Genomic DNA, 265,337 nt, shown 5'->3' with positions numbered 1-265,337 from the left:
ACAAGAAAATAAAGAGGAAAGGGAAAAAAAAAAAAAAAAAAAAAAAAAAACAAAAAAAAAAAAAGAAAAAAGAAAAAAGATCTGACCATTTCAAGTGAACAGAACTAGCAGCCACCAGCCTAGGTTTTTAAAATATATTGTTTCAATAAAGTTATGTCAAATTGTGTAGGAAATAATTTGTCTTTGGTTTTTAATCTCGGGGGGTGGGGGGGAAAGCACTTTACGTTGACTTTTTGTTGTCGTTGTTGCAGTGCTGGAGTAGGATAGCAGAGTGTAACAATCAAGCACTTTAACCAAGCACTACTTTAATTTGTGCCTCTTGTTGTGACTGTGATTTGTTACACGCCTGTAGCAGGTCACAACTCGTCCTGTGATAACTGTGATGGTAACCTTTTATGTTGTTCTCTGTTTCTACTGTAAAACCGAGTTGTAAATAACTGTCACCGAGCGTTTCCTGACCTGTCCCTGAGGTCCTGCCGGGTGTGTAGCAATCTGCAGGCAGCGGGTCCGGGGATGAGCTGAGACACGGGACGTGGGAGCAGAGGGGCACACGTGGGAGGAAGACCCCCCGAAGCCACTCGAGTCCACCGCATTTTGTTCCTTCCTATCGTAAAAAACAAGTGTTGGTTAGTCCTGAATGTAGCCGTGTGTCCGTCCCGGCCGTGCAGCACTGTCTGTAACCCGTAATAGTGAATGCAGCGTGTACGGACAAAAGCAATAAGCACATTTCTGTTTCGGGAGCTAGCGCGGCTCGCGGGGATGGCTTTGCCAGGCGCGTCCTTGGCACGGAGCAGTGCCCGCGCTGCAGCGGCTCCGCTCCGCTCAGCTGAGCCACAGCCGGGGACGGGCGAGGGCAGCGAGAGCCCCGCGGGGCCGGGCAGGGAGCGGGCAATGCCCGAACTCCCGGGGGTCCTGCAGGAAAGTGCCCGAACCCCCGCGGTCGTGCAGGGCAATGTCCGAACCCCCGCGGTCGTGCAGGGCAATGTCCGAACCCCCGGGGTTCCTGCAGGGCAATGTCCGAACCCCCCGGCGGTTTTTCAGGGCAGTGCCCGAACCCCCCGGGGTTCCTGCAGCGCAGTGCCCGAACCCCCCGGCGGTTTTTCAGCGCAGTGCCCGAACCCCCCGGCGGTTTTTCAGGGCAGTGCCCGAACCCCCCGGCGGTTTTTCAGGGCAATGCCCGAACCCCCCGGGGTCCTGCAGGGCAATGTCCGAACCCCCGCGGTCGTGCAGGGCAATGTCCGAACCCCCGCGGTCGTGCAGGGCAATGTCCGAACCCCCGGGGTTCCTGCAGGGCAGTGCCCGAATCCCCCGCGGTCCTGCCGGGCTCTTCCCGGGGTTTGCTCGCTCCTGCTCCGCCTTCCCGCAGCCGAAGCGCCGCTCCTCCGGGTGGGCTCAGCCTGGGGAAGGACTGTAGGATTTGGCCATAGTAAATACAAGTGTACTTAGAGGAACTGACGTGTTGCTGACATGCTGGTTAAGACTGAGTCGTCACGAAAAAGTAAGAAGTAACTTTCCAGCAGATAAGCTTTAAATACTGATTTATTCTGTGGCTTTGTAAAGCCGCAGACCGGCAACAAGAAATCTTAAATAGAACAGTTTTAATATTTTCTCTGTGTTTCGGTGATCGGTCATGTCTGCCATCAGCACAAATGTAAAAAGAAGAAAAATCAGGGAATTTTTTTTTATAAAGTAATAGTGATTTCCAAGTTAAATATTTTTAGAGCTGATGCTTTCATGTGGAAAAAAAAGTCATATTTTGCATATCACAAAAGTGAACGCATTTAAATATAGCCATATAGTGTAGTATTTACCACACTCTCATCCAAATTGATGTATTTGGTTTATAGATGGCACTGACAAAAATGTATAAATCAACAATCCTATCTTTTTTTATCTGATAGTCAACTGGTGCAACTCTCCTTGTAACCAAAGGCCCTCTGTCTGCCTTGTGATCGCTCATGACACACACCTTATGTCATCTATTCAGTCCTACCTTTAAAGTAGCATTTTACTGAGTCACTTTTGAAAGCCAAATTCAAAAGTATCATTAAAAAAATCTTCCTTTTAAGTCTGAATAGCCAAAGTCCTATAGATTTCTTATAGAAAGCAAATAATTTGAAATTAAGCATATAATATGCTTGAAGAGCATTTCTTTCCTATTTGTGTACAAAGATGTAGCTCTCATTTTGTGCCCAATTGAAAAGAAAGTATGTTTAATTTATTTTAATGAAATAAAGTCTGAATACGAAGTACGTATCTATATATGCGTGTGTGTGCATAATACACTTATATACAATGTAAGCACTGGGAAATCTACTCTAACCTAAAGCTGTGGTAGACGAAACCTGTACTCATTGGAAGGAAAGGCAGCGCTTTGAAAACACGATGCTCACCAAATCCTGGAGATCCTAGAAAGACAATTTCATTGTTGTTTGAGAGGCGTTTCCCAAAGCTCACAGCGGCTGGGGAAAGGAGGCAACATCTCTTGCATCGAGCTAAAGCGTGGGGTTTAATCCCTGATATCTGGCACTCAGGTCTGCAGATTTACTGTGCACCAAGTATCGAGCAAGCTGACAGAGCCCCACAGAAGACATCACACCTGAAAGGACTCTCCAGTGTGATGTCTGCACTTGCTTGTATCTTACGCCATCAACATCACTTTTAACACCTACCTATAAATATATATATATATACACAAATATACATATATAAATATATATATGTGGAAGGAGAGCGTGCAGTTCTCTTAACCAGGAGGCTAAAGATTCTTCGAGTTTTAGCCTTGAACAGAGGAAAAAAGCAGTGACTTTGCAGTAGATTTCTCAGTGCCTTTTCTTAAAAACTTCACCTAAGCACACTTACGGAAAAAAAACCAAACAAAACAAACCACCAAAACCCAACCCAAAACAAAAGAGTCTTCTGTGAAATCCACATTTTTCTGAAGGGTTTGAGAGTTTAAAAAAAAAAAAAAAAAAAAAAAAAGGTAGAAGAAAGGAAAAAAACGAAAAGACGAAAAGCAAGTGAGAGGAAAATAAATCCGTGGAACGCACATTCCCTTCCTGAACATGCCGTGTGTCAAATGCCAGGGAATATCTGCCTGGGCGAGTCATGAGAAACACATCCGAGGCGGTCAGGTTGTTTGGCAACTATGGCTGTGATAAACTGTAGCCTTTTCTTCCCTTGCAGCTAATAAGATACACATTTCTAAGGAAAACAGTATTCTCTTCTGTAAAACTGTAATGTATTGTTAATATTTGTACCTACTGTATATTTATGTCTCGACAGAATTATGACCGGTACAGTTTGTAGTAAATAACAAGGTCCTGTGAAACTCCTCACAAAGACAAGGTTTCCAAAGCCACGTTCTCTCTGTTGGTGGGCTCCCCAGAACACCTCATGCGGAAGCAAACCCCCCAATTCCCGAGAGAAGCAGTGGAGGCCGGAGGTGCCGCAGGCAGCTGCGCTTCCCTGGGGCTCCAGACCAGCCCCGGCTCCTCCGCGTTCGGTCAGTCGCTGCTGCACGGAGCAAGTGCTGCCCTGGGCTCACTTGGATCACCCATCTGGGGAGAATACGGCTTTAAATAGCTCTTGAATAAAGTACAGATGTTCTAGTTACCTCTGTACCTCCTGCTTGCCATTGTGTTGGCTTTATAAGTATCTGATGTATGGAAAAGTCACGTGACTTTCATGCATTCCAGAGTAGTCTATTTTTCTGTTCAGATTAAAAAAAAAAAAAAAAAAAATTATATATATATATATAAATATAAATATATATCTGTATTTTTAGCAAATTTATAATAGGGCAATCAAGTCAGATTTCTTCTTTTTGTATTACAGAATAATATATTAGATGCTCTCTCAGTGTTCATTTACACAGCTGATCCCCCAACATTTTTGCTGTTGTTCTTTCCTTTTTTTCTCTGATAAGCACCTGCAACATTCCTCCTGGAAGCGCATCTGTGAAAGGTCATGGGGTTTGTCAGATGTTGTCGTGTTTTTGTATTTTCCTGTTTGTCGTACTTTACCCAGGGACTGGCTGTGGGAACAGAGGCGTTCCTGCTCAGAAGCGCAGGTCAGGCCATACTCTGCCGTGGCGGCAGCAGGGGGAAGGTCACCCAACACCCCTGGCTGCAGTTTCTCCAGATTTACATCGATTAAGCTGAGAACAGAAAGAAGAGACAGGTTTTGAATCTAATTGTCTTAATAGTGATGGGGTTGGGATAAGCATCAAAATCCAGGCTCTTATTCAAGGCAGTGACCTGACCATGCTCAGGCACCTTCAGAGAAGTTTTTCCTGGATTAAACCAGAAGTGTCCAGACTTTCATTTGGAGATATAGATATATACATACATACGTACGTACGTATGTACGTACGTACATATGTATATGTATGTGTATATGTATATGTATATGTAATTTTTTTTTGTCCCAGAGAAAATCAGGAAATGAGAAAAAATTATGGAGGAATGAGAAACATAAACATTATTCAGAAAGGGACCAGATTTTGATTTAGTTATGGTAAAATCTGTCCATGTACCTGCTTACGTAATGATCTTCTTTGCTCCTTTGTAGCTGTACCCACAGCTATACTCACAGAAATTTAATAAAAAGTCCATGAGATAAATGTTCATCCTGAAGCCAGCTCATGGCCCATTGAAGATTAGCACAATGAGGAGCTTCAGAGCCACTCTGGCTCTGCACAGACATTTCCTTCTGATTCAGCCCAGCAGTTTGGTCAGTGACAATGCTTTTGCCAAAGATGGAGTTTTGTTTCCATTTCCTCTCGTTTGTTTGTGAGATTTTCTTACATGCCCACCATAACAGCCAATAAACCTGAAGCAGAGGTGGTTTGGAAAGGTGTATGTTTCAGGAAGTCCAGGTATCCCCAAAGTGAAAGGAAGAACCAGTAGACCCAGTTTTGTGTGTGGTTATCAGCAACACCTGTTCACAAATGAAAGCATTAAAGTTAGGTGGGAATTCTCTTCCTTAGGGAGCAATTAATGCAATAGGCTGCCATATCTATCGTCAGCAATCACACAAACCCCTTCAAAAGGCACCTTCCGTCTCAGCAAGTTCGTTAGAGCATAATCAACAAAACCATAGAAAGCTTCCAGTCCGACCACGCTTAGCTTTGCCCTCCCACACTAGGACAGGAGCGGCCCAGATGCCACCCAGCCCTTGGAAGAAGTGTTTCTTTTCCAGCATGCATCTCACACCCCATGCTGATCACATTTAGGCTCTTGCACTGAAACTTTGTCTGGGCCAGGCAAAGGAAACCCTTGGAAAACTGAAACTCTGCATCCAGGGCGAGTATCCCTTCTGTTGCTGGTGTTACCTAAGCCACAATAAGTGTCCTTTGACACCAATGGTTGGGTGCCACAAGTGTTCCTATCTGTAAATACTACTCCAAATCTGCTTTGCTTGATTCTGGCTTCATTGCACAAGAAGTTTTCAGTCTTAGGGGCTTAGAAGAGAAAGCAAAACCTTCCTGCTTCCTTTTAACTAGAAATAATACTGTTGATGCTCTGTAGGACTGAACAAGGATTAACCTTTATTTTTAAAGAGGTTTTTCCAAGACTGCAGTGACACTGCCTTCAAAAATTAATTATTTTAAGGCCGAAGTCCCTACAAAGACCTCTCAAACCTAGAGCCTCATGAAAGCCAGGGAGCCAAATTTATATGAAATGCCAAATCCTCTGCTACTGTAAGTTAAAGCCCGTCGAGGCCGATGGAGCTGTGCCCCCTTTAGGTCAGTAGAGAATTTGGAGCCATATCTCTAAAAGCTCATGAAGATGGATAGGTTTGTATGGCCCCAGGGCTGCTGTGTCTGCCCACAGCAGCCGCTGGGAAAGCGGTGGGGTGAGGGAGTGGGCAGCAGAGGCAGGTGAGTGAAAGCCTGGCAGAGGGCGGATCCTGCAGGCAGGGGGGTGGCAGTCACCCCGGGCGTGACCGAGCTCACGCTCCGTGGGCTTGATGCCGCAGGTGACGTCCCTGCAGCAGGACCCGGCCTCAGCCCCACGGCTCAGCGCTCTCTGCCCTCGGCCCGGGGACGGGCTGGAGCTGGGAGGACACTGCAGCCCACGGGCCACGGGTTACTCGGAATTGTGGCACAGAACCTCTGGTCCTGATGGTAATCCGCATTTAAGACCGTTCATCCATTCTTCTCTACTCTGTGTTTTTCACTCAGGAGCTCTGCCATTTATGACTCTTCCTCCTGTTCTGTTTTACTGTCTCCACACACAGTTTGCCACATGTTGGCTCCTGCAGCCCCTGGGATTTATTTTGTTTATGTCAGTTTTGTTGGCTTGTGAGGAATATTTTTTCCCCACTCTCTGGCTTTTTTGATGGTCGGTGCAGAAAATTACTTTTGCACCGACCCACTCCCCGCTGGTGTGTTTGGGGGGAGGGTGGGCGAGCAGCATCTCCATTTATCTTTGAATTTTGAAGCCATGATACTGCACTCAGAAAGGCCAGCCACAGCTACCAACCAAACTCGCTTTCCAACTAGATCAGCATTTAAAAAATACACCCCCACTTCCTGCAGCAGAATCCTGCTCTCGTCAGGCCAGTGAGCAGTTTCAGAAAAGGGAGGAAACAGCTGCCAGTACTGCTCAGCGGTGTCCCCATGCCCGGGGGTGCCGGGGCTGGGGACCAGCCCGGGGCTCCTTCTCCAAAAGCCCAGGACCTGCAGGACCTGAGCCCGGGCAAAGGCTCCCCATGACACCCCCAAAGGGCAGTCCTAAGCACCCACAGCCACCCAAGGATGGGAAAGCTGGCGGGTCCTTTTAAACAAAGAAAGTGATTCTTAACGACAAATAAAAACTGGAAAATGCATTTCCTGTGGCTCTGCTGGTACATTTAGATCAAATTGCTGTTCTAGCTGACTGTGACCCGGGAAGGGCACAGCCTAGCGCCGGTTTCTCCACGGCCCTGCCCTGAGCTGGTTTCTAAGCTGTGCAGTGGGGAATCAATGGGGAACCCAGCTCAGGGTGTCTGTAAGGAAGGGTAGTGCTTGTGCCCCACAGCCCAGCACATCCTGCGTGTCTTGCACAATCTCTTCATTGGGTTATGTTGGAATTCACTCAATTCCTCAATTCTATTGGTCCAATGCACCAGCAGATGTTTTCTTCCCTTTAAAGAAATGTTTCAATGCCCTGGCACTTTGGGGTGATTACAGCAACGTTAGCCATATACTAGTGTACTTAGAGTCTTACATTTTTTTGTAACTTTGATTTAGTCATTCTTTGTTGAAGTTTATTGACCTCTCCAATTGTTTCTGTAAAACAAATTATTAAAAAAAAAAAAAAAATCCGTGTCTTTATATGCATGTAATAGTATGAAACTGTGATCAATGTGTGACATTCAGAAACTGTACTGTCTTGTAAAATATGTCCAAATGTCTAAGGATTTGAAAGCAATGGTCCCTTACTACAGCCTACAGAAATAAATAAAAAGGAATGGAAAAACCTAAAGCCTTTATTGCTCTGTTTCGTGGTCACATATAACCAAGAACACAGCTCCTGTTGGCTGGCACCGCGTTCCTGCCTGGCTGACGGCAGCTGCCAGCAGCTTTAGCTGCACGGGCACGGCTGGGGCCGAGGCAGCAGAGCCGTGCCGAGCCTGGCACCTCCTGTCTGGAGCCTGGCACCTCCTGTCTGGAGCCTGGCACACCCTGCACAAACCCCGGTCAGAGCAAACCCTGCGTGGGCAAACCCTGCCACGCCCCAGGCACCGCGGCCAGCCGGGCACGGGAACCACGGACAGCCTGGGGATGGGAACCATGGACAGCCTGGGGATGGGAACCATGGACAGCCTGGGGGTGGGAACCACGGACAGCCTGGGGATGGGAACCACGGACAGCCTGGGGATGGGAACCACGGACAGCCTGGGGATGGGAACCACAGACAGCCTGGGGATGGGAACCACGGACAGCCTGGTCATGGGAAACATGGCCAGCCTGGGCATGGGAAAGACGGACAGCCTGGGGATGGGAACCACGGACAGCCGGGCACGGACACTGCAGCCAGCCTGGGCATGGGCAAGCCCAGCAACTGCAGCAGGGACTGGGACATGCTGCACACATGTGTTCCCTGGCACACACACACAGACACGGACACGCACAATCCCTAGCACACACAGGTGATCCTTGGCACACACACACACACACAGACACACACAATCCCTAGCACACACAGGTGATCCTTGGCACACACACACACACAGACACACACAATCCCTGGCACACACAGGTGATCCTTGGCACACACAAAGTCCCTGGCACACACACACACAGGTGATCCCTAACACTTGTGCCATACCAGCGGATCAACATCTTGATTGTGCAATTGTGCAGGTGCAAAAGCAGATGCAGATAGGGGAACAGCTGATGTTTGGAGACAAGGAGCTCTGGGTGTGAAAATCAGACAAACAGGCTGCTTTTGCTGCTGCTTGAGACAGAAATGGGCTTTCTCAGAGAGTCATTGTGCTCTTCTGCTCCATTAGATTAGGATGGTGAAATTATGCAAGTCATCTGAGCAAAGATAACTCAAACTGCTGGGGAATATTTTCTAAGTTTATTACATCAAGTGTTGTTTTATATTGGAATGCTGTTTCTGTAGGAGTCCTCAAAGCCCTAATGTGAACCCCCTGATTTATGGACATTAAAAATCAGAACAAAGACTGAGTAAGCACATGTTCTACTCACTCCATCTGCCTGTTTGTGCAGACTCCACACACCCTTACAGGTTCCTGCACATACAGATCCAAGGAAAAGGACCAAGTGCACTGGGCAGTTCTACATCTCACTTTATACTGTTGCAAAAGGAAACCAGAAAGTTAAATGCTCAAGTGGACAAATATCACAGAAGTCGAGTATTTAATGGCGCAGCTCTGCATTTGCTTGTGTTCATTTTCAGTTTAGGTCTTTGCAAAAAAAAATTTAAATGATCAGATGTTTCATCACAAGCAGTGACAGTCATGTCTGGGAAGACTAAGGCACTGAACATGAAGGGAATTTTACAAATGAAGAATTAAAAAATGGAGAAATTCCTATAGCATGTCTTACTCTTTCACTTTCTGCTAATGACTTCTCTTGTTATTCGCCTGCCAGCCCGAGCGTGCAAGCTCATGAGTTATAACACAGTATCTGTAATTATACTGTCCAAAGAGGTTTTCTCTATCAGTTGATTTACTTTATCAAGTCAATTAAAATAATGCCTATCTCCTGAGGCGCGGCAGTTCGTCATTCTGTCCCAAATCTATGGATAGGAAATATTTTTGTCCTAGTTAGCACACACTACAGAAATTTGCCTTGCCTTGCCTAGGCCCTTCATCCCACATCCCCTCCGCCCGTACCCACTCGTGCTTCGTGCCAAGCCCAGGCACTGACTGGAGCAGGTTAAAGTGACCCCAGGGGGAAGCAGTGACCCCAGTCTCCGGTGGCAGCTCAGCTCTGCCTGCTCAGCACCAGCTGCCAGAAGCTACTGCGCCCTTCACCTGTGCATTTAATTTTCTACCCGCACCAGAGCATTTCCAGGCTTTGCACAGATCAGCAAAACGCAGGAGCTTTTTCACTCCTCTCCTCCTTCTCCAGCCCACGTCCTCAGGCGCCTCTTCTCTCCAGCTAACTCAGAAACAACCTCACCAGCTCCTCTTCACCACCTGAATGGATTTTCCTCTGATTGTTCTTATTTAGGTAGAACTAGGAAGCTCTTTGTTTCTTTGTAGCACACCATCCTCTAAAGCGCCTACAGACCCTCAGGATCTGGTATGTGAGCACGCAGAGGCAGGAGATGCCTGCCTCACAGGAGACAGCCAACAATCCCAAGGGCAACCAAACCAACGCCCCTGGAGAGGGAGCGCGCACCCCGGCCAGGGTCCCAGCACCTCCCCGGGCACTGCTGGGCTCAGCCAGCACCCTCGGGGCGGAAACCATGGCCACTGCTCTTCCTTCACTCAACAGAGTTTATCCCGAGTTGAACTCAGCAGGCAGAGCTGGAGTTGGGCTGGAAGTGCAGCACAGCCCTCGCTCGGGTGTCGCTGCCCTCTGCTCCCATCTAACACCATCCTGCGCCTGTCCCCAAAGCCAAAGAGGATCTTTAGGCACTTCAGCACAGACAAACAGGAGGAAAGGGTCGGCTTTTCAATACATTTTGATCATTTCAGAAGAGAAAGTAATAATATAAATAATTTACAAGGGATTTATAAAATATTAATTAGATTCTTCCGTACTACCTCTTTCTACTTACTTACCTTCCTTCCTACTTTCCGTAAGGAAATTGGGCTACTAAGAGATGCGACATCATTATTATTCAGCAAGCAAGAGCATTTAGGGGTAACTTTGCCCCAGAGCATCCTTTTCAACCAACCCGGCACAAGCTGAGACTGATGTTTGTGGTTTCTGACTGGCAACGCACGTACTGAGCATTAACCTGAGACCTGAAAAACAAAAGCAAAGATGTGCAACACTGCACCATTGAGTTTAACCCTTATGTAATTAAACATATAATTATATATTTAATTATATATATAATACAAAATAAATATATAATTATAATTATATCATTAACCCACACTGCTAATTGAATTTTTTAGATTTTTATATTTTTATCTGTATCTATAGATCTATAGACATTTATTTATATATCTATTTGTTCATAGATGCATATCTATAGATATAAAAAAGATATATACATAAATCTATAGAAAATAGATTTAGATTTTTAAAAACCCATAATTGTTTACACTTTGCTAAACCCAGTACCATTTTTCTAATCAGCAGACCTGGTTAGTAATAATTGAAGCTAAAATGAAAGTGGTCAGTGTGCAAACGCAAAAGCTGCTCAAGCCCAGCCCAGCCCTGCTGAACGCACGGCACAGGTCCCAGATCACTGCCTGATGTTGGCAGATCGTTCCTATGGAGCAGATTCGTGTTTTGTGATCAGGAACAAAGGGGCAGAGCTAAACACAGGCACATCATGACCGAGTCAGCCTAGAAACGCACAGAAGCAACCCTGGTGGGAAGGACTGCCCATCCCCAAAGCTTTTTGTTCTCTGTAAAGAAGGCCAGGAAATGCTGTTTGGTGAGCTTATTCTGGAACTTACAAGAATATCAGTTGCACAAACTTTTCCTGATGGAGGCAGACATTAATAAAACCTCCACACAGTACGGGGTGCTTGATGTCCTGGAAATCCCCTTTAAATACCTCACTGTCTATAAAATCTTCCTGCAGCTCAGGGTATGGCCCAGGATATCCCATCCCAGCTTCCACCCATCCACCCTGACACCAGGGCAGCAAAAGTATTCATTGGGAAACAGGCGCTTACAAAATCCTTCCTTCACTTTCTCTTCATTCCTGTTAGATAAACTCCGTATTTCCTGGAATAGAGGCTGTGAACTGCTGAACTCAGTCTGAAGACAACCCAGATAACGAGCTCATTTACATTAATAAGAAATCAACTGTTCCTTTTGCTGGATTCCCAGGGGAGCAGCTGGTGGTCTGCTTTTTCCATGCCTCCATTCTCCTCCATACTGAAATGCCTCAGAAATATTTGTTTGCCTGAAAACGGGATGTGAAAAGCAAATAGAGAAAGCCTATTTGTTGGATTGTTCTGGTCAATTACCTAAGATATTCCCCAGACTTCCAACTCTCAGGCTGCTGTTTCAACTATTAAACATTCTTCCAGGAGGGGGAAGCTAAAAACCCTCTAGTGGAATTGTGAGTGCACACACTGGACGTATTAAATCCATCTCTCCTACTGTATATCTCCCTCATTCACTCTCCCTTCGGAGAAGAATCTCCCAGAAGCTTTACCAAAGGTGGTGGGGTTTTTTTTTTTTTTGTTTTTGTTTTTGTTTTTTTTGTTTTTTTTTTTTTTTTTTAAATATCATTCTCTGCTTGAAACCAGAATTTTCTCCACCATGGGTGACAAAGCCTGGTATCTCTCCTTTCCTGGCTGTTACTTAAGGTATAAGATCCATATCCCCAACACAAACCATGCTGGGACTTCTAATTGGGTTTTCCTCCCACTGTAACTCCCTCTACCATCTGTTCCTCTTTTTCTCTCAGATGATACATCCCCCAGTCACTGAGCAGTGCCACGGCAAGCCAGCCCAGCCCTGGAGCCTCTGCCAGAGCAGCACCTCCCCTCTCCCCTCTCCCCTCTCCCCTCTCCCCTCTCCCTCTCCCTCTCCCTCTCCCTCTCCCTCTCCCTCTCCCTCTCCCTCTCCCTCTCCCTCTCCCTCTCCCCTCTCCCTTCTCCCCTCTCCCTCTCCCTCTCCCTCTCCCCTCTCCCTTCTCCCTCTCCCCTCTCCCCTCTCCCTCTCCCTCTCCCTCTCCCTCTCCCTCTCCCTTCTCCCCTCTCCCTCTCCCTCTCCCTCTCCCTCTCCCTCTCCCTCTCCCTCTCCCTCTCCCTCTCCCTCTCCCTCTCCCCTCTCCCCTCTCCCTCTCCCTCTCCCTCTCCCCTCTCCCTTCTCCCCTCTCCCTTCTCCCTCCTCCCTTCTCCCCTCTCCCTTCTCCCTTCTCCCTTCCCCTCTCCCTTCTCCCTCTCCTCTTTTCCCTCTCCCTCTCCCTCTCCCCTGTGCCCCAGCTCGGCTCTGGGTGGGAGCGGGGACCTCGGGACCTCAGCCTGGGGCAGGGAGGGGATCAGGAGCTGGTGGTCACTGCTCTCCACTCCACATTCCTGCCTGGGTTTTGCCTCCAGGTTTGCCATAGGGTTCATTTGAAAAGGAGGCAGAAACCCCAGCACCTCTGAAGTCCGGAGCAAACCCGTTTTAAGCATGAAATAGCAGCAGAGCTTTTTAACCTCTGACACAACCGATTTTTCTGCTTAGCTGGAACAGCCTGTCCCCGGCACTAACGAAGGGCTCCGGAGCCTCTCTGCTGAGATAATTGGTAGCCCCAGGCTTCAATAGGATCCAGGAACTGCTTTCCACTGCTTCATCTGAGGAGACAGTAATCTCCTGGAAACATGGCTACTTCTCCTGGCCTCTTTCCAGACATCCAGTCATGTTAGAGTTGAGCTACAGCAAATGAAAATACATTAGAATTTTAAAACGGTACATAAGTGATTCTTGCTCATTGGGAAACTTGGAGCTAATGTTGCCCGCAGCTATTACTAGTGTTTTCAGAAATAATTCATTAGCTGCAAAAATCTTCTCTTATTTCTTGGGAAATGAAACAAAAAATTAGCTGTTTTACTTTCCTCGTTGATTCCTCCCTTTCCATCTCCTTCAGCACTCTCCAGGCTGCAAAGCTGAGACAGGAGGTCCTGGAAACCCTGGAGACACAGGTGAACTCTCGGCCAGGTACCTTAAGGTGATCCTTTCAGCAGTTCTGACTTTACTCGTGGTTTTCTGGGCAGGTTTCTGGGTCTGCCTGGCCCCACCTGGCAGAGGAGCAGCGGGACACACGTCAGAGGTGGCCTCTGGCTGCCGGAGCACGCTCCCCGGAGCTTGGGCGGGATAGAAAGGACTGGTTGGACCAGGCAGTCTCTCCCAGCAGAGACACACGGCTGGCACTGAGCGGGGGGACCCAGGGAGAGGAGCTGCCTTCACCCCAGAAACTCCAACAGCTCCATTCCTCACGGCCTAAGGAAGACCCTGGAAGATTTTTTTTCTCTGCATTTCAGTGCTTTTTTTTTGGGTCCCAGAAGAAAAGCAACACATGCAACTGAATGAGAGAGCGAGAGAGGAGAGTTTTGTAGATTTTCCCTCAAGAAAATACACCAGGGTTTGAAGTCAAGCTCCATGTGCCAAATATTTCGGTCAGCCTCACAATGTCTGAGAAATGCAGAACCAAATATCTTGTACCTTCTGTAAAGCTCTGAAGACTTGGAGGCCTTTCTGAAAGTCTTGAAGAGCACCAAAAGCTCTTTACTAACCCACCCTGGCTGCTCCCTGCATGGATGGAAGTCCCCCGTTGGGCACAGAAGGGCTCAGCTGCCCAAGGCACCCCTGCGGTCTGGAGAGAGGGAGAGAGGGCAGAGTTCCCCTGAGGGTGTGAGAGTGGGAGCTGCTGCCCAGCTGGCTCACTCACACACATCCCAGCTTCGCTGACACATCTAAGGAACGCTCTTTTTTCCCAGGACAAGGAATGAAATCTCCAGGCTCTGGCCACCAGCCGCAGACAGCCGCGGGTGCGGGGCCAGGGGAGCCCCCAGGCACCGACAGAGCCCTCTGCCCTTCCCTGGGGGTGCCTGGGCCCCCAGCCCACTCTCCCTTCCCTCCACACACAGATGTGTCCCCTGGCATCTGCAAGGGAACTCAGCTTTTCTCCTTAGTGGTTTGACACAGCAATTACACTGGGTTCAATTGCTGGGATTTCACCACCTGTGCTAATAGGCAAAATTGCTTTCAAAGGTAGTCTGCAATGTTTTGAATTTGGAGAGAGATTGCTCTCCCTCTTAATTACATTTTCTGTCTCTGATGAGACAATTACGAGCATTTCAATAGCTCCCAGTCACCAGCTTTCCACTGTCTGGGAGCACAGGAGAAAAGGCATCCTCCACATCCCCTTTTCTTTCCTCCCCCGCCCACTCAGTGCTTGCAGCAATTCACAAGTGTGCCATGTGCATTCACCTCCAGCCTGGCAGAGATCCTGGCAGCCCTTGGACTGCCCAAAGCCACTCCTGGAGCCACTGCACTATCCCAGCTGCTGCACCTGAGGACCAAACTCCCAATTCAGTGACCTTCATAGGGCAGCACACGTGTGAAGAACAGTTGCACGCCCCCGCTCACTCCTTTTCCCCAGCTCAGGTCACGCTGCTGAAATCAAATACATTATCCGTGGTGTGGAGAGGGTATTGTCGCAGAAGCAGGAGGAGCACAGGAGGTGCCTGCTGGACCGGCCCCAGTCTGTCACTTCAGTGATCTTCCCACAAAGGTCAGGGACTTCAACGTTGGAAACTTTCCTGGAAAATGAGCTGGAAGCTCAGGTTCCTGCTCTGTGGTACCTGAGCACTGAAGGGCTGGTTCCTTTCAGCTAGAAATCCTTTCTGCTCTTGAAACCAGAGCCCTTTAATCTCAAGCAGCATCAAATATTGTTACTGTAAGACTGCATAGCTCTGCAGATAAATACTGCACTTACCATTCCCGTGCAATGAAGCAAAACACTCTGGTCAAGAATGGAAGTTTATTTAAGGCACTGCAAAAACATTGCCATTAATCCCGGGTTCTTGTAGCCTGCAGACCAGGATGCTGGAGAGAGTGGAAGGCGTCCCCATGTGCAGGCTGTCGGGGAGTCACAGGGCACCTGACACAAACAGTAATGACACAGGGGTACAGACACACGTGCTGCGATAGCTGCAGCCCCAGGGACGGGTGCCCGCAGAGCGTGGAGCAGAAAAGGCAGGAGGAAGGGTGAGAACCTGACCGAGATGAAGATCAGGAGTAGGGGCAAGCAGTGAGTCAGAAGCTCTGGGGATGCTTGCCCAGCCCTGTGCCCCTCTTGCCCCACACAGCACAGGGGAGATGCACGTTCCTGTAGCTGCACACAGCACCCACACTTGGGATTTCTCCACTGAGATTCCTTCAGGATTGGCATTCCTGGTCTGTGATGCCAAGAGACCGGGGAACAAGGAGTGGGGACTCCTGGAAACAATGAATTTCCAGCCAACTGATTTTCAAACCAAAATTATTTCCTTCGTGGGGTGTTTTTTTTGTTTGTTTGTTGTTTTGTTTTTTGGTTTTCTCCTTACAGCTTCTAGAAGATCGGTCTGAAAAGCTTTGCTAAGGTTGGGAGCTGTCCAGCTGCAGCCCTGACACAAACACAAAGCGTGTGATAAGCAGTTTCCACCATAAAGCCCGGCAGCGGGGCCCAGGTGTGCAAGCTCCCACCAACACCCTCTCCCTGGGGGAGCTCCTCCAGCTGCCAACAGGAGCCAGGGTTTGCCTTTACCTGGTTAAACATGAATCACTGTTGTCTGATTAGAGATGATCTTCCCAGTACTTTTCTGATTAAATCACGCTGTTTTGACACACTAGTTTAAGATCTGTCACTTTAATTATAAGAATGACTGGTGATGCAGAAAACCAGCAGTAGCAGCAACAGCAACAACAAAAATTTACAAATCCCCAACTGCTAAAACCAGAGCTTTAATGAGAGGCTGGAGGAGCTGCTCGCTCCATGTAGGCACAGGACAGGATGAGCATCCAGAGCATCTTCCCGAGGGCCCCTGAGCCCTCCACAGAAATGGGGAGGTTTACAGCCCCCCTTCGACAGCTGAGGATAAACAGAGCAGAGAGGAGCTGCAGTGCTGAGGGTTTGTAAGGGGCCAGGAGCTGAACAGCAGCAGGGTCCAGCCTTGCACCCCATTGCAGCTGGCAGTGCTGAGCCTGATACCAAATCATTGACATTTCCAGAAAAGGCCAGGGAGCAATAATAAACATTTGCTACTCAAACCTTTTGGGAGACGAGTGTTCTTTTCAAAACAAATGGGGGGAATAAGAGAGTCAGTGCTCTCAATATTTAAAGACTCAAAATACTCAGAATTAAGAATAAATTACAAAAAAATGTTTGGAAAGCTAGAGATAACAGAATAGTCTCTATTATGGAGAAGTATTGCTAACTCCTACCATTTCAGCAGAACATGCTCAACTCACAAAAGGAACAGTTTGTCCTCAGAGCAAACACAGGTATTTAAGAAAATCACACTTTTTGTTGTTCGTTTTCTTTACCTTTGGCTCCATTTCTGGGTATATTTTATCTCTTGTTTCTAAATGCACAGGGGCTCTTTCCTTATGGAAGGAAGCAGATCCTCAAATCTTCAGATGAATGCAATCTCACAAACCAGGGCACTCAGGGAGCTGATGGGCCTACGAAGATACCATGCCATATAAAAAGTGGTCTTTTAACAACTTATCTTTCAAGTGCAGAAGAAAACTGCTTAATCCCAGGCTGGATAATACAGGGCTAGGGTGAGAAAAAGCACAATTCCCCCTTGGCCTCTCTCTCTCCATTCCATGTCAATGAAAGATTTCTCTACAAAGGAAAATCACACAGGTTCTTCAACAGGTTGTAAAAAGATCTGGATTTTTTCTTGACTTTTCATCATTAAAAATTGAGATCCTCAGCTGGAGAGCAGGAGAAAGCGTAGGAACATCAGTTGAGCTTAATTTTGCTTTTGCATAAATCCGACTCAGCGTTGCTTTGGCTTTATTTGTGCTCTCTCCTGCAGAGGCAGGCGGTGCCTGGCAGGTGGAGCTGCCCAGCAGGATGAGTTATGGAGGATGGGACAGCTCCTGGCTCTGCGTGTTTGCTGTTGGAGACGCTCTCCTGCTGATAACCAGCGGCGAAAGGTTTTCAGCGTTGTCTTGGGAACGGCTGTCATCCTCCGAGAACAGCCTCTCCTCCATGCCAGGCTGCCTCGCTTGTTCATGGTACAAAGACATTTACCAGAAGTATTTTGCCTTGGATTTCCAATAGTTTCACTTTTCCCAAAACCCAGGCAGTAGAAATTATGGAGATCATAATGGTGAATGGTGATAAAACTCCTGAAGGGAAACAGGCAGGACCCAGTGTGTGTCAACACCATGAGCTAATTTTCATTTGTAGGGAAAGTGATCTGACAACTTCACTACCTTCTTCTACTCAAAAGGCTCGCTCCTGCTCTCGCACACACACTTCCCCCAGGAATTTACCAGCAGGATCTGTTTGTACAGTGGCACAAGGTGTGGAGGTGAAGCCAGAACTCTGCACAGCCCTTTTTAGGACGTGCTGATGCAGAGACATTTGCAATGTCTTGTGTCATCCAGTGGCAGCCAGAGCAGAAACGCAGCTGCTGTGAGGGTCCCCTGGGGACTCAATCTTCCACACTCCTGCATCTCCAGGCTACGGTGACAGAAGGAAAGGCCTGGCAGTCCCACCATGCCACCAACAGCAGCTCTTGATAAGAGCTTATGTTATCAGCTCTCAGGGAGGGGGCAGCTGCAAAGAAAACCCTTGTGGAAGACTTTAATTTTTTAAAAACTACTACACAAAAACTGCATGCTTTATGAGCTTTAGTCCTCAGTTCTGAAAGAATGTGGTAAAAGCAGGGTTTCCCATGATCAACAGTTTGGGTAGTTTTGAAAATGATAAACTTTTCCAATAGCTGTTTCCATTCTGCTCCTGAAATCATCACCTCAATAAGGGGCATCTGCAGGACAAAGAAAACCTTCCACTGACAAAATGCTGCTCTCATTACAGACCACCAAGAAATGGACCTGGCTTTCAGCCTGACAGAGATCCTCACTGCAGAAACCAAAATTACGTGCTCCAGTGATTTATTCCCAACCCATCTCTGGGGATCACACCCCTCCACACACACCAGCAATGTTCCTGAGCAGGCCACAAGTCAGCGACAGGTTATTTTACAGTGAAGTACAAATCCTTTTGGTTTTTTCCTTAAAGTCTTCCTCCTCTGGGATGACATCAGCCCCTGTGGGTCTCAAATTCACAGACAGCTTGTAACACAGTGAGAAGCAGAGCCTCGCTCTCAAATCCCTACTGCACTGCCAAGGGCATCCGTGACTGCCAAGGGCATTCCAGAGCTCTCGTGGCCCCCACACCTCAGCAGCACGAATCCACAGTGCCCCTCGATGTCTCCCTGCAAGACCTCCAGCATGGCCATTAGGGGGGTTTGTGATCCAATTCCAGACCAGAGCTGGAGCTGAGCATTAAAACCCTGCTGGAGCCAGCCCCAGCCCCTCAGCTGGGGGTGACAAATGGAACTGCCACCATCTCACCCTGCAGTGAGTTCCTGTCTGGAACAAATCAGGTTAAGAAGCTAAAGAGATGGCACCACACAGATTAATCAAACAGACAGACACTGGAAGAATATCTCCAGTCTCTTTTTTTCATTTATAGAAAAGTATGAATATTAGTAAGCAGAAAATTAGGAAAATATTGCAACTACTTCCCTGTCAAAAACACAAGGCTATAGTCAGCGCTCCTGGCACAGCTGAGCTGAATTCCTGTTTAGAGCCCCAGGACTGCATTGCATTTTGGGCCAGCTCAGAGATGTTCCTTGGAGCTGAAGTCCAAGGGCCAGTTTGTCCCTATTCTCGCAGATTTGACCGATAAAATGCTGTTGCCACAAAAAGAAGGCACTTGGATTAATTTATTTTGAATTGTTGATTCTTCATTGAGACTTTAAAAAAGAATAATTAAACCTGGCTTCTTATGGCCTTTTTTGTTTGATTAGTTATTTGGTAAATTCTCATTCCTTTCAAGGAAGAAGGAATTGCAAGAAGTCATCAAGGTCAGACAAGATTCTCTCAGGGAAAAAAGAGATGGGCACTTCCCAGCCAGCCTGATTTCCTTGGAAATCGAGGAGCACACACCGAGAGGATTCCAGGTGCCCCTGGAAAGGCAGTGAAAGCAAAGCCTCTGACACGGAGATGTCGTTGCTGTGGCTGGGGCTCCTGCTGCAGCTTGCTGGGACTGCAGGAGAGGTCAGATGAACAAGAAGCTGTGAACAGAAGGGCAGGAACAAGTGTCCAGCTGCCGAATTCTCCTCCAGGTTCCCTTGCATCGATGGTTCCCCACCGCCTGCCAGTGCAACAGCTGATTCCTGAAACAGTCATCACAGGGAGAAGGTGAGAGAAAAGGAGCTGCACCTCCACTGCAGGGCAGTGCCCAGAGGTACAGCAGGGCTTCAATCACCCAGTAAATCCCATTTAGTCTGATAACACCCATTTTCACTCCATGGGCCCGATTCTGCCTCTCTACCACTGTAAAGCAGCAGCAGCCACAGTGAGGCCCACAGGTTGTACTGGAGACAAGTAAAACCTAACAGTGACAGGAACAGACATTCTCCTGTAGCACTCTGCCCCTCCCCAGATTTTATCATCCAGTGGCTTAAGGGAATTCCTCCCATCAGCATCTCCCAGCCCTGACCTCTGGAGAAGCACAGCTACCACGACTGGATCAGACCTTGCCCTACGCAGAGAGATGCCCACAGAGAGCCCAAGGACCCCGAAATTCCCCAGAGGGCCACACGCAGGGCACTGTCACCCTGAAACAAATCGCTCAGGGGAGAGGAATACCGAATTCGACAGGAAAACAAGAGCTGCAGCTCTTACTGCTGGCTGCCGGTGCCATCCCCCAGGCAGTGCTGCCCCGGGGCGTGCAGGGCCGGGGGCTGGCACTCCACGCAGACCCTGTGTCCCTCCCTGAGGTAGCGCATCCAGCGCGTGTGCGAGTGCTGGCCGTGCAGGCAGCCCGGCGTGAGGGCCACCAGCTGGAACTCCACACAGTACCTGCAACACAACAACCCCGGGTCAGCTCACAGACCAGGGCAGGGCTGCACGGGGCTGCCAGAGCCACACTCACCCGCGAGACCGCAGGTCACTAATTAAGGAACACCAAACCAAAAAATCCCCCCACCCGAGGTCATTTAGAGCAGAACATGTGGTGTACCTGCCTTTTGACAAGGTTAAATAGGGAGTAAAACTACTCTGCTGATGCTTTCAGCTAACTCATGAAAAATATCTGGTACGACTGGCGTCTGTTTTTACAACAGGGACACAGACTGGTCAAGCGTTTGACCAATCTAAGTCTAAGTCTGGCACCCACCTGCTGTGCCACTCTTCCTCTACCTCTCCTCTCAGTTACTTAGAATGGATTTTGTAGAGCAGGCTGTGACGGGAGCTAAGATTTGGTCTGTAAAGGTTTTCCTTGTGATGATCTCCCTCCTGCAACCAGGGAGACTCTGGGTGGAGTGCGGCTGAGTCCCTGAGCTGAGCCTCCAACTTACCCTGCCCTTTCATTGCCATCAGCTGCAGCTCTTCTCTTCCTGGCTTTCCCAAAGCCTCCCGTGGTTATTAACGCCGGGACTGTGTACACCAAAGAGAAAGGGTACAGAGCGTCAGTGGCAATGCTGCCCTAAGGCTCCTAAAGTCTGCAAAACACAAAAGATGGGCTTTTAATGTCAGAGGGCTTTAACTTTAGCAGGAGACAAAAACAATTCTAGCTTTGTATTTTCATATTATCTATCACTGTCAACCATTGCACTGGGAACAGAATCTGTATAGCTGCCAGATTTTTGCCTAAGCAGTGTAAGCCTACTTATAGGAGCACCCCAAGGCAGAGGGGGGGGCAATATTCGCTTAATGCCAACTCTCAAAAGGTTTGAGGAAGTCACTTGCAGCTGACATTAGACTGGACAGATTTTGACCCCAAAATACCAACTAAAATGACAAGCAATTCTTCTAAAAAAATCAGTAAAGGTGTTCCGTGAAAACCTGATTTGAACAAACTAAACCAGGCTTTTTCTCCAGAAACGGTCTGGAGGTCTCTCTTGCCTTCACTCTGCTCCAGCAGAGAAGGCATATCTGGAGAGGTATCACTCCTTTGCCACTTTTTGCAGATAAGTCATAAAATAAAATTTAAAAAAAAAAAAAAAAAGTGTTCGACACCCACTTACAGGAGTTTTAAACAGACATAAATCTGCCAGTCTCACCAAAATTTCCAGAGATTTGCACTTGTACAAGTGAGAGCACAGACCTGTAACATCTCACTTTCGAGACGCAGTGGATCACAGCAAACAGCAGGCACCACTTCCAGCACTGTGCTGGAAGGATGTGTCCAAGCTCCCGTGTGAAGAGCTCAGTTCTCAATTAGCCCAGGCAGGCCCATGGCAAATACACCGGTGTCTAAAAGAATTCTTCAAACACAGGAAAAAACAGCTCTGCTGTCCCAAACCAGAGTCTTCCCCACGATCATCCAAGCACCTTTCAGTGGACTTACTCAGGGCCTGCTGACACTCGGTTCCCGGCCGAGTCCAGTACTCGACACAGCCAGCCCTCTCCTCCAGGGCAGGACACGCTTCCCCGCCGTTCCTGGGCCCCTGGACGATGCGCCTCGTCCGGACACGGTAGGTGGTCTTGCAAGGCTCTGCACAGCCACTCCAGGCACTCCACTGAGACACGACGCAGGGGATAACTGGAGGAGGAGCAGCAAACGGGATGTGGAAGGTTACGGGAGCGATGCCAGTGAAACACCTGCTCCAGAAATAACACCTTTTGACACAGCTCTGTACAACCTCCCTTATTTCAGACCTGTCCCGCGGTTGTCTCGGGCGGTTCTGAGCAGCTCTCCTCCGGCTGAGCCCGGCGGTGCCCGGACACGGGCCAGAGCCCGAGGGGCGGTGGGGCCCCGGTCGCTCACCTGGGCAGGCCTGGGCGTAGTCGTGGCAGCAGTCGAGGGTGCGGGCGCACGCCCGGTCGCAGTAGCAGGGCCCGCTGGAGCCGTCGGGCCGGCGGCCGGCGCTCAGGCAGGCGGGGTCGCGGCCGGGGCAGCACAGCCCGCGGGCGGCGCAGCCGGGGAACGGGGCCGGGGCCAGGGCCGGCGGCAGCAGCAGCGGCAGCAGCGGCAGCGCCGGGAACCAGCGGGGAATGCCGGCCATGGCCTCGGGGCTCCGCCACCTGCGCTGCCGCCGCCGCCGGGAGGAGCCGGCCCGCCCGGGCCAGGAGGAAAGGAGGGCAGGAGGAAAGGAAAGGAGGAAAGGAAAGGAGGAAAGGAAAGGAGGAAAGGAGGAGGCCACACCGGGCGGGGTCGGGCCGAGTCCTGCGGCGGCAGCTTCCCCGGGCCCGCGGTGTCAGGGCGGCCCCAGCCCGGGCAGAGCCCGCCGTGCTGGGCGGTACCGGGGCTGTACGGGCTGTACTAGGGCTGTACCTGCTGTACTGGAGCTGTACCTGCTGTACCGGGGCTGTACTGGAGCCGTGCCCGCTGTACTGGTTCTGTACCGGGGCTGTACTGGTGCTGTACCGGGGCTGTACCGGGGCTGTACCCACTGTACCGGTGCTGTACCGGTTCTGTACTGGTGCTGTACTGGTGCTGTACCCACTGTACCGGTGCTGTACCGGTGCTGTACCGGTTCTGTACTGGTGCTGTACTGGTGCTGTACCGGGTCCGAGCCATAGCCCGGTGCCGGCAGGTGCTGCTCATCGCGGTGCCCTCATCTCCTGCCGCGCTCCCTGTGGCACCTCGGGCTGGCCGCACAGGTGACAGTCCCTTTCTGTGGACTCATCAAACCAAAAACTCCTCAGCCCTGACTGCTGCCATTTACCCACCAGATTATTAAAAGATTTATCATCAAAAACAGATTATAAAGGAGATAATTTTTTTTTGCCGGATTTGACTCTAGCATACCTGAGGAGCCATTAAAAAATGGAAAGTACTCCATTGCCAGTTCAGCAGCTCCTAAGGAGAATTATCCAGCTGGCTACGGTACCTCTCTACAGAATTACCCTGAATTTTCTTCTTAATTCGAAATGCAAGAAGCTTAGAGAGATTACAGCCACTCCTGTGAATTATTTAGCTATTCAGTACAAAGCAATGGGCTTTACTGTAACTTTTTAATCAAAGAGGCTTGCTCTAAAATATTGATCACAACAGATGTTACACCTTGCTGAACACTGAACTGGGATTTAGAAAACCCACCCACTGATTTTTTTTTTTTTTTCTTTTTTTTTCTATTTGCTATGGTACTAAGACTGGGTATGGACAGAGTGTTCCCATTTCAGGGAAACTGTAGCAAAGATGTTTCTAGAAAAACAGAAAAATAACATTAGAAGACACGTTAACACCTTCACCATGTAGAGTTTTGGAGGCATGGGCACAGAGGAGACCTGGCACTGCATCAGCTTGCGCATAACATGGTAAAATGTTCCAAAAAGACAAGAAATAGAAAGAACTTTAGCTTCTTTGTATATCATTAGGAGTCTGCAGCAAAGAACAGGCATCTCATTTTCTTGGCGGTGGTCAGATATTGTCACCTTGGAAATTACACGTGTGGTAAATCCTTCAGTGAGCAAGAGGCACAAGGGCTGGGAGAGGAAAGAGCGCTAGAGCTCAGTAGCTGTGGGGTGTAGGAAGCTGGAATTTAAAGATACCCTGTTATTTCCTGCCTCTGCCAACGAGTCACTTACTGTGTGACCTCGGGTACGTCATTTAACCGATGCATGTCTCGTTCTTTGATCTGGAGCAGGAAGGACATTCAAAAGGAGATTGCATTACTCAGCTAATTAGTTCACACAAACCAGAGGCGGGCGCGGCTCTTGCGCAATTCCCTGAGGGGCTGTGGCAGAGCACATTACCCAGCTCCAGCACACAGAGCTGCCGTGCTCCACATCCCTCTGCAACAGCTGAGGCAGGAGAGGCACCTTCACATTATTCTGAGATACAGACTGAATGAAAACTAGCTTCAGAAAGCTATGGGTCTACATAAAAATTGCAATTTTGATTGACCCTGCGCTGTTAGAAAATTGGATCTGAGTCCAGGCATCTCAGAAGGGTTTATATTCAGTCCCCCAGCAAGCTCCTGGGAGCAAACTTTGTTTCTTATCTTTCATTCCCAGAGTGAAAGCAGTTCTCCCTTGTTCTGGTTTGACATAGCCCTGGGGATTTTTTAGTTTGTTTTAGGTTTTTTTCCCCGACATGCTCTACTCTAACAAGCTGCACAACCAAGTGCACCTCTCTGGGATTTTGGTAGGATCACCCTTTGTTCTGCTGCCTGCAGGACTCAGCCCAACACAGGTTCCACAGTGTGGGGTGGGGGTCACCAGCAATTCTTGACAAGTCAGATGACTTTGTGCTGTGGATGATAAAGGAGGGCCTTTGGCTGAATGACCAGAGCTGCCTACAGACCTCACAGCTATTGTTCAATAGCTGGACCAGGATTTTATCCTAACACATCATAGAGAAACAAGTTAAGAGCTTTCTTTAGTTGCTTTTCCCAAAACTGGATGACATTGTTTCCATCTGAACAATGAAAGGGGTCACAACTACACCACAGCAGAAAACCACAGGCACTGACCCGAGTAACATCTCCACCACTGCAAGGGATCTGCCAAGAAGTGTGGAACAGTCTTGAGAAGTTCCAGCTGCAGAACATCTGTTTAAAACAGTGGATGCTGAGGGAGACAGAAATGCTCTGCTTCAAAACAAAGTCTTCTTACTGCCTGGAGCAGTCTAAGGGTTCTGAAATCTGGATATTCCTTGGGTGGTCACAAACTCAAGTTGTGCTTCACTGGTAGAGTCCAGTCTGTCAACACTGCTGATGTCTCAGATAATCTCATCACTGAGCAGAGATGAAAGCAGAGGAAATAACACAGCAAGCAGAAGCAGCAATGAGTAATGGATTGTGCCTCGCTATAAGCTAATGCAGCAGCTAACACATGGGTCTAAAAAGAATATAATAATCACCATGCAGTAAAATATGTCTGGATCTTTGGGAATACAAATGTTAAAAGTCTCCCTGTGTATGAAAAATTCTATTAAAAGCAACATCAGACAGAGAAATAATCTGTGCTATTTTTCTCTCAAATGCTCATGGCACCAAGAAACAGATCTGTTTGAGAAAAGTAAACATTTGCTTAAACATACCAGCCCAATGAGTGACTCCAGGCTTCAGTTCAGAAAGTTACACAAGTCCCAGCAGCGAGGTCTGTTTCTGCTGCAGCTGATGGAAGCGAGAGCTGTCTGTGCCCGGCCCCTGGCAGCAGGGCACGGAGCGTGGGCACGCTGCAGCTGTGCTGAGGGAGCGCTCCTTGCACAGGAGCGGCTGCACTGCAGCCCTTGCCCAGAGCACACCTGCGACCTCATCCCCTCACTCGAATCACCCCGCAGACACACTCGGGAGCCGACCGGGACCCGCTAAAGTCAGGCCGCTTTAAATCCAGAGCTGAACCTCCTCCTGGCACCATGTACCAAAGCGCTGCAGGAAGAGAACTTCTAATGGGGTTGTGTGTCCCCGTGGCCGCTACGGCCCAAGCAGTGCGAGCACTGGCGGAGGTTCTGTCACGGCTGCTCTGGGGACACCGCAGCGGCTCTGGGGACAATGCAGCAGGTTATGCGGCCCTGGTGACACCTCCGCAGGTTCGGGGGCTCTGGTGACACCCCAGCAGGTTCGGGGGCTCTGGTGACACCTCCGCAGGTTCGGGGGCCCTGGTGACACCCCGGCAGGTTCGGGGGCCCTGGTGACACCTGCGCGGGTTCGGGGGCTCTGGTGACACCCCGGCAGGTTCGGGGGCCCTGGTGACACCCCGGCAGGTTCGGGGGCCCTGGTGACACCTGCGCGGGTTCGGGGGCTCTGGTGACACCTCCGCAGGTTCGGGGGCTCTGGTGACACCTGCGCGGGTTCGGGGGCTCTGGGCGCTCTCGGGCTGGCGCCGCCTGAGGGGCAGCAGCGGCTGCACAGCGCCCCCTGCGGGCTGCAGAACCACCGAACCCCAAAGGCGGGACCCCCCAGCTCTGGAACCCCGAAACCAGCTCTGGAACCCAAACCCTGCCTCCAGCATTCAGGGGTTGCCTGGGATTAGTAACCTACCGACCAGGGTAATTAGTAACTTACCAAGTTTCAAATTTGATCCTGATCGATATATGCAATGGCAGCTGAGCTTGAAACCAGAGCTGAGCAACTGTTGTTGCAGAGGTAATAAAACATGCAAAGAACACGTTTCAGCTGCATCTGTGCCCACAGCTCTCACTGGACAAGCATTCTCCTCCCTACAGAATGTTTACTGGTAGGTCTGCTCATTACCTTGATGAAAGTAATTGTATTAGCAGTTCTGGTCCCTCACCAATACATAGTTTCAAGAGATCATGCTGCTTACATTAATTGAATGCTAAAAATCTCTACTCAATTTAATTGAAGACAGCTTTGAGTGTTGAATAGATTTTCCATCATTGCTGTTTCCTACTAAGCAGAGGTGCCAAAGGCCACTATCAGCTCAGACACCCAAAATTCCATCCCAAAACCACAGAAACTGATGAATTATGCTGAGGGACAGCCCTTGTCCAGAGGCTGAGCACAGACCTGCAGCACAGCAGCAGGCACAAGCCTCAGACAGCACTTGTTCTCCAGGGAATGTGCAGCTGCTGCTATGAGATTGTGGCTGTTTTTGGTGCGAGGCAGCAGCAGGCAGCTCCAGCATCACTCAGCACACTGGTGCTGTGTTCCCCAACTCCAACTGGGAGACACAGGAATGAGCTGTTTCACGTGGGTCAAGAGAATGTCAGTCACCAGACTCACCCATTAGTCAGATTTTATTAAAACCAGGCTCCCAACAGAACAGAAACACTGTGCTACAGCATTCCAGACACCTCCTGCCCACTTCTCCAGCTGCCAGGGACACAGCACTGAAGCGTTCTGGATGGCAGGGGAGCCAAGCCTGACTCCTTTCCTCACACAAGAACATCCTCCCATACACCCAGGAGAGGCTCCTTGCCTTTCAGGACAGCAGCAGGATGACACGAGCTGCCAGGCAGGGAATGCAGCCCCTGCAGACAAAAGCATCCAACTGCATTAAACATGCAGCAAGTTCCAGAATCCATTCCAGTTACATGCCTTGTACCCAGGGGACAAAATACCTAACACCCTCCATTTCAGCTGGCAGGACACAAATTCATCACTCTTGACAGCTTTGAGAAGGTCAGAGCTGTTGCACGGTGATGGGAATGCTGTGGCTTAGATGAGAATCCCAGGCAGCAGTATGGGAGCAGCAGAACCATCTGTCTTCTTTAGCACAACACTGAAACTCCAGCAGGGCCCAGGAAAACCTCTTACCAATATTAACCTGTCAAGAGAAGAGCCAGCGTTCTCACTCTACCACAAACAGCAAATAGACAGCTTTCTAATGCACCCCAGCCCCCATGAAAGCCACTGGACAAGGGCTGCTCTGCAAAGAGCAGCAGTTTCCTCCCTGCCAGGCACTCTACACAGGATGAACTCAGACTGCACTGTGGGAGCTTTTGGAGCAGGACTTGACTTCTCCGCCACTAATTGAGATCTTTGGAAAGAACTTCACCTAACAGGAACTTCCCTGCAGGAAACAGGAGTATTTTAACAGGGATACTCAGGTTTTAGCACTTACAAAGGCCCCTTCTGCAATACTAATCCCCACTCTGCCAAACCTCCAGGGATTTTAACTTGTGATACCACTGTAGAAGCAGTTTCCTTGCAGAAAGGCGTTCTTTCCCTTTTTCTTTATTAAAGCCAGTGAACATAGGTGAATTACACACTTACCATTCTCCCTTGGCAAAGAGGTACACAAGGTGGAGCAAACCAGACTATGTGCTCATCGCACACATCTTCACTTCAGGTCTCTCAAAGCCAAATCTGCCATTTCTGTCTTCACAGTGCCCTGGGGGTAAAGCCAAGGGGACCCATCAGCACCAGACCCTGCCAGGGTGTGGGACACAGCAGCACTTCCCAGCTGGTGCATCAGACACGATCTGGCTTGAACAACAAGAAATCAACACTGTCGCTCTGATGGGGAAAAAAATCAGTCATCATTTACACCAGCAAGTCCCAGGAGATGTGGCTGCACTCCCCCGACAGCTGTGCAACAGCCCCACGCTCCCTGGCAGAGCCAGGGGCAGCACAGGCCAAGAGCAGAGCAAGTGCGAGAGCCATGCCCACACTGGCAGTCCCCGTGCACTCCCTCAGCCTGGCCAGCAAGGGTCAGGGCGGGAGATCCTCGCCAGCAGCACCTCCCACAGGGACACGCTTCAGCCAGAACGGGCCCTGCTCCCTGCTGGGGCAGCTCCTCACCCACGGGTGTCTGTGCACAGGGCCCTTAAAGTGAGCCCTCTGAACACAGAGCAGCAGCGAAGGCACCAGGACTGAGCTGTGAGCGGCTGCACTGGTCCAGCTCCACACACACACACGGGCAGCTTGCAGCTTCCTGGCCTGCTGGCTGCTACTCACTTCGGACATGATGGAACAGGAGAGGCCCAAAGGACCTCAATCCAACACTTCTGCAGGAGCAAAATCCCTGTACTTTCACTTCCACAATACCTAGGTTAACACTCATCAGTATGCTCTCGGGATAAACTGAAAGCAACTCCCTTGCAGAAAGGTATTTCTTCACCTCCCTTCTCCTTTTTAAATTTAATTAAACATGTGATTCACTTACTTCAAAGACTTACTATTATTTGCTAGAGGTTCAGGCATGGTAGAGCACACCAGACAGCTGCCCACATCACACACTTCTTCATTGTCAGCCGCAGCCTCAACTTCAGATCTCCCCAAGACTCAGCCTCCCACATCTAGGTTCACAGTGCCCTGGGGGTAAAGCCAAAGGAAACCATCAGCACCAGGCCTCTGATTCCAGTATTTTGGGCATTTTTAAACACCAGGGTGTGGGACACAGCAGCACTTCCCAGCTGGTGCATCAGACACGATCTGGCTTGAACAGCAAGAAATCAACACTGTCGCTCTGATGGGGAAAAAATTCAGTCATCATTTACACCAGCAAGTCCCCAGGAGCTGCAGCTGCGCTCCCATGACAGCTGTGCCACAGCCCCACGCTCCCTGGCAGAACTACGGGCAATAAGGCAGCTCATGTAAATCCTTCCCCCAAAACGTGGCTGGTCAGCATGCTCTACAGGTACACAGGACAGGGAAATAGTCCCAAAAAAATGGAGAACACCGATGTATGGAGGTTCTAGAGCAGAGCTCAAGACTGCCAATACACTGAACAGAAAAAGAGGCATCAGGCAGAGATGAACGGGTTATTACTGCCTTCTGCGAAGCTCCTGTTCCCTGCCGGCAGGCGCCGTGCTGCCCGAGGCCATGAGCAGCGAGGCCGCAGGGTGCCCGGGCAGGAGCAGAGCCCAGCCAGCCCCGGAGTGGCACCACCCTGGCAACGCGCGGCCCGAGCAATCCAGCAACGCCTTTGAAGGAGCAAACATAAACACGTGCGGTTTTAGATCGGTACGGAATTTATTCTGCAGACTTACCGCCTGGCCGCCCTGGCAGAGGCTCGGGCCTGCCGGCGCACGCCGGGAAAGTGCCCTCATGGCCGGCCTGGCTCCGGGCAGGGGCTCCCGCAGCCGCCTCGGGCTCCGCCGCGCCCTACGGGGAACAAAGGACAGTGAGCATCGGGAGCGGAGGATGGTCAGCAACCGCCCGCGGCCGCTCCGCTGGTGCATCAGACACGACCTGGCTTGGACAGCGATAGTCAACACTGTCGCTCTGACGGGGAAAGAGTCATCATCTCCACCAGCGAGCGCCCGGACACGTCTGGGGAGCTCCGCGTGACCTTGCCGGGAAGAGCGGCCGCAGCTGGGCACAGGCCCCGGGCCGAGCGGGAGCGAGGCGGCCACACGGCGCGGGGGATGCCGCAGCGGGCGGACAGAGACGCCCCCGCCCGCCCGAAGGGGCCCGGCCGCACCCAGGGGAAGGAGCAGAGGGGAACCGCGGACCCTCCCAGCCCGGTCAGTACTCGCACCCACCTCGGCCGTTCCGGAGCAAGAGGCAGGGCCGCGCCGCGCGAGGCAATTTATGGGCGCCGCAGGCCCCGCCCTGGGCCCGCCCTGCCGCCCGCGCCGAGCGGCCGCCATCGCCGCCACGCCGGGCGTGCCCGGGCCCTGCGGAGCCGCTCCTGCTCCATCAGGAGCCGGGCCGGGCTCACGGGGAGGGGCCGGGCTGCCCTCCGCCGCCATTTCGCGGTGCCGCGCGGGCTGGGCGCTGCGCCGCGTGTCCGGGCCCGGCTGCGCGGCGGGCGGGGGCGAGCAGCGGAACCCGCGGTGTCGGTACGCTTGGTGTCCTTTACCGGGCTGGGCGAGCGTGGCTTCGGACGCTTAATTTTCTTTTACAAAATAAAATAAAATAGAACAGCTAAGGGACGTTCAGCGGCTCGTCCAAAAGCAGGAGCCGCCGCGGCGCTGATGTTCCTGGCGGCCGGGCTGAGCAGCGGCCGCGGCCCGGTTCGGTGTGCCCGCTCCGCCCGGCTCGGCGCTGTGTCGCGGGGGAACCCTGCCCTCTCTGCCCTACACAGCACCGGTGCTTGGCTTTTGGGTGCTTTAGACAGGTAACTCGTGTTGCGTTGAATAGTTTGCCGCTGAGTAACGTGAGGAATGGATGCAAAGGATGCGTCTTGAATGAGAACAGCCCAGTTTGTAACCCAAGCACTGCCGCGAGTGGTGATTTTTACAGCTAAAAATTCGCCTTGGGAGCGGGTGAGTGCGGCCACGCGGCTCTGGGGGAGCCCTGCCCCGCCGTCCCTGGGCGCCCGGGAATGTGCTCCCCGAGCCCCCGAGCGTGTGCGGGGCCGAGGCGGGGTCCTGCAGGAGCTGGCACCGCAGGACGCCGAGCTGTGCCCTCCCGGGGAGGGCAGGAGCTTCTGTCCCTGCAGTTACAGCAGCTGAAGAGGTGCGGCTGCGATGGAGGCACGCAGGAGCACGGGCAGGGCGAGGAACAAAGCCAGCAGCCTTTTCATCGGCTGGGACTAAAAGACGAGCAGCTGCGTCTTGCAGGAAGGAGCTCTGGTCCACACTGGCTCAGAATCAAGTCATGGCTCCATGCCTTGGTTTTTTTCTGTTTGTAAAATACACGCTGCTTAATTCAGCTCCTGTTAAAATGCTTTTTCCAAATTAAGTGTGTTTGTAGGCAACTAATTTTTGAAAGCAGCTTATCAAACAGGACTCGTGGAATAAGTCTCAACGCCGTTAATCCAAGTTCCAGAACACCAAAAGATGAAAAGACAATCAAAGGAAGGACATTTTAAGAGGATTACAGGGAAAACTAATCTTGTTACACTGCAAACCCCTGTCACATGCACTACACAAAAGGAACTGTAAACGTGATTTGTGTTGCCTAGCTTGGCAAGGAAGGGAAAATGAGGACGTCTGAGATAGCCAACAGCTGCAGCAGAACTTAGTATTAAATTTATTTACTTTTATATCTGGGTTTTATTCTCCTTGGCAAAACCAAGTGGGAAATGTCTTTAGCTAAATGAGTTCTTAGCTCAGTCAGGCTCGCTGAACTCAGGAAGTTCGTCAAGAGGCAGCAAAAGTCTCTCCAGCCCCAGTTCTCCTCCTCGTTTTCAGGCAGTGCAGCAGGAGCTCTGGTGCCCCACAGCCCATCTGGGCATCAGGGGACACTGCTGTGCCCTGCCCAGTGCCCAGGGTTAGGGTAAATGGCTGAAAACACTTTTTTTAAAGTACCACTGCCCCAAAGAATGTATTTGTATTCTCTGTCAGCATCTCCCGTGTGCCAGCACAGAATCATTCTTTGCCCTGGCCAGGGGAGATGGGGAACAATGAAATGTTCCTCAATTGCTATACAAGGCCTTGTCAGATTAAATGTTTCGTGTGCCATTCTCTTAACTGCTACACTGTTATAGTCCGGGTTCTTTTAATTTCAGAACTGACTATGAAGAAACCCAAACTTTAGTTGGGATACAACCTTTGCTTTTCCAATATAATAACCCAAATCAGAAAATCAGCACCGGATGCCTACAATATTCTTAACATTTCTAATACAGATTGTGATTTCTCAGCAAATAGACTTTATTAAAAAAAAAATAAAAAAAATCAAGAAAGTCCTTAAAATATCTCCCTGAACTGTTGGGTCAGCACCTTCACTGTGATAGTCAAAATAAAACAGCACACTAATGGGGGTTGGAAAAAGGCTTCATGAGCTTCTGCCAAATCACACACACTGTTCTTTTAGAATAGGAAAAATCCCAAACACAAAATTCACAGAATGGATTACTGCAGTGGCTCCAGGCTGCTTCCCATTCCCATTCTCATTCCCATTCCGCTCTCCTACAGAGCATTTTACAAGAGCTAAAAGGTGCATTTTAACTCTCATGCAGGCCAACATTCCCAAAAAATTTGGCACAGATTCTCTGAGATCTTAATCCTGAAACCTAGACTGATGGATCACAAAGTCATGTTTCTTCCCTGTGGAGTGAGGCCTTCAGGCACTGAAGCAGGAGCGGAAGCTGGTGAGCCCAGCCCTCCCTGTGCTGCCCTGTGGGCAGAACGGCAGCAGGGTGAAAAGGCAGGGGCAAGAAGGGGGCAGTTCTGAGGAGGAACAAGAACACTGTCTCAGCTGTGGCTCCTGCCTTTGCTGCGTCGGGCACAGAGGAGACAACGGGAAAAGCAAGGGACTGCAGTGCTCAGGCAAAGCCCCACTTTTATCCAGAGCTGATGTCAGCTTACCCAGATCCCACACAGTGCCACGGTGTCCCCCCAGGAGGCTGTGATTGCAGCAAGGTCTGCGAGAGGAGACGCTTCTCTTACACAGGGTGTTTGACAGCATTCAACAGCTCCCTGTGCAAAGTGCCCTAAGCCAGGTTCCTACAGAATACAGCACGAGCCCCAGGTGACTGCTGCAGAACAGTCCCAAGAGCAGGCTCTAGTCCCATTCGAGGAGAAAACAGCAGCAGATGAAGGAAGGGAGAACCTGGGCCCACTGCTGTCTGTGTGCTCCCTGCTTTCCGGTAGGAATTGTTTGGTAAGGAGTTTCTGAGTTGGAAAAATTTGCAATACAAAGCCTCAGCCTAGCAAGTTTCTTTTAATTTTTAAATGTACAGCATTTTAGTTCTACAAATGTAAAAAAAAATTAAAAACAAAGAAAAAAACCTTTACAATGTTTGGGGGTGTTTAGCTTATAATGATCACACCCAACGTGATTCAATGCAATCTGGTCTGCAGTTCCTGTGGCCCGATTGCTTTGGATGATGCAAATAAAATGGCCAAGACATGTAGCTCTGAGACAGCATCTGCAGGAACTGCTCTCTGTGGCAGGAGTTCCACGGGCGCTGCACACAGGTGTAGAGCTGCTCCTGCAGGTGACAGGTAAGTAAACACTGACCGTAGCTCACACTGGACGAGACACCGACACCGACACCAGCCCGCGGGCCAGCGCTGCCGCAGGAGCCCAGCGCCGCCCCGGCACGGCCGTGGCTCAAGTCACAACCAGACAGGGAGAGAGTTCAAGTCTCTCCCTCGAGGAAGTCCCATCCACTGGCTGTGCCAGGTTCCTCGTTTAAGTGAACTGTTAAAGTTTCACTTCCAAGTCTGGTTTGAGCTCCCATTAACACAGCTGCACTAACATCGCGGCACAAATAACAAACTGTACTCACGTCACTTTGCGCTCCCTTGCCCTGCCGGGTCTGCACGCCCTGCACAGAACACAGAACATTCTCTATGCGCTCGAGAACCACTGCAAGTTACTCCACAGCTTCACACACTGCCCGGACTAGAGCACAAGCATTACAAATCTAAAAAAAGCAGCCCCTGTGGTGGTGTACGGGAATAAATTAACCAAAAAAATTTAGTATTACCATTTATTGGTGACAAACACTACGTTTTACTTACATTCCATGGGGAGAAAAAATTCCAGCGTAAACAATGAACGGAAGCAGTACTGAACTCGCGCAGCTATCGTGCTGTACCTGGACCAATGCAAACCTCAGCGCGCACCGACCGTGCGCAGGAACACAACATCAAAAGCAACACAGTTATATATAAACATAGGTAATTTTTTTCAGCCCTACATGGAGATGTAATTAAACAGTATAAAGCACTCAAGGAAAATCAATCTGCAGTTTTATATGCACTACATTGAGATCATATCCTGTACTGTAGTGAGCTGTGAGCCACCAGCACACAGTCCCTAAAACACAGCTCAGAGATCACCGAAAGTCACGTTGCATTCGAGTTCCCCTACACCACACTCAAGAAAACTAGAAATTAACCAAAAATGATCAAACCGAGTTTAAAATTCCTACAGTGTTTAAATTCATTCAACCATTGGATAATTAGGGTTGGTTTGCGAAAATATGGGGCTTTTTAAAATGGTGGGACACAGCCTGTTTCCAGTGAAACGCTGCTATTCCAATAAAACCAAAATAACCACATACATGGATATGATCTTCCCACGTTAGTTCACAGGTAACATGTCAGTCTCAGAAGACAAAGTTTCTAAACTGTGCTATGGTTCTAGATACAATTAAGAAACTTTTAAAAGAAAAAATTATAGTGTCCTTTCAATCAAAACAAAATAATGAAACTAAAAATGTATCACTGTTTGAAGAAAAAGCAACAGTTATGATTTAGACACTACAGTAGGTTGTAGAGACTGTAGCACTCCAACAGTTAGGTTACATTAAGAGGAAGCATTTGATTTTCTCTGGTGCTTTCAGGTTTGGGTTCAGTTAAGAGCCTGTTTCAGGCAGTGCTGTCCAGTGTTTGTCCCAAAGGGTTTGCGCTCGCCGGTTTGAGGAGAGGGTCACTTTCCATTTCTTGTTTCACACATCTAAAATGAGAAAACACCTGTTACTTAAGAGACAAAACACTATTTCCACAAATAAGACGCTTTAAATTGGATACAAATAGTTTGATGTGCATTTAACGATTTGTTATCATACAACTGCCCCAATTTTTTAGCAATTTGTTAATCCCACCACCATTATTTTGAGAGCTTATTATCTCAATGAGAGGCTCAACTTTCCTCCCAAACCCAGCCAAGGGAATAATTTGCATGCTCTCCATGTTTCTGCTGAAAATGAGCTTTGACCCCTGCATATCCCTTTACCCGTGACACACGAGATTGCAGGAGAGAGAGAGGAACAGCTGGAACCCAAACCCACGGCAGAGTCACACTCCTTACAGAGAAATGGGAACCACACCTCACCCCCTCACTCCTGCTCAGTGCTTTGCCCTTGGCACATGAAAGCAACAGGTTTGATCCTCCAACCTTCCCTCTGGTCCTGCTGAGGGCAAAGAGCCCCTGGCATTTCAGCCTTTCAGGCAAATCAAACCCCTCACATGTTGGCTGCCTAAAAACTCTCATGGGGTTAATTTGCAGCAGTGCAAGGGAAGTTGCAGGGAACCACTCACACAGACATTGGTCCATTTCCTGTCCTTGGCATCTCTGTGGTTTGTTGGTCCAACTCAGACAGCAACTTTAAAATATTCAGTGCAGCCTAAAGAGAAGAGAGAGGACTCAGCAATGCAGCCTCTGGCCGGTTCAGTAATTTACTGAAAGCACTCACTTAACCCAAACAAATGTTCTTATTTTGGCAATATTTTTGAAGATATTTTTTAAGTTCCATAGTTATGGTGGAAAATGCAAAGGTGTAGAATTTCATTTTGCCTCAGTAAACAGTTGGATGGTGCTGTGACTGGGGACCCCCACTGCACTGGGGGAAATCTAACACTGCAGGACTAGAAACAGCAAGAGACGAGACACTAAATCAGTAACAGCTCAAACTGTGCAGAGCTTAAGACAAAGGACAGAAAAATACACAGAACCAGGCTCCTTTTCCAAAAAGGAAAACAAGTGGCACAAGAATCAAGAACACAGCAGAGGTGGGGCCCACGTGGCTGTTTGCCAGGGTCAGTGTGACGCGGCTCAGGCCACGCTCAGTCACCTCCCTTAAGAACTGACTTTTTTCCCACTTCATTCAGACCAATTTCAGGTGCAGCTTCCCAGCATATCCTTGATTCTGGCACGTGCCTCAGTGACAGCTGAACCCTGAACTGAGGAGGGGGCTCACAGTGACCCCAGTGACAGTGCTCAAGCTCCAAACCAGCTGCTCCTTCCCCTTCTCTCCCCTGTCCTGACCCCTGTGCCCAGTCTGACAGGAGCTCTGCACAGCAGAACGTAGAGATGGGCATAAAAATGTCCAAAGAAAGTGACAAAGAACAACAAAATCTGTATCAAATGGCGTCCGTTAGGAAAGTACTGCAATAGTTTTTAATAAAAAAATCAGCAAAATATCAGGTTTTCCCAAGTGTATTCACATATTGCAAGCCATTCCTTCAGGCTGCGCTCAGCTCACCTCTGGAGCCCAAAAGAACAAGAACGATTCCTCTGAAGGGGAGCAGACTGGGAGCATCCTATCAGCTCCACCTAAAGTCTTTTACTGCTCAAGTCCCCTGCAGGCTCATTCTTTCAAAAAGAAATATTTCAGCCACTGGTAATAAAAATCCTTTACTATAAAGGGAGCTGAACAGACGCAGATGTCTCTTACGATCCAGTGCTGAACTGCATTTCTTCCACGGGGGATTCCACCTCCGCAGCAAGTCTGGGAACATGAGCACAAGTAGCACAGCTCCCAGTGAAACATCAGCCCATTCTGATATAAGAAGGAAAGCAGCTGAGATGCTGTCAGGTCTATACATTCCTTTTTGTGCATGTACTGTCATGGGCTCATGCAAATACTATCAAGATGAAGCAAATGTGCTTTTTGTAGACCAAAACTGTGATCACATGTTCAGCATATTAAGCATTATTTAGATTAGATTCTGATATTGTTAATCATTATTTCCACAACCTGTGAAATATTAGACAAAAATTAGCCAGGGAACTGTAGAACACCTAATTGCTCCCAGCAGTGATATAAAACCTTGGTCTCCCCTGATAAAGCCCCAAGAGCAGCATTTCAGCAATGATCATCATACCATGTCGTGGCAAGACTCCACATCCTTTCCAATCCCATGACTGATCAGCGGTGGCTGAGAGGAACAGTTTATAAGAGATACAAACTCGTTCTTGTTATTTTTTGGAAAGTCTTTATATTCAACCTGAAGGAAAGAGAAGGATTTATTTCTTCTCAGTTAACCACGTACAGGAAGTATATCACAACTGATACAGATTATTTGCCCATAAATGAAGCTGAGCCCTTCTTCTCATCATCCTCTCAGCCAGCAGAACCCCTCTATTCGAAGTTTAACCTCATGTACAATGTTTTTTAGTACTCACAAGAGCTTGGCAAGGCTCCTGAATGCAAGCGGCTACTTATAATGGTTGTTACTGGAACCTTTATTCTGATCACTGCTGTCTGCATTTCAAATTCCTGTACTACGCTTTTCCATCCACTGAGCTCATCTGCCATATGCATGGAAGAACTTAATGCAATTCTCATTAGAGGGAGCAAACGTAAGAAAATGCAGAGCCTGCAGCAAATGCTAATGTATGACAGATTAGTGAAAAAACCTGATTTCCCATCAACCAAGTTCAAGTCCACACTGTCTTCCTATATCAGGACAATTTTCAGAAAATGCTGCTTTAATTTTGTTCTTCCAAGACCTCAGAGTAGCACTGAATTGGGGCTGAGAACGGTACAGAAACGTGCATTTAAAAATTAAATTTAAAAATACGTAAAGTTTGGTACGTGTCATAGGTAAAGTGAAACTGTTACGTGAATTTCAGCAGGCTCAGAACTTACTTCCCACCAGCAGACGAAACAGCTTTTGAACAAACAAAAGCTTAGACGGGCTTGGCAAGCTTCGGAAGAAGCCTTGCAAAGCTGAACATTTACCTGGATTCCTTGAACGTTGGAAAGGTAGTCCAGCTGCTCAGAGGGCCTGGTGAGAGGCCCGTGGGGCACGTGGCCTGAGGAGTTGTTGCTCTTCAGAATGGTCTCAGCAGTGGGAGAGGTGCCCCCGTAGAGCAGCTCCCTGGCGATCATCGCCGTCACCGTGGCCTTGGCGGGGTTGGGAGCCGCCCGGCTGAACTCTTTGGTGTGGTGTCCTTGACTGGCTCCCACAGCCTGGGCAACCTCAGGGACCATGGGAAGAATTCCAGCAGGAAGCTGCTGATGGCTGAGATAAGGCATCCTAAACTCATCTTCTTTATTACCTGGGAGGAGAGAGGTGCACACTGAAGAGCTGCTGTTTGAGAGCCTTCCTGAAGGCACCAAAAGTCACTTTGGGAAAAAATAATTCATCTCAAATTACTTTTGAAATACTAACAAACTTGGTCAGTTCAATCAGCCTTTGGAGGGTCAGAGCCTCGGCATGGTCGAGACAGAGTTTTCTTACTGAATTACTGACTCAGTGCAACACCTGCTTCTGCCAAAGGGAGCACCTTTACCTCCGGAGGAGCTTCTCTACGTCAGTCAAGCTGCAACCATATTCTAGATATAGCTTTTGCTTTCATAATTTTTTATTCCATCATTGAAACTGTAGGAGCAAATAATGAAACCACAGAGTGGCCAGAGCCACCATTAAATTATGTAAAGAGAGTGACAGTCCACAAAGTTTAAACTGTATACTGTGAGAACAAGCAGGAAGGAAAGGTAAAAAGGAACGTTAGCACAAGGAGGCAAGACTGTTTACAGGAAACGTCCAGCCACAGTCAATTGACAACAATTTGCTGACATTATGGTGTAAGTTAGATTAAAGAGGGATAAGAACAGTTTTTTAAGGGGAACTCACACAGAGCTACGGATGAAACTTGCACAGGTATGCTCAAGAAAGGTAGGGAAGACAGTGCCACCAAAATAAACCAAGGAGTAATTTTTATGGCAGAAGAGATTAATGAATTTCTGCAGGGCTGAGCTGTTTCACGTCTAAGGATGAAAGCCAAAATTTGTAGATGGAAGAAAGCAGGGATAGCAAAATCCAAATAGGAAGTCAGGAAGCTTACCTAAGATCTTATGGGTGCAGTAAAATAGCACTAAAGTCCAAGTCAATTCCAATTTACTATAATTTAAACAGTAAAGTTATACTAAACGCATAAAGTACCTGAAACATGCTCCCAGAATAGCAATCTGTGATAGACAAACTTTCCATGACGATTCCTCCCACCAGATGACATTGCAGAAAGCAAAGTCTGTCTACAGGTGGCCAGGTTGGGGCCCTTGGTTCCAACATCCACTGCCTGAGACAAGCGCAGCACAGCTCCTGCTCTCAGCCATCAGAGACCAGGCACAGACTGAGCTGGCCCTGGACAAGGCCATTCCTTCCCTCTCCAACTCTGCTGAGCTGGACCAGTTAGCACTGACACCCTTGCTCCTATTCCTGCCAGGAACAGGGGCCTGGGAGGAATGAGCTCTCGGGGGCTCGAACCAAACCTTTCCAAGGGCTCCATCTGGTTTGCGAGGCTGCAGCTGCACAGCTCTGCTCATCCCAGAGTGCTGCTGAAGGGACTGGGAACAGACCCCACAGCCCCAACGGGGCCCTGCTCCTTTCACCAGGGTACTCACTAGCTGAAGTCTCTTCAGAGCCCGGCTCAAAGAAGGTTACTTTTCTTCCATCACCTGGTTTCTTCACTGGGGTCTTAAAAACAAAAGAAAAATAACTCAGACACACAATATCCCTTTAAAACATCTTCCCTCTCAAATTTTAAAGTTTTCAAGATGCAGGTGATCTGACCAGCCAAAATTTTACTGAAAAAGTTATTATTCAAAAACATCAATAATTACATTGCTATCAAGAAAAGAGAAGTTCAGTGATTCTTATTCATCGAAGGCCTAAAACCACCACATCCCAGAGAAGTGGTATTAGGAACACGGCTACTCAGAAGAGAGAGCAGAATAAAGGCAGGTAAGCTGCCATTAGTCACTGGGACTGCCGAGGGACACAAAGGAGCACACACAGGAAAAGACACTACTCCCTGGTAGTGTCTGCTGAATCACCAGCAGAACACAAGGCTCCTTCCCTAAGGGACCCACCAGAGACACCCCAACAAACTCTGCACTGCAGCTGTGACAGGGCTGTGTAAAACTGCTGCTGACAGAGTAGCACAACCTGCAGGGCTGCCCATTTCTAGGACCAACACATCGATTGTCACAGGCTCTGTGACATTTCATAAAGCAGGAATACATTCATTTATCCTTCTGATGAGACTTTGATTTACTTGAAAACCCAAACACTCAGTGTACCCAAAACACTGGATATTTAATATTTTTTCAGAGAGCACTCCCCTCGATACAATTCTTTCCTGGCTAGGGCAGAGGGAATGAACTTCGTACCCTGTTACTGCCTTGCAAAGCTGCTTCTGTTCAGCTTAGCCTTTGCTGCAGCATTAACAGCTGCTGCTTCAAGACTCACCTTCTCTTCTGTCTTTAATGCTGGTTTTGGAGGCTGAGGTTGAGGGACTTTGAAACCTAAAATTTCCAACATATTTTCAGCTGCATTGCGTTTAGCAACTTTTTTGTTCGTGCCCATTCCTTCAGCTGTGTGTACACCAACTTTCACCTGGACAGAAGAAGAAGAAAATTCAATTCTTAAGCAGTAATATGGGGATTCCCTTATTAGTCATCTGTGTCTCCAGCATGCTCTGAATCCCAAAATAGTTCAAGTGATCATTGTTCTAAGCAAGTTGTCATTTATTATCAATAATCATTAGCCTTCAAGCACAAAAAACCCAAGCAGAAGTCACACAAAGATTTGTATTTCATCATCTCAGCTTGGATATCTATGTTAGTGTTAATAAATCCTACATTACAAAATATAAGCAGGGTAGTATCTTTTAGCAGAATATTAATACTCCTGCTAATTAAAACATAAGGCAGTTGCAACATAGACTACTGGTGTCCTGCGCAATTATTTTTTAAAAGAATTACTCAGATCACTTTTCTTGAACTTTCATCTTCTGTGAATGTAGCCCATTAGATATTTTGTTAAATCATGGCATAGAAATCTCTTAACTCTGTGCACCACAATGACAACCCGACTGCCACAAGAAAAAGAAAGGAGATGCCAGCCACACCCCCAGGTGTGAGCAGTGGGCACACTCCCCCAGGTGTGTGCAGTGGGCACACTCCCCCCAGGTGTGGGCAGTGGGCACAGTCCCCCCAGATGTGTGCAGTGGGCACAGCCCCAGGTGTGTGCAGTGGGCACAGCCCCCCAGGTGTGAGCAGTGGGCACACTCCCCCCAGATGTGTGCAGTGGGCACACTCCCCCCAGGTGTGGGCAGTGGGCACAGCCCCAGGTGTGTGCAGTGGGCACAGCCCCCCAGGTGTGAGCAGTGGGCACAGTCCCCCCAGGTGTGTGCAGTGGGCACAGCCCCCCAGGTGTGAGCAGTGGGCACACTCCCCCCAGATGTGTGCAGTGGGCACAGCCCCCCAGGTGTGAGCAGTGGGCACACTCCCCCCAGGTGTGTGCAGTGGGCACAGCCCCCCAGGTGTGAGCAGTGGGCACACTCCCCCCAGGTGTGAGCAGTGGGCACACTCCCCCCAGGTGTGAGCAGTGGGCACACTCCCCCCAGGTGTGTGCAGTGGGCACAGCCCCCCAGGTGTGAGCAGTGGGCACACTCCCCCAGGTGTGAGCAGTGGGCACACTCCCCCCAGGTGTGTGCAGTGGGCACACTCCCCCCAGGTGTGTGCAGTGGGCACACTCCCCCAGGTGTGGGCAGTCACACCAACCTGCATGACGAATTCCCTGCGCCTGGGCAGCCCACGTTCTGTGATCAGCATGTACTCAGGTTCCTTCTCCTTCTTGGCCTGCTGTATCTGGGCAAGTCTGCTAATGGGATTCATTCCTTGACCATATTCTGGACTTGTTTGCAGCTACATAGAACAGTGTTTAGGAAATAAGCCAAATCTCATGAATATTTGGTTTCAGAGACAAAATGCAGCATGCCACTGAAATAATTAATCTCTAGATTTTAAAAATACTGAAATAAAAGTTGCTTAATGAAACACTGTCATAGCCAAAGAGAAACACTGAATTTATTTGGCTCCACTGCCACATTTGACCACATGTAACCTACCCTGCTAATAGCTTTACAGATTCTAATCCTGCTATATTAGGAGGGACAAGCTTGCGGGAGAATTTGCACAAGCAAAATCAAGCAAAACCCAAAGCTGTAAAGTCTGAGGCTTGAAAGTCAGAGCTTGATTTTTATATGCTGCTCTTTCCTTTATCAGGTTTCTCTTTCATCCTGAATTTACTGGTAACTGCTAGAGAAGTGGTGTCAGAACCCCAGTGAGTGGGGGCAAATACCAGCTGGTTTGCTGCACCAGGGGCTGGAAAATGCTGAGCAGCTGAGGAGTGTTTATAACCGACTCAGAAAAGCCTCTCTGATGATTATTCACATAGACAAATTTCCAACCTTTTCCCCCTTACCTTCACTATTGATTTTGTTTTCTTTTTGATTCGTGGCTTCATTTTCTCAACTGTAGGAAGGGGTGGCAATTTTTTCAGTTCTTCTAGGACTGCTATTGCAGCATTTTTCTTTGAGATCTTCTTGCTCTTTCCTTCACCTTCACCCATGAATTCTCCAACTGATACCTTGGTTACAAAACTCTTCATATGGGGAGGACCACTTTCCTTGGTCACCTGTTTCAGAGGGAAAAACTGAGTGAAAGCGTGATAAACACTTATTAAAAATGGCAGGGCACATTGTTTATAGCAAACTTCTCTCAAGAACTAAGGACAAAGAGATTTTAGATTCTCATACAATCCAAAAAGTAAATCATACTCACTCTAATAACATATTCCCACACAACTAAGCATTGCTTTTAAAATATCAGATGCAGCAAGCAATAAACAGTATTTACACAAGTCATTAACTCATCTTATTTAATTTATTGATTTACTGTTTCAGTATAAAAATAGGACTGTTCTATTTCACCAGTGTGTACTTCCCCACAGCTAACAGCATGTCATTAAATACATCATGGTACAGCAATAAAACATTACAGAGAAAGCAACTCTTTGGTATCTAACGTCTTAGTCCAGAAATTCTGATTTCTGAACTCTGAAGTCCTGAAGAATTCTGAAGACATCTACGAGATACCTGCCCGCTACAGATTTAGGCTTTGAACTCCATTCATCATACTCCAAAATATCCATATAATCAAAAAAGTAAGAATGAATTAAGAGCTTCCACCCACAACTGGCTTGTGTGACAGTGTATTTGTACCAGTAATGCTCAGGCTAATCTGCAATAATTGAAAGTTTCATGTAAAATTTCATAGAACAGTTTCAGAAGCAATTTAGTTACACACAATTGCATTTTCTTACTATAATAATTCAGACAGTTGGCTAAAATGTTACTCTGCCAGCTCAGGAAAGCAGCATGATAAATTAATATTTTTGTGAAACAGAGATGCCCCTGTGGAAGCTCCTGATTTAAGAAAACTGAAATGATCAAGGTGGGGTAAAGAGGCAGCAAGCAGCCAGGCCAAAGGGAAAGGAAAGTCAGATGCACATGAGGGCACCTCATGGCGAGAAAAGAAACCTACTTGTGAGACTCTGCACTCATGGGTAGTCCAGATCAGCGCTTAATCAAGCAAATACTTCCATATGTGTCTTTCAGAGTGAGCTCTAGTGTTTTGCCTCGACTCTGCACTTCCATGTTCTAACCATTAATGCAGGGTTGCGTTTTGGTTCTTCACTGTAATAAGTTTTTTCAAAAAGCTTGGAAAAAAGATTGCACAGACAACCAGAGTGTAGATGTTCACTCCATGAGGTCATTTTAGGGCATGAATTTGTGAACAGGTGGATTTTTCCTTTTTCTTCCCTTTACCATATAAACTCCAAGACTATCAGGGTGATTTTGCCAAAGGTTAAAGTGTATTCACAACTAACAAGACATGTTAAAAGTCAGTTGTCTGGGTTATTTAGGAGAGACTCAACTTAATGTGTACCCTTAATAGTCTAATAAAAACAAATCTAGAGCTTGTAAAATAAACATACCTCAAAATTCACAGGCAAGTTCCTTTTAAGTGCAATCTCAAAAACTTGGCTTATTTCAGATTTATTGAGATTTTCATCATCTGGTTCTTTCCCGTTAACCTAAAAGAAGCATACTCTATTTAAAATAAAGATCCTATTAAATTGAATTTTCATTGAATCCATTCAACCACTTCACTGAACTCTCCAAATTTTAAGTACTCTAAGCTTTACTGCCATATTACATGAATGTGGAGAAATGCAGCCCACATCCTACTGAATCTCAAGCTCATTAAGGTGTATGTGTAAAAGCTTCCAAACCTTCATATTTTCATGTGCTCATTACACGAAAGAACAAATGGAATAAGGGCCAATAGGTTTAAAAGCGTGTTTACAGAAAACAAAATTGAAGTGCTGCGTGCACTGCTTTCCAAATGGAAGTACCTTTATGAAATACAATTTTCATATACTGATTGGACATTTGCACCAAAAGCACTGAGACAGGATCAGGTAAGAGAAAGGGCAGGAAAATAAAGATTCTGAGAGTGGGACCAATGTGAATGAGGGATGGCTGACGAGCCCCTAGCACAGTCCTGTCTTTCCACATGCTCCCTTGTAAGTGCTTCATCTGCAGCTTTGTTTTCTCATGTCAAGAACATCCTACCAGGAACTTAAACCAAACACTGACCATCTCTGAGAACCCAAACCTGCTGTGACAACAGTGTCAGTGAAGCTCTCCTTCAGGCAAGTCTACATATCTCCAGGCAGAACTTTCACTGGGATTCCAAACTGTCTTCACATGAGCTAAGGCATGTCAACAGCAACAGAGAAACTTTAAGACTAAGCAGTGATATTGGAAGGATTATGATAAAGATGAACAACAACATCACTGATTAGATCATGCCACAATACTAGTTATGCAACCAGGTAATAAAAATGATTTAAGTATCTTATTGGAGCATCCCCCATGTCTGCTACTAACAGGTCAGTTGGTAGAGCCTCAAGAGCCCTGCTCCATCCCAGAGCCCTGCTCCACTCCAGAGCCCTGCTCCCCTCCAGAGCCCAGAGCCCTGCTCCATCCCAGAGCCCTGCTCCACTCCAGAGCCCTGCTCCCCTCCAGAGCCCAGCCCGCGGCAGCTGAGGACAACACTGGCACAAAAGGGGCAACACCAGGCACAACCGAGTTGTAATACAGCAGCCTGGAGTCTCCATCACCCCCCACCAAACCCCTCTGCCAATGCAGCTGCCAAGTTCCCAGGAACAGCAGCACATTCCCAGCAGGAACATCTGAATTCCTGAGGTGACTCCAGCACTGCCGGGAGGGGTCTGTCCCTGCCCTCATCTACCAACACTGCCACAACAACTTCCATTGCAATCACTTTTCCTCTCCTTGTAATTTCAGACAGATTCTTCTTGTTCAAATTCCAATGTTTTTCTTTGTGAAGATGACCATGACTTCTCTTTACTGGATTAAATTTTGCCACAAGAGAATACAAATAAACAGAATAGAATTATCTGCTCTACTGAAGTGTATGTTCTTAACACATTCCAAGTCTGTGTAGACAGAGCAAAATGAAGGCTCTTTTCCTCAATACCTTTACCTAAAAAGAGTGAATCATAAGCAAAATAACTATTAACAAACTATAGCTATTTTACTGGTTATTTTGCCTCTACTTAAGTTCTGGATCAGTTTACTTTATAAATCAGAAATAATCACACACACACTCTCCCTCTTTCCCTGCACACATAAAGGCAGATGATGCCTAAAGTTTGGTTTTGAGGTATTTTGCATGTTTGCATTGACTAAACTCTCCAAGAATTATGTGTCTCTAAATCTGAATGAGACCCCGAAGCATTTACCACTCTTAGCTCTCATCACGTTGCTCAAGCAAATTCCTCAAGTCCTGTACTCCATCACGAGGGACTTGTCCTCTTCCAGGAACTCCTTCCATGCCCTGCCCTTCCTGGAGAGTGCTTGTGAGCAGATGCTGCACACCGAGGAGGTGCTGCCCTGAGGAACCCCAGCCAGCACTCTGAGCCTGTCCTTCCACATTAAGGGTGTAAAGAGCAGCTGATGCTCACCAAGTGAGCTGGCAACGGACGCAGAAGCAAATTGTGAGGAAAAATTAGAATTCCTGCCTAAGAACCGTGGTAGGAAGCCCAGCTTCCCATGTTTCCTAAGCTTTAAGTCAATGTTTTATCACCTCCCTTTGAATATGCCACATAACCCCGTCCCGGTGCTTCACCAGCCCCACTGAAGGTCCCTGTGAGCTCTCCCACCACAGCCCCTCTCCAAGCTCTAACACTCAGCTCAGTTCTGCAGGCAGGGCTTGGTCCAGCTGAGAGACACTATTATTACCTAGTTTTTGCCAGTATTATTACCTAGTTTTTGCCAGTATTATTGCACGGTTTTTCCTGCTGTGGAAAAATACGACAGTGAAAAAAATTAATATAACTTCATCTGGGAAAATTCTATTCCCACAGAAATTTATGCTTTTAAATCAAAGTGTTTCTATTGACACAAGTAAGTCACCACTGCTACACAGAATTAAATTTCTCAACTGTCCCCTTCCTCCCAACAAGGAAAAAATCTACAATAATATCCCAGTTTGTTCTGGCAATTTATGCTTACAACACTAAGATTAATTCCCACCTCTGGTTTCTCAGGCAAGGGCTCATTCTGCAGAACTTTCAGAGCTTTAGCAGCTGCATCATGCTTAGCAGCTTGTCTTGTTCTTCCCTTCCCATGAAACTGCTGCCCTCCAATTGAAAGCTCCACTTGATAAAGTAAAGGCCCAACAGGAAATGGGTAAAAATACCTGCAAAGAGAGGGGTAAATAAGCAAATGACTTGGCCTACAGAGCAAACAGACACCTAAGTCAGATGTGGGTCAATCTCTTGGATATCAGTAACCAGCACTGAAGCACTAGTTTTAAAAAGCCCAATTTTGATTTAGAACCTACAAGAATTTAGTGAGCTACCTTTGAAACAAATATGGACGTTACTCGCTTTACAACAAGAACACATTTCTGACCAACTGCAAAGACAACATAAGCACACTTCTACAGACTTGGCAGGCCAGGAGGTTTTGAATTTTAAGTTCCTATGCCTGTATAAAATTCTTCAAACTGCAACTTTAATTTAAATAATTTCAGAAGAAGCATCAAACCGTTTCTTCACTTTTGCTTTCACACAGAAAGGAAACGCAAGAAATATTTACCTACTATTTATCTATTTGCTTATTGAGCTGGCTATACCCGAGTGCTTCCAAAAACACTTTGGCTCTCGGGCCCTTGCCCTTGCCCCCAGAGAAATAAGGCAGGCTGCAGATACCGGTGGGACACTCTGGCTGCAGAGGCCCCGCCCGCCCGGCCGAGCGTCCCTGAACGGGGCAGAGCCCGACCTACCGCGGCGGGTAGGTGCCCCCTCGCATGGTGTAGTTGTAGGTGGATCTCATCCCCGTGTAAGGGTCGATGGGTTTGTACAAGGGCTTCTTCCCCAGCTTCATGCAAAGGGCGTTCAGCTCCACTGTGGGGGTTACGCTGTCTGCAGGAAAAGGAACAGAGAGGCTTGTCCAGCTGTCACAAGGAAACGAGACGATTTAAACTCCTACTGCTGGCTCAGCTTTTGCCACATGCAGTATCTTAAGTGACTGAATTCCAAACAGAACTGCTAATAAACAAAAAGAAGATATGTCTACAGGATGCACATTAAAGCAGCCTAGTACAGTTGTGACGAATCCTGTTACAAAAAAGTGAATTTGCTGGGACATCTTTTTGGATTTGTTTTGGGCCATTTTATCATTTTGCTTTTCATTTCTGAAGGTGCTAATTTACCTACGTTTACAGCACATCTAACGAAGTGCAGACAAAGAATTTTCTGCAGTAAAGAAATTTCTCCAAAAATACTTTTAATTGCCAGACATGCTACATCCCTTCTGTGTCTCTTGCTTACTGGGAATGATCAAACATTTCCCTGTCCTCCATGGCCTAGGGAGGGTTTCTACGACTCTTCACTTTCAAATTGCAACCGGCCTTGTCAAAAGGCAGGTCAATTGCTACTGAGGGCTAAAACATTTCTCTCAGTGCTGGTATTGTGGGCATGAAGAACTGGCTCCCAGTCCATTCTCACTGGAGAAAGAAGTCAGTAAGTGCCATTTTTTCTACCACAGGTCTCACTGACTGAGAAATCAGCTGTGCTCTAGTACAAGAGGTCTGGTGTAAGGTAACTGCCAAAAGAAAATTACCTATGGAACAAATGCACAGACAAAATAAGTACTTGCTACCTGACAACTGCCATTGTTAAACAGGCAGAATCACAGTTATTCATCCTTATGCAACTTCAATACCTACCAAAAGCAGAAAGGTGTATTCTGTCCACGTATTATTATTTTAAATCAGTTTGTAGTGGCATATACCTGGATTCTTGCCTTCACTACGAGATGGACGAGCCGTAGGCTTAGGGAATTTTGTCCCTTCCAAAGCTTTGGCAGCTGCTGCGTGTTGCGCTTTTTTAATACTCGTTCCTTCAGCTTCCCAATGCTGGTCCCCAAGAGTCAGCTGCACTGTAAACACCTCAAAACCACAAACAGGTATTTTGTAAAACGCTGCTTCAGAGTTCATGTAGTTTATTAGACCCTCTTACACAAAACAATGAGTCTTTCTGTGATGCACAAGTTGAGAATATGGTAATCCAAGCTCTCCTTAACCCCTGTGTCATCTCCAGATTTCCATCACTCTGCACATCAACAGGATTTTCCCGTTTACTGAACTAAGAATTTCCCAGTTGTAGCTGGCTAGTATCCTGCACGAGATCTGACAGGCTAAAAACTCAGAGCAGCGTGGGGAGAGCTGACAGCCCCAGGAGAGCTGCTGTGCCCCCGTCACTGAGGAGCAGACTGGAGACTCGCCCTTCTTCGTGACACGGAACTCTGCTCTGCTGTAATCCTCTGAGAGGTTTAGCAAAGATATTTTTCAGCAGTTTGAAGAATGCTAAGTTCACACTGTACCACAAAAGCTTCTACATGCCCACAGATGAATGGAACGCAATTGAACAGATGTTCTGAATGTTATTCCAACAGTTTTTGTAAATGTCAACTCCTTCACACCTTGAAGCTGATGTGACATTTTGGGAACCCAATTTTTTACTTCCTAGGTACCAGTTTCACACCTCCCTACCACTGATGCTATGGTGGGGCTTCCCTTTCCTCTCCACTACTCTGGATTATCTTGCACCAAAATCACACACATTGCCTTCCCACTCCTGCAGGCGAAGGAGCATGAGCTGCAGCAGTAAGAAACTGTCTGAACATTTACCTTAGAATGAGCTGGACCTTGCTCACTCAGAAGCTTATACTCGGGCTGAATCTTGTTGAAACGGGCTAATTCATTCACAAGACACATGGGGGTTTTCTCTTTGGGGTTTGCCATGTTTGAAGGAGCTGAAAGGTTACATAAGATCAGAAAAATGAACTGATAACCGTGAACTCTACTACAAATTTTAATTAAAAAAAGAAATCTCAGTGGCTTAGCATCTAGTTGCCTGCAATGCTGGAATAGACAGCTTTGCTCACTGGCCAAACTGATAACAACCTATAGAACTTTGGGATTTCCAAGCAATGCTCATGCCTAAAAAGCACCATCATTAAATTCAAGGTTCTAATGCAAGCCAGAAGTGTGAAGTTAGAAGACTCCTGCATACAGCTCATTTCTTATCTAGTATGTGTCAAGGACCAAATCTTCCACATATTCCTCATTATTGCTTGCTCTGAATAATTTCAAAAATTCAGCTAATATCATTTCCCTCCTCCTCTCTTCCCCTGTTAGCTATATTTTATTACCCTTTATTTGTCCTATTGCATTTTGTTAGCATAATATATTTATCATTAAACTGGTCATAAAAGAACTGAAGATAACAGAACTAAACAAACTACTTCAAACAACACTTTTTCATATTTAAAACAAGCTACTGGTAGAAAAGATTGATAGTAATGTTTCAAAAATTAAATGTCATACAACTAAAAATATTCTTCACTATTACAAACATATCAATTAATTGCTGGAACTTTATGTCAAAGTATACTTCTACCTGTCTCCAACAGATTTCATTCCATAGGGAGCTACTGCAGTTGGATAAATACAACTTTTAAACTATGTGTAGGTGCAAGACATCAGGAATATATCACGCCAAGCTATAAGCATTAAAAATATATAGTTACCAACCCTCTATCTTACCTGCAGCTGCATTGGTGGATGTAACTGAAGCAGAAGGCAAAGCAGAGTTCTGGATAGGTCTGCCTGCATTTTCAGAGGGCAAAGAACTGGTAGTAGAAGGAATACTCAAAGGCTGTGAAAGAGATGGGTTTTTATTCAGTATTTGGCTCCCTGCAAGGGCAGCAGAAGGATTCTGAATCTGAACTTGAGACATGTTCACTTCCAACCAGAGCAGATTACTGTAGGCAAACAGCTTTGAAGGCAGACAAACTCCAATTTTGGAAACCAAATTGCTGACCTAAAATGTAAAGATGAAAAATAGATTATACAAAATATTTAGCATTCTCTATCAACCTACTGAGATTATTCCTCCATCAGCAAAAGGGGAAACGGCCCTTGTTCAACCAAGCAGCCATTGTTCCCATTTTGCCCAGTCACTCACACATCCAGTTTGCACAGCACGGTTCCACCCGTATGCCCCACCATGCTTCACATTTCCTTCAGCCACAGAAGCTTTAGCTATGCTTGTTCATTACTGTCCATCTCCTTTCTGCACAACAGAATCCACTTAGGATCCACAAATCCTGTTACTTACACCCAGAGCCACTGGTTATACACTGAACAAAGAGAAACTTCCACGGACAAATTACATTTCACGCCTTCTACCATTTGAAGTTAAACTTTTTCACTTGGAGGGCAAGAAATAAATGCAATCTTTACAAAACAACTATTTAGAGAATATATCCTTCATTATTATCATATTCCCCGGGATCACCAAGAGTGCTAAGCCACTTATGAGGGGAAAAAGCTGGAGTCCAGCAGGAAATGCTGAAGTAGCTCCGGCTGGGAAAAGCAAAGGTGTAAGCGTTCCTAAACTGTATCAGCTACATGTGTTCTGAAGGTTACTTCTGTTTAAGTCAGGAACTGTCTCAGTCACAGCTGAAGCATCAGTTTAGAGCCACTTGGCTCTGCAGCACTACAGACAAGCGTAGGAAGCGCCCATGGGCACCTCTGGCCATTCCAAACCCCCTGGGCACAGGACGCGCCCCAGCCTGCGCACAGCGCTGGGACAGATCCTCCCTGTGCTGACAAATCAGTATTAGATTTCTCTTACACACAGATGCAAAATTATCTTCACGTTCAGCCAGTGGAACCTAAATAGACACGAACAGGTCAGCTGCCCATATCCACTTACAAGCCACGTATCAATTTATTTATTAAAAACACATTTTACAGCCAAGTAAATCCATTTGACACGCAAAGGACTCACGCACGCACGCATGCACCGGTCACCTGCAGATCTGATCAGGACAGCAAACAAAGGTTTATTCTCTCCTAACTCATGGGTGAAAGGGAGGAATCACTGCTCCAGCTACCACCAGGGGGCTATTAGCAGCAACACAACTCCACTGGTGCTCTGTGAGCTTCAAATTCTGAACCTGTGGATGGATTTCCAAATGCGAGAGCAGCAGCAATGAGTCAGAGGGAAGTTTTTAGCTAGTTACTGACAAAACAAGCCTAAGAGGAGAACCTAAATTAATACATTCGTGGACAGACGGATTTAATTGTTTATTAAATAAGAGGCAAGAAACTACTGTGAAACAACAGATACCACCAAATCTACCATCTGGAGTATTTTTAATTTGGAAAATAACATCATAAACATGTCAGACTTATCATACCACCACCTGGATAACTTTGTTTTTACTAGCAAGCAAAAACAGTTCAGGTCTCTTTAGTGCAGAAGACACACATGCAGATTAAACCCAAAACAAATCCTATATCTGACTTCTAAATTTGCAGCAGTTTACACTGGGTGCACTGTAACTGTGAGAGCAGAATCACAGGTCTAAAGGACCTCCAAGAAATCGGAAGACAAAGAGAAGTATTTAGAATAAGACTCCGGTTCTTTAAAATAAGAACCTCACAATCACTAAGTTTCATTCCCAAGAGCATCACTAGAACCCCTGAATATGTTCAGCTATAACATCACAATAATAACTGCCGGGCACAGACTATACCAAAGTCTTGCAGATGAAGCAAGGCGATGAAGAGCCCAGCTGTGCCCAGCACAGCTCCTGCGCTGCAGGGGCACACCGCAGCCCCTGCTCGCTGCAGGGCACGTCCCCTGCTTCCACAGGCAACTTCAGACAACGCTGACAAAACCAACCGGCATCTGTGTGTGCATCCACAGCTACCCGCACAGGCGACAGTCCTTGGGAAGGATTTCACCCAGGTAAAAGAGCTCACTGTTCATCATCGCACATTTAACTACAGGGTTTTGGGGGATTCTGAAAGGATTTACAGCGCTTTTACAAAGAATATGTTCTTTACCCGATAACAGGCTTATAAAATTATGACTATCCAAGAAAAAAGCACCATAACTGAGAAAGTTGAAGCAAACAGCTCATAAAGGCTGCTTCAGTGGACAGAGGAACAAAGATGCCGCAATTTCAGGGCATTTTTCCACTTCATCAGGAGCTAGATATTTCAAACTTTTCAAGACACCCGCTGACACAAGTAACTGCTCCCTGCTCGATACTCCAAGTGTTGCTGAAGCTCACCCAGACATCCGAGAGAGGAGAAAGCACAAACGTTCAGCCAGCAGCTAATTCCAGAGCTGCTCCTTTCCCACCCTCCCAGAGTTACTTTTCACTGTCTCCCCCGGGAGTATCTGAAGTGTTCCCACAAGGGTGTTGCACTGCTCCCCACCTGGGGCCGGCTGCCATCAAACAGCTCAGCAACCTGTGGGCAGCACTGAACCTAAATGGATTTTCAGATATCAGGGCACTGCTCATCGCTCGGCTTTGGAGTTTTATTTTCTTTTAGTGCATCAATGCCTGGAACGTCCCCAGAAATTCTGAACGTGTTAAAATGCAAAGTTCAGGAGTCACTAAGGTGAACCAAAGAAACACACGAAGATGTGAGCATGGCCAGTCTACTCAGCCAAAAAGAAATTAAGATCTTCATATATAAAAGAAGGTAAAATTTTTAGATAAAAGTTTTCTTGGTTTTCTATATCTTTTTGTGTGTTATAATTCACACAGGAGTTGCAGACAGAAGCCAGAGGACCGAACAAAAATCAAATACTTCCTGTGGATAATCATGTTTCACCAGAACTTGTCATTTTTTTAATACAATGAAAATAGAAAGGTAAGAAACTGTAAGGTTTCAAGTAAGGTTCCAGTACCTTTAGGAGATCCAGAGAGTGAAGATTTGTATTTAGTTCTAAATAGGATATTTATGATGGAGAATGCCTAAAAGAAAAAACAGAGAGTTAGCATTTTGCTTCCTAAAGGCACAAAAAAATCTGCTGAGAATCTCTCACCCTCCACTGAGTTTGTCTCATCTATTTGATCACGAGGACTTGTGTGACCCTTCCATTACCACTGACAAACTGCTCAACAGCTGCTTTTCCAAGCAGAATTTCCAGCCTGATCCAAGAATCTTCCTTGCTCTTTCCCCAGCCTCAAGTGATGTTTCTCACCCAAGCAGTGGAATCTCAACATAGTGCTTTTTGCAGAATTACAAGAGTCACTTGCCAATTTTTCTCCTGTAGTGAGGCTCCCAGTCCTTCTGTAGTGAGACTCTTCTTCCTAAGAGCTCTAGAGATCAGCTCCCAAAATTAGACCCAGACCTTAATTCGCAAAGCCAAACCAAAAGCAAGCCACAAACTGAGAAACTCTGGTAGCTATTATCACAAAAATTGATATAAATTCTACCTTTTGGCTACATTTCCAATCTAGTGATTTCACTCACAAATAGGCTAAAACCATTTTAGAATAAAATTATCTCAGTGCTGCATATGAAACCTGTCACTGCATGGACTGCTCTAAATGGAAATCAAAACCTATTTTATTCTGCTTACAAATATAGCACAAAGTGTTTAATCCTTCTTTTCCATGCCTAAGCCAACTGCATGCAGATGCCAGCAACATCATTCCCGGCCACAAAATGGGGGAGAGCTCGATCTTGGTTAGGGTTAGAAGAGGACAGAGCTCTTGCATTTACTTCAGACAGGCATTTCAAACCCTTAGGCTGACTCCCAGGACTGTAAGCAGCTCTCCTGTGGAACGAAGAGCCCGAACCAGGCTGGCATCACACCTGTTGTTACCAGCAGGAGAGCCAAGAGCGAACACAAGAGGATTACAGCCGGCACAACTTCTCTTCTAGAGGGTTTTCTGGAGGCCAAACTAAGCATCTGAGAAATAAGGAAATGGATCATATTTGCAGGCAGGGTCAAGACCAAGTTGCATAAAGACAACAGAATTTTCTCCCTCAGCCATTCCTGGTAGCCCTGCCAAGAATGAACCCCTTGAGCTGAGCAGGACAAGCCCGAGGGCTGGGCAGGCACTGCCCAGAGGGGAGAACACTTACAACCAACACCACCTCCCAGCACAAGCTGGTGCTGCCAGGCAGCAGAAAAGCCTTCCCCATCCTGGGAGGCTGCAGTAAGAAGCAGCCCAAGCCGGGTCCTGCACTCAGACACGGAGCCCTCGGCTGGAGCCCTGCACACACGTAGGGACCAGAATCCAGGACAGGCAAAGGAGCAAAACTCAGCTTCAGAGAAACACAGCTGACGGGAAAACCACTACAGGATCTGAATTCATGTATTCTGAGGACAAGAGGGATGGCTGGGGCCTGAGAAATGGCAGTTCATGTACTTAAAGGATTTTGGAGCAGAAAAGAACAATCTGTTCTTTATGGTTAAAGTGACAGAATGAGAGGCAATGGGCTTAAAATGCATCAAGAGAACCGTTCCTGACAGTCACACAGGAGTGCCCTGCTTTGGTGACAGAGGGTTCCCTGGCTGGTGGCAAGCTGCAAAGTCGTTGATAGACCTCCAGGAGGTGAGGCTGGCACAGCTGCCATTGCAGAGGGATGGATGGACGCCCTCACTCTGGGGCTGCATTCCCAGGACTGCACACACTCCTGTGCTCCCGGCTGGACTGGCACCTTTCCACCTCTCACCCATGGGACACGAGGGCCTGGCTGCTGTCAGGTAACAGCTCTGGCAGCACAGCACAGCACCTCACGAGGTCCTGCCACAGGCTGGCTCTGAACTCTGTGAAACCCTCGCAAGTACAAGAGACTAAAGCCTGACAGGAACTGCCAGGACCAGCACGGGGAAACGTGTCCTGCTCCTCAGGAGGTGCAGACTCGGAAGGCTGCAGGTCCTGACACTCTTCTTGTGCCCCTTGTCAGGAACCAGCTGTGTCCCCACTCCCACCCTGGGTGCATGCACTCACCACCAGCACCTGGCAGAGCAGCCCGAGAAGCAGGACAAGTGCCAGACACAACCAGCAAATTCAGATTACAGGGGCTCCTGACATCACCAAATAAAAGCCATGTGACAAACAATACCCAAGAAGCAGGTTTAGCCATAGGAAATGAAACGTTACATGAAGCACTGATTCCTCTCTGAAGAGCAGAAGCTCCATGGCACGGTGCACTGGGGCAGTCAGCAGCCAACAGCAGCCAGAGCAAGGCATCTTCCTTGCTCATCAACAACAAACGGCTCAAGCAGGAAAGCTCATTTGCCCTCATTTCACCGACACGAACCCCAAGCCCGCCCCTGTCAAAGGTGAGGGTGCCAGGCTCAGCTCACCCGGGCCCCTGTGGCCAGGCAGCACCGTCTGCAGCTGGGAGAGGCACCAGGCCCAGCCCACGCCAGGATTCACCTCACCCCACCCCAGAACGATGTTTCCTCCCCTTGAGCGCAGACTGGGAACATCAGTGTTCACTCCTAAACGCAACCGTGATTAGAACGATGCCCTCTCTCCTCCTGTTTTTAAGGAGTTTTAAATAATTCCAATGTGGTGGCTGAGTCTCTTGTCCCACACTCAACTATTTTGAGGCACAAAAAAATATCCGCAAACTCTAGGAGATTTGTTGAGATGCTCTGTTCCCTAAAATGCCTTGGAAAAACCCACATTAGGGGTGGCTTTGTAACATACAGCATAAAATTCTCAAGCTGCTGCAACAGTGTTTAAGAGCATCTATTTACAACTGGAAAGTCTAAACAAATACTCACTATACATTGATAAACGATTGCTAAATCTTACTGACTTAAAGCTATTTGCAAAAATACTGATTGAACAATGTTTTCTCATTAGATAAATCTGCAACGTTTTTGCAAGACAGGCTCCATGCCAAAAGTAACACTGTAGAAAAAGATGCTGCCCTTTTTGGTAAGGGCACAAACACTAAATGCTAAGCAAAGTAGTCTTGGAGCCAAGATATGGCTCATTAATAAGAGAAGAAAAGCTAAAATTTGAAAGTAAAAGCTGAAGGAAAAGAGGAAACTACCAAACATACGTATACACCAGAGAGTTCCAAACAATGCAAAGTGATAAACTAGGAAGTGATATAATGAATAAACACCTAACTGTTTCCTTCTAGCTCGTTTAGTGTTGTGACAAAACAGTTCATGGATTTTGGCTTTTTCCCTGCAGTAGAACAGGTCACAGAACCCACGACACTGCTGAGAGCCCAGATCTCCTGCACTCTCCTGGGGCATCTGCAACACCTCCAGTGAAATAAACAACCCTGGCAAGGGTCTTGGCCAAAGGAACCAGGAAAAGGGCCTTTGGAACGTTCATTTGTCTCCAAAACAAAGCTGGTGTTCTTCAGGAAGATCCGAAAGGCACAAAGCAATTTCTAGTTTTGCTCTGACTTTACACAGTTACGCCACTTCAAATTTGTTTCAAACTATGAATAATTTTGCCATAAAACACATTTTGACTGACTTGTGCTGATAGGGAAAACATGATCTATGATGTTATGAAAAACTCTGAACAGAGTGGCTGCTTAAAATAACCATATAAAAAGGAATTGCTTCTTGCATGTGTCCTTTTAGAACAGTTTTGAAATAGGTTTGTGATCCAACTTCAGAAAATAGAAAATATAGTAAAAAAATCAGCCCCTGGGCTCTTTACATTCCCATCAAGATGTGACAGACTTTCAGTGAACCTCTGTAAAAGTTAGAACAAAGATATTTGTTGCATGTATGAGATAATCACAGACAAACCAGAAATTGCTTTATTACATTGCAGCCACAGCTGCACAATCAGAACTCAAGTTCTCATGTCCACTAGTATTAAAAAAAAACAAACCCAGAACACTGCCTCCAGTTTGAGCAAGGGAACTGGGCAGTACACTTGCACATTCCAGTTAGAAGAAACAAGATTTTACAAATACACCGTTCCAAAAGCAGACAACAGACTTCATTGAGATACTTTATTTGTGTATATATTTGATATATTTGTGTGTGCATATATATACACCTAGCCTTCACTGATATTCCAAAGGATGTTCCTCCCAGGTTAGCCCTAAACCTGCCAGAAAAGCAACGACAAAATACCCAGCAGATGAACGCATGATAAAAATGGCTCTGGCATTACCAGGTACAGCATTCCCTGGACAGACAACCCAAAGCTGCACTGCTCCAGAACAGACAGAAGCAGGGGAAAGGTTTAAACGGAACTTGTTGCTTTACATCTCACGAAAAGCTCGCGTTCTGTTCAGGAAACGGGGACAAGCGGTGCTGGGGCAGCCACAGCTGCCAGCCTCGGTGGGAACGAGGAGAAAGCCGGGGCCGCCATTCAGCCGTGCCAGGAGGGGCTGGCACTGTCCCGGCTGCTGTCACCGCACCTACACGTGCTGTCCCAAAGCCTGACCCGCCGGCTCGGCTCGGGAGCTCCGGCGCCGCCATCCCGGGCCCCGGGAGGACGCTGCGCTGCCGGGCTCCGGGCGCTCCGCGGGCACGGCCGCAGCCGCCTCCCCGAGGGCCAGCAGCCGACCCAGCTCCGCTGCCCCGGCTCCTGCGCCGGGAGCCCCCGGAGCCGCCCCGGGGATGGCGGGCAGGGGGGAGCGAGCACCCCCGGCACCGGCTGCGGCGCCGCCGCCGCCTCGGGACCCCCGGAGCGCCGCTGTCACCGCCCGCCCTGGACACCTCCCCCGGGCCGGGGGCGCCGGTGCCGGGCCCATCGCGGTCTGGTCCCCGCTCCCCGCCGGAACGCTGTCCCGGCGCCGGCACCGCCAGAGCGGGCACAGGCCGACCGTGCACGGGATCAGCCCCGGGACGGGAACGGGCGCGGGGCGAGCCCCGGACGGGCGGCGGGGTCCGGGCCGCCCCCTCCCCACGGCCCCGGCTCCGGCCCGGCGCGGGCCCGCCAGGCCCCGCCACCCCCGCCCGCGGCCCCGCCGGGCCCGGGCCGCCCGCGCCCCCTCACCTGCGCTGGGCTCGGCTCCGGGCCGGGGCGGGCGGGGGTCGCTCAGTCCATGGGCCGGGCGGGACCGGCGGGGCGGCACAGGGCAAACACCAAAGAGAATGAGCGGGGCGGTGCGGTCCGCCGGAACTGACGGCACCGCGCCGGGGGCGGGGCCTACGCGCAGCCAATCGACAGCGGGCGAGCCCCCGGCGACACCTCCCCCCTGCTGCTCCCCCAGCCAATGGCGCGCGGCACTGGCTGGAGCACCCCCTCCGCCGCGGCGACTACGAGTCCCGGCGTGCTCCGCGGGAGCCGCTGAGCGGGAAACTACAGCCCCCGGCGTGCCCCGCGCGGGGCCGCGCCGTGCAGCTGCGGCCGCCGTCGCTTCCGGCCCCGCCCCGCCCGTTCCGGCGCCGCTCGCTCGCTCCCCTGCCCGCGGCCCCGGTGCCCGGGGTCGTTTCCCCGCACGGAAACCAGCTGCACTCTATACGAGACTCGGGCTCTCCTCGCATCTCTGCCTTGCGGGAAAGAAACGTGAGACGAGCGGGCGCAGCCGCTGCCGGGGCCGTCACCCAGCGGGGCCAGCGCAGGGCCGAGGTGGGGGAGCGCGGATGTCACCAACGCATCCGCGGACGGCATTCAACAAAGGAAAATGTGACATCTCATCTCAAAACACGGGTGGGAAGGAAAAGTGATTCCAGCTCCGGAACGATCCACAAGTAGTGCCGGTAATGACAGACCTGCAGGAGCCTTTGGACAGACACGGGGAGCACAAGGCTGCAGCCCTGGCGAGCACAGCTGTGCACAGCTGGCAGCACTGCAGCCACAGCCCGCACACGGTGACCCAAGCTGTGCCTCTGCAAGCCCAGCCCGGGAGCCCGGTGCCCCTGAGAACACACACAGCTCACTTCAACAGCCGCAAGCAGGGCTGCAGCTGCTGCACTCAGGGCCACCAAACCTCCTGTGTATCAGGAGGGACAACAGCTCTGCTCCTCTCCCAGAGCTTTCCATTTGCTCTGTATGATCCTACAATGTTATCTAAATTATTACATAAAGAAAAACCCTCACAGTCCCACTATTTCGTATTCTATCCCAAGTGTAAAACATGTTTTTTTAAAACAACTATATTCTTCTAAAACAGTAAGTGCACAGTGACAGGCATTTTAAACAAGTACTTCTTATTTATTCACAATTTAGATAAAGTTTAAGGAAAGACAAAAGAAATACAAAGGACAACATTAAAATGAAAAGGAAGTTTAGTGACTGAAGTGAGTTTCTACAGCCAGTGCTCTCCTCACATTTCCAGGTATGATCCAAACACTGCAGATGCAGATTTCAAATCAATCCCGAAACAAACCGCTCTGACTATTCCCTTTGAAATTAAACTGGGAATGGAAGGTAGCCACCTTTATCTATGAGTACACAAACCATCAAATTCTTCAGTTTCAGCTTAAAGCCACACTTATCTTTTACAAGATGGAATCTGCAATACAATTTCAAGCAGCTTTTTCATTTTGACTGAGCTCTGCTATAAAAAAGTCAGTGTCAACCCTCTGCATAACAAACCGGCTTTTGATCTTGCTTGTGGAGTCTCTGCAGTTCAGAGCAGGCTCACACTTGCAGCTTGGAGGTATCCCTGGAGATACTGCAACGCTTCTGCGTTCAGGCTGGTGCTCAGCATGGACAGAACCTGAAAGCACAGGGGGGCAAAGGTGTCAGCCAGTCAAACGTGAGCCCCTGCTGCCTCCTGCCATCTCACGCGGTACAGTCACACACAGAGCAGCACTTATCCTCAGGGAAAGTAGCTGACCTCTCAGGCAATCTCTACTGACCAAAATCTTGGGCACAACAAAGGTGTACGGGCTAGAAGAGTTAACTGTACACTCACCTTGTCTAATTTTATATGAGCTGCCTGAATTCCTCAAGTACACGCAATCAATTCAACTCCAGACACGTACTAGTTATAGACCATCAAGTGTGTAAATATTCCTTTTAAAAATGGCATCTTTAAGCTTATTGCAAAATTAAGTGCTGTGAAAGTAAGGCCTTTCTAAGGCTCATAAGGAAAAACCTTACAAAAGCTCTATTCCAATAAAGAATAAAACACAGCACAATCTTGCATTCTACTTTGTGACCTACTTCATTTTGCTGATTATGAAACATGAGTGAAGAGACCCATTCTCACAAACATTTCTCCTCTGTAGAATGCAGCATCAGCACGCGAGTGTCCAGGTCACCTACCCTGCCTGGGCACGCTGTGGACAGTTTGTGGAGAGACTGTGCCAGGTGGATTCTAGGATTGTTCACCATTTGACCTACAGGATCGTGTTCCTTCTTCCCAGCAAAGGCTAGCTGGGAGAATGCAGTCTGATAGCCCGGAGTATCTTCGATGTCAATGAAGTGTTCCTCGTCAGGGATCGTGTCATCCTCAGGCAGCTCAAAGAGGCCAATGAGGGCCTGCAGCAAAGGAATCCTGCGGGCAGAGAGGCGAGGGCAAAATTGGACTGCTTAAAACGTGTTAGGACACATTTTACAAGGATGCTCAAATTATTTGGAACCCTTGTAATTTAGCCTTTGCAGGTACTTGCTTGGCTGCCGAAATTGTAGATGATCAAGGTATGCTGGACCAGAAGTACTGTGGGTCTGAGTATTTTACAGGCACAATGTGGGTACTCCTATCCACAGCATGAGCAGTGTAGGTTATGGAACATACCTAAAAATTTTTCGGGTCAAACTGTCATGAAACATACCTAAAAAGAGCAATGATTTTCCAGAGCACAGCTTTTCTCTAAGTACATTTAAAAAAAAAAGTTCTAGTTCGGGGATCTAGTCCAGGATCCAGTGAGTGTCCTCAAATTCAAACTACCTGGCATGCCAGACTGCAGGACTGGGTGACAGTCAAACCCCCTGGTAGCTTTCCCCAAAATTCCACTCTCAAGCTAAGAAACTACAGTTTCTCTGTCAGGTTATGAATATGCTCAGGTCTCCTGACTAGAAGAGGTATATGTCAGAAGTGGGCCTAGCTTTTCAGAAAGAATACAAGCTGGAGGAAAGCAGTGTATTTCCCTAAATTGCAGCTCCAGCTAGCCAAATCCGTGCTATCTCCATCAAAAACATCTCAAGCCAGATCTGCCATCCTCTTTGAAAATACAGTTTTGTTTGTTGAGAAACAGAAGCAGCATGAGAGACCTGAACCAGCTTTGAGAGCCCGAGGAGATCACAATGGAGTTTCCTTCAAGGATGTATTTTGATCTGGGCTCACATTTTCAGTAACTCAATCAGCCTCACTAGCACAACCTGAAGAAGTGTGGTACCTACCACAGCTTGGTGTATTCAGTGTCCATCATGGGAGGACATTCTGTTAATATTTTTGTAATGCCAACAGCACAGATTTTCTTCTCGACTTGTCCAGAAACTTTCTGGATTTCAGGAATTATAATTTTCTCCAACACCATTCCAAACATCCTATGGTGGCATTGAGAGAAAAAGTGTTAGAAAGCCTTATCAGCCTTATGGTGACGAAAGAGAACCAGAAACAATATGAACCACTAGGAAGCAGAGACAACCAGATAATTTGTTAAGATGCTGCCCTGTTCCAGTAGACATTTGCACATACAAACTTTTCACAAAGGATTATGACTAAAAACATCCATCTTTCCTTTTAATAATCTTCTTAGATTAGTTACCTTTACTATCAGTGAGGAACTGTGCTCAGAAATTCAGAAAAATAAGGCTTTCTCGATAAATAACCACATTAAGAGAAACATTTGGTGAGTCAAATTAGTGATAAATGTAGTCTTGACAGTCTAGCTAAACAGGAAACTCTTTCTTACTTCAAAAGATAAAAATAACACAGCAGTATTAAACAGAAACCAAACAAACAAAACATACTAACTTTGGCTGGATGCTGTCAAATATTTCTTGCAGAGCTAATGCCCCATATCTCACACAATACAAGTTAATGAAGACAAGGAAACCTGTAACAAGAAAAAAGTCAAAGTAAGACTCAATGTGAAAAGAAAAGCAAAGCTTTGGAGTCAGCGGCAAAATACATTCCAGCACATTTTTCAAGGGGATAGAAATGGCAGTCTTTGTACGTGTTCAGTTTAAGCAAAGTACGTGAACTTGCTGCCTTGAAATTTGCCTAAAAACTGATCTTTTCGCATACCACAACACAACACCTAGATGGTACAACAAGAGTCATTCCTTTTTCCCTTATAGCAGTTATTAAAAGGCATTAGAAAAGCCATTTGCATTTTTTTTTCAGATCGAGAACTAAAGAAACTCTTCCAAAACCTTTACTTTTAGCAGAAAACTTCACACAATGCAGACTGAGGTGAGGTATGAGCCCCTTTGCAAGGTGCAGTATATTGAAAGCACCACTTCAACTTTGTTTGTGGAAGACCATTATAAGCAACTCTATCATTCTTGTTCCTATCAGGTGACATTAACCAGATTATACAGGGTTAAGTAATGGACACTGCATAATTTGTGTGGTGATTGTATTATTAAAATAATTTAATGACAATCTTCTTGTGACAGCATGAATAACCAGAATATGTATTTCAATAATCTGTCACAGCCTTGGCAGTTTAACATAAAACCTTATCAGTGAATGTAGTCATACCGAGGCCAAAATGACACAAAAGCATGGAGTATTTCACAGCACTAACACCCCACCACAGCCAACTACAGGACACATGTGGTCAGTATTGCTGTGCTGCAGGAGAGGGAACGTTTGCTGCTATTGGTTGGAGATTAAATCGAGACATTTTCAGATAATGACATCACACACTAGGAAAGGAAGAGAAACACACAAGTCTTGCCCATTATTTTAACTCCATTCCCTCAATTTTCATGAATTAAGTGTCACTCGCTGCCCCATACACCCCCCTTGGTGACAAATAATTTGGAGCAAGTCCTTGGAGTCACCACTACCCCTCTGTCCACGTATCCACAGGGCACGACAGGACACTTGTTCTGTGCAGCTGCACCTCTGAACTGCTGCTCTCACCACAACTTTCCACAGAGCAAGGAACTTACTTTTGATAAATTTTGTTGTTTTGGAATTTTGAAGTCTTTGGAATAGCAGAATGAAGATCTGTTTCCTGTACTGGTCAACTGATTCACTGGAAATTTAAGAGGATAGTTATTCAATTCACACAAGGATTTGACTGATGCCACTTCACAGAAAACATGTATAGAATCGTTCAAATCTATTTGACCAAAAAATGTGTTTTCAGTTGTTAAAAATTAACATTTGGCATGTTTATACACTTAATTAAAGCCTACAGAAGTTAGCTTTAAATGTAATTTCAGCTCATACTCACGGAGGCATATGCTCGATGATACTGTTCAAAAGATAGAACCCTTGATGATCATTAGCTTTAGAGGCAATCAACTTCTGGAACACACCTAACAATCCAGGCTGCAAGAAAAGCAGATAAAAAACCCTAGACAACAATTCTTCGCACGTGACTTACCAGAAAATTGACCTTTACCATTTAAGGCACATGCCAAGGCAAAAGCCTTCATAACGCAAGCCGGGATTCAGTTCAGGTCAAGGAAAACACATTTGGCTGCTTCTCACTCACTCTTCTCAAGACTGATCTGAACAGAACCTGAGAGTTCTCATTATCCATGTGTTTAACATCAGGCAAACAAGACAGCAAAACTGTGGAAACTTACTGCTTGCAAGAACCAAGGGCAGGAATTTTTCATCTCAGTTGACAAAAGCATGATAGCCTAGAATTCATCTTATCCATGTAATGGAAAAGCACCCAAAAAGCTGCATTCCAAGTATTAGTTCGTCTTTGTAGGCCCCCGGTTCTGCCCAAGGGCAGCACTTTGCTGGAGTTCCTCACAATCTGTAAGCCCAGATCACCACGCCTGGAGGTGACGGTGCCCCAGAACTCACGATTTTGTCAGCGGCAGCGCTGGCGATGGTGCTGGCGCCCCGCTCCAGGTAAGCCTGCAGGAGCCTGACCAGAGGGGGAATGTTTCCTGTCCTTTCCCAGAGAACTGGCTGGAGCAGATGGGGAAACAATTCCATATAGGACGGCGGGATTTCATTTTTATGCATTTCTAGAAGTAGGGACATCACTTGAAACACATAGGGAATGAACTCTGGAAGAGAAACGATGACATTTACCAAGTCAGACAACGTGGTCACCGTCAGTTCCCAGAAAACACATATCTACAGACTGAACCCACAATTTTACAATATTAACACAAAGATTTCAATAAATAAAACTCTGAAGAAACATATCTTCCCAAATGTAATTATTCCAAAAATTAGCAAGCATTGAATATATACACTTCTATTTCCTCTACCCGTTAATGTTTCAGAACATAAGGAACAAACTACTAGAAACAAGATGATAGAATTAAGAATAATATTAAGAGGCTTTGGAGTAGTGATTGCTAGGTATTTAAAAAATGTGATTTAGAACAACTGAATGCTGTTGACGAATCCTATGGAACAATCTAAACGCTTTCAGACTGTGAAAATAATGTTTCTCCCCTGGAATTTCCTGTGCTACAAAAATCCTGCCATAAGGTAAATCCTAGCAGCCAAGCCCCGTGAGAGACTGGGCTCACTGACTGTCCTTACCTTGCACATCATTCTGCAGGATCTCTGTGAACACCAGGAACAAAGCTTCCTCAAAGCTCCCCACTGCCTCTGGGTTTGCCTTGCACGTTATCCTTATCGACAAGCAGATTGACTCAAACATATAATGATTAAAGTGAGGTTTGCTGGGATTCTGAAAACAAGTTATAAACACATAAATCAACCCAAACTTGCAGACAAGTCACTTATTTTGCTAAATGTATTTTTTATTTCAACCGAAGACTAAAGTAGCACTTCGGACTAGGGATACTTGTAACATATATTAATATGCTTACAAAATTAATTCCGCAGATAAAAGCAAACAAAGACCTCTAAAACATAAAGGGGAGGGTTTTTTTGTAGCAAGTGTTTTTCAGAAGCTCTATTTAAACTAGCAAACAGTTAAAACATCACAGAACAAAAACCAAAAAAAGATTATTTTTCAATTTTCTAAGTGTCCAGTCAATTCTCTATTGAATACTCCTTATAAGCTGCAGTTGAGTTTCAACTGTACAGGGAAGAAGTTTTCTGGACAGTTGATGAAGGTATTCTAAATCATTCCCTATTGTCAATGGTTAAGAATTTGGCAAGTCTAAATAAAAAATTAAGAGAATTTTGCCCACCAAAAGCAGAAGGGTAATTTATTTAATTCAATCCCACATTTCAATGCCCATTATTATTAGCTTCAGAAGTTTCATGGGCAGAGAACACAGGAGCTGTGATAAAAGCAGATTCTTGTATTGGTGGCCTTTGCACAAGCAAGCATTATACTACAACAAACTAACATTACAGAAAGAGTTCATATGCTGCTTCTAAATTTCAGGTAAGAGCAGGGAGAACGATCTGAGAATATGTTCTAAAAGGAAGGCAGCACCTCGCTAGAATGCTGTTTCAAATTAGTTGCATCAGAAAGTATTGAACTATTTAGAGTATTCTCACAGAACACCATCACCAAGGTACACCCAAGCCCTCAGCAAGACTGCTCTAAAAGGTAAAAGGTGATCCTTTTGCTCTGTTTCTTTACCTTACTGACAGCCAGCAGCTTCTGTGTGAGCTGTGTGATGACAGAAGGGATGTATGGAATTATGGACTCCTGTAGCAGAGAAAAACTCCTCATGATGGCTGTAAATAAATGAAAAATTTTAGCTTCTGAAGACAAAATACACTTCTGCCACTCAACGCATGCCTAAATCCTGTACCTTTTACTGTTAAAATAGGATCCCAAGGAATTAGGTACAGAATGAAAGAGCACATGCTGCAAGAACATTCAATCTATAGTCATGACAAAGCATAAAACAAAGTCTCCTCATTCCCATTCTACAGATGAATACAGGAGATTAAGTAACTTCACAAAGGCCATCACTTGTCCTGGGCAAGCCCCAGATCTCAGCATCCTCTTAGCCACGACCAGATCTCTCCTCTCACTGCCATGACCAGACAGCTCAGATCTTCCCCTGGCACTGTCCACGTAGCTGTCCTGACTACAAGACTGCCATTTGAGAAATAATTTCCTACAGTACCACTATGTTTAGGGTTTCTCTTTGGTACCATAAGTTTAGCCCAAGATGACTTGATACAGCCTGATAAGTAACTGCAGGCTCTTCAACACATTTGCATAAAACAGGTTTTGCAAATGAAAATGTCAGGAACCTGTAACTGTAAGCCTTCAGCTCAAGTTAACCAAGTTATTCTTATATTGCAGGACTCTAGGCATTTACCTTTCATAATGTATTCATTTTCAGATGAGCCAGGAAGCGTCAGAGCTTTGAAAAGGTTTGTTAACAGCACTTCTACAAAGGGTGCCATTTCTGCAGCTGTAATGCTGTTAAGTGAAACACAGCTCTTTAATGATGAAACAGCAACAAACTTCAAGCCTTGTACAATACCACAATATATGACACAAAGGATCTCCTTTTCTCATCCTTAATACACAAAATCTACACAGCAATGACTTTATTTCTGCTGGAACACTTACAGGGTAGCATTATTTGTCCCTCTCATGGTAAACAGTCTTTCAAGAGCATGGGCTGCATAGGTATGGACCACGATACTTTCTGCTTGGAGATGATTGATTAAGAGAGGAATAGACACCAGCAGTTGTTCTTTTGGTACCTACAAAAGTATAGCAACAAATCAGAAGTACGTTAAAAAATACAGATGGCTCAACTCTAGAGCACAAGCAAGCTTGTCAGTGCCATGCAGAGCTTGGCACAGGGAGGTATCTTGGGAGGCTCCTCCTGCTGCTACTTCACATCTTGACAACCAGGAGGCACCTACTTCTGTCACTGCTCCTGTACTTCCCCTGAACACCTATGGTACACTGGATCAGCAGTAAGTGCAGATAATCCTAATGTATAGTTCCCTTTCCGTTTTACTTTGTTGTAGTAGGTAATCAAAAATATCAAGGTTTAAAAACCCAAAATCACAGATATCTTATAAGAAATTAATAACGGTAATCTAGAATTTAGAATAATATGCAACGTATTTTCTCACCCCTTCTCCCGAATCAGAAAAGGTAAAGGACAAAACTGCTGTACTCTGTAGCAACTATGGCAATGATACAAGCAATCAAGGGTATGTGGACTAATAGAGACTTGGAAACATCTGAGGGTGTCATAGAATTAAGCAGCTAAGATATTCAGTGTTCCCACAGCATATGGACAGCATATAGACTACATGTTAATTGGATATTTGTAACAATATCATTTACTTTCTAAACTAAAAATTCACCATGAAGTGTTGTATACGACTATCAAACACCTGTTGAGTTAGCATATGGCCAAGTGCAATAAATTAGGCTTGGCAAGCATAAAGTAACAACCTACAATATGTTTTTCCATAAGAGTAAAAGAAAAACTTACTTGGTTTCTAAAAATCATGATATACTTGATACCATCTGCTTTTAGCACTGGGAATTCATTCACTGAAATAGAAAAATATGCAAACTTCATTGATACCTCTCACACAAATGTGATTACTGAACGTGTACTATATATACAGGTAACACTCGACACTAATTTTCCCCCGTAGAAAATAATACAGACAATATTTTTATACATTTCTTCGTTCCTGCACTTTGGTATGGGAACTGTTAGAATGTCAGTTCTGTTTTGGTTTCAATTTTAGCAGCCTCCAATTACACATTTCAAGACAACCCACTGTGTTTCAGATATAGTAAGATAATTGCTGAAGTATAAAATAAACAATGTGGTTTAAATCTAGACATCCACAATCTCATCAATAAGGGCTGTATAGGTCACAACCCGGCCTCAGTATTTTAACTTCTCAGGGTTTTGTAGAAAGAGAAGTTTACCATAAGGTTTCAAATACAGAAATCAAATTACTTTGATTCAACAAGTTTAAGCACGTAGCTGATAGCAACCACGCGTATACACACCCTGATATTGCAGAGAACAGGTGGTAAGGTGGCAACCCACCTTGCTCTAACAGCTCCTTCACTGCTGGCCAAACAAAAATTAATTACTCTGTGCCAGGTATGAAAAGCCCATCTCAGAGATTATGCTGACAAAGGAGTGCTTGAGACTTCACAAACAATGGCTGCTGTCAAGGTTATGATATATCACAAAAATACCGTATTAAAATTAACATCAACTTACCAGTAGCAGACTTTAAGTCAGGTTGAATGTGATTCACAAAGAATTCTGTCAGATTAACGAGTTCATTGGCCTGTGTTATTCCATGCTGGAAGAAGCAAAAGAACAACTCTTATTTTTATATGCTGACATATAAACTGCTAGTTTTCTTACTCATTATAAAAAATTACTATTAGTTTTCTCTTACAAAAAATGCAGCCTCTTTTTAATTCAGGATTTTTAGATGGAGATTTTTCAACGAAGTGCTCTGAATCAGTCCATATTTGCCATTAAATAGCACATAAAATGACACAAACTTTGCAGTTTCCCAAATGCTACCAGAGCGGTTGTCGTTGCACATCACTAACAAGTGCTGGGCAGCAGTGTACACCCGGCTTCAGGAAAAGACTGAGAACCTCCAGCAAAATTGCATTAAATTATGTACACGGTTTACTATGTTTGCCTCCAATCTGTCTTGTAAAGACACTGCGATTTGAACTGTAACAGCGTTTAAAATATCAACTAGTACATCCAAACTTTTTCCATAGGACATTTGATCCAGTGCTCCGGTCTGCAGATACAGGTTAGCTCAGCTGTGCTTTTCCAGTGTCTCCAGCCTATTAGCTGCTTTCTCCCCAGCAAATGAGATCCACTTCCAGCCATCAATAGCATTCACACGCCATTCACAAATCAAACATTCAAGTAGTAGGAAACACTGGCAAATATCATGACAAGAACTTTAAAAGTCATTTAAATTCCTTTTAGTCTGCTTAACTTGTGATCGTCTTCTGTAGAGCTCTATTTGCCCTCCATGGCTTCCAGAGCACCTCAGGACCATGCAGAGGTTCCAGAGCTGAGCCAGTTCTGTTTCTCTGCCACAGGGCCACAGTGTGCCCCATCTGCCTGAAGGTCATACACCACCAACTGTGACAGATTATATAGAGGGCAGCTTTTCATCTCACCAACATAAACTACTGCACAGTTACTCCCTTTCTGAAGCAGCTTAAACCAATGGCAGGATCACCCAGACTGTAATATCTGAACGCAGACAGATTACAATGAATAGAATGTACAAGTACCTTCTGTGTTTGAGCTTTGGATGCCAAAGACGTTACAAGGTAAATAGCTGCATCTTTGTGCTTCCAGTTAACAGATGGATTCTTTGCATATTCTTGCAGCATAGAATTAACATATCCAGAAAAAATCCCTGTCACGGGTCCTTCAAAAAATTTGCATAAGCCTCTGACCAGATCACAAGCTGCTCTGCGCCTGGTGTCAATATCTACACGAGAACCAAAGGATCGTAGGATATGAGAAAGCAGACAGCTTTTCCTATTAGTAAACATAATAACCAAAACAGTAACAGCTTCTCAAGTTACAGCCACACCCCACGTTAATTACTGCAACCCTCCACAGTGCTGTGTAAGAACACCTGTAAGCTTTTTATTTTCTGTCACAACTGGACTGAAGGGACACCTGGCCCTGAGCAGTGGCAGCAGGAGTGCAGGGGGGCTGGTTCTGGCTTGACATTATGCACCAAGTGTGATGGCTCTGGCCAGGAGGGAGTGCATTTTCTCCCTAGCGGCCCATTTGGTGCCGTGTTTGGTACCAATGACTAAAGCTGCTGGCGATACCCAGGGTTTGGCTGCTGCTGAACAGCCCTGTCACAGTGGCAGGCCTTCCTCTGCCTCCTGCTCTGCCTTCCCAGCAGGCAGTTAGGGGCAGGCAGGAGCTGGGAGGGGACAACCTGGTCATCCAATCCAAACTGACCAGCAGGACATCCCCTGCTGCATGACATGCTCAGAAATAAAAACTGAGGGGAGGGGCTCTGGGAGAAGTAGCCATTGCTCAGGGACAGGCTGGGCAAAAGTCAGCCTGTGGGCAGTGGTGGGTCAGTAGCTTCTCTCCCCTTTCCTTACTCTTCTTTCACTTAAACTGTCTCTATCCATGAGTCTGCTCGCTTTCACCCCTCCCACTCTCTCCCCTGCCGCAGACTGCAGCAGGCCGGAGCACAAGCCAGCTGCTGGCCCACCACACCTGACAGGACATTTTTGTAAAAAACTTCCCAAGTATCTAAAATGCAGCCAATCCTGGATAAAAATGATGTTTTCTTGAAAAAAGTTCAAAAATGTTTCATCCAATTTTGTCCTCCACTGCAAGCATACAGTAATTTCTTCACTCTATTATGAAATGGCATCGCTTCCGAAGCGTCTGTCAGTGAACTGCTGGTGGCCCAGAGCCATCACAGAGCCAGGTCTGGCTCACCCGGGCTCTGGCCTGGTGCAGAGCACTGCAGCAGCTGGGCAGGCACTGCTCTGAGCACATGCCATGGCCCAGCCTGGCTGCTGGCCAGCTGGCCTGAGCACAGCTCGTATGCAACCCCAGGCAGAATTTCAGTTCAAACATTGAGAGTCTCTCCCTGTTATTTAAAACTCCGCACACAGGAACCAAATACACAACTGGCTACTACTCAGGATTGACTTACAGGCTGTATTTGCTGAAATGAGAATGTGGGCAGTGCAGAAGACATACCAATCCAATTAAGAGAAAAGCCCTATAAAAACATTGTTCAAACCAGAAGGACACCGTGACGAGCATATCGTGACAGTAGACTTGATCACAGGCCGGATAAAATCCAGCTGGGGGTGGTGTGGAAACTTTCTCAATTTCAAAATGAAGTTATAAAAGCTTCAGTAAATTGCTTCAGCTCTTTAGAACTATACTTAAAGACCAAGTATTCTTAGTATAAATCTGTGGATTACCAGATCCTTCCAAATCCCTTCTTATATACTCTTCAGAATTATCTTCAAATGCTTCTTCATCAGCCGCTGAAAATATAAAATACATGGAAGTTGAAGTACTGAAGTCTGGTTTTTATGGTAAAAGGGTCTATCATTATCAACTTGCTATTTTTTCCACAGACCTTTCTATACATTAATGTTAATTAACAAGAAATATCCAGCCAGACTAGTCTTGTTTAGCTTCTGTCCCAGAAATTAGTCTTTCATACCCATGGGCTGATGTATTGATTCAACAATAATACATATATTCACATATTCAACACCAGGTGTATTTGAAGAGGCTTCCAGAGGCATAGACTTAAGAAAGAGAAGCTTCCTTTCACTGCAATATATTTTCACTGCATTTTAAATATAGGATCAATATGAGCCATCAAAACCTGGAGAACTAAACACTACAATTTGGTAGGCCTAATATTCCTGCTTATTTAGGCTCCTCGAATAATCCAGATACTCACTTTAATTGTAAAAATTTATTGGTGGCATATGACCTAGACTTCCTCCACTGGGATTTCAACATAAAAAGTTAGGTACATTCATACAATTCTACAAAGCCCACAGGACAGCAATCTGCTGCAGAAACTTGGGTTTGAATCTAGCACTAAGGTACACAAGAGGGAAACCTCAATTCTCAGTCCTGCAAAGCAACATGTCACGATAATTAGTGAGATTTTTGTTGTGTTTTTCAAAATTTAAGTCTCAAAAAGTTACCTCTAAATTCCATATTGGGAACAATAACTTTTTCACAGATGCTTGTCAATGTATTCTGGTCTTCAAACAGATGCTTGTAATGTGGTCTCTCGCAAACTGAGGCCAGAAACTGGATTGCATTACTGACCAGCTACAGCACCACAAACAGAAAACAAAACTTTAGCATGACTGATCCATTTATCATTTATTATTAAACTGGACAAGATCAGATTTTAGCAACTCACCAAGTCATACTTCACTTCCTGGCCTGTTGTGACCAATAGATTCCAGATTGCTGTTACAAAACGTGGCAGGTAGGGCTGGAATTCTTCATCATATTTTTGAGCATATAAAGCAGCATTATCACAAATTTGTGATTTCAAGAGCTCCAGTAATCCAGCTTCCTCTTCATCCTCACATAAAACAAAACGAAGAACTTAAACATCCAAACTTCAACACTACTTAAACATTAGAAGTATCAATGTATTTAAGTTAAATATTTACTTCACCGTTTTACCATGTCCTAAACAGGTGAAAGAAATCCCTGTCATGTCCCTAAAACTACTCTATTTTGCTGAACTGTACCCAAACTGCTCTTCAAGTTAGACACCATACCTACATCTCAAATCACGGTACTGTGCACTTGAAAACAGACACAGTAGTCCAGACATGATTAATTTACAAATGTAATACAAAAAAGACAACATGAGGCATTGAAGAAACACTTAGAAGCCACTACATCATGATTCTTTAATTGGAGTAGTTGTAGAAGTTCCCTCCCCTTCCCCAGATCAGCACAGATGTTTGTGCAACCACAATGTGAACCGGGAAACTGAGCTGGAATTACAAACACCAGCTCAACCAAGCACCACCCCAGTTCTGTCTGCCCCTCACCCCCACCTTGCAGCTTTACTGCCTGTACCAGTTCAGCTCCATGAGTGCTTGTGCTGGGAGCAGCCCACAGACACAAAAGAGCAGCAAAGCTGCTTTTAGCAGCAGGGTAACTAGAGCTCAACATACACTTAATATGCCTCTCGGTGTTGCCAAGAAATTTGCAGTTGTTTTGGCTCCATCAAGTGGCAAACTATCGTGCTGTATCTGGAAGACATCAGCACTTAAAATGCAAAAAACATGCACAAAAATAACTGGAGCTTTGCTGACCTGGTATCAGCTTTCACCAGTGAAATTACTGATTCTTTAACTAGACCAAGACAGCAAATGCTGAAGTACTTAAGATACGTCCTGCTTTCTATGCTCGATTGTTTCAAGTCCTTTAAGATACCCTGTTTTCTAGAACACGGTGTATAAACCACTGAAAGGTACAGAAAACCTTTGAGCCCTGTGACGCTGATGGTCAGGTTACTTCAGCAGCTGCTCTTGGAAGAATCGACTCAGTGATGAGTATTGGTAATTTGATTTCTGTGCACAGCTGGGTATACCTGTAACTGCCACACAGCCTGAAGAACTGAACCTCAAATTCCTTAGACAGCAGAGCAACTTCTCTTAAACTCCGTTTTCTTACAGTCATTCTACTCCTTTGTTTGCCCCACAAAAAAACCTCTGCATTGTTCAGAGCCAGACCTACACTGTCAGTCCACCCTCTCCCCTACAGATGCAAACCAGGTGGTTTATGCAGTACTTACATCAGTCTGCAAGAGTTTATTGTCTAAAGTTAAAAGGCTATGAAAGTTTGTCATCCATGTTTCCATATTATCTTCAAAAAACTCAGGAAGATCCTGTGAAGGAAAAGCATAAATCTACATTCTAATTTCTGACTGTACTGCTTAGGTAACATACCTACACTGGAAATAGTACACTCACCCTATAATCTACTGAGGGACAACAACCTGTGGAAAACAATCTTCAAACTGAAACAGTGTCCCTTCCTTCTCCCAAACAAAAACTGTTCTGGCACAGCCCTGGAGTACAACTAGTTCCAAATAAACTAGTTGCTTAGACTAAACAGCTCACATTTTTATAATGAAAGAGCCTTATCACCTCTCACCCTCAGAAGAAGAGAGCACAAGCCTTTGTTAACTCCAGCTTGTTCTTTTGCCCCTAGCTAAGAACAGCCCAAGGAATCCAGGCACAATCCCACTTCACTTCACAGACTTACATTCATCTAGAGACACTAAATAAATGTCACCCCAGCAAGGGAGCATTTTACCATTTCCCATGCAGCACACTTAGCAATGTCCAGAACGCAGATCTGATTCCACGGCCTGACAGCCCCCACTGCTCCCAGACTTGCTGTGCCACAGTGCCACAGAGCCACACGCAATGGTCTCTGCCCCCAGCTCCTGTCAGTACAGACACATCTATAAAGGGGCACAGTGAACTGGAACTCAGGCAGTGGATTCCTGCCTTTCCCAGCTCCTCCTCAGAGGCCCCATACAACACCTCCTTGGGGCAACGCCAGCTTAGACTCTTCTGAACTTGTCTACACAGGGCCGAGATAATGTCTGAAATAAGCCTCCCTTATATCGTGCTTTTACCCCAGCAGATGCACCAGTGATTTTTCTTTTTGCCATAAAGCGTGGCCTTAAAGGCTGCCTCAAATGAATTCTATAGTAACAGCTTCTTCAGAACAAAGCAAAACTATACCAAGAACAAGGAGATTCACCTGAAAATTTAAACTGTAGAACAGCTTCGCAATTAGAATGAGAGAAGAAAAGAGAACCTTCAGGGCACTGGCATCATTTGCATGTGTGCTGCAAAGTTCAATAGTTGCCTAGAAAAAGATGCAAGATTGTCAAGTACAAAACCCACACCAACAAAAAATATTGAAAAGTGTCACGGAATGGTGTTTTTTAAAACCAGAAAAGACAGTCGTTTTTCATCCTCTTAGCAACCTTGTTAGGTTTCACTTCATTACTTGAATTTGAACCCCTTAAACAGTTTCGAACAACAATTCTTGAGTTTTAATTTTACAGGTATCCACAGTAAGCAATTCAGAACATTAAACTTGTTTTAGAAATGACTCAACAAGAAATACCTTAAAGAGATTTGTCAAGGGTAAAGCAAAGGCATCAAGAACAAGTTTGATCTCTGTCCATAATTCATTTGACTTAAATTCATGGCGGTACCTGACAAGTAATAGCAAAACACATGAAAATTAGGATAGCCTTCACATTTATTACCAAATTAATCCACACAGAATTTTGTCTTGTGCTGAACCTAGAAACGAATACTGTCAAGTAAACAAGAATTAAACAACACGGTTCAAAACCGTGCAAGCTGTACAATCTGATGACTACTTAAAAGGTGTATATAGAAGTCACAAGTATAGGCTTTGTAAATGTCCAAAATAAGTCTAACAGTGAAACATGGCAGCTGAACAGAACTTTTACAGTCCATACCCAAACCCCTTATCTGCAGTACCTTTTAAATAAAGAGTGGGCGGTGCGCAGAACCCCATTGATGACGTGGAAATCTCCACTCTGGAAGCGATTCACCATTTCTGTCAGCAAGTCTGGCCACTTCTGAGGGAAGTCTTCCCGCCCAATAATACTGATGGCATCACTTAACTGCAAAGGAAACAGAGCCATCACGGGACAGAACAGCACACAGCACACTGCCAGATGCCAGAAACATCCCAGAAAATCTTGGTTATTCTTGTCCAAGTCAAAAAACACCGAGTTAAATACCTACTACTTTCCACACAAATACAAAAATCTCACCTGAAGTTCACACAGTCTCACTTTCTAGAATTGCTGTTTAACTGCCTAATGTTAGAACTTAGCTATAAGATTATACAGTAATTATCTTTAAAAAAAGTTGCAGTAGGTAGAAATACCTGTAGCAATATCCTTGAAGTTACTTGGATCAGGATGAGCTCACTGGTAAGGGAACTGAGCTCTGCCAATAACCACAGCCTCCAGACATGCTTAGAATATTCCCAAAGTTTAATGGATACAACCAGGAATGACATATTACCTGCTTTTGAATTTGCTCTGGGCTGCTAAGCATCAAGGGCACTATGTTGGCTTTAATGGCTATTCTGTCAGATTCACATATTTTGTTTGGTTCATCCTCAACCTAAAATGAAAACAATAATTAAGTTATGGGTATACCAGCATTCTCTAGGCAATGAGAGATGATCAGCATTTCAGAAACCAACTGTTTATACTGATTTATGTAACCGTTACAATACTGAAGAACCTAAGAAGCAGACCTGTTAGAGGCGCTGCCTTCAGTGAATCTGGAACAGCAGTATCTGAAAAAAGCTGAAAGAAATAATGTCCTTCTATAAAAGTTTGAAGAAGTTTTTTTCTCCTTCCCTAAGGGTAACTTTTCAGGTCTGCAATTGAGCAGCAGGGAGGGTGGGTGCACATGGCAATAAAATCCCCACATTTAACCAAGTCTCTTCCACCACACCAAACAGCACCTCTGCCAACCCCACAAATTGATTTTGTGTGAGCTGTCTCAAGCCATCCCTTCTAGAGACTGTACATGAAGGTGCAGGTTACACAGTCAAAATCCTAACACTGACTTAAAGAGTTTTCTAACCAGTTCAAAACACCAATCAGTTCCAAGTCCAGTCAGTCAGCAGTGCCAAGTAGAAAATTGCAAAGCTGCTACTAAAGAAATAAAATAATGAGGGTGCTTGCCCCAACCAGTGGCAGCAATGACAGTCACATTATCTGTGATGACAGCACTGAAGTTCAGAGACCTAGAAATCACCCAGCAATTAAAAGAGAAAAGCACCTCCAGAGAAACACTCAGTCTCGAGTACCCTAAACCCGATGGTACTGCTACACTTCTCACAACCCTTCTACCATTTTTCCATACACTTAAATCACAAGTCAGCGATTTCAGAAGTTCCAGGTATGCTTTTCTATACCATCAGTCATTGATGGGGCTCTCCAGTGTGGTGGTGTGAGAATTACTGATTAATATCTTTACTGATGACCTGGATGAGAGGATCAAAGGCTCCCTCAGTAGGTTCACAGATGAAACTGAATTTGGTGGGATGTGGATCTGCTTATTTTACCTTAAAAGGGTGATTAGTTTTAGCACAGTTCCTCACTAGGATACCTACAATTCTCCAGTTCCTTTTAATGTAATTCTTGAACGTTACGGACGCACAAACTTTGATGACGTTTTCCTGTGATTTCTCCAGCAGTGTTAAGAGTAACAGTGGATAGTTCTGGCTTCCTTCCACAGATTCAAGGAACTTTTCCGCTGTAAGAGAACACACTGTGGTTAGCAAAAGCTGAACTGCTTTCTCTAACAGGAATCCTACCATTTCCCAGGTGTGTTTGAAATACCCAACACAAACACTCCCCAGAGCTTCAGAGGAATGTGTCTGACAAAAGGTATCACAGCTTCTTTGCTGGCCAGCTCCTCAACGCTCCTGCTGTCAACAACAGCTCTCAGCTCCCCAGCAGGATGGGGAAATGCTGCCTCCTCACCTTTGCAAAAGCCATAACCCCAGAGAAGTAAATCCTGGCTTGTTGTGAACAGCAATAACATAAATAAATAGCAACATAAACAGCAACAGTGAAAAAAAAAGTAATATATTAAAAAAAGCAAGAATACAGAAAAACAGAATCACAAAAAGCAGATAAAATTATTTATATTTATCTCCATCCTTCATTAGATTTTTGGGAGCTTCATTTTAAAAGAATATTGAGAACTTCTGTAAAGAGGTTATTGCATAAATATCCACCGAAGTTTGCTACACAGAGACAGAATAGCCAAAAAGAAAGAACTTTTTTGTTCTCCATCAGGAGAATCACTTACCAGGACGCCTTATAGCAGGATCTGGATCTAGTGTTTTCTTTAGATATTCAGTTAAGGTTTGTAAATTGGCATCACTGAGCTCCATTTTGGCAGAACCTAAAACCCACAAGTAGTTTTGTTACAACCAGAGACCAGAAAATCCATCCCAGAGCTACCCATGTAAAAGCAGATCCCTCAGAAGCAACATCAGCTCTTTCTGACAATACCTCACAAGCACAGTCCCAAGCAGGGTGCACCAGGCACAGCAAACATTCCACTTCCCAAGCTACAGGTTAACTGCTAGTGTGTGCTTTATGGACCCCCAACTCCAGAAAAAGCTTACACATGCAGCAGACATGAACCAGGTGCAGCCAAAGGATGATCTCCTGCCCTTTTAGGACAACAGGAATTTAGTCCGGCTTTTGTTCTGCTGCCAGTCCCAGAAACTGCTCCTGACTGAAACAGCTGAACAGTCCTGTCCTACATAATTGTAAATAAAACAATTCAAAGTGTGTTGAAGAGTCAAGGCTTTTTCAAAAAAATCAAATACTCCTTATTAAAGATAAATATCAAAAGAAAATACTTTTTTAAAAAAGAGACAAAAGACTGTGCAAAGCCAGACAGTTTGTCCTCCCTGTAAAATTAGTTCAGACTAGGGTGGGAGCTAATTTAAATGCAGCATCTTTTACAGAATAACTCTGTGCAATAAGTCCATATTGCTCCTCTCCAGTAATCATCCCACACATATTCTTATCTGTACCACAGTTACATATTTACTTCACAGCCTGCAACGGAATAATTAAAATTACAGCAATACTATGACAATAAGATGTGATTTAACGGATGCTCCTCTGGACGTCAACATCAATCCTGCCATCCTTCCCACACCAGCAGCACAGTTCATTCCCTACAAAGCTTATGAGGAAGCAAAGGCTTCCATTTTTTCTCTGGAGATTCTATTTAGTAAAACTGACTGAAATTTACTCATCCCACTTCGGAGTTGTTTCATGCTGATCACCAGTGCAATAAACAGTTTTGTGTAAGCATGCTTACAAAGACAGAGAGATTTGATGACATTTTTTTTACTTCAGCTATGGCATCTATGTCATTTAAAAAGATGCCAGCAGTACCCATTTGAATTAAACGCATGTTAATGAGCCAATCAGAGCCTAACATATTTTGCGATAAGTAAGAATCTACCCGAAGAGTCCTGCCTCCCGTGGATCCCTTTGCTTTTGGGGTTTACTTGTCCGTAGTCCCGTTCACCAGCTCACATCCACCAACATATTTCGACCTGTTACCTACATATGCTTATTTCCTTCTCTTCCTCTAACTCTTCGTGTTTGTTTTCCAGCACAAAAAGAAATCGGCGGTATTTTAGCTGATGCTTTGTATTCTAACATGTGCCTGCAGAAAAGGCCTCAGAAAACCCTAAAGCGTGCTTAGTACATCGCCCACTCTAGTCAAACGCACACCGCTCACGGAGAAGAACCCAAACCCAGGCGGAACGCGGCCGCGGCCCGAACCGGGAGATGCTCCACGCAAGGGCATCCCCTCACCCGGCACTGACCGAACATCTCCCCCGTGCCAAAGACTGCTCAGGACGCAGCTCTGACGGGGAAAACCGCGCTGACAGCGCTCAGAGGATCCCCTGGGGCATTTCCCGCTTCCCCAAAGCGCGGGCCTGACCCACCAGCGCCAGGGGCGGCGGCAGCGGGACCGGCCCCGCTCCCCGCCCCGCGCGGGGCCGTGCCGTGCCGGGCAGCCCGGAGAAGGCACTGTGCGGCGGGACCGGCCCGCGCCCTCCCACGGCCCGCCAGGCCGTGTACCGCGGAAGGCTCGGGGCTGCTCCGTCCGTCCCGGCGCCGGACCGCGCCTGCCCCGCTTGTGCTGCCTCCTGCGGCGGCCCCCGCAGAGATGCCCCGGGGCCCGGCCGGGCCGTGAGGGGGCGGCAGGGCCGGGGCCGGACGAGATCCCGAGCGGCCCCAGAGCCCTCAGACTAACTCGGTCCCCCTCCCCCGCCGACAGCCCGGACTGGCAGCGGCCGCGGCCAATGAGGGGCGCGGGCTGTGCAGGCCCGGCGGCCCCGGACCAATCGCGGGCCGCGAGAGGCGGGCGGAATGGCCCAGCATGGTGCGCCGCGCCTGCGGCCGCGCCGCGGGCCCAGCGCCGAGTGCGGCGCGGAGTCGGCGCGCGGGCGGCAGCGAGGCCGCCGGCGCGCGGGCCCGCCCCAGCCCCATCGCCGTGAGGGGCAGCGCCTCCCAACCGTACCTGGCGGCTCCTCCCGGCGGCGGCGGCGGCGGCTCCGACCGCTCCGGCTGCGCTTCACATTCAAACCGCTGGGCGAGGGCGCGGCGGCGGCTCCGTGACCGCATCGCGCGGGGCGGTGACATCGCGCTGCCGCCCGCCCAATCAGCGGCCACGTCGGCCCCGGGCGCGCCGCCAGCCCCCAATCCGCGCTGCGCTCGGTGGGCGGTGGCCAATGGCCGGGAACTTCCCACAGGGCCCCGCGGCGCCTCTCGGAGCGCGGCGGCCTCACCTCGCCCCGCCCCGGGACGGGAACGAGCGGGGCCGGCGGCGACTGGAGCCCCGGGGCGGGAACGAGCGGGGCCGGAGGCGGCCGGAGCCCAGGGGCGGGAACGAGCGGGGCCTCGGAATGGGAACGAGTGGGGCCGGGGGCGGCAGGAGCCCCGGGACGGGAACGAGTGGGGCCGGGGGCGGCAGGAGCCCCGGGACGGGAACGAGCGGGGCCGGCCGGAGCCCCTGCACTGTGAAGGGAACGGGCCCGGCTCCGCGGCGGAGCAGAAACGAGGGCGGAGCGGGCCGGGGCTGTAAACACGACCCGGAACCCCCAGAGAAGCCCGAGCGGCGCCGAAGACACTGAGCCGCTGAAGGAACACCCTGAGCAAAAAAGCAACACTTCGTAAAACTTTATTGATTTATCACTTGATTAAAGCATGGAATAGTATAACTATTATACATCGTATTTCATGTAGAAAACTTTACATAGATTTTCATATTATATAATTTTGGTATTCTCTCAGAACTCTATACATCCATTGGCAAGGAATGGTCTTTAAATTATTGATAGTAAATGCACTTAATACAGAGAAATTAAAACTCAGGCATTTTAAATATGTGAAAACATACATTTTAAACAAAGGTGCTGAACAAACTGAAGTTACAGATTAAAGGGAGATGCACTTTTGACAAAATTACTATTTTTAATCATTCTCTTGAACAGTAGGACTGAGCTAAAATCTGGGGCGTGTGGGTTTTAGTCGTGGATTGTTCTGTTTACAGTTTAGAATGTGAGGTACCAGGCATGGATGACAAACTCAACCTTCTCCTGGACGGTAAGACACAACAGAGGCAACATGAAGGAAGTTTTTAATCACCACAAAAGGCAGGGTTTAGAGTTTTCCACATTAGCATCCTCTGCCCCTCCATTCCCTCGGGAGGCATGGAGTGTCGGGATTCCCGCCCTGGCAGGGAGGGTGGCTGCAGCTCCCTGCGTGGCACAGCCTCCAAGAGGTGACTGTGTGACTGCAGGGCCCTGCTCAAAACCCCCAGGCAGCGCCACGGGGACAGGGGCTGCAGCACAGCGCGGGGCTGGCCTCTGAAAATGCCATTGCAGCCCGGGCCCCCTCCTGCACTGCACACCCTGGCGTGGTTGGATATCACACACCCAGCTTCAGCAGCTTGGAACTGGTATAAATACAACAACAGCTTTTCTTAAGGAACAGTGTGAGACCAAAGGCTGAAGGGAAGCATGGATTAAACATACTTATCCTATGTGCAGAGAGAACACAAATGCTGCCTGTTACAGTAAAGAAAGTCCATGAAGCAACTGTGAAGTCATTTAAGACCTCAGAATTGAGACTTGTTTCAAGACATGACTGTAGGGCTTTCACACCTGTGACACACACAGGAACATGCAGCTGGGCCAGGTGTCTAATGGGACATGAGGGAACACATTCCAAATCTGAAAAATAATGGTTCAAGTGTTTTCCTTAGGACTACCTACGACTAGAAGAAAAGGAATAGCATATCATTACAGATTTAAATAGAATTAGAATAAATATTTCATTTTCTGCAGTACCCGATGCAGTGACATTCCCAAGGAATGAGCAGCTGCATGAGATGCAACACAAAGGATATTTCGAATGCAGCAAGTTAAATACCAGCATTGCTTATTTTTCAGTCTTCTCCTATTGTCATAGCCATTCACTCCCTTCTACTAAATAGCAGTGTATAGATTTAACTTAATGGGCATTTAAAAGTCAAAGAGCCACAACTACCACTTACTGTTCTTTGGTTAAAAATAAAAAGTGAAAATAAATGGTGAAAGCTTTGTCACTGCTACTGACTGTAAAACCTTTCCCAAGCAATGCTTACCCAGGGCAAACTGATGTATTGAGCAGCACCATGAAAACCCTTTGGAAACAGATCACAAAAAGACAAACAAACAATCAGGAAAAAAAAAAAAAAAAAAAAAAAAAAGCACCACATTTCCAGTATCTCAGAGCAGCATATCCCGAGACAACCTCACCTGAGGCCATCCTGCCAGGAAACTCAACTCAAAACACAAAATAATGTTATACACTTGGTTCCATTCAAGTAGGTAGGTTGTTGTTGCTGTTTGTTGGTTTGGTTTTTTCTTTAAATACTGTTAATATTTTAAGTTTGCTACTCTGGATAGCACAGCAGTTAATATAACACTGCATTATTTTAGGAAGTGGAGCCTCTCCTCCCATCCTGCCATACTTTCCTGGTTTAGAGAAGTCTTGAAACTTGAAATTTAAAAATATTTCAAAGGCCAGGACAGCACTGTCATGGAAACATTGTCACAGAAATCTGATGCATTGTAAGGAAAGAAAAAAAACTCTTAGGCAAGCAAAGCTGTGGTGTCATGTCACATTTTGCTTCACAGCCTTCAAAGCACAGAATTGTTTTTGTAACTTGGAGCACATGAATGAACTTGTTTGATTTTGCTAGAGCAGTTTTTTGGAAATTCGGGTTTTTTTAGATGCCACTAGGAACTAAGAGTTGAGAACAAAAATCATTTGCACAAAATGACAAACCAGAACTTGCATATCTGCAGTAAAAGGAGACAAGCTTGTGTTGAGGACTGGACTTTTTGCTAAGCAGTTACCATTACTGCTAAACACATTATATCCAAAAAGGCGTGTTTATTTGTTCTGAGCCTTGTTTTTGATGTGTATGCCCTGTCCACGATCTGCCAATGTATGAAAGGAAAAGGAAAGCCTTTTCTTTTTCTTAAATGCCTTTAACTCAAGCCTAATAAAGGAGTAGATGCTATTGTTGCTCCTGAGGTAAAATCTTCCATAAAACTAAAAATAAGTCTCAGAAGATGCAGTACTGATATTAAAAAAAAAAATTAAGTCATTTGCTCAACAGGAAGAAAACCTTCTCCAAGCATCCTACAGGCTGTCCACTTCAACAGCCCAGTGCCCTCCCTGGCCTGGTCCTGGACAAAAGGAAAACCCAGACGGATCTCACCCAGGGTGGTCACTGGCCACCACAGTCGAGTTTATTATGAACATGTGCCAACATCACAAGGCTACACAAATAGAGTCATTAGTTCCAAGGGGCATAACTTCTGTGGAGAGATCCAGCTGGTTTATCAGCTCTAGCTGGGATGAAAGACCAAGCAGCGGATAAAACACTACAAGAGACACACTGGATCACACAAATGATTAGCATTGAAACAAAGAGACTGCACACTACTGTATTGACTCTGTAAGCAAGAATTTAAATAAAACTGCTGATACTTCTGTAGGATGGACAGAACCCAAATGCCATTGTGGTAAGAATAACTTGTTCCTGTGGTGATAGACCAGGGTCCCATCTTTTCCCACGTGCTTCAATCCACCTCTGGCCATGGCTGTGCGCACAGGCCGCTGCGACAGCCCCAGGCAGAGCTAGCAGGAAGGCAGGTGCATCCCAGCTGTGCGCGCCTGCTGCTCGGTGATGCAGATGTTGAACACCACCCCGATGCGCAGGAAGAACCTCCGCAGCACCGCCCGCAGCTCGGGGATCAGGTCGAACTGCATGATCTCACACAGGAACGGGTAATAGGTGGAAGCGTGTGCCCTGAACTAGCCGAGAGACACAAACACATCATCATTCTGCACTGCTAGAGCAAAATACAAAGTGTTGGCACATTCATGGCTTCACCAACTTGTTAAAACACCAGGCCTCAACCAAGCCCTCCCGACGGCCCAGGGGCAGCAAGCTCCACACTCTTTGTGGCAGCAGCACGCACAGGGCCTGCCTTGCTGTTACTCCCTAAACACAGTCAGGGTTTAGAGGTAGTATCAGAGTCTGTTTGTAGCAATGTGAATATTTGCATTCCCTTTTCCTCAAAAGGGCCAAGGTCCTGAAAATTATTCTTGCTATCACTGTCAAGGAAACTGGAATTCCAATTTCACAGGAGTGAAATTCACCCTTACCATTCCTGTGCAACTGTAATACAGCATGAGCCCCTCCCTTACTGCACACTCATTATGCTTTTATATGAAAGCAGTTCAGTAGTTCTATCCACATTCCCACAGAACCGGGAATTGCATGGATGCAGCCCTATTTCCAGAACGCAGAATGCCTGCAGACAGTGGAGCTGCCACTGCTGTATTGCAACATACAAGAGCATAGCGAGAGCACTCGCTATGAGCAACCTCCCACCTCCAGTCTGGATGGAAATAAAGACTGAACTCAGGCTGAAGCAAGAATGAAAACCACACCCAAATGCAGACGTGACTTCCAGCCCCTTCTTACCTTATCATCACTGATTTTTAGTGTTTTTGTCAAAAGCAACAGCAGGAGGTTGGTCCAGGCTTCTCTGTGGCTTTCCGAGTTGACAGTAATAAAATACGCCAAGGCTTCACTGCACACGCTGCAGAGATGGCACAGTTCACACAAACCATAAAGAAAACCCTTACAAAGTTTTTGATTACATGCTCTGTTTGTCCTCTCAGTGCTTTGTTTCCAAGCAGGATGTACTTCCATGGGAAAGTTTTCAATCACATGCAACAACTTTAACTACACAAATTTGCTTTTTCTTGCGCAGGAATTGTTCCAGATAACTGAACTGAAATACTTTTCATGGTGGTGACAGAGAAGGAAAAGGAAAATTAATTTGCCTGATAAACATTTTGTAATTGAAGTGCTGTCACTTTCAACCTGCAAACATTATTTCCTGACATTGGGACAGCTTAGGCAACAGCACCATGAGAGAGCTCTCCCTCCAAATTTGGACTGGTTTAACAAAGATCTGCACAGCTCAGGATCACACATTAAGGAAGAATTATTTGTATTAATGAATTTTTGGTCCCTGCTGCAGATTGTCAGCACAAAGTACAAACCGTACCACTTACTATGGCTGTTTTTAGGACACTCATTTAGTTAAAGAAGGACTAAGCAGATCAACATGTCCATACCTGCTGGTAGATCAGAATCCACTGTATTAGTACCCAGAGCAAGTTGGGAAATCTTCACATTTGATAAGATATAGTGCTTTCATCTTTTATGTACCAACTCACCTAAATAACCTTTTCATATGAATTTAGAACGATTTTCTACATTTGCTTAAATTCCAGGTGTACAGCAGCTTATACTGCACTCTTCTTCAGTCAGTGGATCCTGTTCTCCCTGTATTGCTACGTACAGACAGGGACAGCATTCGCCGCTGCCACGAAGACCAGCAGTGTCAGCGAGAAGGCGCTCCACCCCTTCCCAGCAGGTCGACTGCCCCTCCCTGCTGGGTGCGCTGTGTGGGTGCAGGGTGCCCCCAGCTGTGCCCCTGCAGGCCCGTGCTGTCCTACCTGAGCAGGCGCTGCTGCACCGCGGCCCACGCCTCCCGCCGGCTCTCGTCCACATACATGCGGAACAGGATCCTCAGGCAGCACGCCAGGCTGCTGGTCTCTTGTTTTAAGAGATTGGGTTTTGATTTACCCTTGAACCCTAGAAATCAGTCCCATGCAGGACAAGAGGGAACATCCAAAGCTGGTGTTATTAGCCCAAAATAAATTTTATCACCAATATCTGCAATAGTGACCAGTAATGATTTCTTGTACAGGCAGTATTTCCTCCTCCTTGATTCTGATTGAGTTCAGATTTATTTATAAAGCCACTTAACTACAGCAGTACCTAGCTATGTAGCTCTACTTTAATAAAAAAAACCCAGACAATTTAGCAAACAGAATTATTCAAGTCAGCAGGAAGGAGACAAGCAATAAAAGCGTGTGACTGTTCAATAAACTCTAGAGGTGATTGCAATGGCACACTGCTGTGTCATGATACTTAAAGCTAGAAGTGTAGTTCAGCATTTTTATCAAATGAAAATAAAAGCCTCACCTGCTCTCCATAACACAGTTCTCTGCTCATAATTTGAATTAAAGGCTTTTGAAAACGAGTGAGACTCTTGCAGACAATCCAATAACTTAAAAAGGTGATGTGAAGACATGTATTTATACATTCCTTGGTCTTCTGTGTCAATGTGGATATCTGCATCCAATGTGTCTCGCTAAAGAACAGAGGGAGAGAGCACATGCCATAAATCCCATTTATAGGTGCAATGCACTATTAGTGCAGTACAACACAGCAGACTGGGCCTGTCAAAGATCTGAGCTGTTCTCTTCTCAATGGGGTACTTAAGAAGAGAGAAGTTATGATCTATCCTAGTTACTGACAAGAAAATAACACTCAAGAGCAAGGGAAGAACTCCCTTATGGGGATATTGCAGACACAGCAATACAGTACAGAACATTTCTCTAGAAGCTGACTGGGGAGGTCTGTTGAAATCTGAAAACATCAAAATGAACAACAAAAACAGTGTGGGTTTCAATGCTGCCTAGTGTAGAAATTCCCCATCCTTGGCTCATGTCAAATTTAATTAAATGGGTCAACATTTTTAGCTAATTGCACTAGGATTTTAACAATACCATCCCCAAAATGCTACCTGAATGCACTAGCCAGGACTTCCAGCTTAGGGCTTTACTAACAGCCAAGCCAGAGCTACTGTGCAATGCTGGCCAGGATCAGAGCTCTCAGGGACAGGGACAGGGACATCTCCAAGGTCAGCAATGAGTGAAATCTTGACATTGACCTCAGTTCAACTTCTGCAACACCTCCTGTGCAAACATCCAGACTGAGCAGAGCCTCAGCTGGGGCTAAATGAATGACACTCAGTCTAATGAGCAAAAAAGAATGCTTTTCCCCAAACAAACAAAAAACTTTTTTGATGAGCATGTATTCATGATAGAAACAACTATAATCTATTATACTGATAATAAAAATTAAAGTACTATAATACTACAACAGGCAGGCTGCCAGGCAACACTCAAGGCAGACAAAAAAATCACAACTTAAGAGTACTTTACACACACATTCAAGGTAATGCTGAGTCAGAAAAAGTCTCTACGTTGTGAACACATCAGAGCACTCCACAGTTTGTAGTTACTGTCACAACAAGGTTACAAGTAAGTCTGATGGTACCTGAGCTGCAGCCATGTGCTCAGCATCTTCCTTCTTGCTTGTTGCTGGATAGAACACTATGTTATCAATGGTCTGTATCAACTCCAGCTGTACCACACACTTGATCAGGAGGCCAGCAAATAGTTTTTGGTCTAATGAAATGAAGCAACACAAGTTTCAGAAGCAATTCATGATTATTCACTTACAAAAGGCTAGCAAAATATGACATTCCCCTTAACAATTTGATATTTAGTAATGCTGTGAATTATCTTCTCACTGCAAGAGAGAAGATCTCACTGCAAGAGAGAAAATCTCACTGCAAGGCATGAACACAAATTGCAAAGACTCATCCTGAGTTTAACTGCCCCAAAACTTTCTGTAGAGAACTACAGAAGTGAACTAAGACTGGCTATAAAGGTGAATTGAAAAAGCTTGTATGTTTTCCTTACTTGCATAAGGACCACCTTTCCAGCTCTCATCTGTTGGATTTGAGTATTGGCTTTGTCCTCTTTCAGAGGCATTTTTATCCATGCTGCTTAAAGACTGGCGATCTAGGTCCAAATCCTAGAAGAGAGCGCAGAGCAAGTCCAGCAATCCGAAACACTAACTCCCAACCAGCAGATGACTTCTCTAATCCTAGATTCAAAGGCTTCCTGCATCCCTTCTTTACATCCTTCTTTACAATAACACCAAATACAATCTATTGTCAATTCCTTGTCAAGTGTATTGACTATAACAGAATATTTCAAAAGCTAACCTAACACAAAACCCTTCAAGTCAGTTTATCACCCTGAGTTGACTCTTACCAGGTGTTTTTCAGATGAATCTTCCTCCATTCCTACAGGCTTCCACGTCAGCAAGCTTCACAGAGTTATAGAAACAAAACAACAACAACAAAAAAAAACAACAGACAAACAAAAAATCAAACAGAACAAAACAAAAAAGGTAAATATTGTTGTTTTGGAATTGGGTATCAATGAAAGAATTAAACTTATGAACTTACACATGAGGAATAGTTGTTTTGAAGATTTCTAGCATACAATTGCATGTCTGGCCCCAGACTTCAGGGCTGAATTTCTGTCCATTGAGTATTACCAGGTTTTCCAGGCAGTTTGTACCTGATCGTGCCAACTGCTCGTTATCTGTGAAAGAAATGTTCCATATTTATCAACTTCTACAATATCAATGAAAAATTAAGCATTCCCTATTACTGCTCCATTAAAAATTTTTACCAATACTGTGAAATGCACAATCTCTTGGCTCAAAGCTTACCTATAAAATATGTTACAATATGAAGCTGAAGAACCTACTGAATAGAAAAAAGAGTTTCAAAATAGCCTTCATGAGATGGAAATCCAACCAGGAAAGACAAAAGACAGAGCAGAAGAAGAAGGGAAGCACACAGTGAGAAAAAGGAAGGAAAAGCAGCAATTTCAAACTTATGATTTCCTGCAGGATTGTCCCCCAACATTCCATACCATAACATGCAGGATTTCAGGTGTAAGAGCCAGAAAGAAAACACGTTCTTTACAAACTGTATTTAGAAATACTCATTGGCTGGGAGAAGGGGGAAGGTGCCAGACTGCATGTACGTATCTGTATGGGTAAATAAAGGAGCTCATGTGTCACTGCAATCAAACCAAGAAAGGTTGTTGGCAGGAGGTTCAGAAGATTGACACCATTCTCCAAAAGCTTTTGCTATGTCACAGTAACACCGTGAGCCCCTTACGAACACAGTAACAAAAAAGTTGCCAAACTCAATAAAAAGATTAGTGCTCAGATATTCAAGATACTGGATCAATCTACTGCAACGCATATTCTCCTAAAGAGAACTTCTATTCTTCCAAAATTTAGTTAACCTTCTCCTTCTTAAGTAATGAACATTTAAAACTACATTTGATCAAAAGATACAGATAAATAAGGTACCTTGTTTTACACACCAATGTAACTGTGCAAGTATGTCAGGAAGAAGGATCTCGTGCAAAGCCTCATAGAACTGCGTGAACACATCACAGATGGCATAAAGGGCGTGGTTGCACGTCGTGGTCATCCACTCCGATTTCTGGGACAGAAAATAAAAAGTCTTTGGTTTTATGGGGATTCTTCCACGATGACAACACTTGGCTTATACATGGCTGGTGAACAAGAGACACAGCTCTGGGGAGAGGAGAGCTCAGAACTAAAGCCTCAAGACTGCAGACGTCCTGTGAGCAGCGCTCAGCTGGCCACACGAACGCAGCTCAGAAAACTGTACATGTTCACAACAGAAGGAGAACATTCTCCTTGAAAATAATCAGACAGACACACAGGTCACTGGACACTGTGGCAAGTTTCATTCATGCTGCAGAATTCAGCAGAATACAGAACGGGCTTAGCTAAGTCTGGGGCAGTATGGAGTGGCAGTATCTGATGCCAATAGAAACTGCGGCCTCAGATGTGTGAGTTCCTAAAAACACCACTCTAGGAAATGCTTGCTTTTTGGGTTATTTTGGTTTTACCTCCGTTTGTTGTTCAGGGAGTTTCATATTATCAAAAATCCGAAACACAATTCTAAACAGGTCTTCCCACCAGTGCTTTTCAAAGGTATGCCCGTAACTCTTCATGATTTCAAACATCACTGTTAAGCCTCTATAAACAAACCAAACAAGTATAGGAACAGATGTTAAAATGTGATATCTTCACTAAATGAAATAAAAGAAACGAAAAAAGGAAAAAAAGAAAAGCTTTATTACCTTGTACGAACATCTAACTTGCAACGATTGATGATGCAGGAAAGTTCAAACAAAATAGGAAACCATCCTCTGACCCACACTCTGTCCCCAGGAGCCACATTCATGTCATCACTTGTGTATTCCCTTAATACCTTGAAGATCAGCAGGAAAAAAGGATTTAAAGAAAAAATTATCTTAAAAATGTTTCTATGTGACAAATTTAGATACTACCGGAGGTACAGACAAACTTGGAAAAGTTACCTTAGTTCCTACTGTAACACTTCAATTCTGCAAAATATAAGTATAGCTCTGAGTGGTTACTATTCACAAAAATACTAAATGAAATACTTCAGTCTGTTTTTACTTCCGTACAGCTAAAGGCCTCACAAGTTGCTAAGGTTTGGACTTCTTAGAAAGCAATTTTAACAGTGACAGACAACTGTTACATCAATACATGTAACAAGGAAATCTAAAATTGGCAGAAACCAGTTCTACAAGTCTCTGGTACCCTGAAAGCAGCAGGCAGTGGGGACATGCAACTGCAGTGTAACTCTAGGCTCTCCTCAGCAGTGATTATTGCATTCACTATTCACACAACACACTGTCGGTGAAGAATACACGTTTGTAACCAACCAAACTGGACATAACTGGAGTGACAGAACAGGAAGCACTGCTTTCCTAAACTAGCCCTAGTTTACATAATACCAAAATTTGTCCTAAATCCAAACAAGCTTTGAATACAAACACTTGCAATTGAAGTTTGAGTATGAAAGCTCTACCTTAGTAGATTAATCTCCATTTAACAGTAGAAGAGAGTATGAAAATGCAGCAGAGTAAAAATTCAAACATACCTGTGGTCTTTCTGAGACATATTTTGCACAATAGCGAATAAGCCTGATGGCTTCCATGCTGGTGTCCGGGAAGGCAACGTTACAGGCAAACTCAGAGAGGCATTTTACTGCGTCCTGAAATGAGTCAATTGCTGCTGGAAAATGCTGCTGAAAAATATTTGCTGTGAAGAACAAACAGATACGTTTTTTCAAATTTGCTGATATTAAAATCCATGAACTGCATCAATCTAAGCATGTCTCCCACGGGATGCTGCTATGGAACACACAAACACGAAAGGACCAGATCTTCTGCATTCAGTATGGTTCTTTGCCCTCTCTTGCATTCTCTCCCCTCTCCCACACCACCAACTGCATTCCAAAGTTCTACAGCAGAGTATCTATACCCAGCTGTCCTGTCCATGGCGTTCAGAAGACTTAAAGGGTATGCCCCAGCTGCAGAGTTTAAACAGTCTGGCTGCAAGGCCGGGTGTTTATTTGCCTGGAAATGCAAAAACCTTATTCAGATGAGCCTTTTGAAGCAGACTCGCAGCAGCCAGGCTAATTTGGGTGCATGCATCTGTCAAGCATTACTTACTAACTATGTGTGCTGTGGTCTGAAATGCCAGCTCTACGATATTCCCATCGTGGTCTGATGCTGCTTGATGAAAAACTGCAAAGATATTTTTCCAGCCTGAACGAATGTTACCAGCTTGAGAGTTCACCATCTGAGCAATACAGCGGATCACCATGTCTCGAATAGTTGGAGATCTTTTTAAGAAAGAAGATAAAGGAAAGCAAGACTACTTTACACTGGCACAAAGTAACTGCCCCACTTCCCTGGACCTGACCATCTAACCCACACTAAGTGACACCCTTAAGTGGGACTAAAGCAAGCTAAAGCAGAAATTACAGTGCCTCACACCTGTTTTTCTTCATAATATGCTCAAAAGGCCTTAGGAAGTCTTTCTGGAAGCGGAAGTTGGCTAACTCTCCCTTCTCAAGAAATTTCATTGACAGCTGCCTTAATGAGTCTACGGCAAAGATGGCAACATCTTCGTTAGGGTTACACCCAACCTAGAAGAAAAGCGTATTTTTAAACACTTATCAGTTAATGTGTCATTTATATGAGTAACAAATCCATCACTCAGGTACCATCTTATCCCATTAAACATTGCTAGCACGTTCAAGTGTTCAGATACTTGGGAAAGAAGGGGCTCTTGTTTAAGGGGGCTTTCTGTCATTTCGTCCATCTAAACAGATCCATGGATTTTGAATGCATCAAAGCAGAACTATAACAGCCAGCTAGATGCTAAACTTAAAATACAGTACAAAACAATAAAATAAATGAAATCTTTGGTTTAAAAAATCCCATCCTAGCATGATTCAATTTCCTAAGGAAAACAACTGTTGTTCCAGAATCACCTCTGAACATTTTAGAGGAAAACTAACTTGGCATTTTATCCGAAGGAAAAGACAAAGAAAATTTACAAAAATACCAAATTGTATAATGAAGATTATATAATTAAAGGTCATTCCTATAAACAGCTCTATTTGTACACTCTAGATTTTTAAATAGGTCTTTCTTTCAGGCGCATTGAATGGAATTGTTTTCAGTATCAGCATTTAAGCCACTAACGCAGAAGTGAAAAGTTGATCAAAGAAGTTCCACTATTTATGCATATTGTGTAACTCGTTTTAACAAGTACCTTATTGAAGTGATCTCCAATCACATGCCAAATCCTGGACCACTGCAGCCTGATGCGGTTCATGTTGTAATAGGAGATCTCCACGATCTTCTGCAGGCTGAACATGCGCGGGTGGTGCGGGGACGCCAGCTCGTCCATGGACACCGCACACAGCCACCGCACGAAGTCAACTGCACGGGAGGAGCCTGCCGTGAGCCAGGCTGCCCCCGTGCCAGGGGCCCTGTAACCCACCACACGTACCTATGGCATTCCCGTCCAGCCTCGTGGAGCCCGTGAATATCCTACAACAAATAAGGGAGCTGGAGTTTCAGCTGCGCACCCGCGAGTCGATCACAGCTCAGCATGCAGAAAAAGGTCAGGGCATCTGGAGGTGCTTCACAGTCCTCCACGCCAGGAACTCTGCACCTCTTGTATTCCTGCTCCTTGGAGCAGCATATGCACCTTTCCTTAGTCTAGGCATCCTCTTTCCTGCACCAAGTCAGTGTACTGTGCTCCTGCCCCCCCTGCAGGAACAGGCACAGGCTCACAAGTTTACCCAGGCCAAGTTATGCTGGAACACTCAGTAGCGTGACAGCATGTTAAATTTCATGGGGACAATAAACAAACAGTAAGAAAGCTTTGCTATAAGACTTCACTGGCTATCAGCCACCTTTGATCTTTATATGCTCTGGGAATATGGTAGGCTGTGGCTGCCAAAACAGACAGGAGAAGGACTATGGATGCCCTGTTGTCCCTTCTTCCCCTTCAGCTGTTCAGTCTTGAGGAGCTCAGACTGCTGATAGTGGCCCATACAGAACACTGACAAAGCGGAGAACATTCCCAAATGTTCTGGACTTTGGTGTGGCAACAGACATATTTATGGTTAGAATAAACACTGCAACTCTGAATATGTGATCGTGCAGACTTGCACAACTGCACCGGTAGCTCCTAAGAACTGCCATTCCAACACCTGGTTTAGGATAGGAGCATGTCTTCAGACAGCATTTCAGAAGGCAGATGACAAAGATGCTGATTCAGGTAAGAGTGCAGAGGTTCCATTCTCAGTACCTGTCTACTGCCACCACCACACTCTGTGAGCTGGTCTCCCCTACGGACTCCTGGATGCTCGCCATGTGCCGCTTGTCAGCACCACTCCCAACGAGGTTCCCTGCAACAAACCCATTAAAAAACAGCATTTGCCATCAGGAAATAATGACTTTATATTAATTCCAACACCAAACAAGTAGACAAAGAGAAGTGATTACTGCTTCTAGTTACCATGTAAATTACATGGAGCAGATGGTGCCTTTGCCAGATCTGTGCCAGGTTATTACACAGCTAAACATCATATTTATTAGGTTAAGACGGTATGATATTGTTAATAAAACTGGAACAGATAAAATACTATTTTAAAATATGAACTCTTAAGTCAGCTCCAAATAGTTAATGCTGAACACAGTTCTGTATTCATTTTAATCATCAGGTATAGTATCCACTCCAGAGTTTTTAAAATTAAATTTTTTCCTAAGTGCTTTTACAAAGATTAATTTGTCCTGTCCCTCTAGTTTATAGCAAAAAATCTAAGGTTTGTTTCTCGTACACACTGCAGAAACAATAGGAACTGGAACAGCAAGCCCAACATGCAGAGGTAAGAAATTCCTTTGGAAAACCAATTGTCAGTTATCAAAACATCTATTAATTTCTTATATGTTACCCTGGTTTTTCTGAGCTTTTTGATTTTCTTAAATGGAGTCAGATCTTTTTAGTTATTGTACAATATTAATAGCAGTTTTCTACCTTTCCCACAGATGTAACATAAATAAATCCTTTGTTTTTCATTCTCTGTCCTTTGTTTGCATATTTCTAACCTGAAAACAATTGTAACTGACAATTGGTCTGGCCACTGAGGCTGAGGGGTGGAAACCCCAAAAAACCAATCTTCTGCTAGACCCACAAATGTATAAAAAGTAAAAAATAAACAAAGAGGTCTCTTCTTCTCTCCACTCTTTCAGCTGGGAGCTGGATCAGAAGAACCTCTGCGAAAATCTCTTGTCTGCGTGTAACTGCTTTGTGTGTCTCGGTGACACTTATATATTATTAATTATATATATATCCTTAATTGTAATATAAAAACAAATGGGTTTTTCTATTAATTAATACTTGGAACAAAACCATGACTTCATATAGCAGAACAGTTTTGACAACATATTGCAACAAATAAATAGTTATTAAATAACCCAATTCCAAAGTCAGAAGATATCTGGTAATTACAAACACATATTGGAATACACTTCATTAATCCAACACAGCTTCCCCTGGAAGCAAGTAAATATATTTGAGTATGTTATAACATTGAGGATTCTTTAATATCCTTACTCTGCTTGTATGTGCATCTCTGTGAAGTTCAGGATTAATAATCTTACCTAATCCCAGGCTCATAAACTCTTCTCCTGCAGAAGCATAGCCCTTAACGCTGCCTTCCCTCTCACGCCCAGAACCAGACAAATATCGAGTTTTCACGCCAGTTCCTATGAGCTGTGCCAGTTCCAGCTGGCTAATACACTTCAAGATCTAAAATCAAAAGAAATTAAACATTGTGTTTCTGCACACCACCATCTTTTTATTCTTAACATATATTTGTATTTAATATCTATGACCTTCCCAGGTTCTCCAACCGTTCAAACAACTTTGGCCATGGTAACAGCTTTGACGGAGCTAAAACATTACTAACAAAACAGAAAATGAAATTGAGTGGTTCATTCAATATCAACCACCATGAACTATTCCAATACAATAAAATAAAGAAGTGCTCCAAAATCTAACCTGGATCTCTAACTACTAAAAGATACCCTTTTATTACTTTTTACAGCACCAACTTTCGAGACTATATCCAAGTTGGAGCTGATCTTCCAGAGACTTCATTGTCCTAGAGAGATGAAAAGACTGAAACACTGCAGCTGTCACCACTTGAGTAAGGATGTTCCAACCCAGACAGTTTAAATGCCAATGCTGTGCTTGCCATAGCACAAAACTGACCCTCCTCCTCCTTCTCCCCCACATCCCTTGGCTGGCACAAGCACTCAGGAGAGCGTGCTGTGAGCCAGGTCTGAGGCAGCTGGCAGCTCTAGCGCATTTGGCTTATACTGTTTAGCCCAAGACTGGAGCCAGGGAACATAATGCAACAGAAATGCTCCCTTTAGCAACAGCACAGATTTAGAGCTGATAAAACTGCTCCTGGAAAACAGGCTTTAAGAAAATGCATATAATCCTGATAGCTCATCTCTACCAATCACCCACCAAAGTATTCTAGCCCTAATTTTTCATGTATGTGCTTATGGTATAAATGCTGCCAAACATTGCACAGACAACTCTGGACCTGTGAGCTAGAATATTTTTTGTTTCCATGAATAAGAATACAATAGTTTATACACAGAATTTTCTGCAGTCAAATGAGACTTTTTATATCATTTAAATTCCGTATCAAATGCAGCCACAAAGATTATGGTATCATCACACAGTTTCCACAGGGTCTTCAAAAAAGATGCCATGCATTACTTATATATATTAAAAAACTGAACAATATAATGCACTTCCTTCACATTTTTAAGAGGGTTCTGGGAGCTGATAGTAGAAGAAAAAAAATGACATCACATTCAGTATTTAAACTAATTAAAATTTACCTCATGCCAAGAATTGCCAAGATAGTTGCCATCTGTGTGAGCAACTGTAATGAGTGTCTTAATAGTATCGATGTTCTTCTGTTTCATTTCTGTAATGCTGGAACTGGCAGTCAACAAGGAAAAACGAGCAAGGGCCTGTACATAAGCATCTCGTTCAAGCTACAAGACAGAGAAACAAGCATCAAAATCAAGTCCCCGAAGAACCAGAGAAAGCAACTTGCCTACAAATTTTTCTTCTATGGATAGCTGACACAGTTGGAGCACTTTCCAGCTAGAGGAGAGTAGGATGCCAGTTAACAAATGCTCTCAATAGAAGATTCAGCAAGAAAAAGAAGAGCTGAAGAAATGCTTGATTACATCAAGACCTTTTACCATTTCAAGAAAGCAGATGAGACACTTCATCTTCTATGTATAAGCTGTTTGTAATTCTTTGCCTGCCTCCCAGAGCCCACACGGCCCCCAGCGAGTCCCAGGGGAAGTTTGGCACCAACCTGCATTCCAAAGATACAGGCTATCCTAATGGCACAGCGTATTCCTTCCAAACACAGGGATGCGACTTCTGTGTCATCACAGTTCTGCAAGCCAACACTGTAAGCTGCCAGCAGTGGAGTCCAGACAAGCTAAACAGAGGAAGAAACTAAATTCAGAGGCCTCTTACAACTTTAGCCCAAAACACCGGGTTATTGAAGCCAAATATATCCAAAGAGTCCATCTGCTGCATGAGCAAACTCCTCAGAGTAATTTTCCACGTTTTTTCCCCATGCTTGAAACTCTTGATAACAAAGACACAGTGAGAAGCTGACACTCACTTTGAACATGGGCCTGACATGATCCAGGTGAGTGGCGCTGGTGAAAGGTGCCTTTGCGTGGCTCACTGCCTCCATGAGGGCTTTGGCCGTCTTTGCCATTTGTTCCATCTCCAAGTTGTACAACAACCTCCGCTGCTTCTCATTAGCTACACCTAAGGGGAGCACCACACACAGACACTGCTTAGCTTCTCTTACGAGAGCCTATTACATCTCTTCACACTGAGCATCACAAAATGTTAAATAAGGGTACTGCAAATGAAATCTAAAGATGGAAATCTTGAAAAATCTTAGGAGTCAGGAGGCTGCAAGCAAGGCAGTCCAGCACAAAAAACCACACCGAAACTCAAAACTTTATTCTGTACAAAATAACTAATTCAGCCCTTTACTATATAACACATGCTATTACCCAACTGTTCCAAGTCAGAGGTGCATACTCTATTAGTCATTCTGCCAGTAAAAGTAGATGGAAAATCCTGTATCTTCTTAGGCTCACATCCCCAAAATGAAACAAGCCCTCACCAACATGATAAATAAATAATAATTTAGTGTTTCTTTATCCTTATACTACAGGGTGCAACTTCAATTTTCAAGCAAATTAATTTTGTTCCTATTTTGATTGAGAAAACCTGAAAATAGCATGAAAACACTGAAAAAACCACTATGCTGAAGATTCAGAATTCACTAATTTGAATTAAAGTAGTACCAGCTATTCTGAGTAAAAGCAGGGTACACTGGGGATACTGGTTTCTACTGCATGCTTCACACAGAAGCCCTCATTTGGTCTGGATGAGGAGAGGTGACTATAGATTACGACAAAATCTCTAATTTCTGTGGTTGGCAAACACTATCACAAGGACTGTGACACCCAGCCACAGGAGGGAGACAAAAAACAGCCCTAATCAAGCCCTCACTCATTGTCTAGCACATAAAAACAAGTTAATTGCAAAGTAAGTTGCCCCTTGAGTTATTCCTCACAGTGGTGTTTAAAATCCCCAAGAGATATGGTTCCTCGTGCTGCCCTGCAGTGGTGCCAGAACACAGTGTTATGGTGTAACTGAGCCCCTTTCCTTCCATACAGCTCTGTCAACCATTCTAAATGTACTCTATGTATTGCCTCAAGGCATTTCCACAAGGACTCTGCACACCACTGTGCCTTCCCTAAGTTCCTGCCACAGTTCAAGAGCACCGTGGTCTTCCCAGTTTCTGGTTCCTTCTTACTTGGTTTACTACACTTGGTTGTAATAGCGTATTCTTTTGTCTCTTTCATTGCAATTTTCTTTCCTTCTATTTCTTCATAGATTGTGGATAAATACTCTTCTGGCAGGTCTTTACTGTCATTGATTCCTCGATTCATTTTAATGTACTGCTCCTTTGTCATTTTATTTTTTACCTGTAAGAAGGAATAAGTCGGATATCATCAGATTTTGAACGCAAGTTCCAGAGAAATTTGAACTTCTCTAAGTTTGAATTTTTAAAATTTTTACCTGTGGACTGTGCAAGTCTGTAGTCAGCATTATAATGGAGTATGCCAAAACATAGGCAGTGTCTGCACTAGCAAATAGTGTTTGCCTGGGGGAGGAAAAAACAAAACAGGTCCCAATTCCTCAATCCATTAGCTCCTTTCATATGCGAGAAGAATACCCAGGATTCAACCAAAGAGCCAACAAAGACTGAAGCTAGCCATTAGAAATGCACCAAACCCCAAGCAGTTTAAAACACAAATTTTTTTTTTAAAAAAAAAAGGGGGGGGGGGGGGCGGGGGGGAAGTGCATCTTCTTTGCAATATTGAAAGTTAAAGGACAGCTTATTTTTCACTCAGAGCTTCATAAAGATCGATACAAAACCAACCCACTGATACACCAACTGGACTAAGGAAAGTCAAATAATTAAGCCTGACTGAACTTCAGTGCTTATTGCATTAGGAACAACAGCAACTTTGCCTATTTGGTATTAAATATATACATATACACATTTTGTTCCACATCTAACAGGCAAGCAAAAGCACTGTAACACCTTATTAGCTGTTTATGTAATGATTTTTTAATTTTAGCCATTTCTACTGCTTTATATTGTTTTTTATACTTGACCGATGTACATTTGTCTAAAATTGTCTCTGTATTAGCTGTTGCACTTTAACGTACTTAGGGCTTTCCTTTTCCAGTAATTCCTTCTAGCAAGTGCTTGGGATTTTAGGAAATGCCAGCATCAGTATCCTTCCTACCCAATACCAGCAGCAAGATCTCCTCCTCACACAAGGCTGCACAAGGTCCCGGCCTGGTATGAGCTTAATCTACACCCTGTCCCTACGGGCCACACAACAGTACAGCCAGGGAATGTTCTTTGCATCTGATCTGACACAAAGGGGTTGAATTACCGTTGGTTGCATTCAATGTATCTAGCAGCAAACTTCTCCATTAATCTATCAATCTTCTGGGCTTCACCTGGCAGACGAAAACCTTCCAGAAATATACGCAGAGCAGAGACAAAATCTTTTCCACAGAAATCAAGCTGATCTACGTAGGCATACATGACTTCCTTGTTAAACTTGCTGCTTTCCCCAAGGAATTCCCCTACTTGAGTCTAAAAAACACAAGAGACAGTGATTACTGTGCAATCCAAGTGCCAGCTCTGCAAGAGGGTTTCCAGGCCAAGGCTTGCACAGCTCAGCTCTCAAAGCTGACACACCACAGAGCGGGCAGAGCAGGCGATGGAGGGACAGGGGAGAGGGGCAGAGGTACAGATATGCCCCCTCACTCTGCATATTCCTGCCTTCCTCACCAAAGGCAAGGTCTGCATTACTGCAGAGCCAAGGAAGGCTGAGCTGTGCCCAGCTGCACACGATAGTGCTTTGCTGGCAAGGGACCGCCAGCAACTGCCACTACTCTGTGCCCCCCCAGCCTCCAGAGACAGCCAAAACGTACGTCCCATTGACGGGGAACCCTGCAGCACCTTACTGAAAAGCAGAGCTTTACTAAGAAGCCCAGGACAGCAAGTAAACAGCAGGTAGCTTTGGCATGAGGTGTGTCCATGGGGAGCCCCACACGTTCATTTCTCTAAGATATGAACTCCAGAGCTGGGGCACACAGACACCAGGACAGGGCCAAAGCTCCTGGGGCAGCTGTATTCATTGTGCTGCACGTAGTCTTACAGAGCAGAGGCGTTCCTCTTGGTGCAGGAATTGTGCCAGGTCCTCTGCTGTACTGCCAAGCATTCCCTGCTCCTGTAGGTACTGTATTCCTCTCTTTGGTTTTTTATTAAACCTATTCAGACAAAAACATGGGAAAATTGACATACAATTAAAAATATCACAGCCTATAAAATCTGAGTTTTACCGAGTCCTCACAAATCAAAGATTCTGTGTTCTAGGTCCATGTATTTTCTTTCTAGTTAGGAAAAAAGTTAAAGAATGTGTAAAAAAGCTATTACCTACATCACAACATAGGCTCCATCTCAGAAGGTACACTGAGTTGCTGATAACCTTAGAGATTATTGCTGGAAAACTCCAAAACTCACCTTTTTGAACATTAAAAATTAGGGACTTTACATGAAGTGTTAAAATGTTGCTGTTCAAGACCTTTTTCTAGCATTTACAGACATGAAGACCTTCAAATTAATGAAAAAGAAGTAAAGCATAGCTGCACAATGATTTAATTCTACAAACTCTATTTCAATAAAGGACAACAAATCATGGAAGAGCTGCAAGACAACTGTGTCTCTCAAATGAATTTCTCTCTAGACATACACACTCTTGTGGAGCTAAGCCAGCAAAAAGGAAAGCTGTAAAAACCCCTTCCACTCCAGCCAGGATTTTATGAAACCCCTTTTAACTACAACAGCTCCACCACTGGTTTTTGACAACAGCAGGCGAGAGCCTTCAGCATTAATATCAATTTGTAAGTGTCCCTACAGGTGTGACAGTGAGACCATAAGAAACAATATGCTTTATTACTAATGAACTTTAGTTTTCCTGTCATACTGGGCTTACAGTTCTATCCCATGTTCAATTATTTCCTTTTGTTGCTTGATGACTTCAAATTGCTCTGGATCATCTGGGACAGCAGTCTGGGTACCAACACTTCCAACTCCTGACGATACAGTGGAGTCCAAGGAACTGACACTACTCCGTCTCCCTCCTGCGTCCAGGCATTTACCTTCAGCCATTTCCTGGTCAGATGGTTTATATGAACCTATTTACAAACAAGGTGAGATCTAATTTATCCTTGTTCGGTCAAGACCTTTTAGTTACAGAACTTTTTAGCAGAAATCTATGAGTCAATATTCTTATTTTACTACATATACTTTTTGGCAGTCTGCACTACACTACATGAAGATGCTCTATTGATGCAATTCTAACATAATCCAACAAAAGGCAGAGAAGCAGCAACATCTACGGAGAAGTTCCAGCACTTCTACTTAGTAACTCCAAGACTGGTCACATGTCTTGTTCTACGTGAGCTTTTATAGTAGACAAGGACCTGGCTAAAGCTCATCAATAACCCAGTTATTCAAACCAGACACTTGGAGAATCAGTTACTGCAACAGCACTAACAGCTGTTTGTAAAATACCTCACTTGTGTAAACAAATTGTTAGGTACAAACCTGGCATCCACACTTCTGAATACCTTTTAAGCACTGAACAAACACAAGAATGAACTGATTAAATAAATCAATCTCTCCACACAGAAACAATCTTACCCAAGCTAGCCTGATGATTTGGGTTCACATAAAGGTCTTTGCTCCATTCTACCATACATTTTAAAATAGAAACCAAACATTCAAGTCCTTTTTTCCTCAGGCTTAGCTCCTGAAACACAAAGAAGAAGAATAAAATAGAAAAATAAAAACCAAACCAACAAACCCTGCTGAAAACGTTCTCTAAAACAGTCTCCCTCTAAGGACTGGAAAAGTATAATCTTAAAAATAAAATGTTTATGGTGCAGATATGGCACAAAGTCTGTGCAAAGCAAACCCCACATACTACCACTGGTTCACGAGCTCCAGAAAGGCAGGCATTTAACTGAGGCAGAGGAAGGCTCGTTTGGATCTCTCTCCCTTGGCAGTCCAACTAAAGAGACCAGAACCAGCCTGGTCTCACAGTGCAAACAGGCAGCAAAATCACCAAGTAATTAACGGCACTGCTTCAGCATCCAATTCAAATGATCAAACTAATAAAAAGTAAGTGACATCAGGAGGGTGCAGACGGCATGAACAGCTGGAAGTATCAGTAACGATGCAAAGATAGCATTGTTTATGAAACAGTAGCACCTTCTCTTCGAAGCTGTTTTCTTTACCTGTAAAGGTGTCATTCCCAACTCATGCCCACTTCGTCCCTGTGCGATTTTGGACAAATCATTTACAAGACGTTCAAATATATTAGCAGCATTTAAATCACAATCATAGTTAACATAAATATCCACTACACACTGGGCATCTGGAAAACAAAAGGAAATGGGAGTATTAGGATCCTGTGCAAAAGAATTTTTAAGAGGATCAGCCAGTTGGAGCAGGCAGTGCATATGAATCCAGACATTCAACCCAAGCAGTCTAGGAACAAATTCGAATTTTCATACTAAACATTATATGTGGCATTTCTTTTCAAAATAATTTTCATCTGCTGCTAGAAGAAGTGATTCTTTTACACAGTGGAAATACCTGCACAGATTCTAGTTAAAGTCTGAATCACCATCCATTTGTGTTCAAAGGAACTTGAAGAAGTCTCTAGAATATTCAGGAAGATCTCTTTGAAGAACACCTACAAAATAAATAAGGTTAAGGACCTGATGATCTGAAACTTATTAGAGCCACATCAAATGTACAGATTCATTTCCGTCCAGTAATTTCTCTTGAAGAGTAACATTTCATGTATAGTAGAATTTGGATACAGTAGTAATATACAGTTTAGTAAGCAAACTAAACTAAGACATTAAAATAGAAGTTCCAGCTGCTTTTTTACCATTACAGTATTTTAAGAACTAGAGCATATGCAATTTATAGATTAAAGGTCTCTCACCTCAATCTGCATTTTTAAATGGGTCTTAAAATTTGAAAGCAGTGTGAGGAAGATGGCAAGAGAGAGCTCAAACACATCAGGAACAGAAGAGACTCCATTTTTAGATAATGCTACACAAAGGTATTGCTTGATTGCATTGATGAACATCTCATGTGTCCTGAAAACCAGACCAGCATTCTGCAGCACTGAGAGAAGGAGCTGGAGAGACACAACCTTGGAACGCAATTCATGGGATCTAGAAAAAATTCAACATTGAATGTATCTCTATATTTTCTTACTACATATTTGCATTCGACAATAGGGCTGCAGCATTTCTTCCACATCAGGAAGAAGTGACTGCCATTTTGATTCATTTAAATGCAGGGGGCAAGAGGGGTGGAAATCGCCTAAGTGATTTTTGAACTTCTACCATCCAAATTTGAAATTTTTTTCAGTAATATTAACATCTTAAACTAGCCTAATAAATCCAGCTCAGGGCTTCTTAAGCACTTCCCCACTCTCCCATCAAAAGCTTCACAAATACTATAATCAAGGCCACTCCAACTGGTAAGACTAATAAGCCTATTATGCAAAAACCAAAAATACCACGTATTGAATTTTTAATAACGTGAAGCTATTTTCAATCCTAGATTCATCAAGCTATCTAAACCAAGGGCCTGACAAGTGGATTTTGAACACCTGCTTAAGTATACAGCAGCTACTTAACCAAGTGCAAAAGCTACCAGGAGAGGACAGAACAATAAACACAGTCTCATTACTTGGGATCTGGTGGTCCTTCCCCCAACGGCTTCATGGAGAGCTTGCACAATGACCTGAACACAAGGAAGGCATCCTTTTGTAGAACATGGGAAAATCTGGAAGCAGCTTGATGTCCAGATACATCTGTTTCCTTGAGAGGAAGAAACACAACACAGACCCTCAGTGAGACAAGGAAAGAGAGCAGTTAGGTGATCCCACAGCTCCTCTGACAATCAGCTACAGTTTAAACTAAACCTAAACAGGATTACAAGGGATCTGGATCTTTTCACACATGTTGACTGACCCTTTATCTCTGTCTCCCCTCTGCATTAAAATACAACTAATATTATAACCAATTTTAGCACAGGTATTTTCAATATATGCCTAAATTGCAGCTGCTGCTTCCTTTTTGAACCCGAGCAGGATACACACATCAGAGTTTCTGTTCCTTTCTTCCACCAAATCCCACTCTATTAGCTGTCACAAAATATTTCTTCTTTCACAGATGTATATTGGCAACCAGAGCAGTTATTTACCAGATTATCAGTGGAGGAAACAGACTGTCCATCATCTGAAATCCCATTTGTTTGTACATTTTCACTGCTAGAGCCAGAAAGAAGAGTATCTGCAGTCTCTACTGCAGGCAGAGCCTTGACAGGTTCTATTACCTGCTTTTCTTCAGCCACTAAAGGGGAAAAAGGAAAAATTATTAAAATCACACATGGAAAGTTTTCTATCCTGTGACTTTGTGAAGCTCTGAGCGGCACAGAAGTAGCACTGGTAAATGAGAAAGTTTCTCAGCTTTCAGCAAAAGATTATTGTGATACAATCAAAAGCTGTTCTCGCTTGACAAGATACTTAGTAACAAAAATTTTACTTTCATGCTTCTATATTCAATACATATGCAACTATTTTACTTTAGAAGACTTCACTACCTTTCACAGCTGACTCCACCACATCTTCCAAAATGCCTTGAACCATTTCCTTTCCTCCATCAATTGTTTCTTCTAATGAAACACAAAAGTAATTTTTAATTTAGTATTTTTGTTTAGGAAGAGGATTAAAAGGAAAAACATGACAGAGGCAGAAGCATAAAAATTTATCCGTTTTCCTCCGCATTCAAAAATACCCATTGATGTTATTTATGTTGTTTGAATCAAGGCACTAATATTTTTAATGCAGTTATTTTGTCATTTTTATTTCTCAAATGTTACAAACATTCCTAATTTGGATGCAGTATGTGCTGATGACACGGTCTTTGTAATAAGCACCATTTTTACCACTGGAGTTCAATCACCTGAGAGCGGTTCTGTCATTTCCCACACACCATGACAATTCTCTTCCTTTCCTTACCCTTTATCAACCTGTTCAGGTCAAATTCCATTATAATGCTCTATAGATAAAGCACACACATTTAACTGGAATCCTAGGGAGTACAGGAATCTTTCTGCAGCTGAGGATAGCAGCACACTCTGAAAATCTGAGAGCCAAGGGAGCCCCATCGCCGCTCCTCCAAGCGGCCTCCAAGAGGACTTTGCAACAGACAACTGTGAGTGAAAGCAACAGAGCCCGTGCTGTGCTCACCTGCTGCTGGCAGGGCGGGGGCCCGTGGCAGCTCGCTGTGCCCAGGCTCTCCAATGCCAGGCTCCCCGTGCCCGGGCTCTCCAATGCCAGGCTCCCCGTGCCTGGCCTCTCTGTGGTTGGCCTCTCCGTGCCCAGGCTCTCCAATGCCAGGCTCCCTGTGGCTGGCCTCCCCGTTGGCCAGCACGGTGCCGGCGGTGCCAGCTCTGCCTCCCCAGGGGCTGTGCTGCCGCTGCCCCGGCCGTGGGGACCGTGGCCCTGCCACCGCGGGGGACTGCGTCTTCTGCGCTCGCTCTGCTTCTCTGGACTCCTGCAGCTTGAAAAACACATATGGAAAGGTTCATCCAAGCACAAAATACACTGAGGGAAATCCTGTCTCTGACTGATGATCCTTTGTGAATTCATGTCTTACCAGGAAAGAGTGAAACTTGGCCCATAAGATTTAAAAGTTACCTTTCAAATTTATTTGAAAAGCATAATTTGTTTATCCAATGCCATTTGGCAGAAGCTACGGTGTGAAACCTTGTTATCAGCAATGCACATCACCTTTTATTTTCAAATCAGTTAGTATGCCTCACTGCAGGTTTTCTAACGTGACAGTCAACAGATATGCAACTACAATGAAAGATGCATCAGAAACAAGAATAATAAAGTTTTCAGTCATTTGCAAGCCTAAACATTTGAGATGAGAGAAAAACAATTGATACTTACAGCTTGATTTTCCATCCGTGTAAAAATGACATTTAACATCTGTGTCAGTGTAGCTTTGGCAGTTGTCTGGTTAATAAGATTTTTACTGGCCAGATAGATGTTGTAGCAGGTTCTAACAGTTTGAAGAATTGTTCCTTCATGAATTTCTATATAAGGAGATGTTACTGCAGTGAGAAGAGCCTAGAAAAGTCCATAATACAGTAAAAATGAAACCTAAGCAAGAAGGCAGCAATGTTCTTCATGCTCTTCTTCATGCATGTCTTCCAGAATAATCACTGGTTTTAAGACTTTACAAGCAACAACATTTCAAATCAAAGAAGTTTAAAAGGACTTCCACATCTCTGTTCTCTCATGAGCTGTTCTTAGAGGGTCTTTTCTCCTTTTCCACCAAGGGAGACACTCCACCTCCAAACTGAAGCTACTATATTCCATAGCTTCATTTCCACACAAGAACCAACTGGCCTACACTAACATCAAGTTGGATTACTAGAAGGTTCACCAGCTTCCAGCCTCAGTAGATTTCAGAGCCGGAACACACACCACTGATGGATATTACCATGCCTTGTTGAGAACATAAACTGGCAGCTGTCTGGAAAAACTGCCAGGGGAGCAGATGGGCTTGAGCAGCTTTCCATGGCACTGCATCCCAGTTGCAGGGCCTGCTCTCAGGGCTGAAAGCAATTTGGAGGTGTGCACTGTAAGCCTCTAAGAGGAGCTCCAAGCTGCCTGAAAGGTGGCATATCTCAGAAAGGACAAACATTTGTAAAAATGTTATAAATTCCCTTACATTCTGCTTTCCCAAGAGGAAGTATATTTTCCTCACCAATTCTGCCCTGTTGTCAGCCTCCCTGAATGCAGTGACACATGGGACAATGTAGGAAATGGAGTAACTGCGCCCTCAGTAATATTTCTCCTTTATTTTTTTTCCAGTTACAAAGTGAAAGAGAGAGAAAGCAAGTTAATGTTGCACCAAAATAAATCAAATAAAATACCTTAATTATCTGCAGCTGTACTCCTTCATCTGTTTGAGGACCCTGAAAGCAATTGCAAATGGTTTCCACTATTCGGTCGATCAGTCGTTTCCCAGGAGCTCCGCTGTCCGGAGCATTGCCAGTGATATGCCCATATGCAATGAGTTTCTAGACAGAAAGAAAGCAGCTTAGATGACCACACACTGTTAAGAAAAACACAGTTTAGCACAGCATAAAAAGGCATGTTTAGGTAGCATACCTCACTTAACCAGTTTTAACCCAAATATTTAACACCATCTATAGCCTGGCCACCAAATACTTTGACTGCTCTTATATGTGGACAAAGATTTTAGCACGACACAGAAGCTTCTTTTACCCAGGTCATTTCTTCATACCATAACCAGAGAAAATTTTTTCAACAGCAGTCTTTTGCAGAGTGTGACCTCCTCTGTCACATCAGCACCACAAGGAACCCCAAGGTAACACTCCTTGTGGAGCAGCGCAGACAAAGCACCTTTACTGGCTGGTGTAAGGATCCCCCAGCCCTGCAAAGGGGCTACAGCAGGGCAGCCACACTCCTCCCGGTGCCCAGTGCCCTGTGCCCAGTGCCTGGCTGAGTGTGCCCAGTGCCCAGTGCCTGGCTGAGTGTGCCCAGTGCTCAGTGCCTGGCTGAGTGTGCCCAGTGCCCAGTGCTCAGTGCCTGGCTGAGTGTGCCCAGTGCCCAGTGCTCAGTGCCTGGCCGAGTGTGCCCAGTGCCTGGCTGAGTGTGCCCAGTGCCCTGTGCCCAGCTGAGGGTGCCCAGGCAGAGCCGCTCCTCGCCGCGGGAGCTGCCTGCCGGAGCTGGGCACTGCAGCTTTCTCCAACTTGCTCTGACCAAGCTTAACCACAACACACACCTGTAAACAATCCAGGGAAGTACTGACGATGCGTGGAGACTTCGACTGGCAGGCCAGCTCAAATGGAAGGAAATATTTATCTGCTTCAATGAAATTTGCTTTTGGTGGAGCAGCAGTGCCTTCTCTAGGTCAGATAAGAAGAGTTATTAATTTTTCTAAACACATATATCACAGCAAGCTATGCTTTCTCCTTTTTGTAAATTTAAAGCTAAATAATGCATAGCAGCATACAAATGTACTGCAGCTTTCTTGCATATACTTTCTTAAACAAAGATAGACCTTCTTTTATTTTCACACAAAACCTAGTTTACATTTATTTATATTCTATCTGATCTTCTTCATATCTTCTTCAGCTTAACTCTTCCCTTACTATACTCCAACACTGTCCCACTATCTGAAATATTGGAAAACTCCTACACAATGATATGATATGTTATCCAAAATGGATTAAACAGTGCCCATAAACAGAACACTAAGCAAACAGTAACACATTTGGAGACCCATTCATTTTCAATCACAGCACAGTGCTGGAAAGCTTTTGAAAAAATTTTAAAGTAATATTTAAATTGGTACTCTTTATCTAGGTAATAAAGAGCACATGCTATCAAACAGAGGCATGTACTGCTCCCCATGATTCCTATCAGGCTACCGAGTCCAATAAGAGGAAGCAAAAAAAAAACCGGCACCTTTTAGAAATTTTGCAATTTTTTCCTGGCGAAATTCATAGGCAGTTATGGCTTGAGTACCCACAGCCACAAACATTGTGTAAGTGAAACACACAGGCCAGGCCACATGTTCTTGGCAGAAGGGTGGGTATTCACAAACTCATTGCTGTAATGTATATACACTCTTACACTTCCACAAAATTATTCCATTTGTTCTTTTCTCACAATGTTTAGAGCAATTAATAATTTACCTTTGCTTTTCCAGCTCACTTTTTATTTCATCTGGAAAAGAGAAAAAAATTCAAGCCTTAGTTATCATTATCAATAACACAGTAATAAAGCAAAGTTGTTTAAATCCAATTTTGCACTTTGGTATTTGCTACTCCATCTCTGTAACACCTCAGCTTCAAAGATCAGTTTCACCAGTTATTGAAAAGTCTATCTCTCCAATTTCACGTTTTAAAAGATGCTTCTTCCAAACATTCTCAGCAAAAGGTATCTTTAGAGCACTCAGGCATAGTATGCAACTTTTATTCAAGTGTAAGTCCACATCACAGAGCACTCAGACCTGCAGAAGCCTTTAAGCTAGTGCATAAACCATGAGTTTAATGCATCCAACCTTCCCATTTCCTGCAGTGCCAGCCAGCCCGCTTGTCTTGAGCCTTACAGCAGGAATCAGCTGGACGAGCTCCCAGGAGATAGGAAATATCAAATGCACTCTGTCCTTTCGCCAGCAGATTTTTATTTTTTTTTTAATCCACTTTTAAAGAGCTTTTCATAAAACTAAATACTGGGGATAAGAAAGTTCCCTTCTCATTTCTCCTGTATACAGTAGCAGATCCCAAAGATCCTGGTAAGGCTTTTCATGGATTTCTAAGGTATCACCACAATGCACAATAGGGACCAGCATAAGCACCCACTGTGAGCACTGACAAATCCACATCTAAACCAGCAGCCACAGTAAGGCTGCAAAACTGCACCATCTGTAACGCCAGTGGAACCTTCCATCCCACCCTACAGCACATGCTGCAAACTACCCTCACTCTGCAAATCACCATGCTTACAAATCTTGTTTCAATTGAGGTATTAAAAAATGATCATTCATTCAATACTTGCTCTCCCCAACTCTGGAGAGGCACCATTGTTTGTGATCAGATGTCCACAGCTCAGGTGATTTCAGTGCGGTCTGTGAACCTCAGGAGTTTCCTCTGTTTCAGGAGAATCAATACACAAATCACACTAGGGAACAAGGATTGCAGCAAACACAGATTAAAGGGTTTTGTACAGGCCTGCTTGTCAGTGAACGGCACAGGAATTAATCCTCGCAGCATGTACTGATTTTGTAAAATTACTACCCACACTGGACAGAGAAAATGGAAGTAGGACATAGCAAAAACCTGTGTAAATATAATCTGTGAGTGATGAGCTCCATCCAGGATTATTCTCTCTGCCATATCCGCTCGTTAATGAGCATCAGTCCGACATCCGTCAGTTCTCATAGCACACAATCATGCTACACAACTGAAGTCTTGTTATCCACACCAGAGTCAGCCAAAGAGACACCAGAAAAATGGAAGAGTCCTGGGTGCACAGTGTCCCCAGCTCTCCTCGAGCACACCACACAAACAACCACATCCAGCAGCTTTAAAGAGCAGTTGTCACTTGCCGGCCCTGCAGAAGCCAAGACCAGCACTCAGCACCAGGGCCTAGGGGCTTCAGGATCAGTAGGAACTTTGCAGCTCTGTGAGAGCACAAACCCAGCACCACCATCCCCTGATGCTTTAGGCTTCAACTGGAGAGAAGACAACAGAATGGAGGCTGTTGGTAAAAAATGACCAAGGTATTCTGTGCCAAACAGACAATATAAATCTTACACAGCAACACTTCTTCAACCACTGTGTTTTTCATTCCAGGATCCAGCTGGCCTACCGGCAAGGTGACTAGTCAGAAATTCAGTTCAGCACAATTTCAATTCAGGCCTTTTGATTAAATTACTTTTCCTGTCTTTAACACCATATTATGATCCAAAGAGCTACTGAGAACAGCATATGTGACCCACCAATGTGTTGTGTCCTTGTTTTGTTCTGCCTTGTTCTCAGCACAGCCCATTCCCGTAGCACGCAGAAACTGGCTGCTTAAAACACAGAGTCTTCTGGGTAGTTCACACCTTCAGAACGCTTAGTCCTGCCTCCAGGTCTTGGCAGAGAAAGGCGTATTTTAGCTACACCTAGAACCCCAAGTACAGCGGGATGCCAAGGCCAGCAAAAACTCAATTAATGCTGTACTCCAGACACCCTGTAGAACTGAGGTGTACAGAGCTTCTTCTTAATGAAGAAATTTTTCTAAGCTAAAACTTCACTAAGTTTTTCTTTCTTTCAAGGAGATCATTTCCCCCCATACTGATTGTTTTGCAGAGTAAAAAAGATGTTGAACTGAACCTTCACAAAGATTATAGCCTTAAGGAGACATGATCGTGCCTATCTTTACTGATACTTGTCTTAGATCTTGCACTGGAAAAATAATGCAAGAATAACATCCCATATTAGAGCAACAACAGTTTAACTCTCAGAAGAACCATAGAAACAACAACAACAAAAAAATCTAACCAAGCTCCCCACAATTTTATTATAATAAAAGCTTTTCTAAAGCCATACGAAAACGTCTTCACCATGACAGTATCATAACAGAAAATGCTGGCAGAAAAGAATAAATGAAAGGACAAAAGGAAGCTACAGACATACTTCTGCTACTGATTGCATCAAAACAGTTTGAAAACCTTCAAGTCTGAAGTACTCATTTGGTAGTCTGACCATCACAAGCGAGTGAAACAGAAATAGTTGCCTAATTGAAGTCTGCTGCCAGGAACAGCTTGCGAGACCCCAACCAGACACTGGCAGTTTCCAGAAACCGCCCACCACCGGTCCTGTTTTTCTCCAGTCACAGGAGTAAGGGGCACAGTTCAACTCCCTTCCACAGCTACAGAACACAGTCCCAGTTTTGGTCAACATCTGGTCGACCAAAGCACAATGCTGACCCCTCACTTGGTGCTTCAGGTACCAGAGCTCCCTGTCTCTCCCACGGCATCTGCTTCAGCCAGAAACATCTTCAACCCCTGTGCTGCCCACCTAAAGAAAGTCCTGCAGCATTCCTACCAGGCAACAGAACTGGAACAAGAATGGCCTGGCAGCAATTTCTTCCAGAGCTTCTGGCCATAAAAGCAGAATGAAGCTCACACTGAGTAGCTGCCTTTCTGCAGCAGAGGGATGAGTTCAGTTCACTTGTATTGAAAATGACACATTAAAACAGAGGATATTTGTCGACTGCCTGCAACTCGATGCCCACCCTGTGGCCGTAGACTCAGGTTTGTGCCAGTGGCAGCAAGCGAGCTCCTGTGCAGAAAATGGCTTGTGCTGGCACAAGGACATGGGCCATGCCCCTCCGCAGCCCGTGCAGCAGCAGGCAGCAGTGCCAGCGCAAACACGAGGAGGAGCAGCCCGAGCTTCCCTCCCCAGCCCAGCACGGCCGAGCCATTGCCCGAGCCCTGGCAAAGGCCAGCAGGCATCGATCACAGGCGCCTGTATCCAGCCCTGCAGGGAAGGGCGGGACACCAGAGCACAGTGCCCCAGCGTTCTCTGAGCACACTGGCCAAGAGGCCAAACTAGGAAAAACAACTAATTTTGGCCATTCGTCCTTTACACAAAAAGACTTCCTAAACGCACAACCAGACTCCTAAGTGAAAGCACCGTTGAAAATATTTTAACTTGTTAACAAGGTAACTAAACAAATCCTGTTGTTTCCAAAGCTTGAAGGAAGATATGTATGTGGAGCTGCCCAGGCTATCAAAGAAGGCCTCAGAACCAGGGCGGCTGCACAGTATGTCATTAAAAACAGCCCCAGTAGGGCAGGAGTAATAGTTTATGTGAGTGACCCAGGTGTACAATTAGCATCAGTCTAATATGAACGGCTGTGATACCGACTGTCAGTATTTCACTGCAAATTTTCAGGACAATTTCAGTAGATTTACTAAGAATCATAGGTACCTGGAGCTTCATGTAAATGTAAATGCTTATTAATCAACGATATTTATACAATACAATGATCTGTTGAAAACAAATTTTCTTTAAAACACAGTGTTCTAAAACAGAGCAAAACAGCTTCTCTGTTTAAAACCCTCCATTTCTGCCAATCTCTTCTGGGATTTACTGGCACTACAACTACAGGAGACAACCTGATAAAGCAAAAGACTGAATGAAGGAATCTATTCAAACTCTGCTTACTTGACATTAACGCTGTGTATTTCAAAGGAAGGGGTGGAAAGAGACAAAAACCCCAAAACTTAAAAAAAACACCACTGCAAAATGGTTTTGTTCCTTTTCCTGCACGCTTCTTGTATTTCTGTCCTACTTGCACCTATGTTACTTCTGATTTCTACAAGGTCATGTGTATTTGGCAGCCCAAAACTGATCAGTATCAGTCCACTGAAAGGACTGAACAGAGAAAAAAGGGTAAGAGGAGTTTAAATTTAGAACAATTAAAGCAGATTAAAATTAGAATTAAAGAATACCTGTTATTTCCTACACAAGAGAGACAGCAATATTCACAGCAGTAATTTACCTAAATCCTCAGGAGTTAGATGTAATACAGAACTTATGTAAGAAAACAAGAGCATCACTCCCACAGTTAGAAACTTCTTTCTCATCAAACAACAAATGTAAAGCATAGGTAAGTAATAGAAACATTACTGCAGTAACACCACAGCAGAAAAACAGGTTAATTTCTATTAGGCAGCTGTAAAATACATCAGTTTATCTCTGTTTGGAAAAAAATAATTCATCTTAGACTTCCTTATTCCCAGGAGCAGATATCATCTACACACGCTCCATGCCTGTGCAGCCAGGTTTGTAACTGGTACAATGCCACAAGGCTCCAATAAAAACACCGCTGCATGGAGAAGACTGCACAGCAAGAGGGATTTAGAAAGAAGCAGAAATGGATTATTCACAGTGTAACTTGGAGAAAAGCAGGGCAGACAACAGCTGACATTTCTTCCAAACAGAATTACTTTTATTCAGTGTTAACTGGATGTTTTATTATTATTCACAACATTGAAGCTTCTTCCATCCATGACAGCTTGTGTAGGTTACAAAATTTGGCCAGAATTCTTCAGGCTGCCAGTAACATTCTTCCCACATTTCCTCCCATATTTACTATTGCACAGAGCTTGAAAATTGACACTTTTGGAACTATCACAGCCTTAGTTAATACAAAGTATAAGCTTAATTAAAATTAAGTACATGGAAATAAAACTTTTTCACTCAAGCTAAAAAAAAAAAAAGGCTTAATCAAAGTAGAATAAAAGTTTGGGGGGGGGGGGGTGGGAATCACATGTAAATAAAATAAACCCCATTCCTGTTGGCAACCCAAAATGATCAAATAATATTCACCAGACGTAACAGAGATCCTCCCATACATTCATCCAGGCCCCTAGTGTTGATCAGCAGAAGGTTATCTCTTTATGCTGAACTCTGCTTTAGTCCAGGAAAGCCCACGGACTCTTTTTCAAAGCAAGTTTAGGGAAGAAATGTCCACCATCATAAGCAGTAGCTCCCCTCCAACATACTGTACCTTAGAACACACAGGCATGGCAATGGCAGACCTAAGGGGCAGGTGCCAGCAGGGGCTATTGCACAACACTCCTCCCAAAATCATTGACTGCAATGCCTTAGCAAACACTGATCTTCACTAGGCATCTTACAAGGAAGTTCCCTTTCTCAGCCTCTAAATACATTTACATAGCAGCAGAACAGGTTCTCAGTCCTGTAAATGGGGTCAGTGCATGTGGGGGCAGTTGGGGAAGAGATCAGGAAAAGGAATTCTTTAGGAAAAGCAGTCTTTAACTGCTGGGCCCTTCTCTTGCTCACAATTTCAACTTTAAATAATTAAAATACCCTTCTATCTGGTTGTCCTTCTCTGGATATACTGTCACTACAGGTAGCTCCTACAGATCTCCTGGCAGTAAAGACTGCAGGGAGGAAGATAAAAATGACAGCATTCCTTTGAGCTCACTCTCACTCTGCCTGGGACAGAACTTGCACGTGCCCAGCCCCCTTACATACCCAACCTGCCGTTTCCTCTGTCTTGGATACACTAAATGTTCCCAATTCAAAGGAAAATATTGATGGGAAGCAACCAAAACTGAGACATGTCACTTTTGCAAATTAAGAAAGGGCCACAGAGAACCCCGGCTGCAGAATTGTGGCGCACTGTATCTTGTCAGAACTTTTAACACAGAGACCTTTACATAAGCTTTGTACTTGCAGATTTCAGGACCAGCCCACGAACTTCACAAAAAGTGCTTTCAGCTCTGAAAACATCACAGATATTACGTGTACTTGGCCGCAATGCTAACAGTCCTTGGCCAGACGGAACACGACCTGGAGATTAGAGGTCAGACTTAACATAACGAGAAGCTCTGGGACTCCGTAAGTTGAAGGCTTTAAAAACTCTTGTTTCCTAGTCTAAAAGCTACAATTCACTTTCTCAAAACCGAAGCGTTAAGACCAGGTCCCTCCTGTTTCACACCGAGACCAGAACTTAATAAAACAGGCATTTGGGGGCTTTCCCCTCCTGTCCTGGAGAGAGAACTCTTCCTCCGCTCCCAAGTCCCGAGAGGACCTCCCGCACCCTGCCGGGCCGCCAGGCGAAGGGGACGTGTCGGAGGGCCGGGCCCCTTCCGCCGCCGTGCCCCGTGCGGGCCGGGCCGGGCCGACTCACCCAGCGCCACCTGGCAGGCGGTCCGCAGCTGCCCGTGCGGGGGCCGCTTCGCCTCCTTCTCGGCCAGGATCTTCTCCAGGGCCCGCGACACGAACATGCTCTTAGTGCGGGCGTCCTGCTCGCGAGCCGGTGGCTGCATGACGAGGCCGGGAGCGGGCCGGGGGCCAGGGGCAGGAGCCGGGCGGGCACTCGGGGCCCGCGGCACCACCCGGAAAGGCCGCGCCTCCCTCAGCGGCCGCGCCGCCGCCACGGCGCCGCCATGTTGGCACCGTCACGTGACTCGTCGACCCTGGCCGGGCCGCGGGGCCGCGCGCGATGGGGCGGAGCTACGGGCGGGGAAGTGGGCGGGGCAGAAGGGGGCTGGGGGCGGGGCAGAAGGGGGCTGGGGGCGGGGCAGAAGGCTGAGGGAGCGCCGAGGGGCTGAGGGAATGAAGCGGGAAGTTTCTGACCGGGAGGTCGCCTTGGTGGAATACTCGGTTTTATAATGCTTCTAACCTAAGAATCGTCATTCGCATTATTTGTGTTAACTCTCACACAGTCCTGTAACGAGGTATGGAGAAGGAGCACATGTGAAAAAGCCAAAGTTGTACATTAATGAGGACTCACTAAAAATTAAATTTTCAGTCACAGAAATTAACCCTCCATTTGTAACCTTGTATGAAATTGTATCTTCTCCCTTTACCTTTTGCCTAGGTGGTAAAGCACCTCACAGCCAAAATGCAGTTCTGGTCTCCAAAGCCAGCACACTCTGTGGCAATAGTCTGAATTTACTCCACCGACACCCTCCTCGCTCTGTTAACCATCACAGCACACAGCTGCTTCTTCCATGAAGTTCCACAAAGGTCTCCTTCAAATTCAGATGGCCTCATTTAATGAAGAATACAGGAGCACATTCGATTCTCTAGATTGCAGTTTTGCTTCCTTTTCTCAAGCAGCAGGACTCTAAAGTCTTTAAAATGCCATTAATGAACCATTAGTGTCAATTTGTCAAGAACTGCAATTTTTGTCCCCAAGCCCACTAACAAAGGCTCCAAACACCTGAGCAAAGCATTAGTTTAGTAATATTTCCCTGGGAAAACTGACCAGTGCTTGTATTTTTAGATAGGTATTTTCTAAATATGCTCCCAGTCAGAAATGTGACTGCAAACCCAACCCCCAATGTACAAGTCTGGACACGTGATTCTCCTTTCACTTACACTACTGCACACTAGGGTAATTCTGCTGTTATCACTGAAATTACAGTAATGCAGAAGTGACATAACTATAAGACAAATCTTTTTTGAGAGTTGCTGACTTAGTTATTGACACAAAAGGAGGCTGTAATTACTGTCAGCAGCATTTCAGAACTAATTAAGCAGCAGAGCTCTTCACGTATTGTCAGCCAAATTATCGGTTCTGATTTTAGGGTTTTTATTGTGGGACAAGATTAGTTCTCAGGAGAGAAGCAAATGGATACAGTCTAGTTTTTGGAAAATAGATTGAACAGATGGTTTAATGGAGATTTAAAAAAATCTATCAGGCAAACCCCTGTTTTTGAAATCATATAGTATCTGAATTCCTGGGTGTAGAGCTACGCTGAGGTTCTGGTTTGGATCAGTTCAAGGAGTCAGTACCAGGCCTCAGCTAGAGTGAGCTCTCTGATTGCCAGCAGCAGATGAAGAACACAGCTGCTGAACAGCATGCTCTCCTAGGTGAAGTTTGGTTATAGCTAAGGGCTTCTTTCACCTGAGCACCAAATGCACCTGGGCTTTCCAGCACGTGGCATAATGTCTCAGCGTCTCCCAGGCCACAGAACGTCTCAATCACCAAACAATTCTAATGTCTAATTAGGCCTGCTCAGCACACAGCACTCTCCTTACACTGTCATCATTGTGTAACTAAAGGCAGTGAAAGAATAATGGGGTTGATATCAGTCATGTTTTCAAATATTCTTTTCCTCAAAATATTTTAAGATTGCAGTAGCTATTTTTCTGAGGGAAGAATGTGAGTTATTTGGCTAATTCAAAAGCAATGTAGCCCAGTCCAATGCTGCTACTGAGCACAGCACCGTGCTGCAGAGATAGCTGCATGATGTGTGTCACTGGCTGCAGGCAAACAAAGGAAGAAAGCCTTTCCAGTGGGAGAGAAAGCAGACCAGGGGGAAGAAATACATGTGTCTGTATGCTTGTGTTTGCCAGTGGATTCAGTGCCAATTACAAGAATTACTATTAAACTGCTGTAAATAGCTCATTGTGGCGGATACGTCTGTAGTGCGAGACATAAATCATGAGCAAACAATGCCTAACAGGTGGACAGAGTTCACAGCTTGTGCAGGCTGCTTCCTTGGCAAGAAGCGTCTCTGGATTTCTGCCCAGAGGCCAGGTGCTCTGTGCTGACTGACAGGATTAACCTCGCAGCACTTTCCCACTGCCATATTGCTGCATAGTTTGCTTCAGGAAGGAAACCACACTCTAAAAACAGATGCAGAATGGACAGGAAAGTTCTTGGAAAACCAGCACTGGTCTGTACAGTAGCTCAGTTCTCAGTTCAGCATTAGCCTAGAAGATGTTTTCCCTTTTTCTGCCCATTTTTAATAGTTTTCTTCAGGACTGATTCTATTTATTCTGCCTGGCTTCCAGCCACTTTTCCTGCTGTCCATAAATGTACTTACTAGTGGATTTCCCAGGGGGGTCCTCATTTGATTCACTGTCTCAGCTCTCTAATTTTTTCCAGTTTGACACTGCATGCCCTGAAATCAATGAATCCACATAGCAAAGCGTTCTCCCACTGCTCGCAGTATAATGGAGGTAACTATTAGGTGAGTAATTATACAAGTATTCATGTGGTATTAGCAAGACATTTTAGCATGAAGTTTATAGACAATGCCCTCCCTTTCATTCCCGCTATTTCCTTCAAATCCCAGACTTGGAACTTCTGTGTCTTCTGACCATCTTACTGCCAACAGCCTCGCACAGAACTTGCACTCTGCGCAGAGGAGCTCTGTAATGTGAAAAAAGGACAGACAATATATCCAAACAGCACCGTGCAATGTCAGGAGAGGAAAAGAAAAATCACTTGGCAGGAGACACACTGGAGCTGTTTATCCCCTGAGCTGGCCCAGGACAGGCAGGAATTGCTGCAGCCCGCCCTGCACCACTGCCAACACTGCACCTCTGCCAGCCCTGTACTGCTGCCAGCGCCCGCCCGGCTCACACACCCGACTGCAGCGCTTCTGCTCACTGCTGGGATTTACCTTTTAGCCCAATATTTTACCTTGAAGTAAGCTACAAAGAATAATAGCAGTATTTGGAATATGTGAGATTTATACAATTTTAATAAATACAAATTGAATTCTTTTCTTATAAAGCCATCAGGGCAGATCAGATTCGCCGTTCTCTCTCACAAGAGAACTTGAACTTTCTTATAAAATATCTGAAATACATCCTTTGGCTATACCCCAAATCTGCAGTTTTCATATTTTTCACATTTCAAAGGATTGGCAGCCTGTCCAAAGAAAGCAGACACATCCCACAGAATAATTTTGTTAAAATCCCACCTTTCAATCAAAACCAAGTTAGAGTGTTTTTTACACTTGTCCTGGCAGAAGCAGGTCCAAGCAAAATTGCAGGTGCAGACAATAAATGCCAGAAATCACATCTCTCTACAGTCGCATTTGGAACACCGAGTGTCAAAGACGTAGGAGATGCAGCAGCACGTTCTGTGATGTTTGCACCTTCTCCTCCTGTAGCCCCTTAGGCGTGCTCTGATCTTTGGTGAGCACCATTCACCAAACCCCTCAGCACACGCTGCAGCTGAAAGGCAGCAGGCGACACACTGCTGAGCTAGTGCCAATCCCTTGCCCCAAAATCGTGCTCTACATCTTCAACATCACTGAGGTGCATTGGGAAAAGCAGAGAATAGAACTGGAGAAAAGAGCAGGTGGATGGATGCCATGTATTCCACGTGTATTTATATGCCATAAAACATTCTTTTCTCTGATCTTCAACTCTCTGTTCCACGCAGAAGATTCTTTCCAGCTTTAGTTGTGAGAACACCACGAGTTTTGAGCCAGCTACATAATTCCAGCCTCCACCTCTCATTACAATTTCTGTATATTTGTTGTGCTGACACAGAGGTAGGTGGCTTTTCCTGTTCCATGCACTGGCAGAGGAAATAATGCAAATGCAGTCAGGAAGAAACAATTTATAACAAAAACAAAAACAAGCACCATTGTTCATGTTGTTTTTACTCCATATACTTCCAGAGAACAAAATACAGAGAATGAATCTTTGCTTGATTTTGTTAGCTCAGGGTAAATACTTAATTTGCATACAATCTGCAAAGCTTCCAGCAGCCTTTTTTTGTACTTCCCCAAATGAATAAATTTTGTAAGAATGTTAATCTGTCAAAAAAAAAAAAAAAAAAAGAAAAGAAAAGAAAAGAAAAGAAAAGAAAAGAAAAGAAAAGAAAAGAAAAGAAAAGAAAAGAAAAGAAAAGAAAAGAAAAGAAAAGAAAAGAAAAGAAAAGAAAAGAAAAGAAAAGAAAAGAAAAGAAAAGAAAAGAAAGAAAGGAGTTACAAACTTGTAAATGGTCTCATATTGGAAAAAAAACCTTGGAACAACCCCCCAGTTTAATTGACTGTTTAATCAAAATCTGACAAACTTCCAATTTGCAATAGAAAAACCAGAATTTTCAAAATTAAAAAAGTCATCCTGCTTCAAGCATAGAGAAGCTTGATGCATCTTCTTTTCTTTAAATAAATACGCCTGAACCTGCTGTCAAGGCAATGCTTCTCCACTGTTGGCTTTAGAGGGTAAAGATCAGATCATATAGCATTATGTCAGGAATAATAGAAACACTTCCTGCACCTGACTTAAAAACAAAACTGCTTAAAAATACCCTGAATTGAGAAGGACCATTTGATTAATTAAACCAAAAATCTTCTCCCAGTTCAAGAGCTCACTGAGAACCCTTAATTACATAATCAAAAATTATGTCAGGAAAGAACATAATGAAAACCTAATTATGCACTTTTTAGTATGTGATTAGTTTTAAGTAGGTGGGTGTGATTGAGGAAGAGCAAAAGAGGGGAAATATGATAAAAGAATTGAATCAGACAATGGAAAGAAAAGAGGTATGAGAGGAGTGAGTAATAGCAAATACAGCCTTCTCCCAGAGTGTCTTCCAAAACTGAATGTTTTGACTTGACTACAGAATGGCTGAAATAACACACGCTTCTTCCCCAGTTATAAGTGTTTAGGATTTGACACAAATCTGAAACCTATGAAAAGGAAATAATCTGCATTTCAAATTAATTAGTGAGTTCAATACCAGGAACATTTTTAATGGTTTAATGGTTTTGTCCATCTCCCCTGACCTTCTGGGAAGGTTGCAACTCTCTGTTCTCATTGTGTTGCCCCTCTGCCAAGTGAGACACTGATGTAACATTTTACAAAAGCTTGTCTGTGGGTGCCATGATACAGTTTATAGCATCTCCCTCTTTCTTCTCAAATCCTGAATCCTTTTGGTCATGAGGTAGTGTTAACCTTCAGTTTTCTCTAGGATATTAGAGTTCTCAAATAAGTGGGGCTGCCAAGGAGAAGCACAAGCCTTGGGCACTGCTGTCTCATCGCACTCACAGGTGGCTGAACAACGCCGCAGGTAAAATCTGAATTGCTGACTGGAGACTCATGTGACATCATGGGAGCCCCTTTGAGCTGGGTCTGTTTTACATGTGTTCACAGTATTCTTGGGCAGCCACTTCAGATGTATGTATCTCAGTTTCCTGTTCTTAAGTGGATGTAATACTTGTGTCCTTCTATCACACACCGTGTGCCTAATTAAGTGCTTTCAGAGCTTAACTACGTGTGCCATATATTATTGTCTAATCACAGAGAATTCCATCCAACCCTTCCTAGCAATTCTTTTTCTTTGTTCACCATATTCACTCTAAGCTTCTGTTTGTTCCAAGTCACTTTCCTGTCAAGTTACCTATGCATCTTTATCTTAAACCTATTTTTAGGCTGTTGTTAAAAAGAGAAATGCAAATGCTCCACTGGCAGTCTAGGTTCCTGAAGAGTGGGAAGCTAAGAAATTATTTCTGCAAGGCTCACTGCAAACTACCTCCATATATCTTGCTTAAAGATTAATCATCTGTAGAAATCAAAGAGATTAGCTCTTGGCTAGAATAAATCAGCAGTGGCTTTAGCAAAATCAGTTATCTGCAATGAATTATATAGGGGCAGGTGAAAAGTGATTTGTGTCTGCTGCACAGAGGCCAGAACCTGATTTTAGCCACACACATGGAAATCTCTATTAACTACATCATTTTGACTGAAGTTTCTAGAATTATTCTGTGTATCTACAGATGCAATGCTGGGATTTTAATTAGCTGCTGCCATTCAATAAACAGGTGCTGGAGCCAGGGTTTATTCTCTGCTCAGCAGCAGCATGTTAGACCCTCTGTGGAAGCAGCACACAGACCATCACTGTAACCTAAACAGGTCCCTGGCACAGAGACTTCTTTAATATCTCACACAAACCTTTTACTGCTGTCTCTCAAAGCATATCATAGAGCTCATATAAGTATAGGGAAGTACAAGAGAGATGGTTAGCCATGCAAAATGGCTTCAATACGAGGAGAGTCTAACAGGAGTTTTAACTTGGTGTGGAAAGCACTGAGAGGGAATAAACTAAAGGTCTGCAAGATCTTTAAATGGTGAGTAAAGCATAGACAGTGGCTGAGCTCTATTTTTTGCAGTAATGAAGCTAAGATGCAACCAAGAAAATTATCAGGTCTAAAGCTTTTTTTTTTTTTTTTTTTTTCATATAGTAACCATTAAATGTGGAGCAAACTGCTAAAGGATCCTGGAAAAGCTGAATGCCTAAATGTGTGTCAAAGGAAGATTCAATGAGAAATACGCCCATTGTTGGCTAGTAAAACACTGGTCCAGACACAACCTCTAGCTCAGGAAATTCTTCATCTACCTTCAGCCAGATATGTCACATGCAAGGCTTGAGTGCCAAATTTGCTTTGGGACCACATTTCAACCAACTTACTGATTTCTTGTGAGACTTTGGGCATTTCTGTATTGTTTAGGGAAAAGGGCTGTGGACTAGTAAATGCTGAACTGAAATGGTAAATTTAGGGTGCCCCATGGACATGGTGCACCCAATCTGGAACCAGGGAATCTGTGCTCACAGGAGCAATCCCTCTCTGCTGACCTGCCTTACTGCAGCATTCACTGGCTGCTGTGCAGTTCCAGGCAAAGCTCATGCCCAGCTTTAAGCTTCTCTGAAGGTTCTCTTGCCTGTTCGAGAGCCATCTTCAGCTGGAGGTGCAGACAGCTCCCCTGGCATGCCAGCACACAGGGTTCTGCAGGTCAGTGACACTTTCAACACAGCCGTAAGGAGATGCACACAAAGACCAACTGGAGATCAATACAGGAGAGGAAAGTTCAGGTACCTTCACTCTTAGATGCACACTGTACCTGACATTTCTTACTGTCCATGTGCTTTTCACCATAGAGAACTTCAATAAACTGTGAATTTGTGGTGTGCTAAATTCTACTGAAAAGCTGTGTAAACAATTTCATAAATCAAAGCACGAGAGGCTGAAATTTATTTAGCACCACAAAAACAAATAAATGTACAGAATTGGTGATATAAATCGTATAAACACTGTCTTCACAGACAAAGAGTCATGCAGAATATGTAATGCCCTCCCCCATATGCCTTAGTCATCAAATCACTTTGAAACTATGCATGAGCAGCAATTCTCTTATAAGCCAGAAATAGGGATTTGCTTCAAAATTTCCTAAAGTTAGCATCTATTAACTTTTCAAAGTTCAGAACAGTATGCTTTTGGGAAGCCTGATGAACAGAGAGTGCTTTTTAGAAAGGAACAGCAGTGGTTAAAGGAGAAGAAAAAAGTGAGGGGAAAACAGGTGTGTGATCTATCAGGTCTTGCTGAGTCTAAAGGGTATAGCAGTATAAAACAACAAACTCTACAATCACTCAGGATTTCTAGATCTCACTTTTACAGCAGATAGGGCGCCAGTCACATCTCACACAACTTTCCAGGGCTTTCTGGGAGCCTTCAGCAGGCTAAGAGTGAATAACATTTTCACCCTCGAGGCTGACTACAGCCAGTATGCAGATGAACATAGCTTGGATGTTTATTTTCTTCGGTATTGTGATACCATGTTGGCACCTTACCACCTTACTGCTACTGGGAGAGAAAACATTAAAACGTTAACAGCTGCAAACAACTTACAAGCATATATAAATTAAATACATCTTCACAAAAACCTTGGAATTCATGGTAATTGATGTCAGACTCCTTGTAATTGACTCCCTGACTGTTTTACAAAGTAGTAGCATTTTTTTGTTTGAAGTGCTCACTTGAAAACATATATTGGCAGTAAAAATTCTCTTCAGAACAGAGCAGTAGTTGTTAACTACTTCCCTTTAAAAAATATAAAAAATTAAAGCTAAGTGAAAAGAAAACAAGCTAGAAGGAATGTATTTTCAGGTGGAGTTTCAGTCAGTTATCATGTAGTAGCCCTTCAATAATAAAAGAGCTTGCTGGCTAACTACATATTCTTTTTCTTTAAAATAAAACCCCATGCTAGCAACTAATAGAATATCCATTCAAAAGTAAGGATTATGTATATGTCTGCAATAATTTGGACTTTGCCAAAAATGAATTTTCCTACAGCCAAAAGAAAACACTTCCTAAAAAAGAGTGAAAAATCTGACTTTTAACAGAAGCCTTCTTTCTTATTGTTTTAATCTTTCCAGTCACAAGTAACATCCCTTTTTTAAAAAAATCCTTACAGTAATGCTTTCAATACTGCCACTAAAGCTAGAGGAGTGCTTTGAAACAATGTAGTTTGGACACCATGGTGACAAAAAGGCATTCACCTTCCAGCGGTGGAGGCATCGCTCCGGTAACTTCCTACTGACCCTGCGATGGGCTCCTGTCTCAGCATTCGCTACGGAAACGAAATTATTACAGGATTTTTGAGGAAAACACAGGAGACTGACATGGCGAATTAACTTTCAAACTAACAACTTTCTCTCTCAGCCACAGGGTGGGGGTGTAGCTTTGGTGATGGTGGTTTCACCTAACAGGATGTATGGTTATTTAATTAGGACCTTTTAAGAGAAAGGCTTGCTTCCTGCCTCTTGCCCCAAACAGAAAGAAAACCATTTGATGATTTAAAAAAAGAGATAAACTGGACACAAAATGTGCAAATAAACGAAAATGCTGTAGTGACTTTCAGAAGAAACCGAAAGGTTAAATGTAAATAACTTGAAAAAAACCCCAGTAAATTTAGAGTCTAATCTCACCTTCTGGAGATTCTGCTTCCCTGTGCATGTCCCAGAGCCGCTCTGCAGTGCTCTCGCGCATCGCGGAGCGCTCCTCGGCGCCGCTGAGACCCGCACAGAGCCCACAGTCACGCTGGCCCATCGCTCCCCTCGGGGCTTTTCCCTCGGACCCCCCACGCTGGGAGAGATAAGACCTTTCCCACTCGCTCTCTTTTGAACAATCGTGTTTCAGACTGACTCCGAGTGAGGGGAACGTTTGTCACTGATGAGGATGCAGAAAGTGCTGCTGCGGGGTATCACGAGAGCCATGACAACTGCACAGCTTTACTCAAGACCCATGAGAACTGCACACTTTGAGTCGTGTCAATATCTTATTTCCCCATGTCTTGGGATGACAATTGCATATGTTAGACTACCAACACTTAACTCCTGAATGGAAAACTTAGAAATCTGAATAATGATCAGTTAAATCAGAAGGAAAAAAAAAAGCCCATGTTGAGATAAGAAAATTTCAAGAGGTATTTTGGTTTAGCCTGGGGAAGATGAAAATTATTACATTATTTGTTGCATTTAGTTTTGCTAAGTTTACTTTTTAAGGTAGTACATCCCATAAGTGTCTCTATTATTATGCCTCTTAGGAGTTCACATTATTAACATTTTAAAATTTTTCTCTTGAAATCTTTTTCCTTTATATATATTTTTATATATATATATATATATTTGTAGTTTGGCAAAAGCCTGGCAGTGTTCTATGGGGGAATGAAGATATTTGGCAGAATCTCCACCGGGATGAACCAAATAAACTTTCTGGGAGTAGTGCTGAATTGCAGCCCTCAGACTGGTTTTGTGTTCGGTTTGCCCTGTTCATCCCTGCCCTTATGCTTTACACAAGCAACCACAACCAACTTAATTTTGAATCGATGGCGATGAAACATGTTTTTTGCATTCATTCTTTGATGGCATGGAAGTCTGTGATATGTTATTTCTGCACGTTTGCATCCACTGTGCTGTGTGCATTCTTGTGTGACAATGGAGCTCTGTGTGTGTGAGGGGCTGCATGTGAGGGGCTACGTGTGAGGGGCTGCATGTGTGAGGGGTTGTGTATGAGGAGCTGTGTGTGTGAGGGGCAGCGTGTGAGGGGCTGCATGTGTGAGGATTTGTGTGTGTGAGGGGTTGTGTGTGAGGGGCTGCGTGAGTGAGGGGTTGTGTGTGTGAGGAGCTGTGTGTGTGAGGGGCTGCATGTGTGAGGATTTGTGTGTATGAGGAGCTGTGTGTGTGAGGGGTTGTGTGTGAGGGGCAGCGTGTGAGGGGCTGCATGTGTGAGGATTTGTGTGTGTGAGGGGCTGCCTGTGTGAGGGGCTGCGTGAGTGAGGGGTTGTGTGTGTGAGGAGCTGTGTGTGTGAGGGGCTGCATGTGTGAGGGGTTGTGTGTGTGAGGGGCTGCCTGTGTGAGGGGCTGCGTGAGTGAGGGGTTGTGTGTGTGAGGAGCTGTGTGTGTGAGGGGCTGCATGTGTGAGGATTTGTGTGTGTGAGGGGCTGCGTGTGTGAGGGGTTGTGTGTGAGGGGCTGCCTGTGTGAGGGGTTGTGTGTGTGAGGAGCTGTGTGTGTGAGGGGTTGTGTGTGAGGGGCTGCGTGTGAGGGGCTGCACGTGTGAAGATTTGTGTGTGTGAGGGGCTGCATGTGTGAGGGGTTGTGTGTGTGAGGGGCTGCGTGTGTGAGGGGCTGTGTGTGAGGGGCTGCTTGTGAGGGGCTGCATGTGTGAGGATTTGTGTGTGTGAGGGGCTGCCTGTGTGAGGGGTTGTGTGTGTGAGGAGCTGCGTGTGTGAGGAGCTGCGTGTGTGAGGGGCTGCGTGTGTGAGGGGCTGCCTGTGAGAGGGGCTGCCTGTGTGAGGGGTTGCGTGTGTGAGGGGCTGCGTGTGTGAGGGGTTGTGTGTGAGGGGCTGCCTGTGTGAGGGGCTGCGTGTGTGAGGGGTTGTGTGTGAGGAGCTGTGTGTGTGAGGGGTTGTGTGTCTGAGGAGCTGTGTGTGTGAGGAGCTTTGTGTGTCTGGAGCTGTGTGTGAGGAGCTGTGTGTGAGCGTCTGCCTGTGTGAGGGGCTGCGTTTTTCTGGGGTTTCATGTGTGAGGAGCTCTGTGTGTGATGGGCTGTGTGTGTGATGGGCCGAGTGTGTGAGGGCTGTGTATGAGGGGCTGCGTGTGTCTGGGGTTGCCTGTGTGAGAGGCTGTGTGCCTCTGGGGCTGTGTGTGAGAGGCTGCGTGTGAGGGGCTGTGCCTGAGGAGGACACGCGGCTATGAGGATGTGCGGGACGAGATGAGAAAGCCACACTCCCCTCTGTCTCGCCCCGCCCTCCTGCCCTTCGCCGGCCCCCGGGGCCGGGTTCCGCCGCCTGCGCCCGCCCCGTCCCTCGCTCCCCCTCGCTCTCCATCCCTGCCCCCGGGACTTCCCTTCGCGCTCTATTCAGCATTGCCGCGCCGCTACCCCGGCATGTCCCGCAGCCGGGCTTCGCCCAGCGCCCGGCCTCTGTAACGCCTCCAGGCGCGGGCGAGGCGCGGCCGAGGGGCTATGGGGGGCTCCTGATGGAGCGGGGAGCGGAGCGCCCGGCCCGCGCCGCCACCATGGAGCCGCCGCCGCAGCCGCCCGGCGCCCCCAGCGCGGCCGAGCCCGCCGGCTGCCCCAAGGACACCGACCGCCAGCTGCGCCTCCGCCTTTGCGTCCTCAACGAGATCCTCAGCACCGAGCGCGACTACGTGGGGACCCTCCGCTTCCTGCAGTCGGTGAGTGGCACCGCGGGGCTGGGGAGCGCTCTCGGGGGCACGGCGGGGCCGGGCGGACGGCCCGGAGCGGCTCCTCCCGGCGGGCCGGGGGCCGCGGGGGCGGCGGGGCACAAGTTGTGGAAGTGCCCGTGCCCGGGTCCGCGGCGCCGAGAGAGGGTTTGTGCTGGAGAGGCCCGGCGAGGGGCCGGGCGCGGGGCCGCCGGCAGCGCGGGGCCGGCAGAGCCGCGATTCTCTGGTCCCCGGCGCGGAGCGGGTACAGCGCCGGCCCCCGCAGCGCGCCCGGCCCCGCCGACCCAGCGGGGCGTCTGCTCTCGGAATGCCCCGTCCCCTTGGCTGTTGTTTAGAAGCTGCTTTTACTCCCCCTTGGAAAGTCTACCCTTACTGACAGTTATTTATAAATAAGTATTGTACGTATATCTTTGTTTAATGGTAAACATAAATTTGTGATTGTGCCGGGTGTGTTTGTGCGTGTGGAAATAATTATACCTGCCTCTGAAATTATTCATGGTCTAATTCAGAAGAAAAAAATCCATCTGAATGTTTCCATTTTCCTATATGGGTTCTAAATGTGGAATTCATCTGTGTGCCACCGCACTCCTGTAAATGACTAGAAGAGCCTGCAGTAAAAGTTACTAGATAACAGATACAGCATTAAAAAAAACAAACCAAACAAAACAAACAAAAACAAACAAAAAACAACCAAACCAAACAAACAAAAACAACTAGTGATCACACAGAGATCAAAAATCAAAGCAAAGAAAGTCTCTGCAGAGATTTCTAAAAGGTTGGTCAGGGCAGAAATTCTTTCTGGTGTTTTCCTAGATAAAGACTAAACTCTGGCTTCATCTAAAAGAGCTTAGACCCTGGGCCCCTTTTGACCTGTCCTGGCAAGATTTTTGTTTGTTTGTTTTAAAATCAGTTTGTCTTCAGTGTTTTTCAGATTCACCAAACTGTGTAGCATAAACGATAAATGACAAGGATGTGGTTGCTTTATGAACTAGTCTCTACTTGAACCTTCATCTTCTCTCTCCAGCAGTTGAACTCAGAGCCTTTAATTTGAATTTTGAACTAAAGTGCCAGTTAGCTTAATTTAGAACTGCGGTTCTGTCTCAGTGTGAGGAGGTTTTCTTCTAAAATCTGTAAGATGTAGAAGAGCCCCACCCTACAGACAAAACAAAACCAAAATCCCTCAGAAAACTCCTCTGTCCTAAGTACTGAATTTGAGATTTTGTTAGCTGCAAGCTAGAATGTAGATTCAAGCTATATATATTTTTAATTCCGGTTCTCACTGCTAAATGTATTCACAGTGTTAGCTAAATGGGATTTTCATGTATTAAAAAAACCCAAAACAGATCTTTTATTTATTTGTATTCATTAACTTGGCCGTTTTCATTAGAGCAGTAGTGAGTAATATGCCCTAGGTAATGGCAGGAGAAGATCCTGACAGAGTGCACTCTCTGAGGTCTTGGCTGGCACTGCTGGCACTCAGAGCCCTTCTGAGGCACTTTGTCACCAGGTGTAGAGTGGCTGTAGTATTATCGTGTGGTGTTGGTTCTGGAATTGCAGCTTTACCCCCCTACAGAATTTGTGTTTTGCTAATTATGTTTGGATAAAGCACTGAGGGATAGGATCTTTCTTATCTCTCAGCCTTAGTTTAGAGCAGCATTCATACTTCATGCACATGTCAAATATTCATGTGCTGTCCTAAATGGTGTCAGTTTCTTCAGTCATTGACCTACATCTTACTGACTGAATCTCTGTACAACTGCTTTTGGATAGATGAATGATGTTAGTCCCAAGGAAAGGAAAATGAGGATCTGCTGTAGCAGGTGAAGGTAAAAGGAGCAGTAGTGGGATAGAATTTTTTTAAAAAACATTTGGAGTGTAAAATATTTTCTGCATAAATTATGTGGATGGCCATAACTTAATCTTTCTAACAAGACAGCCCACAGGAAAGAATTCTGCCCTACCTCCCCTACTGGACAGCCAACACAACGTGCAAGGATAATATCACCTATATAATCACTAGGATTAGATGCAGTTATAGGCCAAAAGATTTGCTTTATGACACCGATGAAAGTACTGCTGTAGCCCTGGGACTGTGTTATCTCAGCTCTGCTCGGCCTCACAAATGCAGGCCACGTAACTCGTGTGTGTTGGCTCTTCTGAGCATGCTGGCATCGCTGCGCAGGAGCCACCCCTCCTGCCTCATGGATCTCTGTTTCCCCCACTCATGTTCTGAGTGGGCAGCACTTACCCAGTGCAAAATAAACGTGCACTGTTATACTTCCTGGAGTAATAACACACCAGGTTAACACTCCAGTGTGATTGGTCAAGGTTAGTTGTTTTTCCATAGTGTGAAATGGTTTGTACTCCATATGATCCACATGTAATTTTGGCTGCACTGAAAGACTGCAATTCTGTGCAAGAGAACTGCAGTACCCAGATCTTCTGGAAACTTGTTCCTGTCAAAAAGGAGATGAGACAGATGTGGGGTGTGGGTTCCTTTGCTTAAGAAACTTCAATAGCTTGGGTTAAATAAAGGAAAGCTAAATCTCGTATCTTTCATCATCATAATGAGTTTCCTTGGAGTAGGCTGGGACAGTTGTGCTTATGTGAGGAATCTGTGCTCTTGGTTAAATATTTGCTATTGAAGCCTTAGTCCTCATTAAGTGTTCTCAATAAACAATGTTTTTAAAAGCAAACAGCTAAATTCTATGGGTTTATTCACAGCACTGAAGTTGCTTGCTAGCAGCAGCTTCCTGTGTTCCCTGGTAATGTACAAGAATCTCTTAAGTATTTAGAATCTTGTAAGTATTTAATGCTAAGCGGTTGCAAATAAATCAAAGTAACTTCAATTTACTTACTGCATTTTAGTCTGTTTTAGGAGATGAATATGTGATTGTGTTTAAGGAAAGGTTTCCTTTTTCTTTTTCTATGCTTAGAAATGTTTTCTCACTTAGCTGCAGGGGAAAATAGGGTCATTATTCGTATAAGGACACAGTCCTTACTTGCTTTGCCTAAAAGATTGTGGTCCGTATTTTGTTTTCATAAATTAATAAACTGAGTATATAAAGTTAAATATAAAGTATAATTAAAATTATAATTAAATAATTAAAGTTTTAGAACATGGAGTTCTATTTTCTAACAATAAAAATTGTTTTAGGCGCTGTTAAGACTATTTTATTGTGAGTTGTGTACTCATTTAATGAAAATGCTACAGATGTTTATTTATTTAAATAAAGTTGTCTCTATAATCTGTTATGCTTCATACCTAAAGTAATTTTGACAAATGGAGTTATATCTGCAAATTTAACTTGGATGTCCCATCATTTTTCACTTTGTATGTGATTTGTAGTAATTTTATTCCATTTAATTTTGGACACGAGAAGGCCTTCCTAGTCAGTTTAGCTCCTGTTTAGTTTCTGGTACGCCTGTTGATACTTGTATTATATGTGTGTGTGTATATATATATAATATATATAATATATTTTATATATATATTATATAATATATATAATATAATATTTTATATATATATATATATTAATGTGTATTATCTATTATAGCAGAGTTTAGGATTCAATTCATCCTGTAGCCTCTTTTAACTCTTTAACATATACAGAAATGTTTATATTGTCCTATGTAATTTTGTAAATACTTCTTTTTGTGTGTGACAGAATCCCACCAGACGATAATTTAATTAGAGTGACCAGCTGGATAAATGCCAGCATCTGTCTGGTGGCATACAGTGCTGTGCACGAGTGTTGGGCTGCCAGCACACTGCTGGAGGTGCAGCATCTGCAGGGTGCAGCACTCAGGCTTACCCAAGCTCTAGGTAGCTGTTCTTGAGTGTCGGTTGGTATGGAGAAGTCATGCACAGTTTGTTGGGGAAAGAAGGGTTGTGGTGTGTTTGACTGTTGCATGGTCATTGCACAGAAACCCAGTCAAATCTGACACTAGTATTTCAGTAATTAAAGACCAGCTCTCAAGTAAGGAGATGCAGGAGCCCTGAGCAATTTTGGATATACTCATTGAGCATCATTCTAAAAATAGATGAAATAGTGAGTACACAGTAGTTAGCTGGCAGGTTTTTAAAGGGTTTTTTAACCATTTTGTAGATACAATCATGAATTACATGTGGAAGTGTTGGAGCACTAGTTATCCAATACACTGGATTGCAGTGGTAGATACTTTGTTGCATCACCTTTTCCCCCCCCCCCCCCACATTCGTTTATTTCACCAAACATTCAGCTCAAACCTGCACGTGCAGCTACCACAGCTTAGATAATAGTGATTATATAAAGCCAAATTGTTCTCTACATTGTATATAAATATGTCTCTTTCATCGTTCCAGAGACAAGCCACCAACTTGTAAATTTTAATGTCAGAATGACATGGTGTACTTTTAGCTCGAGCAATTGCTGTTTGTTTTATGCAGGCATGAAAACAGTAGGAAAGGTGAAGTGTTCTCTACCAGATAGGTATCAAATTGGATAAGTAATTGTACCAGTACTATTTTTAGGTTTTAGTATCATGCATTCTTTTATTGTTGTGAAATATTTTTCCTTTATTTTTTATGAAAACTACAAGTCCTCTTCAATCCTATCAGTTGTATAAATGTTACGTTAGGACATGTGCCATCAGATAAATTAGACCACATCCTACTGACTCAAAATATTTATGTTTTGCTCCCCTTTCTTGCTTGCTTTGTAGGTGTAATTGATCTGTCTCTGGGTTTTGCACTCCACCCATCTTGAAACATGATAAGCATCACAGGCTTTGTTTGGTCTTCCCCCCCTCCCCCCCCTTCCCTTTCTATTTCACAATCTTGTTTGCATCTAAGATGAGGCTCTGGTGCTCTAATAAGGTAGCAAACAGACCATTTGTGTCGGCTGTGAGCTGTGGTTTCCTGTCCTACCCTGTTTTCTGCCTGTTCACCCTCAGCAGATACAGATAAACGCTGATTCTGGAAGGTGAACCATATGGTTTGGGTAATGTTGCTCCTTTATTACGATACAGCTAAAAGAGCGCTTGGGGAAGAGGAAGGAGATGGGAAAGGAAATTGTTTGGAAGTGATCTAAATTACCTTTGCTGTTTTGGGTCAGTTGGCCACCTAGAGTAATTTGTTAGAACTGGAAATGATCAAGATGTTCCTGTTTAGTTTTAAAGTCACAGAGCTTTTTTTTTTTTTTTTTTTTTTTAAGTCTGGTTCGTGATATATGTAAATTGAGGAAGATTATGGCTTTCATTTTAAATGACATGTTTGTAGCCCTTCTGGTTGTAAAGCACGAATTGAAGATAGAACGTTAGCAAAACAAAAAAAGCCTCTTGAGTTTTTAGAGGCTTTCGTTTTGACTCTTGAATTTGGGGTTGGCAGTTTCGCTAGTGGATTTTTCTATTTAGACCAAGTGTAGTGCAAAATCAACAGCTAAGGCTGAAATGCAAATAGATTAGAAGGTTCTTTTGCCCCAGATACAAAGAAAGAAAGTGAAGAAAACAGTCTGGTTGTAGAAAGATGAAGCAAAAGTGAGAAACTGAAAAGCGGAACAAAGCAAAGAGAAAGCTCTGAAAATATTTATTTGTCAGAGCCTGTGGTCTAGAGAGCCCAGTTTACAGCCACAGGTCTAAGATCAGCACTGGAGGATCCAGAATATCCAGGTCTTCTCCTACTCTGCGCTGTATGAGCTTAGTGTGCCACTTTGAAAATAGTGTGCTGAGCTCATGCCTTTTGCAGTGAGGCTTTACAAATCAGTTACGTAGGAGTACAGCAGGTTTTTATGTGAAAGAAGGTGTTTATTCTTTTTGCACTCTCACAGAATTTCCATGGTGATAAAATATCAATAAATTCCCTGTGTAGTTTCACCAGTTTACTGCTATACAGGTGAGAACTAAAACTAATTTCTTTTTTGCTTCCCTTAACTCATTCCAGCTTGGTGTGCATCTGACCCTTTTGTTACCCTTTATCTCAGACCTACTTTGGTCGTGTTACATCCTTCGGAATGAGGTGTCTGACCTCGTTCTGGCTCTGGTCTCTCCTCTTGGTTGCTGTGCCGTGATCAATCAGCCTTTTTGTCCTTTGTCCCTCCCTCTCATTTGAGGCATGCCCGTTGTTGTTTGAGCATGTGCCATGATGTCTGAGGGAGAAGGGAGTGCTTGGCTGCCCTGGGCTTTCCCAGAGCCACACTGGTGCCTCTGCAACAAAACTCTCCTGCAATAGCACTGTGGGAGCTGAGGAAAGAGAGGGAGAGAGTCCCTGGGCTCTGGTAGGAAAGGGCATGGGGATCAAAAAGTGAACCAAGCATTGCAGAGAGCAGAGTATTAGAGTTGCTCGGTACATAGCTGGACTGTATGGATGCATGTTTGATTTTACAACATTTTTGCCTGATATTTGCAGGAAGTAGACTGATACCCATAATGGGAACTTGTTTGTCCCTAAATACAGGAAACAAAAAAAGTTTAAAAGCTTTGATAATTTTCCACTCCCCAGGTCACACAGTATTTCTGCCATAGGCAGGAGTACTGGTTTGAGAGGGTAGGAAATGTAATTCTTCAATTTTACATTGTATCCTAGCGTCCTGAAAGGCAGCTTTGGAGAGAATCTTGGCAAACCGTCCCATCATGTTCTGTTAGGGAAAGATCTTAGTTTTTGATGGTTTATCCTTGTGTTTAGATGTTGTTAATATTAGAAATGTCTTCTTAATGCTTAATATACCGTCTAATCTTTTTAGTGCTCTTTTTTCCTTTGCGTCAATCCCTTAAATGCTTCAAGAATGTTTTTACATTTTGCTTCAGATTATGGCAAATTGTCAAATTGTTTCATTTGCTTTCTCAAAAATTATTTCATTTTACTTCTGGTAATTCCTGCGCTGTTACCTGGATTCTCTAATCTGTTTGTGTCCTGAACTCTAGTGCCCAGAACACCAGGTGCAAGGCACTCCCAAGGCTTTAGTAGTACTAAGTGAGGCAGTGGATTATTTAACAGGCGTTGTACAGTATACAGAGTATTATTGTCACAGGAGAGAAAGGTTTGTCTGAGTTTGTACCTGCATTTGGGAACAACTCATTCCTCATGACTGTGACTAGGTGTCGGCATACAGCATTTACAGGAGCAGTCGGGTAATCAGACTGCTGGGGGTGGCCTGCAAATCCAACACTGAACTCTCCTAAGGGGAAGAGAGTGATGTGATTGCAGGCCATCTTTCCTCTGTGCACATCCTCCCAGAGGCATCTGACACAGAGGGTTTCTGAGGCTTGAAAAAGCAGGGCCCCCAAGTAGAGTGTCTGCCTTTGGGCACCCAGATGAGTCTGTGACAGATTAAGCTTTCAGAAAATGACTTACTTCTGTTGCCTGCCTATTGCTTGCTTCAAGCGCTTACAAGAAAATATAAAGGGACTGTGTGAATTTCTGTCTTCTTTCCAGCTGTAGAATCCCTTTTCTATTTTTGTCTCCCCAAATGGATTTCCAGCCTGCAATGGTAAAGGCCTTGCATAGTAATGTTTAATGTGGTTTAGGATGTAAATGGTGATATATCTTTTGGTTTTGATGAAGCTTGAAATTCCTGTGCAAATGGCAGCCTGTCCTGGTTACCAGGAGTGAGTACAGCTAGAGAAGAGGAAAAACTCAAAATAAACAACCATGTTGTTTCTCAATCGGCTGCAAAGACTTCTTGTGAAGCAATGCAATTCATGCAAAACCATCTTATACAGACTGAACACTGACTGCTTTTCCCTTCTGTATCACAAATCATAGGCTTGGACTGGTGATTGCAGCAACAGCATGCATGAGATTTGATCAAGTGTTGGATTTAAATATTGCTGCAGATGAAGAGTCCTGCTTAATTACCCAGTCAGGCATGATTAAAGCTTTCACACTACCTCTGCAGGTGTGATTGAGTCAAGCTGTAGCAGACGTAGAGAACTGCAGTGGATCTGTACTGACAGAACCTCAGGGTGGCTGGTTAAAACACTTGACTTCTGCATATCACTGTCACCTTTCTGTAGATGCCATTCATCTGAAGAGACATTGACTCCCTCTGAACTGCAGATCTCAAGAGCAAAGTAAGTGAAAACAGCTCTGTGATGAGAAAACTGTTTCTTCACTCTTCCTAATGAGTCTTCCTCCTTGCTTGCACAGCTGAATGCCATATGTTAGGCCATGAGACACTTAGTGCCCAAAGCTGAATATTGCTCAGATAGGCCACTTCACACCTAGGGACAGAAAGGCAGCATTGACTGTTCTGGCATTGTGAGGCTCATCTTAGGCCTGTCTGCCCTTTCACCTAGTCCTATCAGCACAAGAACTTGTTACAAACCAGCTGGCAATGCCACTTCCTACAGTTCCGGAAACAGTGACAATTTTATGTCATGTATTTTCGAGTTGCAGAGAGTGCCATAGATTTCTAAATCCTGATTATTTAAAGGTTGGTATGAGATAATGGGATTGTGGAACTGAGTTACAGGAGCATTTATGTTCATGTGAGGATGCTGGGTCATTCTCACTGCTATTCCCATTGCTGAAATTATTTTTTATGGAAGCATATCAGCCATACAAATTGTTGCACTTCGTCTGTCTCATGACTCATGGAGTAAATTTTGTGACCATTCTTAACCTTTCATTTTGTACTTCAGGTTTTGCTGTAGTCATTCTTGTGTTAACTGGTTAATTTGTTGGTTCCAAAACCACTTTGCTTATCTAAAATGAGGACACTTCTTTTAAAAGCAAGTGCAGTTATTTAGTCCTTAAAAATCTTTGTAGACTAGTCTTAATTTATTTGTCTCAGTGATAAACTTTCAGTTCAAAAAAAAAAGAAGGAGCAGACCATCTGACAGGCAGAGTGCCGTTTATATATTCCTTGTGGATTTGTCAATTGTTAAGATCCCACTAGCTAAGTGATAGGACCAACGTTTCCAGGGTTCCTGCCTCAAGCATATGTTAGAAACTCTTTGACTACATGTTTTGGGTGTGAAACTTGATGTGATTGGGCCAGGGGTTTGATTTGCACAAATGAGGTTGCTGGTTTGGTTGTGAACCAGAGCTGCTGCTAGTGACACCAAACCTATATCCTTTTTGCTGACATGTCTTGGCCCAGGGTGTCAGAATGGGCAAATGCTAATCCCTGAGGCACACTGCTTGCCCCTTTCCTGAGAACACCTCTTTTACAGAGAGGTTGCTGCAGTTCTTTGCACCAGTGACCCTGACTGCTGAGATTGCCACCAAGGAATTGATGCTCATCTTTGGGATCCAAGCAATTTACTAAGAAACAGCTTAAAGCCCAAAAGTCTCATTTTATTGGATGTCTGTCAGATGTTTACTACCTTTGTACATGACAGAGTGGGCTTAGATTTTAAAGCCTAACAACATCATCCATATCTTCTTACACCTTCTATCTGCAGTAAATCACATTAGTGGTAACACTTTTGTGTTGAAAATTTTGCCTGCTCATGCTTCTGGCATCCTAGCATGGTTAATTTGGACCAGCCTGTCGTGGGATACATGAAGGAAATACTTGTCAGGAAAGAGGGGAAAACATAAAATGTTGTATTCAGGGATTATTTTGGATACTGAGGAAGATGACTATGAGAGTATGAGAGGAGTTCCCTGATATTCAAAGTGTGTGTGTCACTGGTGGAGAGCCTTGCTTTGGCAGCAGACTCCTGATAAGAACTCACTAAAATGCAAATTCTTATCTCAGATAGGTGGGTGGGTTTTGGCTACACAGCAAAGTCTCTGGTCTCATGGGACTTTCCATCTAATCTGGCAATTGCTTTGAATGCATCACCTCACAGGGAGCCTTGGCTGTTAACCTCATGACCAGGTGGCTAAAAAAGCCCTTTCCATTTTGTATGAATGGGCAGTAATGGAAGGCTGTAAAAGTTTTCTGGACTCTCAAACGTCAGTCATAAATAGAATCCATGTTGTTGTGAGAAAAATGGACAAGCTCAATGTAGGTATAAATTAGTAGTCTGTGTGCTATTTAGTATGTAGGTCACAGAGGAGAAGACATGGACTCAGTGGTTAATGCACTATATTGTTAAGGAAGAGGCTTAGGCTACAAATGTAGTAAACAAAACAGTGCCACTCTTTGGCCCTGTGGCTAACTGGCATGATATGGTCCTGTATTGTGCCACTGAACTCCGAGTGTCAAAGCAGGATGGCTGCATTCAGGCTGCCTGCTGGGAATGTCCTTGGCCTATCCTAACTGGCACCATGCCTGACAATTGTTTGGGACAGTGCTAGTAAGCCGAGGCCGGAGCATGCCAGGAAACATTCTCCCAGTTTTCTCCCAGAACTGCAAGGCTCAGGCACATGTCCTGGCTCTGTGGGCTCACCAATGGAGGCATGGCCCTAGGTCCCACGCCAGGCTCTGGCGTTTAGTGCTAAAGCAGGATTCTGGTAGATTGGAGCTCACACCCAGACCCGGTGCTAGTTTTTCCTTGTTGATGTGGATGGTGTTACTTCTGATGCTTTGTTATTATATGAAAGTTCTAGGTGCCAGGCCAGAAATGCTAGAAGTATGTTTTGTCAGCCTTCCTTAGATTTGTCACTACTGACTCCTGCTATCATTACTTGAGATCTTTTATTTTCTTCAGTCTGTGGAGGAGGAGACAGAAAGGAAATACAGTTTGAATGGCTGTCAACTACTTCAGGACAGTGTGAAAAGGAACTGGATGTTACCTAATTCAGTGTCAACATTGACAGTTGTCAGCTGAGATGCTGTAGATTGAAAGTATTTGGTCCTTCATATGAAGGATGCTTGATCATTTCTATTTACTTCCCTTTTTATTGAAGAAAATCAAAGTCTTCAAATGATAATCACTGGACACTTGTATATAATTTTTTAGCTCATATCCCTCTGGGTGCTGGTGGTTCTGTTTGCTGTGTTACTGAAACTGTGCTCAGAAATCAGTTCAGATGGGAAGCAGCTGTTGTGAGGAGAAGGTGTTGACAAGACAATAAGGGCAGAACAGTGGGGGAAATTTTCCAAAGAGAGCTGCAGAAGTGCTTTTGCTTTGAGCACTGGTTTGTCAGAGGCGTGATCCCTTGACAGGAAAAGGAGAGATGCATATTGGGGAGACACTTTTCACAGAGTTTGTCTCCTTTGTTGGCTCTTAAAAATATACATGGGAAACTACCACTGTTACAAATACATGTCCTATCTTCTGTGCTGGCACAAGTCATCTGTTCACATGAGGAGAATGTGTTCTGAAAACTTGTGAGTAAATAAGTAATGGTTTTCAGGCTATATGGACCAAAGACAGTATTTTTGGGAGGTATAGTTGGAAAGTGAGATTTACCAATTAAGTTATTTATACCAGAGAAAAGTACCGTGGGAGTTTTCAACTTAGTCATTAAATGGTAGAGGGGACATGAAATATGGTACATGGAGTGCTGCAGTACCTGTTTTGCTGGGCTTTTTACTGAGCAGGCCTTCAACTTTGCCAGCACTGAACTCTCAGGGTTGTGTTGTATTCAGTCCTCTGGCTGTGACATTGCCTCCATGTTCTTGCTTGATACTGCCTTCCTTTCCATCAATTGCAAAGCCCTTGTGCAAGGACAGATAATCTTACTGTAGATGGCTTTTTTCACTTCTGTGCATTCATCCTTCTGACACTTAGAAGAAGCATTTATCAGAATAACTGCACTTAGAAGTTAGGGAACAAGAGCAAAAAGCATTTAGGAACAAAACTGGACCACTGAATTGAAAGTATAAATTTTGAACTAAACACAATTGGAAAGACTACTGGTTTTAGGTGAATGGAAGGAATCAAAAAGAAGCACAGATCAATAATTCTGTACTGAAGTAAATACTTCTGTGGTTAGAACAGGTCATAAGCCATACATCTTTACATAATCTTTCACTATTCACTAGCTATTGTGGTTCTCTGAAAAAATCAGCTGTGGACAGTTCCTGTTGTTATAAATGAAATACTTATGCACAGTTTTTATTACTTTGCTTTGATTTTTATTGTTGCATTTTTTGTATGTTTGCCAAATGCGGCAATTACTCAGTGAGCAAAACAGTCCCTGAAGAAATGTGTGTTTTCCTCTTTTTGACTGTTAAGCCAGCCTTTCTTTCTCTAAGTGCGCATGGCTTCACCTTGATTTTTGGCATGGTGAACGGATCAAGCTGATGAAACTTGCTTTATGGATCCATGTATTGGTGAAGGGTGCTGGAAGTTTTCTGTAGTTATACTGAGTAGCAGAGGAAAATAGAAAAAGAAGAAATATGTAGGGTGATACTCTGTTTTGTGTGATGTCTGGAAGAGCGCCTTTTGGGGATTCTGCTACCTCTACAGACTTCATCCTAGGGGGTGCAGAAGCCAAGAGGAGCCGGGAAAGCTCAGCCTGTTCTAGCAAGTGCCCATCACCTTGCGGTATCAGCATCTTCTGCTTGTGGAATGTGAAGACAGTGAGCAGCAAGGAACATCTGGTATTTCCACTGTGACCTCTGTTTCCTTCCATATTGAAAACCAGCTAATCTGCATCTTGATGTGAAATAAAGCTAGGAAGAACAGCCAGGCTCTTAATGGGCCTTGCCTGTTATACTGTGCATGCACTGCCATAAGAGATCCATTTGCACAATACAAGCCATCTTCCTTAAGCAGTTGCACAAGAAAAGCCACAATATTTGGAAAGTAAAGTATGAATCAAAATTTTACAGCACACAACCAGAGGAACTGAAATTTGCAAACAGCAAGCAAGAATGAAATTGCAGTGGCAGCAGTTACCATGTCCAGGTGGTGTGTGGAGGCAAGGCTGCATGACATCAGTTCTCTTTTAATGTGGCTCTGGGTGAGCTGCTGGGGCAGCATGGTATCAAAACCCAGTTCAATCTGGTGGGAAGAAGCTTTTGAGACTATTTCACTTAGAGAAGAAGAAAATTTTGTTGTGAAGTGCATTAAGAATAAAGATGCTGGTTCGTACAGCACTTTTTTGGCTGGATCATCTCTAACTATAGCACCAGTATTTAGTAGATGGAGAAACTGAGGTGCAGAAAGGCAAAATGAGTTGTCCAAAGGGTGCAGATGAAGTAACTAACAGACCCTTGTCTCCATTTCTTACCTTTAGGAGAAAAAGCTGAGCAAAAGATGTCATATAAACAATGTGACTTTTTTGTGTGAAAAAGTGCGACAAAAATGTTAATTCTTCAATTCAGTCTTCTGACAACCAGCTGACATGTGAATTGGTGGTCTTAGCTCAGTTCCAGGAGGACTCTTAGGCATAACCAGGGGCAGTGTCTGTGCACAGACAAAGAATCCATGGGTATGGGAGGCATTAACAGTCTTCCCCTCTGGGAGTACATCTGCTGGATGCAGAGACTGTGTTGGGAGAGTCTTCCTGCAAAGTGTTCCTGTGTGAACACAAGGTGTAGAATGTAAGTCTTGGCCCTTCTGGAACTGCCAGTCACCACTTTCCCAAAACTCTCAGGAAGTAGTAAAAACGTAAACAAAGAAGCTATGTCAGGTCTCAATATTACCCAGTGGCAATTGTGTGAACAGTTGTGCCCATGCTAAAATCTCGGCAAGTCCAAGTGCAAACACTTGGACATCTGGTTTCACGCTTGCCTAGTCTGTGTGCTAGCTCTAGCTGCTGAAACAAATCCTTCTCAACACTATGCAGAAGTAGTTTTTAAAGGAGTGAGTGCAAGCCTGAGTTCTGCAATCAAGCACACATTGAGCACAAAGGGTGTAAAAATTAGAAATGAGGTGAAAATGTCAGTGGTTTGAATGTACTGCTGTACAGGGGTTTGAATGACCCTGCATTCATTAGGAAGAAACCAGTCTGGTCAAGCAAAGTAAAACTGACTTAATGCTAAGCTGAATCCAAGGTGAAATTTTGAAAAAGTTCTTACAAAAGTCAGTATCTAGAGCATTTCAGTTATGTGGCTTCTCTGCACTTGTTTTCTTTTGGTGAGGAGCTGGAACTTCAGAGATGCCACAGAAAGGACGTTTCTTCCTCTGTAATTTTCTAGCTCCATGGTTCAGACTTGAAGTTTGAAGGCAAATTAAAAAAGTATTTTAATCCTGAAATTCACTGTGGAAACTTGTCCTCTGGGACAAGAGTATTTGTTTTTGGTAGATTTTGTACCCCTCTGCACAATTCTGATCTTCTACGGCTTCACCTCCTTCCCTTTCATTCATTTTAAAGATACCTCTTCAGTCCATTCTTGTTGGGTGTTACCCTTAAAAATTCTCCTTGTTTTCATATAAAAATATTCTTGTTCACCAGTTCTGACTCTGAGAGACCATGACTACTTTATTCAAACTAATCCAGTACAAAAAGAACAAAGTAGCATGATACATCTCTGCAAATCATGAGACTATTGAACCATTTGCGTAAGAGATTGGTGAGATTTTGAGCAAGAGTGGTGTGTGGAGAGGTGGAGTAATGCCCTCACAGGAGTACTACTTGCCTTTTCTCACATGCCAGCTGATGTGATCTGTCTAGAAAAGCAGGACGTGCTGAGACACCTGATCTGGTGGGTACTGTAGCACCAGGGTGGGGTTGGACTGCTTTCCTCAGTTCTGCATCCCTGCATCACTACAGCATCCTGTTGCATCTTGTATCCCACATCACAAATTCTCTGCTGTCCCCACAATCTATTTCTGTTCTGCTTCACTCCAGCAGTTCATGAGGTGGGGTGCAAGTACCTTTGTACAAGGGGAAAGAAAAGAGAGAACACGGTGTTTTCAGCTTCCTGCTGGGGCGGGGCATTGTCACTGTTGCATGGCTCAAAGGAGATGAACAGGTGAAGGTCCCCCAGGACTGGTTGATGCAGAACACAACACAACATTAATATTGTGCTTAATTTGAGATCATAATTTCAGTATTGGCCGTTGCAAACAATTAGAAATGCCAGTGTATGTGATACGCCCTTATCCTGGAATCCATATTTCACTTAATTATCTTAGAGTGCAGTAGACCAAACCAGAAGATATTCCCACGAATTTCACTCTTACTCACTGCTTAGAGCTTTACATTTGCAAGTGTGGTAAAGTGAGGTGACCGTGGCAGTTACTGCCGTGCCTGTTTGCCTGGCCCCGCTGCTTGGAGGTGAAGTCCCATAATGTGAACGGGTGTCTGGGTTTGTCTTCTCAGCTTCTACAGCTTTCTGTAAAAATGTAGGTTAAAGGCTACAGTGGTTTGTTTAAGTGCTTAAATGTTGAGTTGTGGAGGGCAGTGTTTAAGCAACAGATGCACTTTTGTCAGAAACCGAGGTCTAACCTTCAGGAGAGGAAGGAACAGAATAGAGGACAAAAATTGCTTCAGTTGTCTTGTTTAAATCAGTTTGCAAATGAGAGTCACAGTCCTTAGCCCAAATGCACATTAATTAATAGTTTGTAGTTGACAGCTGGGGATGCTGAGGATTAGGCACTTACTTTGATTTTTAGAATCAAGTAATGTTAAATACAGATGATTTTTGAGTTGCAGTCTCACAGGAGGAAATGTATTGTCTCAGTCTGCTTCTGTTTTCTAGGCTTATGTTATTTTATTGTATTTGCTGTGTAAGCAAGCTTCAGCTGAGCTGGTGGAATTGGTCAGGAGGGTTGAGACTTTGGAGTGAAGTGAAAGCAAATTTCCTGTGTGATTTGGTGTTTTTTGTTGTTGTTTCTCTTCTTTTGTGTGTGTGTATGGGGAGTAATTTGGGCATGAGTGTCCTTTTTTGTTTAATGATACACCAGCTGTGGCACCAGTGACAGAAATCTTACAATTTTTTCATTGCAAGGCTTCTCATTTAGAGATATATTACCTGTCCACTGTAATGTGCATTTAAGTGGAATTTGGCTAAGTTAGTAACTTCTGTCTTCACTCATCATTATACAAATCTTTTCTTAAACAAAGTCTCTCTTTCCCAGCAGTCTAAACATCAGGCAGTGACAGGAGCTAGATAGAAATCTCCCTGACTGTTGTGTGTCTAGGTACTATGATATTCAGTTGTCAAACGTGTCTGTTCTTCTCCTCCCTTTAGAAGCTTTTGGGTAGGACACAATCCCAGACACTCAGCATGATTTCCTGCACATACTTCATGTGAGGCTTTGTGATGCTGTCAGAATTCTGGGACGCCTCTCCAAAAGGGTGATCTGCTTTGGAGTACCTAGAAGTTTGGTGCTTCATTATATGTAGCTCTCCTTAAGAGCACGTCTGAAAAGGGCGCTTGGTGCCTGATGAGGCAAATCCTTCTATCACACCTTGTCCTTGTTGGTGCAGTTATGTTTGCAGAAACATAACTTATGAGGGAGAAGGAAGAGATGTATATGAATTTCAGGCTGGTTTCAAGTGTGAAGTTCAGACATGGTGAAATGCTATAGGAAGTTCTCTCTCCACATCTTTCTTTAATCAGCACTGAGGTGTGTGTGAGGTGTGCATGATGCGCATAGCAGTGTTTCATACCCACTGAAGAAGTTCTCATTTTCAGGAAAAACATATTTCAGGAGAGAGATGAAGAGGAACCATAAAATTCCATTTCTCCACATTCTGTCTCTTGAAGAAAATATGGGTATGGGCAGGGGAATGTAAGTATGAGAAGAAAGATATGAGTATTTCTGCTATAAAATCAACTAGGCAAGTTTTCATGGGTCCAGAACTTGACAAAAGTGATTGTACAACGGTCTTCTGATCAAGGATTAAGGGAGAATGCTGAAAAGTTAATTTAATCTTCAGATCTATGCAGCAAGGGGTTTTTTGTCATTTTTGGTGTTATTTGCACAAAACTGCTTTTTTGAGGATTCATCTGCCCTTCATCTTCCAGCTTTAATTGGAGTTGCCTTTATAGCAATTTTAGAATAAAATAACTGTTTTCAAAGTGACTCTAGTACTTATTTTAACTTTCAAGGAGATAAACAGAAGGTTATGAGTTGCTGAGAAATAAAGTATGTTTTCTTTTCCCTTCGTGTAAAGTTATTCAGTCATTTGGATTATGAGGGAATTATATACTCAAAGATATAAAGAAGATGGCAAGTGAACAGATTAGAAAAATGATGTTTTATGTATTTCAGATTCAGTTGTTTTTGTAGTCTGTGTATATATGTAAAAACTTAACTTTGCAGGCAGTTTTACAAATGCAGGAATGCTAATCGTTCTGCGTCTCTGTGCATTAATGGAGGAATACACAGCAGAGGAATAAGATTCTGTTAGGTTTGTACCTGCAACATCAGGGGAGTTGTGTGCGAGTCCCTGCCTGCACAGGGCCTGGGGCTGTATGCTCTGGGCAGAAGGGTCTGCACCCTGCTTATGCCCAGGAAGAGAAACAATGAGGCCTGGCTAGAATACTTGCGCAGTCCTACCTAAAAATCTTGTTTAGCAGTAAATTGCTGCTAGATTGGAGCAGTTTCCTCCTTTCTATATGTTTCAGTTTTTAGTTTCTAAAACTTATGCCAGAATAGTATCTCCTGCACCACACATACACAGAGACATGTATAAATACTCTGCCTGTTTATTAATGGGAGGTACCTTCTAGGCTATAGCAGAATTATGGGGTTCTTGGGTTTTTTTGTAGTGAATTCTTGTCTATTACTAATTTGAGTGGAGTCTCAATGAGTTTACATAGCAGTGGTAACTCCAAACGCATAAGCTATTGATGTATGGTACAACTACTAAAGCATGCATAAAGTCTTGGCAGAATCTGGAGTGAGTTATGTAGGGTATTCTTGTATAAAGAGTGTGATGCTAAATATTAGATGAAGCTGCTCCTCCTTAGCAGTTCATATCTGCTTTCCAGGTTTCAAATTCTACAGTTGTAGTGGCTGTTTCTTCAGCAAAACATCAAAATAAACCAAGAAAAACTTGCTATTTTTTCATACCATGCAAATCTTTCATTACATAAAATGCCAGGGAGGTCTAGATTTGCTTCAGTGGTGGGAACACAGGAGAAACTTCAGTCCCTGCTGCTTTGAACTCTAAGAGGAAAAAATGTAATCTATAAATGCGTGGAGGAATTTGAGGCCACCAGTTCTTCAGAGACAAGTAGTTCAAGCAGAATACAATGATTTTTTCGAGGGCCAGATATGAGGGAGCAACAAGAAAGCATTTCTCTTAATTTCTGGGTGATAGCTTGCTGTGTTGGAGAGCAGTTGTGCTCATAGCAGAGCCAAGAGTAGTCACAGTAAGGTATAGGCAAGCCCCTGGAAGTGAATTAAGAGAGGATTTTTGAAAAGAGAAGAAAAACACTAGAAAATCCAATGAGTAGACTTCAGGAACTGAGGTCTACTGTTCTCTTCAAAAGCAACTGAAAAGCTGTTTGTCTGACATGCTACTTCATATCCTGTCCAGTTTGTACTCTGAGTGTTTGTACCCAAAAGCAAGGAGCCAATCCATATTCTCCTGTCTGAATTTGCCACAAGGATGTCCTGCATGGGCGCTGGGCCAGTCGGCATAGGCAGCCCTGGCTGTGCTCCTTCAGAAACACATGTGGGGATCGCAGCCTACCGAAAGCTTTTAGGCAGCTTCCCTGACTGATTATTTCCTGTTACCTGATTTTATGTATTCATAATGTTTATCCTTTTGGTCTCATTGAAATCTGTGGGGGCTCCTTAGTATATCTGAGTGAAAAGTTAGGAAGTTTAGTTTGAGGTGTTTCTTTGGTACCTCGAACTGAGCAGGCTGACATGATACTGAGACAAAGGAATAGCCCACATCAACTGGCTGAGAGCAGGGACAGTGGCTTCCAGCAGCAGAGGGGTAACCAAGAAAAGAGGTGTTGAAGTCCTAAATCATTCCAGTTCTTAAGAAAGTAAATGTGACTTACTTTTGTAAGTCAATCCAAACAATTTACTCTGACTTCTCCAAAAGCCAAACATGTTTAAAAACAGAACATATCCGTAAAGACACAAAAAGTGTGGAATTAAAAAAAAAAAAAAAAAAAGTAAAACCAGTGAAACAAGAGTAATCTTGGAAGTATGCATTTCACTAAAGTAAAAATGGGAAATCCAGTTTTGTGAGGCTGTTACCCATGATAGGAAAGATACCACGGGGGACATCCTGTGATACTGGACAGGTATTTCACATTTGGGAGAGGTTAATAGTGTAAAATTACTGCCTAAGTCATCTTTTTTTACCAGGTAATTTGTTTTATTTCTGGTTCCAGATATATCCTGAAAATACAGGGACTTGAAGATTCTGTGGCAATGCAGCAGATGACAGTATGAATTTGTGATATGACTATCAGAACACTAATATCCTCTGTCATTTGAAGCAAAATGACCTAACTTGTTTAAGAATTTTCTCCTTCTAATTGGGACAGCATTTAATTCCCCCACATTTCTGGCTAGTCACTTCGGCCAAAAGAGTAAGTGTGCTTTGCCTGGATTCTCAGAGATATAAATCACTGGACTGTTTTCAGTTGTACATTGAAATTCTCCTTCTGGATTCTCCTGGGGAAACCAGACTCTGTCAGCTTTCCCTCCATGCCTGGCTCTCCTGTTTCTGTGCACAGGAGCACTGCAGTAGAAAGGAAGTTTGCTCTGCAGTCAAAAGAATTTTGCCCTTGTTCATAAGTTACAATTTAGCTCCAGAGCCTTGCTGGGTTCACCTTTTTCTAAACTCTTGGCATCCAGCTGCCTCATTTCCACTTGTCTTTGTCCAGGATAGTTTTCTTTTGCTGAGAAGTGGCTTCCTCACTCCATTTCTTTAGTAATTCAGCTGCATTTTTTTGCTCCTGTAGACAGTATTTCCCCATAGCGCTTGCCTCACAGCCAGGTATTCCCACACTTTATAAATATGCTTGCAGTGGTGCCATAAGCTGTCCCTTCTTATTTATGGATAGAATTGCAAATTTGATCCATATGGTGTTGTTTTTTAAAGTCTGCTTCTGAAATCTGTTTGCAAGATATGATCTGCCTGAACATATGCCTGATCACCTGTTTTTGGGAGATCTCCTTTCAGGATTGTGTTATTTTTGCTGTATCAAAGTTGTGCTTCACTAAATTATATGAGTCAGTGGAACTGAATCCTTTTGTTTGCCACAGCAGCACAGGTAGTGTCTAAAATCTCCTTAGAGTTATGTGCTATTTTGTCAGAATTTTTCCTGAAAGACTTAGTGCTCTTTGAGCTTAATAAGAAAAAATACTATTTTATGATCTGTAGAAAATGGCAATTAATGATCCACTTAGTAGTAATTACTAGCTTTGTATGAGGAGACATTTGACAGTAGTTCTTGCTGTACCAGGGGTTTGGGTTTCTCTGCCAGTGCTTTTGATGGGGCTTGTACTCCCTGGATGGGTCCAAGCTACCCAGTTACAGCTTGCACACAGTCCTTCTTGGTTTCATTTGGAGACTTAGTCTCATGCAATTTGTATTGCCTCTCTTTGTTTTCTCTCATTCTGTTATCTTTTTATGTGTCTACATTCCTTGGTTTTTAAAACCAGCAAACAAAAATTCTTTGGTGTTTAGGCTGCCTTAGCGTTTTTTCTTAAGCATTGTAAATTGTCACTAAATGCCATAAGGAGGTCTCCAACAGCTTCAGTTTTATGAAGTTGTATCTCTGTTGAATAAAGAGCTCCACAGTTGTACAGCAGAGATGTGTGATGGAGTATGGTGAAGTCTGTGCTTCAGTCAAATTGAGACCAGCTTGTGGAATCAGTGTATGAGTGCTGAAAGTTTCCGAATTCAAAAGGCAAAGAATTAAAATTCCTCCGTCCCAACCCCCACTCCCTCCAACATCCTTCTTATTTCAAAGGCAGCTAAACTCTCATGGTTGATACGCCTCTGCTCGGTATCCTTTGCCATGTAGTTCATTTGTTGGTCCATAATTAACAATTTTAACACACTCAGCTTCTTGTTCCTCTAGGTAGAAATCATGCTGGCAGATCAGCAAGGAGGAGCATAGGTGGCATTGTCGCCTTCTGTGGAATGCCCAAACTATGCCAGTCCAAGGGACACAGCTCTGGTTTGTACATACATTAAAGTCCATTAGTAGCTGGCTTTGACGAGTGACTAGTTACTGTAGGTGGAAAAATATAATGCAAATAGCTTTTGTCCTGAACTTTCAAATCAATGTGGTTGTGGTGTTAGAAAGACTTGCAGACCAGGAATATTTTATCATCACCTTCCACAAATTCAGGGCCAACAGAACGTGGCAAAATCTGCTTTTGAGTGTTAGTGCCACACTGCCCAGAACATTTAGGACAGAAACCCAAAGCCTCTTTGAGGCAACTTCTAGCCACTGTTGACAACTACAAAACAGTGGTTTTAATCCTTTGGTATATAGCATCGGGAGAAGTTAGAACTGCCTCATCTGTCTTACCATGAGTCACCATCCCAGCAGTAACAAGCTGTTAAAAAGTCCCTTTTTTCACAACTAGATAATGTTAACTGTGAGCAGTTTTGAAGTTTGTTCCTTGGAGGAATTTGTCCCTGCCCTCTGTGGCACTTCTGGAAATGTGAGGACTCATGCACATCACAAGCACTCGCAGCCTGGAGAGGTGAGTGTGTGCATGCACAGGGAGCAAATGGACGAGTGCACTGATCATCCTACCTGCTGGTGTTACCCTGGTGCTGCCCTGCTGCATGTGCAACTCTGCAAAAGGACCACTCTACTGCCTCCAGTCTTCTTCAGGTCAGCAGAGTGCTGAGGTGGTTATTTAGGATGCAGACTTGTCTTTTTTATCCTGTGCATTGTACTGCTGAGCAAACTTTGATGAGGTTTGTTTTAAATCACACTGATTCCTGAAATCAGGGAGAGGTTTTTAATCCATATCAATATTGCCTCAAACAGACATATTCAAAATATAAACCACTATGTTTTCTCACAGCAGAATACTCACTATTGCACTAACCCTTGCTGCGAAGGTCTCCTCCCTTCTGCGCTGCTTTTTGACTAATTGGAATAAAATGCAACAAAAAGAAATTAGCTTTAATAACTGTTGTTCTTATTAGCAGGTAGGTCATAGCTAGTTTCTGCACTTCTGTTCCCCACTAGTTTTCATTTTTGCATAAAATTGTGGTACTGTAGGGGAACATGGAAAGAGGCAAGAGTGCAGAATGAGGCGAAATCTTGCTTATCATATGGTCCAATTAAATAACTAATTCCGTGGCTTTGTGTCTCAGGTTTCATGGGGAAATGGTGGTTTTACTATGGCTCTTGGTGTTAGCACCAGATTTCCCCCTTTTCTGCATGGTAATCGTCAAAAAACAGGCCAGCATGGACTGTGTAGGTCCTTTCAAGCTGACACCTGTTACCATCTTTATTTACTTTCTTTTTTTTCTTTTTTGCACACTACAATGTTAATAAACTACTTTTTCCCAGTGAGTGAGAACAGGTGACATCAGTGCAGCCAGAATTCATGCTGTAATGGGGAGGTCAAGTGCATTTTCTGTGCTGCTGCTTCCTCCCAGTTAACTAATGCAGAAGTTACAGCTTCAGTGTACAGATTTCCCTTTGAAACTTGCTGTACAAAACAGAGATCTGCTAGCTTTGCAGAAATTTTGTTTATCACACGAGCCGTCTGCTTGTGCGTTCAGCACAAGGGGTGGCGGGGCACTGCTCTGTTCTGCAGACTAGGAATGGCTGCAGGAGCCTGTGAGCTGTTCCAAGAACAGGTGCCAGCGTTTGAGAGCTTTGCCTTCCCTTCCCTGCACACATCAACATCTCTGAGAAGTATCAGTTTGATTTGGGGGGAGACACAGAAACAAGTACATCATGGGAAAGGGAACAGGAAAGAGAAAAATGGCCAGGTTGGAGGGGGAAGGGGAGAAGTGGCCAAGGAAAGAGAAATGAAGACAGACAGAAAGACAGAGAAAGAACTGTTTCCCCTTTTATGAGGAAAGGGAGCCTTCAAATCAGGATGACTGAGTTCAGCTGTTCAGGCCACTTTATACCCATGAACTTGCAATTAAATGCGGAAGTGGGAAACAAAAGACGGGCTAAAAGAAGATATTGTTAAATAGTCGGCATTGGAGGATGTAGAGGGAAACTCAGAAAATGGACAGAGCCCAAGTCATGAATAAGCACTCAGTTTCCTGGGATTCTGCTGTGGGTGGGAGGAGTGCTGGAGTTGCTGGAGGCCTCTGTCTTTCAGAAGCGCTGCGGTGGCAGAGACCCTTTGTGCTTCTTCCCTGGTTGCTGCCACAAAAAGAGGTTTTATTCAATTTCATGATGCTGAGTCGACAGGCCTCTTTCTACTAAGCAAGGGGTTTATTCCTCAGGCCAAACTCTCTGAGAGGCTCTGTGAACCTTGACTGTTGTTTGGTTTGGATGTACATTGTCTGCTGCTTGAATTTTTCTTGATCTTTTGCCTAGAAAACCTCACCTGGTTCCTGTTTTGCTTTGGAAAATTACACATGCCTGATCAGTTTTTCCTGGATTATTTCACAGTATGGAGACACCCAAAAGGAGTCAAGACTGTTACATTGTGGGCTGGCCAGATGGTTCTGAAGGTTTTTTGATGCCTTTATATTGTGGGGGGCAGGTAAGACCGATTAAAAGCTTGCCTACTCTCCTAATGGCAGTTCACACACATTTCTAGCAACCTGTGCTGGTGAGAGGTAATCCCCACTTATTCCTGTGAGTCCATGTGCTTCTTGCTTCTGGTCAGAAGGCAAGCTAGTATAATCAAAACATTATCTAGAGCTTTGAAAGCATTTTGTGATTCTTTTGTCTGGAAGATGGGGAATGGGGGTGTGATATTCATAAGAACCAGGAGCAAACAGTGATTTGACAGGTTAGGATAAAGCTGTCACATTTATTTCCTTGCCATATATTTTTTGAGTAATGGAATGGAAATAGACTTTCTTAATGTTTTGGAAATAGATTTTCTTAATGTTTTTGAAGACTTTAGTAGAACACAAAGGATGCTTTGTTGAATTTAACAACATCAGATCTACAAAATTCATAACCTGTGAGACCAGAATGGGGGGTTCTTGTGCTATAATCTGCCAAACTTAGTAAAGTAAAGAGATTTAACTTCATTAAGGAGTCAACAGAAAAGGAACGCATTCTTTAGCGTCAAGCCTCATCTCATGGGACTGTGGCGAGTATCTGAAATGCTCGTGTATTAAAGATGAGTCTGTAAACTAGTTTTTTGGGAGTTTTATTACTCTGAGGACTGAAGCAATGTTCAGATTGTAGCACGAAATTTAAACTGAAGCGTGTGTATTATTAGTAGGGACTACAGTGTGTCTTAGCCTGTAGAGAGTGAAAGTAGGTCATTCTGAGTCCTTTGTAGCATTTCAGTATCAGTTTGCCTCAGCATATGAAATCAGGCTGATGGAAGCCCTTGAATGGGGTGGTTATTTTGATATCTTCTCTGATTGATACTGTTGTAACATTCTGCTAGTTCCGTTTAACTTCTTTTCAAGGTCGTATCTTTTATTTTATTTTATTTCTTTCACATGTACAGGGTTGGATTTCAGATGCTGACCCGTGTTGGTGCTGCTGTGGAAGGGACAACAAGCAGGTTTTTTGTTAGCATTTGGCAGAGCAGAGATACAGAACGCTGATGCAAAGCTTATAGTTCCTTTTGTTGCCACAGTGCTGTGTGGATTAGGCATTGTTGTAAAGGAGACATTTGGCTGCCTCATGCCAGTTGTCTGCAAATTGTCTCTACAACGCAAATGTAGTTGTTGCATTTATGACTTCCTACAGTCAAGTATGCTGGCACCCAAATACTGTGCTGCACTACCCAATGTCAGACAGATTTGTACAGACATATGGTGGGACCAGCCTTGTGTGGATTTTGGGTTCTGTGCCTAACACACCTTGCTGTCCACATAATACACTCCCTGACACTGCAAGGTATGGCCAGACACGACGGGGAAACCCACTGAAAATTTCACCTTTTGCTGGTATCAGTAATGAGCAACTGCTTTGATGACAAACTATGACATGATTGGAAGTCTGGCAGCGATGTGGAACATTAAGTATGTTATCACATTTTCATGGATTGGAGGAACCCCCTTAAAGTTTTAAGGAACTTTGCAAGTTTGCAGAAGAGCTGGATTAGCAATCACAGAGCAGGATCTGTCCTAAATACATGCTATCAATATATGCCTGCTGCTTGTAGTCAGCAGTGTCAGGCTTGGAAGGAATGTGAAGTAAAGCATCTCCCCAAACTGAGATTGCTTATGTCTCCTGAAGTTTTGTTTGTGGTTAGGGAAAGAATTGCTGTGAGTTTTACTTGCAGAAGTTCATCTCTCCCATCTTTTCCAGCTTTCAGTACTTGTGGCTAATTTGGTAATTTGACCTTTGTGCCTAGATTCCTGTCTAAGGAAAGAAGTGCCTGTTTATAATTTTTATTTCTTTCCTCTCTGTTTTCTAGCATATGGAAAAACTGTGAACTAAGCAATGTTGATTAAATTTATTCCACATTGTTATCTACACGATTTAATCAAAACCTCTGGGGCTGCATTTTGCTTTGCCGGCCTGAACGTTCTGTCTCATGAGACCTTTCAGGCTGCTGCGTGAGTGGTCTTTGCTGCTGCCTAAGCCAAATCCCTGGAAGGACCATTGACCTGTTGCAGGCATGCATTTGCCTGTTTCTGACAACACTCACCTTCCAGTGGCATTTCTAGACCTGTCACTGTGACCAGCTGGCCAGCACATAACCCATGATTCTTTGCTTGAGCAGAGGTGGGTGGAAATGGACAGCAGATTCATGGGAGGACAGGATGAGCAGTGGGAAAAAGACAAGACTTCAGGTTCAAGTGGGAATCGACATCGGGTGGAGGAAATAAACCCTTCTGTTCTTAGCAAGATTGATTGTATATTCAATTCCAGCAGCTGGAATTGACATCTGTGTAGGATCTCTTGTGTTGCAGTCCCGCACCCACAGCCATAATGATGCACTGTGAAGGAGTTGCACATTAGAAAAACTCCATCTGTCTCTAGCTCCAGATGAACTCTTGCCTCAATGTAAACAGATGCCCCTTCCCACTCTTATTCAGGTTTCACTGTAATTTCAAAATAAGGAGACAGAAATTATTTTCTTGGTTTAGGTAATATTTCTTCTTTTCTCTGTAATAAGGACTCAGTGTAAAGAAGTAGTATCACAGTAACAACTTACACTGTGTGTTAGCAGGACTCTTGAGTAATGTAATAGAGATTACAAACAGATGCAGCAGCAACAATGCCCTTGGTAGCAGGACCAGCATTTTAAAAATACATGTGTGCATGGGAAAGTAAGAAAAGAGGGCAAGGAAAAGTGAGTAGTATCAGCCAACATCTTGTAGCAGTTGGGACAAGCTCTCAGAGTTGAGTTGTGTGAAGGGATGTAATGGAAAAAGATTGTCCTCTGCTGTAAACTGGTTGACCTGTCTCTTGGATTCAGTGCAGACAGGTGATGCTGGTCCATGCTTCTCAGGGAAGAATCATTTCTCTCAGAGGCTGAAGCACAGTCTAACTACGCAAGGAGAGATCCGGCACTGCAAGTTAGTGTGGCTGAGAATGAGGGGCAGTGTTAGAGAAGAAATACTGTGTTTGTGGAGCACTGAGTAAGGGACACAGCTGCCTCCTAACTCAGTGTGTCTGAGGTAGAAGGAGCTACGTGAAGGTAGAAGGAGCTACGTGATGGGCTTCATGTGTAGCTCATGTGAAGTTGAGTGGAGCTCAGTAATACAGTTTGTGGTGCGTGTTATGGTTCCTGTGCTCTTTGTGTTTCATGGCTGCTGTTACTCCTGCATTTTCTCCTGAAGTTTTCGTCCTTTTGCATATCTACACATGAACAACCTCACTGATGTGAGGTGGCTGGGTGTGAGAGTAAACTATTCAAATTGAAACACCTTAAACTGGTTCTGTCTAGAAAGGAGATCCCCTTCAGTGTTTCCTCTAACAGTTTTTTTAATATTTGTACAAGTTCAGGCTATTGTGAGATAGATACTTTGCCTAAAGAATGCAGAGCTGCTGTGGATTGACTGAGCAGTCTTGAGAGCTCAGGTGTAAATGTAAGGAATCTTACATTCCCCTTTGAATGGATTTAATATTCTAAAGTGTGAATTCCTCTTTTCTATCAATGCTTGAATCCTATTAAAAAAAAAAAATCCTATTTAAAAAAAATAAAAAGGCAAATATTTCATTCAGTTTGTCACCAAAGAGAGTTTTCTCTAAGGATGAGGTAACCAAGGTTAGTAGAGTGAGTTATAAAAGTCAGGAAAAACTATTTATTTACTTTGTAATGTCTGGTATACGTTGTGGAGTTGCCTGGGTTTTAGTTGGGAAAATTGTGAGCAGAAGGTGATTTGAGACTTTGTTTCAGTCCAGTCCTAAGTGAACTGTCAAGTGTTCTTTCTTGTTGTGGCACATGCATTTTTAACAGCCTGAATCTTTCTTGACTGAGTGTGTGTTGTTCTGATTCCCTCAGAATGCTTGTGGAAGCTGGGGCACAGCAGTGGGCTCAGTGAGCTGCTCTTGGCTGGAGCTCCCTTGGCAATCCCTGTTGCTCATCTCTTGTTGTACATTATTCAGAAGCAGTCGAGTGGAGACCATTTTATACAAGTTCACAGGAAGAAAATGAGGGCAAATCTCCAGGAGATGGTTCTGCCTCGTGGTACATTCTTGCAGATGAGACCACTGCAGGGCAGCGCTGCACAGATTGTGTTTCCTTCTCACGAGTTACTTGTTATGTACACCAGTCAAAGAGAGCTCAGGAATAATGCAGAGGTGTTTTTAAATCCTCCTATATTCCTTGCTTCTTAAAGACCTTTTGTAGTTATTCAGTGCAGCATTTACAAGGTTTAAACCTCTGTCTGCCTCTATCTATTAAAGATAATGATAAATAATAAAAATACTTAGCAAGACCTCAGAGTCTGGAAGTGAAACACTGCTGCTCACAGGATTTATCTATCTAAAGTCTAAAGAAGTAGCCCTGATTACAGCCTGAGATTATCAAAATGTTTTGGCACTGATTGTCAGAGCAGCTCTAGGAAATTCAAAGGTGATATGTACATTATATCCTGGTCTGAAGACATCCCAGGTGGGTTGTGTCTCTTCTGTGATGTTTTTTCAGTATTTTTTAATATATTGTATTTAATTAATTAATGGAAAAGTTTGTACTAGTTTTGTACTTATTAAAAAATGTATCATCTTGTGAAACATGTAGCCTGAAAATGTTTTTAATTGTGAAAGCATTCTATAGCATTCACTCAGAGATGAGAGACTGTGCTTTCATGCAGATCCTCTACAAAACATTGTCCTCCACTCCTTGTTAACTTCATTATGCAATCCTCATCTCTCCAAAGACTTCTCCATTGTCAAGGGCAGCTGCATTTGCTTATTACAAGAACCGTGGTCATTAGTCACAACAATACAAAGCAAAGCTCTTAATCCCATATTATAACTATAAATCAATCCTAATTTCTTTTTAAGTGCACTTACAATATATAGCCTTGGATGCATTTACCATAAGGGCTGCTCCTTATATATATATATTTAATGGTTTTCCCAAAAAATTGTCTTCTCTAATAGGCAGAAGAATAGGTAGAGTTTTGTGCCAAAGTCAGATCTTATTTATTTTCAAGATGAATGGATAAAACTGAGAATCCTGCACCAGTGGAAATCTGTCTCGCTGAGCTGCTTTCAGACCTGTTCCAGTGCATCGCTGGGAAGCTGTCTGGGTATCTTACACGCAGAGCTAGTTGAAATTCAGATCGATCCTCTTATATGATAACTTTAGATATTTCGGAAAGTCCTCTCATCCCAAATCAGGACTAATTGGCTAGCTCCAGTTATGTGAGGAGTGGATTCTAACATGAAGGATTAATCAGCGTTCCTTTTGCTCGTTATAGAAATGGATTCCGGGTCAAGGCTGTCCAGGAATTATAGCTCTTAAGGCTTTTGCAATGTGTTTCAGTATCTGTTCAGTCCATAATGTTTTTTTAAACCATAGTATTTATGTTTTTCAGAGTCAGGTACTGCTAGAGATAATTGATACACAGAACTAGTGCACTGTGCAGTAACTAGGGCAGCAGTGTGGGAAGCAAGCCCTGGTAAGGGTCCAGGACAGTGCCCTGCTGTGCTGAGGGGAAAGCCCAGAGCCTCTCAGTGCTGCATGCTTGCTCTTGGGTCAAAGGGGCTGTGCTTCTTGCCCACTGTGGAAGGAGCTGACAGTGTCACCAGTCCTCCCCTGTTGGTACAATATCCTGACAGTGCACTGAAATTTCTTGTGTACAGGCAAATCTAAAACCTCCAGGGAAGGACACCCCTCACATCAGAACTGGATTCAACTTTCCAGGCTTGTTTCCAAGATTCAATTGCAGAATACTTTGGGAAGAACTTGGAGCTGACATTTTTCTGGGAGATATTAATGGAAAGGAGGGAGTGAGAGGTAGATGGTTTCCTTAGGAACACAAAGACCTTAATCATTACTGTTCTGCATTCTTGTATTGTTTGCCTGTAACGTTTTATCTTTATCTCAGTATTCTTTTGCATTCACCATGCTGCAATAATTATGAGATTTCTGGGCATTTGACTAATGCTCTGTCATCTGACCTACATTACCATTAAAAATCCCTGGACTGTTTTGCATGTCTTGGTTTGGTTATCAGAATGGTTCTTAACACTTGATTTTTCTAGAGACAGCTGTGCTGATCAGTTGCTCGTCCTATTTATAACAAAATTTAAATAGCATGCACACTTCTTCTTTTAAGTGCTCCCAGTGCTGGTAATTTACTTGGATTTGATAGTCAGATTTCCTGTGGCTTCTTTTGTGGGTACTGAAGTTATAAGAACATTTTTGTTGGTAAGACTTCAGAATTAGAGAAATGCAAGCTGTTAAGGCAGGTCTGCTGCGTGCAGAAATACTGCTAGGAATATTGTTTGTGATGGGAAACTTACCTCAGCCTCAGTGACTGCCTCATTGTACTTAGTGCAATGTAAAATTGATGCTTCTGGGTCAGTGGCAGCTTATGTTGCCACGTGACATTTTGGTAACTGAGCCTATTTCTCTTTGTGAGGGAGGCTGTCAGCTCCTCATATTTCATCTTAGTGGGTGATACTGAAGAGAGCATCTTTAGTGAATAGGACAACGTGGGAGGCCCTTGGGTGTCCTGGAGTTAGCCTGATCGTGCCATCGTTGCTCTAGCTTGCAGAAAGGTGCGTTGCTGAACTATCAGGCACACCAATGAGACCTTGCCATTGGTAGATTCAGGTTCAAGATAAATGTCCAGAGTTGATCAGGCATGTCTGATTGTTCTGATTTTGTGAGTCAAATGCCCCAAGTCCTGAGAATGCTGGAGATTCATGAGTGAGAGTTTCATGAACTTCATGAATCCTCAGATTTTAGAAATGGTGCATCCTCTTTTCATCATCTGAGTATGTGATCCTTACTGGATAGCAGAAGAACCTTGGAGTGTCAGTTGTAAGGGTTGCTATCCGAGAGCAAGGGCTGGAATCCATCCTTGTGTTGCTTGACAAAAGATGTAACATCAGTGTCACACTTGATACCTGAGCAGTAAAATCACATATCCTATTGAAAATGCCCTTCTAGATTTCAACCCACAAATAGAATTTGACAGCTAGCATCATTGCAATCAGCATAGGAGAACAGCCATGAAACTGGGCCTTGAGCCTGACTCAAAGGAACTCTTGGCAATGTTATGCAAATGTCAGCCTGACAAAGGCTTAGAGTTCTTGTGTTCTCATTGTGACTTGAAGCAGACATTGAAAGGATGGATAGATCTGGGGTATGACTTCTTTTATTGTTGTTGTATAGCCCTGCATGAAAAAGTACTTTTTCCTTCCTTGAATTGTTTCCTCCCAACCTCAACTGCCACTCTTTCTCCTTTATGTGCACACTGTCACCTTAAGCCTTGTTTACACAAAAAACTGTGGTTGTGGGACCTGAGAAGGACTTTTAAACCAAAGTGCTACTCACATGCAAACCTTTTAGCAGTGGTTGGTTGCAGTTCAGCTTAGATCTATGGGGACAGTTTCAAATTAACCTAATCTAAGATACTTCCATAGAAATCAAAGTGTCTGCATTGAGGTTTGCACCTATTTAACTAAATCCCTTTAAATTAGCAAGACCAAAATACAGTCTTTTGCCCACATTTGAAAAATCCGATTCCTCTCCATTTTCATGTTGTTTTGATACAAGTGGTCAGCTTGGAGGGCTACCAGGCCCCGGAGGTAAGCGTGGAAGGCTAGAGAAGGGAAGACTTATCCTTGGTTATAGAGGGTTGTGTTAGATCTCAGCCAGGGAGACTAGATGCCCATAAATCCATGAGCCCCGATGGGATGCACCCAAGGGTGCTGAGGGAGCTGGCAGATGTTGTTGCTAAGCTACTCTCCCATCATAATCTCTGAAAAATCATGGAGAATGGGAGAGGTGCCTGACAACTGCAGGAAAAGTCTGTTAGTCCCATTTTCTAGAAGCGCAAGACGAAGGACCTGGGAAACTATTGGTCATTCAGCCTCACCTCCATTGCTGGAATGGTGTCAGAACAGATCATTCCAGAGGTTATCGTCAGCCTGTAAAAGCAAAGCAGGTCATCAGGAGTAGTCAGCATGGATTTATGAAGGGGAAATCATGCTTGACCAATCTGATGCCTTTTATGATGGCATGGCAGGATGGGTCTCCCACTCTGGAGACACTTCAAACCCACCTGGACATGTTCCTGTGTCACCTGCTCCAGGGCCTGGGCAGGGGGGTTGGACTGGATGATCTCCAGAGATCCCTTCTAATTCCAGAGATTCTGTGATTTTGTGATTCTTACATTCACTGGGTGAGTTGAGGAAGTTTAGATTTTTGATAAGCACTCAAGAGTTCAGTGGCTCCTAGCTAAAGCCTAATGCTGACCACAGGCTCCACCTTGAAGTTTAGGTCTAGTGGCTTTTTTGGTCATTGGGTCTTAACTTAATTTTTCTGCAGTTTTTGGTTTCTGAGAACCCTGCCTTGTGCCTGTTTGTTGAAAGTGCAGATGTTTACAAAACTGATTCACTGGAATACTGGTTGCTCTCTGTTGTTAGTGTAAGCTCTCCTAGATTTGCATTATTTAAACAGCTTATCACAAAGATGTTGTGAAAATGCACTTCCTTTTTGATTCTTCTTTCTCTTTAAAAAGTAACATCTATTCAGGAGATTTATTGGAAATTTTATCTGTCCATCAGGTCTTTATGCAGGAGATGGATTTTTCTGTGCAGAAATTCCACCAAATTATTTCAGCTACATTTTTTTCATTCTAGAAATGCTGACGTTGATGTTCACTGCCTTCTCTTCCCACCTGCCCAATTTTTTGTGGTTTTTTGCATTGTCAGGGAATTTAAGTAATTCCCTGAGTGTCCATACAAAGCACAGTCTTTCCAGCAGCTTGTATCACCTTTGAGTGATAATACCTGTTTTTATCTCTTCTGTTCTCCACCTAGATAAGATATTTCTGTCTTCATTACAATGGAACAAGATGTGAATGGAGTTTGATACTACATTATCCTCCCACTAGTATATTTTTTGAAGACAAGAATGTGGTTTTAACAACTATCATGTTGATAATCAAGATCATATATCAGTAAGAGCCCAGGGATACAGTAAAATTAGTGATTTCTTTAAGAGCACCTGCTACATACAAAGAAGCTGTAAATCTCTGCAAGAGGCCTGTCCTTTCTGGCGTACATTACGTGAAGTCTGGGTGTCTTGCAGAAAAAACTGCCACTTCCCTGCTCATGCAGCCAGTTCGGACACAGTCTATCAGTTGTCAAAGATGTTTTACAAAAGCCAATTCTAAGTGTATGTCCTAAAAAACTATCAAAAACGTAACATGATGGAATACAGGGTGTAGAAACAATAGCTTGTGAGATACTCAGCAAGGGCAGAATTGTCTCTGGAACATGCTTCAGTAGGACAAGATTTTCTTACAATGATTGAAGTTTCAACTGGTGACTTAGAGCATTTAAAACATCCTTGCATGGCTCACTGGTGTTACATGGAATAAACCTCCCCATACTTAATGGTCCCCATATGAGCCTTTGGAAAATAGAGCATGTCTTTTAAACATTTTTTCTGTGTGTGCCTTATGTGATAGAGACTAGGTTATGCTTGTGTATGTGAATGAACCTTTTAAAATCTGGTAATGCGAAAGTTTGTTTGAAGGAAGACAGTTGGAAAGTGTTGTTCCTCTTTTTACTGAATTTGAAGGGTATCAGTGACTGCTGTGATGACTCAAAAGGAAGAAGGACCTAGAAGAGGCTTTTTTTATAAACTGTGCTCTTGGTTTGTGATTGGCAGGTGAGAGGCAGCAAAGATGCCCCCTCAGGTGAAGTAGTAATTCCCTGGACATTTTAGGTAGAGAGCTTCTATTACCCTGCAGTTCAGCTGTATTGGTTTCTATCTCTGTGTAGTTCAGTCATATCATTTTTATCCTTGAAAGCTTTGCTTTCCTGGGTGAGGATAGTGCAATGGAAAAACAATCATGCAACTCAGACTTAATTGCTCTTGATGAGTGGAGTGGTAAAGAGAAAGGATTAATATTTGCCAGCATCTTTGGATGTTTCTGTGGTATATGTCTCAGTGATATAAGGTATATGCTGATTAATTTAACTCTTTGCTGAATAGCTTGGAATAGCTCAGCTTCCACACTGTGCTCAAGAAGCTTTCTGGTACCTGCTTTCTTAAGGAATGCTTAAGCTGCTCCATGCAAAACTGGTGGTTGCTGTCATGGGTAGAAGGTGCTCATGTGCAGGAGAGCCCCATCAGCAGGAGACATGCATTGTTGTGTCCGTTTGGGAAGGTAAGAGTTGCTCTGGGTTGTTTTGCATTTGGTTCCATTAGGTTACCCTGGAAACATTTATCAGCACCCTTAACTAAAATCTGGTGGTTTAGCCATGGTGAGGATGTGAGTTTTCTATTCTGCTCTCCCAAGACCCCATCTGGAGTACTTTGTCCAGCTCTGGGGCCCCCAGTATAGGAAGGAGGTGAACCTTCCACTCTCTTTTATTTTTAGGAACTACTCCTTACAACTCTTAAGAGACAGGATAGATAGGCTTTGTCTAAATCTGTACATTATTTATGTTGTCATGGCAAGGATGAAGCTAAATGATGCTGTTTATGTTTTACAAATGAAGAAATGCCAGTGGAGAATCCAAAGGGATTTACTGTGGGCTGTAGGTGATTACTCTAGGTTATAAACAGCACCATTTTATTGGTGGGGATTTAAATTCAGGAATTGCTAGTTTGTCATTCTGTGTTTAAATTTAACAACAGGGAATAGATTGAGAATAGAGAACAATAAAAATTAACCCTGACAGTGAAAGACAATTACTTTTCATCAGTATACAAATATTTTTCTCTAAATAATCTCATGTATTCTAGCAGGGGGTTAAGTAATTCCCTTCTCTTGGGCTAGTCATGTTGATTTAAGAAAGCTGAAGTTTCTAGTAACAATACGAAGAAACACAAATAATAAGAATGAGCTGGACTCTCATGAGAGAAGCAAATAAGAAAAATGTTTCTTTATACATCCTGTGAAATTCTTAGCCCAAATAAGTCTTATGTTGGGAGGAACGGGTTAAAACCAGAAGATTTGGCAAGGAGGGAATAGTTTTGGTCAGAGTGACCTTACAGCTAAGAACGCCCCGTATCAGTGTGGGGAAACTCCATTTATTATGCCTAGTGTTGTTCATCTTACGCCTGCCTAGTGTTGTTCATCTTACGCCTGCTTTGAGAAGTAGAGTTCCCGTGTAAAGATAACACACTCTCGCGGGCATGCTTGAGCCTCCTGCTGGGAGAGAGACAGGTCATAAAACACAGCCTTGTGATAAACTCTGCATGTGTGAAGTCCTTTATATTGGGGCAGTCAGGGCTTCCCTCCCCCTGCCACTATCCACTGGGATGAGCTGGGCAGAGTGGGGTCTGTGTCTCCTTGGGTCTCTGCCCCAGGTTGGGCTGAGCCTAACAGAGCCCGTGTGCCTGTGTGTCTCTGCCACCCAGCCTCGTTAGCAATGTAAGGAAATAAATCTACTTGCATTTTTGGGTGTGGTTTAGTGTTCACCTTGGTTACCTGTATGTGTCAATTCACACTTTCTTGGACGCTCGGGAGAGGGAAAGTGTAGTGATGGTTAGAGGAACTGAAGATGTATACATGTTTGTGTATTTTTAAATATAAAAAATTAAACCTTGGTAAAAGCCACAGATCATTTCTATATAATCAAAATCCTTCTTAACCAGCTCTAAGTTGCATTGGTGGTCTGACATGCAAGTCATGTCCCACAGAGTCTTACTGACGGGGAGTTCCCATATTAAATGTCCTTCAAAGAAAGAAATAGGTGGTGAGTGCTTAGTATGAAATATGTTGATCCAAATGCAAAGGCATCTAAGAGTAACAGATCCTGCCAGATCCTAAACCTAAGTGCATGTCTTGGAGAAATGCGAACCAAAAGACCCAGACCAGTCAAGCATGTCTACTGTCTTAGAGACCTCCATGACATGAGCCGGCACTGTGGTGCCAGGGTTGAGTTGTGTTCCCTGTCCTTGTGAAGCCTGGGAAGAAACTGTCCTGCTAGGAGAAAAAAACACCTTCTGATATACAAGCGATGCATTCACTTTCTTTTACATTCCTTTTGCCACTAAACTAGAACAAAACATCCCATCACATGTTGTAGACCTAAATGCAAAGATGTTATAACTGGGTTTATCAGAGAGTGAAAAAAGAAGCAATGGAGTGCAGAAATCTTGGCAAGGTGTGCCAAAATGTTCCTGGGCAGTGCTTATATTCTTATCGCTTATTTTATCATATCAGAGACAGTATTTAATTCTGTGTTAGGTCAAAATTAATCATTATTTCGGAGACAGCATTTAGGCATATTCTAAATTTTAAGCAAGGAACCTCTGCAGTCACTCTCCTGTGGTGCAGGCTCGTTAGCACTCCAGTGCTATCTTATGCCAGGGCACCATGTGAAAACTTGTAAGGAAAATTTGCCTTCTGTTCACACACCTCACTTCTTCACAGGTCTGCCTGTCTCCTTCCCCCATATTCTCTATTGTTCCTTCTGCCATTTCTGGAAAAAAGCTGAAGGAAAGAAGTTTGAATTCTGGGAAGGAAGTTGTCACTCGTGTTGTACCTCCTTTTAGCTGACCCTTTTGGAAAACTGTGAAATGTGTGTACAGGTATCATGAAACTATTCTCATGAGAACAGTGGGCTTCAGTATTTATAGCATCTCTTCGTTCATAGCTGTACTAGGATTTCTTTTTACTTTGTTACCCAGTTTCTGATCACACTTCCTTTCATAATTACCTGAAAAGGCTTAGTTTTTACCTATATTAATATGATCAATGTTCTGTTTGTTTTACAGAGGTGTTTGAAATATTTTAGTGTTTTGCAGACTTAGCTTGAACCATGCCATCTCTCCCTTACAAATTAATGGAGATTTATGAAGCTTTTGTAGGAAAGATAACAAATCCAAGTAGCACTCAAAGCAGATTTTCCTGAAATAACCCTGTGGTTATTTTGTGGCTTCAGCATTCAGATATGAAAAATAAAGTACTTAGAAAATAAAAAATGTCAACATCATTTTTGATGGAAAAGGCATGTCCTAGAAATTATTCTACTTCATTTGGGTAATAAGGCCTAAAATTATTTGTTATAGTAGTAATGTTATATTTAATTAAGAACGGTGGATTTTGAAGGGAATGCTAGAATAATGGGATGGTTTTGTAAGTAATAAGCACCATGATTAATCATCTAGATTCTGAACAGTCATTTCTATAGCTTCCTGCCTCCTGTATGAGGTGCCAGCAGCACTATACTGCACAGGAGGACCTTGGATCCAGGGCCATGGGTTACATCTCAGAAGATTTCTGGCATCACTTCACGTGTGGTTCACTCTTGTAAGAGTTCTGCCCTAAGGATGGAGTTTGGTTTGTGACAATTCTGTAATTAGAAGCATTGCTGGCAGCCCCAGGGCAGGGGACAAGGTAAAGATGGGGTACCAGCCTGCCTTTCCAATCGGTAATTGACAAGGCATCGGGAGGGATGGGACAAAAGCCATGTAAATTAGCACTATGGTAACGAGCCATAAATCCCATCCCTACCAAGGGACTTGTCACTTTTAAGGCTGATGTCAGAATTGCCTAATTCTGTGGAATTATGCCCGTTTAAAAAGCATGTGCATTTGAAACAGGTTGGTGCTTTATTGTATGGTGCCAGTGATAGAAGAGCAACCAGCCAAGAGTCAACACAGTGAGCAGGGAGTAATATGTGTGGTCTGTTTCAAACCAAATGGTCATGCATAGCTTTACTGTGGCATTCAAAAAATAAAGAGGCTCTGCACAGGTTCTGTACTTAGCAAGCAGTATTCAAATGCTTTGCTTTTACTGTTTTCTACTCCATTTGCTAGAAGTAATAAAACAAGGAGTAGCACAGAGACTTGTGGGTAATCGCATCTTGCCTTATGTTACTTTTTAGAACAGTAAGTGAAGCCAACAAACGTTTGGATTACTAGCTGGAGAGAGCCAGGAGTCACTGAAAAGGGCTTTGAGCAGACAGTAGCCCTTTCCCATTGAGAGATCTTACAGTGCCTTGAGGACTGTCCTACTAGGGGAGAAATAAAAGTCAAAACAAAAACTACAGCCACCTTGCCAGAATATATATAAAGGGGTTGTAATGCTTATAGGTTCCACTCAAATCTGGAGGCACTAATAGCATGACAAACTACGTTTTCCATTAAAAAGATAATAAGCATCAGAATCAAATCATGCACAGCCACCTAGCTATAGTGCTGTGAAGTGCTCCCAGCTGTGAGGTGCTTTCAGTAGAGCATTGCCTTGAAGAAGATTTTAGGGTTTTTGGAGGTGAATTAAAGAATAAATAAATACTTCTTGTGACATCCTGTGCTTATTACTTCCCCTGCTGTGGTTTCTCAGTGTTTCTCATGGGTGTTTTGTATTACCTGCTTTCAGTCCCAAGTGGCTGACAGCAAGAGCAAGGCCCTGTGCTTTGGCACGGATGTTTTTGTGTTGTCAGGGATGTTGGTATCAGAGCTTTGCATTGGTTTTGCAAAGTTCAGTTAAGTGCCCTGGGGATTTTTTTTATCATTTCCTATTTTGCTTCTCTTCCAGTTCCTGCTAGAAGACTAGCAGAGAGTATTCTAAGCTTTCCTCCCAAGAAAACCACAGGACAGCTTTAAGTGTCAGTAGATTGAAAAAAGGAGGGTGGGCTCTTCTTCCCAGTTCAGAGGAATGATTCCCAGAGTACAAAGAGCAGGACACTGCTAAGGTTGTTAGCAGGGAAGGAAGGGTTGCAGTTCCAGTTTTCCTCCTGTTTTTGCTTTATCCACCATCTGTATTGAATTTAAACACAGTTGCTTAATTTGGTACATGGCTAAAATAAAAAGGGTTTTGATAAAGGATTCTGTATTGATGCAACAGTCGATGGAGCATCCACAGTTTCCTTTACTGTGCAAACACTGAAACAGTTCACTAGAAAATATGTTGCCTCTATAAGTTTCTAAAGACTTGTTCTTAAAAAGCTTTTAGATCTATTGCATTTTCTATGAGAATGACCAACAGTTTTTAAAGATATCTGATGTCTACATTCAGCTTTGTTTGTGTGTTTTGCCTTTTAAGTTGGCTAATGCAGTTGTGCTTAGGTGTGCTAACTGGGTGTGTTTTTTTCTCTGAACAGTCAGCTATTTAGGCAGAGTAACTGTGAAAAGAGATCCACAAATGGAGCCTATTTATAATCCAGGACTTTACACTTTATTTTGTATAAGTAAAATTGGTTACTGTTACAAAACTGAGTTGAAACAGACATTTATTTAATTGGCAGAACTTTAAATTCCAGCTTTATTTATGTAGGGAATTCCAAGCATCTGCAAAGATGCACCACAAGGCACTGGCAGTCTGAGAGTGTTTCTTTTATTAAATTCTGTGGTGTTTTTCCACTCTAAATATTTTATTACAAATAAAAGCCCTGCTCTGTGTGAACACTCAGTAGCTGGCAATCAGCTGAGTGCACAGATGCAGTTGGGACTCCTGCAAAGGAGAAATTCAGTCCAGTGTGTAACAGTGGTAGATGAGGTTTAAACCAGCTATTTGCTTTGGCTCAGCTTGCACCTGAGCTTTGGCAGTATATTTTGAGATTTATTCTTTGGACTGATGGAGATGGATCCTTGGGGGAAGTAGTGCGAGCAGTGTCTGAGGTGACTGGCAATGGACTTGGATTGAGAGCTGCTGCGCTGGCAGATAGGATGAGTGGCAGGAGTATTGGCTCTGAAGGGAACTCCATGTGTGAATTTCTTTGCTAGATAGTAGGTGCTACTAGTCAGCCTCTAATGAAAAAGCAGCTGAAGGGAAAGTCTTGCAGAAGAGAAGATGGCAGCCTGAATGAATGGTTGGCTAAACTCTCCAGCCAGTGCATTGACATACAGGCAGTGTGGTTGATACCCTTTCTTCAGCAGGGACAATTCCTGTGGTTGGATGGAATGGTGAACAAAGTGATACCTAATCCCAACTGCAGCTCTGCAGATACAACGTACCTACATTGAAAATAGTTGCTCAGTTTCCAGAGGACTGTCCTGGTGAGAAGTCCCCAAGCTGCTTTAATAGTTTTTGTAATGCAGGGGAGAAAGCTGTGGCAGTACTGAGAAAAGGGCAGGTTGCAGAAACAGATTGAGGATTGGAGAGATGTGCTTCATGTTTCCTAGCAATGTAATGCAGTTGGCTTCAGATGAAGGAAGATCAAATTTTATCTAGTTTTCATTTTAAAACTTCATAATACTTAAAAAACCCTGTTTCAATCACAAAGCCCCTTCTAAAATTAAAATTTTAGTAATTCCTTTTAGGGTTTCCCATCTATTTGCAACTCTGTAAACAAAAGAGAAGTGTATATGCCAAAGCTATATTTTTAGCTTTTCTCTAGACTTTGCATAGATTAAAAACACAGCTGCCAATACCGCCCTCATGCCACAAGCCAGAACTGCGGAGCCGGCACCAGTGGCACCAGCACGACCTCGCAGACCCTTGGGCCAGTCCCAGGCCATGGGAAGGCTGGGAAGGGCTGTCTGCTTGCTGGAGCCCTTCAGTTCAGGGGCTACAGTAAGCTTCACTAGCTCAACTTCCCCTTTATGTTTAAAATATAATGGTCTCATTCTTCACTCTGTTTCACAGGAAGCTGGAGTTTAAGACTGTGTGTGATATGATTGTGTTCTCCAAGAACGTGTGTGCAGAGAAGGAATGCCACCACGAGAGAGAGGTTTTCTTCAGTCTGTCACAAGAAAAGAAATCTATTTGAAGGGGAACTATGAAACCCGGCTCTGGGCTGGCTTGGGGCAGTGGGACAAGTGGTATTTTTAGACTTGTCTGGCTCTTAGACCTGACAGAATGGCATAATTTTCCACTTGTCCAAGAGGAAACGTGACTGGTTACCATTGAGTGTTGGGTGCAGTGAAGAGTTTAGGTCTGTCTGGGCACCCCAAACGGGTGTGTGAACAGCCTAAATGTTCTAGGTGTGTAAAGCTGTGCAGGAACCCTGACATGAGTAAGCCTTGAGGATGTTTCCGCGGTGCTCTATGGGCAGAGGCTTTCTCTAGACCACTCTGCAGTGGCCTCTGTGTCTCTAGTGCTGTTTCTGAAAGAGAAGGAAAAAAGCAAGGCCCATGAATGACATGGCCTTCAGGGAGATTTCTGATTTTGTTAAAAATTTGGTATTATATTTCATATTTAATTAAGAAATTTTTTCTTGCCTGTTTTTCCCAAACAGTATGTGCTTTCCACTGTATTGCAGTATAGGCAATCTAGTGGGAAAACTCTGAGCCATTCCCATGAGCACTCAGGTGGTGCACACTTCAAAATGATGCAGACTGGTGAGGAAAACCAGGTGCCGTACCTTCAGCCAAACCGTCTGTTCCTGCCCTGGGGTCGTAGTAAAAATGTACTTGTGAGGTTTGTCTGCTTTTTTTTTAAAACCAACATGTGAAAGAGGCGCTTTTTTTTTTTTTTTTTTTTTTTTTTTGTGTGTGTGTGTGTGTGTGTGTGTGTGCACATGTAAATAATTGCAAATACTTCAAGGCAGATTTTGCGAGTGCAGCTGTGCATGCAACCCCCTCTGTGTGTGCAAGCCCAGTCACCGGGTGAGGGCGAAGCACACGCAAAGAAATTGGCAACTCAAAAGCGGTGTTCTTTTCTTTTCTTTCCTGTGATAGGAAGCGTAAATGCACAGCGCTGGAGGTTAGGATTGCTCCTTCTGTTTTCTTTCTCTCTGGGAATTTTCTCCCATCTGTTGCTGAGAGACAATAACGACAGTACCTAAGAGAGACAAAAGCAGTGGCCAGGGTTCAAGGGAAGGGTGTTTTCTCGGCTGGCTGCTCTCAGCTGAGGGGTTTCTCTTGGGGCAGCAGAGATGGTGATTTGGGCTGGGGGAAGGGGCTGGGCGCAGCTCCCAGCTCTCTCTCGCTCTCTCGGTATCAGAGGGCAGACAGGCTTTGGTTGCTGCGGGGAGGATTCGCCACCACAGCGGGATGCCGTCGCCTGCTGCCGTCTCCTACCGTGAGTGAAGCTCCGCTCGTGGGAGCGGCCTGCCCTGGACCTCATTAACACCCTACCTCACTGAAGAAGGACCTTCACCACCTGCTCAGGTGCCTCAGGGGGAAGCCCTGGGACCCCGCGCCTTTCCCCCTCCGAGGGAGCCTCGGGAGCCGGGCTGCTGCTGCCCGGCCGCGCCAGGTAAACCTGCCCTTGAGGAGAAACCTCTGGAAGCAATCTCAATATTTAGATTCAAAGTCTGATGCTAAACTGGCTTATGAGAGGCAATCTTAAGTACGTATCATCAGGGCATAGATAGTGTTCCTAGGGAAATAAGATCCTGGGATTTTGTTACGTGTTTGCAATGTAGATGAGGTTCGTGGCTCACCCGAGATGGTGCTATGAGGGCCCAGTGTAGATTCGCCGGTAATTGAGAGCAAGTGTCAGTGAACTGACGGCAGTCAGCTGAACTGGTTTGCTTCAGCTACGTGAAGTTCTAGGCTGTGTTGCAACTAATGAAGAATATTCCATGGACTTTAGGGGACTAGACTTAATTTTAAAGTTTTCCTCTGTGTTGTCTCTTTAGTTTAGTGTATTAAGGCACCACCCCTGGAAAGAGTAGAAGAGGAAGAGAATAGTCTTTCTGATAGCAAAGTTCTTCAGCTTAGATTGTTATCTTGAAATATTATTTGAAGAAATGCTGATTTTTGCTGCAGATCTTGATTTTTCTCTTTTTTTTTTTTTTTTTTTTTTTTTTTGGATATCACTTGATGTTTCTAGTCTCTCTGATGTTTCTTCCACCCTCCTGAAAAAAGAGTAGCAGTCTAGAGCCCGAAACCTGAGTAAACATCCTGTGGCTGATAGGATCTTAGTAGCTGGAGCCACCTCTAATGTAGAACTGGTTGCAGTCTGTAGGCGTCTCTCCACTATGAACACAGTGAATGTAAGTAATAGGAGTTGAATCCTGGAAGATTCATGGGTTGTTTTATTGGGCCCTTACTTCTGAAACAAACTTTTGTTAAAGTACCATGAAGACTAAGCAGACACAGACTTGTCCAGATTTATTTCTCTACATAAAAGTGGAATGAAGTAAACCACACTGTTCAACCCAACTTTGTCCAGAAAGCATTTTGAAGAGTGCCATGGTACAGTAAGATGATTAAAATTCTTATTATTTTAGAACAGGGAAGATGACGTGAAGAGGCCAGTAAAAGGGAGAATATTCCAAAAGCTTGAGAAAATTACTCACGTAGCTTTCTTAAGTTCTTTCGAGAATCCAAACAAATATATTTTCTCTTGATATTGGAATGGGGTGGAATCTTCCAGGGATAGATATTCACAAAAGGGCATACTTAAGCAAAGAAGAGGAGGGGTTTGGGTTTGTTGGTTTTTTTTTAAATCTACAATAATGAGATTATTCAAAGCGATATAGAGATAACATTGTACAGGAAGGAGAGTGTGAAGAGGAGTCAAGAGAAGTCCAGGTAAGGGAGATATGCAGAGATTAATAGCAATGAGTCCTGAAGGATTTCAGAGGTGAGAAATGTACCTTTTGGGGCCCTGAAATGAACTGGGATCTTCTGACCTGTCTGAGAATGCAAATATTAGTGACTGGGGGAGGAGGGGCTAGCAGAGGTCAGGGCAGTGATAGAGAAGAGACAATGGCCTCTCTGCAGCACCAGCCTGTCTTTCACTTCACAAAAGGTTTTTCTGTAATTCAAATGAAAACAGCTCCTCCTTAAGAAAGGGATCTCTCGAATGAGAAACACTGCAACATACTTCTCTACGACTTCCCTTCAGTTCCAATTCCCTCCATCGGTCAAAGCATGAACAGCTGAAAGTCCCAGTGCTGTGCAATGCCAGTATTTTGTGATTGATTTGATGTTATAGACAGTGTAACAATGATAAGAGAGATGTAAGATAAATCAGCCAAGTGTGGTCATAACTTCGTGAACCTTAAAATTCAGGATTGGCTGTGGACAAATCAGATTTTTGGAATTATCTCAGGCATGTACTTCGTATTAGCAGTAGCTGTTTCTCTTATCTAGTATTTAAAGAAATAATCAAGTTTATGTATTGAAATGTTTTATTCATACATGCACTTACATAATTTCAAATAGCATTTCTGAATGCTCCTCTATATTTCATTTAGTATTTATCAGCATTCACCATATGTCAGATAAGAAGTGGGGAAGAAGTTTCAAATTGCCATGATCAGTGCTTAGTTAATGTTTATTAATTTGCCAGTATGAGTGGTGGTTTTGTAATATGGGTACATGTATTTATTGCTTATATATCTATATGATTACAAAAAATATCTATTGAAAATATGCTTCAGGTCAAAGGATCTCTTCCTTGTGACATATCTGAATTTTGTGTTTCTTTTCTGAGGCTCTATTCCAGTGTCTCCTGAAATGGAATCTGCTTTTTTTTTTTGCAAATGGTCATGCAGTCTGCTGTGGGAAGAGATGGTGCCTCCTGTAACTCTTGTACTTTTGTGTGTGTGAAATGATTGTGCAGCTTCTACAGCTCAGGCTGCCTGAGCTGTTTGTAGAGATGCAGAGAATGTTTGATACTCCATGATGTGTGTGACTTTTTTTCTTTTTATTAATCATCTTGGCTAGCTAATAATTTAGTTCCTCTTCAGGGGATAGATTAGATTAAATTAAAAAAAAAAAAAAAAAAAAAAAAAAAAAAAAAAAAAAAAAAAAAAAGTACCAATAAGCTTTGAGGTTTTAAAGCCAGTTTGATACACAGGAAGCCTGAAATTAGGGCAATAAAATATATTTCTGGTGCTGTTTCCGCTTAATTAATGCCTCTGTTATCAGGCAAGTCCCTGTTCAGGTGTTTGCTGATGAATTAATTTGCCTGTAGATTTCAGCTGCAGCTACAATGTTTTTGTGGAGTTGCTTTCTCTCACAGCTGTGGTTCTGTTTAGGAGAATTTTAGTATAATGCGCTCATCTGATGCTTGAGTTCTTCCTTCATTCTCCAGACACCCATAATTTAAAATGTGCTTTTATAGAAATATTAATATAGCAGCCAGTATTTGAGCAATGAGGGAGTACTGGATTGCCAGTAAGAGGTACAGTAATAGGCTCTTTAAAAGTAGCAAAGTTGCTTCAGTATTGCTCCATTTTACATGTGTAATGCTAGTAATGACAAAGGAGTTGCTTCTGATTTCCAATATTCCAACTTAATTTCACAACTGAAAAACCCAAGTCATGCCCAGTATTCTACATTGTACACTGGCATCTGCCCAGGACAGCAAGAGATGTTGGAAAACCAGTCATCTGTATTTACTCAAGAATTACTTCACCTGTCTTTAACGGACATCAGTAGATCTCGGTTACCAGTGCACAGCACTGCAGGCCATGCTGGGAGCAGCAGAGCTGAAGCAGGTTCATCCCAGCTCAGGTGTCTGCATTCTCAGCTGCGTGGTGACCCAAGGCTGCGAGCAGTTGGGTAGTTACAACAGGCTTGGAGGGAAATGCTGAAAGCTTTAAATAGCCTTGTGCAGTCATTGTTACTTTGAGATTATTTATTACATTGGCTTTCAGACCTTGGTGCAGGTGAGAGCTGCAGTTGACAGGTGGGATGAGGATGCAGGATATTGGCTTCCTGTCGTTTGTACGGAGCTTTAGCTTATGAATTGCGTATCTGACAGAAAGCAAAAGAACATGATCAGAATGACAAGGTTCAAAGCTAACACTTGAGTAACATGAGCAAGGATGTACCTGCTCTTAAAACATGAACTTCAGCAAATGCTCATTTTAATTTGTCAGACTATTTCAGTAAAGCTGTGTTCCCACAGGACCTTTGAGCTGCTTTGCTAAAGACAATAGGATTTTTTGGTATGGAGGCAGACTTCTAACAGCTGAATTTAGTGACAACACTAATTCAAGTGATGAAAAAAAAGAGAAATTAAAATTACACTTGCATTTCTTGTTCATATGTATGACCCTTGTGCTGTAGTTGCAAGGCGAAGATGCTAGTGATGGTCAAATATTGGAATTTATTGTTCATGTCACCTCTTAATTTGTCACTGTGAGCACATTTTCTTGGGAACGAGATATCTGCACTTGCAAGAAGCTTTAAACAATTAATGGCACAAGTGTAAAACAATTTATTAATATTAACCCTGAAAATTCTAGGCTCATTTAGATCCCTGTACCCTTTTTCTGAATCAGTCGTGATCAGTAATGAGTTTAACAAAATTGTCTCCCTTGTCTCTTAAGTGCAATGTGACATTCCAGTCAGCTGTTCAGGAAAGAGGTTTTACAGGATTGTGCTTTGAGTTGTTGCTTCTCCAGCAACACTGGAGTTGCCTCACGGCTGCCTGTTTCTGTTCTCCTTTTCGTTTCCCTCAGGGGCAGGCGCACTGCCTGTCTTGCTGTTTAGTAAGAAGTAACTTCCTCAAACATTCAGAAATAGCAAGAATCTGCCTTAAACATGAATTTTGAGAAGGGGCATGAGCAAACTGGCACTGCTTCGTCCCTAGTATTTGCCTTGTGTTACTTCTGCTACACAGAAGATGGAAAATACTAATTTTTCCTAATTAAGGCTACAAGCTGAGTTCAACAAGGCCCATATGGAAAGCAGTTGAGAGAAATCCCACTTGTTTCACGTGTTTTATGTGTGCAACTGTTTCATGTGACAACTAACAATTAGCAGATTCTTTCCTTAAAATATACTCTGTGCTTTTGTGGTTTAGAGGTGCTGCAAAGACAACCAAAACAATGAGGTTTCATTGAAACAGTGGAATGTGAGAACCGTGAATAGAAGAACAAAACACTTTCATACAAAAAGTTCATTAAAAAGTACTTATTTAATGAAATGAACTTTTATACTTAAATTTCATTCTAGATTTGTAATATGTTTCTATTAGTCTGTATTGGGAGGAACTTGTCCAACATGACGTGAAGCAGAAAGGAAACATTTCACTCTGCACATTCTCATTTGTCATAGATACGTGTGAATCCTGCAAGGCTTTGTACTGTAAGACAAACTATAAATCATGCTTATGCATGACATGAGGTGCATCAGCTGTGGCCTGCTGAGTTTGGGAATAGCAGACTTCTAGGACAACGAGTCACAGTGCACAAATACACATTATGTTACTACAGCAGAATTTTAAACAAAAACAAGTCCTCTCTGGACTGTTTTCCTAATACTGAGTGCATTAAAATGGAAGATGTCTTTACAGTCGTTATCAAGAGAATGAAAATTGATCAGCCTAGTTTCCTATTTTTCCCCTGCCTTGTGCCATGACCCATTCTTGTTCTGGATCCAAGGTCTCTTCCAGTGCTTCTCTCTTCCTCTGCTGCCCACGCAAAGAGCTTGGATTGCTCAGACCTGACCCAGTGTGAGCACAGGGCAGCGCTGGGAGTGGCAGGGCAGCAATGCAGCGTGGGGGGGGATAAGGAGGAAAGCTGTCTGCTGTCAGCTGTCTTCTTATTTCTGCTTTTTGTGAAATCGTTATCCTTCTAAGTCCTGACCAGGGTACAACAAGAAGATAGGAAGCAGAACCTACTTTTGTTGCCTGTTCATCAGTTTCAGCTCTTCAGCAGTCTCAGTGATCTGCAGTTGGTTGTTGTTTCAGTAATCCCTGATAGTTTCAGAGAGATGGAAACCAACGGTGGACCACAGTAGATTTCTGCTCTTGATTGCAATGGAGGGGTGACTGCGATCATTTTGCAGTGTCCCAGGAATGATTTTCAGTGTGCCTGGGTCGTCCTTCCAAGATCTAAGAAAGCTGACCCCCATGCTTCCACATATCCTGGGAGGATAGTTTCTACAGAGATTGAAGGTGTTGCAGATGAAAAGGGTTATACTGTGGGGTCCCTGAAAGCTCCTTATACTGTGGGGTCCCTGAAAGCTCCTTGTGGAAAATGCCAAGGGTCAGACCCATTGAATTTATATATGAGTTCTGTAGAGTGTGAAGAGGTTGGAGCAGCTGGAGAGAATTTGTCTCAGTAACTTTGTAGGTGGCCAAACAAGCCTTTGCCCTTTCAATTACTTCCTCTTTTATAACAAAATATCTTGGAATATAAATAAGGTATAGACACGGCAAGTTTTTTAATATTCATCCACCACCACCTTCTCTCTTTTGACATAACTTTTGTCACGTCTTGGTCCAAATAACTCTGATTATCCAGCTAAATCAGTAGGTCTAATGAAAGATCATGGCTCTCCCTTCCCCCAAAAGAGTTGCACACTACTTGTGTAATAGATCTTGGAGTCTGTGTCGCCAGGTGATATGGGCTAGTGCTAGTACAGATAAGCTTAGTCCCTAATGAAACAAGTAGCACAAAAAATCACTGAAGAAGTTTGGGAAATGCTGACCTGAATGTTAGAATAATATCTCTGGGAAAAGGGTTGCATTTTCCAAGGAGGAAGTGGTTTGGAAGAAGGTGGTGTTGCCATGTGAACAGGGCATGCGGCATTATCTTCGTGAGCTGCTGTTTAAAAGCTTGTGGTTTTCATACTGTTTATTTGAGTGACTGTGTTGCAAAAGATTCTTCTTGCACTTTAGTAGGTATTGAAAAATGGGGAGCAAACTTGTTCTGCATCCACTAAGTTTTGATAATTTGAGGGCACTTGCATTTTGTACAGTAGACTACTAAATTTGTAAGACCAAAATCTCTTGTAACTGTCTTATTACTGGAGAGACTGCTGTCCATGCATATCAAGGCAAATCAGAGGCTGTAGGAGATTTGAAAGACTATCTACAAAGTTGACTGTCTGTTTCCCTTCTAGGTATTTCATCCTTCTTCATCTCTCTGCTTCTATGCCTTTTTTTGTTTGTTTGTTTTGTTTGATTTTCCTCTATTTTTTTCTCCTTTTCTTGTGCTCACATCAAGTGATCTTTTCAGACAAGCATCACAGAAAAGCTGTTTCTTAGATTAACACAGTCTCCACTTTTTTATTGAATGGCTCCTAACAGCAAATGTGATTTTCACTTCTGTATACAACTCTCTATTATTAGACCCTTCATACTGGAACTAATGTGCAGGTAACTGTTAGTCACCAGTGGAACTGCAAATTGTGTTGGTTAATTGATGATTTCAGTTGGGTTCATTGTCTTCAAACATGTTTGTGATTAAAGCAAGGAGAATCACTGTCTGACTTACCATTAGCAAATGACTGACTCTGGAATGCTCTAGAAAACTCTAGGTGCCACCTTTATAGTTCAGAGGCCTCCTTACTAATGCTCAGCTATCACACCCAACACTGAAGTGGGAATGCAGCAGCTATTCCTCCTGTCAGCAGTCATTGTGCTGAGCACTTCATCTCAGACACTTCCCTCACTGCTGCCAAGCTGCTGAGCACTACAGTTCCTGGCTGGATTATTGGCAGGGTGGACTGGCTGGTCCTTACAAAATAACTCTTCTGCCACTGGCACATGTGTCCTGTTCCCTTGAGGCAGGAATCTATTCTTCAGACTTAGTCTCCACAAACTCCTCTGAGTTCTCCATATCTAGCTGGAATCTAGCCAAGATCTTCTTCCTATTTAGCAAAACTAGGGGAGCAATGTGGTTACGGTCCCTGAAATTTGTTCAAAAGCAGGTTAAAAATCCAGGGCTAAAAACAAGTGTAGGGTCTCTGTGACTCATTAATTAATTAATGTCTTTTTACTGGTGCCTGTCCTGTAAAGTGTGAATGGCTGATGAGTGACAGAGAGAAGGCATTCCATAAGCTGTAAGGTTGGTTCAGTAACGTTGCTTCTTAAGAGGTTGTAAGCTGCTGCTGATCACAGCAGGCAAAAGGGAAAAAGCAAAATCTGAATATGCACTAGCTGACATGGACCTTGCTCAGGAATAGTTAATCTTTTAAAGGCTTTTTTTATTATCAAGCTGTAACAAAGCTGTTTTGTGCCCTAAATAAAGACATTACCGACTTCCCCTCACTCTCTCAGGTGGGTAAGAGAAGTTCTTTCATCCTTGTTCACTGCACTCCCCAGGGCTCACTTCTTTGTATGGGAGGCAAGTTAGAAACCACCGGCAAGACCAGAGAGGAGAGCCCTCTTCCCTTCTTTGCAGAGGTTATGTAGTTTATTGCAGCAGGTTCTGTCCTCACTGGCTGCCCTTCAGTCTCTCCTGCAGGTATTTCCATCTCTGCTGATGCCTGTGGATAGGAAAATTCTCTGCTCTCAGTTCAGAAGTTCCTTTTAGCCAATAGTTGCTAAACCAGTGGAGTCTTGAGATGGAAATCCCATGCAATGTTCTTTTCTAAACACTTCCCACTGAATCAAATAGGTTTGTGGGTGTGTTCAGTGCAAATGCAAGTAGGTCCTCCCAACTTCCAGTAGCCAGAGTTATACTTTTCAGGCTGATATTCAGATCACTGTCAATTTGTATCTGGCCTGGAGCTTTTTATTGATTTGGCTGTTAAAGCCAGAGTTGTGCAGAGCTGAGAGAAGGGGAAACCTGACCTAAGTGGAAAGTTCCAGCATTGCTTTGTCTGTTTTTAACCAGCTGAAATAAAGTGAACAGGACAGCGTATCGCTGGCACTGTCTGGTGAATTCCACTTCCCTTCCCTGCATATTGAGGCTGTTGGACTTGGCCCTAGCCACAGCTCATGGCTCTGAGGTGCCTCAGCTCCAGCAGTGTGACAGTCCCTTCCACACTGCCTCGGGGCACAACAGCTGCATCCTGGAGACACAGGAAACCTTCAGAGGAGCAAATGGACCCTGCTGTAGTCTATTGCTAGTAGATAATTAAATAGATAATTAAAGCTAAAAGCTTCAACAAAGGGAAGACATTTATTTTCTTCCCTTTGAGGAAAGCAAAGCCCAACAGCGTTGTAGGAAATGTGTTTGATAGTGCCTGCGTGCAGCCTGGACATCTGTGGTGGGGAGTTTGTGATTGTTTACCTTCTTTCAGTCTTAAAGGTAATCAGGAACACTGTGTTGATGGGAAGGTAGAGGAAATAAAAGAGTGAAATCAAACTATTGTCAAACTTTTGAACGTAAATCTTCTTTCATCTCTGCAGGCATTTCTTCACCGGATCCGACAGAATGCAGTGGACAAAGCTGAGAAGTACATAACAGAGGAGAATGTTAAGGTATTTCTTCTGTCTTCTTTGTTTTTTGGTAGGGAAAGTGATATGCAATGAAAGGCTAGATTCAGGGATAAGAATATCAAATATTCTCTTGTCATATTGATGCTTATTATTAAGTTGGTTCCCTAAGGAAAGGAGCTCATGTTGACAGTTTATCTGTCAATATGTTTGCCCATTCTCATAGCAGTCATCTTCCAGTAATTTTTCATCTCACTGGCTAATTTTAGTAAAATTTGACAATAGTGTAGTGTTGTCAGAGATGCTAACTTTTGGCAAGATTTGTGAAAGGCTGAGTAGAGTACAGAGGGGACATTTCAATGTCTTTGAGAGGATAGGCAGGGAGTCCACAGCCCTTATCTGTTTTGTTTGACAGTATTCAGTTAGCCAATCTGCATCTGCTGTTTTCTACTAATAGAAATTTAGTAGGGCTTATGAGAAGGAGGCAGGAATTTTCCTTTGTGTTCTTGTGGAAAGGAATTTGGGTTCTTGTGGGAGGGCTTGCCCTGTAGCCCTGAGGGAGCAGGGCAGGCACAGGAGGTATCACACCCACAGTGCTGCTGCAGCTGGCGTGTTTCCTGTGCCAGCCTTGTACCAGCTGAGCAGGGTTCCAGCCCTGCCTTGGCTGTCAGCTCTTCAGGCCAGCAATGTGTGCTGTTGACTGGCTGGCATCAGGAGTGGCTGGGAGCAAGACTGCTGACAGCTCAACCTCTTGCTGTGTTCAAATCTGGAAATATCCCAAAAACTCACCGTCCAGCATCTGGAGTAAGTTCAGGGGTGACTGAAGAAAAAGTAGACAAGTGATTAGTGACAGTAGATCATGTGTACATGGAAGTGTGCAAAAACTAAGCTCTGAATGAAAGTAAACGTACACAACTCTTTGTCAATGTTGATGTTGATGAAAATTATTTTCCTATCATTATTCATATAATCAAAATGAATATTAATTATGACTGCCACACAATCAGATGCAGTGCCTACAAATCCTGTACAGCAGAATTTGTATTTGAAGTTTCTTGACACTCCTCTGGGGCAGTGCCACTTTATTTTTGGATCATTCTTGAAATGCCTGGGGAGTCTTTTCGAGGCCACTGTGAGACCTCATTTATTACAATACCCAGCTTTCAATAAGAGAGCTTCTCTTCAGTAATAAAAGGCTTATGCCTATTCCTGGTGAAACAGAATCACAAGGCACAGTTTTCATGTGTCCATGGTTTCCAGAGTCAATATCGTCTCCTCCTTCCACCCTCCATCTCCCGCTATACCAAAATAATTTGTGTTTCCTGCAGTTGAAAGATGCTTGGTTTTTATTTCCTGCTCCTTTCTCCCACCTCACAGGTAGAGCCAGGCAAGGCAAGGTGGTGTTGGGACTTCTCATAACCTGCCTGCTGATGTTATGTGTCTTGAGTCACCAGAGAGCTGTGAGACAGCTGACCGTAGATGAGGCTATAAAAGTGGTTTGGCAGCTTATGTGAGGAGAAGCCTGTCTTTACTCTTTCTTCACATGGCAGAAATGCCTAGAGGAAAATACAGGATGTTCAGGCAGTCACTCGCCTCTGAGCGAAAGGAGAAGGTGCTTTTTAAGATAAGTTGGGTTATTGGTCCCAGTATCACTTTGCAGATTTCTCCTAGAGCTGGTGCTAAGCACCAGAGATTTCAGTAATCTTTAGCCACTGTAGCCCTCTCCAGAAAGGCCACATTGAGTCCTGTGCCAGGCCCAGATTTCACAAGTGCACCAGTGACTAACAGCTGCAGCAACATTATATAAAATTGGTTTGAATTAATTCACTGCCTCATGTGGGAATAACTCTCCTGATGTGTTAGTGTTATGCTATGCTCACAGCAGGACCTGCTGTCACTTCGCTGATAGAGCAGTTTGAAGGCAGTACAACTGCTGGTAACTGGATTTGGTACAGGAGCATGTGCAGTCAAGGTCTGTCTGCTGCCTTGATTTTCAAGTGACTCTTTCCTCCAAGTTCTGCTGCAAGCAGAGCTTTACTGATCACCTCAAAATTCATTAGCTTGCACAGATATTCTTTGGATCAGAAACCACCCCTGATGACTGCGCCTGAAGGATAAAATCATCCCTGACAGATGTTTTTCCTCTTGCTGGTTAATCCCCTTCTGGCAAAGCAATGCAGGCAAGGGCTCCTGCATCATCACACCACTTTCAACCATATGACAGAACACTTGCAGGCTCCACTTAAATTAGCACAGGAAGTTTTTAGGGATCAGTGAAAGGATCCTGGCTCCCTGGCCTTTTTTTTGGGTTCAGAGCCAGTCAGTGCAAATTCAGTGTGTTGGAATCTTTCAGTTTCTTGAGAGCTAGAAAGGAGCTCTGAGGCACAGGTGGGCATTAATGATGGTGCACAACACCGAATCTCAGAATTCCTGAAGCAAAGACAAGGAAGATGCAACAGGCTCCACTCTGGACATGCAGTCAGCTTGAAGGAGGAGTTTGAGAGGGATACTCTGCCCATCCTTGTGAATAACAGAAGTATAGAGTTGAACCTGGCTACCTGCAGAGGGGAAGGCCTTGAATTCCTGATCTTGTCTACCCCTGCTAAACCAGAGAGAAACTGGGTTTAAACCAGGAATTGAGGTTTCAGTCCTAGCTTTAACAATTAGATTTAATTTACAGATTATTGTTTCTCTGAATTGCTGCCATATCACCAGCCATCAGGCCGACTCAGTGCTACATCTAGTAAATAAATTCCGCTGCACGAAGTTGAAGAGTTTAGTGTTACGGTAAGGCATTTTGGGACGTGTTTGGAGATGTTAGGCATGATCACTTCCCACAGCAAAGAAGATGAAGGCTGGCTCTGCCAGACTGCATACTTTAGGGTCTGCCCGCTCACTGAGCCAGATCTGGCAGGCTTCTTCCAATGTGAAAGCTTGAAGCTTGTTTGACTGCACTTCAGGTCTTCTCTTTGCAAGTGACATAGTTAAAGCAAAGTGATAGAAACATTGTCTGCTACATGTATGTCACTGCAGGCTCCAGGATTTACTCTGCCCGTTTAGCCTTCCCTACAATGGCTGCCAGTACTGATGGCTGTCACCTCATGTTGGGACTTCTACCCCTCTCTAGGTAGCATTCCATCTTCTACACGTGGATTCACACTTTCTTCTCATATTTTGTATGAAATGAAAATGAAAATGAAGATTTATAATGTACTTATAGCGTCTTTCACCCTGGCGCTTTATTCCCCTTAGCACATGTATATTCTAATCACCGGTTGAACCTTGTTGAATGAGGTTGAACGAGACCTCTTCCCCTCTAAATGTGCCTTTGGATGTCACTGAGGTCAGTGAAAGAGAACTCTAAATGCTGCTCTTGAGGTTTGTGAGAAACATACTATTCTGTACTCTGGGCAGTAAAAGGCTGGATTCCATACAGCTGATTTTGTCTCCTATTTACAGGAGCACCCTTGTGTGTGATACCTTCAAGTCCATTTCTTCCAGAAAGAGATTTCTAATGCATGGGAAGGAAAGGAAAAACTACTCCCTACTTCTGTCTCCTGCAAAATGAGTTTGGCCTTGTGGTTCCATTTACCTGGCTGTTCTCATAGGAAATATTCTCAAGACTTACAAGAGGTTGCTTGCATTTATCATGCTCAGGGGTCTGCAAAGATAACCTTAATTTGCAGCATATGCTTCAGTAGCAATAAAGATTTTTATAGGAGGCTTGAAAAGGGCAAATACAGTGTAATTCATTCTTTACAAGCCCCTGTCTGGGCTTTGGATCCTATCATGGTAAGTCTAGAGCTCCACACTATTTTGGCATTACTATTTAGCAAAAACTCTGAGATATATTAAAAACGAGCAATGTTTTTCTCCTTATATTTCAGATCTTATTTTCTAACATTGAAGACATTCTTGGTGTTCACAAGGAGTTCCTGGCTGCTCTGGAATTTTGTTTGCAACCAGAACCCCAGTCTCAGCATGAACTGGGAAATGTTTTCTTAAAATTTGTAAGTACAATGACTTAAGGCTATCTGAAAATACAGTTTCCTGTCATAAGCTTTCCAGCCCCTTAGCAAGCCCTAATCTCTAAGGCTTGCAGCAATACTATGACAATGTCTGTCTTGTAGGAAAGTTGTAGGTAGGGTGGGAAAAAAAAGTGAATGAGGTTAGAACAATGGACACCACATCAAACTGAGCTAAACAACAATGTATTTTTAGAAACACTTCCCTTTCCTGTTGAATTTTTTTCCTTTTTTTCTCACCCATCAAAAAAGCAGCACAATCTCAAGCACCACAGAAACAGTGCTCCTGCAGGTATTTGCTTGGTGTGGCAGGCAGGGGTGTGTGATGTGTGTGCTCCCTGCTCTGCAGCCCTTGCAGCCGGTGCTGCGGGCCCTGGCGGGGCTGGGCAGCTTTCCTCACAGCACGTGCTCTTGCCATTTCACCCAGGGAAATGGTGGGCAGCACTCGCTTGCTGTCGTTTTGGGCAGAGTTCTGTTGCTGCAATATGCTCAGAAGTGCTGGAACGCCCTCAGTGGTGCTTTTTCATTACCATCAAATCACGGTGAGTCCCGTGGGGAGCTTGCAGTGAGGAAGTGACATAAGGCCCTGAATCTTCAGTGTATTGGTGTATCTGCTGTTGTGATCACCTGGCAAGGTTGTTCCTGGTCCTGGTTACAAATCCAGTACTTGTCAGCAGCCAGATGTTAGCACAGGTGCTTTTCTTTAGAAACTCGCTGTTAAAAATACTTAAAAATTTGGTGAATAGCTTGAGAATTCTTGAAGCACTGTTTTATCCAGACACTGCATTTTTTTAGTGGAGCGTGTTTTCTGTAAGCTTCTGTGTATCTATATCCTTGTAGTGATCCCCAGATTCACCATGTGGAATTCCATCAGACTGCAGTGCTTGGGTCCTCTCCATGAGATCTGTGTATCCTTAATGTCCTCTAGTCTACATAGACCTGACTCTTCCTCATCTGTCTTGGCTTAGAGGAGCCGTACTCAGCAAGGGTCCACCAGCCTTCACAAACAGAACACTGCTTTTATAGAATCATGGAATCATCAAGGTTGGAAAAGACCTTTAGGACCATCCAGTCCCACATCAACCCAGCACCACTACCATGTTCACCATTAAACCATGTGCTCAAGTGTCACACTGACACCTTTTTTGAGTACATCAAGGGATGGTAGTTGTTATGAGCCCAATATTGTCCCAAGGACCTCTAGTTCAGAAAGATTCAAGTCTTGAGTAACCCCTAAAGCAAGGAGGCAGATTTTGCAAGAATTCCAAAAAAGAAATTATTGCACATTGTCTTTTTGAAGTATTTTAAGAGATGATGAAATGTGCTTGCTTGGATATTCAGGTGCGAAAAATTGTTTTCCTTCAGAAGACCAACATTGTCTGCCCTACTGTACTCCATGTGAGTGATCAGAAATTCACTGTCTGATGTTAGGTGCTTGAGTTTATTCTAGAGCTGCGGTTCAGCGTGACTGTAACAGATGGTAAAGAACATCCTTGAATTCTTTCCAAATCCAGTGTACAGCCTTAAACAAAAACAGCATGTGGGATGTGTCTCTAATGTCAGAGAGGGCATGTGTGCTGTCCGTGGAGTGACCACACCTCGTGAGCACAGGCTCACTTTTGCAGGGCAGGAAAGGGTGTGACTGTGTGTGGAGCAGAAGGGCAGAGAATTGTCAGATCCTTTGTTTCTGATACTGCCTTGTTGTTAGAGGTTTGGGGGTGTAATAGCTAGAAACTTGTTCTAGGGAAACGTGTATTACGCTCATTTTTTGGAGTGATGTTGCATGAGTGGTCAGTTTTGCTGTCTAAGTCATCAGGGATATTGTTTTGTTGAGAATTGTGTCTTCGGTTCAGGTTTTTGATGTTGACAGGGTTAGTTTCAGCCTGCTTTGAAACAAGAAAATGCCATGCCTTGTTAAAAATATGTCCAAATAAAATGTTGCCGCTTTCCAAATACCCTATTTGCTTTTTTCTACTTAAAACTGTTTTCAAATTTGCACTAATTTGTGGGCAGTACTAATGGATCCAGTATAACTTATTTGGAGACTAAACTATTGGTTGAAGACTTATTTTAACCAAACTGAGAATAGTACAGACTTACTTCTGTCACTAAAACAGAAGGGCTAGCTGTGTATCCAGCAGATTTGCTGAGTAAGGAAGTGCCATTTTATCTGGTCACATCTCTCACCATAATTGCACTTTAACCTAGAGCAACTGCAGGTTCAGAATTCCTGGGCTAACATCTGTAATTATGTAACTGATAATTTCCTCACCAGGCTATGGGAGAGCCCAGGACTGAGTATCACTCAGAGAGGAAATGAAACACTTCAGACAAGGAGTAATTTTGAGCATAGTTCTCATATTTGTGGGTCACCGGCGTGGGGTACAGCTGGGAAAGACTTGAGGAAAGCACTCTGGTGTGTGTATAATTATTGTACTGTCCTGGGCTTTTGCAAAAGGATTTGATCATGATCTAAATATAGCCTCCCAAACTCCAGGCACTTAAAGCTGCAGTCAGAAACCTGAGCAGTGAAATTTTGTGAGCACTGATGTAATGGATGATCTTATGTTAATGGCTGCTGGTTTTAGTTTCAAGCATGGTGCTTGTGTGCATCCAGGGAGTTAAGGAGAGGTGAGAGGAGAGAATGTGGGGAAAACTATCTGTTTTACTCTGTAACTCTCCTGTTTTTTATAGTTGACAACAATCCTATTGCCTTTTATGTTATTGTGCTGTGGGCCCAGGCCTGCCTTTTCCTGCATCTGTTGGTCAGAAGCTTTTGTTTCTTTGCAGCTTCCTAGTATTGCACCCTAGTAGCAACCTGAACAGCTGCCAATGAGGTATAGAAATCCTCACCATTTGCATTCCAGCTCTTTGCGCCATGCCCTTTGTGCCTGTTGTTTTATTTGCATTGTACCATTGTTCTTGTGTTTGGACATACATCTATTTATTCTCAGTTCCTTCTTTTGAAGTACAAAGAGGGGAAAAATTAATCAGGTCAGTGATAAACCAAATCCAAAAGCATTTTATGGACTCTGAACATATATATCTACCATTGAACATCTGACTCCTAAACTAACATAAATGCAATTTCTTTTCCTTGAGACAATAGCAAAGGGAATACCCAGTGACTGCAGCTGTATTGCCGTGCTTTCCTGCTAGTCAACTTCTTCAGCTGGCAGTATTTTTTTGCATGTATTACTGTCAGCTGTCCTAAGTACCTCGATGCTGCAAATACCTTCAGCTGACACAGGAAGCTCTTAAGAGTGCTAGGACTCCAATCAAAACTCAAAAAAATTAACTTCCAAATTCTGAGGAGATTAAAATGTTCAGATAGAATGTCTTCAGACCAGGATCCTGCTGTGAATGCAATGGCAAACTCTGGAAGACATTGTCTACGTGGCTCAATGCCCTGAGATGGTAGCTGTGGAAGGCCTCACATATTATTATCCCGCAGAGTACCACACTAATGCTTTGAAATTACTTTTGATATTCAAACTGTCTGGGTGCCTCCACATGGTACTGCATTATGGCATAGAAGCCATCCTGAACCAGGAAATAAGGTACTATCATGAGAAACATGCAAAAATGTGAGCTTTTGTGTGGTTTTTTTGCTTCTGAATCATTAATTTTGCCTAAAACCTAATGCAATCTCATGACCCTCCTTTTTTTCTGGTGAATGCAATACTAGAAGCTTTGAACATAGCTGCTGAAAGTTCAGCACTTCCTACCAGCTTTGAGAGGATCAACTTGCCCCTTGCCTTATCTGCTCGAGCATGGAAGTAGTTGTTCCTGCTTCTTTTGTGAATCACTCCAGGGTTTCCAGATATCTAGTGTTTGCAATGAGTTCAGCATCTCTGATCATTTTAGATAGAAGGAGTTGCACTGTCTTTGAATCTGAAGATCAGTAGGGCAGAACTTGCTGACCCTGACCTGCCAACTGACCTTCATTTCTTAGTAGGGGATTTCATTCCAGCATGTGCTGGTGGGTATGACATGTCCCAGTGTTAGTAGCTCAATCCAGTTGTGAAGCTACCTTTCCCTTCCTTTAGTATCTACAATATGTTTTTTATTTGGTGAAATTCTTCCGTTACAGAAACTATTATATCTAGCTGTTAAGTTTTGTCTGCTGCTTGTCTCAGAACACAAAGTAAATCAGCCAACCTACTGAGACCTGTCTCTCACCCCTTGAAAGGCAGGGGATTTCCAGCTGTCTGCTTTGTGTTATAGTTCCCCTCCAGATCCCAGAGTTTCTTTCAGGCCTTGGTTCTTCCCAGCCACCTAGCTTTCTTCCTCCTGCAGGAATGGTCAGCCCCCTTGCTCCTGGCTTTGTTTTGCTCCTGGCAACTTTCATGGAATATCCTGACACATATGCAAGTATTCCCAAGACAGCAAAATCCCTCCTTTCAGGGAAGAATACTTATGCTCTCAGTGAAGCATTAAGAGGAAAAGTGCTGGAAGTTTCAGGGTTCCGAAAAGCCTCTGTTAACTTACAGCAAAGTCAGGGATTAGTGAACACCTGTATACATTATTCACATTAGATGAGCGTCATACACTTCATGAGAACTCAAATGCTAATGCCACTCAGAGTCCACCTCTCTTTGTAAAGAATCTGGTAACAGACTGTGGCAAAATAATCTCTCTAGTGGTGTCTGAATCAATAAGTTACTTTGTTTCTCCTTGCAGAAAGACAAATTCTTTGTGTACGAGGAGTACTGTAGCAACCACGAGAAAGCACTCAGACTGCTGATGGAATTGAACAAGATCCCGACAGTGAGAACATTCCTTCTGGTAAGCACCTTCTCTAGCACTTTTGACTGAATGATCTGACTCTGCCCTGTGCTCATAATAATTCTTTGGTATCCCAGGAACGCTGGGCATCTTAAATATATTACCCATGGCAGGTATGGAGCACTCAGGAGGGGTGCTGAAATCACTGACGAGTTGACGCACGGAATTGAGCACTACCAGCGTGAGTGATTGCAGTGGAAACAAGGAAGATTTTTAAAAAAAAAAAAAAAAGAACCAACAATAAAACAAGCACAGATGGTGAAAGGAGTAATATACTAAGTCAGCAACAAGACTGAGGCTAGTTCCCATTCGATTTGGTTCCCTGCTCAGTTCTCTGACCAGCTCACCATTTGCAAGGCTCATCAGAAAAATGTAACCTGCTTCTAACACCCTTTTCTCCGTGAGTCCAGTTGTGGGCAAGAAATGTAGTCTGGATGAATTGTTTTGAGTGCATCATTGCTGCTTAAACCAAAAGTAACCTGACTTCCATCCAGGGAAGGGCTGTGGCCATACAGCCTTCAAACGTGCCTTAGAGGCTGGGCTGGGAGGAGAAGCAAATCAGTGGGCTCTGCCTTCTACCACTGCATTCCTTACTTTTCTTTCCTTTCTTGGTTGTTTCTCCTCCTTATTTTCACCCTAATTCTGCTTGATTTTTGAATGTCTTGTTTTCTTGGCCACAGATGCATGGCATTTGTAACGGGGTTGGCACATAGGTGAGGGAATAATTTGTCACATCAGCTTTTTTCCCAGTAAATTCTACGAAGTGAAATAAAGGCTGTCTTTCTTGCACAGGACCTGCTTTTCTTTCTGCTCTTGCTTTTTTGCTTGCTGTGAAAGGTCTGTTCTTTCCCAATGTGGTACAGCAAAAGAAAACTTCCCTATAACCATCAGTCACGAGCAGGGCCAGAGCATTCCTTTAGCTACAGGCCAAGAGGGAGCCTACCCTCATGCTGTTGTGTAGGCAGAGTCTCTTTGTCATGTCTGAGTTTTAATGAACCTTACCAAACCATTACTTTGAATTACTAAATTACCCTTACCTTGTCCATGAAGTTATTTTGGGTGCTTCTGGTGAGGGAAACCAATGAAAAAGAGAAAGGAAGGTGCATGTGCACAACATCCTTCCCAGCCTTCAGAATGTTCTCCACTCCCACTGGATTGACAAAGTTTTCTGCTTGTGTTAGAGACAGCAGCTGGCAAACTGATTACAAGGGACATCAAAGATGTCACACTGTCTGCTTGCTGCAGCACCTGAATCCAAGAGACTGTTAAAATGGCAGTAAATGTGGGAAGGAGGGCTGTACTTATGTGTCTACTTAGCTGTGCTGCTGTTGTTTCTTCCAGGCCTCCCTTGCCTTCTCTGCCTCCCAAACCAGTGCTACAATGCTACAATGCAGAGAAGGCAGCACTAAAGTACAAAGCTTTACTTGTGAGGACAGATTTGACCTGATTGCCCCCTCACAGATGCTGAAACATAGAATGTGGGAATGGTTTTGAAAAGTTAGTAAGTGTTAAAGGGCAGTTTTGAGCCCAGAGCTAGAGAGGGCTGAAAGAAGAGATGGGAAGGACTGAATCACTCAAGAGTTGGAAATTTGACAGGGAGCATTGTGAGCTGGGTAGTCAATGCCACAGATCTAGAATAGCCCAGGGACAGGTTATTTTACAGACATTTTGTCTGTAAAAATACCAGTTAAGACTAATGAGATTTTATATATGATGTCTGTGAACATTCCTTGAAGAGAAGAATTGTAAATGTACAGCCAAAAGACTCACTAAATTTCAGAGTGTGTCTGAGCCACAGCATGTATTTCACAGGGGAAAACGTTCTGGTGATGCCTCAAAGCAGGCACTTCTTGGCTGAACTGCCTTTAAAGTTCAAATTCTGTGTAGACAGGACAGGTTTGCAACTGGAGTGACTTTCAGAGCAAAGTCCATATTCATGGTTGAGCATAGGAATGTGGACTACTTTATCTGAAATAGACTTGAAGTAGACTTGAAGTCCACCTGAATCTACTACCTCTCTCTGGCAGCAGCCAATAGTAGAATCATCAGGGAAATGTGTGAAAAGCTTACAGTAGGGCAGTATTGATTTGTCATAAAGATTACAGATTATTGTTACAAATTAAGGACAGATCAAAGACAATAAGGTGTTTTGGTTTTTTTTTCCCAGTGCCATACCTTGTTCTAAAACTCCCTTTCTATATCAATCCTGAGAAATGAATTTCGATAATCTGTTGAGAAGGTCCATGTGTGTTGGTTAGCGAGCCATTGTGCCCAGGCTGTTTGTCCAGCTGTGCTCAGGCATAATGTTTTGCCAGAGAATTGGTGGATATTACGCAGATGCCTCATTTCAGTTCCAGGTCAATTCAGACATGAGAATTGGACTAAAGTTATTAGTCCAATTAATTAATTGGACTAGTAATACATGATTACTAGTTAGTTGGCTTTATTTTAGCCATCAAGAAATTTCCGGACTGACAGTATACAACTTTACAGTGTGAACAAAAACAACAGGTCGTATCTGTTGTGGGGGTAAATTGGATTTTTTTAGGTAATTAGTCCATCTAGGTTTGCTGTTTGCCATTGTATTGTCAGGATGGTTTTTGAGTCATCAGCTGTATAACGTTTCTCTGAGAAGATACCTTTCTGCACAGCCATTGTTATCCGCTACAAATTTTCTTCTGCTGATGCCTGCAGAACTTTTCAGACTTGATGGCTGTATGTCAGTGGTAAATGAAGTGCCATTTTCTCTACCTTAGGTGTGGTAAAGTACTTTCTCACCACAATGCATGTTTAGAAATATAAAATTGTCAAAAATAATCTGAAAGCTTTGTGTGTGAGGTAACATTTGTTTCTTTTTTTTGATTATAGGGTTGCATGCTTTTGGGAGGCAGAAAGACAACAGACATTCCACTAGAGGGTTATCTGCTGACTCCAATTCAGAGAATTTGTAAATATCCTCTTCTGCTCAAGGTAAATCAGAGAAAGTATTTCTCCAGATGGTTGTTTTATTCTTGGAATGATTCTGCTTTTTTTTAGCCTTGACTTTTGTTGCCACTATTGCTTTTCCTGGTTTACTCTTCTGAGAGCTCGATCTTCTCTGGAGAAAATTGCTTTTTATGGGTACAAGCAAAAAGCTGCCTGATGCTGGCAGGCTGCTAAATCCTGTCATGGTCTGGGTAGAGCAGACAGGGTGACTTTACTGACTGACCAAAACCTTTTGACTTCAGTGCTCTTCAGATGTTTCTTAAGGCTTGTGCAGGCTGTTTCAGCCACTTTCTGTAAAGCTGTGTTCAGCTACAATTGTGCCAGTGTTCTGAGGGACCGGATGGCTCTGGGGACTCTAAACAGGATATGTTTTCATTACAAGGTCTCTAGTTGGATGGTGATCAGGTCAGTAACGATCAAAATTCTGTATCTTCTGACAGCTGTTTGGCAGCTTGTTTGAAAACTCTTTGGTTGTCCCAGTGAGTTCCCTAGGGGTGGGTGTCAATCCAGAAATGACTATGGTATGTGGCACTAATTGGCCACCTTGCTAGTATCCTTACTGCAGAAGATAAAGCATAAAAGGCCTAAAAAGAGCTAACTTGCCTCTCATCCTTTCTGGTCAGGGCTGGGTCACTTGCCTGGTGGGGACAAGGAGAGGGAGAAGGACAAAGAGGTTTCTGGGAGAGCTCGCATCCCCCAGTGGCCTCGTAGATCCGGTGTGGCTAGCAGCCATCAATCTTCCATGATGTCAGTCTCTTCCTCAGCCAGAGTCACACTGTGTTTACTAAAAGAAAACTAATTAAAAAAAAAAAAAAAAAAAAAAAACAAAAAAAAAAAACAAGAGAAGGGTTTTCCCTCATATTTTTAAAGAAAGGTCCCTTTATGAGTTCTGGAAGAAAGTAAGAATTCTGTGATGAATGTATGTCAAAACTCGTGGGGACCAGACATCCTTTCTTTGAAAGCCAAAGCCAATACCACCAAGATGAAGACTCAAACAGTGTTTCTTGCTTTTAAGCCATGGTGGAGTAAAGATGAATTTGCCCTCCCTGTGCCTACCTTAGCTCTGGGGCAGCTGACCCAGACCCACGTGTACCTGTTGAACAAACAGCCTCACAGGGAGGGGCCAGATCACACACTGTTCACTAGCTGAAACTTTATGGACCAGAAATAAAAGTTTTAAGAAAAAGCAAAGAGGAATTAGGTTTTCATTAGGCAACAAATCTGCCTCAGTCAGTGAGATAATAACTAGAAGTTGTTCAGTCAGAAAATATCAGTGACCATTATAAAGTGTGGTTGATTCTGATTCTCAAAGGTAGTGAATTCATAGCAAATAAGATATGTCCCATTCAAGACTTATTTGATAGTTGCTAGCTTGAAATTGCCAGAGTGGACACAAATGTCTCAGACGAGAACCATTAAGGGAAAACAGGCAGATTCCGTTCATGCTGACCTGGAAAATTTATCTCTCAAAGCAAGGAAAAAAAGGGATAGATTTAAAAATAGCACAACCCTCAAATTGAGTGTTTGCTCTCTCTTTGCTACTGAACTTCAGTTATGGCTCCTGAAATAGCTCTTTTGTATTCATGGGGATTGGATCTTACTTTATCTAATTCCCAAGGCAAACAGATACTATTGTATTCCAGCTGAAGAGAAAAGTCTTAGACCAAAGCTAGCCTACTTTCCAGACTATCCAGACTATCTGGTAACTTCGATATGACCTTGTCTACAGTAAGTATTTGGTGTGGTCGAGTAGGTGGGTTTGATAAAGCTAGTATGCACAAGGTAATTCAGACTTGTTTGTGTTTGAAAGTAAACTGAAGTAATAGGGTAAGGCACATATTTTAAATACTGTAACTACTTTTTATTAATAAAATATATGTGTGTGTGTGTGTGTGTGTTCTTCTTCAGAACAACAGCATCTGGCATCTAGCATCTGGAGTTGATTTGGGTTCCTTAATTAGGAATAATACACTAGAATATCTCCAAGTGTTGATCCACTTTAAACAATGCAATAGTTTCCAATGAAATATGGCATCCTGTAACAAGTGACCTTGTGTTTTCTTATCCTCTGATGAAGCTGTTTGGGTTTTTTAACTAACAAATTATGGAAATAGAGGAATGATTCAGATGATGGTGATCAATAAATTTCAATTTTATTTATAGTTTCCCAGTTTTTGTGATACAAGCTTTGCAGTTTTGAAGTGCTTGACTGTAAACAGTTTTTTTTTGATTGGGTTTTTCAGTTTGGGGATTTTCTCCAGGGAAAGGTGTGGTGGGTGTCATTTTGTGGGTGAAGTTTGTTGGGTTTTTTTGGGGGGGGGGTTGAGTTTTATCAATTTTGTTGATTTTTCTCTGTTTAATTTGCAAGCCTTTTGTGTGGTTTGAAGGATGGGACACAAACCTGGCTATGACATTTCTTAATCTCTGTAAAAATAGAGAAGTAATGATATTAATATTTTTGCCCCAATGCAGTTCTTGTCTGCTTCAGACAGCAAACAGGAAAATTGGTGTAGGATTTGTCAGTCAGTAAATTAGGTCCTTTTAACTGAGAAAGGGGCTTGAACTAGGCACAAGCAAAATTAAACTCTTGGCTGTGATGGGCAGTGGTTTTCGGGAAGAAGGAAGGTAGCAGAGGTAGAGGGACACCCAGAGGCATAAGCCGTGTGAGCCACTGGGGCCAGCACAGTGGGTGGCTGGAGAACTTGTCCAGCAGATGCTTCCAACGTGGGGCTTTGGGTGAGGGCAGCTCTCTCTCACCCATACTAATTGTGGGACTCTATTAACTACTCTCAACCCTACTGCTTAAGGATAGAAGCAGCTGTTGTGTAAAACAGTCTGAACAAAAATAATCTTTTCCCTTCAATAAAGAGCATTTCTGTCAGCGAGAAGCAAACCCTGGGGCGGTGGTGATCATGAGTTAATCACACCATCGTGTGGAGATTAGGAACAGTCACGTCTGTCTCCTTCCTCTGGCACAGGAGGAATGTGCAGCACATGACAGCCGCACCCTGCGGCTCCTGAGCCCCGAGCTCATAGGGCTTGGGCCTTGCCTGAGGTCTGGTCTGTTAAGGATTTGCTCAGACTCCAGCCAGAAGTGCACATTCCACCTCTGATCCTTTAAAAACATCTGAGGATACACAACCCCGTTGGCGATTAGGGCAGTAATTATGTATTGCTTCATGCGGGGAAGAGCCGTTGGCCCTGGGAGGGGCAGAAAAACTTATATGTAGAGAGCAATGACCAGAGTCAGAATCCCCTGGAAAGAAAAGCCCAGTGCACAACAGACAGTGTGAGTCACACACAGACCTTCTTGATTCATGGGAAAGATGGGAAGCCACTGGTGTGCATACAGAACAGGATGAAGGAAGCTTACCTTATTGTCTCCCTCATCTCTCCATTCCTCTTGTAGCTCCTCAAGAAACAGAACCTTCTATTTGGACATAATTGAATATATTTATCTTTGGGGGATTGGCTTCTTCTCCCCCCTTCCCTCCTCCGAGAAAAGTTATGTTGCTCTTAGAGTCATGATATTGTGTGGTTGGAATCCAACTCATTGTAGCATAATATTAAAAACTGTTTATTCCTTAAAGAGCTATAAGGAGCCCTGCCAATTTATAAATCATGCTTTTGTCTTTCACACATATATATAATCACAAATAACTGCTGATATTTGTAAAACCAGAAACATGTTTCTATTGCATTTTAAATTAACATATGTTGTAGGTTCGGTGGCATATTGAAGCTAATATATTAGATCTGATCTACCATTGCTTGTCAAGTGTTTACCCTGCAGAGACATTGACATAAATTACCAATTTTAACAATATACAGAATAAAAAAACTATTGTGATTTGCAGGTCTACAGAGGAAGTCTGACGGAACATTTATTTTCTGGTTAGTTTTAAGTGGGAAATGAATTTTATACAGGCAAATATTACAAACTGTAAAATACAGATATAAAACTCTGAGGAACGTATATGTTTACAGAAAGGTGGTTTGGGTTTTTGTTTTCTTTTTAAGTTTTTTTTTTAAGCACATTTGGAGCTGAGCTGTTGATGAGCACAATGTTTTGAACTGATAAACAAAGGAGTATATAGTCTTTTGTTATCTCCGTAAAGCTGTGTTGCTGGGCAGCCCAGCGAGGGCCCGGGGCTGTGACATGGGGCAGCCTGGCACCAGAGGTCTGCACAGGCAGTGCACAGTGTCAGCATCTGGTGGACAGGCTCCGTGTTAGGCCATGTCTGAGTGTCCTCAGGGGAGTAAAGGTAGGAGGAAGGAATTTCTCAAACAAAGAAATGTGCAACTTTCAGCCTCAAAGTGTGTTTGCTGCCAGTTCGAAGTACACAGTCGGTGTTGTGTGACAAGGGAGGACATGGGGAAGGATGTCAGAGACTTCTTAATGAAACAAAAAGAAGAAAGAAAAGTGTCTTTTATGAATTATTTTAAGAAACTCTTGGTAATAAGTAGTTTTCTACAATTGGCAGCCTCATTTCCTGTCCCTTTTAGTGCACAAGTTGCAATACAGGAGATAGCAAATCCAGCCAGCAATGTCTGTGGGCTTGTGGAGGACAAGGCTTACCCAGGGGTTGCCGTCTGGGCTGTCCTTCAGCTGCCTTTCAAAATGTTGTCAAATGCTCCTAGAGTTTACACATCACAGATCGTGTGTCACTAAAAGAAGGAAGTACCCAGAGCTGTCTCCCTGCGTTTGGAAAGTGCCCAGCACTGCTCTTTGGGAAATGGCAGTGCCAGGGCAGCACAGCTTTGCCTTGGATGGCTCCAGGCAGGGCTGTGCAGGGCAGTGCCGGTCCCAGGCAGCCTCCTCCCTGCCATTCCCTGCCTCCTGTCCTGCTCACAGGCTGGGACAGGTGTGGCAAGATGCTGTTTGTTGTGGCAGGGCATGCTGTCAATGAAGAGGTCTTTCTCTGTATTTTGGGGATATTTCTGAATGGGATGTTTAGACGGTGCTAGAGTGTACATACCTGTTTTCAGTGGAGCATGGGTGACCCTGGAGCTGCAGACCTTCACAGATTTTTAGTGAGAGTCACCTGTGTTGCAATCATGCAGCAGAGGCTAGTGTCACCAAAGCTCGACACCTGTCTCCTGCCTTTGCTTTTTGAATATTTACTTTTCTTGGCCTCCCTTTCAGCAAAAGTAAAGACTTCCACAGGGAATTCCATTTTGATATCAACTGACATTTGTGGCAGTGAGCCTCTTTTTCCTGTGCATCTGTTACTCGGTAAATCACAGGTGGATGGAAGCCATCTAGCTCCATTCATATCACAGTGCTGGGCTGGCTCTCTGGCTGTATCCAAACTCATTCTTGTGTCTCTTGCAGAATGATGCGATTCAGCAGCACAGGACTTTTAAACAACCAAATAACATATTGAGGCAAAAGATAGTGAGAAAGTTAAGTATTTCAGTCTTAAGCACCGTATTCTGTAAATCAAGGTAAAATTACCAGCCATATTTTAGATTTCTTTAATGTAGTCTTTTGCAAGTGGCTGACTATGATGTACTATTGGTCGAAAAAAGTTATTATTTGTGAGTTGACAGTTGCCCCTTTTGCCAAACTCATTAATATTGTCAGGTTCTGAGTTCTGCCTCTGCTGTTTTTCAGTGGAGGAGCCTTAACTGAGCTGTTGTCCTTTGACACGAGTGAAGCAGAGACTCTTACGGACTCCTTCACAGCAGAGATGTTGTTTGTCTCTATGTCAGGACACATGCCCCAGCCTTCTAAACATACAAAGTAAACACATTTGACACAGCAAAACATACTTGGCTTGAGCTCTCTTAGTGTAGCATATTTAACATGAGCAATTGCCTCATTTATTTAACAGCATTCATATTAACCCGGTACAGATGAAGAATAGAGAACAGCATCTGCAGTAAAATGCCCCCAAATTCTCTCTCATTTTGCAATGGTTCTGGCATTTTCCTGCAGGATTGCTTGCTAATGCTCATACCTTTCCATGAAACACTTCTCAGTTTGCATGTTTTCTCTTTTTTTAAAAGGAGTTAGCCAAGAGGACTCCCTCTAAGCATCCTGATCACCCAGCTGTCCAGAACGCACTGCAGGCAATGAAGACAGTCTGTACAAATATTAATGAGACCAAGAGACAGATGGAGAAACTGGAAGCCCTTGAACAGTTGCAGTCCCACATTGAAGGATGGGAGGTAGGATGTGGGACCAGCAAGCTCCCTGGAGGCAGTTAACTGCACAGTTTAATGACTAAGGCTAATTAATTTATTAAGACTAATAAATCCCAGTGTACAGGGATTTATTTCTGGTTCTTTTGTGACATGTAAACACTCTTGAAGGTGTGGGCAGCATCACTCTGAGGAATTTAGCATTTGTAGTTTATTTTATGTGTGCAGGCTGCTGCTAAATTGTAGCAGAACAAGTGGATTATGAAAGAAAGGAAGGTGTTAGAGCTAGAATGGAACTGGCATTTCTGGTCTCACTTGAAAGGCAAATAGATCTAGGTGAAATCCTTATGAGTGCATCAGTTGTTTCACAGTTTAATGGCAGATAAAATAAGAGCATGTTAGTGAAAGACCTTCATTGCACACTCATAAAGGAGAGTTAATCTCTCTTTTTTTATGTTTCAGGGATCAAATCTGACAGATATTTGCACACAGCTCTTACTGCAAGGGACTTTGTTAAAAATCTCAGCAGGAAACATCCAGGAGAGAGTGTTCTTTCTATTTGATAATCTCCTGGTCTATTGCAAGAGGAAATCCAGGTGAGTCCCTCTGTATTTTCAGTTTTACTATTCAGAAGATTTGTAAGTGGAAGCTGTGATCAATTACTGATCATTCACTGTATTCTCTGTTGCTTTGTAGGGCTGAGTCACAGGTGGAACTTTACTCTGTTCTGGACTATTTCTATCACTTAGGCAATAGGAGAGAGAAGTCACTATGGGGTAGGATAAATATTCCAGGCAGTATCAGATTCCCCTCTGAGAAGTGTGCAGTCCAAAGAGGACGTAAAACAGTGTAGCAAAAGCTGCCAGTTCTTCTAGACAAAAAAGATTCTGAGGGCAGCTGCGTCTCCAGGAATTATGTGAAGGTGCCAATTTACATTGTGAAGTTATGCTAAGCTTAAGAGGGTGATGTGAAAAATGATAAAAAGCCAAGATAGGGGAAAGTGGAATACTAAGCAAACAAAATAGATGCAGGACCCAGGGGAGTGAGAAAGAAATTAATATTTTGCTGTTGCTGTCAGTGTTTACAGCCCATGTGCTCTGATGTCTTCCTTTCTTATTCTGGTAATTATTTTTGCATCATCCCACCTAAGAAACCTTAAGTATTATTAACACCTTTTGCTTGTAATTAAAATAGCGTTGGCAGAGTGGAAGGCAACTTTCTTCTGCAGCAGTTATACAGTATTTAAGTTCCTGAGCTTTTCACCTTCACAACTCTGGTCTCATTCTCGTGTCTTTGTCTGTTCTGAATTTACAATGCATTCCCTGCACTCCCTTTTCCTCTTCCTCCCTTTCCTGTAATACAATCCCCCTGCTTCAAGTTATATCTCCTTACTGCTGATGGCCAAACAGAACGGCCAACCCAGTTAGGAATTCTGTAAAACCAGTGTTCTCTCCAAAGAAGATTCTAATTTCTCAACATTTGGGTATTACTTTTTTTTTCTTTCTTTCTCTTTCTCTATTTTTTTTCCCCAGAGAAACAATAGAAATTTTGGAACAATTAAGCTGTGAAAACTAATTTCAGTAATGTTCAGCCTTTTTTGTGCATAATGCCAAATCTGTAAAACTTAAATACAAATTATTAGATGACATCTACATTCAAAATTAGATGAGATATAAATGTTTACATTTTAAAAAATTTACACCATTAAATCTAATAGACTTAAAATGTATCTACCCAAAGCATTCTGACTCTGGAATGACACAAGGGAGAGGAAACACTTCACTTGGACCCTTTACCATTTACCAAAGTCCAAAATTCTGTATGACACAGAGTTCAGAAATTTGTGTTTTCTAACAGAAACTATTCCTTAAAAAAAACCCAGTTAATTTGATATTAATCTTTTATTTCTTCAGAGCTCTTAGAAACTGTTTTTCTAGTCTGTTTGTAGTTGAGGTTAGCCTAACTCCAGTGCTGTCCAGGCAGTTTTACTGGAACACTGAGATTTAGAAAACAAAATATTCTGGTGCCTTTTAAGCAGAACTTTCTTTTTGTACAGAAGATGTTACCAAGCTCCTCTGTAGTTTGGCTTTATTTTGGAGGATGCTGCTGTAACACTTGGATTTCTCAAAGGATTGGGATTGTTTACCTTTGTCTGACAATGTAACTCGAACTGATGGGATGTTGGGGATCTGATTTCCACTAAAAATTATATTTCATTAAGTCTGGTGGGAGTTGCCTAACGTACAAGGTACATTTTGATCACTGAGCTACTTTAATATTGGATATTTCTGCTGTCTCATTGCTATTTATAATTAGTCTAGAATGGAAACCAATGTCTTTTCCTTTGTGTTGGTGTGTCCATTTGGCCAGCTGCTCTCAAACAACTGACATGATAGTGGGACACACCTTAAAAAAACCCCAAACCCCAGTAAGAAACTGTCTTGGTCTGCTCCTAATTTTTGATTAAATGACAGTTCTCATCTCATTGTGTTATGCTAACTTGTAGAAATCAATGGAATATTTCTTGATGCAAAGATGCAGTCAGAATTCAGGGCTTAGTCTTTGATAAGTACTCAACAATGCAGCATTCCAATCTGGACATCATATTTTTTCACACTAACGTAAATCAGGAGTAGGATTGTCAAACCCAATGTAAGGTGTGTTTAGAATCAGATTTAGATCTGATATTTTAGCTCTGCATTAGCTTCTTTTGCAGAAGCATAGGAAAGTCTGGCAAACTGATGATGTAGATTTTCAGGGCTGAGTATTGTTTTTTGGTTTTAGCAGGATTGTCAACTGCTGTTTAAATTGAATCCTGATGTCAGGGACAGTATGCTTTATGTAGGGAAGTAGGCTGAACATTTAAAAGGTTTCCATAGTTCTGCTAGGACAGGTTTTCTTTTGACTTGAGGAGTTGGGGAAGGATCCAATAGCTCCACGATCACAGTCCCTATCAGTCTGATTGCATGTGGTCATTACCAAATGTGTTTTTGTCACTGAAGGTAGTTGTAAAAAAAAAAATGCCCAGAAAAGATTGATGATTCTCATCTCACCTCAGTTTATTATAGGTATTTTACTCTGACAAGAAATTCTTTCCCCAGCTGATTTTTACTGCAATATTTTTTGAATCTTATGAGGTACTGGCAAATTGCCACAGCAGAACCTTCACTGACTGGAATTTTGACACCTGCCACTTCTTAATGACCATTTGACCAGTTGTGTTTTTGCTTGCATAGCAGGGCTATTCTTGGATAGTGAAGCACAAGAGGAGTCACTTGGATACTTTGAAACCTATTTTAGGCATAAAAATCAGAACATAACTAGTAATGAAAAGTGCTTTCCTGAATTCAACAGAGACACTATCAAGCTTATAGATAAGGATGTAAACTTGGGTGCAAAATTACCGCAGCAGAATTTTCCCTACAACAACGTGTAACACACATGGCAGGCTGTGTGACACTGACCTCTTTGTGTAGTTCATTTCATATTTGAAGCTTGGTGCATACCACAAATTGATCACAGCTTTAGGCATACAGAGGGGTTAAATGTGATGTTGTCAGGTGATGCTGCAGTTGTCATCCCGAGGCCGTGTGCTGTTCATGGACATGTATTTCAGTCATCAAGAATGTAGATCTTGAAGCCACCCACATCTTCACATAATCTGGCAAAACAAGCTCATTGTTGCTGTACTGACACTGGTACACACCTTTCTTGAAAATCTGAATGAGTATTCCAATTATTTAACATCAGAGGTGTGGTCAATACCACCAGTCACTATATTGGAATCCTCCTTTAATAGTCATATCTCTGATTGGTTTATTCATATATATGTTAGACCGTTTGCTTATGTGTTGCTAACAGTCTTCATCCTAATTGCAGAGTTACTGGGAAAAAAACATCTAAAAGGACAAAGTCAATCAATGGGTCCCTTTATATCTTCAGGGGCCGAATAAATACAGAAGTCATGGAAGTAGAGAATGTGGAAGATGGAACAGGTAAGTTACTAAATATTGTCTTTTAAGAACACAGAAAGTTTAGATCTTGTGTTGGAAAGTGGAGCAAAAGTACTTGTCCATCTCCTTTAGTGAAATCTGAAGCAATCTGTGGAACTTGTAGCACCTTCATTATTGGACCAACTTACATGGCTGAAAGACTGGAAATGCTTTCAGGCACTAGTCCTTCCATCTGAAATGACCTTAATAAGAGTATGTGTCCTCAGAAGATTGTCTATTTTTTGTGCTAATCCAAGTTAATTTAATAAAAGTTACTTCTGTCTTCTTTCCAACCTTTTTTTTTTTTTTACATCATAAATCATTACAGCTAAAATAACAGAATTTCTGGATCTTCTTCTAATTTAGAATACTAAATATTAGTCTTAGTATCCAAATTAGTAGCATGGAATGCCACCATGAGCAAAATACGGGAATGGCAGTTCTGTTATGATTCTTGCATCCTGGCACAGGCCGGAAGACTGGGTAGGTTTCTGATTCCATCCATAAAGGCCACACCCCCACTGCCCTATTGTGGTAAGTCAGGAATTAGTGTTTTGTCCTTTAAACAGTCGATACATAGAGAGTTTCCATGTCGTGGGGACAGAAATCCTTACAGTGCAGGAAGATAGCGTGTCCCCAGAAAATTCAGAACAGATAACCTAAACAAACATCACAGACTCTTTCACTGATGGCCAAGTATTTAAAAGACTTTAGTTCTTCTTCTGAGGTGAGATCATCAAGTGTCACTCTTAAGGCTGAAGCATTCAGTCAGTTTGAACAGCCTGCTGATACATGTACTTCTAGAGTGGTAACTACAGCTGGGCAGCCAGTGAGAAACACCTCAGGAATCAAGGCCTTCAAAGAATATGATTTTACTGAAAGTGTCCCCCACTGATTTGGTTAAAAGAGCAGGCTTCCTGCTCACTGTGTGCTTTGTGCTTTGGTCTTTTGCAGCAGATTACCACAGCAATGGCTACACAGTGACAAATGGCTGGAAGATTCACAACACAGCCAAAAACAAGTGGTTTGTCTGTATGGCCAAGACTGCTGAAGATAAACAGAAGTGGCTGGATGCTATAATCAAGGAAAGGGAGCAGAGAGAGAGTAAGTGGATGATGTATTTTGTACTGCACTGAATGAACTTGTAGGACAAATGTATATGCACATACACATGTTTGAAAGAAAGAGAACAGGTTGCACATTTTCCTCCATGGGCAGAATTAAAATCTGTCCTTAATGTTTTCCTAAAGCTAGGAAACAGCTCTGATGTCTCAGAAGCTTCTTGATTCATTGCAGTATGAATTCTTACAATAAAGCAACAGGATTTACATCCAGTTAGGATAAAGTTTTCTTCCCAAAAAATGCAGAGTTCTCCTTTTCTCTAGTCTTACACCAATTACTTAAGTTCTGCCTAATGTCGGTCTCTGCTAAAATTAGGCATAGAAGTACAGGACCACTTCAGGCTGCCTGTTCTCAAGCTAGTCTTGGAGGTGTCTAAAATCTGTGTCTCTTTTGGACTCCAGAGTTGCCCAGATTTGCAAGTTCTAGAGTAACCTATCCAGAAAATTATGTGTTCAGGCTAGAAGACAAAAAGCATCTACAGCACCAAAACAGCTTTTGCAAATGCTGTCTTCCTAAAGCAGTTTGCAGATCTAAAGAGAAGAGGGCCAGAAAATGTCAGTTATGAAGATGGTTATAACTGAGACACCTGCTGTTTTCGGAGATCATCTCCCTGCCTGTAGCAATTTTCAAGTTAGCATGAATTATGTACTTGGGAACTTAGACAAAGTGAACATGAAATGTTCTTTATATTCAGTAATCAGTCATTCTTTAAGTCATGCAGTATTTCTTTCATTTACTGGTTAATATGATTGTCAAGCACTATTTTTAGCTTAAAGGTAAAGTAGGCTCATTAATAAAGGATGAGAAAATAATGTGCCTGCCCAATTTTGATTTATTCACAAATGTGAAAATTATTTCAGCAGTTTTGTATTTTTGCCTTCAAATAGAACATGCAAAAAGTCTCCCGATCTTTCAAGCATTTAAATGCCTTTAACAAGTCTTATGCTTGAAGTTATTTCAGGTTCACAAGTGAAATTGCCACAGGAGATCAGTTTCAGAAGGTTGAGAATGACAGTATCATAGAACTGCTTGGACTGGAAGCAACCTTAAAGGCCATTTAAGGCCACGGGCAGGGACACCTTCTGCTATCCCAGGCTGCTCCAGGCCCCATCCAGCCTGGCCTTGGGCACTCTCAGGGCCGGGGCAGCCGCAGCTCTGCTGGGCAACCTGTGCCAGGGCCTGCCCACCCTCCCAGGGAACAATTTCCTCCCAATCTCCCACCCATCCCTGCCCTCTGGCAGTGGAAGCCATTCCCTGTGTCCTGTCCCTCCATCCCTTGTCCCCAGTCCCTCTCCAGCTCTCCTGGAGCCCCTTTAGGCCCTGCCTGCCAGGGGCTTGGAGCTCCCCCTGGGCCTTCCCTTCTCCAGGGGAACGTTCCCAGCTCTCTCAGCCTGACTCCAGAGCAGAGGTTCTCCAGCCCTGCAGCAGCTCCACGGCTTCCTCTGGACTTCTCCAGCGGCGCCAGGTCCTTCTTATGTTGGGGCCTCAGACTGAACACAGCGCTCCAGATGGCATCAGACAGAGCAGAGCAGAGCAGAGGGGCAGAACTCCCCCTCCCCTGCTGCCCATGCTGGGGCACCAGCCAGCCCGTGGCGGTTCTGTGTGGCACTGCATGTGGCTGGCTCGTGTCCAGCTTTTCATCCACCTGCACCCAGAGCGTTTCTCTCCATGGCTGCTCTCAGTCCATTCTCCCAGCCTGTATTTTTGCTTGGGATTGCCCTGACTCATGTTCATCTTGCTTTGGACTTTCTTCATGTTCTGTGAACCATTCTGTTTAACCATAAGTTTAAAGCTGCTTTTTAAAATGGAGAAGAAAATCTACATCTCGGTGGTGCTAAACTTACCAATGACAATTTTGTACTCAGATAAAAAATTACCTAATTTCCCCCTTAAATGAAAAAAAAGTCAATTAATTTTTGTGTTTCTACAGTTTTTGCTGTTTGGCCTCGGGTATTGACTTTGAGCAAACGTTTTATGTGGCATTAAAGATCTGAAGGAATTTTGGCTTTATATTCCAGGTTTGAAACTGGGAATGGAGAGGGATGCATATGTCATGATTGCAGAGAAAGGAGAGAAGCTGTACCAAATGATGATGAGCAAGAAAGTGAACCTTATCAAAGACAGGAGAAGAAAATTAAGTACTGTTCCCAAGTGCTTTCTTGGCAAGTAAGTGACATTTGAATTGAAAAGGTCTTTCACGCCAGTTAATGGACTCTAGAATTTCTGGGGACGGCATTGTGACACAGATCGGATGTGCTTTGATGCAGCTTAATTAAAAAGACCAAAAGCCCCATTAGAGTGGTGATTTATTATAACTAGTCAATGGTTTTTGTTTCACACCTTACACAGGCTGAATAGTGTGACAGCTCACTCTGTTTTACAGTAAGTCATAACAGCTGCTTTAGATCAGCAAAAGGAGCAAGAAAACTATCTTAAACTCCCACAAGCACGGGGCTGTTGGTGGCCTAACCTGTACTCTCTTTTGTATACAAGCAAATGCTTTCCAGGTGATACTTAAATCCAGCAGAGCTGTCCAAGCCTCAGGATTGTATTTAGAAGTTTCCTGTTTGTCAGTGTAACAGGCACAAATGAAATTTTGTGCATCATGCGACCTGATATGTTTGTTCAAAGTATAGGACTTTATTGGCTGGAAAAAACCTCTTTGATTCAGCTAGCTATTACAAAATAATGACAGACTGATTCTGAAGGATGATGTGTGAGGCAGCAGAAGAGACTCGGTGGGCGTCTTGGGTCGGCGATTGGCACTGGCAGCAGTGGGGCCACTGTAGGGTCGCATCCTGTGTGGCACAGCACTCCAGAGCTGACCTAAGGTGGCTTTTCTGCCTTAGCTGTTAATGATTGAAATGATCAGTTGTGGGAAGAAAAAAGAGTTCTGAGGCAGATAGGCATACATTTCCCTTCCCTCTCTGGTATCTGTAACAGCAGTTTGCAGCAGCATTGCCAGTGCACTGGGATGGAAATGTCTTTCTGACTGACAGAAGGTGGGCTGGTAGCATAGGTTGGTGATACTTCAGCTAGAAAAAAGTTTCTTGATTTTGGAGAAGTAGGTGCTTTTTCCTTCTTCTCACACATCCTCCACACCGTCCCCGTCCCCCGCCCCCCCCCGGTTGATCTTGTTGGATTAAAGCTGAAACCTTTTAGATCTCATAACAGCAGTTCCTATTTTCCATGCAAAAAGAAATACCAGGTCAGAAACATAGGTTCTTCCAGTGTTGTAACGTATGAGCCTGTTGTGGGCTCTCTGATATTATGCTTAGTTTCAAGTTTTATCCAGGATTTCTTGCTACTACTTTTCCTTTTAAAAGGTCTGTTTTCTTACAGTCTGTCCTGCTCAATGCCCTCAATTTTCTTGACAGCCACCTGACACTCCAGTAGTGAGGACTTGACCTACCTTTGCTAATGACTAACTGAGCCCAGACTGAGATACCCACAGGTATCCTGATCTCTGACAAAAGGATCACTTCTTCTAATGTTCTAGCTGTTCCCACAGCAAATAACACTGCTGATATCTTTTCTGCATTTACTTACTGGTATAGTCCTGGGAAACAGCTGAGTACAGCTCAGTCAGTACATTCCAGTCATGACTGGCAGATTTTGTGTCATTCCCAGGGCTTTCCCCAAACAATGCATATTGTTTATTTTTGCAGATACTCCTGCCTAAGGGAGTCACTGATAACTGTGCTGAGATGTATTTAGTGGATTTTTTTGTTACATGCAGCTGACAGCAACACCAAGACCACAAAAATATTTTTTCTCTTGGTGTGTGAATATCAGATAGCTTCTCATAATTCAAGACACAAAATATTTTTTGGGGGGAAAACAGCATGATCTAATCCTAATAGTTTCAGAGGTATCACATGGATTTATTTATAAGGCTGTTTATTGAATTTGACTTCAGCAACTGACTGGCTTGAATGGAAGTCTGTTTTCCTGATCACTCTTCAAGGCATTTAGGCAAGTAACTGGTGATGCAGTTGGAATGATGTGTGTTGTTGTCACTGTGTGTAAATGATGTGATGGCCATGCTTCTTTTCAGTGCTGAAAAACCTTGAGTGTGTAAGAGAGAGCATCTGGTAACCTCAGGAGATTTCAGCTGTATCTGATCTGATCATACTGTCCTGGATGGGTTGGATTTTCCTGTGTATTTCTTGTGTAGAAACACAGTTGTTCCAAGTCCCTTAATTTCCAAGGTGTTGCTGGGAGATGGTGTCCTGACCTGAATTCAGATGAGAACTGAGCATGGCAGCACTGGGAAGTGAAGATACTCTCATTTATCCTGGAGAACTGCTTCAGACAAGATTAGGAAACAAATCAAGCTTTGCCATCCACTCTTTGAGTGGACGACTTTTTAGAAACATATTATAGCATATATAGTATATTCCTTAAGAACATCTAGGAATATTTTTGGATCATGCACTTTCAGGGCTTATAAAGCCTTCAGATCAAATGATTACTGATTTTGCTTCTGAATCAAATGTCACAGAAATCTTAAAGCAGCTCTTAAGAAAACCGTCCCATGATTGCAAAGCTTCTGAGCTGTGAGGGTAGCATTTAGATATTTTCCTATTTCGGCTCACCATATCAACCTTGCACTTACAATCCACATGAACTCCAGAGACAGTTGCAAATAAAAGAAGCAGGAAAGGTAACAGAGTAGCTTCCACTGAGGTTTTGGGCAACCATTTAAGTGCTGTAAAGTGCCACAGACCTGTTGCTCTTGATAGGGTACTCCAGAGCTAGGGGGCCTCTGGCTGGGGTGCTTCCCTGGGTGCAGTCCCTGGCAGCAGGGATGGGGCCTGCCTCATGCCAGGGTGCAGGATCATTCTTACTTCGCCTCCCTCTGCAGTTTATATTTTGTTTCAGCACTTAATTACTTACAGATACAGTTCAGAATAGCTGGGAAAAGAATGTTCCTTAGGAGATAGCCTGACTCATCATTACTCTGGCCTTGGGGGCTTCACAAAACTCCACTGGTTTCCATGGGATTCTCCTGGCACAGCTGAATACATTCTGCTGCTTTTTCTGCACTATGACAGCTACAGAGTACCCCCTCAGCAAACCAAAGTTTTCAGTCCTGGAGTTGTTTTATTATTCTAAGGGCAAAATGCAAGTAATTCCTACAGTTTAGGTCAGTCAGTGCTGATAAATACAAAGAGATTAAAAATACTTCAGTTAAAGCCCACAGGTGGAGACATGGATACATGGATTTGTTAAGCAACAACCTTTTCACATTGGCCAGCACCCAAGTGTTTTATTGAACCCACATTTCCCATAAGTTGCTCTACTTTCATATATTCCTTTTGTTCCTCTCCATGACTGTAACACATTTCTAGCATAATTGCTAATTAACCTGGCAAACAGCTCAGTCCCTTGGGGCTCTGGCAGAGCTGGATTCATCAGGCTTGCTATGACTTCTTTTTGTACTTGTTTCTAATGAATAGCATCTGACATATCTATCCATTTTTTGGCTTTTATTCTGCCCATGTGTGCAGCTCTGCCCCTCAACAGAGATGTTTTGTTTCGTGCTGCATGAGCAGCAGATGAAACTTCCATCTTCTGTGTATAAATTAGAAGCATGATGTATATGATCTGCCAGAAAATGACCTTAAATTAACTTGTCAGTGGGACTCATGCTATGTGTTACTGCTCTGTGCTTGAAATCAGTAGGTTGAGTCTTCTGTTCTGAGTCCTACTGTGATTCTATTGAAGCCAATCCAATTACACCATGGGGCTGGGGACAGAAATCAGACCCAATGAAAGAAGATGAGCATGTATAATTAAGTCAAATCATGAACACCTCTTGGATAGGTAACTTGGGAAGAAATAGCTGGGAAGGGAGGATACCCTACTGTTGAACTTGATTTAAGGTTGTCTGTTAATCTTGCTTGCTAATCTTTTCCCCAGGGATGTCTGGACTACTCTATAAGATAAGGATTTGCATCATCCTTATAGATGCATGGTCATCTTTCCTTTTGTGTGCACACTGTCTGTGAGCTAAGGGCAATGATGGGAAGAGCCTAAATCTTCTGCAGAGCGTTTCCTCCAGGAGTGTAGGAAATGAAGCCACTGTGCGGAGGTACCACTGCTTACAGCAGTTTCCACACTTCCTTCAAGGAGAGTCTCCTGTGGTTGGCTGATGGCTCGCAGAAGCAAGTGCCTGCTGCCACTCAGAGCTAATTGTGTGTGTTCTGCTCCCCTTTGCAGCGAGTTTGTATCCTGGCTCACTGAGATTGGAGAGATAAGCAAACCAGAGGAAGGGGTCAACCTGGGACAGGCACTACTGGAAAATGGAATCATTCATCATGGTGAGTGTGCCATGCCATAAAAAGATATCAGATTTCAGTAACACCCTGGAAATGAGGGTGGAAAACTCACTGAAGCTGTTCACATGATATTCAAATACTTTCTACTGCCGTACCCATCAAATCCTCAAAAACAGTGATTTTTGGGATTAATGAGTGGGCAAATTTATGCCATGAAAAGAACGCTTGTTTGGTATCTAGAAAGCGTTTTTGTCTACAGTTGCTTGATTTCTCTGCAACGTCTTAGTTTGGGATTATTTCAGGTGTATATTTCTTTGGATTATGAGTTTGAAAATTTGTTGGGGTTCATAAGTACAGCTTTGCACATGAGACATCAGCAATCCGGGGGAGGGGAGCAGTGCTCTTTGAGACCAAGTGCACAGGTGATGGATCATTCAAATGGCTGCTTGTCACAAAAAGAGAGGATGGAGGATTTATTGTGTTTCCAGCTCATTTGGCAAGAATGCCTTTATTTAAAATAGTGAGAGACTGTGTTTCTTCATCTCACCCAGCTGATGACATTGAAGTGTTGTGATGAGGGATGTTCTAGAAGCGTAGGATAGAACATATGAAAGTGCTACATGACTGAAGTATGTTGGTTTGAAAATTTTCTGTGCTTCCTGCATTTCTACTAAAAGTCTTAGATAGCATATTGCTATCATTACCCAGTAAGATTTTAACTGCTCTGCTGTGGAATGCCTTTTCTGGGTGAAAAAAAAAAAAAAAAAAAAAAAAAAAAAAAAAGCAGTCTTAATTTTAGAAGGAACTCACTGGTAACTATAAAAGAACCGTGATAGAAGAATACCTCTGACATGTGTAGTTTCTGCCACCAGCATGCTTCTGCTTTTGGATTTGCAGAGTTTTGGGCAACTGCAAAAATGGCTGTAAGTGCTGTGATAACTATTGTGAGAATTTGCAATACTTTGTTGAAAACTCACTGAGAAAGGTCAGATGTTCCCAATTCCCTTCACTAGAACTGTTTCCAAAGCCTTACATAAACTGAATCTGATTTAAAATTTAAAAAATACAATTTTTACCAACTGGCCTATAAAGAACATGGTGAGGACAGAAGACAATTTTTTTTATCATGCTGATGTTTTAGTTTCAGATAAGCACCAGTTTAAGAATGAACAGGTGATGTACAGATTTCGCTACGATGATGGAACATACAAGCCAAGAAGTGAATTGGAAGACATCGTGTCCAAGGTTTGTATTATCATTCTTAGTTGGAACTTTGTGATTCGCACCAGGAAGTTTGCTGTCCCTCTGAATGTCGTTGACCTGTTGTGTGGGAGATTGCCATTGCTGTGGATCCGCGTTGTATGGAGCTGTCCATCCTAATGCCCAGGAGACACTGACGTCAGGGACAGGAAGCAGAGTTTAGCAATGAACAGCAATACAGTTGTGACTGCACCCAAGGCTGCTGATTGCAATCCCAATAGAGTAACAAAAGGTCTTAAAACAGTAGGTAGTAACATGTCTGCTGCAAATCTGGGCATGATGGTTCAGGGGGATAGAAGAGATCAATATTTAACTGTTCCTAAAAACTGTCTGTCAAATGATTTCTGTTGATCCATATTTGTCCACATACCTTTTAATAAATTTGATTTTTTTTCTTATGGATGTTAGTTAATCGATTAATTGTGAGGATTGATTAACAGAAAAAGTGTTGGAATAGAGGTGATTAGAGGTAAAAACAGATTTTTGGCTGTTGGAAGCCGGGAAAGGAGAAAGAATGTTTGTCAGAGAGGCTAAAATAACTGTTTTGAATATCAATATTAATCAAAAGAAAATTCCAGCTGAGTAGAGATATCAGTGTCCAGGTTTTGTTAGCATTAGCTAGTCAGTGTTTCTTTAAAAAGAAAAAAGGCTGCTAACTCTGCATCTTCCATTCTTCAGGGGGTGAGGCTGTACTGCCGACTGCACTGCCTCTATACTCCAGTGGTAAAGTAAGTTCCCCTTTGTGATCCCCTTGTATTTATTATCTGAGTTTGTTAAAAGGATGATGTCACTGTTGATATCTTTCTTGTTTCTTACTATAAACAATACTTTTCTGAATTTTCTTGGCTCTTTTACTGCCCTTGCATCTCCTCAGCTTAGATCAGTAGTTGCAGTTCTGCTGCTGGAGGATGTTGGAACTAGGGATTCAGGGAGAGTGTGCAGCTGGGGGTGGTTGCAGTGACTGATTCAGGGCAGCTCATGTGGTGGGGATTGTAGTTGCTGCACTATTTGGGTTATAGAAAATGTCAACAGATGCTGAAGTGATGTAATTCAGATTCCAGAAGAAGATTCCAGTGTGGTGCTAGGATTCTGTTATTCAGAGCACCCTAAACAAACAAAAGCCAGTCTGAAGCAGAATAAAAGCTGAAGCTGTAATTTGAAGAAACACTGAAAGTTTTGTGTGGAATCTTAAGAACTTGGCTCTGTATAAATAACTGCTGAAGAACTGAGTTAGTTTGCTAGCGCTCGGTAACACTCTTCCCGGAGCCCAGATGATGATTTTCAGATGTTGTTACCATACTGTGACATCAGATGAACATTTGTGGTCTATAATGAAAACCACCCTGAATTCTGTAGTTGTTCTGTTCAGGTGGAAGATTAGGCATTTTCACTTAGGAGAACTAAATGTTTTACAAATAAAAAACTGATGAGGTAGAAAAGACCTCTAGTGGAGATGGCTGGATTCCCAAATTCAACAAAACTGACCTCTTGTCCATGAGTTGTTCAACTGAATTTTCACTGAGAAATGCTACTGTCATGCTAAGAGGAGCGGCGATGACAGTTACAGTTCATAAGTCATAAATTTGCATCACTGGATCTCTGGGTTTTTCTCCCAGAATAACTGTTCTACAATGGCACAGATTTCGCTTAGCCCAAAAGGTGTGGAGAGCAGGAGAGCATGATGCTGCCAGTGGCAGATAAAACGGTTCTGCAGATGCAAATGTGCTTTTGCACATAGATATTTCACCCTTGAAGATGGCAATTCATATGCAGGGTAGAAATGATGGCACGTGAAGTTCAAAAAATGTCCCTGACCTCAGGGTACCCACAAACCGAAGTGGATCTAGGGAATCAGCAAGGACAGAATAACTCCCGCAGGCCCATCTTGCGGCGTTGTGGTGTTTTGTCAATGTGCTATTTTTGTAATAGCTTCCCAGCTGGAGAATCTCCTCATATCAGGATTGATCTGTGCTAGTGACACCATGAACACAAAGTGTGCATAATTAGTGAAAGGTACCAGACTCTCAGAAGTTTTAGGATCCTTCTGAATGGGCTTAATTCTCAGTATGTTTAGGCTCTTCTTCCTGCCATTTTCTTTCTTATTCATTCTTCCTTTTATAGCCACGCTAGAAAACTTAACTTCTCAGGCTGTCATTGTTTTATGTCTTCTTATCTTGACTTTTTGCTTCTGACAAGCCTCACCTTAGCCTAAGGAAGCTAGCTTTTGCCAATTGCGTTGTGCAAAGTCCATTGCTTTGTGCTGTGCCTTTGGAACGCTGCTTTATCTGGCATTTTAGGGCTGCTGGTCCCTTCACTCATGCTGCCTTTTCTGGCGCAACTTTCCTTCTAGAAACTTGGCAAAGCCGCTTGGAGTAGCAGGTACGTGTGCCACAGCGATCTGGAGGAATCACCGATTCAAAATGGTTTTGTTGACAACCTTGAGATACAATTCTACTTAGTTTTTATTCCCTGGAAACCTTGGAGTTTCCAGTTTGCCTTTATATCTTTCCTCAAATAAAATCTAACACCCTGATACTCTGAGGGCAAGATGATATACACCACTGGAAACAAATCATGCTACTTTGGGAATTGAAGTATAAAAAGTAAAACATTTTGAAAATTCTGAATGTGTCTGTGATGTACTTCTGGGTATTTGTGAGGTGGGACAACTTGTTCCACTTATATATGTGATGGACAATATATCAGTGCATCGCTGGGTTAGACACTGTGAAGAATATTCTATTCCTCTAGTTTCTGTGAGGCACCAAGGTTCTGCCAAAATTTCAAAATTTCAATGGTTCCCACCTCTATATTTGACTATTCACCTGAACAAAAAAAAGTTCATGGTCCTGGATAATGTTCTGTGTTTCATGTTCTGCTCATGTTCAGGGTAGATTAAAATGGGGAGAAAAAAGAGTGAAATGACAATCCTGACCAGCACTGCAAGCAGGGAAAGACTGGGCCTTGGACCAAGATTGATGGCAGCTTATTTAAAACTGTCAGCATTTCTAGGAAAGTTTTGGGAGTTACTTCTTGTCTGGAACCCCCTACTCATTAGTCCTCAATATTTTAATGTTTTCCTTTATTGCGCTGACATTTCAAAAGCACATTTTCCCAAGATAAGAGTGTGAGAGGGAAAAACTGCCCAGAAAACTCCTACAGATTTGTGCTGGGTTTAGTGCATTACTGGAAGACAAGTAGAAAACTGTGTGTAAGCACTATGAGGAAAGCTTTTTTCCTGGGGTCACATATTTTTGAAAATGCCATCATGTTTTGTTGGGTTTTTTTCCAAGCTGTGAAAGTCTTGCTTCTCTTTCGAATTTCTCACACCCTGCATTCTGCAAACACACAAACATTTCTGCTGCATTTATTTACAACAGCCAGTCACAACATATTTGTATCTGTAGATGATTGGTTAAAGGAACAGGGTTGGGTAGATGGGTTTTAGATAGTGTTTGGATATGTGATTTTTAGGGAAAAGGCAGTATCAGATAGTGTGGTGCTTACAAAAGAGGCTGATTTGACAGAACTGAAGAATAAAGTCTCGTCTTGACTTGCCTCATGGATCCATCCAGACTGTAAAACAGCCCCACTGGCTGTGCTTCTTTCCAGTCATGCCAGTCAAGCTCAAGCTTCAAATACAAGGACCACCCCCAAGGGTGAGAGTGGAATTAATTCTTCGTAGCCCATTCAGCATTTGGCCTCTCTACTGAGACTCTCAATGAGAGGGAGCCAATTAATGCAGATTAATTGTGGTAATGGCTTTTGTGATGTGGAACTACTAACTGGATCAAGACCATGAAACTTATTTCACATGGGCCACTAAACAGCCTTAAAATGGCTTTTATGCTCTTCCAAACTGGATTAAATCCAGTGACCTTGGAGGTAAAAGGTGTTAGAGCCCAACGTACTGAGCCACATGGTCACTTTATATTTGTATCAAAATTCTTTAGAAATATTTCACAAAAGGCTAAAACCATCAATTATCTCCATGACTTTGACAAGAGAAATGGAAGAAAACTGCCAAAAGCATCAAGTTACAATAGGGTTCCTTTTCCTTCTTGCAGGAACAGTGCTGCCCTGTGCAAGGGCTGGGTGTGAGCTGGTGCCAGTTGTGTTACAAGAACTAAACACAACCCTTCTTATTTACAATGACTGAAATTATCTAATTCCTTTAAAGGATACTGCGTATTCTATTTGTGTCTGGCTACTATGTGATATTTTAGTAAAGGAAGTAAAATCTGAACAAGTGTGGAAAATCTCTCTTGACAAAATAGACTAAACTCTGCCTAATTCCATGAGCACAAAAAGGAGGTACAGAGGGAATGTGTAGAGTCCCTATCTATGAATTCATTAATAAGTAAACACTAGAGAAGAATTACTGAAGCTTGTAGATGGGACTGGTACTGAGCCAAAAGATATAAGCTGGACATGAATGGATTTTGGATGATTTCCAGCCAGAAGAGTGTGATTTTTAGTGGAACTGCTGGTGGCAGTATTCTGACCTGAGTTACAGCAGCAGCTTAGGACATCTGTGAAAAGAATCTTATGGTTGCCTCTGGCTGGAATGTGAGCTCCCTGAAGATGGCTCGAAACAACACCTAGAGAAATTTTAAATAACGCTGCTTTGTGTTGATCTGAAGTATCTTCCTAATTCAAGTTGCTGGAAAAGTTTAAAACTTTCTAGTAAGAAAAGATGGCTGCTTATTGTAGTAGGTCACAATAGTATATATAGGTTTAGAGTGTAAAAGAAATGTATACCTTTTTGTCCTGATTTTCCCTGAATTCTCTTTTGTAATTAGAGACCGTGACTACCACCTAAAGACATACAAATCAGTAATCCCTGCAAGTAAACTAGTGGACTGGCTTATTGCACAGGTAAGAAAAGTTTAAAATACTCTCTTTGCTAAGAGGCACTTCATAATCCTAAAACTTTCCTTTTTCAATGTATCAATGGAATATTTAAAAGTGGTTTGGTTGCTGTTCTTACCTGTGTGCATCTGCTTTCTTTCCTCTTCCAAGGGAGTTGTAAACAGTCTTGGTCTGAGGCCCTCGTAATTGCGGGGTTTACACATCCCAAAGCAACCAGCCACCATGATTAGGGCTTTAGACAGCACATCATTACCAAAACGAGACAGCAATAATAACAATTGTAATGATGGCAGCAGTAATAAGAGTAATATGACCTGGACATGCTTCTTCAGTGTGGTACTGACTGTAAAGTGTTTCTGTAATTCTGATGACTCAAATGGGGAGATTGTATGGAATAAGCCTAAATTATCACGTCAAAACTAGTGTATCTAGTGTCACATCTAGTTTCTGTATGAAAAGGCTGAGACACATTTTGTCAAGATTGATGATTATAAACTGCTCTATTTTCTGAAGATTTTTGTTACCGCATTTATTGTATTTGGACAAATACCTATATAACATTTAGATACTTATTGAGCTGAAAAAGTTAAAGCTATGTTTTCTAATTAGAGATTACTCTTTTGCTAGGGGAATGTTTTGAGGCCAAAGTAACGTTAACGTCATCAGGCGTAGCCAGGTCTGGTTTAGACCCTTCCTATGCAAAGATTTTGTTGTCTAGAACAAACAGACTGATAAAGGTTTAAGACGGTAACATTAGGAGGAGTTTCTCTTCCTGTGTATTTACAGTTGAAATAATTAATTGGATTTTTAAATCCCAATCTCTGTAAAATAAACTACCCATTTATCCCATAAAATAACACAATGTGAGCATTGAGCGTTGTCTTATGACAGGATGTTGAAAATGAGAGAAGACTTGAAATTAGTTTATAGTAAAAGTCAAACTTGTGGTTTCTTAAAACTCTTTTCTTGGCTTTCCTTGTGTGATTACATAGTCATGCAATTCTTTCAGAACTGCTTTGATCCCTTTTCTACCAAGACAACAGTATTTAATTCTTAATTGTAAATGTTGTGCCTTTTCTGCTCTCAGCCTCTTTAATAAAAGCTAGTGGTGCTGTGGATTGGCCAGAGCTGATCCTGTTTTATCCTGTATTTAAATAATGCTGATAGACCGTAGTGACGGGCTTTGCCAGCATTTGCTTGGCAAATAACTACTGCTCTCCTTAGCAGGATTTGAAGTAGGACTGATGTTTTGCTGGCAAGATCAGAGGGTGCTTGGTTGCTTAAAACTAAGTCAGTACACTACGCTGCAGCTGCTGTGAGAGCTTTCAGGTATCTAGTTCTTCCAGTGGAGGGGAGATGAATGCTTGTATAGGATACAACTTCTGATTGAATAGGACTGAAAGTTATACACTGAAATGACTTCTGTTGCCAAAGCAGCAGGTGCCCTCCCTGCTGGAACGAGCTGAGCAGCCGCTCTCACTGAGATAGAAGACACCAGGTTCCCCTGTGTCCCTTTGCTCACCTCGCATCAGGGGACCAGTGTTGACAATCTTTTTAAGACCAGTAGTTATTTTCTGATTTTTACCAGCACTATTTAAAGCTTACTTGTCTGCCTAAAAAGTAAAAGCATGTTTGTAAAGTCTTCACTTGTGGCTGCAAATTAGCAGATACATGGAGAAAAGTAGGCATTTCTGGTATTTAATTGAGTTGTAGATGTAAAGCTTAAGGCTGCTGTTTCAGGGAAGACTGTGAATTTGCAAGTCACCTTTGGTACCTGTTTTGAATGGCTGCACTCAAGGCTTCAGGTAGTAAGAAACTGATGCCTTTGTAATTTACTGTGTAAGCAAGCTGCCACTGTAGTTTTAACCTGTCTGACCTTTGGAGTTCACATACTTAGGTTTTATCTCCTTGAGCTGAATATGGATGGGATCTCTCAGCTTCAGAGGAGGAGTTTTATTGTCTGTGACTAATGTGTCCTGAAGTCCAACACTCTGATTTCAAATAAAAAATCTTTGCATTGAGATAATATGGTATCTTTCCCCAGTACTGGTCCTTGTTCCCCTGGTTCCTGTAGGAGGGAGAGATGCTGTCTGGAGGAACGAACAGTGTTTGTGCAGCGGGGATATGTGTTTTAGTGGCTTGCTCTTGTTCCCTACATGGATCATCCTGCTAATTTCAGAGCCACAAGCAATGCAGTGGGGAAAGGGGAATAATTTAGCTTAGAAAATCATCTGAGGTATAACATTATTCTCCTTTTTCTAGGGAGACTGTCAAACTCGGGAGGAAGCTGTCGCACTGGGTGTGGGACTCTGCAATAACGGCTTCATGCATCACGGTAATGCATCAATTTTGCTTTCCCCAGCCAGTGAAATGAGCTCTTACTTCAGTCAGATGAGCTTTTCTAGGCTGTGCCATACCTGCTGTGCACACGATTTGCAGTTATTCTAGAACACAATCCTCGAGCTAATACGTGGCTAAGCCTGGTGCCTTCCCAAGGGAAGCCGCTTGCTGATAGTTATGGGAAGCACTGAAGGGATTAGACAAGCTAGAAGGAGCATGTTTTCTCACTGCATCTCTTCCAGAGCCATCTGAGCAATGCACAAGCCAAGTACTGTCTTGAAATATCAAAAAAAAAAAAAATCACTGTTATAAAAAAAAATACTGTTAAGTAAAATTGCCTAGTTCTTGCCTCTTGGATAACAAACTCAATCCTTAGTGCGGAGGCATCCAAATCTGAAGTGCCAAACTGCCATGTTAGATATCATCCGTCCTCAAACAAGGGAAGTAAACAAATCACATCTGTATCAGTATGAAATAGAATGTACAAGTCCTAAGACTAAACACAGTTTGTCAAATGAAGCATTCAGTTTTAGTCATAGATAACATTTACTCACTGTATTTTGAATAGTGTTTCTGAGAGCACATTATTGTAAACAACTAATTGAGAATTTGCATAGTAGTTACTAATGATGTAAGAATAGTTGGGGTCTTTTTTAAAGAATTTGGTCTGTTCTGAGCCCATGCAAACTTCTGGCATTTATTGCATCCTTTGCCAAGGAAGACCTTTGCATAAGTACATGTTGAATGTAGGAGATGCTCATCACTTGCTGCTTTTATTTGAAGCCCACAGGTCTCGCATTTGAAAAATGGGTAAAGAACTTTTAGAATTCTAGAATTTTGTAGAACTCATTTCCCTCTCAATTTTTTTTTTTTTTTTAAGGTTGAGCCTTAGTCTATGTGGACACCTTACATGCTTTTAAAGAGTCCCTTTACCCCTCTTTGCACCTTTTATAGTTTTACCATATTCATTTGGATGTAGGAAAGGAGTGTAAAGTTTTGAGTAGCATCCTCCTTCCAAGAGAATCTTTTGCATTTTATATAAATTATGAGCTACGGTGCGCTGTGAAGAAAATTATTTTCCTAAAATGCAGAATTAGCTTAAAAATTCAGAGCTGAGGAACTGACTGATAGAGATGCATCTGGTCTGTGTTCTGTAAAGATTGGGGAAATATTTAGGATTTCCTTTAACTTTCTTCTCCGTTTCTCTCTTTTTTTCTGCATGTAAATGCACGTATGTATTTCATGTGCATCATTTCCAGTCCTGGAGAAAAGTGAATTTAAGGATGAATCCTTATATTTCCGCTTTTATGCTGATGAGGAGATGGAGGGCACCAGTTCCAAGAGCAAACAATTACGTAATGACTTTAAGCTCATGGAAAACATCCTGGGAAAGAATCTTCTGGTAAGAAATATGTTAATGTAAACCTTGATATTTCAGCTAAAATGGTGTTGTTTTATAGCAGACGAGAATAATGAGAGGGTAGAATTAAAATGGGCAATTGCATGTGTAGCTAGGGGTTTTTTCACTGCATAAATGCTATTAATTCTTGATCTGCTTTGCTGTATATCTCCAACTTCTATAGCTCTGACTTTTCAGTTAGGCAGACTGCATAATTTATTCTAGAAGCACAGGACATCCTTGCATTGCAGGCCCCTTTCTGGAGCTCGTGACCATCCTGCTATACTGGGAGTTTTGGATGTACAGTTCACGCAGGTGCAAGTGCATGGAAGTTCTCACCTCCTTCCAGTGCACAGCTCAAGCCCTTTCTATTCCCAAGAAGCCCTTGCAAGAGTATAAGGGAGCTGGAGATGTTTTAGCGGGTACCACAGTGTTGACATGCTGGAGGAAAAAGTAGTGGGCTCTACTCTGCCATCAAGTTGAAGCGCAGTTTGAATTCAAACATGCTTATATGTGAGGTAAATTCAGATGCAAGTTAAGAGACTGATAAGAACATAGATATTTTGGGGCATCATTCTCTAAGCTGTATGAATGCTGTTGTTGTAGTTCTAAGGTGCATCAGTCACCCTCTGTCAAAATGCAGTCCTGTCTCAAACAGAAAACAAATGAAGACCACATGCTGAGGAAAAAATCTCCTACTTAGAGGGCACAGATCTATGTCAAATGTGTAGTAGTCAGGCTTAAGTCATGAACTGCTTTCATTTGCGTGCATAAATTAACAGTCCCTTAAGTGAAGGAACTTGTGAAGACCCTGCAAAAGCAGTAAAGTCATTACATTTATCCACAAAACAATTGTGCCTGACTTCTGCTTTATGCTGTGTTTAGCAGTTATGAGCAGCTGTAATCCTGAGGCTTTGCAGTCTGTGGAACATCACTGCTTGCCTCTACACTCATGATAGGGCATTAATCCTTCCTGTGCTCTGATCCCACCACAGGAGGTTTATTGTAATTTCCTTAGCACTGGTTTTTGAAATAAGCTTTCCTACTGCCATGAAATCCTAATTGCTTAGTGGATAGGTTTACTCACCCCCTTCATCAGTTTGGTCTATCACAGGAGAGTTTGCCTTCGAAAGCAGAAAACAACAGAAACCTTGGAAAATACTTGTTAAAAATTCCAAGGAACAAAATGCTTTCAGTCTGGAAAAACATGATTCAAGCAAGACCTAGTATTTATTTATTTGCACAATTATTTCTCATTGAAGGACATCATTCTTGACAAACTAAAAAAATATACATTCTTTGCATAGTTGAAGAAAATTTGGATTTTGGCCTGACTCCAGGCATTGTGATTTAGTTACTGCAGTGTGCTGTGAACTTGTGATCAGCACCTCTGTTAGCCCAAACTGACTACATCATAAATCAGAGCTGGTTGCTTGGATCTGAGTATCAGACAAAGGAGAGTTTCCTGTGGAGGCTGGCCATGATCAGAGCTGAGTGGGACGTTTAATTGCACACATGGTGATGGATTACCAGAAGACTCGAAAGAGAAGCATTCTCAATGACTTCTGAAGATGATGCCTGTGTACATTTTCTGTAGTGTTTTCAAAACTCTGACTTGGAGATCCAGAGTGGAACTCTAAATGTCATCAGCTTCCCAGACCTGTGATAACTTCTGCATTCCTCCAGGGTATCCCCACATTTCCTATCCTCAGTGTGGCAGTAGTTGCCCAATTTTTGCTCTGCAAAATTTCAGCAGAGAGAGAAAGAAGAGCTTTCCCTTTCCCTTTGTTCTTTGTTATGCTGATGTACCATAGTCTGTTGTAGCTATAGAATTAAAGTCATGGATTTAAAACACCTCTGGGAAGAAAGCCACTAAGGAGCTCATCCTCTAGGGATTTCTGATCCCAAGGGGACAGGCTGGGAAGTCAGAGACAAGAGGCATTCATCATCCAGGTGTATGCAGCCACATAAGGGCTTTCAGTGGTTTTGGATACTAACACTGAACTCTGAAGTGAAAACCACCTTTTAGGCTTTAAGTCTTTGACTGTTTGAAAGGAACAGTTTGAGTGCAGTGCTCAATTTCAAAGCTCACAAACCAGAAGAAACTTGGAGTCATACTATACATATTTAACCTGTTTTGTAAAACATACCTTTAAAGATTATCGTAGGGGTGGCTTAAATTAGAAAGCTACTCATTGGAAAGAAATTTTGTCTTCTGCCCCAAAACTGTGGACTTGCGAAAAGCTGTGGAGGCTGGAACAACCTGGGAGATGGGGTGGCAGCAAAGTAAATGTCTTTAAATGCTGCTGAGGGCCTCAGAAACCTCCACCGTTTTCTGAAATGTTCAGATCTGACATTGTCTGGTAAGTCACTGCTCCTGAGGACATTATTATCCAAGTCAGGCTATTCGGGTGTGTCCAGCAGAGAAGGGTTTTGCTGGAGAGGTGTAGGGAAGTATGCGAGAAGACTGTGCATCCTGGACCCAGGTTCAGGGAATGCTGGTTGGTCTGCTCTGCTGCCTCTTTTGGTGTCAATGTCCCCAGGAGTTTAGGATGAGAGTTCCTGCTGCTATGTGAAACAAGTATAATAGACGACTCTTGGCACAGCTTTTCATCTCTGCAGATCCCATGCCCCTTGCCCCTGTCAAAATTTTCTTTGAATGTGTTCTGTGTACAAACTGAGCACAGGCTATGGAGCTGGTGTTTTTTCCCTTACACAAAGCCTACGTGCCTGTCTCTAGAGGAAGGACTTAGGGATGTCAGGAATTGTTCTCTCATTGGTCAGATAGAATTCTTGCCATCAGACTGTGTAGTTAGATCTATAGAGGTAGGCCTGAGATCAGCAATTTGAAACTGATAGCTGAGAAGAACTCAGACCATTCATTATCATGTAGGTGGGATGTACTCTAAAAAACAAACAAATAACTACACTCAATCTCTAGTACATTCACCAGTGGAAAATACTGAATTACTATGAATTCCGTAATTTAGAAGTGAAAGATCTATTGAAGGATAAAAAGCTAGGAGTAAAAACCAAAGATAATTTCCAAAAGAAGAGTTGATTACCCATTGGAACAAAGTTTCGAGGGTGGGAATAGATTCTTCACTTCTTAGAGACTGCAGATCATACCTGAGTAACTCTGGAAAATCTGCTAAGGGCAGATACACTAATATACTAAGGGCTCAATGCAGAAATAACTAAGATTAAATTTTACAACTCATGTTATGTAGGCAGTCAGACTAAATCATCTGGTAGTCCCTTTCCATCTTATGACAGAAGTCCAGATCAGTTGTGGCTTTCAATGAAAAGTCTAATTTCTCATCTCCAGTCTTCACTTTTTCTGTGAACTCTGTATTTATGAAGCATAAATATGTGTAAATATTGTGCTCTGTTTAAGATTTTACCAGAAGAGGATGACTATGGATTTGACATAGAAGAAAAGAACAAAGCAATTGTGGTGAAGTCAGTTCGACGAGAGTCTTCTGCCGAGGTAGCACCTCACATTCATATTTTGGTATCTAAGAATGTTTCAATACTTGAGAGTTACAAGCCATCCCTTTAAAATCCGTTTCCTCTAAAGGCAGCAATTCCTGGCAATAAGCTGTTTCTGTAAATTAATAAGTGTTTTGGCACTGCTGGGGGACTTGAATGTTACTGGAAAGTGATAGGATGAGAGCAGTATCTGTGTGATGGTAGCTTACCTCAGGTTCCTTAGCAACTTTAATTTAAGGACGAAAGGAAAGTAACACTCTCTTGGGATAGCAAAGATGTTCAATGGGAAACAGGTTTATTTGAGTGAAAGCTGTATTTTTAGATATGTATTTTTCCCTTAAAAAGCATGCAGTCGTTTCTCTCGGTGGTGTATTTTAGGAGTTCTACAGAATATATATATTTGCTTTGTTTGATTGAAGAACATAGATGGCCCAAATGTCACAGGATCTGAGTATTTCTTAATCACCCATTTAGCCCTACAGAATCCTTATGTGGGTAACACAGTGTGATGTCAAATGCAGAAAACTTTCAAGGGGGTGTGAGAAATGATGTGATGAAAACCAACACTACTTGCAGAGTATTCCATGAGAAAGTAATCCTAGAAATGTCCATAAGTAGGGAACAGTTGAACCTTGGAGCCTGAGCTTTCAGAGTTGCTGAAAGTTGCAGTGGTCCAAAGTGCTCTGTGGTGTTTGTTCCCTTTGCAGATGGCTGGCCTGCAAGCAGGAAGAAAAATCTATTCCATCAATGAGGATTTAGTATTCCTACGCCCGTTTGCTGAAGTGGAAACCATCTTATCCCAGTCCTTCTGCTCACGAAGGCCACTTAGGCTTCTGGTAGCCACCAAATCAAAAGAGTAAGTGCCAAGATGGGCAGAGAGAGATTATTGAGAAACGTCAGTTACTAAGTAGTACTTCTACAGTTATGGTGAAACCTTTGTAAACACTTTGCTGTGCAGAGGCCACTCAATAGGAAAACATGACAGAAATGAAAGGTACAAGAGTCATGGCTTGTTTTTAGTGATGACCCTTGGGCTGTTAGGAGAGGTTGGCATGTGTTCTCTTTATACTGCAGATAACTTTTGGTTTCCTTGTGCACAAACAAAACTGAATCACAAGGATTGTCATTCTTTCTCAGGTGTGAAGCTTCCCACACTCTATTATGTGCATGGGAAAACAATTTCCACCTATTAAAGCTTGGCTTATTTTTGGACGAGTCTAACAATATCAGCCTTTACAGGATTTCAGTCTGTTATTGTTTCTTATAATGAGAGCTGGCCCCGTTAGTGTCTTGTGTACTGCTAGATTGTGTTAACCCCAGAATCAAATGTCTAGGATGTAATGTGCCGTAGAACTGAACATCTCAGTGAACATTTGTTGCTGAATTCTAGTCCAGAATGTCTTGTCCACTCTGTTTTGTTTTTTTTTAATTTTTTTGGTGGAAAAAAATCCTCTGCTGGTATAGGTCAGCATAACTGCACTGAAGTTTGCGTAGAAATGGAAGTGAATCTAAGTGGCTTAGAAAGTTTCTGTCAAGTGTTATTCATTTAAAGATGTAATAAATTAAGAAGTGACAAGTTTTAATTGACAAATAGAATCTCCCATCTGCTTTGGAGATTGAAGATGGAGTGTATCTCTTCAGGTCTGTTTATTTGTTACTTATTTGTTAACACTCTGGCTGCTTTCTTTCATCCAAATACGAGTTGTGAATGCCAAGGAAAGATGCTGTTAAGAGCTGCCCAGAACTCTGGCAGCCTAATTTAAAACAATTTTTTCTCTTCTTGATTTATCTGCAGGATTATTAAAATCCGAGATTGTCCTGAAGCACTTGGCTTTCAGATCCGGGGAGCAGCACCACCGTATGTTCACGCAGTAGGAAGAGGTAAGTACAAACTCTGTGGTACAGTTAAGTTGGGAGTACAGCTGAATAGATAGACATGTTTATGTGTATATATATTTCAATAAAGACGGATCCAGGTTTCATTGTCCAGCTTGTTCTATACAAGTTCTGACAAATTTTGTGACCACAGTGACAAGAACTGTGATAGACAAGAATCACAGTCACATAACCATAGAATAGTGTGAGATTTCCTGCCTCAAACTGCTTATCATCTAAATACGTTCTAAGAAAAGCGGTATCATTCTTATGAGCTGAGTGCTGGGTCTCTAATCCCATCAACACAATACAAGGAATAAATTAATTCCACAGTGGAAGAAACTTGAATGCTGCAATGCATGGTACCATGGGCTATTTGGAAGGCATTATCACTTTGGCTCTTGCAAGCTAGAAATGGACTTGCTTAGTGACCCTACCCTTGTTTCCTTCTGAGACTACTAAGGTAATGCTTAATAGCCACAGAGAAAAAAAATACCCCTAAAACTGAGGTGGTTGAGAAAAGGTTGAGGGGTTATGCTGCCTGTTGTTTCCTCAATATTTTTGCCTGTAGTCATCCACAGTTTGGGTCACTGGGTCTGAAGGTGACAAGTTATGACACGATCTGGACATCACAAAGTATGACGTAAGACTTGGAGACTACTTCTCCCTTTACACAGGCATATATTGCTACAAATTTCCAGTATAAGACAGAGGCAAACTGCTCTCCTTGGTCTTCTTAAAAGGAGAAAACACAATTTGACAGATATTTACTACTTCTGTACCTGACATATTAACAGAGTTACAAGCAAAGCACAGCTTTAACCTTTATGTTAAGCAGATACAGAAAATAGGACCTTTTAGACATATAGCACTTCCTTCCTTCAGAATGAATGTGTCTCCAGCTGAGTGCAGGTAGCTTAGGCAGCACCCACAGCTGGCATTCCCGGGGACACACATTTATCACACCCTTTTATTGCAGCACCTAGAACCATTTTTTCAGTTTGGAATGCAAGCTGAAAGTTGCAGCTAGGAAGATTGTCCTTTTTTGGGATTTTGCCTGGAAAAGACAAATTACATTTGGCATCATAGTCTTTTTCTGGGGCAAACTGTGTAACATGTAAGTGTTCTGTCTTCCAGGTGCAATAGGCTGGAACAAATATAACAGTGTGTACGTAAGCAAGACTTAACTGCAGCTATTGTAACCATAAGGCTAAAAGAGAACTGTGTAAGAATCCCAAACAATTTCCCACAGAAATGTCAATTTCTAGCATGTAGATCTAGGAGCTTGCTGGTTTTCCCAGCAACGCTGAAAACGTGACAGATAGACACATTATGTTATCAAACAACCAAGCTCTCTGAATAGCAGCAAGGGCTTAGTTAGCAAAGGCGTGACAGGACTGACCCAGCTCTTCTTACTCTTTCTAACCAGAAAGCTTTTGCAAACTTTCCAGTATTCTCATCCATAGGCAGATGGCATTTCTGTCAAACTTCTCTCCTGTTATTTTTCAGGTTCTGAGGCTGCAGCCGTAGGCCTTCATCCAGGGCAGTGTATTTTGAAAGTTAATGGGAATAATGCAAAACATGGGAATTACAAGGAAGTTCTGGAGCACTTCACAGCCTATAGGGCCAGGCAGCAAGAAGCACTGGTATGAACGCACAACCTCAAAGGAAGTACATTAATTCCTGCCCATCTCCCGCCCTCCCCTTTTCCTGTGCTTTTATGCTTACTAAATAATCAGAAAAAAGAACATCTACATGTTTGTTTTGACTCATTTCCTTCTATGTCAGGGCCCCCACTATCACTGAGGGGACCTGATTCCATTTGCCCATAGTTGAAAAACACCTACAAATAATATGAAAGCCATTTCGTGCATAAAGTACTGAAAAATATTAACTATTACTGCCACAAGAGTTTACCCAGCTTTTGACCTGAATTTTATGTTCTCTGAAGTTCAGAGAAAAGCTGGGGGAATGTTGATATTTCAGCCTACTTAGAAGATATAGAAGTGATGGCTAGATTCACCTTGGTAGTCCAAGTATTTGGTGATTGGGCATTTTGAGGTCCTAGCTGAAGCCTGTGTCTCTCGAAAGGGGTTGTACCAGTGGGTATACAGAACACATGAAGATGCTGAAGAGGACAGAGTTCAGCAAGCAGCATCTCCTGCATGTTTGAATGGCAGTAGCCCAGGTTCCAGCAAAGACAACAACTCTGCACTAGAAGGACATACGGAATTGGAACCTCTTCAAAGCAGCCAACAGGAAGCAGGTAAAGATTCTTATGGGGGAGGAAAACGTAGGGGCAATTCAGAGGCTTTCAGAAGGAAAACCACTGTAGAAATATGAAGTATAATTATTATTGTAGAACATCTCTTGTCTTAGGAAAGCTTTGTAATTGAATGAGGTCTGCCAGAGAAGCAGATTATTCAGGGGAAGAAAAAATTGAGATACACATGGAAATCATGCACCTGTGACTCTCTGTTCTTTACAAGACCGTTATGGGAATGAAGAGACTCGGCATTTTTAGAATCCTTTGGTAGCCCCTGCAAACCATGCATTTATGGGCAGTAGCTGATAGAGAGGGAAGGTCTGCTAGTAACTCCACCTAGAATAATCTGTATTTTCTGTTATTTTGATTAAATTACTTTGATTGAGCAAGTTTTCAAGGCATGCAACCACTGTGTCAGGAAAAGGTGTGGGTATATTTCCTCCAACTTTTTAAAGGATAGCTCAAAAAACAGTTCTGCTTTCATGTTGAGGGCTTATTCAGAAATGTAGATGTTAAGGGGGACTACTAAAGCAAAATTCAATCAAAAGGACTGAGCTTGGACACTGAATGCCATTGGCAACTTCTCCAGGAACAGATGCCCGTGTGTGCAGATCCCATGTCAGGTCTGGTGATGCTGTAACCTCACGGTCACACAACAGAGTTCCACAGTGGAACAATTGGAGCAGCGCCCTGGTGGAAGTGTGTGAGCAACTCCCTGGCAAATCTCAGTCTGACTGGAACTGGAGTCTGGTCTCTAGTGACAACAGAATTGCTTTGTGTAAAATACATTCTCTCCTCACCACAACCCTGCCCTCACATCTCTGCCGTCCAGAGGGTTATTGCAGACAACAGGACTCAAAGATTAGCATCCCTGCCCATAAGGGAAGCTTCTGCTAGGATCATTGAACAGAACTAGAAGTAGTGACCTGAGCATGGATATGTGCATACATACAGGGAAGACATCGGAATGGGGATTGGAGCATGTGTATTATCTAAAACTGTGTTGCTGTCTCCATTAATGGCCAGCAGCAATTGTCTTCCTAAGAATATTCTCTCAGTCTCCAGCAGCACACAGTTCAAGACACTCCTTGAGCCAAAGATTGCCTCTCGGCATTCAATACTTCTTAGCAGGTTTCTCTTGCCTGGGCAGATCTGTGTTCACATGTGCTGCCAGGCACCTCTAATGACTTCCTTTGGTTCCAGCCAAGACACCACAGACTGTTATGTCTCCACTGGTCATTGGTGAAGAAACCCCTCTCATCAGCCTGACTGTGGATAACACCCACCTGGAGCACGGGGTGGTGTATGAATATGTTAGCAGTGGAGGAATCAAATCCTTTGTCCTAGAGAAAATTGTGGAACCAAAAGGTTGCTTCAGTCTCGCTGCGAAGGTACGAAAACGATACGTGGTCGGCTTTGTTCCTAAACAGAATGGGAAAGCAATAATATAGCTTATTATTGGCTGCTGTGGGCTTGGCTCCTCAGTTGAGGTTGACATTGGTCTTCTCAGCCCTGCTTAGAGATTTGTTCATTAGAATGCACTGAGTTACAGCAGCTTGTTTGGCATGAGCAAATCAACGAGTGCTTCCAGGACTTACAGCTGTTGAGGCAGATGGAGGGGAGCCCTCAGCTGTGGAACTCTGGCTTTTGTCTGCCTGGTAACATACACTGCTGAGATTTAAGGTTAATCTTTTCAGGACAGGAATTTACCCTGCAAGAAAATCAAGCAGCTTTTTCCCACCTGAGGCTGGATGGGTTGATACAGGAATTGCTATTGGAAAGCATCAGAGAGTGCCGAGTGGCTTGGTCATCTCTGACAAAAATTAGCTAATAGTGAACATTTGTCACATCTCAGTAATGTTATTGTTACTTCCCGTGAAAGCATGCTAGAGCAGGTAACTTAGACAGTGGATGTTTTGATCCACTTCCATGATTCTAAACATTTTTAAGGAATGTTATATGACTCTGAGGATCAGAAATATTTGTGGTTCTCAGGCAGTAATGAAGGCAGCTTGTTCTGGAGGCAGCTTTCTTCAGCCATGGAGCTTTGCCACTCACTGAGTGGAAGAAAACTCTATTTTTCCTCCCTGTCAAGATTCATATCATTGACGTCCTGTCTTTTTGTTTAGATTTTAGAGGCCTTTGCTGCAGAGGACAGTAATTTCGTAAGGAACTGTGAAAGACTCATATCCCTAAGCAGTGCTGTGGCTACCATGCCCCAGTATGAATTCCGACAAATCTGTGACACTAAGCTGGAAATCATTAGCAGGAGGCTTACGAGCTACCAAGAGGTACAACACTACTAGTTACTAGTGAAGTCTTGAGACGATGATTCATTGTATTAAGTGGGTCTTGGTGTTCTTTATTAATGAATCCAAATTGTTTCTGAGGTGGGTGTCCTTGAGGCCTGTGAACAGCTCTGCAAGTTACTGAAATTTCAAGTTTTGAGTGAAAAATACCTTGTCTGTAAATCACTCCTTTCTGCTTGTCAGAGCTGTGGGTTAAAACATATTATTGCAGAATCATTTCCACTCTATTAATGAATATTAAATATGAGAACAGATTGATGCATGTCTTATTTAACATGAATGTAACGACAGTGTATCATGGTGTAAACAAACAAAGTGTGTGTGCTTTTTGTGCAGTTACCTGAGCTGATTGAAAATGGAGTTGTAAGAGGTATTGCCAATTGCTTTCCTTTGTTGTTTTATGAGTGGTTTTATAATGTGTTATTCCAGCTGCAGCAGAAATCTGGATTTCTGGAATAGGAGGCAGGAAGAGAAAAGAATTGTCTGTATTGCATTTTTTTTTTTTTTTTGAAAGTGCAGTAGCACACACCTACTTTATTTCTCCCAGTTTGCAGATGAATTGAAGACAAAGGTGAGCCCAGCCTTCAAACAAGCCGTTATGGAACCACATTCCCTCAACAGCATGGATTTCTGCCCCACCAACTGCCATATTAACCTCATGGAGGTATCATACCCCAAAAGCACTACCTCAGCAGGGAGATCGTTCAGTATTCGCATTGGACGGAAACCTTCTATTATTGGTCTTGATCCAGAGCAAGGTGATACTTAACTTTCAAGTCATACTGATTTTATCTGTATAAAAAGTTGTGGTTTTCCACTGCTCAGCAAGGTCAAATAGAAGTTCCAAGGAAGCATAGTCTTACCAGTACCCTTTCTTCCTCCTTAAAATTTTATAGTTAAATGGCAGCCTTCTTGTGTTGTGAAAAAGTAATGGCTTTAAGCATAGAGGGGCTTCAGGTGCCATGTGTTTGCTAGCTAAACTGTTTGGGCATGATCTCTTCAGTAGTTATGTGGCCAGGGTGCTGCTGCCTTTAGTAGAGGTGACTTGCTGACTAAAAATGATCAGGGACTTATGACAATGCGAGTGCTTCATTTGGAGGGAAAACTGAAATCAAGCACATTGTAGTGCTGCTTTTGACTCTCATTATCAAATAAATTCCGTGCACTGGAGTTGAAAGTATCTGCTGTCAGGGGATCTATTTTCTGATAAATTGCTGCTATGCAGCATTTCTTCTACAATCTGGTTGTTCGAGTTCCAACATTTCTTTATCATGATCTCAACATGATTCTGATTTGTTGCCTTGTGAAGGTCAGAGTGCAGGAATGTTTGAAAGAGGGAAGTGTAGACTAACCAACCTTCCAAACAATGGCATTGACTATTCAAATTGAGGTCTATAAAGGAGCCTTGCTTACTTGCGCAGAAGTATTTTTAATGTGAGCGAAGGTAATTAGTATAGTACTGTACCAAAACTGTCAGAGATTCTAAACGAAAAATAATTAATTTATCTAATGTAAGGACAGAATCCTATTCCTTTATATGTATGCGTGTGTGTGTGTAAGTGTAAGTGTCTGTAGAGCTGGAATAATAGCATAGACTGATTTCTGAGAACCCAAATTCTTTAACTTTTCAACAAATGCTTTTAGAGGGCTTCTATGTTGTATGAGTATACATGTGGACGTAGGCCTTTGCATCCATAAATTAGGCAGTTGCTGAACTGCAGTAAATTCAAAATATCTAGTTGGCATGCCAGAGAAAAAGCCCAGCTACTTTGGGGTTTTTTTCAGAATGATTTTGTCGTAGAATGTAATTATAGAATACAGTTCTGTGAAATTTTAGATTTTCCTGTTAAAATTCCACTTATCCTAAATGATCATCACTGGGATGGAGTGGGAAAAGTCAGGAGAGCCATACTAACTAGATCCTTTAATGTTTAGTAGGTACCTTAAATCCCGTCTCATATACTCAGCATTGCATCACCACTATGGCTGCACCATCTTGGAGATGTTCAGCCCCAGAAGATGGAGATCCTGATGGTAGCTTTGGCCAGCAGAATGGAGGAACAATTTGGGAAGAAAGGGGACTCAGTTTTCTGCTGAAACAGGAAGATTGGGAGATGCAGGACTCCTACTTGCACCTTTTTAACAAACTTGACATTGCAGTGAAGGAAATGAAGCAGTATGTCGTTCAGATAAATAAGTGAGTACAAAACCCTGTATGCACTGGAGAAAGAAATTTTTATAACATTGAGGCAGTAACCTCCAAAAACACACTGGCTGTTGGTCCCAGCTGTCAGCCTCTACTCGCCTCTTCACACCTGCCCTTGTCTGATGGGTCCTCTCTGGTTGTGTCAAATCTACTCCTGGGTAGATCCACCAGTGATTGTATTATTAGCCTTTACTTCTAAAGTAAATTTGACAGCCTGAATTTGACAGCCACTGTTTTGCTTACTACATATTCCAAAATAACAATCTATTTGTTGTCAAGAACCCTTGCGAGTTTGTCCTTCGTAAGGCAGACTAAGCAAAACTTGTAATTGCAGGCCAGTTTCTCTGTGGAAACTATGGTTTCCTTTCCTCTTTTTGTCTTTCTCTCTTTATCATCACAGGTCTCCTAGTAGCAGTAACGAAAGATGGAGTAGTGTGTCTGGGGTTTGTGCGTAACAGGCAAGGTTTTGGTAGGTGGGGCTGCAGGGATGAACTGGGTGGGACGAGGCCATACGATGCCCTAAGCTGGTGACAGCCACTTCCAGGAATCCCAGCAATGAACAGAAGAACCCATCGTGCACTGTCATGGTGGGGCCCCAGCCGGCAGCTCGGCCCCACACAGCCACTCGCTCAGTCCCTGCAGAGGGATCACGACTGGAGTCAGAAGAATAAAAGTGAGAAAACTTGTGGATTGAAATAAAGACAGTTAAGAGGTGAAGCAAACAAAGCAAAACCATTCATTCACTGCTTCCCGTGGGCAGGCAAGTGTTCAGCCACCTGCCAAAGAGTAGGGCCCCATCCTGCGGAATGGTGACTCGGAAGACAGACACCATCACTCCAAATATCCCCCCTTTTCTCCTTTTCCACCCACTTTATGTGCTGAGCATGGTGTCACATGATCAGGAATATCCCTTGGCTCAGCTGGGGTCACCTGTCCTGGCTGTTTCTCGTCCCAGTCTCCCATACCCCCCCAGCCCCCTCCCCAGAGTGGCTGTACGAGGGGCAGAAAAGGCCTTGTTCTGTGTAAGCTCAGCAATAACAAGAACATCTCTGTATTATCCACCTTATGTTCGGCACAAATCCACATCTGTCCCATACCAGCCAATGGAAAAAAAAAATAACCATATCCCTGCCAAAAGCAGCACATGACCAAAACTTCACCTGAGTGGAAAGCGCATGGAGCCTTGGATCAAGCACATATACAGAAGGGTGGTAGCTGCTGGGCAGAGCCAGAGAGATGAGGAGGAGAAATCCAGTGCCTCAGAGGAAGAAACTGAGGACTTTTCAAGCCGCCATGGTTATTGTGATTAAGCTACATCTTATAGAAGTAGGGTTCCTGTGGAAACAGGACCTTTTGGGAACTGGGATTCATGGGAATCTCCTGAGGTTTAACAAGACCAAGTGCAAGGTGCTGCACCTAGTCGGGGCAGTACAGGCTGGGGAATAACAGGACTGAAAGCAGATGTGCCAAGGACTAGGGAGTGCTGGTGGATGAGAGGCTGGACATGGGCCAGCAGTGTGCACTGACAGCATCATTCAGTCCTGGGCCATCTGTGTCCTGGGCTCATCTCCGCTGTGTGGGCAGCAGGTGAACCCAGGGGGGAATCTGTCCCTCTGCCCTGCTCAGGTGAGACCCTACCTGCAGAGCTGCCTGCAGCTCTGGGGTGCCCAGCCCAGGAAAGATGTGGGAGAGAGTCCAGAGATGATCAGAGGGACAGAGCAGTTCTGCTGTGAGAAAAGGCTGAGAGAATTGGGATTGTTAAGCTGGAGAAGAGGCTTTGGTGTGACCTACTTGTGGCTGTCTAGTACCTGATGGGAGCCTACAAGAAAGATGGAGAGAGGGCCTGGAGTGACAGAACAAGGGGGAATGGCCTCAAACTGAGAGCATGTTCGGATTGGATGTTAGGTAGTGTAGTAGGGTATGTAAAGTGCTCACAAAGTTAGCTCTGATTTCACATAGCTGCATTTAGCCTTAGTCATGGCAGTTCATTTGTGGGACTGAGAGCTCTATGTTGTGCTTCTGCAGACTTTTGTCCACCATAACAGAACCCACAGAAGTTGGTGCCTGTGAGCCACCATCTACTGAAGAGACATCCTCACCTTCCCTGGGAACAGAAGAGAGTGATCCTGACAAAGCTGAGCATGGTGGAATCAAGAAGGTCTGTTTCAAAGTTTCTGAGGAGGACCAGGAAGACTCTGGACATGACACAATGAGTTTCAGAGACTCCTACAGGTCAGTCTGAAGATTGTGCCACTTTTACTTTTCTAATACAGTGTTTCAAAGTTCTGATTCCAGTATGGATTTAACAGACTGGTTGTTTTCCAGTCACTTATCTAGTATTCACTTAGCAGAGTATTCATGTCACTTAAGTATTCATTATGTTTATTATACTGAAGACATATACAGCAAAAATACTTCCCCCAAAATATTGCCAAAATACTAAAGCTTCTACACAACTGAATAAAATTAATTAAATAGGTCTAGTGGGACTTTCTGTATCCGATAGCCAGAAACTACAGAAGTCCGGACTACAGAATTCTCAGACTGCTTGGTCTTTTGATAGCTGGTATTAACATTCAGTTCTGCAGCCAATTTTCCTGAAGGTCTAAGACACTGAGAAACAGAAATGGATACTGAGTTTTTATTTTTAATGGGCCTTTGAAACCACAAACGGAAATATTTATTCAGGTGTCTCAAAACCTTTTTGGGACATGACTGACTGCTGGTTCTCCAGGAATATTTGCTACCAAAGGAAATATCGCTCCCAATTCTCTCTATTTTGGGGGAAACATTTGGAAACTCAGCTTCAGAATAAGTGGGATAACAAGTTATGGCCATGTCTGAACACTTCAATTTAACATCCTTAATAAGCCATTTTTACATTTCTAGCAAGACCGTAGAGCTGGGAAGACTACAGGGACCTTAATGAATGATCTGTGTCTGTAACGTCCCTGCTGCAGTCCTCATGCTTTTCTTGCTGCTGTTGGGCACTCGTCCCAGTGGCAAATAGGTGCCACCCATGCAGGACTGCAGAATGGCAGAAGGGGAACAGTTTGTGTTGGAAGGGGTCTCTGGGGGCTGCACAGTCCAGTCCCTCACTCAGGACAGGGCCAGTAAGATTGGTTGCTTGGGGTCTTGTCCAGCTGAATATTGATCGCCTCAAAGGACAGCAAAAACAAAGTCAATAATGAAATAGAACAAGTACTTGCAGTGCTAAGATCTGGGGCATCTCTCTTGTGTGAGATTTCAATCTTGGAACTTTCTGAGTGAAACATGCTGTATTTCTTCCACTGTTAATAGGGTATCCCTGTAGTTTGAATTTCTGTAATTGAGGCTAATTTATTCTGGGTAACAGTGACAGCACAAACAGTCTGTCTGGGTTTGTAACTTGTTCCAGAATTCTACACATAAATTTGAGAAACATTATTCTGTCTTCTCTTTATTAGACAGAGGCAGAGAATTAAGCATATATTACAGCTAGTAGTTACTTGAGGGGGAATGTGTTTTTATGGGTTTTGATTTAAAAGAGCATTGATTAGCTACAAACCCAAGCATATCATAGACAAGAAAACACCTTGTTTGCAATAGCCATGCTTCTTTTTTTGGGATCATTTAGAAGTGTAATTCATAAGGGTTTGTACTGCAGAGTAGATCCCATAAGTGTTAATCTTCCTCAGGAAAAAAAAGAAAAACAGATATCTTTGATACTAGATTTAAGAAAGGACAGCAAGAATCCCAATTAAGGTACTTTGAGTTGCTCTTATATTTTTCTCTCATCTCAGTTAAAAAGAGGCAGAGACATCAGAGGTCATTACATCAGAGGCAGAGACAGTGCAGAGCTTTTTAAGTTTTGTTTTGGACTTGTACCATTAAAGACACTGTCATTGTCACTTCATTGGAAGGGAACAGCCTGAGTTCCATAGTATTTTTGATTACTTTTAGTAAGAATAGTTAAAGTGAGCTTTAAAGAGAGGAGATTCACTCTAGAATTTTCCAGGTGTGCATGAGCCAAGATTTGTGTGGAGCTGACTGTCCTGACTCCTCTGCTTCATTATAGGATCTGCAGTGCCTGATTCTCCCGTGGCTTACATTCCCTACATTTTCTCTCACACTTCCAGTGTCTGTGCTACTGCAGCCTCCCTGTACGCTAGATTTGGATGCTGTAACACCCTGAGAATTGGTAGCAAACATTTAGTGGAGATGTCATGTTTGCATTATTTTCTGAAGCAGGGTGATGCATTAAGCCTTCAGTGTTAACTGCAAATAGAAGACGGCATCCTGTGGCAGTCCGGCTCCAGAGTCCTTGCTTAATGGCTGTTCTGCATGTCATTAGTTACAGTCATTTCATTTTCACAGAACTAGGTTTGGGGAGACAGAATAGCAGTGTGGGTGCCTGGGTGTGGGGACAGCTTTAGTTCAATCCCCTCTGTGCTCTCCTTTGCAGCGAGTGTAACAGTAACCGGGACTCCGTGCTGTCCTACACCAGCGTGCGGAGCAACAGCTCTTACCTGGGCAGCGATGAGATGGGATCAGGTGAGTGTGTGCACAGGTCACAGGCAAACTTCTCGTGCCCTGCCCTTCCACAGCACTGAGAGGTCTTTGCTGTTTATATACTGAATTTGCACCGGTGATCTCTTCAAAACTAATCACAAGAACATAAAAGATACAGATTTGCCTTTTTCTCATAAACCACAGTAAATATGGAACATGGGAGAGGTATTAGGCAGGGACAAGTTTCTTTAGTTGTTATCCAACACTATATGAAAACAATTAGTATTTCGATCTAAGAATTGGAGATAAAGCAGTAATCATTATTCACTTCACACCAATGTGAAGGTGTGCCCATGCTTCATCACAGATCATGTTTGTAAATTAAAAGCTTTTCACTTCTCCTGTATTAGGAGATGAGCTTCCCAATGATATGAGGATACCTTTAGACAAGCAAGACAAACTTCATGGCTGTCTGGAACACCTTTTTAACCAGGTATGTAAAGTGTTATTCTTACACAGAATTGCTTTCTCTTTATCAATGTCAACCAAGAAATTGGAAGTACTGAATTGTGTTATGAAATAATATTTTGAGGAAGGCTAATGTCTTAGATTATGTAACCTAAAAATTTGTTACATTCTGTCAAAACCAAGACAGAATTCTATCGAGATTTTGGGGTAAACTGTAAGCAAGTATATTTATAGGACAGTTGGATGAATCACTTTTGTCTGCATTATTAAAGTTGCCTTGTGATTTAAGCAAGGCTGGCTTGCCCTACCTAAGGCATGAGACTAAGGGAAAAAAAGCTTTTATGGGAAAAAAAGGACAAACTTCTACTACTTTGTTTGATGTAAATGGATTACATTTGCAGATTTCAGGAGGTTCTCACAGGTTTAGCATGCAGATGTGTTTATGATGTGTAACCCCGGAGAGTTGTTTGCTATTCTCTTACCTCATCAGCACACAGATCATGGTTGTGCAAAATGCTGTTATGAAATGCAAGAGGTTCTTGAGGGCAGTTTATGGCTGCAAAGTCTGACTGCTGTGTGTCAGTCATTCCAAAATGCAAATAGTGTAAGGGCTTTGGCAGTTTCCCACAAGAGTTCTGTCCAGATTTTCTTCTGCAAGTCTAACTGACAGTGATCGATAACGTTCCAATTGTAGGTTGATGCAATCAATGCACTTCTCAAAGGACCAGGAATAAATAGGGCCTTTGAGGAAACCAAGCACTTTCCCATGGACCACAGTTTGCAAGGTAAAGAAACAGATTGACTCTATTTAATAACATGATTTCCAAGACTTAAGAAAGCATATATGCTATGGCCACACAGAGTTCCTTAACTCTGCAGTCTAGCCAGTCATGCATTAGTATCATGTCTATTGAAATTTTGTATCTCTTAGGAGTCATTTTCACGGGAATTCCTCATGAAACATACAGAGGCCTCTTTTGTTACATGTTGCTCAATTCCCGCAGCTCTTTCACAAGTTTCCAAATCCCCGCTTTGATGTGGACATATTTGAAAAGGTACAAAGTTGGAATAGTCAGATTCAAGGTGAAGGAGTGCTCTCATAAGCTGATGAGGGGCTGACCACTGGAGATCCAAGGCAACAATGGTTCTGCCTCTGTTTGCTTAATGACTTATTCTGCTTTTCTTCAGATGGATGATTGCCAGGGTAAACTCATCCTCTCATAACAGTTATTTTGAAAACTGATTCCCATAGAGAGCAAACAGATGATACCATATTTTCTTTTTCCTCAGGCAGTGTGATGACTCTTTGGTCTTAATGGTTTTGGGGCATTTGCTGCATTTCCCACTTGAAAACTGAAATATTCCCTACTACTCCTGCTGTACCTCAGGTGCTGTAGGAGGTGAGAGCTCCACCCTCTCACAGGCTCTGGTTTTTAGTTATGGTGGCAAACCCTAGAACTAGAAATCTTTTCCTGCTTTTTTTCTTGACTCCAGAAATAACTCCTGTGAAGTTCTGTTATGTGTACTCATCTCTATGAACACATTCACATATGTGTAGAATGTTGGCCTTTCCATGCGCTGTTGGAATGAAGTGAAGAAATAACAGATGTTTCTTTTATTTTGTTTAAAAAGAATCTCATCAGAATCAGCTGCCTGCAGGTCATTAAAGGCAGAGGAGGCAGGGGTTCTTTGTCTAGCGAATGGGGCAAAGCTCCCTGCACTGTGCATGTCAACCAAGCCCACAGTCCTGAAAGCAATGCAGGGAGACTGCTGATAATGGGAATATGGGAATAGCTTTTTGCCCTCTCTATTATTTCTATTTAGGGACCTTTTGAATTCCCAATTAATGCAATTGGTACTGTGTCTCTGCTTCATGTGTATTCACATTATAACTCCTAAGCCACTCTTAGTTACATGCCATTTCCTAAATGGCTAACACACTCCATGTTTTCTAGAATTTAAACAGAAGGAGGAAACCACCGTTAGGTGCCGGAATAATATTCAAGCCAGCATTCAGGAAGATCCATGGAACCTTCCACTGCGCATCAAGAGCCTTGTTGACATCATACAGAAACATGTGGAAGGTCTCTAAATAAGGAAATGTTTGCTACTAGCTTCAGGGGGAAGAGATCTTAATCAAATCTAGCAGTTGATTTCATAATTTTAACTCATTTTGTACTGAGGCTGTCCAGGGCTCTAGAGAGGACCAGGTGGAGCATGTTATTGTTCACAGAGTCCTGTTGCTTTATGGTAAAATTGCACCTGTGCAGCAATTTCAAAGAACTTTTTCCCCCTTACTTTATTTTGTTATCCCATTCAGATTGATGTCAGATTGATCTATCTCCCTGTGCTTTTTAAATCCTTTTAGAAAATGAAGAGAGATGATTGGTATATTCCAAACTGTGAAGTGAATGCTAATCAGATACTACAATGTCCTAAACCATTGCAATCTGGTTGAACTGGAACAAGAGATGAAACTGATATTTACAAATCAGTGTGAAGCACTGGATAGAAATCACCTCCTTAGGGATTCATCTGCAAATGCAATTTGTTTCCAGTAATTCATGATAGTTAACAGAGCATGTAGCCAGTAAAATTCTTTGCTTTACACTTAGTTTTGGGGGAGAAATGAGGAAACTATTAACCAGCTGCAAGCACATCTACCTAGGTATTATGCTGACTACAGCATTTCTTCACTCTTTTAGATGGGAAGAATCAGCTGCTTTTGGCCTTGTTAAAATGCACAGGTAAGGGGTTTTCATTTTTACAAAATAACATACCCAAGAAGTCCCTAACACAGGGTTTTTCTGTCTTCATTTTTTCCTTTGTTTCTTACAACCGTCCTTCCCAGATGGAAGAGTGTGATCGTGACACGCAAAGCAATCACACGAGAGACGAGAAATTTTGCAGGGCAGAGACTTTCTCCGATCCAGCTCAAGCTGAGTCAGGGCGGAGAGCCTCCTTGTTTATTTCTTACTTTTTATACATTTGTGGGTCTGGCCAAAGATTGGCTTCTGGGGGTTTTCACCCTTCAGCCAAGTGGGTAGACCAACTGTCAGTTACAATTGTTTTCAGGTTAGAAATATGCAAACAAAGGACAGAGAATGAAAAACAAAGGATTTGTTTATGTTACATCTGTGAGAAAAAGGAAGAAGCTGCTCCTAATATTGTGCAGTAGCTAAAAGGTCTGACTCCATTTTATGAAAATTCAAAGGGCTTTAAAAAACTCAGAAAAACCAGGGTAACAGAAGAGAACCCTCCTTCCCTTTACTTCTTCCTGCTGTGGTGAGAACATGCAGCAAAAATGACATCTATTGCACAACTTTTTTGAGCCCATGGACTCTGTCGTCATTCCAAACAGAGCAGGCATACTGAAATTACAGCCAAGAACAAAAAACCTTAAATGTGCAAGGAGAACCCAAATACAGGGGTATTTGGGACATCAGGAGCCTGTTACCACACCCCAAACATTGTGCTTGCAGAGCAAGGGACAGGTCTTTACAAGGCGCCTGGGCACAGTCTTTTTTAATTGTAGCACTTACTTGGTGTCCTTTCATTTGAAAATTATATAATACGTAACTGGAAACTGGTGTTTCACAGTGCCACACTTGATTCTCAGATCTTCATAGAACGAAGATCAGAGATTTGTATGGCTGTAATTTATCTCTCAGCTCCTGCCGGGCTGGTCTGTGAGTCTGTCCAAACCGAGCTGTGTGCCAGTCTACTGACCATAAAGGCTGGGTTTTTATAGCAGATAGAATGTTTCCCAAAGTGTCTCTCTATGTGTGCCACATCTCCTGCAGCAGTTCCATGAACATCCACTGGAAAGAAGGATGGTTGCCCTTAAGCTGAGAATATGGCCCAAGGCCTGGAATATGTTAGTCAGTCTGTTGTGTTTAGTGCTTATAAAAATAATCCAGACCCTTCAAAGCCTCTGGCTGATGCCTTCAGCTTCTTTCCCTAGGGAACAGTGCCTTGCTAGTGAGAGGCTGCTGCAGCACTGCAGAGCCTGCTGGAGATGCTGGGGGTGCCTGGGAAGTAACTCTTGACTTACACATGTGGCTCTCTGGCCTGCAGTCCCCTGAAGCATGTCAAGATTGATTTGACCAGCATGTGGCTGCCTGGCAGGCATACTGGAAGCAAATGTAGCACAGGGGAAATTCTCCCAAGAAACAAACCAGTTGGTTCTGTATGGATGGGCCCAGTTAATGCATTAGGCATATTGGAAGCCCACAAAATACAGATGGATGGGGGAAGGTTAATCTCTAATGGCCCAGTAGAGAAGTAATGGCAGAGACCTTCTTTCAATAATTCTTTTGCTCCTGTAAACATAAAAAGAAGGGAATCAGTACAGATATGGCTGTAACTAAGGAGTTAGTTAATTTCCAGTAGTTAGTTTCTTTCCAGTCAGGAGCATGCAGATCACAGAGGGAGTAAGGAACAGTCAATTGGACTAGAAAATTTTGCAACGTGCACGTGTGCCAGCTATGCTGTCTTTATTTGTCCACCCAGGTCATACAACGAGGAGAGGTTATCTGTGAAGCCAGTGCAAAGCTGCAGCAGAAACCAAACGTCATGTGTGCGCACACACACACACACACAAATTACTTTTCTGGCAGTGAGAGGGAAGCTGAGTATATTCATGACTTCTTTATGCTTCTCTCCCCTTCTCTGACAGATACTGAGCTACAGCTGAGACGTGATTCCATCTTCTGTCAATCTCTTGTGGCTGCTATTTGCACCTTTTCGGAGCAGTTACTGGCTGCTCTCAACTATCGCTACAACAACAATGGGGAATATGAAGAGAGCAGCAGAGATGCCAGCAGAAAATGGCTGGAACAGATAGCAGCCACTGGAGTTTTACTGAACTACCAGTCTCTTCTCTCCCCCGCCGTGGTAAGATGAAGAATTGATCCTCAGGTCTGCTTACGTTTGCCTGTGTGTTTCTGTGCCACCCAGCACAGCCAGAGCTGTTGAACCTCTTACCTGCATTCCAGCAGTGTATTCAGATTTTCACTGCTACAAACTCTGGAGATTTCCACAGCTGACAACCAAGTGCTGTATTCCTTATCTCGTCATATTCACCTCTTCACAAATGCTGGACCCATTCTCACACTAGAACACTTTAGAAAACAGGCAGTCTTCATATTTGGAGCAATGCTGCTCACTTTAGACAGGTTTTAGTGCCCAGCTGTTGGTGGTATGAGTATCCCCTGCCATCCCCTGGTGAGGATGTGCATCTCCCAAATGGGTGAGGAAGTTCTGAGTATTGCAGGAGTTCAGGCAAACAGATAGAGAAGGAGATCCCTTCGAACTGACTCGGTTCTTAAACCTCCCTATTCATGAATCACATCAAATGGCGTCTAAGCAAAGGATGGTTAAAGTTGTATCACACAGTTAAAAAGCTGTTAGTGATTTCCTGGCTGGGATGGAGCTTATGGAAAGCTCTGCACTCTGCTTTAGGTTTCCTGAACCAAAACGTGCCCATAACAACCTTCCTGTCACTCATGTTCTCCTAGATAATAACCTCTTTGTATCTGTGGCTCTACAGAAGGAGGAGCGGACCATGCTGGAAGATATCCAGGTCACTCTGGCTGAAATAGACAAAGTTGCCTTTTTTTTCAAGCAGCTGGATGAAGGTCTTGTAGCAAGTGAGTATTCTCTGTTTCTTTGAGGCACTTTTTTTTTTTTTTTTTTTTTTTTGGTGTGTTCTGTGGACTAATATCCTCTATGATTGTAAATCTAAGAGACTGTGTCAGACCTGAAGAGCACTGGGCAGCTTCTCTGAAGCACTGCCATATTCCCTCAGCTTTCCCTGCGAGCACATAGCCCCTAAAGCAGGACTGACACCATGGAATGGTGGTGTGTGTTCTGTGCTGTGTAGCTGTGGCCTGTGCCAGTGTGCCATATCTGTGTGACTGCTCTTGGGGGGAGGAGGTGTGGCAGAGAATTAGCACCACGCTCCCTGCGGTGAGTTCCCAGCCTTTCCGTGTCCAGTGTCTCACCCTGCCTCATCTCTCTCTTCATGTCTACTGGCTATGAAATGCCATGAAACAACATGGGATTCTAATTGTTAACCATATTTACTGTATTTGGAACAAACACACTAGGTCACACTAACTATGTTCTTTTGAGTATAAGATTTCAGAGCCTGCATTCTCTCCATAAAGGCTCTCTCTTTTTCACCTTTTTGTGGAGAATGTGATAATGTCATTAGGTAATCTAACAAACTCATATAGCAGAGGTTTCACAATTCTTCTGCTGTGATAAAGCAGCAAGTGTTTTATCTTTATTTCTCCAGATACTCATGTCTTCTACCACATCGAAGGAAGTCGTCAAGCCTTGAAGGTTATCTTTTATCTTGACAGCTACTACTTCTCCAAACTGCCTGCTCGGTTTCAGAATGGGGGAACCTTGAAACTGCACACAGTGCTCTTTACAAAAGGTGTCTATAAAAAGCTTTCTTGAGAAAAATAAGCTAACTACTGATTTTGAAAGATTTAAAATGAAGAATGACCATGAAGCTCTTAAAAAAAGCAATTGAGAACTGCAGACTCACTTAGGAAGCAGATATTTTTATTTTAGGAAGCCTTGGCGTGTGCTAGACTTTAGAATTAGACAGTCATGGGAACAAGATGTGCTGGTTTGGGGCTTTTTTATGCCTCAGCCATAGAGACATTGTACTGGACTACATGGATAATTTGATCTAGTGTAAGATCAGGAGATGTGCCCAGGCTACACAGAAGTGTTTTAAAAAGCAAACACCATGACAGAATCATCTGGGCTTGAAATCTACTTGATATATTCACACCAGAATATTCCTTTCTAGGGACCATTAATGGGGAGTAATTGCTGTCAGACCGAACTGCTTTCTGTGAAGCTCACCTCTGTGATACTACCACTGAACTCCCACTCGGGGAAAAGCATTAAAGTTATAGACTGATAGAATCAGCTTTTACATGATCCAACAGTCATCTGCTGAGCAATGAGATGATGAGAGATAAACAAATGAATTTTAAAAAAACACTAATAACATAGCTTTAGTAAAGTGTTTTCTTCTTCAGCTCTGGAGAGTACAGAGGGGCAATCACAACCAGCTGGTTCATCTCTAGAAGAACTCCCACAGCAAATTAATGGTATTTCACTCGAAAAAGTGCAGCAATACTATCGTAAACTCAGGTATTTTGTACTTCTGCTTTCCTTAAAAACACTGAAAATTTCAGAGCACTTCTTGCTAAGGGCCTTAAAATTTAATGAAAAAGATGTTCCGCTCCTGATGCGTTTTTTGCACAAATAGGATTTTTGGAGATCCTCATTGTATGGGGAACTCGGTAATTTTCTTCCAATAGTTCAGCCCATTCAGGAGGAATGCCGATTTGACCTCAGAATTTTGTGCAGAGCTAGAATTATATTTTTCTTAATGAGGATTTGGAATATGTTAGTACAGACTCTGTAAATTACTGCAATCACAATGGTTTGATAAGGAAGCAGATATTCAAATGCAAGACTTTTAGCGTAGCTTCCTCAGCTTTTTTTTACAAGATTGTATAAATACATGTTCTTGAAGTGGGACAAACCCAACTAATGTAGTACTTGCTGGCCCTTTTGCAGGACATTTTACCTAGAGAGATCAAACTTGCCCACTGATTCCAATACTACTGCAGTGAAGATTGACCAGGTATTGTTTCTGCATTTATTTCTGCAATAAATTCTCTCATAAATGTATTATTTCAACATCTCTAAAATTCCAGTTGTGAGATACCTGTATGGCAGATCTATGCAAACCCAAAAAGCATTTTAAAATATTCCCAAACTTAAAGGGGGGATCTGAATTTCTCTGAAGCTTGGCTACAGTTCTTTTGTTGAGAAGAAAATGTGCAGAACCTGAGTAGACACAAACCCCCTTCACTGCATCACTAAGGAGACTCCATGTGACCCTGCCTGCCCTTGCCAAACACAGCGTCTGATGCCGACAGAACGGGCTCATTTTCCTCTCCCACCGGTGCATGAAAACGAACAAATGTTCAATTTGCAAGTTATACTTTGTTCACTTTGTACTCTTTGTTGCAGAGAAAATAGTGCTGCCCAGCATCTCAGGTATAGGCAGTCTGTCTAACTGGGCAGGTGGATATGTGCATGTAAAGCATTAAAATGCTACTGCAGGGAACATCTTTGCAATTGTAATACACATTGTAAACAATCTGTGTGATTTGTGATAAAAAATGGTCCCATGCCTAAGTAATTTTATTCTGCCACTTCCAAAGTTCATATATATTGTAAACAGTTGTTACTGTGTGGCAGTTACTGTGGTGTAGGATATTCTGCTTAGACAATAGGACAAAGACTTGTAAATGTCTTTGGAAGGTGCTAATAGGCTACTGATCATTTTTGTATTGCTTTGTTTAGCTTATTCGTCCTATCAATGCAATGGATGAGCTTTGCAGGCTGCTGAAGTCTTTCATTAGTACAACGCCAATGCAGTCAGGCTGTTCCAGCAGTGCCTCATCAGGAGCTGGCCTGCTGCCCATATCCTCTGAGCTCTGTTACCGACTGGGAGCCTGTCAGATCACCATGTGCGCCACTGGGATGCAGAGGTGAGTGAGGGTTAAACCCGTGTGCTACTGCTGTGATGGCAACTTCTGTCCTTTCTAGAGATGTGATTCTATTCTAAGCGAAATAAGGTAAATTTCAAGGGAATGTAATAAGGTCCTAAATCTGCTGACGTCTTTGCTTCAGAGTAGGTTGTAACTTTTAATACTTTTGTTAGTAAGTAATATTGACACAAAAGATTTCGTGTTTCAGTTCATCATCCAGTGCAACTGACCAAGTGATCTCTGTTGCATAGAACTTGTAGTCAGCATTGTCTTCAGTCTGAAGACACACTGAAAATGGAGGATGTTGCTCAAAAATAGCTTTAGAATCTTAGTATGTGCACACATTGATTTTGAAACACACCACTGTTCTGCCAGTGTCTCAAAAGGAAAGATAAAGCTGTGAATCCCTTTAAAATGAATCAATGCAGAAGAGCAGTGACATGCAGCCTTGTCGTAATGATGCTAGAGACTCTAACAATTGCAGTATCCAGGTGCAACAAGACTGAGGTCATTTAATAGTTTTGTATGTAAGAAAATAAAAAAGAGTAAATAAAAGTAAATAGCTAACAGGAGCAATACATAACAGGTAAGTGTCCTGCACGTGCCTATTTCTACTTTTTAAGCTATGATCTGTGATTCCCTAACTCTCATTCCCTGGTTCAGGAGTACGCTGAGTGTATCCCTGGAGCAAGCAGCCATACTGGCCCGCAGCCATGGACTCCTGCCCAAGTGTATCATGCAAGCTACAGACATCATGCGAAAGCAGGTGAGGGTTGGCATGTGTCTGCTGCGTGCCACCATCGTCCAGTAACATCGCGGTGCAAACACCAGTTTGTTTTGGTGTGGCACAGTACTTTGTGCACTGCAAACCTATATATCCCAACTCCTACTAATGGCTGAAAAACTACACCTGGGTGTGACAGGAGCAAGTTAACTTTTGCATGTACAGCCCCGACAGCAATTCAAATCTGTGCTTCAGTGCATATTGTGTGTGCCTTGACGGTTAGAAAAAAGAAAATGTGCAGCATATTTAAGACAATTTCTGTACAGAAAAAACCCAAGTCTCAATCATAGTGTTAAAATAGCAGAAATTACCTAGTGCTAGACAGCAGTGCTTGTAAAGTGCTTGGGGCCTAATTTATCTTTTAAGTAAACATAGATAATTGTATCCACCCTTTGGATTCTAAATCTTTTAGAAGTAGTTAATGGATTGTCAAGTAGGGATCATTCTCCCATTATTTCTTCCTAAGGATCATTTGCTTTATCAATATTGTCGGTACCATAAATTCTCTGTTTCCACAGGGACCAAGGGTTGAAATCTCTGCTAAGAATCTGAAAGTGATGGACCAAATGCCACAGCATGCACCTCGGTAAGTTATTATGTATTATACATTTTCTCTGAGTGCTGATTTTGTTTCTGTAACAACTGTGGAGTTCCTGCTATTACCAAAGATGACCTTAATAGCAATACTGGGGGGGAAAAAAAAACTATATTCTTTTTTCTTCGTGTACTAAACTAAGTACACACTGTAGATTAATCAGGTTTGCTGCTTATGATTTGCAGATCATCAGAATCAAGGGTTTCTACATTTTCTGAATCAAACATAGCTGATCTTTTTTGGACTGTTTCTGTGAGTTGGCAAAGCTAGTGATGGACATTCCAGTCATCTCTGGAGTGTTTAGAAAGAAAAATTCCTGAACAGCAAATTTGACTGCAGATATGCGAAGATAGTACAGTACTGTGCTTACAAGAGTCTGATGGTTTAGATCTGGCAGAGCAGGTTTAAGAGCTAGTACTTCCAGTCAAAGTAACCACACAGTAATGCAGCCCTAAGGAACCTCAGTTGCCCAGGGTTATATATGGGTTTGTCTAGAAGGCAGCTTTCAAAAGCACTGTATATTTGTGAATCCTACTGCACCTATTAGGAGATACAGATGTTCATCTCTCTCTACTAGAGAATAATACCTTTACTTTTAAGTGAAGTATCTTTGGTCAGTTTCTTCCAATTTCACGTCTCAGAGACAAAAGAATGTTCTTTAATAAACTGTAACACAGCATTTTCCCACAATGGCATTAACAATTTGTCATGGTTTAGATGACAATGTGTACAGAAAATGTCTGTACAAATACCAGAGACACTTCTGCTTCTGCTGTTGTTAATGGCATTGTCTACATGAAGGCAAAACAGTTCTGGCCCACAAGAATCAGCATCAGAAAAGGCACAGCAAAGTCTGTGCCATATCTTCAGACTCAACAAATGTGTTTGCTAGTGCCTGAGGCCTCCAAAGAACACATTGGTTCAGTGTTAATATTACTTCCTTCAACACTGATACCTTATTCACCCACAGAGACTTCTGAGTGAGTCTAAATTAGTCCCTCTTTTAATTTTCCTTTTTTCTCTCCTATCCACTCCTCAAAATGTTTATAGAAAATGATTTTAAACTTTAGAGACTGTGGTAATGCTTCCTCTAACACTCTTGGTTCAATTTCTCAGAGACATTAAAAAGAGTAGAATTTTGCATTTAGAGCCTTATCCTTCTGTTAGATTATAATTGCTGCTTCAAAAACAAACACAACAATGGTGTTGGCTCCTGTACCATGGCCCAGGTGCCATCCATCAGTGTTTGGGCAGTGTAGTTATTTGCAACAGGCCATAACTGTGTTACCTTCAAAGAAAAGCAGTTTTAAAAACAAATCACAAGATGAGGCTTTTTTTTTCTTTTGAGTACACTGTAAATCACAATGATAAATTCCAGAACTATTTACTTGGATTATTTCAGGGCAATAAAGCTCAGATTTGTGTGTTTCTACTGCATTCCATCATAATGCAAAATAAAACTGAGCAAAGTTAGAAGGCAATCTGATGAATTAACTGTCAGGATTGTATTTCTTAGCACAAATCTGCAATAGCTGTCTTGAAAGTTATGAAAGACTCGAGTTTATTCTGATGTAAAGAAGAAAAAGCCAACAAAAAGCTCACAAAGTCATACATGAATGACAAGTCAACATGTGCTTAAGTTTAACCACTGTTCTCAATTTGATAATCTTGTGAGTAAAAAAATTTCTCTGAAAAGATAATTATTAATTTTAAGATTTGTTCAAGGAAGTCAACAAACAGATATGTTCTTCTGTGTGTTTGGTATCCCAGCCTATATGAGGGGGAGAACTTCTTTTGTTCAGGAAAAATTATGAACTGGCTTTAAAACCAAAAGAAATAGAAAAAGAGAGAAAAGTCTGTTGGAGAACCAAACTGAGCCAAAATTAAGAGGATGGAGAGTCTCAAATAATATTGTAAACAATTGGCACTTCTAAACTTGCAATTATTAATATTAAAAATAGGAATATTCTTGGTGTGTCATTACCTCTAAAGCTTGCAGAATAACAAAGAAGCTGCTGACCCTTGACATGATTCCGGTAACTTTGTTACTATCCCTATGATCTTTAATTCCCTACTCTTCCTCCGCACTGAAGACTCTATAGGTTGTGCCAGCCGCCTACAGAGGGGGATTTATAGAAGTACAAGCTCCACAGGAGCACTGGGCTCTGAGGAGCCCTGGCTGAGGACCCCACGAACTGACCCCGATGGTGCTGCTGTGCTCTGGAGGAGAGGGACCTGCTGGCCCAGGCACCAGGAATCTGCCTTGGAACTCCTGGAGTCCATGCAGGATCCATGTATTTCTTTGACTTCTTGAAGAAATTCTTGAAACACCACAGGCAAGAATGGATTCTGCTGCCATTCACCAGATGCCCGGAAAATGACCATTATTCTTCAAGAAAGAGCAGTTCTTCTGGTGATCTGTTTGTGCAACCACCAGAAATTTGTGGACTTCATGACACAGCCTGGTTCAGAAATTCCTGCTGGACACGCCTCCCTCTCCCTGTACTCCCCCTGGCACACATTGAACTGCCAGCAGGTTTTTGGTCATCCTTTAGCGGTAGTTTCATAAACCCCTCTTTTTCATGAAATGACCTGCACTTTTGAGCAAAGAATAGCACAATCTATGGTTTACTCAAACAGGAACATAAAGAATTTCTTCTGGAGTAATTTTCCACTTCAGCCCGGTGACAGAATCTCTCTATGCTGCAGAGTATACATTCCGTAATACTTCTTATCATGACTTCATTTTACTTACTGTAGCTTTCAGGTTTTTGATTAACTCTTTTTACTAATGCCCTGTGATTATGTACTCTGGAATACAGTGCTAGTGAAGAGGAATGTAAGATTTTTAAGAAAACATTACAAAGAAAAAAATACAGTCTCATAATCTGATTATTTGGACAGATGTAGTTTTTAAAACAGGTCAGAAGAAATATACTTATTTATGTGGAGTGGAGTAATATGTGTTTTCGATCATGTTATTATATGTACAAGATTAAAATAAAAATTATATTGTTTAAAATGGGACCAATATACTGGCAGTTACACAGCTACTCCCAGATTACTGAGAAAATCTACATTATTTAAAATCTTCAATATTTAAGTAGCCTTTAATACAGTTATTAAGATACATTAGGGATGCTTTTTAAGTTAAAAGAAAAAAGGAAATGTGTATATATTGTTCTTTATTTTTTCTTGTTTGAAAAATCGTTCTCCATTCTGTCAGTATTACCCTAAGCACTATTTTTTTTCCAAATTACTGGCTGAAACTAATCCAAGCATGTCAGCAGTCTCAGGACAGAAATAATGTTCTTTTGGAGTGAGTGCCTTAACATGACCAGCCCCCCCCTAACATGGCAGGTGTACAAGAAACTCCCCATTCCTGTTCCTCCACAGCCTCCTTTAAACCAGCTCCCAGTCAGAAAACCCATGAGTGCTTTCCAGTAATGTGTATTTTAGAAAATAAAGGCTTGGGGGTTTTATTTGTGTTGTTGTTTGCTTTTTAGTGGGCTTAATTTTATTTTAGTATCATCCAAAGCAAGTCAAAAATTAAAAACGGATGTTTTAATTCGGACATGAAGGCCTCTAATTTTTCTAATCTTCTATTCAACACAAAACTGTTTATGGCAAGTTGGGGGGATGCAGTTTGTTCTGAATCTTGTTTCTTAATTTTTTTAATATTTGTTTTCTTCTCTCACATATGAAAATAATTTTGGGGAAGGAACTTGGTTTTTTTATTTTATCTCTTTTTTTTTATTTCTTACTTTTAACTGTTTCCTCTGGTCTACAGTGACGTGTTGCAGGGAACTAGGACACCCCATCTTCTGCCAGCTTTGGGATTTAGATTTGGTACTGGGTATCTGTTTGGGACTGCAACCAGATGAGCAGATCTTTATTTCAATGCACTTTTTGTTAATTTTGGAAAAGTTACTCTTACCATTTGCTATCTGAAGAAAAAATGGATGTTTTGTCACTGAATCCTCAATTTCAAATGTACTTAGTACTATATGAACCAGAGGAAGAGCCCAACGTAAAAAAGACTCCAATGGGCAAGCCCTGCCTGTGTCCCTATCAGTTGTGCTCCACAGAATGACCTGGGTCATGGCTCCACAGGGTCCTGGCTCATGCCTGCAGCCTCTGCCAACAGGAGAGATGCAGAGAAGGGTGTCCAAGGGCATTTACACTGTGCACTGTTTTACACTGAAATGTATGTGTTATTTTCACTGAAAACTTTGAGGCGTTTTTAATATTAAAAGTTGGTTTATATTATAAGGAAAGAAGGTTGATCTTATTTTCTATTAACACCCTTTTGTTCCCTTGCCCTGCATTCTGTTGAGCAGTTTTAAGCTCTGATATACTTGAATGGCATGGAGAGCAGTCAGGAGTTTAAATGATAAGGGGAAAGCTGGGTTTGATTTCAGCTCAAACTGGCAGTGTAGAGCTGAACTCTTCCTGTTTGTGCAGTCCCCTAAAGCTGTGGGGGAGACTGAAATGAACACACAGACTCCTGTTAAGGTAGAAAAGAAAAGCTGGTTTAAGCCTGTAAAACTGTGGGGTTTGAACCAGTGCTGGGAACTAACAGGTTTGAGTGGAAAAAGAAAAGGGCAATGCACAAACCAACCTGCAAGCAAAGAGAGATTAGGTCTGCAGAATTTCCAGGGCTAAAAGCGAAGAATCAGACCTGGCACAACAGAACAAGTGCAGATTCTGATACAGTGGAAGTGTGGGAAATGTGGAAAACAGTCAAGATGGTGAACATGGGAACTATAGCAGCTTGCTAACGAGGTGGGTGGGGTTGGGTGGCAGCTGCAAGTGGAATTCCTTGTGTATGTGTCTTGTAACTGGTTTTGCTGAACATTTTCATTAACCACTGAAGCACAGATATTGGGAGCCTGGGGTGATGCTGATTTGGGAGACACTACTCTTGCAGCACTAATCTTGGTACACACACAAAAAGCACAGTGAAGGGCTTTGAACACTGAGGGGGATGAAATGAGCAGGATTAGATTTTTTCACACAAATATTAGCTCATGCCATTGAAGACGAACAAAATATTTTGCTATATTTCTTGTTAATTGATAATAAAAGGACCGTGTAATTGAGTTTGTCACAAGATGACACAGAGGGAGTGTGATAGAATCATGAAAGCTCAGCCTGTACTAGGAAACAAACGGTCAGTTATGATGGAGAACTATTCAGGCCTCTCTGCTGAGGCCAAATAATTAAGTGAAAATGCAGTAGCTAGGTGTTGAAGAAAATAGATACCTTTATAAGAAAATAATGAGAAAGGCAAAGAGTTCAATCTGAACATAAATACAGCCTGAAGGAGAAAAAGTTATCAGGGCTAAATATTGGCTAAAAGTTTTTCTTCCATCAGGCTTTGACAAAAAAAGAAATAGCTTGTCCAAAGCAAGTTGTAAAGGCTGAAGCAATGCCTGGTGCAGCAGGAAAGCATGTAAGCTGTCTCCAGTTCTGATTAAGATGCATTCTCTGAGGAGCTAAAGGGTGACAAAGGTAAAATTGGTAAGTGTAACAAACGTAGGCTGACAGTGTTTAGTGAATAAAATGACAGTACACTCCTTTAGGTGGAGTCCTGATCACCCTTGAGCTTACAAAGCATATAATTTGAGTGAGCAAAATTGAGCAACTGAACTAGTTGCAGAAAAAAGTGGTAAAACCCATGGGTGACATTGGGGCTTAAGATCTACTACCAGAAAAATTACCGATATATTAATTCAGTTTTTCTTAATGTATCCTATAGAACCAGGCAGCCACTCGGTTTAATTCTTACAAGTTACATATCAAAAAGGTAATTCTTTTAGTAAAGGAATTTACATCCAAAAATCTTTCCCATTTTTGGAGGGTGTTGTTACTCCCCCAGTTCCTAACAAGGGAGGTGAACAGGTACAGAGGGTCTAGACAGAAAACCCCCAACAAAACGAGCCCTACTGTTGTAAGGCTCTGGGTCCTGGGTCAAATCCAGAGCAGATTGCTCAGACTATCCATTTCAAACTGGATTAGAAAAAAAGCAATAAACCTCCTGATTCTTAGACTACTAAAATGACCTAAAATGTTCTCTATCCAGTTCCAGCATGTCTTAACAAAGCTGTTTCTTTGCTTTTGGACACACTTTTTGCAGCTCTCTTGCCCACTGGCAGCGGTGAAAGCAGAGAGCAGTGTCCTGGCTGGTGTGAAGAGCAGAGAATACCACGACTTTTCCAGTCATCCCAGAGAAGCCAAACTGCTGCTAAATAGAGCTGCTTTCACTGAGCTGCCAAAGCTCGCTTGGAGCTCTTTAACAACCCCTTCTGGTTGTCATGATTCACTCTTTGAAAAATATTTCTCCTTGCCACAATGACTCATTTTGTAAAATGTCAATTAATGCCCTGCAGAGCCTGCAAAAAATATGTCCATTTTCAAATGAGTTAGGATTAAAATTAGCAATTAATGTTTGAATCAAGTGATTATTTTCTTGATCCTGCTTAAAATTAAATTTAGTTATAAGCCCTTTGAAGGCAATGCAGAAAGAATCATTATTATTTAATCAGCTTTAAATTATTTACATAATTACTTACATCAGTCACATATTTTCATCTTGAGATAATTAAAAATAATTAGTATGGCTTTATCACAGTTTTAATATGCAAAAATCAAATTCATGTTATTAGAGGTGCTTGAATACTGGGGTTTTTGATGGAATTTGCAGATTATTGCATGAAAGTTAATGTGGCTATCACATGAATGCAGTGCTTGCAGAGAGTGATTTGGCAAGGATGCGTCATTCATCTCTGATTCCACGTGGACTCAGTTCTGTTTATTTTTCAGGGAGTTTATTTTATAGTTTTTGGAAATAATAAGCAATTTTAGAGCTGTTACAACACATGATGTGTCTTGCTGCAAGAAATAACAAACCTTGAGCCTCATTTCTTCTGCCTGCTGGGGTGTAGTCTCAGTAAATTCAGTGGAATTAGTGTTATAGAGCTAATTGCTACCCAGCAGCCACCAACAGGTTTGAGCATATAACTCAAACGCAACAGAAGTTTTCAACTTGTAAGGAGTAGTACAAAACTGTGAATTAGGGAGCGATTTCATCTCTGTATGGATGGGAAATGAGAACAAGATGTAATTCTAACTGAAACGACTGCATTAAAATTGTGGAGTGACAAGAAACAAAGAGTAGTTTTCACACTGGATGGGTGTGATCAGCACTACACTGCTCATGTCTCCCTTGGGATCTGCCAGGACTTGTTCACCAGTGACCTGATAAATGGTCTGGTGAGGAAAAAAAATTATAAAATGTCATTTAGGATAACAGAATTCAAAGGCAATTGAAAAAAGCTGCAAAAGAATGTTGCAGTAATGAGTGTCTGAAGTGATTAAATGGCAATAAAATGAACTATCAGCAACCGCAGAGTATTGGTCACACAAAATAAATCATTAGGCACTGGAGGTACAAAGTCAAAAATCTACCTCTGGATTCATGTTTAAGGAAACTCATAAAAGGACAGAGTGCCCTCTTCCAAATTAATGTGTGTTGGATGTGAATCTGAAATTTCCATTGTCAGATTCTAAAAAATGGCAGGGGCTGCAGAATTAAAACTAAAAAAACCCTATCAAGCAAAGAAATTTCCACTATCACTTTACAATTGTGCTGCCTATATCTACACTAGAGTTAGCACTCAGATGAATTGCATTTTGGAAAATTAACTCAGTCAGATGGTAAGGCACGATTCTCTTTCTGACCAATCCCTTACAGTTCATCTGCTCTTGTAATAATAAAAATCATTAAAAAAAAAAAAAAACAAAAAAAAAAACACCACAACTGATAAAGATAACAGTCTGAAAGAGCAGGATTGAAAGGGATTTTAATCACCAGATATTTTTCCTCTTTTCCACAAAATAGTGGAGAGCATGGGACAGCCAAAGGGAAGACTGAGACATTCTTTGTTTCATTTCCTGACTGAAAACACCTAAGAAATGATTGCTTACAAAACCATGTCAGGACACATTTTTTTCCCTAGCACTTAAGCCAGCTCCTTCACAGAAGGAATGATCACTTGATATTAAAATTAAAATCACCACCAAAAGATCAGTAGCTAATCCTGCAGATGAATCCATCAACAGGAACTGAGAAACTTTTGGCTAATTTTTTTATAATACATCTCCGTTGAAAGCAGTATAGTCAGTATAAGCGGAAGGAGATTTTGGTTCCTTGCATTCAGATTACCCTCTATACAGCTGCTTCAGTCCTGCAGTGAGTACTACAGCATGATTTAATGTGTTAAATTGCTACAGCAATTTAACAAAATTTAACACAGTAAATCGTGCTGTAGCACTTACTGCAGGACTGATGCTGTAGAACAAAGATGAAAATATGCCAGACTGTAAAAATAATAATTTCTCTTTTTTTCCATTTATAGTTTCTTCTCAAGGCTCTCTCTTAAATAGAAGATATTTTTAATGAATTACTGTCTTTGTAGAGCCACAAAACATCAACAGTTCATACACACAGAACACCCATGTGATTGATACATGGAAATCCTTCTCTCTTAGTCATTCCCTAGATAGAATTTCTACAGAAACCAACCTATTTCCCTTCATTTAATTTAGTTCCCTGAAAATCTCTTTCTTTGATTCTAGATGCTGCTTGGCACATCAGTCATGCATGCTTAAATATAAGGTCAAACGGGGGGGTTGCCTGAGAGCAAGGGTGTACACATACCCACAGATTCGGTGTTGCAGCTCAAGGGTAGGGCTTCCGCCTCGTCGTTCCAGCATGTCCTGGGCCAAGTCTGGCACTCATCCAGCTTCTCTGTGAACTGGTTCAACTTGCTAACTCAGCAACAATCTCTCTATTATTTTGCTGGCATGCTTTCTGCTCAGTTACCAAGCTGAATCAGCTCACAGCAGGGTCCAGCGAATCACCACTAGGTGCCGGAGCAAAGCAAGGAGTGAGGAGCAGGAGAAGCACTCTGTCCTCCTCTCAGTACTGTGTTCTCCATGGGTGGAACTTCACTCTGACATACTTCAGGAGAACCCAGTATTCACCTTTCTGGAACTCTGGACGCAGATATATCTAAGTAAAGAGTTTCCCGATGGCCAGTTGAGGGGTACAGCCAAAGGCACTATCATTACTGTGGGCAGCCAAGGCTGTTACCGTTTCCAGGGGCCTTTCACGGCCTCCCTGGTACAGCTCGGGCTCCACCAGCTGAACAAACAGCTCATGTCAGTACTCTCATCTGCTTCAATGCAAATTTGGAGGGCTCCCTTTATCCCTCCTTGAATGCTGTTTGGTAAACATGGGCAGACTTTGTGATAAACTGACAGTGAATAGATGAGTAACGCACCCTGTCAGCTCTGTCTGCACCTCCTCCAAAGGCACACTGAACACTGCTGGTAACATACATTATCTTTTGCACGGTGATCACAGCCATCAGTTTTAAACCTCAGGGAGGGAAAGCTGAAAGGAGACAAGGAAATGAGGGGGTTCAGCTAGATGAACGACCCTGTGAAAAAATTAAAATTATTTCTTTTTTTTTCCAACAGAAGGGAACACTGAGAAGCCTGTCACCGAGACACACAAAGCAATCACATGCAGACAAGAGATTTTCACAAGGCAGAGGTCCTTCCGAACCAGGTCCCAGCTGAGAGAGCAGAGAGAAGAGAACCCCTTTGTTTATTTCTTACTTTTTATACATTTGTGGGTCTAGCAGAAGATTGGCTTTTTGGGGTTTCCACCCCTTAGCCTCAGTGGCCAGACCAATTGTCAGTTACAATTGTTTTCAGGTTAGAAATGTGCAAACAAAGGACAGAGAATGAAAAACAAAGGATTTGTTTATGTTACATCTGTGGGAAAAGGTAGAAAACTGCTCTAATATTGTACAGTAACTAAAAAGATCTGACTCCATTTAAGAAAATCAAAAGGCTCAGAAAAACCAGGGTAACAGAAGCCTACTACACATGATGGCTCTGTACTTTTAAGAGATCTAGGAAAGTATAGGCTTGTGCCCAGCTTGACAGTAAACCTGAAGGTTTCAGGTTTTAAACGTGAAAACTTGAAACCATTCCTTGTGTTCACTGGTTTTTGCACTTTGACTAAGAGCAGCAGGCATTGTAGGAGAGAACAGGAAAACAGGTGCAATCTAGCACTGACTCACAGCTCAGCAAGGCTGGCAAGTGGTTTTTTGAAGTGAGTTTAAAGATCAGTTACCTGCTTAGAAGTGAATCTCTTGCAACTTCCATTATTGATGAAGGCCAGAGAGAATTCCTTTGTTAGTGATACCACATCAGATCAGAATACATTTTCAGATGCTGTCAGTGAAACAGAAAGCAGCAAGAGGATTTCACGGGGAAAGAATAATCTTATGAGCCTCTGACATGAGTGCTCTGCTGGCCTGCTAAATGTGGGTAAAATCCATTATTAAATCTGCCACCATTCCTGCTTTACTGTCTGCTGTTAGACTTTATATCAAAGACAGGTCAAAGTCTTAATCTGAGTTCATCTTATATGTTTACTAAAGATAATTAAAAGTCCCAAATCTTACCAGGGTCAGGTTTGATTGCTTCCGAATTATTTCTTGGTAAGAAGCCATTTACAGTTATCTGTTCTGCTGCATGGGGTTTTTTTGGAACATTTGGCTAATACAGACATATGCATCTTCGGGGCATAACAAAATGCTCAGATAATTTGTTTACTAGAAACAATTAATGGGATGAGAGGAGGCCTACTCAGTATGAGAAAGAACACTGTAAAATAAGCTCTGCTCTTTAGGAAGTAAAAAGATGGAAACCATTATACACAAAATCCTTTATCCTTAAAGCCCCACAGACCACATGGTGGGTAATAAAAAAATATTGTCTTTCATTGTATATATGAATGGGAATTAGGAATAATATAAAATGAGATTAAAGGTTGCTCCTAATCTTATTGAGAAGTGGTATCAGCTTCTGGCCAAATTTTTTTCTTCCATGCAGCCAACTGAGAGAGTTGTTGAGTTAGAGCACAGAAGGGATATGAACACGGCCAATGAATCTGAGCGCTAAATGGCTGCAAGCACCTAGTCTCATTCTTTAAGAACATTTTTCTTCTTGTAATACACAAGCCAAAGTCTCAAAATGCTGTACTGGTACTTCCCAGCTCTACCTCCTTACCCATTAATCTTTTCCAGACACACAAGGTACAGTGCATACTGACACTTCGAAATGCAACCTTTATATAGCGCTAGCTGGCAGATTCACTCCGAAGTGGCTGTACTTAAGTGGGTTTTTTAATCTACTTCTGGCTATGAACTCAGAGCTCACAATGAAGGCAAGTTATTGGAAGATAAAAATTAGAAAATGCTCATTCCAAACTAATATTTGGGTAAATAAGTATTTAAGCTGACTTAGATTTAAGTCAGTATGTTCTGATGAAGAAAGATCATAGAAAATGTAATCATACTGAAAATTAGATTTTTTTAGGAGAGATATAAAGGTCTTATGGAAACAATTGATCCTAATAAATGAAAGGAAATAGTTTTGCCCCTTCACATGCAGTCACAGAGATACTATTTCTTAAACAGCAAAGAAAGCATAAGGCATTTACTGGCACCATATGACTAGTTGATAGGACTGATGGGATCCAGCTGCACCTTTAGCCATTCACTCCAACAGATTTTTATGCTCTTGAATGACCTATGCTGATACGGTCACTTTAGGAAGCAAAACTGAAAGTACCGACAGAATTTATGTGGATCTGTAACACAAAGGAGTATTGTTGATCTGTAAGGGTATTGTTAAAGAAGTCTAAGGTATTGTCTAAGGAATGAGTACTTAAATAGTCCTGCTTTTATAGTACTAATAATGGATTTATTTCCATTTACATATTACACCAATGGTGGAACAAATGTACAAATTTGATTAGTCAGGACCCATTGGACCAGACAGCCAACCTATGATGAATTAAGTGTTCCCTTTTTCTCTGGATGCTCAGATAAATAACTAGTATAATAGTCATGGAATGGCCTGCACCAAATCCATAGGGATCCCCACTGAAAATCCCTGCTTCTGCAGAGTGGGGCAATGGTACAGCTCATGACTGGGTGGAAGGATTTTAGTATTCCCTGTCGCTTGACCAGGAGATGGCAGTGATTCCCTTTGCAGAATTAAGAAAGCTCCAAAAAACCACAGAACTGCATTTAGGAGAGAGGGCAAGACACACAGAGAACAGCCTGCTCGAGCTCAGTGAACAAAATCACACTGTAGATAGCAGAGGGAATACAGCTAAGCTATTTTTCTTGTTTCTGTGACTATCTTTACTATTTCTTTAGTGTCCAAAAGAAAGAAAAATTCTTGGAGTTGCACAGGTCCCAGAGCTTTCAGTTTGGTATTATTTTAGCACTAATTGTATTTCAAGGAGAGCAAAAAATTTACAACTGTCAGTCAGCAGCTGTATGTTAATATTACTTGCATCTTAGTGTTATTTGTGAAAATAAGCTCAGAAGCTTGTACATTAGAAAGAACCTGAATAAGCAGAAGAGATCACCTTCCCCCCAGGCTCCTCCACAGAGAAACGCTGCATATTCCTGTGCCAGTGCTGTGACTCAGAACAGCCAGCTTCTCAGCACTGCTCCCTGGCACTGCCCCTTTGTGCTGTGTCTGTCTTCTCCCCTTGCAACTTCCTAGATCCCACTATTATCCCTAGAGCACATCCTGGGTATATTCTGTAGATCCTCCCCATCTCAGCCTTGGCCCACACTGACAGCATCACTCCTGAACTGCCCAGGGAGGCTGTGGGTGCCCAGAGACCAGAAGTGTCCAGGGCCAGATTGGATGAGTTTTGGAGCAACCTGGGCTAGCAGAAGGTGTCCCTGCTCATGGCAGGGGGAGTATTACCACCCCTAGCATTCTGCAGAAAAAAACCTTGCTTTCCTAAAGAAGCAGTAGGAATTGTGGGGCTGTGTAGGACACTCTTATTCTTTGGCCTGCAAAACGCATACACACGCATACACACAAACACACACACACACACACACACACACACACAAAAAAAAAAAAAAAAAAAAAGCTTTTGAAACAGTTTATTTCCCTTATTCTGCCAAAGTTCTAGAAATACTCTACAGAGGGAATATCCAGGCCAGACTGCTAAAAAATATAGTGAATTTGGTGTCATTCTTAAAATATATTAATGCTAACCACATTTCAAAATCGTATTTATCCTGGAAGTATGGAAGTTATAAATTTATTAGATTACTATGGCAGAGCCAGGTGGGGTTGGTTTGGTGCTGTCCCGTTAATCTCAATTCAAAAGAAATTTGCAGATTTTTACTGAGAATCTGGCAGAATAAGTGGAATAATATAATTTGCCCATTCAAAGTAGTTAACACTTCAAAAGTCACAATGGACATTCCTAGTAAACAGCTCACAGAAGCTCCCATTAGAGAATTTTTTTACATCAAATATTCATTACATTACTGTAAATATACGCCACAAGTTAGCCCACAGTGTTATGTCAATGTAAGAAAGGGCATGGGTCTTCCTGTAAATGATGTCTTACGGCTTTTAAAAGACCTCTGCAGGACAAATTATGTAAGGACTGCTGGAATGGGGTTTTCTCTGCATCTTTGTCATTTGCCTTTCAATAGGCATGTGTGACTGTTTCAGTGGTCTGCCCCAACCACTTAACTGCTGTCATCTGCATCCCATAGAAAAAGTATTTATCCCCACCTAGTCAGTCTCAACTCCTTCTACCCAGCAAGAACAACTCCTCAAGCTGTCTTTTTGCAGGCTGGCATTAACTACTTCCACATGCAATCCTCCATCCTCCAGGCAGATACATTCCAGTCCCTTGGAGGTTATAAGTGTACTCTAGCCTCACACTGAAGCTCTGCAGACAGAACACTCTAAGTTCAATAGATTTGTTGGATCACACTGTGGCAAGAAGACATTTTGCAAATAAATGTGGACATACTCTGTGTGGAATCTAAGCAAGCTGGCTAACTTTATTTCAAGCCAAGAAGCTGAAAAGTCACATTAACACAGCCTGGAGCATTGTGGAGCAAATTCACCTCACATACAGGCTGGAGGACAGAGATTGCCTTTCAAGCAATAATTCTTCTGCATCTACAAAAGCCAGTCCAGTTTTAGCTAGTTGTGGATGCCACCAGCCTCCAGTGATTCCATTTGCTTTAAAAAAATTGCACTTACATTTGGGTAACTATTGTAGTCTATCCCTAAGGAGGGCAGCAACTTCTCTTTCAGGTGTAATGTGTAAATTTAAAGCTGCCTTTAGTTTCTTAGTGGCTAGAAAATGTATGTCAACACCAAGTATCTCAGTGTATGTCACTTGGATGGAAGGACACTGCCATAGCATGAAGGAAAACAACATGGAAGAGGTTAGCATTATTTCTCCATTAAGCTTCTACCATCCTGTCTCATAGCAGTCCAAAGAGAGAAATGTCAGACTTTGCATTAATATGTATTGGTTTTATAGGGCACTGTGTACATATATATATATGAAAAAGTGTTACTGTTAAGCATTACTGCACTATTTGAGCAAGATAAAGGGTGAAGATTTTTGTCCCACTAGCCAGTATTTATTCAGTTTGCTTTTAGTAAGTTTCTTTAAACACTTTTAACATTCTTTGTAAACTTTTCTCCTATACCTTCACTATAGGAGAAATATTATTTTATTATATTATATTAGTTTAGTTTAGATTTATATTGTAACCATCTGATACAGCTTCAAAGATTCATTTCTTCAGCACCAGCTTGCTGGGTTCATCCACATACAGTCACAAAACCATCAAAGCAAATACGAGGATATTTGGCTGAATATACCAAATCATGAGTTAATTGCTTTTAGTGAGAGAATAGCTTAGTTCCAACAAAGACAGGTGTCACAGCACAACTCAAGTGCATCAGAAGCAACATGACTAGCAGGAAAATGAAAAGACCCAAAAAGCTATTGTCCGTTGCTCTTTTACTGCAAACTAATGTGCATATATATGTTATGTATCAGATGATAAGCTGGAGTAGTTACATTTTTGATGGATGTGATATATATACTATAACTGCAGTAACATGTCACAGTGACAATAAATCCTGATTATTTAACCTCAATCCAATATTTGATCATTATTAGAATCTACTTCTTCTTAACATCTCTTTATATTTTTCTTTAAAAGCACCGATTCTTTCCTTTTGTCTCATCAAAACAAACTGAATTAAATTGTGCTCTGGGCCTGTCACTTTCCAGTATTTTGTAATCTATTAGTTAACAGGCATAAATCTCCTTTTTCTTTTGTCCTTTACAAAAGCTAGGCCTTTGCAATTTTTGCCAGATACTTGTTGTCTACTTCCTTGATCCTAGTTAGAAATCATATTTGCATCAACTATATATCCTCAAAAGTTTAAGACAACTACAACCAAACCCCACTAGGGTCAGTGATTCTGTTTCAAACCTATGTCAGGACATGTAGTCAAGTAAACTAACATCCAGTAAAATGACATCCACTTCAATTCACCCAAAAGTTATGACCCACAGAGTACAATAGAGCATGGATTTCCTCACATCTGGAAATCAGAATTATGCTCACACTCAACATCAATTTCCTTCCATCCTAACTTTCAGCTAATGTCATTCTGGCCTGAGTGCTGGCATCAGCAGATGTGCTGCCTTGCTTAGCCATTGCAGCTTTTTCCAAATGGCCTCTAATCTTGTTGGTTGTCAAGCTGCAGGGTAGAAAGGATCTGTCAATACACACAGCTCTAGTTTCCTAAATCCCTCTGTAATTCTCATTCCAGTCAATATCAAAGTAATTGCAGTTGCATATGATCAATGTCCTAGCCCAAGTACAGTCCCCCATCTGCATAAATACTTCCTGATCTGTCTTTTCACCCAGCCCTGGGAGATCTTAATTGTTTTCTGTTATACTTGTTTTACCGTTTCAGTCTTTAGCCTCAAGTTCAAGATGTCTCTTAGCCGCCATTCATGTGAATATTACTCTGTTTACAGCATGTCCTTCCTCATTCAGACTGTCATATCTCCTTCTCTGTTCTCAGTGACAATTGCCTGTCCTTAAACTCTGTATCTGGATAATGTAATATTACAACCCATTTCCTGAACAGGACACATTTCAATTACCCCAAGTACACAGATTTGTCTTCAAGCAGCAGATGTCCTTGCTCTCCCAGTCTTGTTCGCCATTTCCCTCCCTGCCTCGTCATGCCCTCCAGCACACAAAGTACTCAACTGCTAAACAGTAAGCAGAAGCTAGTCTGCCTCACTCAACATTTTTCATGCCTGTCTAACTGGAAGAGGGGGTTGTGCAGTTATTACCTCTGTGAAATAAAAATCTAGGCTCTTATATCGGATCAGGGTAACCTCTAAGAGAGACAAGGCAAAACAGCATTATAGAAGAAAAGCTTTCTCATATTTGTAGCCCTTGTAAGCTCCCAGAGAGTCAGTCAGCTGCAACAGCTCCTATATGGCTTGTAAAAGATTCCTGTCTCTGTTTCTGGTCAGCAGTTGCTAAAAGCAAAAAACCCCTGCAAAAAACATGTCCAAAAACTGATGGATGCCTGTGGAGATTTGACTTCACTCAAGTATTTCTGGGTCTTGAAGTCAGGTTTTTGCCGTTCACTTTGCAATGTAGGTTTTGCCATTATATCTACAGAGGTCTGTATTAGCGAAAAGGTGGCCGGAGCCATTGCAGTTCATCTCATGCTCCCTCTTAGTGCCAAGGGGATAGGCATGTAGGCTGATGATTTCTGATGATTTCAGGAACCCTGGCAGTACTAGTGCTGCAGGTTTCATCACCAGAGGCCTCTCCTCCTGCCCCAGGGAAACACAGCTTAACCCCCAAGTCACCTACCTTAGTCACAGATATGGCATAAGGTTTTCCAGCTCACACTCTCACTGTGCACTTTATTTCATTTTTATTTTACTTGAATACATGAATTGCATATGCATTAGGCCAGCTCTGCCAGAAGCATCATCACAGAAACATATTTAATTTGACAGATTGCTGAAGTGGAACAGCAACGTTACTCATTACTTACTAGGTTGAAAGTCTACCAGAGCAGAGACTTCCAATGGGAGCTTTCCTTCTCCTTTGTGACCTACCAAGGACAGAGGAATTGTTATTCTCTGTTTCAGTCCTGAGCAACAGATCACCATGCTGGATTCAAAGTAGATGTAGTCAGGATACAATAAGGACACTTTTGGTTCTCAGGCTATCCAAATAGGAGTAAAAATGTAATTCATAGTCAAGTTTAGTGAAAACCAACTATGCTGGCTGTGTACATTTACTCACACCCATATTACTTTCTGAGCTACCATGGCCCTTATCTACCTCAATTCAAATTCCAGAGAAATTTCAAGACTTGCTTTCCCACTCCATATGAGCACCAGGACTGAAATAACAGCAGTGGATTTTCAGAATCCTGATATGCCAGGCAATGAAGCAAGCCCTTTCCTTGCTCTTCAGGGAAATGCAGTGGGATTAAAAGGACAATAACTGACCATGTTCTTATTAGGCTGGCAAGCGTGAATCTCTGGAATGGGGTCAAATCTTGGTTGTCAAGGTTTTAGTGAACCTGTACAATACTCCAAAGCTAGACAGCCATCTCTAGGAAGAATAGTGCAATATGAAACTGTTTTTTCAAAACAAAAATGGCAAGCTTTAAAACCAGGGTCTGATGTAAATACAACAGGCTTCCGTTGGGTGTTACATGAGGGATAAAATTGGCCCTGTTACATTAACAGTGAGTGGATTGCTCATTTTAAAACAGCTATCATAATCCAAAGTGAAGAGCATGTGGTCCATTGCTTGTTAATCCTAAAATAGTTAATACTGTGCAATTCATGCTAAAATTAAAATCTTGATTTGGCTAATGTACTCAGTTACATCATTACCACCCATTTCAGAATGGAAATTGTTTTTTAAAAAGCAATCTAGCTTCACACAAATCTAAACTGAACTTACTATTGCACAGGATTTCAGTCATATTCACTCATTCCCATTTCTAGCTAGATACAGCTAAACAGCTTCCATGCCCTCAATAGTGTTTTGGAATCCACAAAAACATTGAAGCAGCTTGTTAGCATAGTGATATAATGTATTCATTATGTGCCAGCTGAAGTATTGCAAAGTTTGGATCTGTTGTCATGAAGATGAATTGATACTATATAGGATTCATTACAATTTTACACCATTCTAACCTGCATTGTCCCTGCTTTCAAGCTAGGCAAAGAGCTATTTCCCCAGCAACTACAGAACGATTCATTTCTGTCCTTTCACAGTACACAACATCATTACCTCAGTGCCAAAACAACCTTCAGATGTAAAGCCCTTCTAAATGATAAATTGTACATTCAAGAAGTGTAGCTTAGAGGATTACTACATTCCAAAACTGTTCTCTCTTGTATTCCTAACCTGTATGTGTCAATGAGCTGAGGAGTTCCAATTTTAGTAACTATTTTACCACTGGGTGTACATGTCTGTTATGCAAATACTTTCAATAACAGCACACAGAGAACTTGCACATTCAGCTGCAATCAACTAATCAGGTGTATTTGCATTCCCCATTTACATCCACCCACAGTCATGGGGAATGTACATGCAACTTAAAATCATACTTTTCTGCTTGTATTTGCCAATTTTTTTAAAACAAAAGGAGCCAAAACTTTGCTATCATAACCAAAAAATTTGGCCAAGCATACGTATAGCCATACTTAAAAGCAGCACAAGCATTTCTGAATACCAGTTACTGCAATCAAACATTTATGCAGCTGCACACACAACTGAGGCTGTACAAGTGCAAAGCACCATCCTTCTGATTAACTGTGCTCTCTCAGATTTCATGAATACACATGTACCCCAGGACAAATTATCAAAATCTAATTAAAAATTTATAAATCCCCCACTATTTAAGGTTCTCTATAGAGTCTACAAACTCTGATACGTAAAATTTAAACCTGGCACCAGGTTTAAAACTAGCACCTAGCATCATACATGCTTGTTGGCATTTCATTAAAAATGTCATTGGAAAGCTGCTGAATAACTTCCATCTTAAACATGTAAGCCTAAAGAGTGACTTGGGCTTCTCTAGATCACTCATTAGAGGAAGCTCTGAGTGTCCCGATACAACAGACTCACAGCATTAATGTCAGTTGCAAAGTAATGCTCATAGTATTCAGTTAAGCCTTGTATCAGAAGACTACTAAGAAGTTAATTTTGTGGAAGGTACTTTATCTGGAATTGAAACACAGTTAGGTTGTCAGGCTGCCAACAAGAAAGTGTACCTCACAAAGAGAAAAGAGAAAAAAACAAGGACAAGAGTTTATTAATAAAATAGCAGTACGGGTGTTTAAACAGATGTGGACATCAGTGCTCAGCCTAAAAATCTAATCTCTCTTGGTTTCAATTTCTGAACTTAGTGCTCCCAAAGTAAATAATTTTAAGATGACAGTAAGTCCAGGTAGGACTGGAACATACTTGGTCTTTAATAAGGAAGCATTCACAGATGGAGATCAGGTAATGGAATAGCACAGCCGTAAGTGATTGGCCTGGCTGGAGAAATACTGCATAGTATGGTTACTCTTCCTAAGCAGAGGCAGAGGATGATAGCAATGATGGAACTGGCTGGCTACTTTAAAAACACCTGAGTGTCCCTGTTCCCACCTTAGTAAAGTCTGGGTTACCATGAGAATCAGTCAGTCCCATCTTCTTCAGTACAAGAAAACACTGTGGGGCTGAGCAAAAGTACAGTACAGAAGATCAGTGACGTAATGAGCTGAGAAAATTCTGAAAGCAAAGTAAAAGCCAAAAGTATCCCAAAGAATGCTTCAGGAAAGTTAATGGATTGACAAAAAGGATAAATTTGAGACTTGGAATCAAGTTACAGATGGTCGAAAAGGTTCTATCTTAAAAAAAAAAAAAAAAAAAAAAAAAAAAGGTATTGCCTGATCCAAACATCAAGAAGTTCTGCAACAAGTTTCTGAACAATAGAGAGGTGCCTTCTGTTGGTTTCCTGTTTTCATTTGACCCTTTGTAAGAGCCATTCAGGGCCTGTTACTGAACGTAAAAAGCAATTCTAATCACAATGCTTTGACTAAAAGAGCAGATGGTGACCTTATCCCTGATTGTTAGTTCACTAGGCCTTATGCATCCAGCTTTCACATTAAAATTTAATTAAAATTGACCATACAGATGCAGAACAAAGTGGTTTCAAACTGCCACAAAGCAAACAAGGAATGTGTCTAAACTGAGCCGCTTTGAATGGCTGAAAACAAAATAGCTTGTGACTTGTTCAAATGTCAGAACTAAAGAAAAATTCTCTCTAGCTGTTTATTATATATAACAGTAGCAATATCACATTCTCGGTTTACAGAAACAGACATTTCTTCTTATTCATTCTGGCATTCTTCAAATAATAGTATTAAGATTTGTATTGATACATCCTGAAAATCCTGAAGACAATAAGATTTTCAATCTTTAGTTTTTAAGAATTAATCTTTTGATTAATCAATACTATCAAAACAAATTTAAAAGAGAAAAATGGCTACCTGGCCATAAGATCCTCTAGCTCAAGCAGATACAAGTGAGCTGGCAAGAGTACTACATACCTTATGAGATCAGGTCAGTCTGAGTACAGACAAGTGCTGTGTCTCTACAATAGAGTTCACAAAAATGCACAATTCTTGTCTGGTGCTACATTACACAGATAGCACTTCTGCAAAATCTTCACCTTCCACAAAAAACAAATTCATATCCTCCATCCTATTTATCAGAACACACACACACACATGCATACACATATTTCCTGCATGGGAGTCCCAAGAAAGGAGCAGGTAGAACCCAGATCTGCTTCCTTGCCAAACACCAGAAACAGGCAAGTAGGTATTTCCAGCAAAAGCACTGCATGGTGTACGATTAGCCATCAGCAAGTACTTTCATATTCTAATCACAGACAGGATAGCAATGCAAAAAAATCTTGGAAAAGTGGGGAAATAATTAAGAGAAGCAATGGAAATGAAAGAGATGATAGC

The 265,337-nt window shown here is 43.1% G+C and overlaps 5 protein-coding genes, 1 long non-coding RNA gene and 3 other non-coding genes across 20 annotated transcripts; 1 reads left to right on the top strand and 8 right to left on the bottom strand.

The window, feature by feature from the left end:
* Positions 1-18,490: 18,490 nt before the first annotated feature.
* Positions 18,491-22,386, bottom strand: LOC120760253 (somatomedin-B and thrombospondin type-1 domain-containing protein-like). The gene is made up of 5 exons (XM_040080291.1): positions 22,149-22,386; positions 21,729-21,923; positions 20,737-20,815; positions 20,063-20,239; positions 18,491-19,551 (listed from the first exon to the last, which is right to left on the bottom strand). Exons 1-5 carry the CDS (start codon positions 22,384-22,386, stop codon positions 19,434-19,436), a joined length of 807 nt encoding a protein of 268 aa, XP_039936225.1. The 3' UTR covers positions 18,491-19,433.
* Positions 22,387-26,792: 4,406 nt separating this feature from the next.
* On the bottom strand, positions 26,793-29,843 carry LOC120760073 (uncharacterized). Of its 3 annotated transcripts, none has more exons than XR_009208357.1 (4): positions 29,727-29,843; positions 28,901-29,049; positions 28,009-28,217; positions 26,793-27,559 (listed from the first exon to the last, which is right to left on the bottom strand). It is a non-coding gene; the product is annotated as an uncharacterized LOC120760073 (long non-coding RNA). The 3 variants fall into 3 exon arrangements; XR_005703275.2 differs by having other exon boundaries at positions 26,802-27,559; positions 28,009-28,126; XR_005703276.2 differs by having other exon boundaries at positions 26,804-27,559; positions 28,009-28,126; positions 28,914-29,049.
* On the bottom strand, positions 28,198-28,288 carry LOC120760331 (small nucleolar SNORD12/SNORD106). Its single transcript, XR_005703353.1, has one exon. It is a non-coding gene; the product is annotated as a small nucleolar SNORD12/SNORD106 (small nucleolar RNA).
* Positions 29,150-29,240, bottom strand: LOC120760330 (small nucleolar SNORD12/SNORD106). The gene has a single exon (XR_005703352.1). It is a non-coding gene; the product is annotated as a small nucleolar SNORD12/SNORD106 (small nucleolar RNA).
* A 65-nt stretch (positions 29,844-29,908) lies between the features above and the next one.
* On the bottom strand, positions 29,909-29,993 carry LOC120760332 (small nucleolar SNORD12/SNORD106). The gene has a single exon (XR_005703354.1). It is a non-coding gene; the product is annotated as a small nucleolar SNORD12/SNORD106 (small nucleolar RNA).
* Positions 29,994-34,052: 4,059 nt separating this feature from the next.
* On the bottom strand, positions 34,053-58,710 carry STAU1 (staufen double-stranded RNA binding protein 1). 7 transcript variants are annotated; one of them, XM_040079835.2, is made up of 16 exons: positions 58,579-58,710; positions 53,535-53,601; positions 50,366-50,642; positions 49,448-49,572; positions 48,550-48,706; positions 47,540-47,678; positions 46,786-46,951; positions 44,157-44,255; positions 42,582-42,794; positions 41,879-42,022; positions 40,563-40,709; positions 39,716-39,788; positions 38,048-38,367; positions 37,188-37,310; positions 35,622-35,707; positions 34,053-35,037 (listed from the first exon to the last, which is right to left on the bottom strand). In XM_040079835.2, exons 3-16 carry the CDS (start codon positions 50,556-50,558, stop codon positions 34,950-34,952), a joined length of 2,073 nt encoding a protein of 690 aa, XP_039935769.1. In that variant the 5' UTR covers positions 50,559-50,642; positions 53,535-53,601; positions 58,579-58,710; the 3' UTR covers positions 34,053-34,949. The 7 variants fall into 7 exon arrangements, with proteins under 7 accessions (XP_039935769.1, XP_039935767.1, XP_039935774.1 ...); XM_040079833.2 differs by having other exon boundaries at positions 42,582-42,812; positions 58,579-58,705; XM_040079840.2 differs by having other exon boundaries at positions 34,053-35,023; positions 58,579-58,705.
* A 1,008-nt stretch (positions 58,711-59,718) lies between these two features.
* On the bottom strand, positions 59,719-80,366 carry CSE1L (chromosome segregation 1 like). Of its 2 annotated transcripts, none has more exons than XM_040079955.2 (25): positions 80,244-80,366; positions 77,994-78,089; positions 77,290-77,432; positions 76,185-76,286; positions 75,630-75,775; positions 75,244-75,334; positions 74,872-74,979; positions 73,892-73,984; positions 72,494-72,661; positions 72,270-72,399; positions 71,523-71,588; positions 69,840-70,042; positions 68,785-68,869; positions 68,029-68,090; positions 67,143-67,279; positions 66,886-66,989; positions 66,192-66,289; positions 65,171-65,321; positions 64,475-64,683; positions 63,888-63,985; positions 63,601-63,686; positions 62,453-62,534; positions 61,876-62,022; positions 60,799-61,030; positions 59,719-60,247 (listed from the first exon to the last, which is right to left on the bottom strand). In XM_040079955.2, exons 2-25 carry the CDS (start codon positions 78,076-78,078, stop codon positions 60,158-60,160), a joined length of 2,916 nt encoding a protein of 971 aa, XP_039935889.1. In that variant the 5' UTR covers positions 78,079-78,089; positions 80,244-80,366; the 3' UTR covers positions 59,719-60,157. The 2 variants fall into 2 exon arrangements, with proteins under 2 accessions (XP_039935889.1, XP_039935888.1); XM_040079954.2 differs by lacking the exon at positions 80,244-80,366 and adding an exon at positions 78,316-78,335.
* Positions 80,367-80,888: 522 nt separating this feature from the next.
* On the bottom strand, positions 80,889-115,712 carry ARFGEF2 (ADP ribosylation factor guanine nucleotide exchange factor 2). Of its 2 annotated transcripts, XM_040079814.2 has the most exons (39): positions 115,529-115,712; positions 109,006-109,036; positions 108,090-108,213; positions 107,215-107,361; positions 106,223-106,402; positions 105,515-105,827; positions 104,866-104,937; positions 104,467-104,615; positions 103,951-104,081; positions 103,193-103,427; positions 102,835-102,934; positions 102,474-102,613; positions 101,878-101,986; positions 101,168-101,369; positions 100,331-100,442; positions 99,557-99,762; positions 98,667-98,751; positions 98,401-98,572; positions 97,183-97,334; positions 96,865-96,993; positions 96,374-96,532; positions 95,117-95,264; positions 93,762-93,861; positions 92,955-92,995; positions 92,715-92,884; positions 91,931-92,082; positions 91,604-91,776; positions 91,030-91,190; positions 90,200-90,330; positions 89,966-90,095; positions 89,394-89,529; positions 88,471-88,609; positions 88,274-88,328; positions 87,917-88,031; positions 87,489-87,619; positions 86,349-86,517; positions 85,817-85,955; positions 84,771-84,888; positions 80,889-84,094 (listed from the first exon to the last, which is right to left on the bottom strand). In XM_040079814.2, the coding sequence occupies exons 1-39, from the start codon at positions 115,665-115,667 to the stop codon at positions 83,918-83,920; spliced, it is 5,472 nt and encodes a 1,823-aa protein (XP_039935748.1). In that variant the 5' UTR covers positions 115,668-115,712; the 3' UTR covers positions 80,889-83,917. The 2 variants fall into 2 exon arrangements, 1 of the variants encoding a protein (XP_039935748.1); XR_009208355.1 differs by lacking the exons at positions 80,889-84,094; positions 86,349-86,517.
* Positions 115,713-127,452: 11,740 nt separating this feature from the next.
* Positions 127,453-247,788, top strand: PREX1 (phosphatidylinositol-3,4,5-trisphosphate dependent Rac exchange factor 1). 2 transcript variants are annotated; one of them, XM_040079861.1, is made up of 40 exons: positions 127,453-127,611; positions 177,986-178,057; positions 181,900-182,022; positions 186,721-186,825; positions 189,694-189,795; positions 195,823-195,984; positions 196,420-196,553; positions 199,837-199,952; positions 200,904-201,053; positions 203,090-203,237; positions 207,297-207,397; positions 208,497-208,600; positions 209,294-209,343; positions 213,418-213,493; positions 215,750-215,822; positions 217,087-217,229; positions 220,624-220,716; positions 221,426-221,574; positions 222,514-222,599; positions 224,103-224,239; positions 224,685-224,859; positions 226,063-226,250; positions 226,989-227,150; positions 227,716-227,926; positions 229,104-229,365; positions 231,400-231,606; positions 233,819-233,907; positions 234,276-234,358; positions 235,028-235,118; positions 236,289-236,417; positions 237,039-237,080; positions 239,012-239,229; positions 239,885-239,984; positions 240,635-240,778; positions 241,398-241,512; positions 241,945-242,011; positions 242,740-242,927; positions 243,591-243,693; positions 244,230-244,297; positions 246,400-247,788. In XM_040079861.1, exons 1-40 carry the CDS (start codon positions 127,453-127,455, stop codon positions 246,440-246,442), a joined length of 4,968 nt encoding a protein of 1,655 aa, XP_039935795.1. In that variant the 3' UTR covers positions 246,443-247,788. The 2 variants fall into 2 exon arrangements, with proteins under 2 accessions (XP_039935795.1, XP_039935796.1); XM_040079862.2 differs by lacking the exon at positions 127,453-127,611 and adding an exon at positions 132,588-132,605.
* Positions 247,789-265,337: the final 17,549 nt, after the last annotated feature.

Source organism: Hirundo rustica, chromosome 16 (genome assembly GCF_015227805.2).
Source record: "Hirundo rustica isolate bHirRus1 chromosome 16, bHirRus1.pri.v3, whole genome shotgun sequence".
NCBI lineage: Eukaryota > Metazoa > Chordata > Aves > Passeriformes > Hirundinidae > Hirundo > Hirundo rustica.
This window is presented reverse-complemented; position numbering and strand designations above follow the sequence as displayed.

Coding starts and splice junctions, on each gene's coding strand:
- CSE1L (XM_040079954.2), bottom strand. Junction 71,589..72,269: donor TCCCAATATGGAATTTAGAG/GTAACTTTTTGA, acceptor TTATATTTTCAG/CGGCTGATGAAGAAGCATTT. Junction 66,990..67,142: donor GGGACAAATAATGCTACCCT/GTAAGTGTTCCA, acceptor TTCACTTAACAG/CATTACAGCTGCAGAAATGG.
- LOC120760253 (XM_040080291.1), bottom strand. CDS start 22,386: ATGGCCGGCATTCCCCGCTGGTTCCCGGCGCTGCCGCTGCTGCCGCTG. Junction 21,924..22,148: donor CTACGCCCAGGCCTGCCCAG/GTGAGCGACCGG, acceptor CTCCTCCTCCAG/TTATCCCCTGCGTCGTGTCT. Junction 20,816..21,728: donor CGAGTGTCAGCAGGCCCTGA/GTAAGTCCACTG, acceptor TGGTGTACACAG/TCCCGGCGTTAATAACCACG.
- PREX1 (XM_040079861.1), top strand. CDS start 127,453: ATGGAGCCGCCGCCGCAGCCGCCCGGCGCCCCCAGCGCGGCCGAGCCC. Junction 196,554..199,836: donor TATTGCAAGAGGAAATCCAG/GTGAGTCCCTCT, acceptor TCCTAATTGCAG/AGTTACTGGGAAAAAAACAT. Junction 224,240..224,684: donor CCAGGCAGCAAGAAGCACTG/GTATGAACGCAC, acceptor GTCTCTCGAAAG/GGGTTGTACCAGTGGGTATA.
- STAU1 (XM_040079834.2), bottom strand. CDS start 50,558: ATGTCTCAAGTTCAGATTCAGAATCCTTCTGCTGCCCTTGCAGGGAGC. Junction 40,710..41,878: donor GCAGGGAATTCGTCATGCAG/GTTGGTGTGACT, acceptor TCTTCTGTCCAG/GTGAAAGTTGGTGTACACAC. Junction 39,789..40,562: donor CATTAAAGACAGAAGAGAAG/GTGAGTCTTGAA, acceptor TTTGTTTTTAAG/ACCCCAGTGAAGAAACCAGG.
- ARFGEF2 (XM_040079814.2), bottom strand. CDS start 115,667: ATGCAGCCACCGGCTCGCGAGCAGGACGCCCGCACTAAGAGCATGTTC. Junction 100,443..101,167: donor ATTGAACATGGGATAGAACT/GTAAGCCCAGTA, acceptor TTGTCTGAATAG/GTTTAATAAAAAACCAAAGA. Junction 97,335..98,400: donor AACCAAGTGTAGTAAACCAA/GTAAGAAGGAAC, acceptor TGCTCCCCTTAG/GTGTAGCTAATGAGAAGCAG.